The sequence below is a fragment of the Artibeus jamaicensis genome, unplaced genomic scaffold, assembly GCF_021234435.1.
Source record: "Artibeus jamaicensis isolate MK-2021 breed Jamaican fruit bat unplaced genomic scaffold, CSHL_Jam_final contig_477, whole genome shotgun sequence".
NCBI lineage: Eukaryota > Metazoa > Chordata > Mammalia > Chiroptera > Phyllostomidae > Artibeus > Artibeus jamaicensis.
In genome coordinates, this window is record NW_026521854.1 from 1,368,454 (window position 1) to 1,656,811 (window position 288,358).

A 288,358-nucleotide genomic window follows, 5' to 3' on the forward strand; every position below is an offset into this window, starting at 1 on the left:
AAACTTCCATCAGCTTAGTGATGAAACATGGCTAATCAGAGAGGAAAAAATGCAGCTGTTGGGTGGCCGGGCTAGAAAAAGTTTTCAAACCTAAATCAGCTAGATTATCTACGTAGATGAAATTTAGAACCCTGCTATATAATTGTTTAGAGCAATATTTTATGTTATGCTGGGACATAGTCTAATACTTTCAACTACAGTTTCAAAGAAATTTTAGTAGGAATAAGATGAATAAAAATTCATTTTCTTATAAAGGTTATCATGATAAATCAAGACTTGAATATTTTCTCCAGTCCATTTTATGAAGTGGTTGTTTATACCGTAAATCTACCCCCAAGTCAACTTTCAATCATCTTTAATATATGAAAAGCCCTTAGAATGATATTAATCTCCAAAGCAATATTATTTTTAAAATTAAAGGCACAGCTCTACAAAGAAAAGCAGTTACTTTGTTTTCTGTGCCAAGCACCTTATTCTGGGTTAATTTCTGAGGCCTGGCCACACCCACAGGATGGTTCAGAAGAGCTTCCTGCAGAGGTTTCCGATTAGGGCAAAAAAAAAAGGTTTGCATCTGTCATTTGGCAAGATTACTAAATCATTGCATTGTAATAATTTCAGGGTATTTCTTTTAATGCAAAAGATGAAGCCATTTTCCCTCAAGTCGTAACTCTAACATTTAAGAAATTCCTAAATTTAGAAAAAGTTAGATAACTATAAAATCCCATTATTTAAACACAGTTGACGAAACGCAGCTCCTTGGCAAACTGGTCTGCCCTGGGAACCATGAGAAGTTTCGGAGTTTGTCACTAAACACCAAGACTCTGTTAACTGCATTATCGATACCCTGTTTGCTGCTGTAGAAAATTAAGTTTGGTCCTTGCCCTTCAAAGGTCTGTGACCTACAACAATATTAATACAGACTTCGAAGGCATAAAGCATTCCGAATGAATTCATGGATCACGTGGCTGTATTCATCTAAAAATTTCAAAGCATTATTCAAACATTGAATACTAACAGATAGGAACATGTGTGAAATCCAGAGAGAAGTGATTAACCTGGTAATAAGGGTCAGAAGTCCAAAGCCAAGACCACGCCTGCTTATGTGACACTGTTATACGCACGTCTCAGCAAACGCAATCAGTTGGACAAGATGAACGAAGTGTTCAAACATGATGAACTTCTGTTGACGAACAGCCTCGCATTTCCTTTCTATTGTAGTGAGATGAGATTGCACTCCTTCCTATCAAAATGGCCCTTAAAAATTATTCAAGGTGTATAAATGAAATCATTAAAATAACTTAGTCAATCACTCATGTCTTATTTTTTAAAATGCCCTCCTATTTGCAATTATACTTTAAAGCACACCCCCTTCCCTACCTTGTCCTGACAGCCCACGGAGGGAAGGACGAGCAAAGCAGGACGTGTGTCTGGCCAGGGCAGCTCTGGCGAATGCAGTTGTTCCAGAGAACGCAGTGCAGTGACTGACCAGCTTAGCGACCTACCCAAGGAGGAACTGCCAGTCCTGGCTCTCAAATGACCGAATATCCAGTTATTTTTAACCATTTTACTATTTATCTAATATATCAGTCCTTATAGCCAACTCTACATGAAATTTTAATTCTATGTCAGATTAAGCAGACATACTACTGCAGAAATACAGGAAGCTTTAGACTTAATCCGGTTAAAAGACCCTTACTTTCACTTATTCATAGCTATACTTATTGAACACCAACTAAATGCTATGAATTTATTAACAGATGTTCTACTCACCAGGAGTTACAGCCCAGTGGTAAGTTCGGGAAAGACAATTACGTATTCAAATAAATGTCATAGAGATGAATGGTTCTCTTTTAAGTAATTGTACCGTGGCCCTAACTGGTGTGGCTCAGTGGGTTGGGCATCGCCCTGAAAAGTGAAGGGTCACCCATTGGCTTCCGAGCCAGGGCACATGCCTGGGTGGTGGGTTTGGTCCCCGGTCAGGAGCATGTAAGAGGCAGCTGACCAACGTTTCTCTCGTACATTTTTCCCTCTTTTTCTCCCTCCCTTCCCCTCTCTCTAAAAACATTTCCTTCAATAATAATTCTATAGTGTAAGTGACATGTCAAGGGGCTCACGGCTGGGTTGAAACATTTACCTATAAAATTTGGACAAGGACATCCACCTTGCAAGAGTGGCAATGGTGAGTGAGGTCAGTCTTGCTGGCATATCAGGAAACTTTCTCATCTTCGTGTCCCCACTGCATTCGGCACAGTGGAGTGCACTGGATAAGTAAGCATTCACTGAAGTGACTTGGACTGTGGACCTAAGTGTGTCTGTCCCGGGAGGTCTTGTGCTTAGTGTATTCTAACTACAATGTTTCTGCTTACCTTTTCGATGCTACAGAAGGCTTTGGAGATAAGTCAAGGGGGACTCTGGTGACTAGGAGACTGGGGGATTTTCAAAGTCATGCAATATACTTTAGGGTTCTATATGGGCTTGGTGTAGTGCCAAAAATCACTTATTATTTATAAACCAGTTCCTTTTACAAGCGAGGAATCTAAGAGCTGAGACCAGCTCCCGGCATCTTCACATCTTTCTGTAATTGCTACATGGCCTCCTTTATGAAAGTTTTTATGGGTGCAGTTAACATCACTTAATGTAAGACAGCTACTCTCCTTGAACTCTTGGAAGACCTGTCAATTTCTTCAAGGGAGGCCAACCTTGTTTGGTTTTAATCTCTTTGAATTGTGGCCTCAGCTATAAAAGTCTTAGCTGAGGTTTTAATGGCCGATTTAAGTAAATGTAACAGCTATAACAGCGGGTGTTCCAATTACAAACACCATTAAAGGGCTTTATGTGAGGATTAAAAAAAATACTATTAAAAAAAATGGTCCATGTGTAGTACAATTTACCAGCAGGAAAGATTTCAGTGTCCTGGGAAAATTTCATATAAAAAGGGAGCTAGGAAGACAAAAAGGTACAATATTCAACGCACTGCAAGGGAAGCGTGTGGCATTCTCTGGGCACTTTGCTCTCAAACAGGTAAAATGCTTTGTATTTCTAGGGTGGTTGTTTTTTTAGACTGCATGCTGCTGTCTGTCTATAAGGGCTTTTACATCGTCTAGACTAACACCAGGTGTGGTGGTGCCTATAGAAACATTGACCTTCATGGTCATTGTCAGCCCTGGCCACAGAGAGCTAGCCTTCGGGGAATGGTGACAGCTCATGGACCAATATTTGATTTTGTCTTTAGCTTCTTCCCATCAAAGGAAAATTAATCTGGAGACTCCTTGTGAAAGCTCCGCATGTCATCAGGTAATCTGAGGCTGCCCTGGCCAGGGAGGCATCTGGCCTGGGACTCAGTGCCTTGAAAAGTGTTGAGTCCTCTCTCACTGTCCCAGATGGTACAGACCACACGAATGCATGGAAGACCAGAGGGCAGACACTCAGCAAAATGCCATCAGTACCCCCTGTAGCTATATAATGTCCAAAACCCCCCTCTTTTTCTGCCACAAATTTTTGCTAGCAGCTACTTGTCAGAGCAGATAGCACAATTCCCTTCATCTCAGGACGATACAGTTGACAACCAAGGACAGAGGAGAAAAGACAAAAAGATGAACTTCATAAAGGAGGAATCACAGGGTCTAGGTAACAAAATAAATAATGAAAATAGAAATAGACTAGTTTAGTTTAAAAAAATGATTTTGTCCCCATTGGCTAGCAACTCAAGGCAAGCAAGTGGGCACGTGTATTTTCGCGTCCATTTGGAACCTGTAGATGACTCCTACCTCCATCTTCCGTCAAGTTTATGACACAGTTGTTAGGCTTTTCACCAAAGAGGGTCTCTACCTTTTGCTCAACCCCGTCTGTGCCTGTTTCGATTGTTGTAATGATGTTCTTTAGAATGGAGCCGAGTCCCAAACTCTTGGCCGGACTTATCCTGTTGACACTGTGTGTGGTGGGCAGCTCCAGCCAGCACTGGTCCTACGGGTTGCGCCCTGGAGGAAAAAGAAATGCAGAAAATCTGATGGACTCTTTCCGAGAGGTAAGTCTCTCTCCCTTTCACCACACCTTCAGGAAGGTGTGGCTTATTTGGTTCAATGACAAACATAGTTAGTAACGATGCTAACCTTCTCTGTGCTCCCTGAGATTGCCACTCGAAACTCCATCCTAGGTATCCGAGGGGAGGTCAGACACTCACACGGTCAAGTCCCACGCCTGCTTTCCACTCAGATGAGGACTAGTGGGGCAAAGCAAAGGAGCAGTCCCCAGAGGACACAGCCACAGTGGGTAGTGTGTCACCCTCGGAGCTCACGGAACTGCCAAAGGAATGACAACCCGCAAAAGGAGCAAGGCCTCCAGGGCGGGATGACTGAGATTTGGAAGGAAGATCTTAGGCCTTCTGACCATGTTTTTTCTTTCTTATTTCATCTTTTAAAACTACCTACAATTTAGGTCAGCAGCACATTTTTATAACATATAAATATGTTATCAAGGATGTATGCTCTGTAATTGCCTTTTAACTAATATGGGTATTTAAGCAAAGAAGCCACAGGTCGCTAGAGCAGAGGAGTTAGCAAGCTCAGGGAGACAAAATGTACACTGGACAACAGGCTGGATTCAGTTCCATGTACGTTAGATCAGCACCAGTGCCAGCACTAGCGTAGGCTGCGTGGGTTTTGTTTGTTTTAGTTTTTAATCCATAAAATGTGACTTCTTGGAGTCATATCAGGATTCTATGAGAGAGACCATATATGTCAGCAGGTTAATCCAAAAAATGCCAGTGTATTAATAAAAAACAGTTCTTGTTACTGTTTTTTTAAATTAATGGGACACAAATTAGTCCCTAAACAATTAGTGATTTGGGACTGGGACACTTAATATTGGCCTAGAAATATTAAACTTAGGGTAGGAAGCTTAAAACCATTTAGTTTTCATTGGGAAAAAATCTTTTTGTGGGAAAAATAATAAAAGTAATTTAGTGGGAAATAAGCCTCAGAATTTAATGTCTCCTTTACACAGATTGTATGGGAAGATCTCTGTCTCTCTCCTTTAAAAAGAAGTATTTATTGACTTTTTGTTTTGAGAGACAGCGATTTGCTGCTCCACTTATTTACGCATTCATTGGTTGATTCTTGTCTGCGCCCCGACTGGGGATGGAACCCACAGTCTTGTCATATGGGCGGCTTCCAACCAACTGAGCTCCTTCTGGCCAGGGCTGGGAAGCAGCTCTCATTTAACTATGAAACACTTAGTAAACACTAGAAAATGAAAATCAGCCCTATTCACAACTATAAGCTATTGTAGTTTTTGTATACAGTCTACTCATGGAGTTTGAACTTCATCCTCATCCTCTTCACAGAGAAAATGCTCTCTGCCTCAGCACAGCCACCACCCCCAGGACTCGACCACAGCCAGTGACAATGGCCCCTGGGGCTGGGTCATTCTTAAAGGCCCCACCCCGATCCCGCAACAGTCTCAGTCCTCAACCACCTTGACCACATTCTCCACAGACAATTTTTAGTGGAAGTGGAAAACAATTTCATTTACCTCCATCTCCGAGAATAACACCTTTTTCCTTCAGATAGCCAAAGAGGTCGATCAGCAAGCAGAACCTCAGCGGTTGGCGTGCACCGTCCACCAGCCCCGCTCTGCCCTCCGGGAGCTGAAAGGGGCGCTGGTGAGTCACAGTGGTAACGGGAGCGTGGCGCTTAGGACCGGGGCCCTCGGGCACCACCTTGGCCTGTGAGGGCAGCCACCTTTCCTGATCGCCCGCCCGAGATGCTCCTGGGTCGGGCCCTCATTGTCTCATAGCGCCCCCCCTTTGAGTGGTTGTACAGCACAGAACAATGGCCGGAACCTCTTTTCTTCCTTTCATAAATGGAATTGAAATCACCCAGTGACCTTTATCTGCTGATGTTGGCCCTAGCTTTGGGGATGATGGGCAACATGGGTTTCTCCTCCCCTCCACGTCAGTTCTTCAAGTATGGCATACATTCTTCACATTTACACCCAGCCTGCGCGCCTCTAGGGAACCATCCGTGCCTGGCCAGTGGGTCTCCCCTTGTTCTTGGTATGACTGTTTTCCCCAACAAATGCAGGAATCAAAAATGGCGCTCTAGTGCCCTTGGAATAAAAAGTTCCAAACTAGGGATTTAGCATTCCGAGCCACATATGTGATTTCCAGTTTTCTAACTGGACTATCTCGATCTCCAAATTCTCACCAAGAATAGACACAGAGTAACTCGCTGTAGGCTTTCGATTTTCAAATGAATATAAAGAGAACTGAATATAGAAAGTGAGTCTTGAAGTCAGCGCTGGTGTTCTCTGAGCACCCTGGTCCACGCACTGGTGGCAGTCAGAAGGCATGACAGTTAGTTATGTAATGCCCAGGGGACACCTGACTGCACTCCAGGTGAAGCTGAGCTGCAGTCTCCATTCACTCCGTTGACTGGGACTTCCACACCCACGGGAAAGAGAGACAAGCAGATGGCCATCTTCAGTTGCTTTCTTCTCATCCTGCTCACCGCATGATAAAAGAGAGCAAGCGCTGAAGTTTCCCAAACATGACGTTAGACAGAAGGAACTGAAGCAAAGCCCAGGTTAACGGCACACTGATAGATCGGACCTCTCTTTCGCCGTTTTTCCACATCTGCCCTTAAACTACTGATGCAGATTTTATTATAAGCAACTTTAAAAGACATAATTGTGTATCTTTTTAGCACTTTCTAGAACACAAATGAATCTTTTCTTTCTATATGGATATTTTAGAAGTGATGTATTACAAACATAATGAAATTCAGCCAGTAAAATCGACCTTGATATATTTGTTACTCACATATTTTTCAGGAAAGTCTGATTGAAGAGGAAACCGAGCCAAAGAAGATTTAAATTCATGGGTCCAGAAGAATCAACAGTGCTGAAGTATAATTCTGACTTTGAAATTTGTGACCTATGAATTGTGTGCATTTCAGACATTCTTATGCCAAGCTGCACATATCTCATAATAAAGTAGTGTGAACAGAGTGGCCTCAGTGTTAGCTAAGTCTCTACCTCAGACCTCTCTGGTCGGGGAGGGACACTCCCAGCCCCCAGGGGGCATCCTTTCACTGTGTCTACAGGGGCAGCTGTGTGGGGAGAGAACAGAGTCAACACAGCTGTGGACCGAGAATGCCACGGCTCCCCTCCACCACCCCTCTCCCCCACCCCCGCACCACAAGGACAACTGTCCCATATTGATCAGTCTGGGCCAAAAAAAGCTGGTTCTGCTACAGGGAGCTATGGGATTGTGGCTTCATTTTTTAGTGTACCCTACAAGAAGGTAGGTGGGGCCATGGCCAAGGCTTCCTCCCCAGACTGCCTCTAATCCCTTTGAAAGTCAACTGGAACCTGAGAGAAGCCCAGGCGAAAGGCTTCCTGGGGCTCCTAGTCCATTGCTTCTGGCTCACATGGTCTCTCCAAGTTCACCAGAGCAAGTGGTGCACTCTGAGTTGGGGGACCGAGACCTAAAACTAATGGTATTCACCTGCCCAATCTGCTATTTCTCTTGACAACACAATGGAGTATAGAGTCAGTTGAAGATGGACGTTCCCATGTCCCTTGGTCAAATAGCATTGCCACTGTTCACTCTCCACAAAGAAGGGTGACAGACTTGGTGCTAGATACACACCCATTTCCATTACCCCTCATAATGACTGAGGAAGTCGGTGCCAGTGTCTTCCCTTTGCATTGCAGAACCCGGGGCTCTGACCGCTCCTTTCCAAGACCCACGGAACCGCGTCAGGTTCCGTGGTCAGGGACTCTGCATTGCAGCTTGGTGAGCAGACAGTGCGCTGGCCCTGGAAGCTGTTAGCTTGCTAACTGGTGCTGAGACAGGACACTGAGGCTCCTGTGTCCACCTAGGGCCACTGGTGACTGTTTCTCTCAGTGGTCCCAGACACTGTAACATTAACGTTTTTGTGTACCCCTTTAACTTCCAAGTGACTCTGGGACCATTGGAACAACTCAAATTTCGGATAACTTGCTTGGTGTCCCGGCCGCAAACTGTGCCTGTATTCACGTGAAAAAGACCTAGGCCCCTTTCTGCCTTTCAGTCAAAGAGATGAAACCTTCCTCCTCCCCTCCGTGGCCCTATAACTCTAGAAGGGCAAGACAGGTACATTCTGTGTACGTGTGTGGGGGAGGACCCTCCTTTTTTAATACAAATGTTTATTACTGTTCGATGCTAGGTTTCCCAAATATCACCATTTGTGGAATGTCAAACTCAATCACAGAACATCACTCACACTTTAGTAAAATTCAGCAGTTGTGAGGTCTACCATCTATGGAACAAAAGGCAAAACTGCATCATTGTATTAATCAATACATATCAGGCAGGATGGGAGGCTCCTTGCTGTTAATCAGTCAGTAACTTTTTTTTTACACAATGATGTCATTTATAACCTTTTTATTAGTTTACATATTGTAAAGAGAAGGAAACCACTTATTTCGTACACTGTTTGGGGTCTCAGGTTTCCTTTGCCAAAGCTTGTCTTTGGGGCGTTTTCTTTGCAGCCAGAGGTAGGCCTCCCTGAAGGGGCCACAAAGATGCTCTTTGGGGAGGTCCCATGCTGACGTCAGAGGCCTGGGGTGGCGCCCGTGGGTTTGCAGCTGACAAGCACATATGGGATCCTTGATCTCCAGTGCCCAAGTGACTTAAAGGTAAGGACAGGAAACACGACTTCTTTATTAAAGCTGGAAGCATTTTCCTGAATGTGAACTCTAACTCATCACTGTATCTTTAGAAAAAGGCTGTACCCTTTCAAAAATAAAAGGAATGGAAACGTAAAAATGGTAGATTTAATTAGATGAGTTCTCAAGTATATATGGCTTTAAATGATAAAGAAATGAAAAGGGATTAAACATAGATTATTTTAACCGAAGTTTCAGAAGTCGCAGTATTCCAGGGATAACTGGGAAGAAGCCAAGGACCACGGCACGGTGGGAGCGCTTACAGATCCTGAGGGCCAAGGCGCTCTGATGGGGGCGCTCCTCGGTGCAGACCCAGATCCCAAGCCATTCCCCACGCTTACTGATGCAAAACCTGCATTTTTAACAGGTGTCTGGTGAATCGTATGCACATACAGGGCAGCACTGTTTGCTCTAAGAAACAACAGACTGCAATGTTTGGAAGCTGAACACTTATAAACCTCTGATGCGTGAGGCGAGCGAGCACTGCCGGCAGGGGAGTTTTCCCAAAGGAAGCTGGCTGTGCGCCCTCTCCCGCCGGACCGCCACCAGCGGGGAGCCTAAGAAACAGGCCTTGAACGCCAATTTTCTAAAGCTGTTATTTCCTTCCAGGCAGTGGTTCTTAACCTTTCCTAACATTGGGCTAACACGGGGAGATGCTCGGGTCCCACCCCTGCCCTCAGAAATTCGGACGTCACTGGTCTGGGGTGTGGCACCTTTTCCCAGGGGACACTGCTGCTCACCCGAGTGGGAGATTGGTTCCCATCCTTTCTATGTAAGTTACTAGATATTCCCTTTAACCTCTTTATTTCCTTTCACCTCTGCTCAGTTATCTGTGGTGAATGAGTAAAGAAATAGAACCTATTGCATTAAATGAACGGTTATCAAAAAACTGCACAGCTTGGATGCCAAATGAACAGACGGGGAGGTAGGAGCCAAGAAAGAACCAGATAATTTGAAGTTTTTACTGCTTCTAGGTAAAGACGACTGTCTGACCCCACGGTATGAGTTTAAATTCACAGGACCCATAATGAAAGAAGGCTAGAAGGGACTCTGCCCTGGGTGTGGCGTGTCAAAAGGAGGCGTTGATTAAAAAGAAAAAGTTCAGGGATGATTTCATTTCACTAATATATGGATAATAATAAATTAAACACACAATGAACTGTAAAATACATTTCCACTTTTAATTTAAAAAATAAATAATAGCAAATCGGAACAAAACGTTTCTACTTCAATGCTCATCTTCCTCACTGTCCACGTTTGAAACCCAAGTAGTTTACAAAACCACGGCAAGAGAGCTTTGGACAAAGTATGAATGGACAACTCCAAACAGGACTGATAGATGAGTTTGGACAGATATAGGGGAGGGCAGCTCTGGCTGGGTTACTAAGAATCAGCCTGAAATGAAAGAATTTTCCTTCTGGAGATAACTGATGGTTCCACTCGGAACCGACCCGAAGAGCAACTTACCCCCCCCAACCCAATCCTGAAGTCCCCTCTTTGCTGGCGCACAGACAGGAAAAGCCACAGAAACTTCATTTCCTCCTGGCTTCTCTTTCACTCATTGAGAAGAAAGCTGGGGCTGCAAGGGTTCTATAAAAATCATGTAACATACATAGATATGTACTTTTTTACATGAGGAAACTGAGCCCCAAGGACTAATACATGGTGACTCACCAGAAAGTACACTATTGTTTTCTGTAAATGGCGGGGTTTTCTCCCGTTCATTGCACCCGCAGAGTGACAAGGAAAGAAGGGACACATATGAGGTCGATTGTGTCTGGATCTGAGAGGCGGTGGCAGGGGCGCGTGCTGCTGTGATATTTCACCCATCCTTGTGCTACGATGTGTCTGAGAGATAGGTCTCGATTTTAAAATAAGACCCTGTGACCTGGGGTAGCTGCAAGGGAAGCGCTCTGGCAGCTTGGAAAGAGTTAACGGAGGTGAACTGTGGTCTGAAATCCTGCTTTAGCTCGTTTTGTCCCAGGGGTTTACAGTGTGACGGCAGCAGTTCTTAAGGGTCTCCCTGATGGGAGAAAATGACAATTCGGGAGTCGAGGGTGGAGGGGAGGCCACCCGTGGCCCAGTAGCCTGTTTAGCACTTCGCTTTGCTTCAACACCACGCACTTCCCATCCACGACACACCGCAGGCTTTGTATACGGGCCCCGAAGACATTGAACCGCCACAACCTCAGGGTCTAGTACAGTGTCCGGCACCTACTAAGCCTAATTGTATGTTGAATGAAATAATTCTTGGGAAAAAAATCTCAAAGCAAGAAAGTCACCAGGACAGAGAAAGATGAGATTACAAAGATATCCCATACATAAACCAGCATTCACAAAGGCTGACGATCGGGGCTAATTTCGATGTCTTTCAATACTCCAGAGTTCTTCCCAGAGAACAGAAATTTCATATTTCTCTTTTTATCCCTGCTCATTTCTCCTAATTTAATAGAATCGAGGCATTTCTTTGCTGTCTTCCTCTGTGACTTCAGGACACACATTATTCATGACCTTTGTCAACTATGACTCTTTTCTACCCTATGTCTTCCCGAGGAGACGAGCCTTCCAATGTCCCGTCATCTGTTGTTCACAAAACCACCTGGAACCCTTTCCGTTCAGGCAGCAGAGACTTCGTATTTCCAGAAACATGGAGAGGGAGTCTTATGGAGAATTGTTACGTTTAAAAAAGAGCCCTGGCCGATGTGGCTCAGTTGGTTGGAATGTTGTCCCATACACTGAAAGGTTGAGGGTTCAATTCCTGGTCAGGCACGTACCTAGGTTGCAGGTTCAATCCCTGGCTGGGGTGTCTACAGGAGGCAACCAATCAATGTTGCCTCCCCCCCCCACATCCTCTGTCTCTAAAAACAACAAAAACATCCTCAGGCAATGATTTAAAAAAAGTGGGGGTGGGAAGGCATCTGGCGTGTTTATCGGGTTCCCAAGCCCCTAATCAAGGACCAGACTGCAGGACTTGCACCCACCACCCCGAGGGACCATGCTCAGGGCTTCTGGTGACCCGGTTCACATCTGTTTAATGGCAGCCTGGAGAGGGGGTGACACATACGGACCCCCTCCAGCCAGTCTGCAGGGCAATTTCTCACAAGTGGCTCTGGCTCTGCTAGAGCCCAACCTGGCCTTTCTGGTCCTTCTCTTCACTGTCTTCCTTCATTCTCTTGAGTTCTTTCCACTCAAAATCCTCTTCTGCTCTTATTGATGCTCTGTCTCCAGTCATAAACAATTAGGTAAAAACTCCAAAAGAACTCATCAGCGCTCACATCCCAAATTATCTTCCAAAAGAAAAAATATATATCAATAGAATATCAGTAATGCTCCCAGAGGTCCAGAACTTTGGCTGAGCAAAGAGGGGGAAGGACGGCTTGGTGAGCACCTACAAATTCACATACTTGATCTCATCAGAACCACACAATCCATGTGGCGAGCATCACCTGTTTTGAGAAAGGAGGAAGTGAAAGCTCGGAATATTTCACTTGATTTGAGGGAGTCTGAGGATTTGAAACCAAGAGGTTTTACTTCCCGGGGTCCTCCGGTCAACGCACACTGCAGGCTCCCCCGGGGAGGGGAGGCCAGCCCCTCCTGCACACGTTTCCTGAGAAATGCAGGGCCTGGCGGCAGGTTCCCTTCCCTGATCTTGTGATGAGCTGAGCTGTCTCTCCTAAAACAGGGGCGGTCAGTGAAGCACACCACACAGACGCAGGCACACAAACTGCAGTGCGCAGAGGGGAAATCTCCCTCTCTGCTCTGTCTCCACGGAAACGGGACTGGGCCACCCGGGGAAGAGACCCTGCAGAGCCCTCCACGTGTCCACTGGGGGGATCCATAGTCCACAGGCTGTCTACTTGGTTACAAACACCTAAGTAGTATAGAAATACCTGGACCATTCCCATGGTTGATCAAACTAAGGGTAGGAGTCAGTTTGTCAGCATTGTCTTCTAGGTCTGAGTGTTATCTGGAGGTGGACTCAGGTAGCAAGCTGGGGTATTATGAGAATCTGTAGTAGGATTATTTGTTTTCAACCTCCAGGTCCTTATCTACAAAATAAGGGGGTTGTTTAGATGACTTTTAAGGCCCTTCTAACTCAAACCGTCTAACCTGGTGTGGCTGTTGATGTGTGTGCAGGTAATATCTGATCATCTAAATCACATCAGTGATCACCATAACATTTACACCATAAACATGTAATCAAATTAAATGCACAATTAAATGCACAAGGGGAATAAATCATCAAAAGGCAGTATTGCACTGTATTCTCCAGGGGACATCAGGCACAGCTAGGGGCTGCTGAGCCCTCCTTGTGGGGGCTGAAGGGAAACCGGGAACTGCTGAACGTGAGCTGCTAAGTCCTTTCTATCCTGTGATTCGAATTCAGAAGAGGCAACAGGACAAGACGCTGTATGCACAAAAGAAAGAATTCCCAAGGAGTCCACAGTAGGAAGAAATGAGAGCTGTGCAGGGAGAGTCACTGGTTAGGAGTGTGAGGGACCCCAGGAGGGGCACAGCCAGCATCCCCCTCACACAAGCGGGTGCTGGTGGCGGGAAAACAGGAGCTGGGAGCTCTCGGGAGTCCATGTTGTTTGTCAATCATGAACGCCATTCATACTGGAAAGCAGCCAGTCTTCATTAAAAAGATGTTCTTTTTCTCCAAAAAGGACATAGTAGACATTAGAAAGTAATGATTATTTCAGTTACCAAAGGACTTGATATTGGTCTTTCCCAATGTTAGATGAGATCACATAGGTCCATGTGAGAAAAGTAAACCTCAAGTACAACTTTTCAGAAGGAAAGCAAGAAATCCCTGTGAGGAGTGGGCCACTGTGGCTGCCCGGTGACCGCCACCGCAGACGAACCCCAGGCCTTCTCAGGCCACCATGTGGCTCTGTGTCGCCGAATACTGGCAAGGGAGCTGTTTGAGAAATGCACAGGACTCATAGGCCAGTTCTGTTCTGGAATCTCCTGTGGATTAGAGATGCTGAGTGGCCTCAGGCTTCGATCCCATAGCAGGTAGGAAATATCAACCAGTCTGGAGCCGGTGAACCTCCTTCCAGGGCAGGCAAGGCGGTCCACAGGGGCCCGAGGTGGGGAGGAACCTGCCCCTTGGGATCAGGTCCCAGGCGCCAGCAGTCCAGGGCGTGCTGAGGTTCAGACACAGGGTGAGACCCTTACTGGGATCCAGGCTCTGAAGGAAGGAGGCCAGACTTCCGAGCTTTGGGAGGGGGTGGGGGTGGGACTTTGGCTTCTCTCCGCACAGGCAGTGGCGGGGCGACCTGAGGGAGCAAACGAGAGCTGAAATGAGTCTGCTTTCCTTCCCAATTCTGCTTCCTCCTCCACATTCCCAACACTCTGCTTTAGCTCCTAACAAATCTGAGCTGACCCACACAGCCTTTGCCAGGTAGAAAGGGAAATAAGATGGATTTATCCTCCCTTGTTTGCTCGAGTTGATCGGACATTTGCCAGCACTGACATATCTCCAGCACTTGGCTACTTGGCACACAGAAAGCAGGCACTCAATAAATATTTGCCATATGAACACAGGAAACCGGTCAGAGGCCATTCCAGAATGACGGCCACTCACTCAGAGGGAAACTCTTCAGATGTGAACCGAAACCCACTCACTCCCTTGCCCGCACCCGGGGTGGGGTACAGGGACAAGCTCTACTGCCTTCCGTCCGATGAAAAGGCCTTACCTGCATATGGTTCCTTTCTGCTGAAAGCTGCCCTGTCTTCTAGGGTTTCGGGAATGAACCCAAACTGACCGCAATGACAGATGCTCTGGGAAAACCTGCCAACTAAATGCTGGGAGAACCCCAGGCTGCCCTCCCCACATGGCCTCTGGCCCAGCGCCCACGTCCTTCCCCTACCTCCTCGGAGTTCCTCTCCCTGCTCTCGTAGGGCTTGTTTTTGGGAGGAGGGGGAGGTGGTACAGTGGCCATCATCAGCCCATCCGTCTGCAAAGATGGGGAACCTAGAAATGATACAAAGGAGATGAAGACGGAAAGAAATCATCAAAGAATGTCACGGAACTTCTGGTGGCCAGGGGAACACTGGAACCAACTTGGCCAATCAAATTTGCTAGGCTCCTGGTCCACGGTTTCTGTGGACAGAATGAACACGACCTCTGACCCCTCCTGACACGTGGAGCACCCTTCATTCACCAGAAGGCCTCATGGGAAGTTCTTGAGTAAAACTTCCTTTTTTTCCCCCCACTGTTTTTTACTATGAAGCTGAAGATGAAAACCTTTTCTAACTTTAGTATCACTTTGTTCTCTGACCCTTCCCAAGTACTTAAAAAATGTCACATAACAGGTAGTCTACAGGTACGGGTTCAATTTAACTGAGCTCTCTGTTCTACCATGTAAAGGGTGCGACACCTACTTCCTCCAGGAAGCCTTGCCGGATTATCTCCTAACTCTGGGTTGACTATTGCCTCCCCCTTGGCACACGACTGCCCCTCCAGGAGTCCTCTGTTCCAAGGGAATTCTTCCTGTTCTTTGGAATTCTTCTCAGGCAGCGTGCCCTGCCGATTCCCCAAGCCTGGCCAGAGGTAGCAGTTCATGGGACAGGTCTATTTCTTACCCTCATTTGGGACCCCTCCCCAGAGAATGCACAGGGCTGTCTGCTCAGCAGTTCCCAAGGTGCTGGCTTCCTCTTGGTTCTTGCCTGGATCTCCCTTGTTATACTTCCATAAATTGAAAAGGGACAACGAGACCCTTTGGAGCAGTATAAAGAAAAGTTTAATGAGCCCCAGCAACCTGAGGGCTTCTTCTTTGGCAAGGACTTAGTCTGACTGTATTATACCCACTGAGCTGAGACAACTCTACACTCATCTCATATACCTTGTGGCTGTTTGGACAAAAAATTGCCCAGGTTCATGAATATACTCCATTCCCCAGTAAAACGAATATAAGGAATTTCTACACAGGAAAACTCACTCAGGGTCCTGGTAGCTTTAGGAGTCAGTGGGGGTGGGCTCAAAGGTGTTGACGGAGGCGTGGAAGAACCAGGAAACGGTGTCAGCCGACTGTCCACCAGCTGGAGACTCTTTGGCCTTTGTGCTTTTCTGGCTGGACTCTGGTATGGGGATGGGGGAGACAAGGAAATATGTTCAAGGTGAGGACGGCTGGACTCCACGCTTGAACAACCTTGTCTGCTGAGAAGCTTGAGGGCATAATTCCAGGAGCCATTTTGAAGCTTTACCACATCATCATGTGGTGGGCACCCACACAAAGATACTAACAGGCCCATGCTCGAACCACAGATTGTTTTCTGGCCGGCTGTTGACTTGATTTTGACCGCAGATGGACTATGCCATTTAGATTGGAAATGAGTCAACCTGATTCCCAGGGAAAGCTGGTCTTGCCACACTTAAAACTTGATGTGGCTAATGGAAGAACAAGTACCATTATTTTTTTTAAGTTAACAGAAGAGGAAGGACAATGTTTGGATTGACTCATAGAAGGAACATGGCAGTGGCAGCCACAACTCCAAGCGTCCACCATGTGTTTACGCTGTGGGCATGCGCTCTAGCGCCATGACTGATTCAGAGACTTGGGTTCGATGGGCATGCGTTTCTCGGTGCAGTCAGACCTGACACCCGCCCCAGCGGCTGGTGCTGCGAGAACCCTGTGGTGAGGCTCTGATCTGGTGACTCAGAGCCTTGAAGGGAGTGGTAGTGGGCCTGGCTACAGGGAGTGCCCTGCAAAAACTCTGGTGCACTTTTTTTCTTTTCTTTACCATCAACTCAGGTTCTGGCGCTTTCTCTGCAATGACCTGGGACTTGCTCAGGCTCCGTTCTTTTCTCTTGAACTTGCTGATCCGGTTCTCACTGTCCTCTTTGAGGGGCAGATCTTCAACTCTGGCACCTGCCGAGGCCCTGCGTTCCAGAAGGGGCTCCAGAATCGACCTGTCAGCCAAGGACATGGACCAATCACAAGACGCTGAACACCTGACTATCAACATGAACTCCAAAGAGGTCAGGACTCCTTGACCCAATGTTGACCCGTGACTTTCCTCTCAGTGCCTGTGTTATTTTTTTCTTATAATGACAACTTCGATGATTTTCTCGAAATAACAGAGATTAAATTTTTTAAAAGTTAAGGCTTAGAGCCCCTACTTTGCTGATGCTCTAAGCAGGCATTCAGTTGGCCTGTTGTGTAATCCCTCCTGGCTTCCTTAAGAAGATGTACTGTGTTTCACAAAACACCGGTAATTTCCATTCTGGGCTGTAGGCTTCCATTTGCCAAACAGGATGGATGCACTCTACTTCCTGCCAACAAAGAACTGACCCTTTGCAGATGGAGCACCTGTACCACCGTGAAATTTTAATGAATACTATACACGCCTAACACTGGTGACAGAAGAATCAGGGTCATCAGTGTGAATCAGCATAAGCTGCTTTAAAGAAACATCCTAAATAGATGGAGGAAATATCATCAATGACTTCTTACTCACTGGAGAAATCTGGGTAAGAGCAATAAGTCACTTGCGTAGGGTCCTGGCACGGAGAGGAAGCATCTCACCCACTGCCCTCTGTTTTCTGCCCTGCTGTACCAGCCTCTTGGGTGTCCCTGACTTTCAACAGCTGCTTCAAAGCTTGGCTGTTTTTGAATGGTGCAGAGTTTATTTAAGAAAGGAGTTAATGAACAGAACAGAACTTCTATCCTTTCTGCCAAGGAGGTAGTATCTCTTTATGGCATGGGGAAAAACCACAGAAAAAAAATGAACAAATACATCGGGTATTATTTAATATTTAGAAATTCAAAAGATTAAAAAGAGGACAAATAATATTGGTGTATATGATGAAAATTATATAGTCACTCATATATTATACATGGCATTACATATTGCTATTTGTTTGCTATACTGAGAACTGCAAAAAATATCTCATCCTTTGACTAGGTAATGAACATATGCTTTTGGAAATGCATCCTACATTTGACCTTCACTGAAAGGCCAAGAAGCAATCTAAGAGTGCACCCTAAATAATCAAAAAGCTGTCTGCACAGGTATACATGTTTGCTACAATACTTAGTAACAAAAATGCATTTTATATTTATATAAGCTAAATGTTTTGCATTAAATTTACAATGAACTTTTATGATTATCTGTTTAGAAATAATGACAGTATAAATATTCTAGAGTATGAGAAGGATTAACTACAGCATATTTGTACCATGCAACGTTGTATAACCATGAAAAATGATATTGAAAGTTGATGATGAAATTACATAGCATCATGGAATATACTGATAATAAAAAGACAAAGAGGAAAAGCAAGTTGCCAAATTATATCTTTGCTATAACTATATAGAGATATCTATGTCAATGAAAAAAGTGGATAAATAATTTTGGAATACTAATCATTTGATTTCCAGGTAGGGAGTCCTTTGGACAGGTTAGGTTCCTGCCATAATTATTATAATATAGAATTATAAAAATGAGTAAATGGTGAGTCAACTGGCTTGATTTGTAGTCAACACTAAAATATGTGATGAAGTTAAATATTCATCATGCATATTTAATTAAGCAGGCCACACAATGGTACCAGCAATGCTTCTCCACTTATATAAAATATATATGTGTGCTTTTCTTGTATTGCATATTTGAAGTTAAGTGTTCTTTTTTTTTTAATACTTTATTTTTATTTATTTTTAGAGAGAGGGGAGGGGAGGGAGAAAGAAAGCGAGAGACATGTGAGAGAAACATCCATCAACTGCCTCTCAAATGCCCCCAGCACAGACGGGGTCCACACCCCAGGCCTGCACCTTGACAGAAACCAAAGCAGCAAACTTTCAAGCTGCCGGCTGGCAATTAGTCACTGGGCCACACCAGCCAGGACCAGTGGTTATTTCTGAGTGATGAAGTTGTAAGCCTTAATTCTCTCAAAAGTTTCTAATACTTTGAAAAATGTCTACATGTATAAATATTAACTTTATAATTAGTAAAATGTCATTTTGAAGTAATAGCTCTAAACAGAAAGAACACTCCTTCAAATGCACTCCTTTACAATATTTTAAACGTGAACATGTGGAAAAGTGCTTCATGTTTTGCCAAGGAAGGCTCCACATCAAAGGGCGCCGACCCTCCTGAAGCCAGTCCCTAAAGTTACTGTGATCCTAGTAACAAGAGCCACAGGATCCTCCACACGCTAATCCAAAAGCAACAACGAGGAAACCCAGCCAGGTAAGTCCTGAAAAGGATTACTAGTCATCAACAATCTTTTAAAGCTATAGTAATTACCACTGTATAACACCAGTGCATGAACACACAGGTAGACCAAAGAAATGCGGGAAAAGTCCACAGGCAGATGAAACAATGTACAGAAATTTGCTGTTTTCCTGAGGTTGACTGTTCGAGTCCAGTGAAAAAAGACGGTCGCTCACTGAATGTTGTAAGGGGAGCAGGGAGCCACACAGAGAAAATGCTGGCTCCACACCGCACAGTTTGTACTGAATTCGGAAGAATCGAGATCTAATTGTTTAATTGTGAAACCCTAAAATTAGGGGTTTTTTTGTAGCCTTAGAGTGGAGAAGGCCTTCAATTATGATATAATATCCAGAAGTTATATATTAGAAGCAGAGCCAAAAGACAATGAGCTCTAGCCGCTATGCTGTACACCTGAAACTAATAGAAAATAATATCGAATGTCAACTGTAATTGAAAAGTAAAATTTAAAAAAGGACAAAGGAGAAATTAGGGGAAATAGTCATCTCATATCACAAACATGACCAATATTCAACAAAAAATGTACACAGTATATTTGACCAGATTTCACAGAAACAGAGGAAAAAATGCTCAACTTCATGCAAGGAAAAAAAAACCCTATCCCCCCAAAATTTTGCACTTATCAGATTGGCAAAACTTAAAAAGCCCAATGACACAATTTGGTGGCAAGGTGCAGGTGACCAGGCACGTTCTGTATGTGTTGGTGTGCGGGTAAATTTGTCGAATCTCTAGGGAAGTCAGTTTAGGTGTAACTTTGAAAATTCCAACTATCTTGGCTGAACAGAGCAATTTCACTTTGGGAGTTTTCTCATTGGTATATTTACAAGCTAACCTACTTTTAAGGTTCCTCATTGCCACAGCAACCAGATGTCCTGCAGGTCCTGGTGGCTGGTTTTGTGGGTTCCACTTACCATGAGATGCCTTCAGCTCAAAGAAGAGAGGAGGCTCTCTATGTTTTGAAAGGGAATGATTTTAAAAATCTAGTAATCAAAAAAAGCAGGATAAACAGACTATGAGGTGCCGCTGTTCCTATGATAAGACAGCGTGGGGGGAAATGGTGTTCCGGTGCTGCTCCTGCACCAGGTGCGCCGCGCTCCCAGAGGGGCTCGGAGACCCTGCGTGCCCCCCCACCTGGCTCTGGAGGGCGGTGCCGGCCAGCGGGGGCTCAGGGACTGATGGGAGATGTTTCATGATATATAGCCTTTTGTGCCTTTGGAATTTCACATCAGGGATTACATGAACTACTCATAAAATAAGTGTAAATTTAAAAATCATTTTTAAAAATTGAAATGATGGACAAATCAGGCAGTGACAAGTTTTTGTGAAAAAAAAAATGGAATGTGACTAGGAAGGTAATAGGATGAGGGTGATTTTCCCCCCATAACTGTGGCTATCATTATGTAAACAGTGATGTTCCTCCAGAGGGAGACTGAGTACGGGAATGGCCCAAAGGCGAACCGCCCGTGAACTCTGAGTCACTTTCCTGACGAGGGCAGTGTGTCTGCATCGGCCAACGCTTGCTTGGTACCACAGGCAGGTATCGGAAAGGGGTCACCCCCCCTCCTGCCAATCAAAGATCCAATGCCTACCCATCCGAGCCGGGCCTGGAAGAAGCAGTGTCCGATGAGTTAGAGGAGGAGGAGACCACGGAGGACGTCACCGAGGTGATGGACAGTCTCCGCAGGGTGGACGACATGATGTAGGGCAGCACGACGGACCCTGTGCGGCTCTGCTTCCTCTCGGTCAGCGTGGACGGCTGGGGACACATGAGCCCTTGTGGTTAGCCGGCCTGGGGTTCAGCCCACAGGAGCGAACGCATACCCATCCATCTGCCCTGGTGCCCAGGTGGGTGGCTGGCACCCCATTCTGATTTGTCAGTGCCTGGCCTGCCTCGGCCTTTAAACAGTGAAATGCTTATATTCTCACTTTTACACACACAACTCGGGTTAAAATGCCTTGTTCCTGAGACCAGAGAAAAATTTATCAGCCTTCCCGAGAGAGAAATAACCACTACTTTCACCCACCAATAAAACAGCAAGGTTTTCTGCCTGCTGTTCCAGCTTTGCTTTCTCCAGGCATTTAAAAATGGAGCGCTGGCCTAGCAGAAAAGTTTTAAATTGAAACTGTGGACCTGACACTCAACCTGGTGGGTCTCACCTAGGGGCACATGGATCTATTGTCACGAGAAACATCTCCTGTAGGGTCACTGAACCCATCTGCCACCGCTGTACATTTACCTGCTTGCGTTGGCCCGGGTCTAACAAAAACCCCACTCGTGAGGTGCAAGTCACAGTCTCGGAACTTGGTGTCAAAGACAAATTTTCCCAGAAGAAAGCTCTTAACTGGTGGCAGGTTAGGAGGTAATTTTTTATGAATTTATGACTCAACACTCAGATGACATAAAGAGATGATCAAAAAGATCTCTGGAGAGAAAAGCAGTACAGATGGAGGTTTGGGAATAGGAGAGAAGAGTGTGTGTGAGAAATTCAGAGCTTTGGTTTAGGAGAGATGTGAAAACTGGGGGTTCAAGAACAAGGCAGTTAAAAGCGTGGGGGGAAGTCACGCTGAGGGCAGCGGATGGATAATGCTGTGGCCAAGCACACAGGCAACTGCTGAAAAGGTCCGCACGTGTATCCCTCCACCCAGCTCCTTGTGGGGGGGCAGGCAGAAAATTTTAGCTGTGAGAAATGTGTTTAGAATAGTCATAAAGTATGAAGTCAGCTATGTGCATTGTAAAATGTACTCCATAATTCTTTCTCCCCTTCAAAGATGTAAAGAGTATAAACTTAGCATCAAAATAAAAATATTAGAAAAAAAACGTAAGAATGGGCTAGATAGGATAGCAACAACCAGCGTCTGGGTTCAGGGGCACCCCAACTTCTCACAGAGTCATTCCCACAGTGAGGGCCCTGGCGTCAGCCGCGCCTGCAAGTGGGCTAAGGAATGGAAATCCTTGGGCAGCCCCCAGGCCTGCAAGATCAGAAACCCAGGGGCGGGGCCCAGCCACCGTGTGCTTCCAAGGGTGATGAGGGCCGCTCAAGTGGAAAGGCCCCTCTGCACACGAGGAGGGTTGCAGGCTGTCACAGCCGGCCACGCTTTTGCCTACCCACCCCTGGATTTTCACGCCAGGCCTATGCTGTTTCGATGCATTTGGCATCTGCAAAACTGGCCAATATCACACAAGGTAACACAAGATGAAAAGCTCCAAGGCTACTTAGGCAAAGCCTACCAGCGTGATAACCCCGTACAGTCTCTCCACTTTCTCCTTGAGCTCCCGGAAGCAAGAGGACAAGCGGTCGTGCAGCGGCTTGAGCTGCTCCGTCAGTTTCTCCCCGTGGATGCGGATCCCCTCCGTCAGCAGAGGCATCTGGAAAGAAGGGTGCGGGGACAGTACAGTAGGGTTTCGGTAGAGGGTGAGTCCAGGCTTGGAGGTTGGGGAAAGATGGGGGTGCGGCGGGACAGGACCCATCCGAGGAGAGAGCTACTTGTCCGAGCAGCGCTTGGGAGCTGAAGGTGTGGATCAGGGGAGCAGAGAACTGTACCTGAGGATGCAAGCGAGCCACAAACTGGGGAAGCACTGCCTGACGAGGCAAAGCCCCCTGAGCCACTTCTGTGGACCAGCAACTGACAGGTTTAAGCCTTAGATGGATTTAAGTTCACTGAAGTAGTGGGAAGGAGAAAACGGAGGCCAACATCTCTCAGCTGAAACACGGGCCAGGAAAACACCTGGGGGACTTAATCTCACCTCTAAAAGGGCCCTCTCAATACCATGCAGTCTAGTGCCTGCTTTTGCTAGCGTGTGATTCCATGCTTTTAAAAGGAAAGTAACCCTAAAAGTGGGCTTGTAGATGTGAGCCCGAGAGAATCTCAGACTCGTGCCCCTTGCGGCCCTCAGTGGGAAGCTGGCGGTTCCCGGGAGGCCTACCTGTAATGCGATCAGTCTCTTCAGCAGCTCGATCTTCTCCTGGTCTTCAGGATGCTCCTGCAGGTACTTCTCTGTAAAAAAAGCCTAAGAGCAGAGCACAGCACAGGGAATGTTAATGAGAACACACACCTGTCTGTGTATTTGGCTCTAGCGGAAGGGAGGGGCTGGGGTGGGGTGGTGAAACGTCTTCTGTTCTGCCTGATAAACCAGGAGCGACGGCAGGGTAGCACAGCCCCCAGTGACAATGCGAAAAGGTGGGTGCTACTTTGTGGTCGTTCCAGAATCATGCGGTTCCTATCAAGAGTATGTTCTCAACAACCACACACATATACACACGAATCAAACAATAATCAGCAGGGGAGCAGAACTTCATTCCTTAAAATAACTTTCCCAGCCCTGGCTGGTGTGGCTCAGTGGACTGAGTGCCAGCCTGTGAACCAAAGGGTTGCTGGTGTGATTCCCAGTCAGGACACATGCCTGGGTTGCAGGCCAGGTCCTTAGTAGTGAGGGTGTGAGAGGCAACCACATACTGATGTTTTTCTCCCTCTCTTTTGCCTTCCCTTCCCCGACTCTAAAAACAAACAAACATCTTTAAAACAAAATAACTTTCTCAAAGAACTAAGACCAAATGGCAACATTGAAAAGTTACTCATTAGATTAAGTATATAGGTGCTATAAAGAAAAGAGCAAAAATTAACAGGTTGGAGATGTAGCTGATGATTTTGCTGGTCTACCACATGATATAGGCTGTATCGCAATTTCTTCCTACGTTAAATGAAGATTAATGTCTGTCTTTTCTTACTAACCACCTATCTAAAAGACTATCTTGAGGATACAAGACATGAACGTAAAAATGTTTTGGAAATATTAAATGGCAGGTTGCATATATGTCAAGAACACATTGCCCATCAGTAAACATTTATAACCCCCATGGCAAAGGCCGGACAACAGGGAAATAAAACTCAAACTATAATTATAGGTGTTACATAGGAGATCATTTAAAAAGCAGAACTCATTAGGAAAGAAAACAGAATTCTGTAGTATTTCCAGTAAGAGTTCAAGATGGGAGTTTCTCCCTGTCCCTTAACCCTCATTTGTGAGAGTGCTTTCAAAGACCAACTTCAGAGTAACCCCCTTATTCTTCTGCTCCACAAGAAAGCTACCCCATTATATAAAAGCCAAGAGTTCCTGAGACTATGGCAGTTATAAACGTGATCAGCCCATTCTGTGTGGAGAACAGAATATGCGTGGACTCCACCTTATGTTACAGGTGGACCTATGTTGTCCAGCCCCAACCCCACCCCAAAATCACACGTGGAAATCCTGAGCCCCCAACACCTCACAATGGGACTTTCTAGAAAGGGGTACTATGGAGGTAGACATGCAGACACAGGGAAAACACCCTGTGAAGGGACCCGGGGACAAGACAGTCACCTACAAGCCAGACAAGGGTTGCTGGGGGTCTCTAGGAGCTGTGAGGTAGGGGACAAGCTTTTCGTTCATTTCACTGACCCACTCAGAAAGCAGGGGGGAGGGAACATCTCCCAGAGAAATGGTGAGAAGCTAATTTACCAGCTGCACATGCCACAGACAGCGGCGCTGGGACACCCAGACCTGTGTGTGCTGTAGGGTCTGGGGACCTGACCCACCTTTTCGTAGTTGGAGTAACCCCCCATGACAGCAGGGTCCACAATGCCGTTGAGCAGCATGGAGAGAGGGTGCACGGAGAGGGTCCGGTCCCAGGCGTGCTGCTGCACACAGTTGCTGATCCTCTCATTGGTGAGTTCCATGGTTTCAATGGCGTTCTCCAGGGGGCTGATCTCCTCCTGTGACCGAGGGTGCAGGGTGAGCTCTGCCACAAAGACTGGAAGGAGCCCAGAATTCCCCTCGCAGGATAAAATGCCTACTGAGCTACGGAGGAGTTAGCTTTTTGCTGGTCAAGATAATGTTTCTTAGGATACTACACGTATGTGAAATGGTGCCGATAAGTTGCAAAATAAGCTTCTAAGGATTTCCTTAAAAAAGTGTAAGGGTGGTTTAAACATTGGCACTATAGTCACCATTGTTTATGGGAGCAGAGCACCTGCAGAAATTTTGAGAAAAAAATTTAGATCTGTAATAATGATTATTTTTAGGCAAAGCTTCCTCACAAACATTTAAGAACAATGACAGCAGAGTTACAGGATATCTGATCCAAGACACTTCTGTGCCACCAAGAGTGGTCCCTGGGACTTCTGCCAGGATGGAGGCCTAGGTGGAAGCACTGCACCTTCTCACACAACCAAGTTTAAAAACAGCAAAGTTTTAGCACCAAAACGCAGCCAAACCATGGAAAATTGAACTATACGGAAGTCTGACAACAATGAACCCTTCAGCCCAACCGTGAGAGGGACGGAGCCAGGTAGGGCAGGAAAGATCCGCCAGACCCACTCGGGCGCACAACCCAGGTGCGCCAGCAGCCATGGGCGGATCCCAGGTGTGGAGAAGCGGGCGGACCTACTGAGGACGCAAGGCGGTGGACTCACTGAGGGCTGACCACGGTCACACATTCGAGTGCAGATGGACCGTGAAGGAGCGAGCTGTGAGACAGACCGTGCAAGCCCCCAGTGGCGGAAAGTGGAAGAGGGGACCGCCATTGTCCCTCTCTGACCCCGCCCCCACATACAGCATCACAAACCAGCGACCTGGGTGGTCTCTCTCTGACCCACCCCCACATATAGCATCACAAACCCGCCCTGGTGAACACCTCCACCTACGTAACAGGCATGAACAGATCAAAACATGGCTCAAGAACAACTCAGAGCCCCAGAGCCCATAAATCTAAGCAATGAAGAAATAGCAAAACTTTCAGATGCACAGTTCAAAACACTGGTGATCAGGATGCTCACAGAACTGGTTGATTTCAGTCACAAATTAGAGGAACATATGAAGGCTAAACTAATTGAAATGAAGGGAAATGCACTGGAAACCAATAGTAATGGAAAGGAAACTGGGACTCAAATCAAAGGAGTGGACCAGAAGGAGGAAAAAAATGACCAAACAGAAAAGAATGAAGAAACAAAAATTCAAAAAAATGAGGAGAGGCTTAGGAATCTCCAGGACATCTTTAAACGCTCCAACATCCGAATTACAGGGGTACCAGAAGGGGAAGAGGAACAACCATGAGTGGAAAACTTATTTGAACAAATAATAAAGGAGAATTTCCCCAATCTGGCAAAGGAAATAGACTTCCAGGAAATCCAGGAAGCTCAGAGAGTCCCAAAAAAGTTGGACCCAAGAAAAAACATACCAAGGCACATCATAATTACATTAGCCAAGATTCAAATGAAAGAGAGAATCCTAGAAGCAGCAAGAGATAAGGGGACAGTCATCGACAAAGGAGTTCCCATCAGACTGTCAGTGGATTTGTCAAAAGAGACCTTACAGGCAAGAAGGGGCTGGAAAGAAGTATTCCAAGTCATGAAATCCGAAGACCTACATTCAAGATTGATCTATCCAGCAAAGCTTTCATTTAGAATGGAAGGGCAGATAAAAGTGCTTCTCAGATAAGATCAAATTCAAGGAATTCATCATCACCAAGCGCTTATTATATGAAACGTTAAAGGGACTTACCTAAGAAAAAGAAGATAAAAAAGATGAACAGTGAAAGGACAGCAAACTCTCAGTTATTAAGAACCACACCTAAAACAAAAGCAAACTAAGAGGACAGCTAGATCAGGAGCAGAACCATAGAAATGAAGATCTCATGGAGGGTTAGCAACAGGGGAGTGGGAGGAGGAGAAGGGGGGAGAAGGTACAGAAAATAAGTAGCATAGACAGTAGGTAGGAAATAGATGGGGGGAGGGCAAGAATAGTAGGGGAAATACAGAATCTAAAGAACTTGAGACACATGTCCATGAACTAAAGGGGGGGGATGGTGGGGGAGGGGTGTGCAGGGTGGAGGGGAATGAAGTGGGGAAATAGAACTATAATGGCATAATCAATAAAATACATTAAAAACAAACAAACAAACAAACAAACAAACAAAAAGAGTGGTCCCTGGCGAGAGGTTTGGTCCTTCTGCCATGGGGAAGTGTGGATGGCTGTGGAAGTGATACAGAGGTCGCCTTCCCATGGATCCTGTGGTTGACAGGAGTCAGAAATAATAGGATGCATGAGATTTTCAGGCTGCATCCTGGGTGACAATAAAATAAGATGCAATACAGACTCAGACAGAGCTCCTCGTGGGAAATATCTTTAAAACCAGGTTTCAAGAAAAACTGTCTCCTTCATTTTACCCATCATTGTGGGTAATCACTTCCTCCTCCTGACCTGATTCTGAAAGACTGTCCAGAAACCATATTCATCCTCAAAGAAAAGGGCCTTACACTACTGGTGCAGGACATGTCCAGCTTCAACCCAGATTGTTCCAGATGCCAGTACTGTGTATGCACCTTGGTTACAGAAGTAGTAAAGACACAATTCCTGGCTGGGAGGGACTGATGGTTTTGGTGGGATCTCATGACAGTTGGAAATGGTGGGTAACTCATTAGGAAGAAGTGCAGGAGGGGAGGGGTGCAGAGACAGAGCACCTACGCCACCTCGGGGGTTTCAGAGATGACTTCCTGGAGAACGTGGCACCTAAACTAACTCCGCATGGGAGTGAGTGAGGGGGCGCAGTGGCAAGAGGGCAGTTTGGGCAGAGAAAAGGAGCCCATTTCTCGGATGGCTGACACAGCATGGACGGAGCACCTTAGTTCCAGGAGAGTCCACGGGAGAAGTGGTGGGAGAGCTGGGCCGGGAAGACCCTGTGTGAAGGTGCTAAGGAGTCTGGACCTGGCTCTCCAGGCACCGATGGAGGTCACACTCTCAGGCCCCCGAGGAGAATGGACCTCAGAAGGCTGAGGCAGGGAGGCCAGTTACGGGGTTTTCAATGGCATTGAAGGAGGCATGAATGAGGGGCTGGAAATAGGGTGCAAGGGTACGGGGGCTGCAAATAAAGCGGACTGAGTAAACATGAAAACCAGGCAGCTCTGGGGAGGGCTGACGATGGAAGGGTCCAGGATGCCTGCTGTGACAAGCTGGGGCTAAAAGAGGAGGACAAGTTCTGAGAGAGGAGAATGGATGGACAGGAAACACAAGGGAGGCACTGCAAAAGCGCCCGGGCACTGCAGGGCCCCGAGGAGCCAGCGTGCCTCTGGCCATAAAAGCAGCATTCACTGCGAGCAGCCCTCAGGGGGCGGTAAATCAGTTTTACAGAGGCGTCCCGTCGGACAAGCACGCCTTTTATTCCTCTTTTGGAAAACGAAGCTGGCCAGAGGAGGCTGGCTGAGCGCGTGAGAACCAGAGGCAGGATTGAACAAAGGCTCTTATTATATTTGGGGACAGAAAGATTTTTCTGAGTTCTAGTTTCAATTGACTCACTGTTGAAATCTGCTTGACTTCAAACCACTTGAGGATCCCAGGGAAGGTGTACGCAGTCGTGTATGTGGTCCTTTCAATCCACATGGTCTGGCGGGAGGAGAAGAGGAAACGCTGGTCAGTGACCAGGCTTTTTAAAGAACAAAACTCCCTGGTTCACATAAGTGCCATTCCGTTCTCCAATGCCTCCTTAGAGAACGGGGCCTGATTTTCTCTCAGAGCGTTAAGAGTCCTGGATGTTGACAGCTGAAAGGATCCTCGCCTTGGGCCCTCTCACCCTCCAGATGGGAAACCCGAGGTCCAGGGAGGTGTGACCTGCTCACAGTCATAGTGGTGGCAGGCCCAGGAGTGGAGCCCAGGTTCTGGACGCCTGGTCCACGGTTTCCCGCCCAGGTGACAGCCTGCTGTCTTGGTAAAGAGGGCGTGGAGCCTCTATCCCCAGCCCCATTTCTACTGGATAAGCTGGTTCAGTGGGAGGCTACCACTGGATGCCAAGTTCACCTTGTTCTAGGGGCCCAAAGGGGTGGACTTACAGCAAACTCATTGTCTGGGTCCTTTTCTCCTTTCCGGAATGGCCGAGAATACTGGAACTGCTGCACTTCGTTGGCTCTGTAGTAGCTGGGAGAGGCACCGCCACAGTGTTATCTTGTCTCTCTCACCAAAGGCTCTCCTCGATCTGACCGCCCTGAACCTGGGACACGCCTCCCAGGAACCCAGTCAGCCTCTACGCTCTCAAACTGACGGCCTCCACGAGGAGGGCTGAAGTTGGCACACAGTGATTTTATTGTACATCTTTTTAAAAAGTTTTTATTTACTGACTTGAGAGAGACAGGGGAAAGTGGGAGAGAAGAGCGAGAAACATGGATTTGTTTCTACACTTGGTTATGTGCCCACTGGCTGACTCCTGTATGCGCCCTGAGCAGGGATCAAACCTGCAACCCAGGCACTTTGTGATGACAGCGTCCCAACCCACTGAACCGCACCAGTCAGGGCTCCCCCTACACCTTCATTTTCATTATTTACAAATCTGTTTCACAGCCCACAATTTAAAGGGGTCTCTGTCCACGTCTGTGACCTCATCTGTAGTTTTATCATGGTTCTATCAATCCTAGCAGCATTTTAGCTTCTCAGAGGGAATTAGACCTGCCGTCACAGGAAAACTCATTAGGCGAGGGGAAGTGGGCCACTCCTGACCAGTGAACCTCAGAACAGAAGGCACAGCTAGGGATTCCAAAACCTGAGAGTGAACCCCTGAGCTCCCTCTACCTGCTCAAACAAACAAACAAACTCCCCAGTGCCTTTGAGTTACCAAGCTCCTACACTAAGAATGGAGTGGACAGTTACTAAGGTCTGTATGTCTGTGTCCCTGCCAAATTCCTAAGTTGAAAGCTCATCTCCAGCAGGATGGTGTCAGGAGGGGGCCCTTTGGGAGCTGAGAGGACACGAGGCTGGAGCCCCCATGAGTGGGATTAGTGCCCTTATGAAACAGACCCCGGGGGGCTCCCTCGCCCCTCCTACTGTGAGGGCACATGAAGAGGGTGGTCCTCTACAACCAGGAAGAAGGCCCTCCCCAGACTCCACCTGTGCTGGCGGCACCTTGACCTCCGACTTTCCCACTCCCAGCACAGAGAGAACTTGGTTGCTGCTGTTTACCGAGCACCCAGCCTACGGCATGTTACCACAGCTTGAACGGACTCAGACAACAGGAGGGCTTCCAAACAACAATGAACTGAGGCTTTGGTTCTGATGGGCTTCTGAGACAGGGGTTTTAAAAAATAAACGAGAGAGTACACTTACTTCAAGATCTGCTCCGGAACTGGTTTATCCTTGTAGCTGCGTGGCAGGTTCATCACAGGCTTCACGGTGAAACACTGCATATCTGAGGGGCCCGTTAAGGAAGGAGAGGGAACTGGCTCTCGGCTGTCACAGGCTGAAAGCCCACCTGTGCCTCCTGCTTCACGGACGGAAGAGGCGCCCGCCCCATCGTTCCCCTCTGCCAAGCGCCAGGAGCGCACTGAAAAGGGGGCCCCTTCTTGCATTCCCCAGATGCCTTTGTAAGTCATTGAACTAGGATATTCTTTGGTCAGTCACGCGCCAAAGGACCTTCTCAGAGAAAAACAGATGTCCATCAAATATACGAAAAAATGTGATTAGAAACTGCCTTAAATCATTTCTTTTGGACAAGCATTCCTTGGAAGTAGCCAGGCTCTGGAGTCGAGGCAGTTGCAAGTTCTTACATCTCTGCACACCATTTGTTTACAGAGGGCCCCAGCTGGGCACCATGTGAGGTGTTCTGAAACGTGGTCTTCAGGAAACACAATGACCACCATGTCACCCACCTTTTACCAGGAAGAATGGGAGGACCCGAGGAAACCCACATCGTACAGCTGGGAGGTCGGGCTCCACACAGGCTCAGCGCAGGCCTCCTCTAAGGGACCCCATCTCAGCGATGACTACTGTCGCCTTCCACAGAGCTGACACACCGTGTCCATGCCTACAGTAGTTAAACTACACTCTCAAGCACCTGGGTCTAGGACTACCAGTACTTCTCCAAGAGAAGGGTGCAGCCTACCCACGCCAGAGCCACCTGGAGACTAACTCGCAAAGCAGAGTTAGGATTCACAGCTGCTGAATTAGAATCTCTCTGTGTTGCTCCTTCTTTAAAGTCTGAGAACACTGGGCTATCCTGTGCTATTAGTTTATAAAACATTTTCAACTAAGTTACCTTCTTTTCATTTGGATCCTTGCACAGGTTCCATACAGCACTTTGGGGAAATAGCCTTGCCCCATCACCCTGCAGAGGAGAAAACCAAGGTCTGGCTGAAACAGTGTGGGCAAGGTCAAAGGGCTCTGCGAGGTCACTGAAGGCCACGCCCCGGGACTCCTGTTTCCAAAGCCGCTTCTTTTTTTTTAATTTTAAGGTTTTATTTATGTATTTTTAGAGGAGGGAGGGAGGAAGAAAGAGAGGGAGAGAAACATCAATGTGTGGTTGCTTGTTGTGCGTCCCCTACTGGGAACCTGGCCCGAAACCCAGGCATGTGCCCTGGCTGGGAATCGAACCAGGGACCCTTCTGTTCACAGGCCCGCGCTCAGTCTACTGAGGCACACCAGCCAGGGCTAAAGCCACTTCTTGAAGACTTCTTTCACTGTCACACCAAGGAGGCACCTCTATTGTCTTCTAACCCTCCGTTACCCAAGGATTTATCCTGGGAGACCTTTCTTTTCCAAGCATCTGCTAGATGTTAACAGGTCACACTACCCCTCCCTTAAAGGTATGTCTGTCTAGGGACCTATTCTTCTTGTCCATCCCTCTATAAATATTTACCAACCTATGTCTCTAATAATAGCTAATGCATGCTGAAACTTTATTACACATCAAACACTGTTCTTAGTATTGACATATATTTATGCATTCGGCCTTTGTAAGAAGTCCAAGAGGAAGGATGACCCTCAGCCCCACTTTCCAGGTGAGGAACCTGAGGCACAGAGAAGTTAAGCAGCTTGCCCGAAGTGACACGGTGACAGGGCCGGGCTCGAACCCGGTGTCTTGCCTGAGAGCCTGTTTTCTTATGCACGGTGCCACGCTGGCTCTACCATCTCTGCTGCTCTCAGATACTGCGCAGTTTTATAGCATCTTATTTTGGCATAAAGCCCATGAGCAAGTTTTCAAAGTAACTTTGTGATGGAACCCTTACTGTTTTTTTTTTGATAATGCATATAATTGATATTCTAATAAGTCATGGTATGTTACAAAAAAAGAGCTACACATCTCCATTCAGAATTCAGAACAGGAGTCTGCATTCTCGGCAAGCTTCCCATGTGGCTCTAAAGTACAGCCTTTCACATCACGATTCGCTTGTCCTCTCTCTCCTTTCATTACTTCACTGCCACGAGAGGAGGATAGGAGGGTCCCAGAGCTTTTACACAGACTGGAACAGCGAGTCTGAATGGTGAAACGGGGGCCTGAGTGTAAGACGTCTGCGCTCAGAGACGGGATCGGCCCTCGGGCTGCGCCGCACCGCGGCAGGGAATGGAGCCTCCGGGCCAGGCGTCCCCACGGCAAGGATACGCTGCTTTGGGGAGCACTTGATGTCCTCCCCTGGGGGCGTGGTGCTGGTCATCTTCTCGGCATTGGGGAACTGGGTCAGCAGTCTCAGGCTGAAGTCTTCTCGCCTCTCATACTCCTTCCCCCGGTAGATGAAGATTTTGTTCTGAAGGTCAGAGACAGCAAGAGGAACAATTAAATATGGAGAACAAGGGGACAATATGGAAAGCCTGGGACTGAGGAAGCCACTGGACACCCAGCCGAAGTACAACAACCATGATGTTGCACAGATATGACAGCCACTATCATATCTGACGAGGCTCTGGGCTTTCCTGGGGAGTTAAGGTGTAGACTGGGCTTCTCATAGTGTGGCCCCACAACCATGGCCGGTGCTGTCCACACAGAGTCACCAAAAACAAGGAGCTTGGGCCCTACAGCAGGTCCAAGGCATGCAGGATGCTGTGCAGTTCAGCGGGTATTGTTCACACACATTCTCAGTGAAGGAGGGGCCCTGGTTTATGCTCAACAAGCGTCTTATCTCGTCCTGTCCAGCAGTCTGTGGACCAGCCACCTGAGTGGCACCAATGTCAGGAGCATGGAAGTACAGAGACCACAGGGGCAACGTGCCTTTTGACACAGTGGTGCACGAACAGCAAACAGAACAGGTGACAGCTGTCGCTAGGCAATCCTGAAAGCCACTGTGGATGGCAACACCTCAGTCCCACAGAAAAACAACTGCAGAAAAAACAGTAGTCTCTCCATGGCCAATGGCAGTTTTTCCTCTTTAATAACATTCATAAATCTGAATTTTTAAGACAAGAAGTTCCCAGGCCCCAGACACAGGAGCAATCTGCCTCCTCACTCTTGCTGCCCACGCAAGTTCAAATGCAGCCACGCGCTGAAGGTCTCTGCTCATCCGACCTTCACGCAGACGAGGACTCGGTCCTGCCTGGCAGCCCCTCGGGATGATGCATCGTGTAACTGAAACTTGGGTGCGCACCGCTCTGTAAAATGTTTTTTTAAAATCTCTCACCCATTCACCTAACAAATGTGCGCTGAGCGAACAGTAAATGTGCTGGGCACGGGGGAGAAAACGGTGACCCTGTTCTCACAAGGCTCATCTTCCAGGGGAGAGAAATACAAAATCAACAACAAATAAGGACACGTGGTCATTTTAGATAGTATGAGCCACGCAAAGGCGATACACTTTCTAGGCCAAACACCGAAGGCAGTAAACATTGCCAGAACTTTTGGAATAGATGAAAGATTTACGTGACTGATTCATGCATCGTCAAATCCCCTCATCCAGGCAACACCGTGTGGGCAAGGGGTCAGGACACAATACAGCACTGACTGCATGATGTGGACAGCAGCTGAGAGAGAAATCAGACCAGCACACGGTCAGCAGAAACCAGCTCGGCATGAAGGGCAGGGCTTCAAGGAAAACACGGGGCGGGTCCGGGCCTAGACGGTCAGGCAGGGTGAGGGGAGGGAACGCAGAGGAGGACACGCAGGCAAGGGACGAGAGGAATAAAGCCCAAGGGCAAGATGTACGGAGTTCAGGGAGAACAGGAGCCAGAACGAGCCAGAACGTGGATGGCCCTGAAGGGCAGGCAGCAGTCCCGAAGCCCAGGGAGATCCCCGGAGGCTCTGGAAGGAGAGACCAATGCAATGAAGGAAGTGGTGGAGACCACCGAAAGAGACGGTGGGGAGCGCGTCCAAAGTGCGGGAACCCGGGACAGGCTGAGTGGGAGCAGAAGAGGCTGCAGGACCTGGGGTGGGACTCTGGACCCCGGGAGGGGCTGCAGAGCAGGGGCGGGTGGACGAGGACTGGGATGACCGGCCCTAGGGCAGGAGGAGGAGAGGGGCCATTTCCAGGAGAAGAGGAGGCCTGGCTGCGTGGGGGAGAAGACACTGTCACTTACACAGTCTAAGTTGGGGAAGTTGTACTAACCCGAAAGGGCACTTAGGTTACATCATTCAAAAGGGTTTTCCATGCTCAATATCATTAGCTATCAGAGAGATGCAAATTAAAACCACAATGAGATACCACTTTACACCAGTCAGGAAGGCTATCATAAACAAAGCAACAAACAACAAATGTTGGAGGGGTGTGGGGAAAAGGGGTCCTTAGTTCACTGTTGGTGGGATTGCAGACTGGTACAACCATTATGGAAAACAGTAAGGAATTTTCTCAGAAAAATAAAAATCGACCTGCCTTTTGACCCAGCAATTCTACTGCTGGGATTATATCCTAAGAATCCTAAAACATCAATATCAAAGAACCTATGCACCACAATGTTCATAGCAGCACAATTTACAATAGCCAAGAGTTGGAAGCAACCTAGGTGCCCATCAGTAAATGAATGGATCAAAAAATTGTGGTACATATACACAATGGAATTCTATGCTGCAGAGAGAAAGAAGGAGCTACTACCCTTTGCAACAACATGGATGGAACTGGAAAGCATTATGCTGAGTGAAATAAGCCAGGGGTTGAAAGACAAATACCATATGATCTCACCTTTAACAGGAAGCTAAACAACAAAACAAACAAACAAGCAGAAAAAAAAACAAAAAAACAAAGACACTGAAATAGAGAACAAGGGATAGTGACCAGAGGGGGAGAAGGAAGGGAAGTTAAGGGGAAAATGGGGGAGGGATTTGGAGGAACAAATAGGAAGGACACAGGGACGAGAACTAAGGGGGGTGGAAATGGGAGGGAGGTGGGGAGCAAGGGGCAGGGGAGGCTGGGATGGGAAAAATAGACAAAAAACTGTACTTGAAAAATAACTAAATAAAATTAAAAAAAATAGAAAAAAAATAAATTAAAAAAAAAAAAGGGTTTTCCATTTTTCCGTGTACTCTGACAACATAGAACACCTACCAACTAAAGTTAATGAAGCACCCCAGTTATTTAACTCTCCAAATAGCCCTGTGATGTGGTTTCTCTGCCTTACAGTTCAGAAAACCAGGACTCAGTGGGTATGTGATTTGGCCAAAACCGCACAGCCACTCAGCATAGGAAGCAGACCTCCGTTTTTCAGCCGGCACCGCTAGACCTCCTCTCTCCACCCAGCCACAGCTGTCTCCTGGGTCACAGCCTCATTTCATGAGACACAACTGCCACCTTAAGGCATGGTCGGCCTGAACTTACCATGACTTGAGCACTTGATAGCAGACTGAAGACCAGCAAGGCTCCACCCCAACCCTCTACACTGCTCCTCTGCTCTCTCCTTGCCACCGTCTCATTCACAGCTGGTTTTAGCTACGTGAAAATGACCCACCAATTCTGTCTCCAGACTAGAACTCTCCTTGAAGTTCCACATCCACCTATCAAATTGTGATTCCTATCTTTTGGGTGTTCTATATCTATCTTATACTATATGTCATGTCTAAAACCAAACCTTTACAAAAAAAAACCTTATGAAGATCTCAAAGGCCTTCTGTTACCCTGGCACCCACAGCTCCCTGGCCCCATCCTCTCCTTGTTCTCTGGTTCACACTTTTCCAGCCTCCTGGCTTTTGGACTCGCTCTTCTTGCACCCTTGCTTGTCTCTTGATAGCTCCCTGGCTTATTCACTCACTTGCTTCAGGATTTTGCTCAGACGTCGTTTTCCTACTGAAATCTTGCCCACTCACTCACTCAAACTGCAACTGCAACCCCACTGCCTGCCTCTCTGGTCACCTCCCTGATGAGTACCTGTCGAGTGTCACTCTAGCTCCACCGCATGGTAATTTGCTTTGCACACAGTAGGTGCTTACTAAATTTTTACTGAAAGAATGAGTGGATCATATAAAGAAAAAGGTGTAAAGAACCTGGGCATAGTTTTCTTCAAACAAATTTCAATGTGAAAAATTAAACTGTGAGAAGACTAAATTAGTCATTGATTCCCCTTGCTTTTAAATGGTGGAGTGCCTATGCTGTATGAGACGTTGTTCTAGACCACCTGACAGTAAACAGTTTATTTACCTTGTTTTTTGTCTCCCCAAGTGAGACTATAAGCCCCAAAATTTCAAGGATTTTGGATTTTGTGTGTGTGTGGATTCTGCCGCCATGCCTACATTATAGCAAGGCGCACTGTACAAGTTGAGTAAATATTCATTTGATGAATGGATTAATTTTCCTCTGGACTCCGTCCTTCCCCGTGTTCCTGTATCAGTGGGTGACTCCACCCACTCCCATTATGCAGGCCAGCACCTAGGAACCCTTCTGGGCATCTCTCTCTTCCTCACCTACCCATCCCATCAATTACCAAACACTGTCACTTCACCTCCAGTGTCCTCATCTTTCCAGTTCCCTCTAAAGCCACCTCCCTAGGCTGACTTATCATTTCTTCTTTGACATCTGCAATAGTCTCTAACGAACCATTTACACACCCCTCCTACCCATTCTCCATGCCAAAACCAGATAAACTCACGGACATAAGACATCTGTAGGGGCTCCCCATGGCTCTCAGGAGGCTGACAAAACACCCTACGCAGCCTGAGGCTGCGTGTCCACCCCGCACTCCCTACCTCACCTGCCCCGCTCTCACGGCTCCCTCTGTCCTGGAAGCACCGACTGCTTTCTCCTACCCTCCTTTCCTCCCGCAGGCCCAGCTCACCCTTCAAAATGCCCATGAACCTGACAGTTCTGGGAGGTTTTCCTAACTCTTAAAGAAATTCAGGTATAGTTTACATGTGGTAAAATCTACCCTTTTCAGTATAAAACTCTGTGAGTTTTGACAAACTATGACCACCATTAAGATACAGAACAGTTTTATCACCACCAGAAATATCCCCATGCCTCTCTGTGGCTCACCGACCCCCCTCCCTCCCAATGGTCAGATGGCCAGTGATCTGTTTTCCATCCCCACGGCGAGTGTTGGCTTGGCCAGAATGTCACGTAAATAAAATCACAGTGTATGTCGACTTGGAGTCTAACTCCTCCTTAGCTTAATGCATCTGAGATGCATCCCCGGGCTTGTGCGTGTCAGCAGTTCACGCTCTGTGCTACTGAGTATTGCTCCACTGTGTGGCCGTACCAGGTTAGTGTTTGTTTTCGCCCTCCCCGGTCGGCGGGTATCGGGGTTCCACCCAGTCTTCAGAGATGATGGCTCCTGGCACCGTAAACCATCACGTACAATTCTTATGTGGGCACAGGTTTTTACTGCACGTGGGTGACGACTCGCTGGAACGCTTGTCCAGGTCAGTTTCAATATGACATTCGTTTGTGTGATAGTTTAATTAATATCTCACCCATTAGGCAGTAAAGTCCTAAGAGAGCGAGGACCACACTGAACTATAATCGGCACTACATCTCTAATGCTTAGTGTGTGCCTGGCACACAGTAGGCACTCAGTAAATAATCACTGAATCAATGAATGAACAAACTACCTCCTTGTCAGGCACCGTAAGGAATGTAAAGTACTTTCCCACGTACTTGTTTTTTTAATTAGGGGAAGGAAGATGGATGATGTATGCTTAAACATTGCTAAGCGCTGAAAGCAGCTTCTTTTTTGTGGGATAAAAAGAGAGTTTTGTTTGTTTTTTAGATTGTAACGTCAGCATCGCACTATAGAAAATTTTGAGAAGGAAGCAAAACATGGTCCTTCTCACCACGACAACAAAGCTGCTACTCTTTGCCAGACTTCTGCAGTCTTATCCTTGGGATATTTGCTTTCAAACGCACTCGGGCTGGAAATAAAATAAACAACCAAATACATCAACCCACACTTTTCCCTAGCCTGACCTGCAGCAGCAGATGGGTCTGTTTTTCCTCTTTTCATTCCACCTGGGAAAAGTCATTTTACCAAAGAGCTGCCAGAATCCCAGAGGCGGCCGGGTGTGGGGTGAAGAGGCGGCTGCTCAGGAAGTGGCTCCGCTGCCCGACCTCCCACAGCGAGAACATGGGCTCCAGCTGCGAGCATGCCAGGCCCATCTGGAAAAGCGATGAAGAGCCCCCCTCAGACCCCTGGCTGAATGGCCCGGGAGACCACCCGCAGGTCTCTCACCCGCAGGAAAGAAGGAAAGCCCAGTCCGTAGTATCCAACAGCGAAGTATTCAGGCTGAGGCCGCATGGCCTTTATGATGTTCTCATAAAACGAGGCTCTTTTTTTCTGGAAAACAAAACAAGACATTCCACAGGGAGGTTACAAGGGCACGGTTGGGGGAAAAAGAGAGATCTGACTATTTGCTATTGTTTCCCATGTAACACAGGGCAATGAAAGGCCTTGGGGAAATGCCCTGTGTCGGACAGGAGGGCCAGGGCCTGCAGGGTCCGGGACCCTGGAGTTGTCTGTGGAAGACGCACGTGCATTCTGCTGTAGCCCGAGGCAGTGCTTAGATTTCAGGTTTCCCGAAGGGGCTCAGCGGCCCTGACGGGTGAAGAAGCTCTTTCGGAGGTTAATGAAGGGTGCCTGCATTTCAGTGGAGATATAGGAGAAAAGACGGTAGGGAACTTTCCAGTGCAAGCAGGTGGTTTGCATTCAAGACCCTGATTCAGCTCCAAGTGTCCAGGAGGGAAGGTAATGTGCTGTGGTCCAGTACCGCCTTTACTCTTCCCGTGCAGGGAGGCCTCCCTACCGGGGCTCCAGAGCCAGCCTTTAAGACAGCACAGTAGGTAGCCAGACCCAGGGGCTCTGGGGGATGTCTCTCAGCCCCTCCCACCACGTCCATATTTTTACAGCAGGGCACCCCCATCGGTCCACAGTGGGCACGTTCCAAGACCCCCAGTGGATGTCTAAAACTGCAGACAGTACTGAACCGTGCATATGTGACATTTTATCCTACACACACAATCCTGTGGTGAAGTTTAACTTATAAATTAGACACAGTAAGAGATTAACAACAATTACTAATGGAACAATTATAACCATCCACTGTAATAAAAGTTATGTGAATGTGGGATCCATGTCTCCCTCTCTAACAGTATCTTATACTGTCTGTACCACCTTTACACAGAAAGGATGCACTTTACAGCTTCTCTGTGGCGTATCAGAATTGCCTGGGTCACCACCTTTGCACTTGGGCACTGTTCTTAAGAAAATAATGGTTACTGGAACACAAGCACCACGACACCTTGAGAACTGGTCTCATAACTCAGACGGATGGCTACTAAGGGACTAAGGGGCAGGCAGCGTCCACGGCAGGGGGACACTGAGCAAAGGGACGTCCAAGGCGGGATGCGGCAGGATGCAGTGGGATGACATGACATTTCATCAGGGTATCCAGAATGGCATGCAATTTAAAATGTGTAAGTTGTTTTTTCTGAAATTTTCCACTTAACATTTCAGACTTCATTTGACTGCAGGTTACTGATGTTTACTTCTCAGAGAGCAAAGTTGCAGGTAAGTGAGGACGCCAGTGCTCTTACCTCAGTCAAGGTTTCTACCAGAGTTGTCTTAGATGGGTAACACGTTACACTGCTAACTCAGCTCGGTTTAGTTTACGAAATTAAGGAGCGATGTTTTGAGTAACGGCAGGGGCTGGGGCAACATACTGGCAAACACCTTTCAAAGTGCTGTTGCCTATCACCTCCTCACATAAATTATTGCATGACAGTGAGTGACCCGACCTGTTGTCACCCCTCTACCAAAAAGCAGCAAATTAGTATTTTGCTGGCCAGCATTGGGCATCTGGAAGACTGCTTTTGCTTTCCTGTGCTGTGTTAAAACAGCTGGCCTCTGCCAACAGCCACGTGCAGTGTGGAGGCTCAGTGGACTGCAAAAGCATCGGGTCGGCCAAACTGTCTGCTCAGCTTTCCCTTAAAATTAAAGACACATTTTTCATTTTCACCAATAACTTCATTGATTTGGATATTTCGAGTATGTCAGCTATCTCCCAGGTGGTATAACATTGATTGTTCTCAATTCATGTCTCAATTTGATCACTATCAACTTCAACTGGTCTACCCAACTGTGGAGCATTGTCCAGCGAGATATCTCCAGCATGAAACCTCGCAAGCCACTTTCGTCCCATTCCATCAGTCAGCACCTTCATACACTGCACAAATCTTTTTTTGTATTTCAGTTGTTTCTACCTTTCTTGAAATAATAAAGTATAACATGCTGAGAATGTTGCATATTTCCTCCATCTTCAATATTAAAATGGCTGCACAAAAATTCACCAATTTTGATAAATTTTTAAAAAATGCACACTGATATGATAGCTGTCACAATATAATCTAACACGACTGTTTTGAACGATGTTAAAGAAAACTAAGCGCTACTAGAGCCATCTTACGGAAACAAACAAACAAACTTTTTGGCTAATCCGGCAGAGTACTCCAGTGACATCAGGGAGATGGGGCAAGGCAAAATTTGGGAACAGGTTCCGGCAGAAGCATTTTACAACTTAACCAAAATGTGCACAATGGCACCTTGAAGAAATAAAACAAGGCTCCAAGATGAGCAGTCCAGCCATTCAACAGCAGGGACCCTGGGGCACCACAGCACAAGCAATCCTAAGGAACAGAAGTTGTCAGAAAATGTCTGAAACACGGGGGGAGCTCCCTGAGGGCAGAGTGACTGTGAGAGAGGCAGGGACACAAGGGACAGGCAGGGACACAGAACAGCAGGCACAGGGAGGGGAGTGAGGGCTGTGGCCCAGGCCCCAAGCCTCCCTCAGGACAATCTGGGGAAATGACGGTAACGGCTTTTGGACCTCATCTCTTTTCGTTTTTATTTCAATCCAGGTTTACTTTTCCACTGTAAAGAACATCATCAATCCTGACTTTCTGAAGTGTAGAGAAGAAACATTCTTGTGAACACTCGCTTTAGCACCCCAGGGTCAGGGGTGGGGGGTTTGGCACGTGCTGAGAGCCCAACTCACCAGGAGATGGCCAAGGCCCTCGTAGTCAAACACTTTGCTCTCGTATGTCTCAGCCAACTCTTTGCTCAGCTTGATGGCCTTCTCCCACATCTTCAGAAAGAGAAAAGTGGAGAACAAAGCTGTCATTCATCTAGCTGCAAAAGCCACTTGAAAGTCACTGGCAGTGACTAATGAGTCAGGAGGGTCGAATTTCTGCAGATATTCCCAACATGCCTCATTTCCTGGATTAACTAAATCTTTCTGTTGACATCATAAAGCTACTCTATCTTGTCTGCTTTGCTGGGGGGGTCTCTTGTGTAATTCTGTTTGCAAACCATGAAGAACAAACACCATGTGTCCCCAAACAAAGCAGTACTGAGCTTATAGGGCAAAGCACTAAAGACCAATGGAATTGGAGGGAGGCCTGTTCTGGAGCCTTGGCCTTTCGAGTGTGAAAGCCCTGTTGGAGGGGAAGGTTGGTGTGGCTTCTACTTGTGTGTGTTTCTAGTTAGGCTGCCTGGGAGGAGGGGAAAATGGAAGAAAGGCTAACGATTCTGTTGTGTGGAATCTGGGAAACTGGGCACCCAGTGTTAGCCAAAGACCTCCAGAGCACTGACTTCCATTTCTAACTAAGCTGTCTACTTAGTCAAAGAGTCTTAGGGAAGATCTGGGGCACGGCCACGTGAGGTGCAGCCTAGGGCACACCTGGCGTCTGAGGCCAGCATCCCAGGTTGATCCTGTGTTCGGTTTGGCATTTCACCACATGCCTCTGAAGTGGACGCTACTAGTAACGTCCAACTTCATTCTTGTCAGTCAGGCGCCACGTTCCATTGTTTCTGGCTGCTAAAGAAATGTGTGTGCGATTCACACACATTTTAAAACTCAGGATATTTAAAAACAAAAATCTTTTAAAAATCATCGTTTGTCAAATGTGCCCTCTGCAATGTCAAGGTCTTGGTCAGTGACAAAGCTCTGAAACATGCGGCATGGAAATTATTCCACATCAGCTGGCACAGAATTCTCTCCACATCTCACCAAATGTCAAGTCACCTAAGGAACACTGACACCCGTGGTACCTCTGACTGGCCAGCGTCAGAGTGCACTGTAGGACGGTTGTCATTGTCATTGTCCTCTGTCCCCTCATACACAGCAGTCCCCTCATACATACAACCCAACACTCACTTTGCCTTTGTCAAAGTAGGATATGATTTCCTGATACAGCTTCTCTTTTAGCTCTTGCTGGGTGTAAACATAGTAACTGTCCCTCTGGAGCAGATGGGGTGCACAGGGTTTGTCAGACCACTGAAAAGCAAGTGAGAGAGATTAATGTACCCATCGGTTAACTCGATTACTTAATTAAAGGGGATCAACACACATTTACGTTTAAAAAGGCCATATATATATATATATATATATATATATATATATATATATATATATAACTTATCCATATTGCATTTTAGATTATTTATTAAACACAAAACATGCACACACAGACACTACATGCCAGCTTCACAACCAGTGGCATGTTGAGTGGACCACACACAAGGTGGCCCCAGGGAAGCCGGGAGCGAGGCGGGGCCGTAGCCAGCGTAACAGCTGTTGCACTGAAGGTACCAGCCACACAGGTCAGAGAGAGAGATGAGAGGTAAGAACAGGGAGAGGAGGGCGCAACTCTCACTACGTACAAACAGTGATTGTGTTCTTCACAGTCGATGCTTTTACAACGGGTGCCAACTAGGAAACTACCACAAACACGGAGAATTAAGTCCACTAGTGGGATAAAACAATGACATGCTTAGAAATCACTTAGAGAGAGGTTTCCCATAAACAGACAACCATGCTAAAATAACAGAAGAAATGAGTTCAAAAAGAATAAATCCAAAATGATAAGATAGGCTGCACAGCAATGTGAATGCACTCAATGCCACCGAACTGCACACTTGAAAACGGGTAGCACGGCTAATTTTGTGTTTTGCATGTTTTACTAAAATTCCATTAGGAAGAAAAGATGTCTAGGAATCAACACAACAAGGAACACACGAGACCTCTGTTCAGAAAACCCGAACACACCACTGCAGGGCACCAAAGCAGAGTCGAACAAAGAGAAGGCCACACCGTGCTTTGGGATAAGAAAATGCTATTTCACAAATATGAAAATTCTCCCTAAATTAAAACATTTATGATTCCAAAGTCCATATGGAAAATAAAAAGAAACAGGTAGAAAACTCTGAGAAAGAAGAGCAATGAAGATGAAGATAGTTTTATTAACTACCAGGTAACAGAACACACCCTAGAGAATTAATAATTAAGAGTGTGATACTGGTTATGAATAGACAGAGACCCATGCAAAAGTACAGAAATTAAAAAAAAAAAAGAGACTCTCCCTGCCCCATGTGGGGGTTTCATACGTGACAAAGAAGGGGTCTCATACCTACGAGGGAAACATAGACCATATTCTACACCCCTACCGGGGAGCTGTCTGGGGAGAAAGGCTGTATCTGCACATCATACCTTTCTCTCCAGGACAGAAGAATTTAATTTTCTGAGCAGCACAAATAAAAGGATCTATGGCTACCAATACCGGGGTTTCTTTCTGGTCATCCCGCAGTCAACCAGCTGCCCTCCCGAACCCCACACAGGAAGGCTTCTCCAGCCTCACTTTGAACTTGAATTGGGAATGGCTGCCTTGGGGCAGTGAGGCGGAGACTCCTTTGTTTAACTACAAAGCTTAGCACAATGTGCATGTATTGTTCTAGTACAAAATAAAAAGGAAATTATACAGGAAACAAACTGCTGGGGGCATGAATGGAGGCGAGAAGTGTAAAACGAGGACCACGCTGGCAGCAGTGGAGGTATGAAAAAACATGGGCGGAAAAGACAGAAAAACAGGATGTGGAAGGGAGATGTGCACTCCTGTGCTCACGCAGCACTACTGTCAGCGGGCAAGACAGGGAAGCCACCTGAGTGTGTGCCGAGGGACGATGCTGTACATGTGTAACGGGATTACTCAGCCAAGAGTCGGGGGGAAACCCTACCATCTGCAACTGCACGGGCGGACCTGGAGGGCATCACGCTAAGTGGAAAGAGTCAGACAGGGAAAGACAAGTACTGGACAGTGACAAATCTGAAAACGCCAAGTTCCTGAAAACAGAGAGTAGAATGGTAGTTACCAGGGGCTGGGGCATGGCAGGGGGGGCGGAGAACTGAGCAGATTAAGTTAAAGGTTATAGACTTGTAGCCAGGAGATAAGTCAGTCCCGATGATCTAGCACACAATATAGTGATTACAGGCAACAATATTGTTTTATAAACTTCAAAGTTCCTAAGACACTAGTCTTAATCCCGTGACAAAAAAGAAATGATAATTAAGTGACAGCACAGAGGTGTTAGCTATGGTGCTAATTATATTGTGACATATACATGTACCAAAACATGTGCATACCATGAATGTACAGTGTTAGAAATCAATTACATCACCACTTTTAAAAAGTGCAGAGCTTAAGGGCGTGTTTTAGACAGAGGGGTGTGATTCTTGCTGGTGGAAAATGTGGGGGTATTTCCTCCACTACAGTGTCAATTACCAGGGGCCTGTATGTGGTAGTCCGCTTCCTAAGGATTTTAAAATCTATGGAATCACTTCTTTATGCATCATCCAGTGAAAGCTGACATTTTCCCAACCTTGATCTGAAAATTAGCTGTGTTCACTTAGAAAGTGTAAAACATTCTTGGATTCAAGACTCTCCCCAGAATAAAGATCATTCCCATCACAGTCCCAAAGCGTAGAGGACTTGGCCCCGTAGCACTGGACAGCTGACCAGCTGCCCCGACTCACCTGCAGAAGCTCTGCGTGCAGGAGCAGTGTGCAGGCGGCTTCTGTGTAGTTCTCGGAGTCTCGGTGCAAATCTCGCAGCTTGTACAGGTACCTGGTAAGAGAGGGAGGAGGGGGGCTTTGCTAAGTGCACCCACCCAGCACCCAGCCCATTCCACAAGCAAGCTGCAACCTGCTTTCCCATCTCTTCTCCCCTCTACTCCTCCCTTCCTTCTTTATTCCTTTAACCCTCGGTGCTGCCTCCCGCCACTGCGTTTTTCCTACTCTGTCTACTCCGTATTCTTTTTTGAAGGCAGTGGTGCCTTTTTATGTTTATGCCATGGACCTCTTTGGGGAGCTGGTAAGAGCTATGGAATCTCTCTCCAAGAAAATGCACAGAATTTATGTCCATGGGTGTCCCATATTCAGGGCTCCCTGGATTCCAGGCTAACATTCCTTGACAGAAGGCAGATTTTGTGCTTTCTTGTGGGCAGACTTTGCTGATGGCCCTGGCTAGCAGCCTTGATTCTTCCTTGGAATTCAACACCACCATCTCTGGGTGCTGCTGCCTTGTGCTATACTGACTGTGTCTCTGCCTAAACAGGTCACCCTTTTGTGGGGACAGGGAGGTCCCACACTTGCTGGTGTCTCTCAAAGCAGCACACACAGGGCTGGGGCTTAGTATTTGTGGGTGGGAAAAAGAAATAATAAAGCCACAATGTAAACAGCAAATGCAGATGTTCCCTTCAGCTTACCTTATGTATATGTCCTCTCTCTTCTTTTCTTTATAGAAATTCTATAAAAAGTCCAAAATACCAACATCAATTAAGAGCTACTGACTAGTTTGCCATGAAAATGGTCAAATAGCTACTTTTGCTTTTCCACAGCATCCCCTCTCCACAGAGTTGACTGTTTTCCTTTAACAGATATCCCCCGATATCAGACGAGGGACTGCACGCAAGTGAGGCTGAGAAACAGGTCCAGGACAGCCTTCAGAAAGACAGGTACAAGCTTGTGTTGCATTTTCCATCCCTGTTTCCAAATTTATATTCAGGGACTGTGGTGCTAGCATCTTAAGACTCAGCAGGACAGACTCCGTGCAGGGGCCCCAGGGGGCCTTCGTATCTGTGAGGTCGGCCGGACTGCCTGCCCTCTGCCTGAGCCAGGGATGCGCACCTACCAGCACATTCACAGTGCAGCTCATGCGATTCTCCTTGCTCTCATCGTGCATGATGATGGTTCTGTAGTCCAGGAGATTCTCCAAGAGGCTGCTGACCAGGAATGCGAAGACTTCCCCAGAGCCAGAGAGGTACTTATGTTTCCGGCAGTGTTCCAGGAGCCTGAGGGGAGGAGGTGGACACAAAGGCCGGGTCTGACACTGTCCTTCCAGCACCCTTTGCAAGCACTGCCCAGGCCCCAGCAGCAGGTGGCGCCAGAACAGGAGACACACCATTCATCGCAGGCACTGAAGTTCCACCTTTCCTTCACAGCGTTAGTTACAGTTAGCTCAAGCCACCGAGAAACCTGGTCCGTAGTGCCCCTCTTTGAATGTCTCTCTGTATTCCTTTTTTTGGTTGGCTTTCATTTTCTTGTCAACAACACAAAAGTGGGAACCACTGCCCAAAAGGTTTGAGTATGTTTTCTGTTCACTCAAGTTGAAAGAGACCACCCTTCCCGGCCCCTGTGAGCATTCCGAACAGCCCTGAGGGAGAACCCTGCGCACAGTCAGACCTGCGGCTCTTCGCACACAGGTGTCATTTTCAGAGCAAAAAACGAAGAGTTGTGAGACCGAGGCTAAACTTTTGCTCTAAATCTTCTTTTTGGGCCCCAAAGAGCAAAGCCTCTATAGGAACAGCTTATGTTAGAGGATTAGAAGAAAACTTGGGGAACAAGAGAAAAGGAAGAGGAAGAAATGTGTCTGAAGAATGAGTCCACACTCCAGGGTTATTCTTGGGTCCTGGAGGTTTGCATGGCCATATTTTTCTGAGCTAGGGACCCAGGAAGGAAGAACAAAGAAAACAAAGTAAGACAGTTATGTGAAGACAGCTATCGGACTGAAAAATGAGTAGTTTATTATTTCTACGTTCTTTGGATGTGCTTGTATGTGTCTGTAATTTCTCCATCGAATTCCTATATGAGATCAGAATTGCAGAAGTGACAAGCTGGGAGGTTTGAAGCCTGTCTGAACAGGCAGATGTAGTAGATACAGGATACAAAGATCCACAAGTGGTCACATCACCCAGTAAAAACAACACAAGGAGGACTTCCGGTTCTTTAAAACACAGGCGAGTCATCAACTCATTTCTGAGTACCCAGTGTGCTGGTTCCTCGAAAAAAATCTTAAAAACAAAACGAAGTTGGGAGCCTGGTCCTCAAGCACCGTCTCTGCAGGGAACCGGTGGGTAATGAATGAGCAGGCACACCCCCCAAAAATTGGTCCACACCAGGGAAGTTCAGCGAACACAAGACAGAGTCTAGGACAGTTCCGCCCCGCTGACGGAGGACATGGAGGTAACAATAATAACTGTGCCAAGCACAAACGCCAGGGCAGCCAGTGCTTGATCAGCATTGAATCTGTACCAGACACTAGGAAAACCCATGATCTCAATTCAGCCTCACCACGATACCAAAATATAGATCCTAGTATTGTAGACAGGGGAAAAACAAAGGTGTCAGATGGGTTATGTCACTAGTCCAAAGTCAAATGCTGAGAATGTAGAGAAAACAGAATTTGAAGCTCAATCTTTCTGTTACTTCAGTGTGCAAGTGTTTTTAACCCTCTTTTGATACTGTAATTCCCTGTGTGCAAAGGAGAGTTAAGAGTGCTACAGGGTGATGAGTGGGGGTGTGGGTGGGGAGCAGGGGTGCTAATATGAGCACTTCTAAGGGAGAAGTGAATGCTGGACTGGAGGAGGGTCGGGCAGCATATATCCCCAGTGTTCTTAGAGGCCCTTTAAGGGAACAGGGTATATTCAAATGTAAAGTGGTCCTTGAAGTGTGTACTTCCCTTATTCTTCAAATTGTTGCTTTGAAGCCATAATCAGAGGTGTTACCGCTTTTCCTGAAATTCATCAATTCAAACACTGGGCACAATGCTTTGTACCTCTGTCTCTCTCCGTCCACCTGCTCTGTGCTCAATGGCCAGGCTGGCCAGGAAAACAGGACATTTGACTCACATCAGCTAACCCAGTATGAGCAGTGGACGGTAAACCCCACCGACCCACCGAGAACTGGCTGGGGTGGCGTCCCCAGTGATTCTGTGGCTCCTCTGTGGCTGTGTAAGTGCAGGCAAATCTGCTTTTCTCCATCCCTAACTGATGTCATCAACTTGAGGGTCTGTGTCTGAATACTCACAGTTTTTCCAGAAGGACCTTGTACTGTTCGTCTCCTCTGCCGCCTTCCACCTCCTGGTCCAGCTTCGTGATCAGCTCATTCTCAAACTGAAAGTAGAGACAGAAGCCCACAGGGCAATGCTGTATCTGAGAAGAGGACACGAGGGACACCCAGCTGGCCTCTGTGGATCTGCCTGGCCCCCTCTGGAAATCGTGGATGATCTTCAGTGCAGTTAGAGGAAGATGGCCCATCGCAGCACCCATAGCAGCACATGGAGAAACTTTCTGAGGTAGCCTCGTGTTACTCCATCCCTTGTCACATTTGCAGAGAAAAATTACCCCAAACGTGACTTTCCTATTATAACTATGCATATAAAAATAGATGAAAGATTCTAATTTTCGAATTTATTTTTGGCTTTTGTCTCAGTCTCGTCACTAGGAATACTTTTTTTCTGATTTTGCAGAGCTGCGTACCTTTGAGGTGTATAATGTGCACTTTTTTGCCCAAATTTCTGAAGGAAAAATAAGGATGCGTGTTATAGATGAGTAGTACTAATTCGGTATCAATATGTTTTTAATTCTTTTATTTATGCTTACGTGTTAAAGGTATAACTCTAGAAAGCAATGACAATATCTGCATGCAAAATAACTTGGGATATAACAATTGTTTTTATTTCTAAATATAAATTAAAAGTTGAATTAGAAATTCAAAACAAATTGTTTTCCTGAAAGTTTGGCCAAAAACATGGGTGCACACTATACCCAGGAGTGCTAAAATTATATACAGCAAAAGACAGTAGCTACAAGATCTTCCTTTCAATATTAATATGCTGTATAGATAAGAAAAATAGAACAGAGAAAAAACATAAGCAAACTGAGGTCATAAACCAGAGTCCTCTGCATCATTCCCTTGATCTTCAGCCTTAATCTCTCAGCTGCACCGCAGCAAAGAGGATTAAAAATGCATGAAGTCATATTTTAAGTATTCAGACATAGAGGGAGGCTTTAGGAAACTCAGGTAGGGAAGAGACTGCTCTGAGGCCGCCCTCAATTGGACTATCTGCTTCTATCAATACTGCTTGACAAAAAAAAAAAAAGCCCTGGCTGCTGTAGCTCAGTGGATTGAGCATGGGCCTGCGAACCAGAGGATTGAGGTTTGATTCCCAGTCAGGGCACATGCCTGGGCTGCAGGCCAGTTCCCAGCAGGGGACGTATGAGAGGCAACCATACATTAATATTTCTCTCCCTCTCTCCTTCCCTTGTCCTCTAAAGATAAGTAAATAAAATATTTAAAAAATACTGCTTGATAAAATGAAATGTAAAAGAAAATTTTCAGACTGACTTTGATGTGTATTAATCAGACTAGAGCTTCTCTATATAGAAAAAATAAACAAAGAGTTGACTATACGTGCACTACTAAGATTATAGGTCTGACCACCTCTTACCATATGGAAATTGCCATTTCCACTGAAATTGAACTCACACTGCATCATATCAAAGAAAATGGGGATGGTGGCTTTCCGGAGCTCCACTTCGGGGGTCAGCGTGACCTCCAGAATGGGACCCACCATGGAGGGGATGAATTTGATTTTGTGGGGACCTGAAACGAGAGTAAGGAAGAGATTAAAAGATAAGTTCACTGGAAGTGCAGTGTTACTGTCTTCCTCCACAGAACCCCTAAGAAAAGAGTAAGTTTATGCAGGTAAATCAACTCAATTCAGAACTGAGGGAGTAAATACTGTAATCTGATTACAAGGGGATGTCCCACCAAGGTAAACGCTCACTTCCAGGCAGACAGACAGACAGACAGACCTTAGGGTTACTGGAATTAAAATGAAGAAAGAGTTCACTGCGGCCCTGGAGCCGAGAGTGGGCTCAAAGTTCCACACTCACCCAAGTTGTACCACATGTCCCGGATCCGAAAGCCCAGTTCCTTCCTCATGTCCCCATATCTAGGAGAAGGTCATAAACCAAGAGAGTGACTTTGCAGTGGAAATGAGTACTTACAATAAAATGAAGGGAATAAAAAGCCCATGTCCCTCTAGGTCACATTTCAGGCAGGTTTTGAGGCAAGGCCCCTGTAAGAGATGAAGCTGATACCTAAACAAGCCCCTCAGGGGAGAGGAGCTTCAACAGCAGGAGGAGGGACGTGTGCAAACATGAGAATAACTGAGAAGCTGAGACAACAAACTGATGGGAAAATGAGCAACATGCTGGTTGCTGCTAAGCAAAGAAATAAAACGGAAACACTATTGAAAACGATGATACACAGGGTATGATTTGCGTAGTAATGTAACTGGTGTGTTAAGAAACATGCTGAATTTATATACTTATGTTAAAGTAGCCCATATTTTTATACATTGGGAAGCTCTGGACATACGTTCTCAATGAGGGGATACTTTCCCCTTGGGGACAAAAACAGACTACTGTTTTAATGAACAAGTGGCAGACACACCAACAGTATTTAAACAGATATGGACCTGTCTATTGGATTACTATGGCACTGCAGGCATGTGATTAGGAAAACAATCTCTAAAAAGGTTACCTATGAGAGTCAATAATGGGAAAGAAACTGAGAAACATGGGTCAAGACAATGGCTTTTGAGGGGAGGTGAATAAGAATGACCTGGATATCTGTTAAAGAACACATATTTTGCCTTGGCTGGTGTGGCTCAGTGGATTGAGCACTTGGTCTGCAAACCAAAGGGTCAGTGGTTTGATTCCCAGTCAGGGCACGTGCCTGGGTTGTGGGCCAGGTCCCCAGTAGAGGGCACATGAGAGGCAACCACACACTGATGTTTCTCTCTTTCTTCCCCTGTCTAAAAATAAACAAATAAAATCTTTAAAAAAAAGGATGCATATTTCTGGGGCCGCCCTCACCACATACCAGCTCTGAGGCTGGGGACTTGGAAACACAGAAACAAGGCGGGTCCGAGCAGATCTGCGATGTTCCCAGGGAACGCTGTGACCTGGGACCTGCCCGACACTCGGCCACCGTGACCTGGGACCCGCCCGACACACGGCTCTGTGTTTTTTCCTCAAGCTACTGTTGCACCCAGCAGTTTTTCAGACCCCTCCTTTGGAAATGCCTTCAGAAGCCAGTACAAAAATCATATTCAAAATTTTCTTGTACTATCTCATTTTAACACAACCACTGAATCTAGTTTTATTATTAAAATAAGTGTACGTGGTCACTATGTGGCTCATGATCAACAATAACTATTCCTATTGTTCATTAATACTGTTGATGCTACTTCACTAAAAATAAGAGAAATCTGAAAAAATTTCTATAACCTGAATATGTACAAATGTTATTCTCCAAAGCTGTGTCTCTGCCCTTGTACAAGTTTCGCATGGATTATACTCAGTCACACTCTGACCAAAACCGGGATCATTAATCCTAACAAGCCACTTCACCAGACTTGCTGTCAACTAACTTCACGTATAGTTATTCAACCAAAAGCAGACCTATCCTTGAAAGAAACTGTGTCATTTAAGATATTCTAAAGAGTGAGACTAAGGCATCCATCTTAAAACTCAATGATCTTTCGGTACCCTCCCCCACACAGAAGTGTACAAAACAAGTTTTACTTTTATCATTGAAAACACAATCCCTAAACCTCCATCTCTTAGCTACTGATCTCAGCAATGTGAGGAGGAACCAGAGGTAAAGGGATGCTAAAGAGTTTGTCAAGAATCCCAGACATCCCAGAAGGGGGGAACAGAACCAAAATGTTACAGGTTTTAAATGATCAATTTCGCAAGTTCTTTCCAGCCACAGGACCTTGAAGTTTCCAGACTCTCCATGAACTCTGAAACTGACCTGAGACAAAAGCCATGCAAAGCTCCCCTGTAGATCTCATCCCTCTTACGCATATAGTCCACTTTGAAATCTGAGCAGGACGCTGCGGGGCATGTTTGGGAGATGCGTTAGTCTCAGTTTCTGTGCTGCAGTGACTAAGAGGTACCAAAGCAGCCTGCTCTGGGAAGCAGAGAGGCACTGCGCCTGCAGTCTGGACAAGCTGCTACCAGAGGGCAGCTGTTCTTGGGGATGAGAGTACTGGCCAACATTCCTGTCCCTCCATGCACAGATTCTCTAAAAAAAAATGTGATGGGTGATGATAAAATCAGTGGGGCCTTGCAAAAAGAGTTGTGAGTCTGGGGAAATGAGGTCTACAAAATAATGATAAGACCAATCTCACTAACAACATGGTAGCCAGTGGACAGTAATGTTTGTGATACCCCAAATCTTGCTCTGAAATGGAAAATCCACCTACCTGATGTTGAGCAAGTTTAAGAAGACACTTACTTTTTTACAATTTTGGTGCGCTTGGCTTCAGAGAAGGTTTCAAGCTGAAGGGACTCATGGGTGAGAAATGCTACGGCCAAATGGAAGTAATTGTTCCAGAGCTGTTCAAAATTAATTGTGTGGGTGAAAAGAAATGGAAAGTAACATTAATTAATAAGGGGTCAGCATAAAATAGTACCATATGGTACAAGTCACTTGCAGAGAATTAATGAAAAAAAAAAACAATAAAATCCACAAGACTTCTTTTCCTTTCTTGTGTTTCAATTATTCAAACCTGAAAGTTTTAACACTTAATTTGCTTTTTTTAAAAAATCCAAACAACTGTATTTGTCTATACTCCTGGGATAAAAGCAAACTGCTTCCAAGAACTGTAACTATTCTGAGTAAATAGTTCGGCAATGTGTATAAAAAGCCCTAAGATTCTGCCAGACTTCTGAACTAATACATAGGTTAGGACTTTATACTGGCAAAATAAATCATGGGTATTTAAAACTATTTAAAATAAGGAAGACCCTCCCAGGGTTAGTGAACCTACAGAAAATGGAAATGATCCAACTGTTCATGAGAATATGGCTAAATAAACCATGGCCCAGCCAGACAACAGACCGCATTCAGCCATTAAAAAAAGCTGAAAATATTTAATATCATTGAGAAGATCGCAGACAAAGTAAATAAAATAAAGTAGATTAACAGGTTATCAAAGAACTTCACAGCCCAATTTCATTTTGGCACAGAGGTACAAAGACAAATGTAAGCAAAGACATTTGGCACATATACACACATGTGGGCACACACACATGTATGTATATAGCTATTTATCTCCTCTACTTAAGACTCTCCTCTTTTAACATCCCGCAGACACAAACAAAGGCACACATGTGCACACACGCCCCATGACAGCAGGGCCCAGTCTGCTTTCCTCAGGGGCTGGGATAGCACTCTGTACATATGAACACTGATATTTGTTGGATGAATGAGTGAACGAAGCTGCAGCTAGTGGTCACCTGTTTTGTTATCACGTGGGACTCTGAAGCAAGCGTGTACTAGAACCATTCTGGAAACTCACCAGGGTCGGTAGAGGAGTGTCTGCGAGCCTGTGTGTGTGTGTGTGTGTGTGTGTGTGTGTGTATCTGAGTTATGTTAATGGCAGAAGGCAACCTTATACTATGCGTCTTATGCTTTTCTTCTTTTTGCTTAGTTGTATTTTCTGCCATTACTTTTTTCACGAGTATTAGATTTACAGGAAGAAGAAAAAAATCCCACTTTACTATGTGTGGAGGACAGGGCGATATGCTTTAGGAAAGAAGGACAAAAATACTTTTTGCATGTGAAAATGATAAAATCTACAATGTTTTACAAAATAAACTGGTTCTCTTACTTTGGCTGAGAACTCACGGAACGCCCAGGTGAGTGGCATGCTTACCTGAAGTTCGAAGCTTGTCTGGTCCATGAAGCACCGTGTGAGCACCTCTGCAAACTGGTTGATGGCACGGAGGAAAACCCTGGGGGGGGGGGGAGGAACACTGGTTGAAAAAGGGCACTCCACGCCCACCGAAACACTTCTCATCTGTGTTGGAAACCAAACCCGGACTTGGCAACAGATGAGGCCGATGACAGGGCCCAGCCTGCAGAGGACACTGAAGGTCGGTTTCCAGAACTGACTACCAGCACCACTTAAGGCCATTCCCCAGCGTAGCCAGGAGGTGAGAGCCGAGATGACGGACCCATCTCCTGAGGCTCAGGCCAGGCCTCCTTGCACTCTTCGTGATGCTTCCACTTCAAAGTCTGTGCAATCTGCCCCTCATCTGTGCACGGTCAGGAAGGGTTCTTCGAATCAGGTACCAGGACCAGGTAGCATTAACAGTAAGAGCGAAGATCATGATTTACTTAATTTAGCCATTTAAAAAATTTTGAAGCTCTTTTAGTAGAACATATGTGTTTAGTTCATTTCACTCCCATTCAACAAATATTTGCCATGGGCCAGAAACTGCAGAGGGCTGCCTTAGGCTATGCCTTGAAAGAGGCTGCTCCTGGTTTTAAGACATTTGCAGCTGGGTTGGGGTCATTTGCCACCATGACAAAAAACATGGGAAATTCAACAAAGGGGTATAAAGAGGGGAATCACAGGAAGAGAAGACGACATCCAGGACAGAAAGACTTCCTTCGGAGCTGGTATCCCAGAGGCACTGAAGAAAGGGATGGGCGGCAGGATGACAGGCAGGGACTGGGGGAAGGCAGGCAGGTGGCAGTGGCATGAGGAACGCACGGAACTCGTTCAGGGCCTGGGAGGTCACCAGGGTGGGTGGAGCACAGGCTGTACTAGAGGGCGAGGGTGGAAGATAAGGCTGGAGATGCAGGGTGCACCACGGTGCCAGGTCTTTGGCTGTCGGAGTGACGAGGACCAAATGGAGCCAGTGGCAGATGCCTGGAGGAGCTGATGCTGACGTTCAATGAGAGGACTGCAGCAGAGAGGAGTCAGAGCGGCTGCCAGGGCCCAGCCCAAGTCGAGAACAGGAGCCCACACACTGGGTTCCTGGGAGCAGGAGGGAACTTGCTTGACAAACGATCCATTTGAGAATAACAATTGAACAGCACCTCACCAAAGTCAGGAGCGCTGGTTACCAGACCCAAGCACAGTGACCCCTGAACAACACAGGGGTTGGGGGCACTGACTGCCCCCACCGGTACAGTTAAAAATCCACATTTAACTTACTCCCCCAAACTTCACACCCTCCATTTCACATTGGCAGATTCAACTAACTCTGGATCAAAAATAGTGTTTTCAGTCTGAAGCTAGGAACTGTGGGTGCAGAGGGCTGATTGTTCTAATAGCCCACTGTTAACCGGAAGCCTTATCAATAACATAAACAGTCAACTAACACATATTTTGTGTGTCCTATGTATTGTATGCTGTATTCTTATGACAAGGTATGAGAGGACAAGAAAATGTTACTAAGAAAACCATGAGGAAGAGAAGACACATTTACTGTGTTTATTCAAAAAAGTCACGCACACGTGGGCCCAGGCCGTTCAAACCCACAGCTTTCAGGGTCAGTGGTGGTGAGCCAACTGCCTCTGGGTGGGCATGGGCGGCCTTACCTGCTCTGAGTCATGTTCATGACCATCCAGTCTTTGGCATAGACATTCTTTCCAATCAGATCCTTAAACATGATAAAAGTTTCCATGAGGAAGTCCTATGGAGAACAGAGAAATGACTGGAGAAAAATGGGGTTACATTTGCTAAGTCTTCCCACAGCACACAGATGAGAAGAAAGTCTATATCACAACAGGGCATTCCTAGTCCCATGGTAGCAGCTGAGCCTTTAAATAAAGTTTTGGGGATCAAAAAGCATTTTTAGCCCTGGCTGGCGTAGCTCAGTGGATTGAGCGCGGGCCTGCGAACCAGAGTATCGCGGTTCGATTCCCAGTCAGGGCACATGCCTGGGTTGCAGGCCAGTTCCCAGCAGGGGACGCATGAGAGGCAACCATACATTGATATTTCTCTCCCACTCTTTCTCCATCCCTTCCCCTCTCTTGAAAAATAAATATTTTTTTTTAAAAAAGGCATTTTTATAGCTATCATATGATTTGATTTTTACGTCATGTACTCTGATGAGGAAAGCAGAATGAGAAAACTGTCCACATTTTACAAATGAGAAAGCTGAAGCAGTGAAAAATTAAACAACTTGCTTAAGGTTGTAGAACTGGGAAAAGAACTTGGGGTTCTGACCCCTCCATTTAAAGCCAAGTGTTGTCTGAAAAGATCCACTGCACTTAAAAGGAACTCTCCAACAATCGTGAGAAAACTGATACTTTAAGTGACTCTGAGTCCGGCTGTCCTTCATTATTGTTAGAACAGAACCCAAATGCTATAAATAAGAACTAGAGTCATGACTCTTGCCAACCCAGGAAGGCAACTGTGTGTAGTCTGGGAGAAGGGTCCTCAGTGGTGCTTAAGAGCGATCACAGCAGTGGGTCATGTGGACTGCAGTAACGAAGAACGAAAGTCCAGTGTCGGCTAAACAGCCATGTCACCCCCAAGGGGGCTGTGAGCAAGAAGGAACTCAGAGCGACTGCACTAAAAATCAAACCGAAAAGCTTTAAAAAGCTTTTTTATTTATTAGCTAGTTAAATTTAGACATTTTCCACTTAGATTCCTGAAATGGCAACCCCACGCAATTTCTCTCGCATGGAACCACGCGGTTCTATTGCACGAGTGACATCACGTAGCAGAAATGGCAGGAGGCCTGGGTTCTGTCTCACCGCATGCCTCTGAGCCGCGGGTCAAGTGGTGAACTTCCTGGGCGTCAGACGCCAGACAGCAGGGAGTGGGCCGACCCCGGGACCTGTCCCACCCTCGAATCTCCCTTTTGGTTCAATGGAGAGTCAAATGTTACAATCCTCAATTCCGAAATCAGAGATGTATTCCATGCCTTTTAAATTTTTCATCATATTTTAAGTCCCACCAATTGACTAACTATTCTATTAACCTTTTCCCTCAAATCAGTGAGAAAGTCATGGTTTGTGAAGCAAGGACTAAATCTAAATGGCAGTTATTCACTTCGGACACCCACTTTGGACTCTTGGTAATCTAGGTTCATTGTAAACGGTGACTGAATAATAAGAGCAATTCACAGATAATCCCTTTTTTATCTACAGCTTCCCAAAGTCTGTCAAGTGGCTTATTGAGAAGCCGCAGGCAAGAGTGAAAGGCCGATCACTGAGAGGCTTGGGGCCCAGCTGTCCAGGGAAGCCCTGTTGCTGAGGACTGGAATTCCCCCGTGGGGGTGAGAATCCTCTCCTTAAGTAAGTAACAGAGTGGGGAGAGCTCACCATTGCTCTGGAAAACATCAGTTAAAACCTGCTTTTTACTTAATTATTGGAGCCAAATTTGAAGAGTTTGGTTTTAGTATAACTTTCACTATTCTACCTTACTTTTTCTGATTTCTGAAGGAAATTTGAAGGAAACCTATTTTTATATTAATTTTATCTTACATTTTAATAGTAATAAGATTATTATTATAAATAGCTAGTCTTCATAGGCATCAACTATATGCCAAGCACAAGCTAGTCATTTTCTGTGCATCGTTTCAATCAATGGTGACTGAGTACCACCATGAACTCTTCAAATCAATGGTGAGGATGAGTGAGTACTCACATTAACCCTTAAGGTAGGGACTATCTCACAGGTAAGAAACCTGAGCTTTTAGTGAAGTTAAACAGGTTGCTCAAAACTTCACAGAAGAAAGTGGAAGAGGCAGAATCCAGTGCAGGTCTGGGTATTCTAAAGCCTGTGTTCTTACACCCACCACGGCATCTGCCTGTGGAGGAGAGAGTGCTACCCTGAGCCTCTATCTCTCCCCTCCTTTCCTCTTCCTGATTCTCTTACCCCTGGTCTCTGCAGGCACACCTGTATGCACTGTGCAGGCACACCTGTGCACACGCTGCAGGCACAGAAGCATGTGCTCAGCAGCACACCTACAAGTGCAGGCCCAACTAGGCCCCCAGATCAGGCCACGTGGTCCAGTACAGCATCTGGAGAGTTCACTGCTGGACAGCTGCTACTGCTAATACTAAACAGTAGTTTCTCTGCAATCCTTGTGTGTTTTTCTACCTTGGGACCTCACCAAAAGGAAGGTGACTGGCAGAAAAGGAGCTGGATGTCCTTAATGCACAGGCCATAGACTTATCAGTGTGATAAAGGCAGAAAGTCGAAAATCTAGAGCACAGAAGACTGAAATATGCACAGATCATGGGACGTTATGGAGAGCCAAGACCAGGGCCACGGGACATCAAATTGCTCATCCCAATCCGTGTCCTGCCCACTGTTTAGCAAGATAAGATGACACTGTCGGGGACATTCTAACAGCCACTAAAAACTCCCTGAGGGAAGGATTCTGAGGAGCAGCCAGAGGCCTGGCTTCGTCTCTCAGGCAGCCTCTGCTCGTGGGCTGAACAGTAACCAGGGACAACCTTCTTGTTTAAAATAAGAATGAAATACCTCAACTGAAGGTACAGAGTTATAAGGGGCAGGCATTACCTCTCCTTGTTTCCCTTTCCAGGCAATACTAACAATGATGACTTCAACCACATCTTACACTTTGCACACCTCTGCCTCTTCGAGTCCTTGCCATGGCATGAGTAACTACTGTCCCTGAAAACGAGGCACTATCCTCTTCTGAGAGCAAAAAAAGATCTCTCAAATATTTCTAAATAAGGGCTCTAAATCCAAGACATTCAGAAGTTCAGTGAGGACCCCTTGGCATACAAATTGTACTCTTCTAATCTGATCCTAGACAGAAAGAACTGATACATTCCTGTTCTTCCTCACTGTGGATGGCCACGTGGCATTGCAGGTGGATGGAGAGACCCTGGGGCTGAGGATGCTCAGTTTGGGTTACTCTTTTTGCTGACCCTAAGCATTCTGAGGGCTACCAGGACTCAGTGAAGACAACTTACAGTGATGTCTTGTCTGGTTTTGAAAGTGCTGATGTAGTGGGTGTAGTGGCTGTCGTCCATCTGCCGCAGAATGGCGATCATGCACGACACAAAACTGCCCTGGAGGAGAAAGAAAACACAAAGCCCCAGTCCTGAGACCGACTCACAGAAAAGACCTGGGCACAGGTTATATGCGTGCGCTTCGGTTTGCCCACCCAGTCACCCATGAAGGGACCACGACAGTCTGGAAGCATGCTGCATGCCAAGGTCCTGGGGGCGTGTTCCATGCTCCCTGCTCTTTCTGCCCGAAAGGACCTCCTTCCGACTGAGTTAAGGCACATGGTGGGGGGGGGGTCCTCACCCCCTCCCCCACACCCCCAGCAGCTGAGATCCGTGTGGTCCTACAGGTCAAGGGACTCCAGGCTTTTGCCTGTTCTGGGTATTGAAGTTTTATTTAATCCCACTTTCAGCTCCTTTGCATTTCCTGCTTTGAAGTTCACATTCTGTCCATGTACTTGTTAGCCAGACACTTATCTTTCTCACTTTGCTGTCTGCTCAAATTCTTTACCCATTTTTAATAATAATATTTTTCTAGTGGTTTGCAACAGCTCTTTGAATATTAAAGCTATTAGCCACTTTACAGATATTTTATAAATAATTTTTACAGTTTGGTGCTTGCAGTTTATTTTATTTACATATATTTTTCACATATAAGGGTTTCAATTTCTTAGCTGGTAAAATCTATTCTTTCTTTCATAGAACCCTTTCAATTTTTAAAAAATCATAAATTTCTTCTCTCTTAAAAATAGGCACACATTAATTTATATCTTCCTTTAGTTGCACTAGAATTAGTTTAAACATTAAACCCCTCATTCTATTTGAAAGTTATTGTGGGCACAGCAGGAAATAAGAATCACACAAAATTTTCCACATTATTCATACATTTCCTAAACATGTTCATTAAAAATATTCATTTTCCCTATTGAAAACTAATATTTTTCATGAAATCTAAAGTCTCCTTTTAAATTCTCTTAAGCTCTGCTCTGTGGATATATGTGCTCTATTTGTGGAGTCCTAGATCTGGTAGGCAAGCTCTGCATTGTTACTCCTATAGGGCTACTCATGTTTTTAAAGATTTCATTTAATTATTTCAGCTATTTGTGTGTGTGTGTATTCTTAGTTAGGTACAGAACTGAATCAGAATGTAACTATGAAACATTTACTTCATGGATTCCTGTTAAAAATGTATTTTCATTTCAATGAAACAATTTGTTATTCTTTTCTTTAGTCATTATTTATTATTAGCAGAATTCCTTGAAAATATTTTGCTGGATGGAAAAATATATTTAACATCTTTAAAAATATTTAACATATCTAGTGAAAATAATTATGTTTCTTACATATTGTGTACTGAATCACAGATTAAAGTAAATTGAAAGGTCCTAATCGGATAGTATTAAGTGGGAAAGTGGTTTATCTGTGTTCTAACCATAAGTACCTATGGTGGATCTAGATTTCCATAATTCATTATCCTTGAATGAACTTTTTGCTAAGAACCTTGAGATTCTATTTCTTGGAAATAATGCCACAAACTGGGATGTCTATTTATCAGGATGACAAATGAATCAACTTTAAGACACTAATTAAATTTACACATATGCCTGTAAAAAAAAAAAACAAACAAACAAAAAAAGATTTCATTTAATTACTTTTAGAGAGAGTGGAAAGGAGGGAGAAAGAGAGAGAGAAACATCAATGTGTGAGAGACACATCGATTGATTGCCTTGCCCCGCACTGGGGGACCTGGCCTGCCACCCAGGCATGTGCCCTGACCAGGAACCAGATCAGTGACCTTTCCCTTCAAAGGTGAGGCCTCAGTCCACTGAGTCACAGCAGCCGGGGCTGGGCTATTCATTTATGTGTAGCTTCTATTTACTTTTACTCTCATACTTTTGTTACGACATTAAATGGAGTTTTTTTCCAAACTCTAAATAGCTATTTTTGTAATATAGAAATGCCACTGAATAATATTTATTTTGAAACAGTTTAATAAATTATTCATCAGTCATTAAAATTTCAGTTAACTCTCTTGGGTTCCATAGATATGGTAGTCATTTCAACTAAAAATAATAACAATTATTTTTCCCTCTTTCAGATTATGCTTAGTGTATTTTTTTGGTTTTATTACATTGGGCCTAATTTATAGGAAAATCTCAATACTGCTGAGATTTAACATCTTGATTCTCCTTTTTATGAGCACCAAGTAATATGTTGCCTGGTGACTGCATGTTGAAACCTTCTCCTCTTCTTAGTTTGGAATAGATCTTATATCACATATATTTGGCATCTGTGGAGTCCTGAAGCTTCTTTCCTTTTATTGAATTGATATATTTTATTAATGGATCCTTTAATATTTAACTATTTTTGAATATTCTGAGTGAACTATATTAAGCCATATATAGCTATGAAAATATATAATGTGTGTATGTGCCTGTGTATATAACGTATACAGTATGTGTATGTGCCTTCGTATGTTATGTATAGTGTATGTATACGTATAGTGTATTATACGTATATAATATATAGTGTGTGTATATACAACATATAGTCTGTATTCGTGCATATGTACATAGTGTACAGAATGTGTATGTGTATGTGTATATTTCTCTTTGTAACCGTCTCTCCCCCATATGTCCTTCCCTCGCTTTTTTCTTCACATGTTCATCTCTCTCGCGCATTCTCACTGGGCCTCCTGTATCTTCATCACTCCACGTATCTCAGCCATGTCCAATTCCATCCCCTCGTTTTAGCAGAGATGTGGCAGCAGTCCTGCCACTTCCACACTCACATCCCCACGCTGCTCTCCAATCACACTGAGCCAACGCTCTTGAGTTAAACACGATGGATAACAGATGACTTCTCTACTAAAAGAATAGTAGGTAGCTTTAAATTCAGACATACTAAGTATTACCTGTATCTTTATCTGTATCAATATATCACTTCCTAAATAATGTAGTTACCAATCTGCCTCTATTTATATATTCTTTGCACACGTGGCAGAAATGGTTTGGCAGCAGCAATTAACCGTGTGTCCAGCCAGCATCTATCCCTTTATCAAAGATCTGAATCCTCGTATATTAACTTTTGGGTCACCCTGAGTTTTTTTTTTTTTTAAAGATTTTATTTATTTATCTTTAGAGGGGAAAGGAAGGAGAGAGGGAGAGAACTGGCCTGCAACCCAGGCATGTGCCCTGACCGGGAATCGAACCGTGGTTGCTTGGTTCCCAGGCCCGCGCTCAATCCACTGAGCCACACCAGCCAGGGCTCACCCTGAGTTTTGACCTAGCAGAAAGACAACGCTTTGCTTGCAGTCACTTCCCTGTACTCTTCCTTGATCACCTCTATCACCCGCAGGTGCATCTTATGAGGGACTCTCAGCATGTCTGCTTCACTGCTGCCTCGGGCTGGGAGCCCCTTCCCCACTCACCCACTCGGCCACTCCATCACCTTCTTCAAACCTTTGTCCAAATTCTACCTTCTCGGGAAAGCCATTCCTAACCACCTTGTTTAAATTTGTAATTCTCCCACCCTGACCTCCCTTATCCTGTTCATTTTTTCTCTCCATAGTGCTTACCTCCTAATACTACACACTTTATTTTTTGTCACTGTTATTACTAAAATGCAAGCGTTGCTCAGGTCATGATTTCTGCCTGGTCTGTTCCCTGATATATCTCCAGCATCCTGAATAGCACCTGGCTTACAGCCATTCCTAATAAATACTTGTTGAGTAAATAAATTATTCATATTTACTACAGCAATTTGGGATAGCTTTCTTACTGTCCTCTAATTAAAATTGGATCATAGCTTTTAATACTGCAAGTAAAAGACGCTTTATTTTATTTAATGGGGATACAACGTGGCTTTAAAGAGTTAACTTTGGTCTCACAGACATAGTGGATGGAGAGTAAGAGGCCAGAGCAACACCGGTACTTCTAAAAGCACGCTCATCACAAGTTGCATAAAACATTTGTTTTTCTCTGAGTCAGAAGTGCTGGATGATATCACAGGGTGCCAAATGCATTCATCAGACTTCCTCCCGTGGCATCTACAGGACACAGCTGGAAACATAACCTGGTAAGAGCTGCCCGGGGAGGAGGCTAGCTGACAACACGCACACGCCCTGCAGCTACGCTGGCTGCCTGCGTCCAAACCCTAACTCGACCCTCTGGTAGATGTGTAACCTCAGGATGTCTCTTAGCCACTCTGGGCTTGTTTCCTCATTAGGAAAATGGAGCTAATGAGAGAATTTCCCAATGGGGTCAGGGGAAGCTTTCAATGAAACCCAAGGTGCCTAAAAGTTTCTGCACACAGAAAGAATCGGCTACTGACCACTACTATTACCATCACTACAGCTGGGAGTACTATCACCACCATTACGACTACCAGTCCAATGAGCGTGGATCCAGACAGAGCGTGCATAAACAGATTCAGAACTAAGTTACTTGACATAACAGAGCAAGTGCTGAATGCAGCCACCAGAACCCCTCATGCTCTGGTCACCAAGACACACATTTTCCTTGAATAAAATATTAAATACTTAAGAGAGTATTCGATGGAATGGAAACTGAGGTAACAGTCTACCTAGGGTGTCCGCGTGGGACTCTGCTTTAATGTATTAGAGGAGGCTTTTGTTTGACCTTCCACATGAGCAAGACTCCTCAAGAAGGGGTCCACATGCCTCATACTTACGGAATCTGGCGTAACACTGCCCCGTGGGCCTCCCCACCCTTTTGGATCATCTTCCCTCAAGAGAAAGTCAGCATCAGAATTCAGATCTGCTCACAGTGATAACCAAGGGTCACCCACTGGGGGAGGTCAGAAAGTTCTAGGTCCCATTCCTGTCCTAGGGAGGAGGCGTGCAGGCAGGCCTGTGAGAATCTGGTCTCAAGACACTGGTCCCAACAGCCCCCCACAGGGGCAGATGGGACCCTGAGAAGCAGCAGTGGCAGCGGGTCCCCAGAAACATTACTCACAATGTGGGGAGCCTGGCGGCTCATCCCGATGACGGTCCGATTGATCCTCCTCAGCAGCCGCTGCATTATCAGCTGTATGTGGGGTGCAGTGGGGCCCTGTGGAGGAACAGAGGATGGAGATCTCTCCTGACTCAGCTTCATTTTTCTTCTGGAAACCTCGGATGGATGAGGTTCCTCTGTAAATCACATTCTGGCTCTTCCCTACCAAGCAGTCTTACTCAGAAGGGATTAATGCTATTATTCACAATAATACATAATGTTGTTACTAAGGGCTCAGTTGAACATAATCAGGTCTAACATTTAAAAGATGAGCATGGGGGTGCCTCCCCGCGGCCACTGACGTGACCTGGTTCCGGATGGATGCCCAGACTCTGAGCAGGCCAGCGCGCCCCGGGCAATAGGCGCATGCACAGGAAGTGAAAGGCGGTAATACAAAGTTCTCACCACCTGCTGCATAGCCAAACTAACGAACAAATGAAAAACAAAACTAAGAGATTCAAGTCAAGGAGATGGTTATGAACAGAGTGAGTGTGTTCAAGGTTGACCCTCTACCCCTTCTGTGATGGCGCTGGTCTGATGGGCTAGTGTCCTTGTACGAAGAAGCACTGGAGAGCTCGCCTTTTCCCTCACACTACTGATGCGCACTGAGGAAAGGCCACGTGCAAACAGAGCCCCCTGGGAGCTAGGAGGGGCCCTCACTGTGAAGCCGACCATCCGGGCCCCTTGGCCCTGGGCCTCCGGACTCCAGGAGTTTCATTACGAGATTGATGAGCTGTCATGAAACTTATCTCTTGTTCTTTTCAACTAGCCTATCAATGATACTGAGCGAGGACTGTTTTTACAAGGTTTTGAATTTATTGGGGTGACATTAGTTAATATAATTCCATGGATTTCAAGTGTATAATTCTATAGTATATCATCTGTACATTGCATTGTGTGCTCACCATCCAAAGTCAGGTCTCCTTCCATCACCATTTATCCCCCCTTTACCTTCTACCTTCTCCCCTTCCCTCTGGTAATCACCATACTATTATCTGTGCCTGTGAGGTTTTTGTTTTTGCTTAATCCCTTCACCTTTTCTACCCAGTGCCTCCATCCTCTCTAATAGCTGTCAATCTGTTTTTCTGTACCTATGAGTCTTTTTCTATTTTTTTAATTTATTGGATTCCACACAAAAGTGAGGTTATATGGTATTTGTCTTTTGCCGGCTAGCTTATTTCACTTAATGTTCTCCATGTCTATCCATGCTGTTGCACAAGGTGAGAGTTCCTTTTTTATGGCAGCATAGTATTCCACTGTGTAAATGTACCACCACTTTTTTAACCGCTTAAATATTGATGGGCACTGGGGCTGTTTCCAGATCTTGGTGACTGTAAATTAGGCTGCAGTGAACACAAGGGTGTTTATGTTCTTTCAAATTAGTTCTGGGTTTCTTCTGATATATACCCAGAAATGGAATCACTGAGTCATAAGGCAGATCCATTTTTATTTTTTTTGAGGTAACTCTGTACAGCTTTCCACAGAGGCTACACCAGTCTGCATTCCCACCAACAGTGCACAGGGGTCCCTTTTCTCCACATCCTTGCCAGCACTTGTTGTTTATTGATTTATTGATGACAGCCATTCTGACAGGTGTTAGATGGTATCTTGTTGTGGTTTTAATTTACAGTTCTCTAATGATTAGTGACATTGAGCATCCTTTCATATGTCTGTGGGCCATCTATATATGTCCTCTTTGGAGAAGTGTCTGTTCAGGTCCTTTGCCCATTTTTTAATTGGAGTATTTGTACTGGCAGCCTGACAGACTAACATAGGGATTTAATGGTTTGACTCTGTCAGGTGTGACTTTGAGCACTTATTTAACTTTGTTGAGCTTTAGTGCCTCATAATGTTTATTTTTTATTTTTCTTCTTTCCAGTTTTTTTTTGATTTGTTGTTATATTTATTCAGCTTCAACTTATTAATATTCAACTTGAATTTTCAAAGTCTTTATCCATTCTTGCTTCACAATAGATGTTTTGAAACTCCTCATCAATGCTTCAAATAACTAAACCATTCCTTCTTTGCTTTCTATTACTTGTTTACGTGCTTGCCATGTCCTTGAACGGAAGTGACTCACAAGACCAGCCTATGGTGGGGATGCTCTCACCTCCAAAGACACATTTCCGGACTGCAGACCTGACTAGTGTGTAAGTCACGGCAGGGCCTCGGGTGCAGGAATGAAAATTCATCGGGGGTCCTCTGAGCCCTTAAGAGATTTGTCCTCCAGCAGGAGAGCGGGGACATGTGTGTAAATAAGCAAACACAAAGCTCCCTCAAGAAGGTCACGTCCACAAGTGCAGGGCACCTGCCTCTCTTGTTCACTGCTGTATTCCTGAACCCATCATGCTGCCTGGAGCCCACGGGCTGGTCAGTAAGTGTCTGTGAACTGAGTTCATCACTCAAGGTACAAAAGGATAATATCCTTAAAAGGGACATAGGGAGAGGCGTGAAGGGAACCAGTCGGGGAGTTTGGGAGGATTGTACCAGCAGCAACTGCTTGGAGGTATTACTGTGGCTGGACTTTGAAGAATAACAACAATTAGGAGACAAAGTTTTTGGAGCAGATGAGGGAGTCCTGGAACATAAAAAAAGACACAGGAATGAGCATCACTAATTCGAGCCTAGAATTAACTGAGGAGATGAGAGACGCATGAAGTTAACTCGTACATTTTTAAATGCCTATGGTGGGGAAAAAAGCAACATACCATCACTGCCAACAAAAAGTTACTGAATTTACCACTTGCACAGAGTTTCAAGAGCAATAATTTTGAATGACTCTGCTTATTACAGGGAACATTATTGGAAAGACAAAAATAAATTTTTAATCCAATTAAATCTCCCAACACAGGAATAAACAAACTCAAGTCACTGCTGAAGAGGCATTCTGTGGAGTAGGAAGGTAGACAGAGATTCTACATGTTTGTTGAAAAAGAGGTGCAGAAGTGGGGGAAGCCCGCCAAGCCAGCTGCGAGTCCCACGTGCTGCTGAAAGGGAAGGCGCAGCCCGGCGAGGTCCGTCAAGGCCAAGGGGCCACGTAGCGGTGGGGCTGGGGCTGCCGGATTCCTACGCTTCAGATGAATTCAGCATCGTATACACACGTGCTTCGCCGGACACTGTGGCCCTGGCGGGATCGGAGTGCCCTGTGTGTCACTGTCAACGCAGAGCGCTCTGGGCTCCACCTCAGTACGTCAATTCTGGATCATACGAGTTACTCTCAAAAAATGTTATTGTCATTATGACGCGATGGATCACATGTACTTACTTTGTTGAAAAACCTTTGGTTTGGGCATCAAATTCCCAATCAGAAAATTCCTTGGGGAAAATTTACTCCATTTTATAATATGGTTTCTTAAAATACATGTAAATAAAAAAAGGCTAAACTATAATTAATAAATATGAAATGAATAGTACACTCGGCAAGGTGGACTCCAGGGCCTCGGGGAACTGGAGAGGCAGGCAGGGGGAGAGCGGCGGGGCCCCCTGCACTTCCAGGGCGGAGGCGTGAACGATCCAAAATGAGAATCTGCCCATGTGATAATGAGCAGGTGAGATGGACTGTGGCCAAGCTGGGGTGGACCTTGAAAGGTGAAGTTAGGAGTTACTGACGGGAAGAGGGACAGGGTTCTTCCTATCCTCCAGCAGAACTGAATCTGAAGATTTATTGGCGAGAGAACGGGCCTGGGCAAAACCAGCAATACTTTCCAGTCAGCTCACGGGACTGACGGTGCAGATGCCGCCATGGGAGGTGGCGAATCTTGTTTGTACCCCACGGAGCACATTCTGTGCAGCTCTCCTGCCTGCTAAGTGGAGGTGACACCTGGGCCTGTGGGGAGTGCTAGCCCTGCCCCAGGAAGTGGGGGTGCCAGGCACACTCAGTCCCCAGGTGTCAGGGGCACAGGTGCCTGGTTTACAGTAATGAGGCCAGATAAGAAAACGTATTTTTCACTGGGCTCCGCAGGGTCGGTGTCAGTATCTAAGGAGCTCGGGAATTCTACAGTGGTGTTGTCAGGCAGCAGAGGTAAAAGGGGGTCCAGGTTCCTGTGTATACAGGAAACATCTGAACAGGACTTTGGTTCTGAAAAGGGCTCCCAGGAGCGGCAAACATGAAGTGCCAGGCAAGAGAGGCTGGCCCAGCCCCAGCAGTGCGCAGACGGTCTGGACCGAGACTGGCAGAGCAGCTCGAGCGAGCAGGAGCCTCTCCAGTCGTCTCCAAAATGGGCGCAGCCTGCACCGGTGCCCCGATTCTCAACTGCCGGGGACGAGCCCCGACTCCAGGAAGGCCAGGCGTGACCCCCATCCTCGGCCCTGGGACTGTGTGCGTGTGGTCTGCGTCAGCAATGCGAGACTCACCACATCTCTCCTGTCCAGCACTTCCAGGATGTTGCTCAGAAGCTGTGCACTCGCCTCATGGTCCGGCTTGCTGGAGTTGTCATCCAACTGACCGCTGAGCTGGTCTATCAGCAGCGTCAGGAGCACGTCCCTGCACTCTGAGACAGGAAAGGGGGGCAGCTCACTGGCGGCGGCCACCTCCTGCAGTCCCAGGCCCCCTCCGCAGCCCCAGCTCTTAGGCATGAACTTTCAGCCTTGTCACCTGATTTTTAAGACTAAGCAAACTATACCGGTCCTAGGTAACTGTAGCAAAATGTTTCAAGTATTTAAACATTTTAAACAATGCCAACTTGATAAGTGAAAGTGAAGTCATATGAAACTAATAAACTAAGCAAGTTATACAGGTTAAAAAGTGGGTTTTGATAGGCACAGCCTCAGAGAGAGCAGAAAGCTGGCTGCTGGGGGAGGGGCACTGGGGAACCGGTGAAAAAGGAGTGGGACCGAGAAGTCCAGAAGGGCGGCTGCAGGACAGGGGTGGGATGCAGAGCACGGCACAGGCACCGCGGGCCGTGGTGCCGTGACTGTGTGCCATGCCAGGTGGACGCTGGAAACGCCAGGGGCACTTTGTCAAGAACGTGACTGCGTGACCCCTGTGCTGTCCACCTGAAACCAGCACAAAGTAATACTGGATGCCAACTGCAATCGAAAAAAATTTTAAAATGGAAAAAAATGTAAAATAGTTTACTTTGAAATAGTTTACCTAGTGGAGAAAATTTACTCTAAAATTCTTATAAACACCTGGCTTCACTAGTCGATTTTAACGCATTTCCCAGACACGCTGTCCCTGTTTTCGCAGGCACGGCACCTCACAGAGAAAAGCCTGTATCTTCCTTTCGGGATCTTCACGATTATAAAACATGATTATGATGAGTCCAGATATTCTGGACACTCACAGAAATGACTGCTAACAGTGAGAATACTTCCAATAAATGAAACAAATTAGTGGATGCTTGCTCTGGTGTGTGAACACCCTGCCTTTCTTGGCCCATTTATCCACTCTGCATCTTTAGAGGCAGAAATTATCATAGCATATGAAGATGTTTAATAGTACATTTTCTACTTCAGAGCACTCACTAGCTTTTTATACTACTTCCAACTGGGTCCTTGGAAGAGTTAAAATCTGAACACACACATTCATAGGGTCAGAAAATATCAGAGTCAAAGAGGCTTCTCATTTGATCTGGTTCAAGTCCCTCCTTCCATAGAAACAGAAGCCGGGACATAGAGAAGGTCACTCTTTTGTCCAGAGTCACACGCTAGCCAGGGGCAAGGCCAGAGGGTTCTCCCAGCACCACACACTCCCACACACTCCACACTCCACTGAGGGGTCCTGCTGGTCCTCACACCCTCAGGGCATCCTGACCTGGTGGAAGATGCAAGAGAAGTTCCCACAGCAGCCAGTCTTGCATTTATTAGGGGAAAGACCAGGTGTCGGGCCTTTTGCCCATGTTAACTTTGGGAAGGGAGCAAAGGGATTTAGACTCAGTGGCAGTGGGCTTGACTCTAACTATAAAATAAACAGGTTTATCAGTGACAGTGTCCTCTCTCCTTCACACTCTCCCCCTCCCCACCAGTATACCAGTAATACCACCCCACCCCCAAGTCCTCTGATTTATAGTGGTTGCCAATTTCCGTGGTGTAAATATTTCCACTGTGGTCAATTTGCACTACTCATGTGACGTGACTGAGCCTGGAGCTGAGGACAGCTGCACGTAATCAGCTGTCTGGGCTGGAGGCGCCCATCACACATGACACTGCAGACCCCTGCCTGGTTTTGGGGGATATACTAATTATGGACCAAAGAAGCAATTACTTAGAAGGACCACCTTTCTTGCTTGCTCGTTACTTCTGGGGCTTCCTATTTTGTGGACAATGCTCTCTAATTAATGAAACACTTGATAGTTCTCATTAATGAACATGTCATCTCGCTCTTTTAGGAACTATTGGAACCAGTGAACTGCCACCACCTTCTCCTTGAAGCTGGTTTCCCAGGAGGGGCCTTAAGTGCCAACAAACAGCTGGTGAGGGCATGAATGAATATTTATAAAATCGCCGGTGCTGGCTGAAGAAGCCAGACAAGACTAAAATTTCAGCAGGCATTGTTTTTGGTGGAGACTCACCTGACTGCCGAAACAGATTACTCTCTACTATCTTGGTCATGCAGTTCAGCTTCTGGCGAACTAACTGGTTGTCAGGAATGCTCTGAATGAACTTGCAGAAGAGCACACTGGAAGAGAAGCCCCGGTGGTCAGTGTCTTCACAGTGCCAAGTTCAAGGTATCATTACACTTTTCTCCTCTGCCCCGATATCAGGATGTGGTGACGTTTACCTGGAAATCTCTCCCCAGCAACCTGAGAAGTCCTCTCTAGGAAGCGAGGGAGAGGCTGTGTTCGTGGCTCACGACAGGGCTCAGCCTCAGAGCTGACAAGGCGTGCACTGCCGAAGCACGCCGGCCGGTGCCTGCTTGCAGACCTGCCCCGACACCCCTCTGCTGCAGGCTCGTTTTTGCTCACCCCCGCCCAGTGTGCATCGCCCTCTGACTCTGCATTCCTGGGGTACTTAGGTATAGGGCAGGAAGCATGTTATTATGTAGTTAATTTCAGATCTGCGTGTCTTATTTCCCCGGAGAAAGTGCAAACCTCTTCAGAGGGAGGCGCTGTGTCTTCTTTTGGGTTCTCCCCAGAACTGAGCACAAAAAGGTGTGCAGTTAATATGCGTTAAAGAGGAACTGCCCACGCTGCAGCCCAAGCCCCAGCCGAACAGCGGGTCAGCTTTTCTGTTAAGAAACGAATGTTTTTTTGCTATTTACCTGAGCTCAACAGGATCAAACACAAGTTTAACATCATTAATTATGCTGGGAAGGTACTTCAAAGCTGCCCCCTGTAAGAAAAGCACCAATGGGAGATTCAGTTGCTGAGCAGGACAAATATAGAATTTACTGCTTGACCCCAGGAAGAAAAGGCTTGACCCCAGAAAACAGGGCACAGATGTTCCCGCACTGAAGAGGAAAGTGACCCACAGTCTCCTAACAGGGCTGTCCAACCCGCAGCCCGTGGGCCACACACGGCTCAGGATGGCTGTGAATTCGGCCCTACACAAAAGCATGAATTACTTAAAACATTATGAGACTTTTTTCTGATTATGTACCATAATGTATTTGATGTGTGGCCCAGAGATGCCAAGAGACTGGACACCCTAAAATCTTTTTTTCACAAAAGTCAGGATGCACAGCTTTCTGGCTTCACTACCAATAAGCATTGCCCATTGGATTCTTCCTTCTATCTAAGGAGGCAGTTAACATCTTGGCCTCTCCCTCGCAACACTGCCGTAACAAAGAATAATAAAGTTTAAATCTGAGTCCTTAGCTGGTGTGGCACAGCTGGACTGTGAAGCAGGGGGACACCTGTTCGATTCCCAGTCAGGGCACAAGCCTGGGTTACGGGCCAGGTCCCCAGTGGGGCATGCACAAGAGGCAACCAACCACACACTGATGTTTCTCTCCCTCTCTTTCTCTCTCCCTAAAAATAAATTGTTAAAAAAATAAATTTAAGTCTTTAAAGATTACATATTTTGCATTTAAAAAATTGATAATGATGAAAACAATAGTTACTTTGGGCTTCCAGAAAGAACAGGAAAACTAAGAACAGAAACCTGCTGCCTGTACCATTAGAATCACTGGGCTGAACTCACAGGGGCCACAGAAGCCATTCAAGGGATGTCTGAAAGGGCAGCTTGCATTTGGCAAGATGACACCCGAGAATATCAAAGTATAGTAAACTTGAAACACAGGTTTCCCCTGTATTTTCTGTCACTCATACCAAAATTCACGAGCTCTCCATGAATTATGATTTACTTTGTTTGTCTCCCACCAAGACTAGTTCTATTTTTTCCCAAGACGTCCTCCCTGACAGACGCAAAAGTTACCCATGAAGCCATTCTGACCTTGATCTTGACGGCTTCCTCCAGGGGCCTGTCCATTAGTGTGTTGAAAGAGAGAAATAATTGGCGGATTGAGCTATTAAATTCATCTCCATCTTCGCTTTGGCCATAAAATCTTAATAGGAAAAAGGGAAAAGCAGTGAGACTTTCCATTTTTAGAAGACATTTTCAGGCGTATCTGTTGCCTACACGCAGCTAGAGGCCCAGCCCCTTGGCCACCACTTCCAACTGCACAAGGAGCAGTCCTGGGGTGCGCCGAGCTGGTCCTGGGCAGAGCCCAGTGGGCCGAGAAGACACTGCCATAGGACACTGCCCCCAAGAGCGGTCTGTGTGTGCCACCCTACCAGAGCGGTCTGTCTGGCCCACCGCCATCAGCTGGTCAGAAGGGGTTCCCTGAACTCCCCCAGCCTCCCTCTCTGGGCCACTCTGATCGTTTTGTCTCCTCTGGTCAAGCCCTCATCACTCGAGCTGACATTTCAGACAATGCCCGGAAAAGCGTCTCAAGCCAGAAACATTCCGAACCAGCCCAGGCTGGACTGGGTGTCCAGTCCAGGCTGCACTCCGTCCGTGGAAGTGGCCACGTCCATGGTGATGGCCTCCTGTACAGGGGGCCTCCCTGGACACAGGATACCTCGGTCTTCAGTGACACCTGCTCATTTTGATTAAAGTCTGTTTGTCAAGATTTGTCCATCAACTGCAAAGTTGGTTCTTCTGCATCAGTAAGTATTACTGGACAAATGTGATACTTTCTTTTCCTTTCTCTCTTTTTCTTTCACTTTTGCTTTTTATCCATAGTGACAAATTCCGTCCTTTAAAATTTATAAATATAAATTCCAATTTAAACTTTATCACATGTATAGGTGAAGATAGGGTGTGTATACTGCATTTTGATGAGTATAATGTTAAAATTAATCAACTACTAGAATTTTTCTTTTGTAAATTATGTTTTTGTTTTTTATTGTTTAGAAATGTTTGTCGTTCATCATTCCTTGATTTATAAGAGCCTTTAATCAGTAAAGCTATTCATCTTTGATCTGTACTATATGTTACGAGTTTATTTTCCAGGCAACTTGTTTGCCTTTGCTTACAATTTTTAAATATATGAATTTAAAAACTACACATGCTTGAATCTACAGAGCTTTCCCCTCTGCCTTATAAATACATGTTCACAGCTGGGAAGCCCCACTGTCACTAAAGGCTGGGGTGGCGCGCAGTCGGCAGTGCTCCAGAAGAGGCACCTTGGCTCCTTGGTCTCCTCTGTGTGGTGCGGCTGGTGTTCCAGGGCTCCAGCCTGGGAACCACCCTCTCTCTGCGGCTTAGGATCGCCAGGTAGCTGAGCGTGGTGTCAGTAAGGAAACTCACACATCAGGAAGCACTGCCCCAAACAACCACCGCCACCTCCCCTCCACCACCACCAACAGCTCACGGTCCTAGATCTGCACACCCCGCAGCGGCTGGAAGCCCCCTGCAGGATGGAATCCTGCCGCAGAAATGTGCCTCCCTGGGGCTGCCGTCACCACCAAGGCTTCCAGCAAACTGCATGCCTAAGTCCTCGGTCACTGCAGCCCCAGAAGTTCTGCTGACCTGGAAGGACTTCACACAGACCTTCCCTAACGCTTTCCCAGCCTACCTCCGCCTTCAGACCTGATGTTCCAAAAGCTGGCCCCTGGGTGACCCGGGAGCCTACAGGGCTGAGCATGAGCCCAGGATTAGGGAACACGCCACGAAGAGAAGGGATGTCATCATATCTTATTGCAGTGACCATTACCTCAGGTAGAGCACTCTGGATTGGATGATGAATCTGAACAAGTACTTTAAGGCTTTCAAAGCAAGGAACAGCAATTCCGTCTTGCTGGAGTCCTCTGCATTAGCCACATAAAAGTTCAGTACCTTGGAGAGTTTCCTTAAGAGGGTGAGAAAGGAAACAATGTCAGTGGCGCAGAGTGGTCCCCAGAGGTGTGGGGGGTGCCACAGAGCGGGGGTTTGGCATAGTGGGGAAACAGAGTCACTTCGAACCTGGTCCCTTCTCCATCACGTCCCAAACAGGGAAATCGACTCCTTTGCAATCAGTTTCCTCACCACGGTCTAGACTTGGACCTTCCCTTCTGCCTAGAAATGGAGGATGCTTTCCTTCCCTTTGTAGGATTTTACCACGGGATGAAGGAATGAAAGAGTTGGAGATTCAAATTTTGAAGATATTTTAGCCTCTGGTCTATTATACAGGTATTTTTAGAGGCTCCTTGTAAGGGAGAGTTTGCCCATCTGAGGCAGTCACCTTAAAAGATGTCTAATTGCCTCTGATCTGCTCAAACCCAGCGGAACACTTAAATTGGAGGCAGACGGAGCACCATCGAGTGTGGGGGGAGGAGGAGGAGGAGGAGAGCACCCCTGGCTGTGCGCTCCCAACAGAGAGCCCGGCTCTGGGGCTGCGGAAGGCTCTTTTTGTCTTTCTAGCATCTTCAGATGAGACACTGTCTTAATCTTCTGCTAGTTCACTTTTGAGGGCACTGATAGGAACTCCCCTGGGCTCTCTGAGTTTTCTAAGAAGAAACCCATAGGAAGCACGTGAAATGGACTCCTGCGCCATGGAGTGCCACATCTGGCTCTGTGTGACGGAGGTCCAGTGCCAGGGTCACCTCGCTGCGACCTCTGCTGCGTGGGAGGTTGAGCTGCTGGCTGCAGTCAGCCTGCCACAGCACAGCGCTGAGTACCCCAACCCAGCGGGCACTACATCCTGTGTTAGTCAGTGCCTGTGCTGCAGGGGACCACTGTCGTGTCACTTCTGTTTTATCCCATTTAGGGACTTTCACGCAAATAAGATGAAGCACTTTCTTGTACAACTCAGAGAAGGACACAAAAGGTGAATGATTTGGCCTGAAGATCAGCCAGTAGCAACTGCCATGACCTGGCAAAAGCCACTGTCAGAAAGATCTTTGCCAATCTCTGCTCCATTGCCATCACCGCTGACCACGCTGCTCTGTACAGCGACTGGGACTCGAGGGTGTGGGGTGGCGGGTGGCACAGCACACGTGATGGACCGAGCGCTCCCAGGCAGAGAGTGAGTGCGCTGAGCTGTTCTCCGCGGTCACGACTCAAACACAGAAAGAAGTCTGTACTATGGAAGAGGGAGAGACCACTTCCTCAAAAGAAGGAAAAATGAAACCCTCTCTTATCTTATGCATGATAATTCTCCTAGATGTACCTTTGCTTAATCCACTGTTTGCTCCCTCTGGGGCCTCATGCTAGTCTCAAATACGCATAATACCAAAGATTCTGGATATGGTCACCTGCCCCGCCTTGTGTTCTATGGCAGGGGTGTCCAACTAATTTTCACTGGGGCCACATCAGCCTCGAGGTTGCCTTCAAGGGGCTGAAAGAACTTTAGGACTGTACATATGTAACTACTCCTTAACTGTTAAGGAGTTCAATTACAACCCCTGGTGAAAAGGAGTTTGACACCCCTGCTCTATGGCTTCAGCGCCTCACCTGGACGGTCTGTCTTCTTAAAGACACACGGCCTTTTCTGTTCATCATTTCCCTGGGGGAGAGGCTGAGCAGCACGCCTGTCCCAGGGTTAGAGCGCTCGCACAGTGCCTCTCCCACTGGGAAGCTCGGAACCAGGTTCTGAGCCCACGACCCTCTCATCTCTCAACAACCATTCCAGCTAAGGGCACAGATCTCGCAAGCTGACAACGGTCCACCCCCCTGACCCCTACTTACACGTACGCCAAAGTGGCGCTGAAGTGCTTGTAAATGTAGGTTTCCAGGACGGGGTTGAAATGCTGGAACTTGATGTCTCCTATCAGTGAAATAATAAAGACCTGCCCAAGGTGAGACACAAATAAACAGTGTCACTGCACAAGCCCTAGGCATTCTGTCAGCAAACCGTATTTTTCTTTCTTGTTTTTAAGCCTCATCCAGAGACACTTTTTTTCACTGCTTTTAGAGAGAAAGGAAGGGAGAAAGAAACATGGATGCAGGAAGAGAGAAGCACTGACTGGCTGCCTCTTATACACACGCAGACCTTCTGGTACAGGACGAGACTGCAGGCAAGTGAACCACACTGGCCAGGGCAGCAAACTGCATTTAACGTTGGTTTGCTGTCTGCTGTTCCTTCCTCAGGTTTGCAGCATTCTTTCTCACTTTCCTATTCCAAAGCTGAAGTCAAGCCTCAGGTTCCGTTTCACTGAACATGAACAAGAACGACTATGAAGTGCTGGGCGCTGTGCTAGATGCTGCGCAGACACCAACAAAAGCCGCCCCGGCCCTGGGGAGCTGTCTGTCTCAGAGAGAGTCCAGCAGACCAGGAACACAAGTCGGGGCAGGCTGTGGGACAGGAGGGCGTGGACACGGGCAGGGGCTTCCTGCAAGAAGACTACACTCTGACCCAAGGATGCAGCCTGCGAAATATTCCTTGAGTTTCTCCTTCTGAAGGCAGTTTGAGTGACCCAGAAACCGAACTTCATCGGATTTCTGCCTCCCAGTGTCACGCTTGTCTCGCTACCAAAAGCATAATCTACAAATGACCTCTTGGCACCTACTCATGCCGGAAGCACACAGAAAGAGCCCCCGAACCACCCAGTTATGCTCCCTACCCTCTGCTCTGCAGGGAGGTGTCTCCAGACCTTCGGTGCAGAGCTCAGATCCACAGTCTCCCCCTCCTGGAAACCTGGCCAGGTGCGACCTCAGCTGGAGGTACTTCCTGTCTCTACCTGACACCCTAACCTCCCACGCCCTGGACACTGTATCAAGGTTCTCCAAGCTGGTGAATGACCTAAAGGTGTAATTCACCTTCCTCCTTTGCTGACAAATTCAGGTAAAGCTCTGCACTGAGTTTAAACACCAACAATAAGAAAAGTACTGCTTGGCTTGGATGTATCAGTGTCTCCCCCTCTCCTACCTTCTCGGGTCACCTCCCTCTGTCTAGATTTCAGTTCTTAGGACAGACGGCGTGTTAATTACTTTGTGTGACAAATTCAGTTGTCTGCAGATCTGCATGTCGTGCATATATGAGATGAAGACTCATCTCTGACTTATAAAATCAGTCTCCCACACACGAACACACACACACACAGGCATCTTTGTTAATGGTTTCTCCTGGTTCTTGAGCTTTCACTCGAGTTAAAGTGATTCCTGATTTCTATTGTCATATAACCTTGCTTTTCCCTCATGAGAAAGAGAAACCACATCACAACTGAGATCTAACAGGAAACAGAAAAAGAAAGGCTCTGAATATAAGTGAAATGTTTCTAATTTTCCTGCCAGAAATATAGCCTCAAGAAATAGTTAAGACAGACGTACACAAATATTTATGTAGGATGCTATTCGTTACAATTGTTTATTATGAATGAGTAACTCACAGTTGAAAGAACAAGCAGTAGTTAAGAGGTTTAACTGCTTACCAGTGCATCAAACACAAGAAAGTCGTATGTTTCGTCATCTGACATTTCCATCATTATGTTAAAAAGTGCATCTAGTGTATCTTGCAAAAACTGAGGAAAGAAAAACAGAGGTTATTTATGCTTTTGGTTCAGCTACATACTGCAGAAATTCGGGGATAATTAAGTTTCAATAGCATAGGTTTACATATAGCATTTTCTTAAAAATGACGCACTTGCTTCCCACTGTAGCCAAAAAGTTTCGTATTTACAATGACAGGTTTAATTTAAAGTGTTGAAGTAATGACACGGTGTGTATATTTCTAAGTATGACCATGTAAACATACCTTAACAATCTCTCCTCCTTCCACCTCCTTTAACTTCTTTAAGTTGTGTTTAATGTTCTGGGAGTTCGAACGCCAATTTAACAAGCCTAATAGGTCAACTAGGAGAAACGACCAGAAACCATAAACATTAGACATGGATAAGAAAGAGCAACCCACAACATTTCAGGGTAGAGCTACAGAACTCTCTGGAAAAGACAACGGTTCTTAATGGTGGGCAATACTGTATGTACTCTTTAATTTACTGTGTCCTATCTAAATCAGAGGAAAACCTTACAGTCTCTCATTTTTTCAGACAAACCAATTAACTACTAAAGTACATAAAATGACACCTGAATACAATTCACATTTGGCAAATAATGACGCCCCAGCCACACCTCGCACGCTCCTGCCTCTGCTTAGTCCTGCTGCACCTGCTTAGTTTCTCCCTTGTCACTAACGTGCTCGGTGGGTTCAAAGGGAAAAGGGAACTTATATACATGCATTAATTCATTTAAACATCACATCCACGCTGTGGAGCAGATGTGATTTTTTCCGTTTTGAGATGAGGAAACTGGCGAGGCTTTGTGAAGTGGAATCCCTTGCCTTCGGTCACACAACTGTCAGGGACCGGTAGGGATGGAATTTCACTGTAAGTTTATCTGATCCCAACCAATCGTGTTGTTGCTACTCTGACATCCTGCCTGCCTGGAGTCTGCAGAGAGACAGACAAACAAATCACGTAAATTGCTAAGAGGCAGAACAGATTCACAGCCCTTCCGGTAAGTCTAGGACAAAAATCTTGATTTTTGCATTTAAAATGCAGAATTTTGAATTTTTAAGCCACTTACAGCTTTAATGAATGCTGAGCTACTACAGTGTCCCAGGGAAATATGACAGGTGTCTGGACCTTTACTACTTTAATGTTCTCTTTAGTACATCAAGTTACTGTTACTAGTAACAGAGCTTTATCTAGTTAAAGCAATACACAGTTTTTAATTAGTGAATACACACACACACACACACACACACGTAGTTGAAAACATACACCTTTCATTAGAATAGTCCGTTTGTGCCACAGGTATGCTTGTTTTATTGGCTTGCATGTTGTCTGTTTTCTCAGAAGTCTCCAAAACCCGGTGCCTACAGACCCCCACTGTCAACAGAATCAAGTCCCAAAACCACTCACGAAGCAGTGAGGCCCCAGTGTGGCCCTCCTGCCAGCCCCACTGCCCACCATCTCTTCTCACCCACAGCGGTCAGACCCCACGCGGTGGCAGGCTCTGAAACAGCCTCCTGGCTTGGCATGTACTCTTCCCTGTCTGAAACGTACCCCACTACTACATGTGGGGTATTTGTAAGCTCCCACTTAAATTTCAAGACCCATCTCTACCTTTATTTCCTCTGGGAAAAACTTCCCAATCATTCTCTGCTGTGGGTATTCCTTCCTATGTGTACATATATACACACACAAAATAAAAAATACACTTGGTGTCTCTTTCACTCTTCCCATAGATCTGAGCCACTTAAGGCATACTGCTTTTACATTCTCATAGCCCCACCATGCTGCTAGGTACCTAGTAGGTGTTCAATACATGTTTGATGAAAGAATGAATGAATGAATGGTGGATGAAGAGAACCAGCAGTCCTAAGGAATCTGATCAGGTGCTCAATACAATTCTTCAATTCATTCCTTACTCCCCCCTTCCCTCCCTTCTTTCATTACTTAATAATGGGCCCTGTGTTAGGCCTGTCCACAGGTACTGCCCTCTTCCGGCTTCCCATCTCTCTCTCTCTGCTGCAGGCCAGCCAATGGTACCACTCTGCTCACGACTTCACTCGCTGCTGCCTCTGGAAAAGGGCTGAGATACTACAGTCCCCAGCAGCCTTAGGCATTTGCAAAGACGCCATCAGTCTGCCCAGAGGTTCACTCCCTAAGACACTGGCATGTTGCTCCTCTAGGGAATGCACCTGGCACCTGCTGGATCCTAGCTCTTGGGGCCAGAGCATCAGGGAGACAGGCTGGGCTGCTGTGTTTCTGTGACTCATGCCGGCTGATGCACGCAGCTTTAGCTCATCTTCCTACTGCGTAACATCTATCCCCTTGTATAAATGTACTGTAACTGCTCATCCATTACTGTCATGCCATGGAGCTACTAAGCCACATAACAGTGTGGCTACCTGCAACAGAAATTCCTTTTGATCAGCATTAGGAGTTAGTTTTTAACCTTTCACTGCTTGTTTTCTTCGAACTCTAGTCTGTGGGAAAGATGATTGACCAGATGTTTCATAAACGCTCTCCCTCTCAAATATCCCTCGAGAGTCCCCAAAGCACATGAATGCTTTCTTCTGACCGTCTGCGGCTCTAAGGCTTCTGTCCAGCTAGTGCTCAGCTTGTTACTCAGGACGCTTTGTCTACAGTGTAGTTGTAATTCCAGACTGGTCCTGGGAGCAGGTCAGCGTGGCTTCCGCTGACTCCTCCGCCATTTGGATCCTTCACATGAATGCCTTATGTAGTCTACCACCACACTCAGCGTGCAACATTTTGAAAATTGGGAAAATACCAAGAAGAATAAAGAAAATAAGAACGCTCTACACTTTTGCAGTGATTCCTTTTTGTCTTTTTCTGTGTACATGAGATAATGAGGATGATGGTAGTAAGAATGGTTAATATTCATATAACCATCCGTAACTACGAGGGGCTACTTTCACTTTGCTTTTACTTATTTTAATTTACTTCATCCTTTTGAACATATACTATTGTTACTCCCATTTTAAAGATGAAGAAACCAAGTCACAGAGAGGTCGAGTGACTTGCCTAAGATGAGACGGCTACTAAGTGGAAGAGCTGGGATTTGAACACAGGCAACTGGCTCCAAATACCCTTCATGTATTTAAATGATGCTGAGATTTTACTCTGCAGAACATAAGATTTTTTTCATGTCTCTGTGTTTTAAAGTATATGTGTCAGCTGTGTATATTTTGTCATTAAGTCCACTATAGAATTCAAAGTGATCCAAGAATTAGACATTCAGTTATTTCCACTCTTCCCCTATTATGGATCACAGGGGATGCCTTCATACATTAATCTTCACAACACCTCTCATTGTTTACTTGGGTTCAATTTCTAGGAGTCAAATCACTGGGTCAAAGGGCCTAAACACATTTTATATCTTTGAGACACCTTCTATGTCAATTTCATAAATGCTGTAGCATTTTACCTGATATCAGCAGTTTATCATATTTACTTTATACCTAGTGAGGATGATGTTGCTGATATGAGTTTGTCATGTCACCTGTGAAACACCAGAAAGTCTTCTGGTCTAAATTTTTGTTTTTGTTTTATCTTAATCAACAGATTTTTTTGAGCAGTAGCAAGTTTATGGAAAAATGAAGCAGAAAGTATAGGGAGTTCCCACAAATCCCTTCACTGCCCTCCAGTTTCCCGGGAACACTGTACATCCTGTGGTAAACTTGTCCCAATTAACAGAGTTTACTAACTAAAGCCCACAGTGTATGTCAGGGTTCACTCGTGCAGTACATTCTGTGTGTTTTAACAAGTATATAATGACCTGGATCTGTTACAATGTCACGTAGTACAGTTATACTGCTTTAAAATCCCCGGTTACTCTGCCAATTCATCCCTACCTCTCTCCCCGAGTCCTCTGCAACCGCAGATCTTTATATTATCTCCAAAGTTTGGCCATTTTTTCTGGATTAATTTTTGATGAGTGTATTTTTACTTTCTGAGAGATATCTGCTTTGAACTTCACTCTTTTAAGCCTGGTCACTTGTCATGTTCTCTAGCCAACGATAATTCATCAAAAACAATATTGACCTTTCTAAAGATAACCAACCCCTGATCCTTGACCGCACCTTATATCTAACCTGTCTTGTCTCAGTACTTCTCTAGAAAGAGCCCTTACCAGGTACCCAACCAGCTCTTCTAAGAGGACAGAGGCCATAAACCCACTGCACAGCACAGGGTGACAGAATTTCTAAGGCAAATCCCTTGAGCAGCTGATCCTGTCTCACTCTGTTTGGTAGGACTCGTAACACATTACGTATGTTCAATGAGTGAGGAGTAACTATGGGCTCTCGAATGCTATGATATATACCAGAGAGATTAAGAGATATTGGAGATTTCCAGGAGGAACAAAATGAAGGCCATTTTAACTATTCAGCTGATTATACAGAAAAAAATCTCTCACTGCTCAGAAAAACCTGGGAAAGAGGAGACCCTCTGGGGGATGGAGGGAACCTCCAGCCCCATCCGGACCCGTCTGTACAGGCTACAGGCTACAACCACCTGCCAGGGTCCTCCCCCAACACTCACATCTCTTGTCACACAGATTATACAGGACACATTATTGGAGGTCTTTGCTGCATCGAAGGAGAGAAATGTTAGACTTTCTAATTTTTCTAAAGAATCTAAATGTAAGTTAGATTCTTGATTTCCTTTGTCCAAAAGAGACCCATTTTAAGCCATTATTTGAATACATTTCATAATTTAAAATGATTTTTTCCCACAGGATGTGCTCATTTCAGTAAAAAAGCTGCAAAATGGCAAATAATTAAATCAGTTGTAAAAAATATGTAGTGCAATAAATGCCAATTTGCAGTAACTGTCAACAGACTTGTATATTGAAGCCTATAGGTTGCTACAGGAGAGGTAAGAATTAATGTGACTCGTTCAAATGCTCAGACTCCGTTTACTACATACGTGCAAAATCCAGAAAGGATACCTTAGTAGGTCCTATTAAATATATTTATAGGTCTGACAACATTGTAAAATATACCAAAAATACTTTTTATCCTGTTTGAAAGACGGACAACAAGACCTCAGAAGGAGCTGAGCTGTTTAGTCGAGTCCAGCAAAGGCTCCCAGGGGGACCAAGCGGAGAAGGCACTGTGGTGCCGGGCCACCCCGGACCTACCGTTCTGGGTGAGCTTTGTGGAGCAAATGACAGTGGCAATCTGAAAGCTATCTTTTGTGCTGTCCTTGGCTGGGGCAAAGTTGGCCAGAGTTTTGGATGCCTGGAGCTCCTTCTCTTCCATCTCCACCTTGGTTCCAGGCAGGGTCAGGTAGTACTTGGCATCTTCCATCTTCCTGTTCTCTCCCTGAAAAGGCAGTGTGTCAGCAACACCAAAGGACGGGCGAATCCTGACATGCCAACCAAAAGGGTATCTCTCCTGGACATAATGCATTTCCAGAAGAAGAATGAGGCTTGATCAAATTACACCTAGATTACCTTCCCGGTGGAGACCCTGCGATACGTCCCCAGGGCTGGAGCCCAGAAATAATTGCAACACTGAATGGAAATGGAGTAAGCGATGAGCTAGGCCAAGAATAACTTGGATCTCTGGTATAAGTAAGTATGTATTAAAGAGTAAGGTTGGATTTCATTTTCTTAAACCTCTAAATGGTCACAATTGTGCATCATTGGGCTGCCTGGGTTCACTGGGAAGAAATGGCTTGCCATACCTTTCAAAGCTATTTATGAACTAATAATAGCTCTTAAGGGAAAGGCAGATCAGGTAGATACACCTCAAAAACGCTGCCAAGTCTGCGATACCGCCGGGTAAATGAGACCTTCCGGCATCTACTCGCTACTCTAAAATCTCAGTAGATGCGATCGCTCTGGAGCAGCTGGAGGACAAAACTGTCAAGGAAGGAAACAGGCAAAGAAGTGGTGCCTGGTTCGTGCTGATAATGAAAACCACGTCCTACCACGCGCACCACACTCGGACCCAGCCCTCGACGGTCCCTGCCCAGGAGCGCCATCTGCAGGGGGAGGAGCCGAGCTGAGAATTCGATGCCGTCCCTGCCTTGTAGCTGGTGGGGTGCAGACCCCAGGGTTTCCTCAAAGAGGCAAATGCCTAGCTCTAGAGAAGTTTTTGACATTTAAATGCATAAACTTAAAAGGAACCTCAAGAACCCCTTTCGGAAAGAGCAAATATTTCCCCAGTCCTTTCCCAGGCCTCATTCTGTTCGTACCACCTTATAAACCACCAGGTCATGCCTCCCGTCCTGCAGGGTGGTGCCATCCGGGTTCATCAGCCTCACGAAGGCCACCCCAAAGGCTCGTTCCGATTTATCTCTGGCTGAAAAGACAGAAATAACGTGTCTGAGCCGTGCTGAAAGATTACCAGAAGTGCTGGCGATGACATCTGACTCCACATTCTGCTCTGAGGCATGACAATCAGCCAGGCTATCCCCAGTACAGGTCAGCAAGTTACCATAATCCATCCGTGCTGTGTGTGCCTGCAGGCGTCCCTAAAGGAAGTATTTCCCAAACCAAAATCTTTCGGGAGCTCCAGGTATGCTCCTCTCTCTGGATTTACAAATGAGTAAGACCAGCAACCACTCAGTTATCGGAATCAAAGACACAAGTGTCCACGCCGACTCTGCCCCATGTCATGTCCTGAATACCCCTGGCACTCCTCTCTTCCTCCCTTCTGTTCCTCCCCAGTTCAGGCTGCCCCCACCTCTTCCCTCGGTTTCTACAGGACCTCCCTCTCCAGTCTTTCTGTCTCCAGTGCTATCCACCATCACTTCCTCTACACTGCAGCTAGAGTGAGATTCCCAAATCAAACCTGATCGGGCCAACCACCCTACTCCGAGACACTTCCAGCAGGAGCCTGCTCTGCTCCCCCTTCCCAGACATTAGCCCAAGTGCTGGGAGAGGTACGGGGGTGTGCTCTGCGCCATCTGGGGAGGACAGTCCCCTCCCAATTCCTGCTCTTCAGGTGTGAGCTCACTGCATCCCAGACACTGACAGCTGGGCGAATTCATGGCCTATTCTCACCTCAGACACAACTCTACAGTCTGCTGTGTATCCCATGTCCCCATATTGGCTAAGCAGTGACCCACCTTCTTTGTCCACTCCCACTCTGACAACCACCTGGGTGGCGTCAAGTATGAGGACATTATGAACAAAGCTGTTACAATCACATACCAAACCACCCCCACCACTCCCGTAAACACCCTTGAATGTCTCCTCCAGAACAGGGCTCAAAAGAACCCTCATGTGCCACAACCTGGCTCCAGCCTGCCTGGACCCAGGCTCTGTCACTAGCACTGTGAACGTGGCCAAGCACTTAACCCCTGTGCTCAGGCTCTTTACATATAAACGTGGATAAAAGCAGTACATCCTTTATGGATACATATGTCCTTTGTGGATATAAACCAGGTATGTTGAAAGAGAGCTTCATTGAGTGTCTGGTACACACTCAAGCTTGCTAAATGGTAGCTTAGCATTACATGGAGCCATATGAAACTGCCGATATTTGACTCTTTTGATACTGACAAAGGCCATTTCGTGGTTTTCTGCCTAAAATTATGATTGCTCCCCCTACTCCCCCTGCAGCCCTGCTGAGCTCACTCTGGTTTTCAAACACTTTCTCCACCTGTCACCCTTCGGTGGGCTGTCACCTCACCTTCAGGTCTCAGCTATAATGGAGGGAATCTCGAGCATGACCAGGGTGAGTCGCACTGCTCTGTGCGCCCCGACAGCTCTGCCTACTGCTGGAGCCCATGCCGCTGTTCTGAACTTAACCACACGTGTTCTTGCTCATCTTCCTCATGGCCACAGAGCACTTCAGAGCAGTGGCCAAGTCCTATTGGCTGTGACAGACCCAGGACCTGGGCTGTGGTCTGTCTGGTACATGGGTGTACCCAACACATTCAGTTTGAAATAAAGAATTGCATTTTTACACAGTGCCAAATTACAAGACACTTGCAGAAATTTTGTGATCAATTTTTTTCCTCTGGCCACACTTTAGGGCAGCCACTTCATTATCTGTAGTCTGAGAAAACAGATTAAACAGTTTCGTATCCAACGGTTTTCTCTCTGCGGGACTTCTCAGCAACAGGGCCACACCAGCATGGATGTGTAAGAGGGAGGTAAGAGGCAGAGCGCTTCCCAGCCCTGTCGGACTGGGAAACCCCTTTCGTGGTACGGCACCTGTTAACATCGTACAAAAATTCAGGATTCACAGAACACATTTTGGGGAAATTCTGATCAGAGTAAGAGCAGAGATCTTGAAAGCCCAGGGGAATTCTTTTTCGTTCTGATTTCCTTAGCACCAACGAGTCAGTTCCAGTTTCCGAGCTCTGCAGACCCGAGAAAGCACCGCCCAGCAAGAGGAAGCGTTTTTATGGAGGTGGCGTTGGCCTCCTGGTACTCACATTCCTGAGACGATCGGTGGCGGAAGGTGAACCTTATATGGCAGTGACCAACCTCCTCTATAGCAATGGACACCTGCAGAATAACAGGAAGTTCATCATCTACATGTACACGTTCCTTTGTGCTCACAGTTCATTTGACAGAATCAGGCTCAGTTCTAGGGTCTGGTCACAGCACCAATTCCTATAAAGTGCAATTTGGTGAAGCTTTTGTTCAAAGGAAATGGAGCCACTTTCAAGCTCAAAGAGTCTCAGGAGAAGATCTTTGCTATTTATAAAGAGTCTGAGCATGGAGATATTAGAAATTTCTAGTGCTTTCTCAAGTACAAAGCAGGAGATATTTCAGAGGGAAAAGACCATTCCTCTGAGGTTGCTACATGTCAGACTGCAAGGTGCATATTTATATGGTATTAACTTGGCTCATAATAGAAGGAGAAGATATACACTGGGGACAAGGAGGACTCTGCTGCTTATATAATGAAGGGGGACAGCAAAAACAGAAATACAGGGCAATGAAAAGACCAGAATTTGTGACAGTTAAGTCCTGGCATCACGATGTGATGGAATATTACACAAAGTGTATCTAAAAATACACTTCTGAATACATTTAAAGCTTTGAGATAAGTGGTTTTCAAAAGCACAATATACATTTGTATAAACAGCATAATTCAAAACAACTGAAGTATATAATACCATGGACAATAGTTACTTCGGTATTGAGATATTAACACAAATGTGTCTTTTCTGAGTTTTCCGTGGAGAACTCGGAAGGCTGTGATGATGAGAGACAGCGGGCAGAGCCAGGGATTCAGAAGCGGGCTCCAACTCAGGCTCTGACACTGAACAGCTGCAGGATCTTGGAGTTCACTAAGTTCTTGGACTCTCAGGCACCTGATCAGAAAGGGCATTACAGCCCTGAACGGTTTAGTCACAGGGCTACTGAGAGGTTCACAGGAGAGGACTCATCTGAAAAGCACTTTGCAGTTTGTAATACACTTATCTAAACGGAAAAGAGGCCCAGAAAACTTGCTTAGAGGCCAAGAAGAAAAGACTGCGAGGCCACTCCTTGCAGAGCGGGAACTGCCATTTGGTGGCGGGCCCTCTGGCAGCCTCTTACATCACTGCATTCAGTCTCTCTATTCAAATGCTACACATTCATGAATGAGGATGCCATTTCAGTCTGAGTTTCTTAAATACTCTTCAGCAGAATTGTAATGATCAGTTTTTTCACTGCATACCACATGCAACCTATCTGAAACTTCGGGATAAAGTAGGAATGACCTGCAGGTAAAAAGAAGGAATATAAGTGAGGTTGTGAATGTATGATAGGAGCTACATTCTCACCTTGACAGTTTCATACCAACAGGGCTGTTTGACTTGGTAATAGACTACTGACTTGTACTCTGAAATGCCTTCGTATCCCGCGCCAGGATGAATTGCTTTCTTTAGATGGAGAGAAAAAAATGCAGAGAGGAAAATATTATCTAGGACAATAGAGGTACCCCCCACACCACGCATGCACCCTCTGCCCTCCACACAGCTGGCCCAGGGCGGCTGCACACTGAGTACATTTGGGGCATGAAGAACTGAGTAAGAATGAGCTGCTATCACTTCCTCTGAGGGTCTCAGTGTGGTGATCGCTAAGGGTCCCTGCACCATCCTAACACTCCTCTTTGCAGCAGTGTTTATTTCTTCTTCCCTCCCTAGACATGCACTGTCCTCTTCCTTTCCTCTCATCTCCTCTCTCAGGGAACAGAGGCTTGGTGAGGGCAGCAGGAGCGTGGCACAGATGCAGGCCCATGGCTGCGTGGGATCCTGTCCACACTCTGCTTTAAGGACCTGCAGTACAGGTGCTGTATGGCACCCACCCCAAAACTCATTCTGTCCTTTTTCCTAGCAATGAACCACTTAAGAAGTAAAACCAGGCTTCCATGGGAGTACCTCCAAGCTAGTTAGCAAAGCCGTGAAATGGCCAACTTGGAGAAGACATGTACTTGAACTCATGGGCTAAAGGGCTCTACCAATAGCACATACGGATCGCCCCCACGCCCTGGCCCACAGCACTCTGCTTGTCTCATGATGCAGAATACTACTTTCCTTGGTCAACACTTTTCCTTCGAAGATTACATACTCAAGGGGAAGTGACACCCTGCTGTGTACGCTGCTGTGCCCTCAAGGGCCCCTGCAGCGCAGCACACAGTGAGCTGAGTGCACAGGCAGCAGGATTCTGGGATTCCAAAGCAGGTGACCACGGCTCATCCGTGAGCCAGATGTCACTGAGACAGGGCAAGCCTCCTGCCTGTATCCTTTCCTCTGATGTCAGAGCCCAGACTCACTTCTGCTCCACGTGAATGGCTGGAGGAACTCTGGACAGAAAGTCAAGACGCCTTGGATCTACTTCCAGCTCCACCATTAACCTGTGTTTCCTGAGAAAACCTCTTACTCTCTCTGGGCCGCAGTGTCCTGAGCCCTGATTCCTGAAACTGACAGACTGTGGCAGCTGACCTCTAACCAAGAGGCTGCCAGTCCGACAGCCTCTGCTGGGAGCAACCACTGTGGCTCTGCCAGCCTGGTGCAGGAGAGCCCAGCGCTTCTGGGCACACACGCCACCTCGCTCAAGCCCCCGAGGAACGGGACAGGCATGGAAGTGGCTGAACAGAATGACAAAGGACCACTGCATCAAGAAGTACAAATGAAATCATGAGTGGCTTGAGATACTTCTCAGCACAAGCAAAATATGAAAATAAGAGTCTAAATGGGTTCCTTACTAAAACCGGTCATGGCTAATCACAAATTTAACAGGTTTCACAATTTTTCCTTACGGAAAACCAAATGTACCCTAAGGAGGAAAACAATCAACCGCAGGCCGGAGCTCCCAGTTCTGGGAAAGCACACGATGGCAGCGGCACTCAGGGCCACAGTGCGTACCTCCAAGGTGTTGCCCTCCTCGTCACACACAGACATGGTCACCTCCACGTTCTTGGGCGTCTTCTTTTTCCCCTTGTCAAACTCCCCGTGGATCAGGGTGACATAAATGTCATTGCGAACGTCTCCTATAACATGACAAGTCAGCCTGTGAATGGTGCTGGGAGACAGCAGTTTTAACTTTCAGGAGGTAGTAAGATAAACTAAAAGTAAACCAGGAATGGCCAGATCCGACTTCGTAGTGAGCTATTCACACAGTACTTTCTGCATGTGCTGTTCTCTTCACATGACCTCATTCTGTCTTTCCATACAACGTTTAGTTTTGAAAAAACAAACTCTTTTCAATAATAGGCCTCTATTCCATTGAATAACTGCTATCTAATTATAAGTGAACTATATATTTTATTAGGTTATAGTGGCAGATTTTTTTCCAGGAATGCCTTGGGCAGTGTGATATTTTAATGCATCTGAAAATAATAAAGACTAATATTTACTGAGCGCTTACCATGCACTAGGTACAGTTCAAAGGGTCCTATATGCAATAATTTATTTAATCCCTATAACAATCTGATGAGACAGATACTCTCTGAATGTTTATCAAACACTTTGTTTATTTAAATCAGATTATCCAAATAATTTTTGCTTGTCCTATTTTTGGTTAGCCAGCACAAAATTATAAAAATAAAAATTAATTAATAAGTATGTAACCCCCCGTAGTCAAGAAAAAAATTTAAATGTTTTTGAGACACATAAGTGAAGTCTGGAATGCATGAAAGGCGAACCGCGTTCTCGGACAGAGAGACTCAGTTTTGTGAAAATGACTCCAAAACCTCTCTATTAAACTGCCTCCTGGAGTAAAAAAGACAGTCTCTGAGCACTACAGGGAAATCGGGCTGCATACGCAGAACACATCATTTTCATCACTTACCCGACAGAAAAAAATTAAGACGTTGGTATGGGTGAAGAAAAAGGAGCTCGTTTAAATACTACAGTCAGGAACCTTAGCTGACATACACTTTGTCAATGGAGAAGCTGACAGTTTGTGTCAAAAACCTTAACTGACACAGCCACTTCACTGGTAATATTTGTTCAAAGTATTAAAAATGTGGGCCACAATTATCCATAAGGATATTCATGGAGATACTGTTTATGGAAGTGAAACCTTAAATTAAACTCCCTCAACTTCCAACCACAGACAGCTGGTAGAACAAATGGTGGTAGAATCAGATAAGATAGTATTCATTTAAAACACTGACTGAGCACCTACTGTGTGCAAGCACTGCACTGAGTGTCTGGAAGAGGACGGTGAGCCACACCTACTGCGCCTGCTCGCTGCCATGGCCCACAGTCAGGTAGGGGAGAGGGGCAGTATTATCAGACAATCACAATGAAATGCATCCTCACCAATGAGGGTTCAGGCCAGGCTCTGTGAAGCATGACCCTAGGTTCCAACCTTGTCTGGGGTGTATGGGCATCTTTCCCTTGAGCTGATACTGGAGGGATGACAGTAAGCGAGGGCAGCATGTGCAAAGGCCCAGGGGTAGTAGACACGATGGAAGTATTCGCAGTGGTGGGGAGTGGTGGTGTGAGATGAGGTTACAGAGACAGACAAGAGACAGGCTCTCTAAGCTTGCAGGCCAAGCTAAGAATGTGTACCTTCATCTGAAATACAACACTGAAATGTTTTCTGCATGGGAGGAGAGTGACGAAATCAGGTGGGTTTTCCCACACCTCACTCATGCTGCTGCAGTGCGGAGAAAAGGAAGTGAGGTCCAAGCAAGCAGAAACAGAGAAACCAATTGGGCGGTGATGGCGGTTGTCCAGGGAGGAGTCGACAGCAGGTGCCACTCAGGTTGTGGCGAGGGCTATGGCAATAAAGAAGGGTGTGACTTTGAGAGACCTTTTAAAGGTAAGACTGGCAGGTCTCGCCCACAAATTCTGAGTGAGGTGTGAAAGAAAGGGAGGGGTCAAGGGTGACTTTCTTATCTGCACAATTGGACAGACAGGGTTCCACTGCCTTAGATAAAACAGAGTTCCAGCTGCAGATGCACAGAGTCACAAGTTCACTGGGAACCCTCAGTAAGAACTGAGTAACTAGAGAGGAGAAGAGGGATCCAGTAGGGGAACGGCACCTACTCAGGTCCTGAGGCTGGAAGCAGCTGGATCTATGGTGACAGAGTTCAGGGAAGTGGTCCTGGGGCGAGAGAGATGCTTTTGGGGCAACTAACACACAGAGGACAAGTGTGCAGATGCGACCACCTGGGAACAGAGTATAGATGAGACACAAAGGGCTCCTTTCATGGGCTGAATTGTGCATCCCTAAATTATCATGTTGAAGTCCCAACCCTCCATACTTCAAAATGTGACTGCATTTGCAGAGGCCCTTTAAAAAGGTGATTGAGGTAAAATGAGGTACGTTTGGGCCCTCATCCCATAGCACTGGTGTCCTTACAAAAAGAGATTAGGACACAGATAACACACAGGCTCGGGGCCACCACAGGAGGACACAGGGAGATGGTGACCATATGCACACCACGGAGAGAGGCCTCAGAAGCAACCAAACCTGCTGACACTTTCACTTGGACTTCCCGTCTCAAGAACTGTGAGTAAACACGCTTCTGCTGTTAATGTCCCCCAGTCCCCTCTCCTTCATCATGGTGGCCCCAGCAAACTGACACAGGGCACGAGGACCAGACACTGAGGAGCACTCACACTTACAGATGAGGCAGAAGATGATAAGGGGGCGGAGGAGTCCTAAGAGGGTCTCAAGGGATAAAGAGAGAAGAGTGTGGGTCCCCAACCAGAAAGGGGGACTATTTCAGGAAGGGAGTGACCAACAGGGTAACATGCTGCAGAAAGACCAGAAAGGATCATGGGAAAAACTAGCCCTTGGACTTAGTGACTCTGCAATCTTTGGTGACTCCAGTGACAGCCATTCTGGAGTGGCTGGCAGGTGACTGGCAGGTATGAGAACAAAGATAGAGTGTAACCGCGTCCAAGAATCAAGGTGTGAAGACGAGAGCTGAGAGTAAGAGGGGAAGTGGGGCAGAGGGAAGAGCTTGGACACATCTGAAGCTGTTTCACTGGTGATGAGAAGCAGCTGTGGGGTGAGGGATGCAGGCCAAGATCTAGTACATTGCTCAAACTTGGCCGATCACTAGAATCACCTGGGGAGCCCTGGCCTCACAAATTGAATCAGAGTTTCTGGAAAAGTCTGGAATCTGTATTTTAAGGTTTCCCAGGTGATGCTGATTAGCTGATCCAAAGGCTAGCATTGGGGAACCGTCAGCCTAGGTGGTTTTCAAGTCGGCCAACGTCCCCGAGTCTGGAACCCAGTCCCATGGATACGAAGAACCTCTCCGGCCAGGATTCAAAGATAAGTTCCCGTTGTCCAAAAAATAAAATTCTTTATGTTTTCCAGGTTTCTGTATTGCTGTAGCAATAAAACTGCCTTCAGTCATAAGAATATTACCAGTACTTATTTTTTTAAATGGCAGGTGAAAAATTACCTTATTTCATAAGAAAAGATAATTTCCATTTTAAAGCTCTTTTTTTCATTCACTCCACAAATATTCTTTGAATACCTACTATGTGCAGAAAATGTGTACAGCAGCAAATTATTACTGCTCATTAAAGTCCCAAAGGAGAAAAGAACCTTATGTTATTTTAAAAGAACCAGAAGTTTTATATAATAAATGAGAGCTTGGTTTTCTAAAATTTTCCAATATGCCAAAGATTACTTTCTTATACATTTTATCTACCTATAAAATACATGTGATATTTCATGTTTTAATATTCATTTGTAACATACACTTTATATGTAACACTTATATAATAAAATGGTGATTTTCTATATTATATAAAGTTCCTTGAGGGAGTAATTTCCTTTTACTAATATGAAGATTAAGAAGCTAAATGGGTTAAATTAGTAAGTACAACAGTACACATATGCAGATCACCAGCATGTGATGGAAAATAAGATGACAATGAACTGAGAAACGGCTGAATGTTTACATTCTTGTTACCAAGGGTTTGGGGACAGCCAATCACACAGCTGGAGCTGCAGCAAAGGAAGCACAAGGTCCCACTGAGACTGAGCAGGAACCTCTCTGGAGTGTCCCAACAGGGAGCCCACCTGGCTGGCGATGTCATCTCGAGAAAAGGTACCAGCAAATGACACAGAGAAACCTGTGCCATGTAGTTCAACTTAATGATGGCCTAGGGAAGCATTTCAGATGGGCTTGTGACAAAGAGACAGCAAGAGAGCGAGCAGGAAATTCTGAGTTCCGTTCAGCAGTGCTCTCTTGACCTTCCGTATGGGGTAGCTCCACGCAGCCCTAATGGGAGCACCTGCCCACGGTCTCGGCCTCGCTGGGTACAGATAACTACATTGGTGGGTCTGTGCTGTTGCACCTCTGGTGTTAGCAATACCTACTTCACAGAAGGAAGTCCTAGAGGAAGCAGCAGGTGATTGAAGCAAAGGTTTTTACCTGGAAGTATTATTTCAGGAAAGCCCATTTTTCTGGCAATTGCTGTTGATCTATCCACCAGGTGTGAAAAATTCTTCTGAACCTGCGTGAGATCGCCTGGCAATAGCTTTAAGGATACCCAAAGTCCTATAAAGACATAAGGGATAAAGTTTCAGTTCCCTGTGTAATCTATATAACACACACCAACACAGAGAAAAATATGTTGTATTTCACATACACATACAGTATTAATAGGATGAAAATTCTCTGCTGGTTAATTTACCATTTTCATGACACTCCATCAGGAACTGGTGACAGAGATGTGAACACATGTTTACTCTGAGAGAAAAAAAAATGGTCAAGATTGTCTCTAAAAGACACCAAAATGCTACAGAACTACAGTAATGTATGGTATTAATGGTAGAAAAGAAAGTTAAGTGAATCAATGGGAACAATGAGATTAAATACTATAATATACAGCAATTTAATATACAGCAAAAGAGTCACAGCAAATCATGAAAAAAACACAACAACCTCATAAATGTGCTGGGATAATTTCCTGCTACTTAGAGCAGAATCTGTATAATTTCTCACCTCACATTTTCATTAAAATAGATTCCTAATATAAAAATAGACAGGAAATTAAAAGAATAAATAAAGGTATATTTATTAAATCTCTGTAAATGATCCATTTTCTAAACAGAGAAACAAAGCATCAAAGCAGAAAGAATTATCTGTACATAAACTGAAAGTTTTGATATTTATAAAAATTAGCATATTATAAAGTGGTGAAATACTTATTATGAATTTATACTACTCATTAGAAGAAAAATACTCAGGTCCTCACAAATAAATAAGACATGAATACACAATTCATAAAAAAGTACCAGACGTTTATAACTATTTGGTAAACCAAAAATGAGACTTCCGGCCAAGATGGAGGCGTAGGTGGAAACACTGCACCTCCTCTCACAACCAAGTTTATGAACAACAAAGATTTAGAAACCAGAATGCAACCAGAACAGAGAGAAAACTGAACTGTACTGAAGTCTGACAACTATGAACCATTTATCCAGACCAGTAAGAGGGACAGAGTCGGCAGGTGGTGGAGAGGGATCACAGCAGGAAAAAGCGGCCAGACCAACCCAGGTGTGCAGGCAGAGGTTGGCAGATCCCAGGCGTGGGGTGGCAATAGGCGGACCCAGTGAGGGCACAAAGTGGCTTGCTGACCACGGTCACACATTCGCACATAGATAAACCAGGCAAAGGAGCGAGCAGTGAGACAGACTGTGCAACCCAGGGCTCCAGCACCAGTAAATAAAGCCTAAAAGCACCAACTGGAAAAACTTTTGGGGGTCGAGGTGCCGAGAGAGGCTCCCAGGATCACAGAGAGTTCGTTGGAGAGACCCACAGGGTCCTGGAGGGTGCACAAACCCACACACCTGGGAACCAGCACCAGAAGGGCCCAATTTACTTGTGGGAAGTGGCAGAGGGGACCGAAATCCAAGAGAGAGCAGAACTAATGCCATTGCCCCTCTTTGACCCCATCCCCACATATAGCATCACAACCCAATGACTGGGTTACCCCTCCCTAGTGAACACCTAAGGCTCTGCACCTCATATGTAACAGGTGCAAACAGACCAAAACATTATGGCTCAAGAAGAAGAACAGCTCAAAGCCCAGAGACAATACTTCTCAGTAAGTGATCAAGAGATAGCCAACCTATCTGATGTACAATTCAAAACACTGGTGATCAGGATGCTCACAGAACTGGTTGATTTTAGTCACAAATTAGATGAAAAAATGAAGGCTACACTAAGTGAAATGAAGCAAAATGCACAGGGCACCAATAATGATAGAAAGGAAACTGGGACTCAAATCAATCGAGTGGCCCAGAGGAAGGAAGAAACAACCAAACAGAAAAGAAGGAAGAAACAAGAATTCAAAAAAATGAGGAGAGGCTTAGGAACCTCCAAGACATCTTTAAATGTTCCAACATCCGAATTATAGGGATACCAGAAGGGGGAAAGGAACAGTCACCAGTGGAAAACTTATTTGAACAAATAATAAAGGAGAACGTCCCCAATCTGGCAATAGACTTCCAGGAAATCCAGGAAGCTCAGAGAGTCCCAAAGAACTTGGACCAAAGGAGGAACACACGAAGGCACATCATAATTACATTAGCCAAGATTAAAATGAAGGAGAAAATCCTAGAAGGAGCAAGAGATAAGGGGACAGTCACCTACAAAGGAGTTCCCATCAGACTATCAGCGGATTTCTCAAAAGAGACCTTACAGGCAAGAAGGGGCTGGAAAGAAGTATTCCAAGTCATGAAAGGCAAGGACCTACATCCAAGATTGCTCTATCCAGCAAAGCTTTTATTTAGAATGGAAGAACAGATAAAGTGCTTCTCGGATAAGGTCAAGTTCAAGGAGTTCATCATCACCAAGCCCTTATTATATGAAATGTTAAAGGGACTTACCTAAGAAAAAGAAGATAAAAAAGATGAACAGTGAAAGGACAGCAAACTCACAGTTATTAAGAACCACACCTAAAACAAAAGCAAACTAAGAGGACAGCTAGATCAGGTGCAGAACCATAGAAATGAAGATCACATGGAGGGTTAGCAACAGGGGAGTGGGAGGAGGAGAAGCGGGGAGAAGGTACAGAGAATAACTAGCATAGACAGTAGGTAGAAAATAGGGGGGAGGGCAAGAATAGTATGGGAAATATAGAATCTAAAGAACATTGACACATGGACATGACTTAAGGGGGGCTTGGGGGGAGAGGGTGTGCAGGGTGGAGGGAAATGAAGGGGGGAAATGGGACAACTGTAATGGCATAATGAATAAAACATATTAAAAAAACCAAAAATGAAAAAATATGTGTCCTAAATAAGACAATCTTTATTATATAAAGCTCTCGTAAAAACTCAGAAGGAAAACTTTAGGAAACTCACAAATACACATGAAGACTACATGATTCATGAAGAAAAGTTTTGGGTTTTTTTTAATTCAAGAGAATTATATGGAAGTCTACTTTTTACCTTTCAAACAAGGAAAGATTTTTAAGTATCAGGTCTGCAAAGCGGGTGAGGTGGTAGCTGGTGCCCAGTGGCAGAAATCTAAAGCTTTATGTGTCTAGACTTATGCTTGTTGCCATCATTTGACTCAAAAATCCTACTTCTGGGAATTTTTTTGAGAGGCAGTTCTAAATACGGAAAAAGTGGCAATTACCAAGATAGTCACAGTAGTTATTTAAATTTAAAATGGTGACAAATTAGAAAACACTTAAGTGTTTACTTAGGGGATTTCATTTTCCAAAACCCAAGTGATGAACTATTATGCAGCCATAAAAATATTTGTAAAGAGCATAAAAACACTTGATAAATGCTTGTTTTGTTAAGCAGAAAAAGAATAAATGATCCTTTTTCATTTTTGTTAAAATTCCAAAACAAAACTGAAAAAAAAAACTCTAAATAGAAACTATTTAGTTACTTGTTTTAATTCTTCGATGATCCCTTAATTTCCTTCCCACTCGGGATACTTGTTAGTATACAGAAAACTAAATATCCTGAAAATAATGTGTTTTCTGGTTGCATCCACTTAGGAAGACAGTTATAGGGTGGTTAAAAAAATGTAACTCAATTGTTGAAATTGTCCAAAATGCTATAGACATCACCATCTTGGCATTTAAATTTAAAAATTTGAACTATTTCCCTTGAGTATTTGGAATTTCAAATGTAGTTTCAATAAGCAGAACTTCTCTGGGCTCAAATGATGTCAACAGAATCCCACATGGAGTACTAAAAACCACCAAACCCTTCTTGTTAGAGAGCCCATTATGTCAATACGTGGTCCTGTGTATTGCTTTGGTCTCCTCCTCTCAACTTCAGGAAATGTGACGGCATAAACGTACTCAGAGCTTAACATGATCACCCTAAAAATTCTCTGTCTTTGTGCATTAACTCAGAGTCAGGGATTGTGGGGTACACAAAGTGAGGGAAGAGTCATGGGATAAAAATCTGTTCCACAGAATTTACAAAGTGTGGCTGTGATCCAATTCAGTGACGTGTGCATGCTGGGTGCCCTTCAGTATTAACTGCCTTTGGCAGGGAGCTGAGATGGGCAGTGCCCAGCAGGGTGTGTGAAATGGCACAGGAAGACAAGAAAGGGGCAAGAGTCCATGGACCCAGCTCTGAAGGCCCCCACCCCCTCCCGGCTGAGTGCAGGGGTATGTACCTTGTCCTTTGTGGTTCACTTCCTTTGCTGCTATCACTTTGTTCAAGACTGAAGTGAGTGGCTCATTTTCTGCAATCACGTGGGATGTTATCAGGGGTGACATGATTAGCTGCCTCTGCCGGATATAGGTTTCCATGGCAATCCTGGGAAAGTCAGAAATGAGAGGTAAGAAAAACAGAGGACATCCCTGTAGCACTGGCTCAGACAGTGGTGGGTCCTATGGGAATAGCTTAGGAATAGAATCGCCAAACCCACCTAACTAGAGGGCTCTTTCTATCTTTTCTTGTTTTTTTCCACTGGGTGCCTATCTTAGACACCAAATTCATCTTGCAAATGACTGGGGTAAAGAAGGAAAAGAAACAAGAACAAACAAAACTGATGGCCAAATATTAACAAAACCGGAGGCAACGCTTGATGCTGTTGGCTGGTGGGAGAGGCTGCTGTCCTGGAACTGCAGGACTGGGAAGGGGCAGGAGACCTGCTTCCCGTTCTGCTTCTACTTAGCAGTGAGCTCCACCAGCTCCTTCTGGGCCTCAGCGTCTCATCAGTAAGGAGACAGGCACGGTCATTGCCTTTAAGGTCCTCATCTAGTGCTAACACTCTGTGCATGCAGGGATTAAGAGGCTGTTCTTAGTTTCCCATGTGATGACAAGCTACTGTACATTCAGGGCTGCAATGGCGCAGACACCAGCGAACGAGCTTCCCTTCAATGATCGCCTCAGGCCACAGAACCAGAAACAGCCCCAGTCTACCCACAGTGCAGCAGCAGCAGGGACTGCACATCGTCTGGTGCAGCACTGTGGTCCCTGGTCTTCCCAGCTGTGGGGTGTTCTCGTGCTCACTAGGCAGGCCAGCTTTCTCCGTGGGGCTCCGAGTTGTATCCTGACGACCCGGGAAACACACTCCACTGTTACTGAAAATGGGCTCGCTACCATCCATCTGAGCTCTTCTCAAAGGACTCTTTCCGGTGGACTAACTGAATACACATGCAAAACTCTCTTATAATACACTCCACGGCTTTTGAGGTGAGTTAGAAGGCATCTGCCATCAACGTAGGAGTAAATGACAGAGGCTGGATCTGCACCATGATGGCTTTACAGCGGGTGGCAGTCACGTCAGGGCTGGTGTCCTCCACGTGTCAGGACATGGTGGGGACCATCTCAGGTGTGCGATCTCACCATGTCTGCCAGGTGGGAGCTGCGCAGAGGGCCAGCAGGGAGGCACACAACCGAAGAAAGAAACCCTTCCCAGGGCACACAAAGGCAGTGCACAGAAACAGGTTTAAGACGACTTTCAGATCTGTAAGGCCGCCCCTATTTTAGATGTATTTATAATGTTATATAAGTGGAGCAGAATAGCCTTCATTTCCATGAATGCTGTCCCTATTACTCATATATACATAATATACTGTGTCATGTTACTACATGTTTCATATAACGCCCATAGCATGAATGCTGCACCTGTTATGTACATACATAATACATATATATTGTTGTATGGTAATATTATATAAGAACATTCATGGGTAGTTATATTTATTATAAGTATATATCTGTACATATTCAATATATTAATAGTTGTATTTTTATATTTGAGCATATTCATTTATTGTATATATTTTAATACTGACTATATAAGCTATATTAATATAGTTGATTTGCTATCTTAATACACTTAATTTAAGGCATTCATAAAAATTGTAATATATTTTAATATATTGCATTTATTAATTTTAACATATCTATTTAACATATTTAAATGTATATAGATATTTATACTGGGAGTAACATCCACAAATTTGAAAGTTCTCATAACTCAAATCTGCACTAAGCCAAATATAACCCCGCCCCCATGGCTCTGGTGGGCCCGTGCGACGGTGAAGCAGATCCCAGACCGACGCGTGGAGGGCAGGCAAGGGCAGGCTCACTGCATTCGCATGGAAAAATAATACCACAATTACTAACACACAAATAAGCTCTGTGTTTGCATACTCACAACTGTAGACCTACTTTTGCTCCACCCTGTATTTTAAAAAAGTATTTTAATAGCAGCATCTGGATAAAGGAGGGAAATGTTACTTAGCATGAGCTATTTGTACCATTATATTTAGAAACCGGCCCAAAGGTACTGGGTTTTAAGTTAAAAGATAAGGATACAATAAATGAATATATTTTAATGAAGTAACATTAAAAAATATTTAGAAGACAGGATTTAACAAAAAGAGGGACAAAACCACCTAGTTACAGCAGTAGAAATCATCACTGTTAATTAGGGAGCACATCCTTGGAAAAATCTGTATTTTAAGGCTTTTAATACATTGTTAATAACTTACATGGGGGGGCAAAGGTAGCTTTGCAGGAGTGAGTGTGCCGGTCAACGAACAGCAGCCGCGGTGACCAGCTGCATGTGCCCCACAGGAGCAGCTGTGGGCCTGCCTTGCCCACCTGTGTTCACATAAGGACCACACAGTCCTTACACTCCCCAAACACTGGGTGTCTCATATAGTTATAACTGGGTCAAGCCAAAACTAACCCTCACTATTTAATCTGAATTTCGTTGATTCTCAATGAATTTATAGGCCACTTCTTTGTGTGTGTGCATATTTCTTTCATAGACGTTACAAAGATTGTATTACATTTTTTGTATGTATAAGTTGTTTAAAGTTTTTGTGTGGCTAAACCTATCAGTTACTTTTTTAGTCAAGTCTTTGGTGTCTGACCAGAAAGCCCTCCCATACATGGCTGTTACGTAAAACTTCTCCTTTCCTGAAGTGTGTTACTACGTTTCATCACCAGGCCTTTACAATGGCGCAGGTTGTGAGACAAGGGTCTGATTTATATTTCTTAAATGGTTAGTTAGCTAACTTTCTGACTCTTTTGCATCATTTGTCTTCCTCCACTGATTTATTATTATTCCAAAATAATTTAAAATCATATAATATTATTTATTATTAATAAAGTGTTTATGAATTCAAACAGCCTTGGGCTGGCATCTGTAACTCCCAGTGTGTCAGATGGATGTGCTGTGACAGTGACAAGCTGGCTTAGACAACCACCCTCTGTCACTGACATGACTACGCTATTAGGAGTCAGCCCTAGCAATGCTCCAGCCTCACCGGAGCCTCGCTGCCAGAGCCGGTCCTGAGTTCACTCAGAGGCTGCGTCTGAGGTACGGGGATGGCCACTTGCTGCCCAGCAGCTCCCAGCAGCTGCCAGCAGCTCCCAGCTCAGTGTGGAGGTGCGGCCTCCTTTAGCAAAGCAATTCAGGGGCTCCCTGCACGTCCTCCCAGGGCTGGCTCTCCCTCCCTCTGCAGGAACCCACGGACCTGTCCGCTTCACTCTCACACCTCCCGAGTCATCGCCACTCCAAGCGTGGTCCTCAGACCAGCGGCATGAGCATCCCTGGAGCTCGGTGATGGACACTCCAGACACACTGGGTCACAGTCTGCATTTCAACAAGGTCCTAGATGGCCTGCCTGCATGTGCCCATTTGAGAAACCTGTGCTATCCTATGTAAGTCCTTGTCTTCCATGACACCTGTTCTAGGTGACATAGCACAGACATCCTTTGGCATTTCTGACCCTTCCATGGCACCGTTCTTAGCTTTCTAGTACAGATACAGATGTGCCCTTTGTATTCCTTCCGTCATTTCGGTAGATTCAGAAAAGTTCAATTTACTCTATGCCACTGGAGTCCAATATAAAGGACCTGGCATAAAGTCCTCTGTCAGGTCCTCTCAGACCACCTTCCAGCTGGACAGCCTGTCCTTCTCTAACTACGCATACATGCTTCCAGCACCGGCTTCTGCATGAACACACCATTCCGAGTGCTAATCCAGGTCTCAAGTCACCCGGGACAAATGCCAAAGTACTTACTGCTGAAAGGGAATAAAATGCTGCTTTTCTTCATCGTCCACCTTCCCATGTACGATATCAGTAATATCCATCACTAGGAAGAAGATAAACTTAATTAAAGAAACTAATTACTTCAGGCCTCAGTGGGTTACTACGGAAGATTAAGAGTATCAGCAACACAGAAGAGCGGGAAAAGGAGACACCACGTAGGAGACGTCTCATCCCTGGCAGACCCGGACTCCTCTGTATCTGCCCAGCTGAACAGCAACTCACCAGGGGTTCCCTGCTGCAGGGGCTCAGACGCTCTGCGGTAACCCTGCAGACGGCTACCTTTTCCAAGTCCTACAAGATCAGGCAGCTACATTCTTGAGAAATTTGATGCCCTGACCACTTTTCACTGAGTCTATGTGCAAAGACCCAGAGAACACACACTTTTGGTCTAAGTGTCAACAGAATAAAGACGTGAGAGAGAGAGAAGCACAGGATTTGAAGTGGTCTTCTGTCTCCCATTTGACATTTTCTCTTGATTTACCGATAAACCAAGGGAGGCCAGAGCACCAGCTACCCACACGAGAAGACCCCGCAGTGGTCTGCTGTCTCACAAGCCAGGAGGGCAATTAATAAAGTCCTGTTGCATGTACATATCTTACTTATACAGAAGTTATTAGCTCGACTCTAAGAGATGAGGAAAGTGAGAACTGCAAAGGTAAGGAACTTGCCCCAGGTCACAAGTCCCGAGTGTTAAAGCCAGGGTATGAACTTAAACGTGACCTTAGGATCCAAGCGCTGAACCTGACTCTCTCCTGCTGTCTACAGAAGCAGAAAGTGGCTGACATTAGGCAGGGCCCCAGGAAAGAGGCAATCCCTTAGTTAATAAATGACAACGTGGCTATAAACACTCCCCAAGGGCCCACTCTTCACGTAACCTGTTTGGAGATTAAAAGAAATGCTGAGCTATGCGACCATTCTCAGTAGGAGAAACTAAAGATAAGGAAGAAAATAGCTTCTCAGGATAATCCAAACCACAGTGTCAGGCCTGGAAAATAACAACGTTGGTGGAAGGAGGGTATAGAAAGCCGGGCACGGCATCAACTGGCTGGCAGCCTTTCAGGGAACCCTGCAGACCTCGTACAACAGAACCCCTAAACAAACCTGCAAAACTTGTGTTTAACAACCCTCCCCGCAAAAACAGGCAGCCCTGGTTGGTGTGGCTCAGTGGATTGGGCGCCAGCCCGCAAACCCAAAGACTTGATTCCTGGGCAGGGCACAGGCCTGGGTTGTGGGCCAGGTCCCCAGTAGGGGGCGAGCGGGGAGGCAAGTGATTGATGTTTCTCTCTCTCTCCCCCTTCCTCCCTTCTCCTCCCTCTGAAAATAAGTAAATGAAATCTTAAAAAAAACCCAAACAACCCTAACCCTCTCCGTTCTCATCCTACTCACTGCCCTGAACACACACACACACACACACACACACACACACACACACACACACACACACACACACACACACCCGGTCCCCTTAAGAAAAGCAAGCAAAGTTCCAGTTTGATGTTCTTCCAGTTTCTGATGTTCATTCTGAATAACAACGGCCTCTAACACACTTTAACTCCTTAGTTCAACAGACTGACTGTTCTGCAGGCAGCTGAGCAGTCCTGGGTCAAAGCTCTGGCCTCTTCGGAGAGTTCACTTAAATTCTCCGTCAGGAAGTGATGCTGAGCCTGCAGGGCTGTCAGCCCCTGTGACGCAGATGGGGGGCAGGACTGCTCCAGGGGGGCAGGACATCCATGCTCATGGGACACAGAGGCGGCCTCACTATCTGTGTTACCCTGGCACATGGGGTTTCTGTGCCTGTGTTCCAGGAGCAAAATCATGGTATTTCACTGATGGTTTTCAAAACTATGTAGTGACCAAAATTTCAACCTAAGGCTGAAAATGTATTTCCTCAATTTAACACACTACGCAGGAAAAGGGAGGGCCCCCTGGAAGGCTGTAGGGTTTGATTTAAGCTGAGGATCCGCTTTGAAAGCAGTTACAAACACAATGTTGCTTTGAAGAGTGAATTTCCTAGACAGGCAAACCACTGTCCAAGAAGAATTTTAGTTGGCTATAATCATCAATCAATATGTGGCCTCAGGCAGGGGGATATTCCAGAAGCCACACCTGAGGCACCGCCATGGGGGAAACTTAGGAGGAGGGTCCCGGTGCGGACAGAGCACACAGAGGGGTCCCTGGTGGTCCCAGGCAGGGGACACTGGGTGTCTGACACTAACGCCGACAGCTGAATCGTCTCCCAGTTTCTGGCTTTGTCTCTCTCCCCCATCTCCTCTATTTTTTATTATTATTTTTTTTACTGTGGTAAAAATACACATAACATCAATCTACCACTGTAACCACTTTCTAAGTGGGCAGCTAGGTGGCATTAAGCGTGTCCACGCTGTTGTGCAGCCATTCCCACCGTCCACCCCACCGTGTTTTTGTCCTCCCAAACGGGAACTCTGTCCCCGTCCGACTCTAACCCCCCTGCCTGTCTCCCCCCGCCCCTGGGAACCACCATCTCCTTTCTATGAATCTAACCGTCCGATACATACCTCATGGAGGTGGAATCCCACAGTATTTATCTTTTGTGACTGGCTTACTTCACAAAGCATCCTCAGGGACCATCCCTGTGGTCGCAGGTGTCAGACCTCCCTCCCTCTCAAGGCTGAGTGACACACCAGTGTATGGACGGACTGCCTTTGTTCATCCCACTGATCCATCCTGGACCCCCACCTGGGTTGCTTCTACCTTCTGGCTATTGTGAATAATGCTGCTAAGAACATGGGATGTACAATGATTTCCTTGCAACCCAGATTCTAATCCTCTGGGGCACACAACCACAAGCAGGACTGCCGGATCCTTCTAAGTATAAGGTATAAGGTTCTATAGTTCGAAGCATAAGGTTTTTCAGAACCTGCCACCCTTGGCTGCACCACTGTACCTTTGTCTCTGGGCCTTTCCATACCTGCTACTCCGAAGGGTCTGCGGAGCCCACAGGTGTGCTTTTTGCCCTCCTTCAGCTCCATGTGGCCCACCCGGACAATCTGGCACACGAGGCTGATGCGGGGCCGGATGAGGTCAGTGCTGCTGAGGTCCTAAAGGAGCAGAGAGCGCACGAAGGGGTCACCCCGTCACCTCTGCCTGTTTCCTGATGCTGAAAGACCAGAATGGCTCCTCTCTTCTCCCCACACACCCAAGAACTATCATGGCATCAGGGAAAAAATGACTGGACTCAACACAGGAGAAAATTCTATTCCCCAGCTCCCACTTCAAATGTACAAATCAGACCATATTTAATGTAAAGTCTTTAGTTCGTCCACTCCAGCAGGGTATTTAAAAATCAGGACACTTGCCGCTGCTACTTTATATATTGCCAAGACACATGTCAGGATGCATTTCAGTGTCAAATAAAATGAAAACTTGAACGCTATTGACATTTGTTGGGCATCCACACATGCTGGTTTCATTTCATCTGCCAACAGTCCTGGGAGGCAATTAAAACAGAAATTTACATGCCCTGATTTCTGTAATCATTCATGTGTTTTAGGAGAAGAATCCATTGGGAGCTTCCGGGTATATGTTGATTAGGAAGCGATGCGTGGATGAAATATCTGCTTTTTGTGGCTCGTGTTCTACATTTGTTTGTTTGCATCCGTAAAGATGGGTGAGTAACCCCATGAATGAACTCATGGATCTCATTCACTTTAACATCAAACAGAATTTAATTGCATCTCAAATTCTTTTTGTGAAACAGCTGTCCAAGGCCTCTTTACTGAATCAAGAATTACCTTTTAAACAATCACTCAAAATCCATCCTCTGTAATTTACTTCATGTAAATCTCCAAAACTGGATGACAGACCAATGATAACATCAGCCCTGAATTTCTACTCTAGGTTTTGTAAGGCTTCTGCTGAGAGAGAGAGATAAAGGCTACGGGTGACTAGTTAGGTAAACTCCTGCACACTGTTATTACTTACTCATTTGCATTCATTGATAAATGAAGTTTTTGAAACAGGTTTTATGACCTAGGAAATGATCACTACATTTTATTTAAGTGAAAAAGCCGGGCATGAAAGGTACATACCAGAAGGTCCTAACTGGTGGGAGGAGTGAGTTCAGCTGCACAGCATTGAGTAGAGGATGGGGCCAATATTCAATAATGCCTTCTTTAAATGGGTTTTCTTTTTAATGGACACGCTGACTGATGAATGTCTTTTGAGTTTAGGGGAGAACAACTCACGTATCTCAGAAGTGAGGAAATACTCTCTGTGTTCAGGGCAACTTTCGGGGAGAGTTAGTTCTAAGTGCCTTTTTGTCTACATTGACCAGGTGGTGAAGCGATAGATGGGTCAGTGCAGGGACAGTCATCAAACCAGGACTGTCCTGGAAAGGGATGTTGAAAGAAGGGATGACCAGTAACAGGGAAAACAAATAAACGAGTGGGTGGATGGGTGGGTGGATGGATGGATGGATGGATGGGTAGATAGGTGGATGGGTGGATGGACGGATGGACGAACAAGCCTATAGTGGGACCACTGTTCCTCGCTATTCCTTCATTTGACCTTTACCTGACACTCAGCTCACCTTGCCTTAAGACTGGTGAGAGGGAACGGAGGTAAAGTATGGGTGCGGCTTAGGGAACAAAGAGAGAGAAGGAAGGGAGTTCCTCCTTCAGGCCTCACAGGAGCTGGGAAACCTGTCTTCTCAGGCTTCTCAGAGCAGGTGGCAGCAGCTCTAGGGCCTTTTGAGCACTGGTGTCATAAAAAGTGAGAGAACCCCAGAAAGTTCTCAGCCCAGTGAGGTACAGCCACCATGCTCCAGGCTGGAGCCGAGTAAATGTCCTCACCCTTGAACATGTACAGCATCATGTCTCTTACTCTGAAAGGAGGAGAAGGGAAAGGCCATATGTGCAAACAAACAGTCTGGATCCCACTACTGCCTGAGCTATAACCTCGTTCTTAAATGCTGGTCCTCTTAATTGGCATAGCTCTCGCCCTCAAGTTCAAGTTCTTGCTCAAAGGCTCCATTCCTGAGTTCTGCCTTGACCCACCTATTTAAACGGCAACCTGCTCCCAGACCAGAAACACCCAATCCCCCAAAACATGTGCGATTTCTAACATTCTACACCAATGACTCACTTATTTTGATTATTGTTTATTACTGTCCTTCCCATTAGGACAAAAGCATCTTGAGCAAATGGATGTTTTTCTGGTGTGTTCCCTGATGCACCTCAAGTGCCTGGCTCAGTGCCTGGCATCTAACAGGTGCTCAAAAAATATCTGTGGATAAATGAGTGGCTTATTCCTTCGAGGAGGATTATGATGACTTCTCCTGGATGACTTGTATATTCATCATTTCATTTTTTATTCTTTTCACATACTTATCATATGCATCTGCTAATATCCTAGACGCAGAAAATGACTGAACCGAAGGGGGGGACTCACAGTGAAGACCGCCTGGAGGTTGTTAAGCTTCTCAATTTCCTTGGGCATCCCATTGCTACCCCAACGAATTAGGTAGTTCTCACTGCAAAAGGAGAAAAATGCTTCTTACTGAGGGGTCCTCTGGGGATGGAGCTGCCCACAGGGCAGACTGGAGGAAAAGCCCGGCAAAGCTCAGTTACATTCGTCCGGCCGGCGTGCACGGAGCACACAGTGACCACGCTCTGTCTCCTGGTTCTGGAGACGGGCGCCCGCTGCAGCCCTGCTCCGTAAGGCCCACCTGGCGTGGGCCCTCGACACACACTGCTCACGATGGCAGAGACACAGCAGATGCCACCAGATTCCATCTGGGGCTTTCTTCGTCTCAAATTCCTGTCTAAAAGTTTCAGCTTTGCTGAATCAAGAACATAATTTCATGATAATCATTCTAAATCCATCCCCTGGAATCTACATCATCATGCACAAACACAATTTCTGTTTCAGAAATAAACAATCTGTCAGTAATCACTTTTAACCAGCTTCTCCTAAACACATCTGCTTCCTTAGCTGCTCAGCAATGCTGCCACTGTGGGGTTGAACAAAGCCAATTAGCGTTCCCTGCAGTCATTAAAATTTGTTATAGACTTCATATTTTACTGCAGTTTTAGGCCCAGAGCAAAGCTGAGCAGAAAGTACAGAGAATTCCCATAGGCTCCCCCGCAAACACAATACAAAGGCTCCGCCATTAACAACACCCCCACCAGAGTGGTACATTCGTTAATACAATCAATGAACTACACTGACTCATCACTACCACCCGAAGTTCACAGTTTCCCATCCAAGTACTAACCAGACCCGACCCTGCTTAGCTTCCGAGATCAGACGAGATCGGGCGAGTTCAGGGTGGTATGGACGTAGACTGAAGTTCACAGTTTACTTCAGGGTTCACTCTTGCTGATGTTACTCCATGGGTTTGGACTAATGTATGATGACGTGCATCCACTGTATAGTACCACACAGATTGGTTTCAGCACCCTAAACCCTCTGTGCTCTGCAGATTAACCCCCTGACCCTTCCCCGATTATCTTTTGAACACTCTGCTCTTGTCTGTGTTCTGATGAGATGTAGGTGACTTCTAAGACCCATGGGGTCCACAAATGGTTACTGAACTGTTTCAGCAGCTAAACAAAAGGCTTAGTAGCCCAAAGGATTATTTTCTCCTGCCTAGAAATTCTCCCTCTCTTCTCTGTACTCTGCTCTCAAACTGAGCCAAGAACTCAGGCAGGGGGTAGGTGAGGCCTGGTATTTTTCCAGGGTCAACAGCAGGTGACTGGGTGTGCACTACCTGATGAAACTGGACCGGTCTGGATCATAGAGGGCCATGAACAACTCTGCGTCTTCCCCGATGTTGCAGACAAAGTTCTTGAAGTTGACATAGAGGCCATAGGTATGGTTGGCACTGAAGATGGACTGTCCCCGTAAGTCCAGGTTCTGCAGGACTGACTGAACACAGAGGACAGGAGAGAAAGGCATCCTGGTTTCAGCAAACGGGAAACGTGGCAAGTTGGGGACAAATAGAACTACCGACAAGAGGAGGAGCACTTAGGAGAAAGTATACATAGTGGACAAATCATCAAGTGAGCCAAATGTAACATAATCATTATTTACATACATCATCAGACTGCCCTGTTCAGGGCCCCCAACCCGAGTAATTCAATAGCTGTCAAAAGGGGATAATTCCTGATTTTAGTAGCTTCAAGAAATCTTCATCTCACAATTACTTCTGGATGAGCCTCAAAAGCATAAAAATCATGATTTGTTATCCTCCCTTTGGGGAATAACCCTCAAAGCAAACAACAGATCCCAGTGGGAAGGGTTCACCCTCAGGCATGTTAGCAGTTGAAGCCAGAAACACAATGAAGTAGTATCCCAACTGTGCTAAAGAAGTAAAACCTATGAGCTCGGAAACAGCAAAACAAACAGAAACTTTGCGTCATCAGAACAGAAACACTAAAGACCAAATACCCAAATACCAAGATGTTAGGCAGTCACAACACAGCTGAATTTTTCCTCTTCTTCTGAACCCTTTAAATTTTATTTACTGTCCGGTTCCTACTTTCAAAATCTTTCAAATGCTTTTTGTTATTTATTTTAGAAACCCTAATACATGCACCAAACACGGGAGGTTATATGGAAAAAGGGTCCCTGCCACCAGCTTTCCTCAGGGGCAGCCAATAATGATCAATTCATTGTCTATCTCTCCAGAGCTGGCCAACACATAAGGAAGCGCAGATGTATGTATGTTCTTTTTTTAAACATAAATAATATTATTTTATACAGCTTTGCATCTTGCTCCTTTACTTAATATTTATCTTTGCATCTTTCCATATACAGCTGCCTCATTCTTTTTGTAATGTTTTGCTAGTAACAGCAAAACATATGTTACGTTATGTTTTTGACTTTCTAAACCACGTTTCTACCTCTGCGGTCATTGCTTTCTTTTCTCTCATGAAAAACAAACCCGACGATGGAACCTCGGGGACCAAAGTCTTCGTGTCTGAGGAAGGCACCTTTTCTTCTTGGATCCTTTCCTCGATCCTTTTCGAGGCCACTTCATGGGCCTTGAAGAGGGCCACTGTGCTGGTTTCATCTGGGTCCAAGATGTTGCCGTTGTCATCTCGCACGACCAGGTCCAAGCCAAGCATTCTAGAAAGAAAGGAGTGGTCAGCTGGTCCTCAAAGAAGCAAACTCATACTGGAGGACCCAGAGGATCCGGAGTGAGGGGCCGCGGGTGCCGCACAAGTCGAGAACCGCCCACTTGCTTTTCTCCTTCCAATCCCGGTTTCCTTTCCACACCACAGTGATCCGAGAGCAGGCAGGGTCAGAATAACCATGCTCACGTAACGATACGCAAAGTGACAGGGTCCTCAGAACCTCGCCAGGAAAGGCAAAGTCAGCACTGACTCTGACCGATGGCCCTTTCCCTGAGTCTTCTGTTGCTGGGACAGGATTTCTGAAAGACCAACCTAACCAATTTCAGAGCATGGGCTCTGGTGTCAGCCAGACCAGAAACGAAGTCTTAGCTTTCACACTTGCTAGCAAGGTGACTCTGGGTACTTTAGCTGATTTTGCAAAGCCCCGATTTCATCATATGTAGCTATTCCCAACCCTTCAAGGTGCTTGGGAGAATTTAACGTGGTAATGCATGTAAAGCATAAAACACAGCATCTAGCATACAGCGTGCACTCAATAAACTTGAGCTTTTATTGCAGCAACTGGCACAAGAAAACACCTGTGTTAAGATGGAATTCTGAGGGCTTCTGGCCAAGATGGAGGTGTAGGTGGAAACACTGTACCTCCTCGCACAACCAAGTTTAAAGACAACAAAGTTTTAGTAACAAAAACACAGCCAAAACAGGGAAAATTGAACTGTACAGAAGTCCGACAACAAAGAACCTTTCAGCCAGACCGGTAAGAGGGGCGGAGTCAGCGGGCAGAGCAGGGTCAGGCAGGACAGATCGGCTGGACTGACCCAGGTGCACAGGCGGCGGTGGGCGGATCCCAGGTGTGGGGAGGCAACAGGTGGACCCAGTAAGGGCGCACAGTGGCTTGCTGACCGCAGTCACACATTCGCACGCGCAGATAAACCAGGCAAAGGAGCGAACAGTGAGACAGACCTCTCAGGCTAGCGCCCCAGTGACAGGAATTAGAGTCTGAAAGCACCAATTGGAAAGACTTTCGGGTCAAGGTGCTGGGAGAGGCTCCCAGGCTCACCAAGAGTTTGGTGGAGAGACCCACAGGGTCCTGGAGGGTGCACAGGCCCAAACACCTGGGAGCTGGCAACAGGGGGCCCAGTGTGCTTGCGGGAAGCAGCAGAGAAGACTGAAATCTGAGAGAGAGCAGAACAAACGTCATTGTCCTTCTCTGATCGCACCCCCAATTACAGCATCACAACCCAGTGACTGGGTCACCTCACCCTCATGAACACCTAAGGCTCCGCCCCTCATACGTAGCAGGTGCTAACAGCCCAAAACATTATGGTTCGGGAACATCTCAGAGCCCCAAAGACAACAATTCTAAGCGACCAAGAGACAGCCAAGCTTTCAGATGCACAGTTCAAAACACTGGTGATCAGGATGCTCACAGAACTGATTGATGTTAGTCACAAATTAGAGGAACAAATGAAGGCTAAACTAATTGAAACGAAGGGAAATGCACAGGAAACCAATAGTGATGGAAAGGAAACTGGGACTCAAATCAATGGAGTGGACCAGAAGGAGGAAAAAAATGACCAACCAGAAAAGAATGAAGAAACAAGAATTCAAAAAAATGAGGAGAGGCTTAGGAACCTCCAGAACATCATTAAGCATTCCAACATCTGAATTATAGGGGTACCAGAGGGGAAGAGGAACAGCCATGAGTGGAAAACTCATTTGAACAAATAATAAAGGAGAATTTCCCCAATCTGGCAAAGGAAATAGACTTCCAGAAAGTCCAGGAAGCTCAGAGAGTCCCAAAGAAGTTGGACCCAAGAAGGAACACACCAAGGCACATCATAATTACATTAGCCAAGATTCAAATGAAGGAGAGAATCCTAGAAGCAGCAAGAGATAAGGGGACAGTCACCTACAAAGGAGTTCCCATCAGACTGTCAGCTGATTTCTCAAAAGAGACCTTACAGGCAAGAAGGGGCTGGAAAGAAGTATTCCAAGTCATGAAATCCAAAGGGCTACAACCAAGATTGCTCTATCCAGCAAAGCTTTCATTTAGAATGGAAGGGCAGATAAAAGTGCTTCTCAGATAAGATCAAATTCAAGGAGTTCATCATCACCAAGCCCTTATTATATGAAATGTTAAAGGGACTTACCTAAGAAAAAGAAGATAAAAAAGATGAACAGTGAAAGGACAGCAAACTCACAGTTATTAAGAACCACACCTAAAACAAAAGCAAACTAAAAGGACAGCCAGATCAGGAGCAGAACCATAGAAATAGAGATCACATGGAGGGTTAGCAACAGGGAAGTGGGAAGAGGGAAAGGGGGGAGAAGGTACAGAGAATAAGTAGCATAGATGGTAGGTAGAAAATAGATGGGGGGAGGGCAAGAATAGTAGGGGAAATGTAGAATCTAAAGAATTTGTGACACATGGACATGAACTAAAGGGGGGGAATTGTGGGGGAGGGGTGTGCAGGGTGGAGGGGAATGAAGGGGGGGAATAGAACAAGTGTAATGGCATAATCAATAAAATATATTTTAAAAAAAGATGTAATTCTGAATAATGCACAGGAAAATTTGGGGCCACGTGGCTTATGCATGACAGGATCCCCAGGAAGGCTTTCATGCCCACTGTGCACACAGAAGTAGAAAAAATGTTACTCAGTTCCAAGAAGTGGAGGCTGTGGTGGAAACAGGATACTGCTATCTGAATGCCCAACACACATTCCGTGCACTGGCTGCTCAGGAACAGGAGTGTCCAAACAGCTAGCAAGCTCGGGGGTAACAGTGCAAGGTGCCAAGTCTTTGGGAATAAAGCAAAAATGCCTAGTTTTCCTCCTCCAGCATCTCCATCAACTGACTTAATCTGGCAGCCTCTTCTCCATGGTAGCCAGACCCACAGGCCACCCAGACTCAGAAGCAAGGGGCCCTGGTGGCTGCTGGGAGACCTATCAGTGGTGCGTCGCTGCAGCGGCTTAGCTTCTTGAGCTGCTTCCCAGGGCTGGTGTGGGAAGGCAGGAGTGCTCTGCAGCCTGTGGGATGCGCACAGCCTGTGCCAGAGATCGGGGGCCCCAGGCCAACACCCAAAAGGGGAGAGGCGGCATATGTGGAAGGGGCAGCTGCCTCCTCCCACCGCTGCTGGTTTGGAAGAGCCCCAGCACACCTCCACTGGTAGTGCAAACCCTGTGCTCACAGCCCTATGAATGGACGTGGGATGGGGGAGGGCGCTGTTCATTCTTCAACCCAAGATGTGAATTTTCTTCCTATTTTCTTTGTCACTTGGAAGCAAATCACTTACACTCACTTGGTCTGTTTCTTTACCATAAATGGGAATAGCAGCTACCTCTTAGGGCCACACTTAGGTAATCTACGTGAAGGGTACATAGGACAGAGTTTGTAAATAATGGCTGAATGCGAATCTCGTGTGCTGGGTTTACCTAGCGATTTCTGAATCCAGCTGTCAGTCTACGATGCCTACATGGGGGGTGATGACTCTGTGTTCCCCGGTCAGTGCAGCATTTCTAAGAGCCGTGAGGTTGGAAAAGTAGGGCAAGGGGGAGGAAAAGTCACGTGTTGACAAGCGATAGAAATTTAGAAAGTGAAACTAAGTATCACATCAATCATCAACAAAAGCATCATGAGGGACCAAACTGGTATTTTAAAAAGTAAGGAGGGGCGGGTCCTGGGTCACCACGAATATTGACGGACTGACCGAATTTCCCATTTTCTGAAAGGCAGTGAATTCTAGAACCTACACACCCGCCTGAGCTAATCAGACAACTGATGAAGTGATTAACTTTGCAAACACAATCAACAGGATGAAGACATGCTTTATTACTCTGGCAAGTCTGTTTTTTATATGCTGTATTAGGGGAAGAGGGAGAGAGAGAGACTGAGTCTGATACTGACTTAAAACCCCTAGTTAAAATATAAACAGAGCCAGTCTCCCTCTCCACAAACACTTGCCCCGGTCTGTTCAGTGTGTTCAGTAGACGAGCCACTAGCTCCAAGCCCCGTTGTCCCTGCTCCTCCCTCACCTCCTTTAGATCAGAGACCCAGGACAGGGGCTGGCCCATGAAGAGCACTGCCAATTTTTTTCAACAAAATGAGATGTTTTCCGAGGCAAAAGAGAGCGGTAAGCAGTACTCCTCGGCAACTCCAAGGTCAAAAGCTCCGGCTGAGCTGGGTCCTTAGAATGAGTATGCCCATCTTTTTCCAAGTTCTCAGTGAAAAGTCATCCCTGGTTTACCTGTTCCCATGATCGATTTTGGCTGTGACCTTCTTCTTGAGCTCTGCCAGTTCATCCTTGGGGAGTGTCCCAGACAGGATTTGGGACCGCCACTCGATCAGGCTGTACGTCATCTGCTGCAGCCGGCGGAAGAGTGTGACCTTGTTGTGCTGGGATGGGAAAATGAGGTGGAGAAAGGGACAAAAAAAAAGTGTGATGGAGGATGAGAATGTCTTTTGACCTTTTGACTTGATTCTTTATGTGATGGCATCTACCCAATTAATTGTGCCACAGAGTAAGCTGTGCGCTTCGAGGGGATGGCTTTGCCCTGAGCCATTCCTCCTCCCCCCCCATCACAACGTTAGAAACAGGTGAGCAATGGTGGGATCAATGGTTGGTCCTAAACCATAAGTATAACAAATCAGCCATGCCCCCCAAGACACCGAACACACCACTCCTGTCTGAACCCCTCCAGGGATGTCCACTGCCCGGGAGCCACAGTGGGTCACATGGTAAACCCCTTCCTATCCTGGCTCCTGCACCGCTTCCCAGCTGCATTTTACACCAGTCCCCACCTCAAACACCTACGTTCCTCCCGTGCAAAGCCATGTCCAGCTCTCCCGAGTGCTGCAGACCCTTTAACATGTTGCTTCCTCTCCTTGGACCCACTTTTCTCCTCTCTCCTTGAACTGAATCTCACACTCACCCCCACTCTCCTACCACATCCTAGTTGGAAGTCTCTACGTGAAACCCTAACCCCGGCTTCACTGTCCTGCTCCCGGCACCTGGAATCAACTCCTGTCACAGCACAGGAGCCTTGGCCGTGGCTGGGGTGTCTTGGCCTCCGTTTGAACAGTAAATCCCCATTGTGCAAGGGGCTTGCTCATGTTGCCATCCCTGGGAGCCGATTATGAAAGGAGAAAGAACTGTAACGTCAAAGATACGTGATAATGGAAAATAAAATGTAAAATGCAGACTCCCCATAAAACTGTAGGCTGTCCAGAAAATTGTTAGTTCTAGAATAATCCAACCATTATCCTGAGCTTCAGTAAGAACTTCCTGTAACCAAACTAAATTAGCTGACAACCCATTGCTTGTGCTTCAATCATTTGAGGAGTCGAACATTCGGTGTCCAAGCCATTATGCCCTTGGCTCTACTTAAGTGACAAATTCATCGCCTTAGAACAAAGTCAGGAGCATCTACTAGGTGCTGCAAATAAAGTTCCTGCCACATTCTAGAGGGGAAGGCAGCAATAAATAAGTAAACTATATATTTTATATGTAATGTTTACATATATAATGTACATATAATATTTACATATATACATATACACGTACAAGATAATTTCAGGCTTTGAAAAGTGCAAGAAGCGTCCTGCTAAAATGTCAGACAGAAAAAAAAGACATGAATATTTCACTCATATGTAGGGTATAAAACAGGAAGCAACAACCAGAGAGGAAGTGGGCAGGAGGGGAAGGGGGTCAAATATACAGCTATGAAAGGAGACCAGACTTTGGGGAACAAACACACAATGCAATACACAGCTGGTGTGTTACTGAATGGTACACCTGAAACTTACCTAATGTTATTAACGACTGTCACCCCAATAAACTAAATTTGAAAATGTGCGAGAAGGAAAATAAATAAGTAAGTACAGCTATAAGGAGTGTGCACATGGGGAAAGAGGCCGCTTTAGACGGAGGGTCAGGAAAGGCTGTTCTGTAGATCGCTTTTGAAATCTGTTTTCAAAGTGAAAACCTGTACAAGTCCACACACCCGCGTCTACTGTAAGACCACTTCTTTTCTATTTACAGGTGAAAAGTCATGATATATTTGTATCATATTACCTTCTATAAACACACACACACACACACACACACACACCCACACACACACACACTGTTGGTGGCTGTACAGCATGTTCTGTAGTAATGCTCTTCTGCCACAACCCAGGGGCCGACTGCTCTGCAAGGTGTCACCCAGAATCAGGGCTGAAAACATCCAAGAGCCTCCTGAACCAGGAGTAACTGCTGAGGGAGGAGACCTCAGCCTAGAAGCAGGGCAGTGGGAGGCAGCAGCAAGAGCAGCCAAGTGTGATCAAGGCCCGAACAGAAATTCAGATTCCGCGAGAACACCCGGGAAAGAGATGAGAACCTTTCCTGGTGACTGCAGTACGCCCGCGTAACCCCATCAACCTGAGAAACACAGACCACTGTGCCGGCTTCAAATTTTGAGACTCCCTGCGTTTTAGGCCTTAGGTGTTTTCTGAATGGACTCCTTTTCATCAGGTAGTCTTTCAAAAAGCATAAAAATGAGATTTTTAAAATCCATTTTTAATAAGCAAAGGTAAAAAAAAAACCTTGCTTTTTTTCATTTAATTCTATAGAAAGTGTTTCCATCTCACTGTCTTTCAAACTGGAAAACAAGGGAAAAATGAAGCCCATAAAATTTGCTTTTCAAAGCTGTTGGGCAGAAAGGGGATCTTTTTCTTTTTTCTGCAATCTGTGTATTCCTAGTGAGATTTTTTTTTTTAATGTTTTCTCATTTTAATTAAGCTATTAGGTCTCATAATAGGGTCAAGAAGGGACTGCAAGGCCCCGGAGCCTGTGTGAGAGACAGCTCTTTGCCACACATGCCCCCAAGTTCTTGGCCTCAATTATATTTGACATTATCCAAGGCAACTTAATTATTGCCTGTCCATATCAGCCTTGTCTGCCAAGTTCTTCCCCCAAAGAAGGATGAAGACAGCTATTCTTCTCTGATTCACTCTGCCAAGTTAATTCTGAATAGACAAGCTGGAACACACCAAAGGAAGCAATTTCCCCATTTACCTCAAGGAAATAAGATTTTTGTTGCCACATTCCTAAGATGGTTCGAGGTAGGCTGTTTGGAGCCACAGCTGTCCCTGACACTATGGATTCCTGGGGCAGCACAGGAGGACACGTGAGGAGGAGCTCAGATGCCACGCACAATACCCAGAGGCCTAGAGCCAGACCAGAGGCTCACCTCCCTCCCGCCCCCTTTCCTAATCCCCACCCAGCGCAAGCCCTGTGATAGAGCGCCTTCGCTCGTACCCCTAACCCTCGCTCATCTCTGCCTTTTCAGTACTAGCTGCCATTGTCACAAAATTTAGGGGGGCAAGGCATTTATTGAATAACTTCTTTGATCCTCTGCAAAGGTCAGCATAATCCTGGGACACAGGAGGGACTCGAAACAAACTTGGACAGCTCAGACATAAAATCCCACTCTGGTTTCAGTTTGAGGGTCATCTTTACCAAACAGAGATATGGCTCTATATTTTTTGCTACTGGAGAGTAAGGTATTCCTGCATGTTTTGAGTTTCACCCTCTTTTCCACATGGAGATCTCCAAGGTCTTACTTTTGCGTTTCAATTCTGGATGTCTATCTCAATTTTTTAAAAAAGAATTTATATCCTTGGCTGGTGTGGCTCAGTGAATTGAACACTGGTCTGAGAACCAAAAGCTTGTGGGTAAGATTCAGGGAACATGCCAGGTTGCAAGCCAGGTCCCCAGCGGGGGATGCATGAAAGGCAACTGATCGATGTTTCTCTAGCACATCAACGTTTTTCTCCCTCTCTTTCTCCCTCCCTTCCCCTTTCTCCAAAAGTAAATAAAATCTTTAACAAAAAGAATACTAAAAAGAATTTATAGTGATAAAATAAAGTCACAAGAAAAACAGCTTAGCCTTCAATGACAGCAGGAGTACAGAAGCCGTCGGTTAAGTATCTTAGAAATCCTGGGGGTCCCTGAGACAACAGCACCCCTCAACGGGGTGTCCGAAACCTGGATTCAATGGTTCACTTTCCCGAACAATGCAGGCCACAATCAAAATGCTGTCCTGAGTTCCTGCGCCTCTTCCTCTGCCTCAGCACTTCCTCTGTTCACCACCGGTCCTCTTCCCTGCGGATTTTATGATTAGAGGCAAAAGTACTTAAGTGAATGTATTGGGGCCTGATTTCTATCTCTAATTCTGTCATTAACTGACAAGTGACTTTGGGGACATTATTCTCCCTGGGAAACACCCGCCTGTGAAATACAGGGGCTGGCACTAAGATCCACTCCCCAAGAGAAGCATCTTCTGAGACTCAGACCTTAAACTCATTTACTCCTGTAAGTCGCATCCAACTTAACTATACGTGACTTGGACCACCTTCCTGCTGGTATCCTCAAATACTAGGTTGGTTCTCAATCCAGTTTCACCCATACAGAGCTCTGTGCAATCAATCTCATGTCTTTTCTGAGGACCTGTAACTCCTGAGGTCTGGACTCGTGCTCTGGTTCCTCTGTGTCCTTGGGAAGAAGGGAGCCCACCTGGCCCCTGTTCTGCTCTTGCTGTCCATACTCGTGCCTTTTCTCTGACAACGGAAGGCTTTGCCTGACTAGAAAAGGCTTGGTTTTCAAAGAGAAGATTCCAGTAAAGGAGAATTTCTGCCACTGAAGCAATACTAGAAATCCTGAAAGCCAGGCACCAAAGTCGGAGAAAAGCACCCAAAGCGCCATCCCTGCCCTGTCCCATCCTACCTCTTCCGAGAGCCACGCTGGGCAGGGCTTGCTGCTCAGACAAAACGCTGGGACCACAGGACCAAGTCATCTATGGGAATGTCCTGTCCTTGGTAATAAGTGATCAGATGCTGGTTTCAAACCACAAAACCAGCCCAATGATACTTCAGAGCCTACGTCCCAATAACCAGCAGCAACCACCCATTCAGAGAGATGAGACTTGCGGAGCTTTACTCCTCTGGATATGCGATGATGAGAAGAAAGGGCAATTCCCCGTGGTGGGCAGGCTGCACAGCCCCGCCTCAGCCCCGGGCACTGCTGCTGCAGATGTTTGCAGAGCTATAGACTAACAAGGCTGTCCTCTGCTGGCACATGTTAAATGAAAGGAAACCAGTCCTGTGTATGAGCTCCATTTTGGCAATGAAATTCACTTAATTCAACAGTATGTATTAACCACCTTCTAACACACAAGAGATAGGGCTCTTGTCCTATCTCTTTGCCTGAAGGAGCCAGGGTTACATTCAGTCTCCCAATATGACAGGGACAAAATGGTTGGCTGACCAAAACTCACCAAACCATGTCTCCAGCTGAAGGACAGGGACCAGAGTGTGTTTCTGACATGCAGAACATCTCAGTTTCCAGGAGAGTTCCTCTTTCAAAAGTTCTTGTCCCAATGTCCCCCCCCAAATAAACTCTACCTTGTCAGTTTTCAAGACCAGATTTTTAGCTGAAAAAATGTGATGATAAAGAGGTGGGATGTAGATTTGTACACATTCAGAAGGTACAATAGAGTTGTTATCAAAAAGGTAAACTTAGGTATTATCACATCAGTCCAGCTGTGCCAACATCAGTGCATAGAAACCTGCCCTTCTGCCCTGGCTGGTGTAGCTCAGTGGATTGAGTGCGGGCCTGTGAACCAAAGGATCGCAGTTCAATTCCCAGTCAGGGCACATGCCTAGATCGCAGGCCAGTTCCCAGCAGGGGATGCACGAGAGGCAACCATACATTGATATTTCTCTCCCTCTCTCCCTCCCTTTCCTTCTAAAGATAAATAAATAAAATCTTTAAAAAAGAAAAGAAAGAAACCTGCTCCTTAGCTGGGGAACTCACAGAAAGGAAGATGTGCTGCGAGAAAGAAAAGAAGTCAAGTTCAGCTGATTGGATCTACTTTCCAAGGCTGAGAAGAGCTACAAATCCCAAGAGGCAGCAGAGGAAAATGGACTGCATACTGACAACCATCTACCCAGAGCAGTTAAGTCCCTACAGGGCCAGAAGGGAGCCTACCTCCTCAGTCCCAAACTGGAGGGCCCACCCGTGACCCGCTTCAGGGCAAAATTCCACAGAGCCATGAAATTCCGCCAACACTGGTTATCATTCATCAGCTCTCGTGAGGCGGTGCTGTAAGGGGGTAACCAGAGGCTGTCCTGTCCAAAAGGCAGTGTGCCAGCCACTGTCCCGGGAGCTTTACGCAAACTATCCTGTTGAGTTCTTGCAGCAAATCTCTAAGACATGTACAATATATAATTATCACTGGAAGTGAGGAAATTAACTAAGGAGGTCAAAGGGCTCTCTCAGGCCGTGGAGTCGTCCAGGGGCAAACCCTGAACCCAGAACCCTGCCTGCAGAATCTGCATTCTTTCTGTGTGCTTTGTTTGTTTGCAGTCACTGTTACTGGATTTGTTCCTTTTTGTGAATATTAACAGCACACACCAAGCAAGGGAGCAAGCCAGAACTGAGAACTGGCCCCCTGTCTGACCCCAATGTCCACAGAGTGGCCATTTCACCAGGTGGCTGGCCACCGCCTCATTCACAATATTCCTCCTTTCCCGATCAAGTGCCAAAACCACACACAGTTCACAGGCTCCAACTGAGGGTGAGCAGTGCTGGCAAACTTACCAGAGGCTGCTGTGAATTTGACCCCAAATTCCTTTCTGAAATGGTTCATGCCTCCGGGACTTGAACCTAAACTAAGGAGGACTGCTATCTATGGTTACTGACTTCTCAAGGTCACTCTGCCAAAGACAGTAACACAGGGAAAGGAAGTGACCTTGGATAAGGGGAGGCGCACACAAGGGAGCTTTGGAGTCTCCAAGGCTGCCCGAGGGAGGATGCCCAGCTAAGACAGCACCAAGGGTCACGTGCTCACATCTGCGGAATCCTTGATCTGTCCACACAGTGACTTCTCAGCCACCATCTCTTTTCATATCCCCGAAGTCCGCAGAGTAAACAGAGTAGGTCTGACGTCACCTTTACAGAGGGGCAAATCCCAGCAGACCCCTGACGACCTCAGGGGGCCTGTGCAAAACCACAGAGCCAGTCACGGCTGGGCCTGGACAAGAAACCAAGCTTCCAAATTTCTAGGCCAGTGTCTGCCTGCTACACCTTGGCCAACATCGATCAGGAAAGGTAACTAAATGAAAAAAATACTAATATAACAAAGAGGAACAGAAGAACATGAGGTTCCTCGGTTAGTGGTACATGGAACTTTCTTCTCTCTACTCTGGATGAGTGGGTTCCCCTCTCTTCAGCAGAAAGAACTCCCTCTCTTTTAGGACGTATTTACAGATATTTCACAACATTAAAGTACAACTGCTAAAAATAGTTATAGCATAACTACTAAAAATATATTATAGCTATACAAATATTTCTCTTGCCTATCCTAATTGCGTCTACACAGCTAGGCTGAGTCTGTTTAGCGGACTGTGTTTTCCTCTCACTTAAGTCCAGCCCTGGCCGGTATGGCTCAGTGGGTTGGCTGCTGCCCCACAAAGCAAAGGGTCACAGGTTCAATTCCTGGTCAGGGCACATGCCTAGGTTGCAGGCTCAGTCTCCAGAGGCAACCAATCGATGTTTCTCTCCTTCTATTTCTCCCTCCCTTTCCCCTTCTTCTAAAAGTAAATAAATAAATTAATTTAAAAAATTTTAAAAGGCTCTCTGGGTCCCGTGAACTTAGACTTGGAACAGAACTTGGACTGTGGGGCCCTGAACCACACAGGTGTCATTAAAGCCACCAAATGGAGCGCCCGAGCGCATCACCTGTGGCGGGAACGCACGGGACAATGAGCTCAGTGCTGACGTAGCTGAGCAAAGCCTGTGTTCACTTTACACAGACCAAAGAAACACACAGAACCAGAAAACAATCACTGGGAAAGTGTGTGGCGAGGGCGCTGCTTGTGGTAAAAACTAGACTCTGGTTCCTTTTACTTTTTTTCCCCCAGCTAAACATAATGTTTGAGGTTTGCTCCTTTGACACACAGCTTTTTGAGAAAGAAGTTCAGAAATTCTGTCTGAAGTAAACCTTCGCTGGTTTAGGAAGGGATGGGGGTTGAGGACAAAGAGGAGAATTCTAGCCACGATTTATAACAAACCATTGGGCGTATTATTTCTTAATGGGAGATCATGTATCAAAAGCAGGAGCAGGCTGCTCACCCTGTCCAATGGTTAGGGTTCCCACAGGGCATGTGTTTTAGTCAAACAACAATAGCTCTAAGACATGTTTAAATATTCACAAACACAAAATTATTTTACTAGGTGTCAAAATGAAGATTTTACTAGATGTCAAAATTAAGATGAAAAATGTGCTGCCCTCTTAGAGGGGAGGGATTATTTTTTTACACTTACCTCCCAATTCCGTTACTAAGTTGTGGAGCACCCACAGGAGAAATGGCAATCCTAAGCTCATCACCACTTAACTGCTAAGGGATCTGGAAGCCCAAATAATGAGTTCTACTTCTTCCTTTCTGGTTCACTTACTTCTCATTTCTATTCAACAGTAGACTTGGTACAATTACCAAGGACGTGTAGAGGACAGATAATAAACTCAGCCCAAGAGTTGTGTTTTAGCAAGAGGAAAAGTCAGCCTCATGCGTACTCTCCACTTTTGTACATTACACCTTAAAAAAAAAAAAAAAACACCTCTCTCCATTACTTATTATTGAATAGATTTCACCACTCACCGATCTCCAGAAAGACTATGTTAAGGAGCTAACTCATGTGTATGTCATTCCTCATCCATCAAACTGGTTCCATCCACCACTAACCAATCAATTAAGAACCAGAAAGTGCTTTCAATATAAATACAAGACAATGGACGTAGGCCAGATGGCTTAAAACAGCATCTCTATTCTCTGGAGCTTGTGATTTAAGAACATACAGGTTAGCTCTCTCCTCAAACATAAAGAGATCAAAAGATCCCTTGCATTATAGGGTGGAATGCCCCTAGGGCCAGATGATGGGGTCAGCTATGAGTGCTCCTACAGTCCAGAAGGAAACATTACGAATTAATGTCTTTAGAAGATACATTATGAAGAAGAAATGGCTTAAACTTGGCCTTGAAGTATGGGCAGAGGAAAAAAAAACAGGCACTTTTCCACCAAAGGGGTTGGTCATTTCTACTGCTGTGATCCATCCTGGGAAACAGCCTTGATAGAAATGAAATACCTTACATGAATCCTTAGATGTACGCCAGAATGAGCTTTTGATGACTGTTTTTCATATTTGGGTCCAGAGCACAGATGGCAAACACAAGGCCTGAGGGCCGAATCTGGCTCAGCACCTTGTTTCTACCCAGCAGCAGGGCTGAGCTCTCACTTAACTGTGAAGGGGTAGTTACATTTATACAGCCCTAACATTACACTTGGCCCTTTGGAGGCAACCTCGAGGCTGATGTGGCCCCTGGTGAACATGAGTTTGACACCCCTGGTCTAGAGGGAAGACTAAAAAATCACCTAGATAAACACAGCCAGGTACAGGAAGGAGACGGGCTCCCAGAGCAGCCAGCCACGTCTGTTCCCTCACTGAATTCTTCGTGCAGAGAACAAGAGACGGCACACGCACAGGCATTCCCTGCTGCCATGGGGCCTGGTAGATGCTTCCAGAGGCAAGACCAAGCGATGCTTACACACAAGGCCTCCAGGAAAGGGGGGCTTTAGAAAAGTGTGTATAAGTCCCGATGTCATGAAAAGAGCTCCCTAAAGTGGACACAGGTACAAGCTTGCAGCCAACGGACTGAACAGTCTTGGCCTCCTGCAAGATAGCTGCCCCTGATGTTCTATATGTGGAGATGTTAACAGAATGCCTCAGAGTTTTTTCACTGGTGAATTGGTAGTAATTGTACCTACTTTATAGGAGTATTGTAGGATTAATAACAGTTCTGGGAACTTAGTAAGGACTATACAAGTGTTTGCTGTTATTATCCTTATTACCTTACAATCAGCACACTGTCAGTGGGAGGAGACTGAACTGATGATTACACCCACTTCCTCCACTGCCCACCTCAGCCATGACCCTACTCTGGGGAATGCACGCCGGCTGCTTCTCAGCCATCGTGAGGTCCAGGTAAGTCGTCCTCTAGTGGTCGACCCCTGCAGAGGACGGCTCTGTAGCAGGACAGACTGAAAGCCCAGGAAAGATGCCACTAGCTCTGAGCCCCAGGGGAAAACTCACCACGTAGAGCTTGCGCCAGATGACAGCCCATTCTCGCAGCGTGGACGTGAGCTCCTGCACCAGCGGGAGCTCGCCAGGGATGACTGTTTCGTTCTGCCTGGGGAGAGCCAGACAGAGGCCTGTGTTACTCCAGCTCAACCACTGCTGTTTTTCTCAACAGAGGTCAGACTCCCTGAAGCTCAGAGATGGCAAAGGGGCTTGCTGGGCTGGAAACAAAGCAAAACCTGCCCATCAAGAGGGAAGGAGGGAGCTATGTAGGAGATTTTTGTTGTAACTAATCATCTAAGGAAAGGAAAGGAAAGGAGCTGAGGCCACCACAGTTCTCAAAATGATTTCGTTTTCTGCAAAGCGATGGACTCACAGCACAGCCTCAACCTCCCCATTTCGCGTCTCTGTGGGAGCCTCCGTTACTGAGCCAGGCTGGCTTCAGCGACTCCCAGGGATAGAAGCCAAAATCCAGTACTGCAGCTGGGTCTGCCAAGCATCTGTTTCTTGGGTATGGGGGGTATGTGTGCACAGGCCCTGGGGTTCATCATTTCACACCAAGCACTGCGGGGTTGGACGCCCCGCCATCTTCCAGACGGCACTAGGTTTCTTTTCCTCACCTGTGGCCTTCAGCATGGAGACTGTACAGACCAAACTCCTCAGCCGCTCATAGGAGACTCAGAACAAGGAAGGCCAGACATTTAGTCTCATAAATCCTCTCTGGTTGAGAGTAGGAATCGGTGGCAGGATTGCCAGACTGACATAAAAATACAGGACGGCCAGTTAGGTCTGGAATTCAGGTAGATGCAATAATTTTATAGTATGTCTCCTGCAATATCAGGGACATACTGTAAAAACCTACGTGGGGTTATCCAAATCTCAGACTTAGTAGGGCATTCTGCATTTTATGTGGTTGCTCCAAGTAGTAGGAACGTGCTTCACATCCTCACTATCCACCCAAGCACTGCGGCTAGCGAGGCCGCAGGGTGCCCAGAACGGCCCACCAGAAGGGAGGTTCTCCAGGAGGCAGGTTCTCCAGCCTGATTTTGTTTCCAAGGAGTTTTGTGAATTGGGGCATGTCTCCACCTCTCATCTCCCAAACACGGGGGCAGAACTTATGGCTGAGAATGTTTTTGGACTATCAGCCCTGGGACTCTAGTCCTGCTCCGGGAACTCCTTATTCCCTCCTTAACTCCCCTGCCCATGGGCTCCCTGACCAAGAGGCCTCGCTCTCCCACTTCAGGCTGAGTGTCCCACTACTGTTAGCTGCCACAGAGGCAGGACTTCCCAGGACACATGGTTAGGGTGAACAAGAAAATACCCACAGCACAATGAAGTTTATCTGTAGAGCATGTTCACATACATCATCTCATTAGTTCTCATCTAGCTCGTGACAAACACGGGGCCAGATTTGTTTTCCAAGCCCCAGGCGGCCTAAGACTAGCAGGCCTGGCCAGGATTCAGGGCTGATTTGTGCAGGACCAGCTTGCTCCTTTACCTCCCAGAGTCCCCACGTGGGGGCCTCAGGTCTCACCAGAGAAAGAACGTCAAACATTCATGAACATGCACACACGAGCACGCCATCGGTGAACACGTGGTGCAAGGAGAAGGTAAAGACTCGCTCTTCTTTTGTTATCTGTCTTTACTGTCCTGGGTCAGGGTGACGGGGAGAGACATTATGAAAAAAAGAAGGTAGAAGAAGGAATTCTGCCAGGAAAATGTCTCATTTAAGGAGTGGAATTAATGAGTCGAGAGAAATAAGATGCAAGGCATTCCTCAATAACTTTACGTCTTCATCACTGTTTAGGAGTCTTCCCCGAAATGGAACTTACCCTCGGTCTTCCACGGTTGCCTCTTTCAAATGGATATATGTTTCAGGGAAAATACCCTACAGAGAGAAGAACTTGGTTACACGGCCATGAAGATCTCAGCCCAAAGGGAAGTGTGTGGACAGCGGCAAGGATGAATGGAGGGGAGAGAGGACACCGGACAACAGCTGCTGCCTGCATTCAGGCTTGTCGGGCACCAGGGACATCAGGGGGCCACTTCTGTGAAATCATGGCTGACACATCGAAAGGTATAAATTAAGATTCGGGTTCAGAGCTTAAGACAAAGGCTCCACATATGAACAGGCACACATGCCCACGTCAGCCTGCAGCTGCAGTGAGGGGAGGAGTTTAACCCCTTCAGATCCTGTTTGCCAGGAGATGATTCCTTTTCAAGGGGCCACATGATCAGTACAGTGGGGGCTCACACTTTGTGGCCCATAAAATTGTAGTGATTTTCTAAAGTGATTCCTCTCAGCACTTTCCAAATGTGCCTCAAATCAAGTACTACTGGTTAGCAGGTTATTTTTAGCATTTCCCAGTCTCAAATTGCTCTCCATTCTATAAACTTAAGAGGTAATTCTACATCAGTACTGGGACAGTGCCCTGGAAAAAACTAAAGGACACAAAGACCTAAAAGAAAGGCTGGAACCTGGTCAGCAGAAACCAAAGAAGTGAAGACCAGATCTAACCAACAGGAAGCGAGTCAGGGATGTCGGTTTTCTTAAATGCCAAAGCTTCTGTTGCTCAACTGTGAGATATGGTCATCGATAACCAGAGACTCTGCCGTCTGGAAACAGCATTGTGGTTCTTTGTTTCATGGGACTTTGCATGCTGGGCCAGTAGAGGTAAGAGAAGAACCTGTTTAACAGGCGCCATGGGCTCAGCTGGAGAAGTCAGCATGACCCTGTGCACACTCCGCGTCAGGGTGGCTTGCCGCGGGATGGGGCGACAGACTCCGGTGCACCCAGAGATCCTTGAGCCATCAGAGAGAGAAGCCAGTGAATTTCAACCCCGGTCTGTGTGTGTCTAGTTTTGAGTGCTATATTTATCCACACGACCCTTCTGTCTCCTTTAACCCTTTGACTAGAAAACAGGAAACAGCAAGCAAGTCTGTGACTGAGCAGCTCCCAGCACTGATGACAGGGGGACCTGAGTCAGAAGGGAGATGGCCGTTCTTTCCCACCAGGCAAAGAGAACCCCAGAAGTGCACACTGTCCCCTCTCTGCTCTGAGAAGGGGCAGGAGCGGGGTGCACAAGCGAGAAATCACCAACCCCAAGACCTAGGACACACAGCTAAGCAAGGTAACATGACTTCTTTCATTAGAGGGACAGAATTCAATGATTTGGGGAAAAATGACCAGTTAAAAACAAAAATACAATGTGTCCGTAATTCCTTTCAGGCCTGATTTCTGGGGTTCTGAAGCTTCCTCTCTGTCAGTCCTCAGAATGCCTAAGGAACTGTGAGTGTTTCTTCTGAGACGCTAATGTGAATATTGTACTGACTACCATCTTTCTGGAGAACAGGGCTAGACTGTCCAAAGCTCAGCCTGAGGACATGATGCTAATTGAAATAAGCCGGACACAGAAGAAGAGACAAATACTGTATGATCCTACTTCTGTGAGACACCTAGAGTAGTCAAATTTATACAGAAGGAATGGAGAATGGGGGCTGCCAGGGGCTGAAGGGAGGGACGAATGGGGAGTCCGTGATTAATGGGGACAGAGTTTGAGTTTTGGAAGATGGAAAAGTTCTGGAGATGGGTAGTGGAGATGGTTGTATAACAATGTGAATGTGATGAATACCCCGAACCATACATCTTAAAATGATTAAAATAGAAATTTTATGGTAGGTATATCTTATAATAAACAAATGTCCAGCACTAAAAAAAAAAAAAAAAGGAGATGGTTGGACAAAGATGGACCACTCGAAGTAGCGTTACAAAGAGCCACACTTGAAGGTTAAATAAGGTGTAACAAGGACTATACTTGCAGCAGATTTTCCCCATCAAGAAGGTGAAGAACCTGTTAAAACTGTCATACATTCATAGTCTGGGAACTGGGCTACTCTTCACAACTGGGAGAAACCCAAGATAGAAGCATTTGACTGATACATTGTGACATGTAAGCAGGTAAGTTATATTGAGTATCCAGCCATGATAATTTCCATAGTAAGAGAGTATTTATTCTGTTGTATCACCACTGTGTTCTTTATAGATATCACCCTTCTACGCTGGCACAGATCCAGTTACCGATATCTTATTGCCCTGGGAAATCAGAGGCTTGTAGAACTTCTCCGATGCCACGAGGACACACGGAGGGCCAGATTAAACCTGCCGTCGTATATTTCTGATTTACAGCCTATCTCTGAATTTTGCTTTTCCTTTCTCAGCGTAACCAATTTACTCACTTGATTAAAAAAATTAATGAACTAATGCTTTTCTAGATACTGCACTTATCTACAACCCTTCGAGGATCAATATCGGTTTCTGCAAAGCTCTTGGCTTCCTCAATTTGTAAAACCACCAGCTCATTTTATTGCCACTCTAAATGGCCATGTCTGCTTATAAATGACACCAAAAATTTCCATCCAAATAATAAGCCTTTCAAATAGCTCTTCCCCTAAAGACTGGCAAATGAAGAAAACAACATTGGCAGAGCAACTCAAATAGGCCCGATCTCTTAATTAATGAAGGGGTGTCAAAAGCCGAGCAGGATTCATGACAACTGACTTTCAATTCCCTGTATGTTTCCCAGCTCTCCCACAAAAAAAGATATTTCAACTTAAAAACAAAGGCGTCGATACATGGCCCTCCTTTGCACTATCATTTCACTGAATTACCAAGTTTAACCATCAAGAACTAAGAGAAGCTCTTACTGAAATAATTCTTCTAAAGGGTGAGATTTAAGGTTGAAATGCGGATTTTAAGAAAATGCAAAAAAAAATTAAAACCATACTCAGCACGTGTCCTCTAGTCCTAGCGTGGCGCCCCATCTACCCATTTTTCAAACCACACCACAAAGGCAGTAGCTGGGTGCTCCACTGTGTTAGAAGACCGTGGGGCACCCCAGGAACCAAGGCCATCTGTGCCGGCAAAGGGTCCTTCCAGGTCAGACTCTGAGAAGGAAAGCTGTGTCAGCACGATTCAGTCACCAGTTAGACATCAAGAGTGTTTTTAAAAAATGTTTGTTTTTAAAATTAACCTTTTAAATGGTAGGGAATTAACATGAGTATTCTGTGCATTAATAAATTTAGAAATTCAAAGTAATTCACTCTAATATTATGCTTTGAAATAACTATACTTCTGTAAGTATGAAGAAAATAAACACTGATGGGGTTAGACCCAAACTGAGAGGCAGAGGTGCTGCGAACACGGGGCCCTCTGGGTCCTCTGGTCTAACCGGAGTCCTGACAGAAAGGTCTCCGCCGCAGCCTTTCCTAGGCTCAGGCCGTCCTAGGTCCCCACCTGAAGGCCGGAGCAATGAAAGTCGGCAAGGCATGAAGTGAAAACAACGAAGCTGGAAATGAAGACATGTGGTACAAGCAATATCTGTGGGTGGAAACATTCAGCAGCAGGAGTTGGGGAGGAATCACAGGAGCAAAACAGTAGGAGTTGATGTTCGTATCACCAGCAAACACTCCTCTATTCTAGTAGGTGATTAAATCACCAAGTTAACAGTGTGCGTGTGTGAGCAGGCAAGTGCAAATACTGAGTGTGACTGAAGCTTCTAACAAGGCGGGAAGCTTGCCCGGGGCAGGCTGGTGTTTCACGGCCGCTCTTGTGGAAAGGTGTTTTTCTGGGCCCCGGGCCCTTTGGGGAGCTGCGGGCAAGGGTTGCTTCTATCTCCACACAAGAGCTCTGCATTTTTTCTTTTTTTAAATTCAACTCTTGACAAATTCTGAAATGCTGCCCTCCGCTCTTTGCTAATTCTCTATTTTGCATGTGAACTAACTGTGAAATAATGCAGCCCCATCAAGGGGCTCTTTCAATAGAGAGTGCTGACAGGCTGTGCCGGGCTGGCTCCCAGGGTGGAAGGGAAAGGGCTGACCTGGCCCAAACAAACGGGGAGGGAGGGTTAACATCCCTAATTCGCTTGATGGTCAGTGGTCATGGCACTGGGAAGAAGAACTCACTGGGGTCATTATTTTATAATGACTCTGCCCACGATGAGATACATTTTTATGGCCACCCAGTACTTATCATACATACAACTTAAAATGCAGTAGATAACCTATATAAAAATTTGAAACCACAGTTTCCTGAAATAATACTTACCATGGCACTCCGTTTTCTTTTCTATTTTTAGGTGTTGTTTTTTTTTTAATAGTGGTTGGTTATAACCCACTGCACTGACTTCACGGTGTGTGATGGGGCTGTCACGTGCACAGCTGGAAGACTGCCGCTCCGGTGGGTCCACAGTACAACGAAGGAAAGAATCCGGGGAAACGGGGACCCTTTAGTGCTGGGAGTTTAGCGCTGGAACTAAAGGAGCGAAGAAGCATGCCTTCCCTCTTCCAAAGACAGAGCCAAGGATAAAAGGCCACGGTATCACCGCACTGCTCAGCTAGAGGGACAGGGCTCAAGAAGCCTGCAGAGGCCCGGCCTGGTCTGAGAACTCCCCTCAGGGCCTCTGTCCCCAGTCAGATGGTTGCCGGGCCTGCATTGTGTTGCTGGAGCAGCGAGCTCACACTTTGCTTTCACCTCTAAAGAACAGCCGGCAGAGAGAAAGCAAACTAGGTCTAGAGACAGCAGAGAGCAGACGCAGGATCAGACAGCACAGCACAAAACTAGCAGACAGACTTCAAATCAAAAACTGAATGATAAGCCGTACCTTTTTAGATTTATTTTGGAGGGTATACCCTCGGAACCAACCTGTCAAGGAATAAGAGAACACAAGATGTTTTATGTTACCTGGGATAATATAAAGATATAAGCAATATACAACCTCATATTGTTAGAACGCCAAGATGGAATTCAAGAGACAATCGGCAGACAATATATTAGAATGTGCACATTTTGGTTTATTACACAATAAAAATCTAGATCGATTGTTTTTATTCTCTTTGTCGCTAAAGGATTTAAAATTCATGTACAGCCATGCTTCATCTCTGCCCCTTTGGAGAAAGGACAGACCAAAACACAGGACAGAAGGCAGCCGAGCCTCTTAACACCTTGATTAACCCCTTAAGGTCACTCAGTGCTTTTGCCTGGATGAATCTGGACTTTCATGCATATGGTACCCGCTCTACAAGTAACCTGACACCATTAAAACAGACATTTAAAATCACTTAGATCATCTGTCTCTCTTCCTCTCTCTCTTACTCCATCTCCTCCCTCCCTCCCCTTCCTCTTCTCTCTCTCTCCGAAGTTCCAAGCATAAAAACTACTATTCTGGAATGACTTTCACATGGAGTAGCAAACCTTATATATACAAATATTTGCACCTAAAAAACTGAAACAAATAAGAAAATAACATTTCAAATAATTCTTGGCAATTCTGTAAGCACCCCCCCCACACACACATACACAGCAAAAAGATTTTATGTGTTTGCTTGATGAGGCTTTAAGAAAAAGCTTTAGGAGTTAAAAAGGCTGGCCTTTACAACGAGTTGTTTTGTAGGTAAATACAAACATGATAATTTGAGTGTTTAAAAATACTTTTAAGTAACTATGCTCTTTAATTACATGATTCTTAAATTTGGTTATCCTAAGATTTTTTTAAAATCCCATTATTTGATAATTTAAAAAATATAACTAGTTTGTAGAGTCTGAATGTCTCATTTGCACATGGTAAAAAATGCAAACATCACAAAAGGAATATGGTGAAAGATAACTTTTTTCTCATCCCACACACATGCAAGAGCTTTAACTTCCTTTTCAAAATTCGAATAAATACAATGTACATATGGATGTTTTCCGACCCTCTACCTTGTAGAGTATACGATTTAATCTGTCCATAAACACATGTTTTATATTAAACATTTACCGAACACCTACTATGCATAACTCACTGTAATAATTCCCCTCACTTCCCATGTCCATCAGGCACCTTATTGTGAGAGGCACATGCGTAAAGCAGCCACAAACATACACTAAATAGATAACAGCCATAATTAAAATGTTAGGCAATTGCTCATAGGGTTCTAGATCTTTCTTATCATTTGTTCTACATAAAATCGCCCAGAAAACAGACACACAATCTACATTGGACATGTTAGAAGTAGAAAGTTGAATTTACCTTCTTTGTACATAGATTTAAACATTTCAAAAATTCTAAGGTATCAGTACTCAAAAATCTAACAAGTTTTGCTATTGTTTTTTTACAGGGAGAAATGGGGCATCGTCCTGTGGAATCGTTAGAGGTTCTCATCAAGGCTCACGGTGGAGAGAGAGACACTGAGCAGGAAATACTGCTCCTAATTTAGAATGCCGAGGGGTGCCAGAGGCCCAGGCAAACACCAAGCTGAACACTTCTCCCAAGTCTCAAGTCTCCGCCACCGGCTCACACTTCACGACCCATGAAAATGCTGTTGCCTGAAGGAATGACTTAGTCTTCCTCCTGGGATGGAGCGAGGCGAGCTGAGAAACAATACTGCAGTGTCTTCCAACCGGTTCTCACCTCCCAGTGCCCTGTAAAACCAAGCTCTTATCACACAGGCTTTGCTTCACTTTCAGAGAGGAACTCACCGCTACTTTTGTAAACAGTGTTTTTGCACAGCCGTTCATCCCAGAATTACGCCTGTCATTTTTGAAAACCTATTTTACCTCCTCAGTCTCCTCTGGACTCATGGTATGTGTAAGCCCCCTATCTAAAGGCACAAAATTCCCATGCTGAATTTGTAAACGTGAACATTTTGCTTGGCATTAGGCAGTCACAGAACACTGTCTATGCCTGGAGTTTCATTCATATACCATCAAGGCTCCATAAATTCAACTGCTGGTTAACGGCAAGGGAAAGGATAACAATTCACGAGCGGTTACACGCTGCTGAGTGCAGCTGGCTCTGACTCCTGAGACCCCAATGCTGAAGCGACGCACAGAGTCCTGTCCTCAGCTGCCCTGCTTGGCTCCTGTGGACTCGTGCCCACAGATTCGTGTACGGAGTCAACCCATTTCATACAGGTCTTCCTCCTTTGCTGCAGCCTTCTTCTCTTTTCCTCCTCCTTCTTTTTTTTTTGGGGGGGGGGCATTACTGTCTTTTCCAACAATGTGCACAAAATAGAGCTGACGTTTTGTCAAGAGAATGTTTGTTCATGTCCCCATCACTAATCCGGGTTGTGAGGTAATAAGCAAGAACACAATTTTTCAATTAACCCCAATATTCAGAACAAAATAATCATAGTTAAAGACGTTAATGCAATTGGGCCTCTGAATGCATCATGATGCAAAGAGATAGCAAAGGCTGACCAAATGAGTGAGTATAGGAACTGACAGGAATTCCAGACGGTCCCTTGAGTTAGTAGGCAACCGAAATGAAGGGGGCAGTGGGGGGCTGGCTGAGTCCAGATGGCTGCTCTTACCAACACGCAGGTGAAATGACAATCTCCAAAAGTTTAGGGCAGGCCTGGTGAACATCAACAGTGACTCTATGGTACAGGCTGCACTTCCGTCAGGAAACCAGTCACTTCTGTTTTCCTGGGACTATACTAATTCAGAAAAAAATCTGTCCCCTCTGACTTGCAGTATCAGAGAGCTCCTAATTCCATTGTCCAAGTTGTTTAGTTCTCCTGGTTTCTCCAACCATCTGATGATCTCCATCAGTCTGGTCCACTTTACCTCCCCTGTCCACAGTCTCCCTCTCCCCGCCCCCCAGCTCCCATGTGACATGACAGGCCCCTCACTTGGCTCTCCTCCCCTCTACACACAAATAGCTATCAAGCACCGATTTAGGCACCAAAATGCAGTGGCGAGCCAGTGTTATCACGAAGACTACACTCTAATGCTAAAGAAAGGGTACAGAAGTAAGGTGACCTCAGGTGACAGTGCTAGGAAGTGCTCAAAAAAGAGCAACACAGCAGAGGATGAATGGTGAGGCAGGATGCAACTTCAGGTAAGGTGGTCAAGGAACGGTCCCTCTGAGAAGTCAAACGGAACCAGTCAGGAAAGGGAAGAAGAGAGTATGGGGGTGGGCAGAGGGAGGTGGGATTCCCAAGCCTAACTGACCATTAGATTCATCAGGGAACTTCAAAAATACTGATGCTGGGCCACCTCCCCAAAACAGATTTAACTGGACGTGGGTGGGGCCCGGCTTAGGGCTTCTTAATTCCCCTCCTGATGCCAATGTGCAGCCAGGATCGATTGCTATATATATATATATACACACACGTAGCACATGCTGGGTTGGAACACGGATTTTATTGTAAGCACCATGGAAGCCAGTAGAGGGTTCGAAAGGACATCATGCCTTATGCTTTGAAAAGATTGTACCAGCTGCTCTGTAAGAATAACTTGTGGGAGGTGAGACAGAGTAGAAAGAGAACATCAGTGAGGAGACGAACAGGTGCAGGAAAAATGAACAGAGATAAAAAGAAACGGGACAGATTTTGAATCCACTACAGTTGCTCACAATTTAGCTGGGAAGAGCCGTGAGTAGGGGGAAGAAGGGCAAATATTCAAGGGTATTTAAATCTTGAGCTTAGGTAGATGGGTGGACAGAAGCACTCTTTGGTATAGGAAGGTTGAGAAAGGGAAAATGTTAGGGAAAGGGAGAGAGAATCAGCACAGCCTGGAGCCACGAGCCACTAGGTGGCACACGGCCACCCAGGCGTTTTCACAGGTGGTGAGAGGACGATGCATGGGCTGCATGCGCAGGACTCATCGAAGCCCAAGCAGAGCGAGGTGGGCACTCATCCCTATGGGGTGAGGGGCCCATACTGGGCATCAGAGCCTCCGCGGGAAGACGAGGTCGGTTCCACACAGGGGACCTGGAGTGGGGACAGTGGGCTGTCCGAGTGAGAACTGCTGTGTGGAGGATGAACACGTGGGGGAAAGTACGCTGAGGAAGGTGAGCCTGGTTACGCACCGGGGAATAGACTGAATAGGAAAACACGTTAGGAATCTCGAAAGCCAGGTTTCTTACTATTGCAGAAGGAAAGTACAAGCACAAATTGGGGAAAACACCAGAATGCGCCCTGTGATCCTGGACTGTAAGTGAAGGTATTCGTGGATACTAACCACTTTAAAATACCTAGACAGGTCAAAATTCAGAGAAGTATTATTCTGTATTTATGCACACACATATACTACCCCTCACTCTGCTGAAATCTCTACCAGTTCTTCCTTTCCTGACCGTGATACAAAAGATAAATGCCTCAGAAAAGAAGCTGTGTCCTGGCCTAGAGAATAACCTGTCCAAAGGAAGCAGGACAGAGGGTTCCATGGGGAACGCATCCAAGAGACACTGTCTCATTGGTCTGAGGGTCAGAAGGACATAAACACGTCGGTCAGATATGAAATAGAGGTTGATCCACAGACAAGCAAGGCAAACAAATCCACGGTGATCTACATGAGAACAGTAGTGGTGTTTAGGGGGTCAGAACTGTGTGGAAAAAAGCAACAGGAGCTTTCTGGAGCTAGAGAAATGTTCTATATCTTGAATGGAGTATGAGATACACAGGGCACATTCATTTGTTAAAACTCATGCAATTGTGTACTTAAAATGAGTGCATTTCATTGTATATAAATTTTATTGCAGTTTTTAAAAACTATACAAAATTGCCCTGGCTGGTGTGGCTCAGTGGATTGAGTGCCAGCCTGTGAACCAAAGGGTCACAGGTTTGATTCCCAGTCAGGGCACATGCCTGGGTTGCAGGCCAGGTTAGCGGTAAGGGGCACACGAGAGGCAACCACATACTGATGTTTCTCTCCCTCTCTTTCTCCCTCCCTTCCCCTCTCTCTAAAAATAAATAAATCTGAGGAGCTATCAGACTTCTGGCCAAGATGGAGGCGTAGGTAGACACACTGCGCCTCCTCATACAACCAAAATAAGGACAACAGCAATTCAGAAACAAAATAACAACCAGAACTGAGAAAATTGAACTGTATGGAAGTCGGACAGCCAAGGAGCTGAAATAAACACATTCATCCAGACCAGTAGACAGGGCGGAGTGGGGAGGCAGAGAGGAGAGGGGTCTCAGCACAGGAAGTGGTGACACCTGGCGCACTAGGCACCTCGGGTGTGCAAGACGGCAGCGGGCACACCCTGGGCACCCAGGCAGCAGTTGGAAGACCCTGGGCGCGAGGTGGCAACTGGGAAGACCCAGCAGGGGGGCAAGTGTGAAGCGAGGCACTGTGTGCAAGGTGGTTGGCTGACCGGGCAGTGGTCCCACATGTGCACACGTACAACTGAGGGGCGAGACAGACCGTGCAACCCAGTGCCGGGAGATAAAGCCTCAAAACACCGATTCAAAACATCTGTGCGAGTTAATGAACAGGGAGAGACTCCCAGCCTCACAGGAGAGTTTGTTGGAGAGACGACCCACAGGATCCTAGAACACACACAAGCCCACCCACCTGGGAAGCAGCACCAGAAGGCCCCAATTTGCTTGTGGGAAGCAGTAGCGGGGACTGAGGTCCGACAGAAAGCAGAATAAGCACCGCTGTTCCCTCTGGGACGCCTCCCCCGCATACAGCATCACAATCCAGTGACTGGGTTGCCCTGCCCTGGTGAACACCTAGGCTCCACCCTTCAGTACTTAACAGGTGCGACAAGACAAAAAAAAAAAATGGCCGAAACAGAAGAACAGATCAAAGCTCCAGAAATAATATGACTAAGCGACAAAAAATAGCCAACCTATCAAATGCACAGTTCAAAGCACTGGTGATCAGGATGCTCAAAGAACTGCTTGAATTTGGTTGCAAATTAGATGAAAAAATGAAGGCTATACTAAGTGAAATGAAGGGAAATGCACATGGAACCAAGAAATGGAAAGGAAACTGGGACTCAAATCAATGAAGTGGATCAGAAGGAAGAAAGAAACAACCAAACAGAAAAGAATAAAGAAACAAGAATTCTAAAAATGAGGAGAGGCTTAGGAACCTCCGGGACATCATTAAGCATTCCAACATCTGAATTATAGGGGTACCAGAAGGGGAAGAGGAAGAGCAAGTGGAAAACTTATCTCAACAAATAGTAAAGGAGAACTTCCCCAATCTGGCAAAGGAAATAGACTTCCAGGAAATCCAGGAAGCTCAGAGAGTCCCAAAGAAGTTGGACCCAAGAAGAAACACACCAAGGCACATCATAATTACATTAGCCAAAATTAAAATGAAGGAGAGAATCCTAGAAGCAGCAAGAGATAAGGAGACAGTCACCTACAAAGGAGTTCCCATCAGACTGTCAGCGGATTTCTTAAGAGACTATACAGGCAAGAAGGGGCTGGAAAGAGGTATTCCAAGTCATGAAATCCAAAGGCCTACAACCAAGATTGCTCTATCCAGCAAAGCTTTCATTTAGAATGGAAGGACAAATAAAGTGTTTCTCAGATAAGGCCAAATTCAAGGAGTTCATCATCACCAAGCCCTTATTATATGAAATGTTAAAGGGACTTATCTAAGAAAAAGAAGATAAAAAAGATGAACAGTGAAAGAACAGCAAACTCACAGTTATTAACAACCGCACCTAAAACAAAAGCAATCTAAGAGGTCAGCTAGATCAGGAGCGGAACCATAGAAATGAAGATCACATGGAGGGTTAGCAACAGGGGAGTGGGAGAAGGAGAGAGTGGAAAAAGGTACAGAAAATAAGTAGCATAGAAGGTAGGTAGAAAATAGGGGAAGGGCAAGAATAGTACGGGAAATGTAAATGCTAAAGAACTTTAAGACACATGGACATGAACTAAAGGGGGGGATGTGGGTGGGAGCAGGTGTGCAGGGTGGAGGGGAGTACAGGGATGAAATGAGACAACTGTAATAGCATAATCAATAAAATATAAATAAATAAATCTTCAAAAAATACAAAAATACACACTGTCAATTGAACACACAAAGTAATCGCCTCAATGGAACACAGAAGTCAGTGATAACAGATTGCTTAAGAATTCCTGAATATTCTTGTTTGAAACTGCCTCACGCCAGGTGGAGTCTGGTGTGCAAAGCACAGAGCCATTTCTTCCTTACTATGCTTCCCATAAGATGCTATTCATCTTAATCACTGTGTGCTCCCAAGTTGAGTCTGAGGAGTGTTGCTCTTTTTCAAAAGTTCAGACACAACCTGGAGACCCACTCACTCATTCAACAGAAGAGATGCCAGGAGAACGAGACATACAAGGATCTCCATCCTTCTATGTCCTATTTTACAATGAAAGGAAATCAGAGACCCACGTTAGCACATGAGCAAAGGCATAGAGCAGTTTCACACAGGGCTCAACACTGTGAAGACAGGAAAGGGCAATGTGGGACAGGGTGACAAGTGGGATGGGGGACTTCAGAAAGCCCGCTAGAAAACTGTCCCTGCGCAGGAACCTGGACCTGAGGATTTACACCACGAACGTGGTCATTCATTCGTCACCCATAAAAACACTCACTGAACACCAGTGTGCCAGACACTGTGGTCCAGGCAAGGGGGAAATGGATCCGTAAACAACTGAATACAAAAGGGCTTTTAATGGTGATGCTTGGAAATAGCCTCACACAAAGAGGGAATTATGAACACACTAAAGACTGATAAGGCAATTACTGAGGGGGCCTCTGACGATGTTCTGAACCACAAAAGCATCATTTAGATGTGGAAGTCATGGAGTATTTGGTAAAAATCCCTCCTTACTTTGCAGTTCCAATGTAAATTGGTTTCCTCTTCTCCCCAATCGATAGTTTTTTATTGTAGTGAAAATACATGACAAATGTCAACTGTTCTAACTATGCAGTTCAGTGGCATGATGCGCATTCACATTACTGCACAACCACAAGTTATTTTGGGGCTCCCAGGCATCAAAGACAAGGACTGGGTAGGAAGCACTGTTTACAGGCACCCAAAACGGAGGGCGGAAGGTGTGGGGAAGGGGCCGGGAGGAGCAGGTGCTAAATAAATCCTGCAGTTTAGATAGTTGGCTGGGGAAAGCAGTTAATTAGGCCAAGGTCAAAGGTTTCATCCCCTGGGGCCAGGTAAGTCTGCCAGGTTTCCATGGCTGCAGCCTGCAGTCCAGTCCCCAGTGACTGTCCCTCCAACCTCCGAGCACAGCCTGTGGTCCCTCTGGGGAAAGCGGGGAACAGGACTGGCCACAGGACAAAGGCAGGACTCAGCCGCTGGCTTAGTGCAGAGGGCGGGCACTCTGCCTTCCAGGGCGGGCTCTGCCTTCCAGAGCCTCTGCCTTCAGGAGGCCCAACTCCCAAAGGCACTGGGCAGCTCACAGGGCTTTGAAAAGAAACTCAGGGCAAAGAGAGTAAAAGACGGTTCTCTTATTTTGTGCCTTTTTGCGGGACAAGCCAGTCCTCCTGGTTAGTGCTCTCAGCTGAGTCCCATGCCTTTGAGGTAGGCAGATGTTGGAAGTCTAAGCTCCAAAGGAACTCAGAGTTTGTTGAAACTTAACACCCTTACTTTAAAAAGAAGAAATATAGGCAAGGAACTGACTATGCAAGCTGGGGGTGCACATGCTGGTCTCCTGTAGCCCCTCTTCTCCTCCCCATGTTGCAGGGGGCGGGGACAGGGGTGGGACACATGTGATGCCCCTTGGGGGAGGAAAGTGTGGAAAACAGAAAACACACAGGCACCAGCACACCAAGAAAGTGGGAAAGAAAGATGTGGTTTCCATCTTCGATTTGATTTCTTCGACAAACAACAAAGAGCCGTGTCTTTGCGGTACCTGGCGCATAGCAAGCACTCAATAAATAAGCTTTTAATGAACGCATTAATGAGGAAGAGGTCACCCTGAGCTGGTGGCCATGGACAGAACAGGCGGAGGACAGGCGGATGCAAGAAACATGCCACAGAATCCCCACCCAGAAGGCACAATGTGACCGCAAGGGCAGGGCACCCCTCTCTCTCCCTGGGACCCCAGGCCCAGTGGGCCGAGCGGCACCGGGTCTGCATACCCACCTACAAGGCCAAACGTCCAGAACAGAGGCGACGCTGCTCCTTAGGAGGACGCACCTGAATCTAAGGGCCCGGGTCTCCACAGACCTGCTCTATAGGTCTCCTTTTCTCCGGCCATTAAAGAAGTGAAGGCTTTCATCTTTTAAACTGCCTTCCACAAAAACATTCCAGTTTTTCCCCATCTCGTTATCTCATAACATCGAACTCCACAGCCACAATGCCAAGGTCGCTCCTGGTGGCCTGCATTGATGGGGATGTTGGAGACCCCAGCCGAGCAGAGGACCCTGTCCAGGCGGGGAGGGGAGGGGGAGATCCAAGTGCCATGCACAGCATGGGAAGATGACACATCCAAATGTCCACCAAAACCAGGGCGTCTGTGACTTCACAGACACGTGGAAGCTCACAGACAAGGAAACGCATTTCCTCTTTCAATCAACATCATCACTCTCACCTGATTCCCTTTATATTTTCAGCTTGTGGCTTTTTTTTTTTCTTCCTTTTTTAAAGCAAAGTAATCCTGGTTTTAAAAAAGCTAATTCTGGGAGCCCAAGTCCTTCTGATCAAGCCCCCCCCCAAAAAAAAGTCATTCTTGCTACTGACTCTAATTTCTGTCTTCTGCAGTACCTTTTTCTACTTTACTCCACGAGTTCTGAAATGAAGAAAGCTGGAATGATGAAATACAGCACGTAGTCTTAATGGTTCTGCTGTAGCTCACTCTTCGGCAGGCTTTGTCATTGTCGGCACCAACTTGCACGGATGAGGAAGGCGTGCAGGTTCGTGAGTGAGGAACCAATGAGTCAAGTACACCAGATTTAAGGAGGCCACTTTCCTAGGGAACTATGCTAGACCCTATGAGACCTCGAGGAGTTTGAACGTGTAAGGCCCAAGCCCTGATCTCGAAGAACTTGTCATCTAATTGCCAGTGGAAAGGAGAGACTCGGATCGAGTGGTGATGCCTGCAATTTCAGCACAGGCTGCTCTTTTCATAACCCCCTATGCTTCCTGAGCGGGAGCTGGAAGTTAGTGGAGCAAGGTAAAAGCTGCCTTTATTTCTAAAGGGCCAATGGAGGTCCCTGTAAGGAAACTCGTCACATGGAAATACACTAGACAGAGGTGTACCTTAGCCCAGAGGACCAGGCAGGTGAAGTGACAGCCAGAACTTTCCCCAACGCGCCTTTGGCCTGGGTCACTTACAAACGTGCTCACGTCCCTCAGCGAAATGCACCTTCAACAGGAAAAGGTGAACCTCTATTTTAGGACTCTGAACAAGAACCACCAGGCCCCACTTTGAGGCTCCAGACAGGCAGGGGTGAGGACGCACTGACAGGGACGCGACAACGCTGTGGCAGGAGCAGAGGGGGAGCCCGTCGTGGTGTCACTGGCCGGAGGAGAAACAAGAGTGCAGAGACGAACCATGTGGGGCCTGCCTCTCGAGGGTCCAGGCTGAAGAGCTGGGCTTGGCTCATGTGCCCCCTTTCCTAACACAGGCAGGAGGTGGGATGGGGACACATGGTACAGCCATCCCACAGACACTCAGAGTGGGAAGGGACTGCTTCAGGTTGGGGAAGCCAGAGACCCGCCAGGGACCTCCCTGCTTACTTTGTCCTCCCCAACCTCCTGCTACGCCGAAAGGGACTGGACAGACTCTCGGTAACCACGGCCCACTGCTCAGTAGTTCCTGCTAGAGTGGGTGGGGTGGGGTGGGGAGGGGACAGGATCTCTGGATGGGAGCATGATTCTGCTATGCTCCCCTAGAGCAGACATGCCTGCCTGCTCAGACAAAGTCAGCTGCTGCACACAGGTGGGGAGGCAGGGGTGTGTGGAGGGCGGGTGAGGCACTTGCGGGTGAAGTGGGCCCTAGCATGCTGTGTTCCCAGAGGGCCGTGCGCTGAGGGCCCCGCTTGTGTGGAAGAGCTCACCCGCACAGAGACAAATCTGGGGTGGGGGCAGACTTCTCTGATGGCTGTTTAAAAGGCAAAAGGACCTCACCCCCTTTGGAAAACTGTGTGTCTAGAACTGAAATGTACTTCCTCCAAAGCCTCGCCATGGGGAAAGTATGCTCCACTTGGATTTCGCGGGAGCCCAGTGGGAGTCACACTCTCCATTTAATCACTACATGAACATCTTTGAGTTTCTTCACCTGGTTTTCACATTCGTAACAAGCACTAGTAACTCTGACCCCCCAGCACGGTGAGAGCTGAGTCTGAGTCCAGGAGACCCGCTGGCTCCCTGCCACACGCAGGAGTGGACACTGCCAGACGAAGCTGGAAACAAAGGTCCAGTGGCAACGACCAGGCACTGGGTCCTCCTCCAGGGCCGTCACCTGGATCTCTGCATCGACAGCAGGGGACTCTATTTAGAGTTCTCTTCTGCTGTGTCCTGAGGAATGTGCCTGTGCCCCCCGGAAGAAGGAGCAGCAACTCTCTAAATTATTCTGAAATGACTGATGATCAAGAAAGCTGAGGCCGCGTAAGCAGCCAGTATACCATGCTAGGGCAAGCTTCACTCCAACGCCACAGCACCTGATAAGATGTACTTTTATTTTCCAACAGAGTAAGTTCCATGACCCAAGAAAATGACACAAAGGGTGACTGTGGAAAAGAGAACCAAAAGGGGAAAAAAAGAAGAACAAACTTGGGTGACAGGAAATCCATGTGACAGTGGCTGGAATAACTGAGAATAACCCAGGCAGCAAGCAGGGATGGAAGGCAGCCAGGGAGATGCACACGTTACCACACAGATGGTTCTAAGGCCTGATCTGATACTCAGTGGGCGATGAATCGGACAGTGCGCCTAATCCAAAACAATCCCCCACCCCTACACATTCCCTCAATCCCAACAACATCGTCGGAGTCTTAAATCTGCACGGGTGAAAGCTAACACAAGGACTGAAGGCCAGGAACTTAAGGTTAATTGTTCCTGTCGTTGAGAAGGGGACGCCACAGCCAGGCACGGCTGTTTGAACCCTTCCGGTCCTACTGTCAAAGTTAGACGCACACACATTTAATGGTCCTGTTCACAGGGCAAGCATCGGGGGCAGTGCACAGAAAACAAGGGTTGGACTCATCCTCCTTCTCTGGCAGGACTCTCCTGTCCTGCCTTGTCCACACCTCTCTGTAGGCTGAGCCCACGTGGAGGGGTGGCAAGAAAAGGACTGAAGTTCTCCTGCACTCATGGGACAGACTCCCTGGTGGCCCAGCTTTTCTAGCGGCAATTTCCATTCCTCTGGTACTTTCTGTCCAAAGATCAGCCTCCATGGGTTGAAAAAAAATGGAGGCACTCTAGCAGAGTTAATATCTGTGATGCATAAGCATCCTTATACGCTTTTTAAAAGCTTAAGTGACATATTACCACGAGCAAAGAACGGGCATGCGCTTATTAGCCTTCTCTCTCCAGATGTAAGCCAGAGCTGAAGTATCTTATTCAGATTTGCACTCGGTCGATTTTGAAATTCCCTCTGGAACTTTCTCCTTACATTAATCCTTAACTCAGACTCACCCCATCCCACAGTGTTTGATGGGCTGCGTATTACAATAGGGATATGATAACAAATGATGTGGAGTACCCAGCACCCAGGGGTGAGCACAGCAGAGGGGGGTACAGATATTCACAGGGTGCAAGGGGTCTGCCTACCAACGTGCTCCCTTCCAACTCTTTGGTCCCACTAAGATCCCTTGGAGACTGAAACGTATGAACACTATAAGCTCAAGAGAACATCCCTCCAGAACATCTCAAACGCCTCCATAAACCACTGGGCTGAACTCGCCTCCAAGGGGTACAGGCAACTGAGGCCAAGTCCAAGGGACCACCAGTTCATGACAAAGTCACTGAATGAAGGCACTGCTCTGAAAAAGGTTCTCGGCTCTATCCTAGCAGATCCCATATATGCCTATAGGTGAATACTGTAAATTTTGAGGACAGAATTTTATACATTTACATTCAAATGTATCTCAAGCCCCAACTAGTGCAGCCCAGTAGATTGAGCGCGGGCCTGTGAACCAAAGGGTAGTCGGTTCAGTTCTCAGTTGGGGCACATGCCTGGGTTGTGGGCCAGAGCCCCAGGAGGAGGAGTTCGAGAGGCAACCACACATTGATGTTTTTCTCCCTTTCTTTCTCCATCCCTTCCCCTCTCTCTAAAAACAAATAAAATCTAAAAAAAAAAATGTATCTCAAAAGGAAAAACAGAATGCCTCCTCTTTTTGTAAAATTAAATGAAATGACTTCCCACAGACTCTACTTTTTAATGAGCTTTTCTTGTGAAAACACTCCCACGGTCATACACATCTTCTGAAAAAACATGTCTCAGGAACACATGTCCCCAGCAGTGGTCACTGACATGCTGCACTTAAGGTGAAGGTCGAACAGATGCGGGAAGAGACCAGCACACCCGACAAATGCCACCTGGCCTGACCTGCTCTCTGGGGCGGTGCCAAACGGTTTGCACGCAGTGCGTGCCCCCAAATCCCGGCTGCTGGGCTCACTGCCGTTTGTGTTTGTGGAAGGGGCTGTCTTTATAACTAGAACATGGGGAGACTGCAGATGCTGAATTACAACCAACTTTCAATGACCTTGACTCGTGGTGTAACGAAAGTGACAAACACACCAAATGCCTTCTTTCAGCCTGTAACGCAACATTTACAGGTGCCGTCAGAAACTGATTTTTAAAAACCAATCTTCAATATCATTGTCCCTCACTCACCTTACGACCAAAGGGCATGGTGACCAAGAGGAGAAGGAAATGAGTAGAAAATAGGAACAACAAAGGATGTGGAGGCTGTAAGGTTGACTAATTATTGCCCAGGGTGGTTGGATGTGCCAATCCAGCACCTTGAATAGACGTTCTCAAAGGGTTTGATAAGACCTTACTGCATCTCCGTACCTATAAGTTTGTGTCTGCTCTCTATCATGCAGCCCAGTGCAGGGGTCCATTATCACATCTCAGAAAGATGCTCATGAAGCCTCTGCTTGAAAAAAAATCTTTTTTGAAATGCACTCTCTTCTTTTTTATGTCTCTGTTATAAAGTTTTGTCACCCATGGAGACAAAATGCAATATAACTTGGACTGTCCGTCACAATACTGCCCTCTAAACTCATTCTACAAAGCCTGATGGACAAAGATTCGAGTCAAACATGTTCAGCTCAAGTCGTAGGCCATTTTTGCTCCTTTGCCTGTTATTATAAGGGAGTGGGTTTCCTGATTAAGGTGCATTTTAAAACTGACCTCACTCCACACAGGAAAAATAACTTGTGTATATTAGGGACATCCTATATACACGCAAACGCTTCTTTTATTTCTCCCAGCTGTTCAGATTGCCTGTTCCCTCTGGTTCCGATCCAATAATTTGTGCTATCCTTTGAAATAATACAAAACGTTATGTTGTGCCTGCCTGTGTAGAGCTTGGACTGCCTTTGAGACATTATCTCATTTTGTTATTTCCAGCAGGGGCCGGTTACGTTGACCGCCAGAGGCCACTGTTAACGTCAGCCCTCTCTCCTGCACGTGTGCACGGTTTACGGCGCTGAGACTGAGTTAACCAATGGGTGCGAATCAAATGGAGGAAACCAGTACCTGCTGCTGGAACAACCAGCCTTGGGCGTGAAATCGCTTGTGCCTAGAACTGGATTAACCCCAGGAGAGGAAAGCTTCACCAAGCTGGGATGCTGCGACCCGACTTTTCAAAGCACTTTCACTGAGTCGCTTTCAATTCAAAAACTGACTGTGACGCAGAGAGTTAACATGTCCTACATTGGGACAGTTTTCCTTCTCTTTCTCCATCACCCTCAGCTACTCCTGTGAGACCACCCTTTTCTCCCCACAGCACCTGCAAGTATCTGATTTTTTTTTGCACACCTACTTTGTTCATTTGTTGTTTGTTTTTTTTTTCTGTCCCATGAATGAAAACCCTAGGAGAGCAGAGGTCTGGCTGCTGTGTCACTCAGTGCCTAGATCATCTCTCGTGCTCAATAAACGCACTTGGCCCACCACAAGCACATAAGACTGGCTCAGCGATATTGCTGAATGATAAATGAGCACACTGAGGTCTCCAGGCAGTAGCCTTGTACAAGATGCTCAAGATGGAGAACAGCTGTCTGGCTGCCAATCTCCTCGTCTGGTGAAAGAAGCAAAGACTACAGGTAGACAGCGCCAATGACAAAGGGGAGGACCCTTGCTTCTGTTCCAGAGGAGTTTAGTTCCCTGGAAGAGTCTCTGAAGGCAAATAATTCTCCAGGGCCTGTAAAAGGGGAACAGTATATAGCTTCTCAATCAATTCCGCCCCCTTCTCTCATTTTTAGTAACAAATGAAGTTCAGGAGCAAAATCGCAGAAAGAAACGGGTGAAAAGGGATGAGTGATAGCTCTCTCATTTGGGCTGTGGTCTCCTGTTCTGGAGCTAAAGCTCAATCAATCACCCTGGCAGTTCCCCCAAAGGTCAAACATGGAGTTATCATATGACCCAGCAATTCCGCTCCTAGGCATATACCCAAGAGGAATGAAAACATATACCCACAGAAAAATGTGTACACAAGGGTCTACAGCAGCATAACTTATAACGGCTAAAAAGTGTAAACAACCCAAATGTCCATCAACTGATGGAGAGATAAACAAAATGACGCATGCATACACTGAATATTATTCGGCAATAAAAAGATACTTAGTACTAATGCATGGTATAATATGCATGAACTTCAAAAATATTATGCTAAATACCCGGGCTGGGGGTGCTCATTGGTTTGAGCACCAGCCTCTGAACCAAATAGCCCCAGTCCAATTCCTGGTCAGGGCACATGCCTGAGTTGCAGGCCGGATCCTGGTTTGGGGCATTTGAGAGGCAACCAATCTATGTTTCTATCACCCATCGATGTTTCACTCCTGCTCTTTCTCCCTTCCTTGCCCTCTAAGAATACATAAATAAAACCTAAAAAAAACATGATGCTAAGGAGAGGAAGTCAGTCCCAAGGGACCACAAATTATGTATGACTCCATTTACATGAAATGCCGTGAGTAGGCTGCTCTATGGGGAAAGAAATGAGGCCTGGGGTGGGGGTGCAGTGACCACTAATGGGCACAGGGTTTCTTTATGGGTGATGAACACGCTCTGAACGTAGACAGTGATCATGGCTGCCCCACTCTCTGAATGGTTTGCTTTATCAGTAACTATCTCAATTGAAAAAACAAAAAGCTCGTACAACAAGAAAAATCCTTCTGCAGTTTGCAGAAAACGGAAAGGCTGCAGCCGCTGTGTCTCCCTCTAGGAAGGAGAAGTGGAGCCCAGCCTGTGCAGGGATATCCAGGCTCGGTGGGCCGAGTCCCGCCCCTGACTCTCCTCACCAGCTCCCCTGGCTCCCGCTTGCCTCTGGCTCCTATTTTAGCTTCAGTCATTCAACAGACTCTGGCTGAGCACCTACTTGCAAGCAAGGAGCTAAGCTGGTGGGGACCTGCAGGTGAGGGCGGGGCAGGCTTTGCCTTCAAGGAGGTGCCACTTTCACATTTAAACATTCAACCACAGGGCAAGAAAGTGCAAAAGGAGAGTTCTGGGTGCTGTTCTGTTGTGGGTTGTGGGCAGAAAAGAATTTTTCATGTCTGGGTTCCAGAAGGGGAGACTCATATCCACATGGAAAAAGCACACACAAGTCTGGTATGCAAATACCTCAAAGGCAAGGTGGGGCAGAGTAAGTGGGGGAGGGGGGAGGGGAGCCGCAGGAGTCAGACCTGACAGGAAGCTGAAGACACAACCCCCCACCCCCCCCCCCCCAGGGGCTGTGAACCAGGCCAGCACTGCCCTCAGTTCCACCCTCAGTTCCATCCGGCAGCGGTCCTGTGGGTGCCTGCACTGTTTATTTTTGTACAGGGAAGAGGAGATGGGGGAGGAGAAAACACAAGTTATTACTCAGCATTTCCATCGTGTTTCATGTTTGCAAAGCACTCCTGTCCTCACTTAGTCCTAAACTGCCTGAAATAATAAAGGAATTTCAGAGCCCAGCCAAGAACTCAGAGTACTTAGCAGATATAAGAACCTACCACTGCATGGGGCAAGGTGGGCACTAGCAAAAAAAAGCTTACTCCAACAAAATAAATACTATTTTAAAAATTAATCCAAAATGATAATCTCTATAAAGCTGACATGCCTCTGCATGACTCATGAACACAGGAAGCTCACATTCTAAATCTGTCCGGTCACACCTTGACACATGTCCACTTTTACAGAACAGACGCTGGTGTCCTTTGAGACGACAGAGTCGTAAGGCTAGCACGGTGAATATTTTATGGCAGCAACTGACAAGAAAAAAATTACCCTGTGATCAGCAGACAGCGCCTGGATCATTGCATTACAGATGTAGCACTGAGCCCTGGCCAGGTGGCTCAGCTGGCTGGAGCGTCATCCCATAAACTGTTCGATCACTGGTCACAGCACATACCTACATTGCAGGTTCGGTCCCTTGTCTGGGCATGTAATGTCCGGGAGGCAACCGATCAACGTTTCTTTCTCACATTGAGGCTTCCCTTTCTCCCTCTCTCTCTCTCCTTTCCTCTTGCTCCAAAATGATGCAGCATTGATAATGTCACCAATTTTTAATGCTGCGCATCAATGGGCCAGTACTTAGAGCAGGCACACCACTGTGTGAGTTGCAATACACAAGGAGCACTGTGGCTTCTGAACTCTGGCTCTGGAACATATGCGAAATGGGTGTGTGTTGTGTGCCTTGTGTTCATATTTAGCGAGAGCACCTCGCTTGTCTGTAGGACTGCTGCTACCTTTAGACAGATGTTCATGGTCAATTAGGAAACTACTTGGTAAAGAAGAAATAGTATGCATACTTAAAATTACCATGAATATGAATCTTATGAGGACAAAGTGCTTCCTTTAGCTATTTCAAAAAGATGTTAAGGTCACAGAAAAATGAAAACAGAATTTAGAAAATGTATTCCAAAGACACCATCTGCTTTATTTCAAATTGTCTCTCCACTCTTTCCTCCCACTCAGCAGGACAATTAGAAAAACTAACTAACTCTCTCTCCCTCCCTCCCCGCCTTCCTCCCTCCCTCTGAAGAGCTAAGGTGGCAAAGTGAACAATTACCACGTCAAGACCTGAAAAGAACCAAAACTCAGAAACATAAGGCCAGGCCCTGGCTGGTGTGGCTCAGTGGGTTGGGCAGTATCCTGCAGAACAGAAGGTCACCAGTTCGATTCCAAGGCACATGCCTGGGCTGCAGGCCAGACCCCCAGTCAGAGCACATGCAAGAGGCAACTGATGGATGTTTCATTCCCTCTTTTCCCCTCTCTCTAAAGTAAAAGAAATAAACATAAATACTTTTAAAAAATTTAAAAAAAAAAAACAAGGCCAGAATTTAGGGCTGCATTTTTCTTGGCGTGTCTGTGGCGTGACCGAGTGGCATGGCTGGTGGCTTCGTGGGGCCCGGAGAACAAACAGCCCTGGGACTGCCGGTGAGCTGGTTGTGATTCGGGCAAAACTGACTCAGGAAGCAAGAACTGCTATGGACAATGGTGGTGAAAAAGGTTCAACCAACAGAGGAGAAAAGCTGGAGCTGTTTCATGTTTCATGGAATTGGTGTTTGGCTGCATCGGGGACGGTGAGGATAGAGAGAAGAGAGGATGGAGTGGGGAAAGACCACACAGGCCTCCCACCCCTCTCCCTGCCCCTGGGAGCTACGGACCCCCAGGAGTCATGGGAAAGGAAAAGGGCAACGCAGAGTCCTAGCCCCCTGCCTAGCTGAAGGCAGCAGCAGTGACAGCAGAGTCTGCTGTGACACCAAGCCGGTGACAGGTCCTTAGAGCCAAGTCCTGCTTCTTTGGGTCTCCTTCCTGTCCTGTCCCAGGGAGCTGCATGTGGATTCTGGATGACACGCACACGCACGGAGCCAGACCCTGCAAACCCAGAGCTCCTGCTCCAGCAAGGCTCACCCCATGAGAGCAATCTGCCCAACTGCCTGCCCTGATGTTCAGAGAATCAGTGGGTCTTAAACATGGCTCTTTGCTTTGATCCTCAACTTCAGTGGCCTCGATACATGTTTCCTGTTCTCTGGGGGGTTGGGTTAGACATGGGGATACAGGAGTCCTGCTAGGATCTGGAGAGCTTGAGTTGGAGCTAGAAGTCTAGGGTGGGTGGGTGCAGACGTCATCTGTGCTTTTGGACAAACTGGGAATCCTGAGCGCTGCCCTACAGCCCACTCACTGTTAACGAGAACCACCTCCCTCGCCTGACCTCACTGCGGCAAATAATTCCGGCAGGCTTTCTGGACCGGCTGCACTGCTCACCTAATTCTCTGCCAGAAGCTCAGCAACCCCAGGGGTCTCTCCCGCATTTCTCCCCCAGGCTGGCCACATTTAGTGCTGAGCAGAAAGAGCCAATTAATCAGCATTGCTTCCTGGAGCCCCCACCGGCCCAGCACCCCACTCGTCTGTCCTGAGGGAGCCTTGCGTCCGGTCCTCCTGCCAGCAGCACTTGAGCCCAACACAGTCACACACTTTGCTTCTGGTGACTGAGTGTGTTTGTACTCTTGCACTCAGCTGGCTGTTTAGAAATGGCCCTCCGTGTGAAATCACATCACCTAAGGACTTCCTGGATTTTCACACCCACCCCTCAGGAAGTGAAGCATGTTGATATTTGCTCTAAGTGCCTTCTTAATAAGTCACTGCCACCCATCGCCCCTGGCACCTCACCAGGTGGAAGGCCGTCCGGACTCACCCTCATACATCTCCAGGATGTGAACCGTGTCTCCGATCTGCAGGGAGAGCTCCACATCTTGAGAGGCATTGTAGTTATAGATCGCTGGGAAAGAGAAGCAAGAGGGAAATGGCATCAGTGGCAGTGAAAATACTAGTCACTCAGCAACATGTTCTGCGGTTAACGAGCTACTTAATCAACTAATTACCCTCTACTTCATGATTTCACGCGAGTCGCCCACTGAAAAGCAGAGAACGCCCCCGTTCCTGGTGTTCTACGGAGGTCGGCCACCTGCAAGTCCTGGCTGCTGGCCTGCTGTGTGTGCGTACCGTGCTAGCGGCCAGGGAGAGGGTAACGAGAACACACAGGCATGGTCCCTGAACCAAGGATTTTTATTGTCTTCTAGGGGAAAAAGATAGTAAACATATTATTACAGGAATAACTACTTAATTAAAATGACTATAAGAGTTATGAAAGAAAAAGCAGGCTACGATGAAGGTATACTGTGGGGCTTTGCTGGCAGTCCCCTTGCTCATCAGATGACAACCAGCCCATACCGCCACTGAGCTATGATCTTGCGGGCAGAAGGTACGCCATCTCCCGGCTTCCCTGACAGTGGCTAACGACAGAACTGACACAGTGCAGTGTGGGGATGGCCACCTTGTTCTGGGCACCCCGGGGAACAGGGGTGCCCCGGTACTTTCTGATCAAGGTGACTTAATCACCGTGGTCCTTAGGACCAGCCATGAGCAGGCCAGACTGTGAACACCGCAGACTAACTCTCAGAACCCGGAGAGAAAAGACAACCCGATTTTCCAATGAGTAAAGCTCAAAAGGGACATCTGACCAAGAATCACAGATGACGGCCGATGAACAACACATCAAGAGCTGCTCCACAGCACTAGTCATCAGGGACATGCGATCAAAACCACAACACGCTGCCACTTCACACTCACTGCTGCGGCTGAAATTTCTGAAGGCTGACGACTGGCAAGAATGTAGCGAAACTGAAACCCTCATGCACTGTGGGTAGAAAAGTAAAACGACAAGCTTCTTCAGAAAACAGTTTGCCAGGTTCTTAAAAAGTTAAAATATAAATGTACAATATAACCCAGCAATGCCACTCCTAGTCACCTACAAGAGAAAGGAAAACATGCTCACACAAAAACTCCACGTGAGTATTCACAGCCGCTGTGATGGGCAGAAAAACAGCCCCTCGGAGAGAGCCCACCACATTTCTGGACCTGTGCATGCTACCTGGGGTGACCGAACAACTGAGTGGGTTAAGGACCTTGACGGGAGGAGATTTTCCTAGATTATCAGCCTGGGCCCTGAGTACTACCACTCACCCGTAGCCCGGTAAGAGACAGGAGTTCCCAGAGAGAGGCACAGAGAGAAGGTGCTGGGAAGGCCGAGGCAGAGAGAGAAGCTACCTGACCTCAGCCAAGGCCCAGGACCACCAGCAGCTGGAGGAGCGATGCATGAACCTGGAGGAGCAATGCATGAACCTGCAGAAGCAGCACAGCCTGCCAGCTCCCTGATTTCAGACTTCTGGCCTCCAGAACTGAGACAACACATTTCTATTGTTTTAAAGCCACCCATACAGCCATCTAACCACCACGCTGGACACCTGAAACCAATACAAAATAACAGTCTTTAGGGTTTTCCGTGCACAGAATCATGTCATTTATAAAAAGTTGACACTTTCACTGCTTCTTTCCCAATTTGGATGCCTTTTATTTCTTTCTCTTGCCTGACCACTGTGGCTAGGACTTCCAGAACTGGGTTGAATGAGAGTGGTGAGTGGGCACCCCTGTCTTGTTCCTGGTTTCAGAGGGAAAGCTGTCAGTCGTCCCCCACTGGGTGTGGTGCTGGCTGAGGGTTTGCCAGACATGGCCTTCATTATGCTGACGTGCACACATCTCCTATACCCATTACATGGAGTGTTTTAATCATAAATGGATGTTGTATTTTATCAAATGCTTATTCTGCATCTACTGATAAGATCATGTGATATTATCCTTTGTTTTGTTAATGTGGTGTATCACACTGACCCTTTGCGTACGTTGAACCATCCTTGTGCCCCTGGAATGAACCCCACGTGACCGTGATGAATTATTTTGTCAACATGTTGTTGTATTCGATTTGCTAGATTTAATAACGCTACAAAGCATTATTAAAAAAAATGGAAAAAGACACAATGCAATGGAAAGATGCTCTGTGTTCATGGACTGGAAGAGTCACCATTTCACCCAAAGTAACATACAGATTTAATGCAGTCCCCATCCTAATGGCACTTTTCAAAAAGAAATAGAACAAAACGTCATCATATTTGTATGGAACCACAAAAAACCCTGAATGGCCAAGGCAACCCTGAGACAAAAGAACAAAGATGGAGATAGCACACAACCTGACTTCAAATTATACTACAGAGCTACAACATCAAAACAGCATTTATTACTGACAGAAAAACAGACACAGAGACCTATGGAACAGAACTGAGAGCCCAGAAATAAACCACAAGCATGTGGGCAAATAATTTTTAATAAACAAGCCCAAAACACACAATGGAGAAAAGAAAGCTTCTTCAATAAATGATGCTGGGAAAACTGGAAAGCCACATGCAAAAGAAGGAAACTATATTATACTTTGCCTCCAAGTATAAAAATTAACTCAAAATGGATCAAAGACCTAAATACAAGATCTGAAAATAAATTACAAAAAAGAAAACATAGGCACTAAACTTATGGGCCTTGGTTGTAGAGAACATTTTATGAATTTGACCCCAAAGGCAAGGGAAGTAAAGGCAAAACTAAATGAATGGGACTCTATCAAATGAAAAAGCTCCGCACAGCACAAGAAACTGACAACAAAACAAAAAGGCAGCCAACCGAAGAAAAAACGACATTTGCAAACAACAGCTCCGACAAAGGGTTAATATCCAAAATATATAAAGAGTTAATATAACTCAACACCAAACAAACAATCCAAATAACAAATGGGAAGAGGACCTGAGCAGATACCTCTCCCAAGAAGACATACACATGACTAACAGATATATGAAAAGATCCTCAAAATGGCTAACTCTTCAGGGAAATGCGAATTGAAACTACAATGAGATGCCACCTTGAACCTGTTAGAATGTCTCTTATCATCAAGACTAGTAATAATAACAAGTGTTGGATGAGTAAAGGAGCCCTCATTCACTGCTGGTGGGAAGGTAGACGGGTGCAGCCACTATGGAAAACAATATGGCGGTTCTTCAAAAAATTAAGAATAGAGTTACCCTATGACTCAGCAATCCTCTTTTGGGTATCTATCTGAACAATTCAAAAACTCAAAATTTATTCACAAAGATGCATGCACCCCTGTGTTCAGGGCAGCATTACTCATGGTGGCCAAGGCATGGAGACACCCCAAGTGTCCTTTGATAGAGGACTGGGATAAGAAGATGCACAGTGCATATATTCTGTAATCCTACTCAGCCTTAAGAATAGATGAAACATGCAACAACATGGATGGACCTTGAGAATATTATGTTAAGTGAAATAAGTCAGACAGAAAAAGCTAAGAACCATATGAATTTGCTCACATGTGGAATATAGAACTGAAACTCATAGACACAGACAACAGTATGATGGTTACCAGAAGAAAGGGGTGGGGGACAGTAGAAGGTAAAGGGGGCCAAATACATGGCAACAGATGGTTTGACTTTGGGTGGTGAGCACACAATACATTATACAGGCCATGTGTCATAGAAATGTGCACTTGAAACCTATATCATCCTATTAGCCAGTGCCACCCCAATAAACTTAATAAAACTGGGGATAATTTGTTAACTGATGAACGAGTGGAAAATGAATGTGGTCCACCCACAGTGGAATATTACTCAACAATAAAAAGGAATGAAATAGGAACACATGCTACAGTATGGGTGAGTTTCCAAACCACTGTGTTAAATGAAAGCCCAATAAAAAAACACAGTGTAGGCTTCCATCTGCGTGCAATGTCCAGAGCAGGCACATCTGTCAGAGACGGCAGGGCAGGGCACTGGCTGCCTGGCACTGGGGTGGGAGTGATGGCTGAGTTCCGCAGGGTGCTCAGCAGGTGATGGACACGTCCTAACACTGGGTGGTGGTGGTTACTCAGCCCTGTAAATGTACCAGAAATCTCTATGCTGCATTCTTCAAACAAGTAGGTTTTATGGGACATAAATAACACCTCAATATTTTTTAAGTAATTAGATTTATGTCTTGTCCTCGCTCTCATCATGAGTGATCTACATCCTTCTAGGGAAATACAACCAACTCAGAGATTCAGTTCTGACCTTTCACCCAACAACCAGGGAACCTACAATGTCCCCATCTTGCAGCTCCAATAAGCACAAGGGAGTCACTGATCTCAGGAGGGGGATTAAAGAAGTTGGTCACTGGGCAAGGTGCTTACCCTTCCTGAGCCTCAGTTCCCATATTAATAATGTGGTGCATGACCCCCGGCACTGCCCCCATCACTGCCGACGGCGGGTCCTCCTCCTCCTTCCTGAGCCTGCAGCACATCCTACATCTGCAGCAGCAGGGCCCCGGGGGCCTTCCCCTGCATCACAGTCGCTGTCGCAGGTGAGTGGCCGGGGCACACCCCTGGCCCAGCTGTTTCAAACGGCCTCTCCATCGTATGGGAACCACCTAAACAGTATTCTCCTGGAGTCCTGGCACAGAAGCCTGGACTCATTATGTTGGAATTTATTTACCGTTGAGCTTTTGAACTGGACTGTGAATCAGAACATGGATAAGCTGGTAAAGCACGTCAGAAGAAACTGCACCAAATTCCGTAGAGTCAGTTCCCCACCCCCTATACCTTTCCATGGGCTGCCACTGGCCCACAGCTGCCATCCCACTGAAGTTCATCTCCTTCATCCAACTGCAAGCTGACTGAAATGTTTTGCCCGCTGAATACAGGGCTGGTTTTGTATAGAAAATACAGCTCTCACATCCTTGGCTGCCCCTGGTCCCCATGCACTGCCTTCCATTGGTCCTCCCACTACCACGTGCAACGAGAAACAGGAAGTGCCTGAAGGGGAGGCTGCAATGCGGCCACATGCTGGGTAATGACCACGCTGCATCTCCTCTTGTCATTAGTCATCAGGAGAGTAAGCAGCTCTCAAAGGCAGCTCGCAGCACTGGTAGCTCCAGGCACAAACACCTCCCCAGGACTGTTGTGTGTGTGTGCACACATGCTTACACACATGCACACACCCACATACCAGCAATCCCCACCCTTTTTAGCACCAGGGACCTTTTTTTTTTTTTTTTAACATTTTATTTATTTATAGACAGAGGGGAAGGAGAAAGAAAGAGGAGAGAAACATCAATGTGTGGTAGCCTCTTCTGTGCCCCCTACTGGGGGCCCAGCTGCAACCCAGGCATGTGTCCTTACTGGGAACTGAACTGGTGACCCTTTGTTTCTCGGGCCAATGCTCAATCCACGGAGCCACCCCAGCCAGGGCCAGGGGCCAGTTTTGTGGAAAACAATTTTTCCACACACTGGGGTTGGAGGAACGGTTTCAGGATGATTTAAGTGCTTTACATTCAAGCTCACTTCCTGCTATGCCCAGTGTCTAACAGGCCCAGACCACAGACCAATACATTTCCTTAAATCCTAGATCCTCAGCCTGACAATCAAAATGTTCCAGAAACTATCCCAGCCTTAACTGTCCACCTTTACCACCATTAGTTGCCAAATACCACCGCTCTGCTCCAGTCAATTTTTACATTCTTCCCTAAATTCTGTGCTCAACCCATGGTTTATCCCTGCCTGAAATACCAGCTTATCTTTTTCTTCATAACAGTCCAAAGCCCACATTCACGTTTGATTCGACCAACGACTACTGACTCCCCGGGGGCCCGCACGCCTCTTTTTTTCTGACACCCCACAGCAGCTTTTCCTTCCAACACAGTTTGGCTTTCTAATCACAGATCATCTTGTGTTAGCACCTGCCACCAGCTGGAAGGGAAACCCCTCCCCAAGGGAGACCTGGTCCCACACGACTTTCATGTCTTTCACACTTCATGGCACTGGATTAGACACAGAGAAGGTGCTCATGGCACAACAGTGATTTTTATAAAACCCACCAATCAATTCAGAGAGTCACCACTTCTTTCCCCAAATCTCAGCAGCTATGGCTCCCCACCTCTAATAAATGGGTATCAAAATCGCCTCTCCTGCCACTTTGCTTATTACGCAAGAGAGAACCTGCCTTCCCAACTGAAGCTTTTGAAGAGGTTCCCGTGGGAAGCGCACATCCCTTCAACAAAGCCTTTCACTGCAGGGACAGTTCAGAGGACGCTTCATGTCTTTGGGCAAAAGTACCAACAAGCCTTCCGGACAGTTAGCACTGTCATATATTCATTCCAGCTGTGCACTGCAGACCCACCCCCTCCCTGGACCCCTCCTTAGGACACCGCATTTCCGTTGCATTTTATGGTTTCCCTTCCACATGCAATATAGTAACTGTTTGGAGGGGATGCCACACACCACGTTATTGAATGAGGAAACGGAGACTCAGACAGGGTGAGCACCTTGCCCCAAGTAACTCGGCTTTACAAACAGCCAAGCTGCCACTCAGACTGATGCTGTGAAGAGCCACCTGTCACAGGGTACCAGGTGGGTCTGTAAGGTAGAGGTTGCCCTGGAATAGTTGGAAACAGAAGAGCCAGACGGATTCTCAAGATGTCGTCAGCCTTTGGTTTCTCATTAAATGAGAACCCAACTTCTAGGAACAAGCTTTGCCACGGAAATCTGTGACTGGCAATCATGGCGTCTGTGAGTCTGGTGCTATTTTGGGAACGGACTCGCAACCAATCCACTCCACGGGGATTGTGTTTTTTCTTTGCAATGTGCGTAACTTGTTACAGAGAAAGGGAAAACAAAGGAAACCCTGAGAGTTCAACAAAACAGAACGGAAGATCAACTCTGTCCCTTAACTATGCATGGCCTTGGATGAGTCGCGCAGCCTGGGCCTCAGTTTCCCACCTGTAAACCAGGCTGGGGACCAGGCGGCTCCAAAGGTCCCTGCAGCTCCAACGTCCTCCGATTCACGAGGTGATGATAAGAGGCAAGAGAAACAACTTTTGCCGTTCTGCACTAGCAGGCACCACCACAATCTCTTCTTTTGTCTGAGGAAACTAAACAAGAGTGGGGAGTTGCCGGCTATCTCCCGAGGCTGTTACGTGCAAGGTTGGGAAAGACGAATTGCTGGAATTCTTCCCTAAGCGGCTTACTGACTGTTTATATCACCAAAGTGCATTTCTGCAGAGCCAAGAGGACAGGGCAGCCTGTCTACAAATGTGAAATAGTTTGCGTTTTACCAAATCTTTGATTTGGCCTTTTCTTTTAAGCCAGCCTTTTATGAAAGAGGAAAATAGAAATTTGAGGTTTTAGGATTATTATGCAACAACAACAAAAAAGGAGAATATATTTATTTATAGGCCCCTAAATGCAGATCAGATTCGATGAAAAGTCTGTGGGTTACTGGTATTTAATCCTTCTAATAAATTAGGTTCTTTCATGAATCCTTAAATTACAACTTCTTGAAGAATATCTAAAACACAACATTTCCTATTAGTCTTTTGGTCAAATCTACAAAAGAAAGATTCAGTGAACTGAACAAAGTCCCAATGTGAGTTGTATATTATTGAGAGTATTAAAAAGGTCATCAAACTTCATCTTTTTCATTATTCTTTCAGCCACTGGAACCACAAACGTTAGTAGGGCATCTCATCTGCGACCTCCTCCCTGGGTTTAATGCAATGCTGCCTTCTGTCAACAGCCGGGGATTGAAGCAGTCTGACCCCAAGAAGTGAAAACGGAGGTTTGTGCATTTCAAACAGGCTCCACCCAAACCAGTCGTTTTAGGATGAGAGGCCCCGCACGCTGAGTCTCTAGCCAGAACTCTCCAGGCCTGGGCTATCAGGTGGGCCCCTCAGCTTTCCATTCTCAGCACCACGACTCCACAGAAGCACATCTCGTAGCAACCTTCATTTCGTCATCTAGACTCTCCCAGAGGCGTGAAACCAATTTATTGGTTATTTTTTAGAGCAACAATTTTCAACCTTTTTCATATCATGGCACACATAAACTACTAGAATTCTGCAGCACACCAAAAAATATTATTTTCTTCCCCATCTGAAAAAAATTGGGTATAATTTTGATGGATTTGCAACAATTACTACCTACCTTTTTTGCTCCAAAGTGACTTTAAAAAATAATCAGGTACCTTTAAGTGTATATGAGGATTTCTGGTACCAAAAATTAACCAATCAGACACAACCTTATTATGTAATGTGACCAATAAGATGCAACTCTATTATATGACCTGAATATTTAATGTTCAAGACAGGGCCTTCACACTGGATGGCTACCGTGTTGGCTGATGCCAATTTTTCATTTCACAATCCAAGGGAAAAGAGGTCAGGGCCCCTGACCAAACAGTCAAGTATTGCATGTTTTAATAATTCTTGCAGCACACCAGTTGAAAGTTACTGCTTTAAAAATCTCTATTTTTCTGGCCAAGATGGATGCATAGGTAGACACACTTTGCCTCCTCGCACAACCAAAAGGACAACAACAAATTAAACAAACCAGAACTGACAGGAAATTGAACTGTATGGAAGTCTGACAACCAAGGAATTAAGAAGAAACATTCATTCGGACAGGGAGGAGGGGCAGGGAGCCGGGGTAGAGAAGACACATAGCAAGGCAGCAGCTGGCTGAGTGGGTGAGGCGGCAGCTGACAAAGAAGGTGAGGTCCCACATTTGCACGCAGATAAAACAGGAGGAACAACTGGGGAGTGAGACAGACCACGCAACCTGGGGTTCCAACGTGGGGAAATAAAGCCTCAAAACCTCTGACTGAAAACACCTCTGGGGTTTGAGGCAGCAGGATAAACTCCCAGTCCTACAGGAGAGTTTGTTGGAGAGACCCACAGGGTCCTAGATTATACCCAAACCCACCCACCTCGGAATCAGCACCAGAAGGGCCCAATTTGCTTGTGGGTAGTGGGGGAAGTAACCAAGAGCTGAATAAGTGGCACTATTCCCCTATCAGATCCCTCCTGCACATACAGTGCCACAACATAGTGACATGGGTTGGCCCGCCCTGACAAATACCTAAGGCTCTGTCCCTTTACCACATAACAGATGTGCCAAGACAAAGAAATAGGCCCAAATGAAAAAACAGCTCAAAGCTCCAAAAATAGAACTCAGCAATGAAGAGCTAGCCAACCTATCAGATGCAGAGTACAAAACACTGGTAATCAGGATGCTCAGAGAAATGGTTGAGTATGGTTGCAAAATAGATGAAAAATAGATGAAGGCTATGGAAAGTGAAATAAGGAAAAATATACAGGGAACCAATAGTGAAGCTTGAAGGAAATTGGGACTCAAATCAACAATTTGGAGCAGAAGAAAGAAATAAACATTCGACCAGTACAGAATGAAGAAACAAGAATTCAAAACAATGAGGAGAGATTTAGAAATCTCCAGGACAAGCTTAAATGTTCCAACATCCGAATCATAGGAGTACAAGGAGGAGGAGAGGAAGAAATAGCAGGATATGTGGAAAACTTATTTGAACAAATAATAAAGGAGAACTTCCCCAATCTGGCAAAGGAAATAACTTCCAGGAAGTCCAGGAAGCCCAGAGAGTCCCAAAGAAGTTGGACCCAAGGAAGCACATACCAAGACACATCATAATTACATTAGCCAAGATTAAAGATAAGGAAATCTTAAAAAGAGCAGGAGAAAAAAGACAGTTACCTACAAAGGAGTTCCCATTAAGACTATCAGCTGATTTTTCAAAAGACACCTTACAGGCAAGAAGGGGCTGGAAAGAAATGTTCAAAGTTATGAAAGGCAAGGACCTACATCCAAGATTGCTCTATCCAGCAAAGCTTTCATTTAGAATGGAAAAGTGGATAAAGTGCTTCCTAGATAAGGTCAAGTTGTTCATCATTGCCAATCCCTTATTATATGAAATATTAAAGGGACTTATCTAAGAAAAAGAACATAAAAAATATGAACAGTAAAATGACAACAAACTCACAACTATCAACAACTGACCCCAAAAACAAAAACAAAAATGAACTAAGCAAACAACTAGAACAGGAACAGAATCACAGAAATGGAGATCATATGGAGGGTTATCAGTGGGGAAGGGGAGGGGAAAACAAGGAAAGAGTACAGGGAATAAGAAGCATAAATGATAGGTAGAAAATAGGGGGAGGTTAGGAATAGTACAGGAAATGTAGAAGCCAAAGAATTTACACATATGACCCATGGACATGAACTAAGTGGGGGGAGGAAGCGGGTGGGAGGGTATGCGGAGGGTGGAGGAGAATAAAGGGGGGAAATTGGGACAACTGTAATAGCATAATCAATAAAATATATTTTTTAATTTCTATTTTAAGGGTTATGTCTATTTGTGGGTAAATCAATAAATATCTTTAACTGCAGAGATTATTTCACAGATATAAACTCAACTACAGTCTATTTCATCACTGGTACCAAGTGATTACTGTAAGCCATATCATTTAAAGTAATAATAAATTAAATTTACATGAATATTTAAAGGAGAGGGGCTGCAACAAAGCAATTAAAGATTATAGAACAAGAAGTTTATGTTCTACACACATGGGCAGCTTTTCCCACAGCCTCCCAATCTAAGCCAGGGCAGCAACAGTGAATTCTTCATATGGTTTTGTGAAGCCAAGAGGCTGGCAAACAGAGCCCTCAGGACAGTGACTAAACCTGGCAGACACCATGTCAATGCCGTCACCTTCCTGCTTACCCCTTCCCCTTTCTTGTCCTAACTTCTTGCTGAGGACAGTGACAATCCACAGAGACTGACACTGCCCCTCACCACTAAGCCAATGGAAGTTATTCAATGAAAACTGGGAACCAGGAAGGACTGTAGAGGTAACAGAACAAGCTAGTGTTTGTTTGCTTTTAGACGGGGCGGGGGGGGGGGCAGTGGCGGTGGCAGTGAGGGAGGGAGGGAGAGAGAAACATCGATATGAGAGAGAAACATTGATCGGCTGTCTCTCACACGCATTCCAAACCGGGATTGAATCTCCAACCCAGGCATGTGCCCTGACCAGGGATTGAACTGGTGACCCTTCGCTTTGCAGGACGATGCTCAACCCACTGAGCCACACTGGTTAGGGCAGAATAAGCTAGTCTTAATAGTTTTTCAAAGATAATGGACACTGGACAATGACATGAAGGTGTCCCTAAGGGCAGCAAAGCCAGCCACCTTACTGCAGAGACCTGGGTGCAGAGCTGCCCTCAGGAGCAGCAGCAGCAGCACAAGTCGGGAGGGGGGCCTGCTGGCGCCGTCTCCTCCCTGCCCCACCCAGGCTGCTGTCAGACCACGGGTGACACCTGCTCTCGAACTCGCCACAGCACTGCCAAAGTGGGGAGGACACGAGAGGCACACGTCTGACGTTACTCTCGCCTGCAGTTCCTTTCACTTCTACCTGCTCTCTTCCTTGTTAAAAAGTAAGAGGAAAAAATCTGACAGCAACGAAGGCAGGGTGTTAGATGAAGTAAAGAAACAAACTTACTAAGAAGCTCAGCACACCTCCTCAATCACACATCCTTATCATCAGGTTCTTCGTGACACACGCTCTAATGAACAGATCTCACATAAAAAAGGTCCCAGCTAAGACTGTTTCAGGTTTACTGATCTGACTTACAGACAGAAGTCACAAGTGAAGCACTGGGAATGTGATGATAAAAGCCAAACTCTTGTGGGATCGAGTACACTTTGAAATTACTGTGAAAATGTGAGTGCTTTCTTCCACACAGGTATGAATTTGAGGCAAAATACCATTCAGGGAATGATCCCCAACCAGGCTGTAGAAGCTGTTAATTTAAAACCATCAGCCTGCTAAATGCAAATATATTAGCAGCACCTTGGACCTGGGCTCACAGCTCAGCAGGGCCGGTCCCAGGGCAAGCTGGCCGTGCCCAGCCTGTGCCTGGGGTCACAGAACAGCACCACAGCTTCTTCAGTTAAATACACCAGAGTCACTCCTACTTACTGAAAGGGCAGTGAGCAAACATGGGCATGTTGCTGGCAGGGAAGGTGCATGAGAAGAGCCGGCCAGCAACTGAGGAGACCTGGGGACTCAGTCAGGTCTGCCTGACTCATAAAGGAGGGAACAGAAGCTCCGGTGGTGGTGGGAAGGGGCGGGGAGGAGAGAGTGGTGGGGTGGGATTGTGCTGCATGCACTGTAGGCCCAGGTAAAGCAAAGTCACCATGAGGCCACTGAAGATACTTTCTGCAGCTTGGCTGAAAAACTACCATTCTGGGGGCTCAGACTCCAGGTTTCTCGTCAATAAAGTAACATTTTGTAAACTGGTATTTTGTCTTCCTCTGAGGTTTGTTGTGAGAATAAGATGAGAAGAAAGATAAAAATGAGTAACCCTCGGTCATGTCTTTGGAACCAAGCTGCTTCAGAAGGAAAGACAAGTACAAAGAGACAGACGCACAGACGTAGACTGGCTGATGGATGTCGGGTGGGAGGGCACTGGGCGGGGTGGAGGGATGGAGCAAAGGAAAAGCAAGAACACTCCTGGACACAGACGACACTGCGGTGACTGCCCACTCGTGGGTGGGGATAAATGGTGATGGAAGGAGACCTGACTTGGGGTGGTGAACAAGCACTGCAATATACAGGTGATGCACTACCGAGCTGTGCACATGAAACCTGTATAATTTTTTTGACTGGTGTCACCTCAATAAATTCAATAAAAAGGAAAAAAGGTAACTCTGAGCTAATCTATTTGAACTGGAAATATCAGTATGAATTTGGAGTAGTTTTCCTTCTTAGAGTATAGGTATCTCATTTCCACATGTGGGCACCCATGAACCCACTGGAGACCAGATGAACTATCCTGTCTTCAGCAACTAAAACAGTGGGCCACCCATACGACACAGTGGGTTTTAGACACTGAACAGCATGGGATGTCAGGGAGAGATGCCTGGGAGGCAGTCCCCAGACAGAGGAGGGCCTTCTACTGGCGCCTTTGCTTGCATGAAAAGTCTCCAGGTCTAAGTGCAGGGAGGAGAGACCTCAACAGAGCACAGCATTGACCTCAGGGGAGAGGGGAGGAGAGTTGAGAGTTCAGGGAGGTCAGGCAACTGGACAAGCAGGGCAGGGCAATGGGGGGGGGGCGGTGCAGAAGACACTTCCCCGTGAGTCCGCCAATCATGGCTGAGGTCCAGGGAAAGGACCAATGGAAACACTACAAACAATTGGTTCCCAGCCCTTCCATGGGGCTGGAGCAGTTCACACTCACTCTCCACAGCCAGAGTCCAGAAACCCCACAACCTGTTACCACCAAGCACTGTGCTCCCAAGAATAGAGCCTTGCCCTGAGCAGGGGCAGCTGGGTGGGCTGACTTGCACTCCAAAGTGATATATCGAAGGTGCCCTCCCCAGTCGGAACCTGTGAGAGGCCACCGATCAATGTTTATGTCTCACATCAAAGTCTTTCTCCCTCTCTTCCCCTCTTCTCTGAAAATAAACAAAGTCTTAAGAAAAGAAAAGGATTATCAACTTGGTAAACAACCAAACTGGCCCTGGGCTACAGGCTGGGCTAGTCCCATCTAACAAAGAACAAATTTGAATCGGGAAGAACAAATATTTCCTTGCAACTTAACTCCCAAGGAGATAACACTTACAATGTCTGAATCCAGTTCCATGTTACCAGGCAGGAAGGAAGGGGAGTCTCATCCGCAGTTAGAAGAGAAGTCGATCCATAGAAAAAGACCCACATATGACAGATCAGGCCATAGAACGAGTCCCAGTGAACTGAAAAAAAACCTCAAATCATACAAGGCATGTTCTTGGACTATAAAAGAATTAAATTAAAAAACCAGTAACAGAAAGACATTTATAAAAATCCCCAAATATTTGGAAACTAAATAATACACCTCAAAATAACCCAGGGCTATTCAAAATCAATGTAATCTACCACAATAAAATGAAAGAAAAAGAAAAAAATGATAATCTCTATCAATGGAGAAAAGGCGTTTGATAAAATCTAATATCCATTCATGAGAAAAACTCAGCAAATTAGGAATATCTTCAATCTGATGAAAAGTATACCTGCTGCTAAACATTAGACCGACTCGTCAATTGCCCAACATACTCCCTCCGTACCGAGCGCAAGGCAGGAGGTGTGCCCGCATCACTGTGCCCCACACGGCAACGGTGGCTCTGGCTAGTGCAGTAAGAAGTGGGGAGAGGGAACACGTTGTGCCTGATTTAATTTTAGGACAAATGAAAAATCTAAATTTCACAGGCCGTAGTTCACTATTATCATTTCACAACTGTAAAAATTCACCGGAATTTCACTTTCTTTCCACACACACTTGAAAATAATCAAGAGTAGAAAAGTAAGCAAACACATTCAACGTGCCTCTCGAGTTATCCCCAAAACATTAAAATATTTTCAGTATGAATGTTCATAAAAAGAATATATTGCTCATAAAATATAATGACCTAACTTACAATACAATCTAAATGTTAATGGTAAAATAGCATTTATCCAACCAGAAATCTAGGCTTTCTTGTTTTCTGGCATTGAAAAATAGAAATCACTCTAAAGCTAGTGGAAAATATACTTCCTGGTCTTCCCCATTAGCATAGGACATTTTATGTCACTATAATGAATTAGTAAGTAGTGACCCAAGTAATTGTATTTGCTCAAAATGGAAAGCGTTACAGAGTTCCAACCTCTGCTTCTACTCTGCAAACCACAGCGAAGGTTAAGATCATTCACCACCAAAGGGCGATACACTTACAAACAGCTGCACACATCCCACACTCACATTTCACTGTGCACTCACACCCCTGACCCACTCCTCTGCCCCAGAGGAAATTTACAACATGGGGGGAACAAAAGGTAAGACAGGTCGATGTCAGTGAGATGAGTGGGGACTTGACTCCTTGAGTCATTCGGGTTTGATACCTATAGAATCATCTTAGAATTCCCTCCATTTCCACTCCCACCATTCCATCTTTTCTTCATCTAGAACTCAGACTACTATATGCTGGGTCTTAGCTGATTTCCCTGCCTCCAGTCTCTCCTCACGCATAAATTAAGACGATAATAACATTTAAATCACAGGGCTATTGTGGAGATTAAATAATATTTCTAAAGTATTTACCAAGGGAAGAGCTAGCAATTCTTGGTATTACAAAACCATTCTGCAAAATTGTGCCCCTCTAAGACTTTTTTACACTACATATAATGTCTTATTCCCAAGCTCAAAAACCTTCCAATAGTTCTATGTTTTCTACTAATGCGTGTGATTTAAGAATTTTCAAAGCTCATCCCTGCCTGAGTCTTTCTGCTCCCCTTGCTCTAATGGCCCTCCCTGCTTTCCTCCACTGGACTAAATTCTATCCACGAAGTGGACTTACAAGGCCAACTCAACACGGGCGGACCCAGTTACCCCGGCCTGCGGTGGCTGCACCACTTTGGAGATTACAGCACTCTGTCTACTGGACCTAAGTTACAGCTTCATCAATATAACCTACTGTGTGATGGCCTGCCCACGTCCCTCAGGGGCTCCACGCAAAGGGGAACCCCACAAGCAAAGGCTCCCTGTGTCAGAGCCTTCTTAAAGACGGCTACTCAACAGCAGATTAGTCTCTGCTTAGCTAAATTACAAGACTTTCCCCCTCACTGAATCTCTTCCAAAAGGAACTGTGAGTGTGTCTGATGGTACCCTTCAGATGGATGCCTCTCCTTACCTGACGCACCAATGTTGTCAAAATCTCTTCTGGGGCAGGGGGTGGAGTGGGGATGGATGGGCATGTGGACTGAGTGTGGGTATGTATGTGATGGGTGAATACGCCAGGCACAGGGGAACCGGGTGGCAGGGCTCCCAGAGTAGGGCCGACTGCAGGCTCTCTCTGCCCTGACGGTTCTCTCAGGAAGGGTAAAGTGGGCTGCCTACACTTAGAAACATTTTTCCTGTCAGTTCTCTGACGCTAATTGGCAGATTTAATGATACTGTTCTTATTACAAAAATTCGAATCTCATTTTTTGTCATCCTATTTTATGTTTTCAATTTTCTGTGTTTTGCCCTGGCTGGTGTAGCTCAGTGGATTGAGCATGGGCCTGCGAACCAGACAATCGCGGTTCAAATCCCAGTCAGGGCACATGCCTGGGGTTGCAGGCCAGTTCCCAGCAGGGGACACACAAAAGGCAACCATACATTGATGTTTCTCTCCCTCTCTCCTTCCCTTCCCCTCTACAGATATATAAATAAAATATTTTTAAAAAAATTTTTCTGTTTTGTTTTTGTTTTGTCTTTTTTCTCTTGTTCTGTGGTTTCCAGTCTCCTTTTCCCCTTCTAGTAACAGAATAAGGTAATTCTGTGTATAGAGAGGCTTTATAAGTATTTGATAAAAATTGGAAAGAACCCGAAGGTCCTCCAATAAGAGAATGAATAAACAAGCTGTGGTACACCCATCCAGACAGTGGGGTTTTTTACTCAACATAAAAAGGAACAGCAACTTAAAAACATGAATGAATCTCATATGCATTCCATTAAGTGAGAGAAGCCAGACTCAACAGGAGACACACATAGGGTATGATTCCATTTATACAACATCCTGGGGAAGGCACCAGGGGTGTCCGACCTGTAGCCTGCGGGGCCGCATGTAGCTCAGGATGGCTATGAATGCAGCCCAACACAAAATCATAGATTTGTTTAAAACATTACGAGATTTTTTTGTATGAATACATGTCACAATGTATTTATCGTGTGGCCCAAGACAACTGTTCTTCCAGCGTGGCCCAGAGTTGCCAGAAGCTCGGACACCCCCCTGACCGGGACCATAGCAAAGGAGCGGACCAGTGGTTCCCAGGCGCTGGGAGTAGAAGGGAAGTCGGCTAGAAAAGGGTGCGGGAAAATTCCGTGAGGCTATGCGGTAGCTGCAAACAGAATGCAGTTGTCAAAATTCACAGATCTCTGCATGCAAAAGGATAAATTTTACTGTAAGTAAATTATACCTTGATTTTTAGAAATTAAAAAAACACAAAATAAGTTCACTGTACTCGTGGTTGCTTTGCCACTTTAAAAAAAAAATCTCTAGAACCTCACATCTCTTAATTATCCACACCTTTAATTAAACATTAACTGACTGATGTGAGAGAAAATCAGTAAACCTTTAAATCCTGAGACCCTTCCTCAAACCTGGCAGGTTCACTGCTTAAGATAATACTCATTGGTTATTTTTCTATTATTTATCTGCTTTCCCCCAAATTACTGTTGCTTTCTATTTTGTAGCTATATTTAAAATAATGACTTCTGTATAATCCTATGCTAATTGGTTTACCACTAATCTTTTTATAACATTACTTCCTCATTTTTGCATTATTTAGGCTGATCTTTAGGTTGAGTAAATCTCTACTATGGTCTGAATGCCTGGGTACCCACCTTCAAATTCATATTGAAATCCTAACCCCCAAGGCAACAGTACTGGTAGGTGGGGCCCCTGGGAGGTGAGCAGGCCACGGGGGTGGGCTTATAAGTGGGACCCCACAGAGCTCCCTGCTCCCTCCCCTCTTCCACCCAGTGAGGATGCAGCCCCAGGGCTGAGACCTGGAAGGGGCCCCTCACTAGATGGTGCTGGCACCCCAATCTCAGCCTTCCAGCTTCCAGAACTGTACGCAAGAAATTTCTGCTGGTTATAAGCCACCCAGTCTGTGGTATTTTGTTATCGCAGCCAGAACGGGACTAAGACAGTCTCCAAGTAATCTGTTTAAGTTAAGCATGTGTTCAACATTCTTTCTTAGCTCTTATGTCTATGAATTTTTGTTGCATTCAAGTTCAGCAGCATTTAGAATTCTTAGGTCAAAAATTTTTTTTCTTCAAAAGTGTGGAGAAAACAAAGACCCAACTAAATAGAAACACATGATGTTTCTGTAAGAAAAGATATAACGTTAGGGAAACCCTTTTGCACTGCTGGTGGGAATACAGGCTGGTGCAGCCGCTGTGGAAAGCAGTATGAAGATACCTCAAAATATTAAAAATGCATCTTCCTTTGGACCCAGGTACCCTACTTTGTAGGAATATATCTGAAGGAACCCGAAGCACTAATTTGAAAGAATATAAGCACCCCTATGTTCATTCAGCATTATCTGCAAATAGCTGAGATATGGAAGAAGCTCCAGTGTCCACTAGTAGATGAGTGGACAAAACAACTATGGGACACTGGCATGACGGAATACTACTTGGTCATAAGAAAGAAGAAAATTTTTTTCTTTGTGATAGTACAGATGGACCCCGAGAATATTACGCTAAGTGAACTAAGCCAGCCAGAGGAAGATAACTACCATGTGATTTCGCTCATAGGTGGAATAGACAAGAAAAGTGGGGACAGACTTGGAGAGCGGGATGACAGCTGGGGGGCACAGTTACGGGGTGGAGGGACACAGCAAAAAAGATGAAGGACACAGGGACATGGCCAGCAGTGTGGTGACTGCTGAGGGGGAGGAGGGTGTAAGTGGACGAAATTATAATGGAAAAAATACATTACAGGTTAAATTTAAAAACAAAACATATAATGTGAGATCTCAATAATGATTTCAATGCTCTAAATCAGGGGTGTCAAACTCATTTTCACCGGGGGCCACATCAGCCTTGAGGTTGCCTTCAGAGGGCCGAATATAATTTCAACTCTTTACCAGTAAGGAGTAGTTAAATTTATACAGTCCTAAAATTATTTTGGGACTTTAAAGGCAACCATGAGGCTGATGCAGACTCCGGTGACAATGAGTTTCATACCCCTAGTCTAAATAAAACGTACTAAATTGGATTATAATTAAAATCCCATGGGACTTTAAATAGTTTGATACATAAATGATAATAAAGTCCATCTGGAAAAATAAGTATGTAAAAAAATCAATTATATTTTAAACATAAAGAATTAACAAAAGGAGGCTGGCTCCAACACATTTAAAAGTTGGCCCTCACCAGTGCAGCTCAGTGGATTGAGTATGGGCTGAGAACCAAAGGGTACCTGGTTGGACTCCCAGTCAGGGCACATGCCTGGGTTGCAGGCCAAGTCCCCAGTGGAGGCCATTTGAGAAGCAACCACACACTGATGTTTCTCTCCCTCTCTTTCTTTCTCTCTCCCTTGCCCCCTCTGTAAAAATAAGTAAATAAAATCTTTAAAAAATAAAATAAGGAGCTTATCTTAAAAAAAATAAAATAAAAGTTGCCCTAAATCTTCAGTAATAAAACCAAGGAGAGAGTTTGCAATAGACAGATCACTCAGTTTAATAGAATTTTAAAAACTCAGAAATAGAACTGAATGTAGGAAAATAGTACATGATAAAATGGTCAACCAAATAGGATACAGTAGAATTAATGTAGTCAATAAATGTTGGCAAAATAATTGCTGTACTGGATAGACAAAAATAAGTCTCATGTGCCTTAACACCATATATGAAAACAGTCTCTGGATGAATTAGGGATTTAAGGTAAAACATAAAATCATAAAAGAACAAAAAGGAAGATATAGGATAATATATTTATAACTTTGGAAAAAGAAAAGGTTTTCTTAGCTTATGACCAGACCAGACAACAAAAAAGACTACAGCTTTGACCAGACTAAAAAAAAATGTGAAACTCCCATAGAACAACAGACTATAAATGACATGGAAAATGAATCACAAACACGGGGAAAGTGACTATACATTGATATGAGCATATCAATAGATACAGAGAAAAGCATTTCACAAAATCCCATTCCCATTCGCGACAAAAAAAATCTTGAGTACTCTAGGAATAAAGGGCTGCTTCCTGTACTTGATAAATAACATCTTCAAAGAACCCTACAGGTGGTCCTGGTTGGTGTGGCTCAGTGGACTAAGCACCAGCCTGTGAACCAAAGGGTGGCTGGTTAGATGCCCAGTCAGGGCACGTGCCTGGGTTGTGGGCCAGATGCCCGGTGCCGGGCATATGAAAGGATACCACACATTGATGTTTCTCTCTCTCCCCCTCCCTTCCCTTCTATTGAAAAATAAATAAATAAAAATTTTTTTAAAAAGATTTTCTTTATTTATCTTTAGAGAGGAAGGGAAGGAGAGAAATATCAATGTATGGTTGCCTCTCATAAGTCCCCTGCTGGGGACCAGCCTGTAACCCAGGCATGTGCCCTGCCTGGGAATTGAACTGCAATTGTGTGATTTGCAGGCCCGCACTCAATCCAGTGAGCTACACCAGCCAGGGCAATAAAATCTTAAAAATAACAAAACAAAACAAAAAAACCCTCCAGGTGGATAACATCATATTTTTTTTAATTTTATTCATTATGCCATTACACTTATCCTATTTCCCCCCTTCATTCCCCTCTACCCTGCAAACCCCTCCCCCACCATTCCCCCCCCCTTTAGTTTATGACCACATGTCTCAAGTTCTTTAGGTTCTATATTTCCCATACTATTCTTGCCCTCCCCCTATTTTCTACCTACCGTCTATTCTACTTATTCTCTGTACCTTCTCCCCTCTTCTCCTCCTCCCACTCCCCTGTTGATAACCCTCCATGTGATCTTCATTTCCATATTTCCACTCCTGATCTAGCTGTCCTCTTAATTTGCTTTTGTTTTAGGTGTGGTTGTAAATAACTATGAGCTTGCTGTCCTTTCACTGTTCATCTTTTTTATCTTCTTTTTCTTAGGTTAGATGTTCCTTTAACATTTCATATAATAAGGGCTTGGTGATGACGAACTCCTTGAATTTGATCTTACCTGAGAAGCACTTTATCTGCCCTTCCATTCTAAATGAAAGCTTTGCTGGATAGAGCAATCTTGGTTGTAGGTCTTTGGATTTCATGACTTGGAATACTTCTTTCCAGCCCCTTCTTGCCTGTAAGGTCTCTTTTGGGAAATCTGCTGACAGTCTGATGGGAACTCCTTTGTAGGTGACTGTCCCCTTATCTCTTGCTGCTTCTAGGATTCTCTCCTTCATTTGAATCTTGGCTAATGTAACGATGATGTGCCTTGGTGTGTTCCTTCTTGGGTCCAACTTCTTTAGGACTCTCTGAGCTTCCTGGATTTCCTGGAAGTCTATTTCCTTTGCCAGATTGGGGAGATTCTCCTTTTATTATTTGTTCAAATAAGTTTTCCACTGGTGGCTGTTCCTCTTCCCCTTCTGGTACCCCTATAATTCGGATGTTACAGCATTTAAAGATGTCCTGGAGGTTCCTAAGCCTCTCCTCATTTTTTTGAATTCTTGTTTCCTCATATTTTTCTGTTTGGTCATTTTTTTCTTCCTTCTGGTCCACTCCCTTGATTTGAGTCCCAGTTTCCTTTTCATTACTATTGGTTTCCTGTGCATTTCCCTTCATTTCAATTAGTTTAGCCTTCATATGTTCCTCTAATTTGTGACTAAAATCAACCAGTTCTGTGAGCATCTTGATCACCAGTGTTTTGAACTGTGCATCTTAAAGTTTTGCTATTTCTTCATCGCTTAGAGTTATGGGTTCTGGGGCTTTGAGTTCTTCTTGAGCCATTTCTTGTCTGTTCGCGCCCATTAAGTATGAAAAGCGGAGCCTTAAGTGTTCACCAGGGCAGGGCCGCCCAGGTCACTGGGTTGTGGTGTTGTATGTGCAGGCGGGGTCAGAGAGGAGCAATAATGGTCCCCTCTGCTGCTTCCCGTCACTGGGGCCTGCGTGGTCTTTCTCACTGCTCATTCCTTTGCTGGTTTATCAGTCTGGCTGAAGAATTTGTTATTGTCAGACTTCCGAATAGTTCAATTTTCTGTGGTTTGGCTGCTCTTTTGTTGCTAAAACTTTGCTGTTTTAAAACTTGGTTGTGTGAGAAGGCACAGTGCTTCCACCTACACCTCCATCTTGGTGGAAGTCCTGGGCTATATGTTTCTTTAAACTAGCATTCTTACACATGTCTTTTAATATGTGTATGTACTCAGTTCTATAGGGCATTTACACAGGAACGAACTGGATCACATGGGATAAATATATTAAAATCCAGTCTTAGTGCTAAACATGTTTCAATAGCATCCAGTTACATTCCCAACCCAACAGTGGACCAGAGTTCCTGCTGCTTCACATCCTAACAACACTTGGTTTTAGAACAGGAAGGTTGAAAAAAACCAATGCTCAAATCGCCCATATTAGGAAGTTTATAAGACAAAACAGCAAATTAAAGCCAAAAAAAGAAGGAATAATAGACAGAAGAGCAAAAACTAATAAAACAGAAAATAAACATTCAACAGAACTGACAAAGCCAAAGTCAGTAAATATTATTCTTAAAAATTCAGTGTCAACAAATTTGAAAATTCAGGTGAAATGCAAAAATATTTTGAAAACTATAACTTAAAATGAGACAAGAAGAGATAAAAGTCTAAATATTACTATTACATAAACTGAATAACTACAAAAACTCTCTCCCCCAAAAACCTCAGCATACATGACTTCACTAGTGAATTCTACATAATTTTTAAGGGAGAAGTAATACCAATCTTAAACAAAATAAGAAAAGAAAAATGCTTTACAACCCTTTTTATGCACAAATTTTGGAAATGGACATAAATTCTGACCTAGCAATACCACATGCAGGAATTTATCTTATGACATATTTAAGTGCATGAAGATACAGGTGCAGGAATGATCACTGTGATGCTGTTCACTGCAATGGGTGGACTGGGCCCCCCCAAATTCTTAACCCCCAGAACCTCAGAATTTGACCTTCCTTAGAGGTAAGATCTTTATAAAAGTATTAGCTTAAAATGAGGTCACTGGAGTGGGTCCTAATCCCACTAAAATGACTGGCATTGTCACAAGAAGAAAAATTCAGACAGTGGCACATGCAGGGGGATGAGGATGGACAGAAGACAGTCATCTGGAAGCCAAGGAGGGAGGCCCAGGGCAGGTCCCACCTCCACAGGCCCCAGAAGGAACCAACCTGCTGACACCTGCATCTCCAGCTTCTACACCCCAGGCCTGGGAAGTGCATTTCTGCTGTTTAAGCCATGCAGTCTTTGGTACTTTATTACAGCAGCCCCAGCAGGCTAAACATTCATCACAGTGAAAGAGCAGGAAACAATGCATATTGTTTACCAGAAAAAAAAAGTTTAAACTACAAGATAGCCATACTATGAATACCACAAAGCCCATATAAACAGTGAAGTGTATATATGTGTGGGTATTGAGTAGGAGTTATTGATAAAAGTCCATAATTTACCCTAAGTGCAAAAAAGTATGCTGTGACATCTATGCATATTATGGCCCTTTTTTGTGTTAAATAAATAAGTGTGTGTTCAGAAGAAAAATTTCTGGAAATTTATACAATAAATTGTTGATGTGTTCAGGATTAGAGAAAGCTTTATTTTCTATTTCTTGTTTGGTTGAAATAGATGAGTATATATTATTTCCTTAATCATAAAAAATAATTTGAGGTATACGAACACGTGCACACACCATATTACATGTAACAGATGTAAAGATAATCAGAATCTCAACTGGACTTTTGAAAAGTAACTGAACAAAATGGTCTACAAGTTCATACGAATGGAAAGCCATCTGAGAATTGACAAGGAAATTCTAAAAGGGGGAAAATAGTAAGGTATTTTCTTTCAACATATTAGACTTTCTATAAAGTTTCTCTAAACCTAAAATAATGTGGCACTGATAACAAAACCAGAAAAATAAATCAGTGGCATCAAATAGTCTGAAAAAAACTTCCGCCAAGATGGAGGCATAGGTGGGAACACTTTGCATCCTTGCACAACCAAATCTAAAAACAACAAAGTTTTAACAAAAATAAACACAACCAAACCATACAGAAAATCGAATAGAGTCTGAAAACAACAAACCACTCAGCTAAACTGGTGAGAGGGGCGAAGCCACCAGCGGAGGGTGTTGGGCAAAAAAGATCCCCCCAACTGGGGCACAGGTGGCCGAGGTCACGGAGCCCAGGTGTGGAGTAGCTACGGGCGGACACAGGGAAGAGGCGCAGCTGGCTGTCTGCAGTTGGTTGCACATTTGTACGTAGATCAACCAGTGCAGAGGCAAGTGTTGAGACAGATCTCGGCCTGGCACAGGGCAGCAGGCTCGCACATTTGCGCTCAGTTAAGCAGGCGGGGGCGAGAAGTGAGGCAGACTGGGCAAGTGGAGAGGACCGCCATTGCTCCCTCTCTGACCCCGCCCCCACATACAGTGTCACAACCCAGCAACCTGGGTGGCCCTGCCCTGGTCAACACCTGAGGCGCCTCTCCTCATACATAACAGGCACAAACAGATAAAAACATGGCTCAAGAACAACTCAGAGCCCCAGAGCCCGTAACTCTAAGCGATGAAGAAACAGCAAAACTTTCAGATGCACAGTTCAAAACACCGGTGATCAGGATGCTCACAGAACTGGTTGATTTTAGTCACAAATTAGAGGAACATATGAAGGCTAAACTAATTGAAATGAAGGGAAATGCACAGGAAACCAATAGTAATAGAAAGGAAACTGGGACTCAAATCAAGGGAGTGGACCAGAAGGAAGAAAAAAATGACCAAACAGAAAAATATGAGGAAACAAGAATTCAAAAAAATGAGGAGAGGCTTAGGAACCTCCAGGACATCTTTAAATGCTGTAACATCCGAATTATAGGGGTACCAGAAGGGGAAGAGAAACAGCCACCAGTGGAAAAGTTATTTGAACAAATAATAAAGGAGAATCTCCCCAATCTGGCAAAGGAAATAGACTTCCAGGAAATCCAGGAAGCTCAGAGAGTCCTAAAGAAGTTGGACCCAAGAAGGAACACACCAAGGCACATCATCGTTACATTAGCCAAGATTCAAATGAAGGAGAGAATCCTAGAAGCAGCAAGAGATAAGGGGACAGTCACCTACAAAGGACTTCCCATCAGACTGTCAGCAGATTTCTCAAAAGAGACCTTACAGGCAAGAATGGGCTGGAAAGAAGTATTCCAAGTCATGAAATCCAAAGACCTACAACCAAGATTGCTCTATCCAGCAAACTTGTCATTTAGAATGGAAGGACAGATAAAGTGCTTCTCAGATAAGATCAAATTCAAGGAGTTCGTCATCACCAAGCCCTTATTATATGAAATGTTAAAGGAACATCTAACCTAAGAAAAAGAAGATAAAAAAGATGAACAGTGAAAGGACAGCAAGCTCACAGTTATTAACAACCACACCTAAAACAAAAGCAAATTAAGAGGACAGCTAGATCAGGAGTGGAAATATAGAAATGAAGATCACATGGAGGGTTATCAACAGGGGAGTGGGAGGAGGAGAAGGGGGGAGAAGGTACAGAGAATAAGTAGCATAGACGGTAGGTAGAAAATAGATGGGGGGAAGGCAAGAATAGTATGGGAAATATAGAATCTAAAGAACTTGAGACACGTGTTCATGAACTAAAGGGGGGGAATGGTGGGGGAGGGATGTGCAGGGTGGAGGGGAACGGAGGGGGGAATAGAACAAATGTAATAGCATAATCAATAAAATAAAAAATATTTAAGAAAATGTTACATAAGTAGCAAAAAATAGTCTGGAAAAATATTCAAATGCATGTGACCATGACATTTTAACTTAGTGAGGAAAATGACTGACTAAATAGCGCCAGCATACCTGGCTGGCCATTTGTGTATCTTCTTTGGAGAAATAAATGGCTAGTCAAGTCTCTGCCCACTTTCGATTGGGTTATGGGGGGTGGGGTTGCTAAGTTACAGGTCAAACTACCTCCTTAACATCAGTCCAGGAGAGGGGGCCAGTGCAGCCCCAGACAGGGAGGGGTTACTGAAGTGTTTTTTTTCTTTATACATCTCTTGTTATTTGACTTGTTATAAAACACACAGATGGACCTTCTGATTCTTTTGCAATCTAATGAATTAGAGGAGGAAAAAAGTGAAGCTGTGTCTTCCATGGCAGAGAGGAGCCTCGGGCCCACCGCTACAAATCCTCCCCACTCTCCCTCAGTGGTGACCTGTCCTCAGCACCCATTCTCACGCCACTTTTCACATGGCCTTGCTGTGTGTTTTAAGAGCCCTTCATTCACTCACTTTTTAAGTTATAACATATTTGAGCGTGCACACTTTGTTTGGAGGACTGAAGTCCAGAATGCGCAATCTGAATCTTGGCCCGTCAGCAAGCCACGGAGCCCTAGCAGGGACGGGTGAAGGGGGCTGCTCCGCTCTAGAGCTTTTCCTGCAAATACTCTGCTGGCCAGAGTACAGGCCCAGAGCAGGAATCTGAGTGAGGGGCATTCGGATGGGGTCGGAGGGACTCAGCGGACAGGGTTACACAGTGTGTCATTTGCAGGGCACACAGTTGTGTGTGGCATCAAGGGGATTTGGCAAATTTCCACAAACCTTGCTGCAGACGGGAAGTCTGCTTTGCAAGGGGAAACATCAATGGTGCTCAGCCTTCACAAGTCTCCGTCAGCCGCTGGGGACGTCCCAGGGCTCTGCAGGACTCTTGGCTGGAAGGTAGGAACAGGTGAACAAAAAGAGACTAGATAGAAAGGAATGATTTCTCACGAATTCTACTCAGTGTGGTAATGTGGCAATAATTACGATTCCTGGTCTCCATCCTATCTGATTAGAGGGGGAAAAAGAAAAAACGAGTTTACAGAGATCCTCTTACTTATTCTCATGGAACTTCTATGAAACAGCGAGAGACAGGGCATATCACTTTTATTTATATTTGAGAAAATAAAGGCCTGTTTGAGACAGGTGGAGACTCAGGCCACCTGTCTCCTCAGAGTTATCATACCCACTTGTACAGCAGTGGACATGAGAGATGACCAGTTAAATTATATTCCCCTTCATGGTAAAGATGGGGTTTGGGAACAATTCATAAGGGATCAAGTAGAAGCCCTCAGGGGCACGGTCTGCCTCTCACACGCCCTGTGAAATAATACTGCAGTTATTCTAAGAAAGAAAAGTCTGTATCCACCCCTAGAAGCCAAGCCAGAGCTCTACGGCCGTGCCAGGGCCAGGCAGCGAGGCTTCACACACTACACACAGCACGGGCTAGAGCGGCCCAAAGGGAGAAGGCCAACTCAAACACAGCGCCCCCAGCCAGGCAAAGACCCCTGGCACAAGCAACGCTCCTCACTCACTTGGAAGGGTGAGGGCAGGAGAAAGTGTAAGACTGAGCTCACATCTTCATTCTCCAGTGCCCTGAGGATGAACCCTGAGCCATCGGGGGCTCTGGATGGGAGTTCTAGCCCCACCAGCAACTGGCTCTGGGACCTGAGTTACTAATCTTCTGTACGCGTCCATTTCTCCCTGTGCCTAAGTGGCCCCAAACTGTGCCTTCTGAACAAGATGGCTCAGAAGGTTAAATGAAATGGGAACATACTTCTTAAAACAATCCCTGCAAGTGCTCATCTAGAAATGATGATGGCGGCGATGACGGTGACAGTGAAGAACATGATGGATGTGGTGGTGAGGAGTGGAGATGGTGACAGATGCCATGGAGACGGATACAGGGATGTGATGGTGATGAGAGCGTAATGATGACCAGTAGTGGAAATGGCAAAACACAGACAAGCTCTAGAAAGGCTTTGTGTATTTGATAATATTCTTACTCTTTCGTCCAGTCATGCTACTTATCAGAAAAGTTGTTTCGGAAATAGAAACAGACTAGAAAATGTCAATGTGAAGTTTAATTGTAATTAGAAAAACAGTAAACAAGCTAAATACCTAACAAGAATAGAGGTTTTGAAAAATAATCTGTAAAAAATAAAATGATACAGATAGATCGTCCCCAACTAAGGAGAGACAGAAGCATGCTGTCGAGATGGGGAAATTTGGGAGGCTGGGTAAATGAATGCTATCTCTACCATCCCACACAACCTCCAGAGAACAATCTCCTCCCCAGCCTGCAGGGGACAGAAAGTCATTCCTCTGCAAAAACTCAGGGACACCAGGCAGGGGCAGGTGCTGGAGTGGGACAGAACAATGACCAGAGCCCTATTCTGCCCCTAAGATCCAGGAGCTCCAGCATCCACTCTTGTTCTGCCTCCATGTGGCACAGAAAGTCCTTTCTGGAGAATGAACCACCCAGAGAAAGTTCTACTACTCAAGGCATGTGAAGGTCTTAAAAAATAAAAGAGCCAGCTTGGACTTTCTCCTTCTCCTATACAAATAGGCAGTCTAGGCAGCGAGGCGGCCAAGGATCAGCAAACATTTGACGGAAACTCTCCAACATGAATACTGTAGCACAGAAAAGAAAACAGGAGACTAGAGAAGAAAAAAGACAGAAAAATTATGTTGCAGAAAGGGAAGAAGTGCAAGTGTCCAGAGCACATGCAGTCTCAGGTGCTACAGGGAGGGACCACCAACGCTGAAACTGCAGGCTGGTGAGGGGTGGCCACCACCTGGCTAGGACGTCCCAGCCAGCGAGGCTGCCAGGACTGAAAGGGAACTATTTCCTTGCTGTGCGGCTCGATGCTGACCTAGTGCCATGTGTTACTGCCCCAGGTACCACAGTGTCACTGCACAACGCTGAGCCATCGCCCTCCTCCCACACACCGGCCCGAGGGCTCCAGCTTATGTTCTGTGGCTGTGTAAGTGGAACCAAAGGCACTGTAAGTATAGTACAGGGAATATAGTCAATAATACCGTAATACTGAATGTCAACTATAGTTGAAAAATAACAAAATCCAAAAATGGCTTAACGCAAAAAAAAAGAGGGGGGGCACGCACTAGAACTGTACTCCATGCTGGACACCCAGCACACCTGATGCTGATACCGGCTGGCACCGAACGAAGAACCCGAAGTTCCCAAACAAGCCTTCCTCTGTCACCTTCATGTTGACACAGCACAGCCTATGGAAGGAAAATGACCAGACCATGGCCTGTGAATGGGCGGGAGAGGGGTGAAGGGCTGCCACTCAAGGCGAGCCACACAGATAGGGAAGCGACCCAGCACAGAGCCCTGGGGCCAACCATGCAGGCAGGCCAGGCTTCCCTCAGACACCCCCGAGGGGAGAATCTCTGGGCAGACCCTGAGCTGCTGGTGGTGCCTATGGCCCTTCGCGGGGTGGAAGAGACAAAGGTGAGACTGAAATCAGGAACCTTTGGATCCTTGCGTGCACATAAGATGTCAAACAGCCACTTCCCCTTTGGTGGAGGTGTTCACCCACCAATGGTCTGCCCGCTCCACCCCAGATCGCTTAGCCCCCAAACCACTTCCCACGTCAGGACGGATGCCCGCCTGCACACCAAACGCCCTGGGAGCGCCTATCCAGTGCCCCAGTTAGAATCAAAAGAGGAACAGGCAAAAAATGAAGGCAGGAATTACTTCCCTAAAAGCAGGGTGGTGCAAACACAGCAGCGAGTTCCCACACCGTGCGCGTCCTGAAGGGCCTCTGTGGGGCCACAGTGAGAAGGGGGCCCTCTCCCAGCTCTGCTGCCTGCTGCTTGCAAGAAATGTGTTTGTGCTGTCCAGATTTGCTACGCCTTCTCCTTGGGGGGTGGGGAGGTATTCGCGACACAAGTCCATTCCTCCTGGAAGGCGACTTGAACCAGGGTTTCTCATCAAGCCCTGACCGAGCAGGGGGAAAACCCAGAGGAGAGGAAAACTGAGCTCTACCTCCCAGGTCTCCAGTTTCTCATGTCTACAAAGGCTCCAGAGAAGACACAAAGGAAAAGCCACGGCCAACTTCCCCAGCCAGAGGGGAGGAACCTAGAGATCCACAGCTCTGTTTCACCGCATTCATGCCTTTTTCAGGTGGCTGAGACTTCTGTGTGAAACAAACAACTCCATCCAGGTGAAGAGGGCTTTGAACAGGCAGAGATCCCCCAGGGAAGTTGCTGTAATACACCCAGACTTTTCATTTTGCTGGTTCATTTCAGGCAGGAAATAGAGAGCCCTCCCCCGCCAGCTAGGGTCTGGGCCTGATCCACAGGAAACTTTTCTCTTGATTAGACTCCCACTGAGCCCAAGGTTCAACTTTCCATCTTTTATTCCAACCCACACACCCAGCCACTCCAAGAGAGCAGGCAGGGGGCCTTTTCAAACAAACTCGCCCACCCACAACCACTGTGGGTAATCCACAGGGCTCACACTGAGAATCAACTGTGCCTTTTTCTTGGAATCAAGCAATTATCCTTTGAACCACCAGGGAACAGCCTCTAAACAGCAGATTAATCCTTCCTCAGTTCTGGCAGTCAAAGTTCAGGGGTCTGCAAAGCTAAACCATAACACCTTAATCCACTGGTGGGGCACTCACAGGCCCTGTGCAAAGAGGGGGCAGGACAGGCGCTGTCGGTCCAGCTGGAAGACACAACTGTAAGGCACACCAGCCTCAAAGACCCTCCCTTTTCCTGGGTTTTCATACAGTCCTGCGGGGGGTGGGGAGTATTCCCTCAACCCTCCCACTTCAAGCTTCAGCATAAGCAAAATGATTCAGAAGCTTTCTAAACTACATCCTTAGAATGAATCAGTCACAGTCACGTGACACATCCTTTTCAAACATTTCCAAATGAAATGGGATCCAGATGTTGTGGGCAGATGTGTATCCAGTCTGCATGCTAGGTGGTACCAAGGTAATGAAGGCTCAGCTGATTTGGGCTTTTGAGCACTCGCTTCCCCGACTAGAATGCAAACTCCTCCTCCAGGCCTCGGCCATGGAGGACCCGCCCACTGCACTGGGCGCAATGCTTGGTCCACAGTTACTCCTTGAAGCCAAGAAATAAGGACAATGAAGAAGGTTCGAAGGTGTCAGATTCACTACCAATTAATATGTCAGGAACAAAAATGTTTCCTGTACAAGGTTATACAGATGGATGTATCTGGAAAATCTGGATCACCTTGTTAACTAAGACATCAAGCAAACCACCAGATTTTTTTGTGTGTAATAGCTATTTCATTTCAAACGGTCTTTACATGCAAGCGTTACTTAAAAAAACTCAGATGACAAGCTATATAGATGACACTATCTAGTTCACATATTCTAACCATTCCTTAAGACTCGATTGAATTGACGGGTCGCATTTACTGAGCACCTACTATATGCCAGGCTCTCTTTGGAAATCTCTCAGGCACTTACTCACTTTACCTTCACAGCCCTCCATGGCAGGTCCTGAGATGCCGCTTCTGCGGTGAGGAAATGGGTTTGGCTGTTCCTTGGGCCCCCCTGACCTCTCCGGTGGAAAGTACTCACTTCCTTTTCTAAAACCCTCTTTAGCACGTTTTGTGCTTCTCACGAAACAGATTCTTTTCCCATGTCCACATAATGATTTAGGACACATCCTGTCCCCTCTGCTCCACAGTATGCTGCTTGAAGGCGGACTATCTCATTCAAACACTGCTCCCAAGCAGGTCCAGCAACCGCATATACCAAAACCATTGGGAGGGAAGGTTCTGAAACAAAACACAGCGGAGGCCTGGGCCCTGTATCCCGGGGATATCTTCTGACCTCGGTTGGCATTGTCCAGCCTTTATCTTCAGAGAGCTGTCCAGGTGCCACTGACTCAGGGATTTGAGACGACTGTCTTACTCAGCTAGTTCACTGCCTCCTGGCACATTGTGGGAAACCAACAAAATTTATCAAATGAAAGGGTGGCTTAATGAGATGTCATTCAAGGTGCATACAATTGTTTTCCACATGGGCACAGAACACTCCTGCCCGAACTCTGCCAACATCTGGACCTACTACCTCCTAGCACTGTCCCCTGACCGACCTCGCTCAGGTCCGGCCACACTGGCCCTCCTTATGCCAAACCCTCTGCCTGGAATGTTTGTATCCTAGATTTGCATGGCTTGTTTCCTCTTTTACTCAGACACTTCCCCAAGTGTCACCTCCTCACAGCAGTGACCTCTGACTACGCTGTCGAAACTACAGCAGCCAGCTCACCACTCTCTACAGCACCGTCGTCTCGGGTCGACATCCTCCCAGCCTCTAACATGAGCCGACGGTGCCTTGCACATACTTCAGGAGGGCTGTCCGCTTCCTCCCACTGAGGCTGCAAACTTCCGGAGGTTCTGGAGCCCGAGGGAAGGGACACCCTGTCCTGCGGTTCACCCCTCCTCAGAGTGGCCTGGTTTCTCACTTGGACAGAAAGGAGTCCTGGCTGAGTTTCTGGACTCTCCCAGAGCCCAAGGTCTTGGGAGAATGAAATCTGACAGACACAAAAGGCTAATGCTTAGATATCATCTAATGCCGGGGTTCTTCTTAATGTGGGCTTTGTCAGTGCCTGAAGACTCTACAGACCTCCTTCAAATCGCACGTGCCATGTTGTCCGCATGCACACGTACAACTTTCTGTGGAGTCCACAGCTCTCATGAGAGTCTCCAAGGAGCTTTATATCTCAGACAAAAAGTTCCAATTCTCTCGGCAAAATACCCTTCATTATGGATGAGGAAACAGACCCCTAGAAGCAACTCAGGTATAAGATCATGCAGCTGGTGAGGGACAGAGTCCAAGAAGAATTCCATTTGTCGATTCCCGAGCACCCTCCCCGACCCTCCAAGGTTCCCTTAGAAGAGGGACCCAGCTCCCCTGGCAATGCCCCATTGACACCCTGGGCCCTGCACCCCCCAAAACCCACTTCATTTGCGTATGACTAAGCCTTGGGCAAAACCAGTGAGGCGTGGCTTCCCCTGCTTAACAACTTAATCTTCTCCAATTTGCATGTGGTGAGACCATCAGACAGGGGTAAAGGCCCAGATCTGCCCTAGGCCTCTTTCAGATGACATTTCATACCATCAGAGAGCAGCCACACCCTCAGTTGCTTGCTTGCTCACCCAACACCCTCAGCAATAAAGAACTCCTCCTCCCCGCTGCCGAGGGCCCCAATTTTCTCGTGATTTCTCTGATGGTCAGTGCCGAGGAGATACCCCACCCTCCCACATGTCTTGCTGGCTATTCTCTCAACATTGTGGATTCCAAACCAGCCCTGCTGTAATGGGGGGAAATAATGTTCAAAAGCCATTTGGGAGGAGCGCACAGGGAGGGTGTGCCAGGAAAGAAGGGGAGGAGCACGTGCAACCCCAGTCAGAGCACAGATCTGTCCCTGGCCAGGCGGCCCAGTGGGATGGAGCATCCTTGGACACACCGAGGTTGCGGGTTCGATCTCTCATCAGGGCACATGCAAGGAGCAACCAGTGAATGGGGAAATAGTGGAGCAACATCAATGTTTCTCTCTCGTTTTCTCTCAAATCAATAAATAAAATGTTAAAGAACCACACAACCTGCCCTCTACTTGATGAGATGTGCTATATTCATGGAGCGCTCAGCAGGGGACTCCGAGGTGCCATGTGAGCTTTACTGGTCAGGCTGTTTGTTCGCTGCACGGCACAGAGGCCCACAGGGGCTGCCTCAAGAAAGGGGTGTCTGGCCCTTGGACTGGGGAGCTGCTGAGAACGGGGACAGTGCCAGGCCCTGGACACCCCCAACAGGTTGCAGGATCTCCACTCCCTTCTCTCTTACCTCTGTTGCCATGTGGTTTTCATTCATAACTTTGGCCACTATGTGCCTCCAGTTTGCCATGGATTCAGCTGCCATATGGCACCCTTTCAGTTTCTGCCTCTGGCAAAACAGATCTCGGGAATCCTCCATTCGAACTCCCAAGACAGGGAGCCTGGTCAACTCCGCTTATTTCTTTGTGCCAAGATCTATGTCACTGCTCAGACTACGGAATGGCCTCCGTGGGGTGGTGGCCCCACCATATGCCAGTCAGCAATGGTCACGGGAATGAACAGGGTGTCACACACAGCTGCTACTCGGGCCTTCCCTCAGTCCCCTGCACAGGCTGTGCCCAGACAGATACGACAGCAACTATTTGTCACACAGGCACTCCACCAGGCTGTTCATGGGATGCTGGGGCAGGGTCATCCTGACGTGCACTGCTGTTACATGTTCAAGAATTCTGGGAACCATCTGTTTATCTGCAGGCAGTTTGAAGCTGGCCACAGGGGGGTATGGACACCACAGACATGGGCAGATGCTACAAATTAGGGAGTGCTTTTTCCCGGACAGCCAGTTTGTTAGCACATCATGCAGCCTTAACAATGGTTAAAGAGAAAGAAAAAAACGAGTAAACAAGGCTACCCCCAAATCTGACGTAACCTACGTCATTTCCCCCCTCTCCCCTTCACCCAGCCTGTGCTCCAGCCAGAATGGACAGTGTCCTGTCCCTCCACTTGCTTGGAAAATCTTCATTTTAGTCAATGCTGATGCTGAGCCACATTCCCCGCTTTCCCAAACTTGAATGCCCATCTCTGTGAAACTCACTTCTTCCCTGAAGCCTCCCCACGTCCCTCAGTTACAACAACCTCTGTACCTCTAAAGACGAGAACCCAGACTGAGCTTCTCTGCACCCCTTTTTGTGATCAGACTTCCACCGGTCAGTGCAGCCTCCTACCTTGGGTCCTGGAGTTCCTTATAAACCTCCCAGGAATGGGATCTTGTCCATGTCTCTGGATCCCTCCAGGAGCTGAGCATCTACCTGCCCCTCCATGAGATGCCTGATGAGCACATGGTGAATAAACACAGAGCGTGCATTCCCACAAGTCTGCCAGTAACACAGCTCTCCCTTGGCTCAATGCACCTACAATCCCAGACCTGCTAACTCATGAGGGAGGGCCCTGTCAGGGACAGGTCTGAGTCCTGACGACCAAACCAGCAACAAGGGAAAGGAAGTCTAGAGGGCAGATAGAGGTACGTGTCTGGTGTGTGTGTGTGTGAATTACTTTCACTAGATCCAAACACCTACAAAAGGGGGGACATCAGGGATTCAACAGTGATCTAGCACCAGCAGAACCATACTTCAAATTATACTCAACCTCAGGTTAACACCGATCTCCCTTTAATACTCTGGGAAACATGATTTAGAGCATTAGGGGACATCTCAGAACTGGAAACCAGATTAACAAGATCACAAGTTCAATGTCAAGCATAGAAAACTAGCTCTTCATGTTATGAATTACTTCATGTATGGTTACAGCCTGAAGAACACATAAAAGCTGCCGAGAAGTTAGAATACTATAAGATTACAACTGGCATACGAAGAAAGGGCCACGAATAAACAGCCTTCTCTGCCTCAAAGCTCCTTCTGGACGAAACCTCCTGAGTGAGTCTCCAGGCAGAAAGTTCAATGGCACGTCCACTTGTAATCATGACGGTTTTCTGGTCCATGGCTATGGCCTGACACTGTTGGATTCATTTGCATAAATTTTCAAAAAGTGAAAATCCTTCCCACTCTGAGAACCTGGAAGGTTATAGAATATATTATCCCTAATTTACAGATGGAAAAACTTAGTGGAAGAGAGTCAGCCACGTGACCACATCTGCAACGAATATGGAACCGCGAGCCTCGTGCTAATCCTGGATCCAACACTCCCCTGCTGGTTTCCTGTCGCCCACTGTCCCGCCAAACCTTAAGTGTCCCAGAATACAAAAAGTGACTTTTATGAAATGAGTAATTCCTGAAGCTTAATCCAAGCACATGGTGTTACAAACCAGTAAAACAACAAGAAGGACAAGAACAAAAACCCTCCAGAACTAAGGCAGACAAAAGAACGTGGCAGGGTGACTATTTCAGCCAGAAAAGAAGCCCTGTAATGTTCCAAAAGTATAACCCCTGCCACTCAAGGCTGCTGACAGATGCCAGAAGATAGAGACACATCCTGGTGGGACACAGGCTTAGTTGTAGATGTCATTTATATCTCCTCCATCTAGCCTTTCCTGACAGAAGCCCTTTCAGAAAGGCAGTGATACAACCTTTCCCTAAGGTTTTAAACTTCCTTAACATGGAATTTGTCCCCTGGGATCTTAAAAATAAATCAAACCCAAAGTAAAGAAGGGAAATAAGGAAACAAGTGAAAGCAAAAATGCCCAAGGCCCTAAGTCCTCCCTAACACACCCTGACCCGGTCGTTAACAAGTCAGTCCTTTGGGCAACAAATGAGGGGCTCCCTGTGTTCCTGGTCTAAAGTCTGTCTTTTTGTCACTGAATTAAATCAGAATCAAAATGCCACCCAAGGGGAAAACTGATGGGATTACGGGCTGCTTCATGGAGTGAGCCTTTTGCTTCCGAAATAAGTCACGCTGTCAAAATCTGAACTGGGCAGACAGATTCATATCTAATTCAGGATAGAAATGATAAGAGATTCAACATTTCCAAGGCTCTTGGCTTAGATCGGAGCTTAAACATGGAAAGAATTCACCTACAGACTCAAACCATTTCTGGACGTGTGAGCCTACATGGGGCATCCCTGAAGCGATCAGACAATCAGAAGACGAGCTGGAGTGGCCACCCTCACGCTGTCGGAGATGCGCTGGGCCCTCCTTCTCCCTGGGCATACAGCATTCTTCGAAGAAATGATCCCAGGGTCTTCCATGGGCAGGGAACTCCGTGACTCAAGTAGGCATCGGTCTTCCTTAAGGTGGGCCTACAGGCCCATCAGATCCCCGTCTCGCACTCTGTTCTTGATAGATTCCTGTTTTCAGATTCTATGATAATCTGTGTAATAGGACCAGAAATGGTTACTGGTCACAGACGTCCAGCAGTTCATGAGGCAAAGGTGACTATTTTGGGATACTCTGTCAAGCCAAAGGGAAGGAAAGCAGCCTTGACAAACCCTGCCTACTCTGTTTTTCCTGTACGTTACTTACGCAGACCTCACAACGGCCCCGTGAGCCACTGGAGCACAGCAGGTGCTCAGCAAACATGTCCCTTCTCAGAGCAGGAACTCGAGTGACCCACTTGGAATGGGGATGCACATTCCAGTTGACCTGACCCAAAACATCCCTGTGAGTTAAGTAGGTGGGTGTGAATGTATTATTCATTTATACCTGTTAGGGCCCCCTGCGCCAGTGAGTGAGTGCCATTCCCAAACCACAGGAACAAGGAATGAAAAGTCCCGTCACCCAGGGACCAAGAAATTCAAATATCTTCCAGGAAGATTCTTGCAAGACCAGGCCATTTCTGGCCATAAAGCCTTTGAAAACGAAAATATGCTGGACTCTAGGCTGGACCCTTTGAGGGCAGGAACAGGGTTAACCAATCATTAACAACTTAAGAATCAGCCCTGCTCTGCAAACAAGGGCACCTGATTGCCAGGCTCAGTGTGCTGTCAGGCAGGCTCCCCCACCCCACGGGCTGGTAGATAACGACTGTGTACAGCCCAGGGTACCGGGAAGTGTACTGGTCTTACTCCTATTTTCTCACTTGGCTTGGAGCCTGATGTGACTTCCCAAAGGCAAAGAGCAGTAAAAGGTAGCAGACTTGGCCTTTAAAATTCCAGCCACAAGAAGCTGCTCTCCAGAACTTCCCACTGACTGCTGTACCTGCTTTTGCCTCTCCCCTGACAATGTGGTTTCTAGCCTGGCCTAGCCACAGGACCCCAGCTCCAGCCTGCAGGACCACAAGTAGTGACCCGGGTTCTGATGTTAGCTTGCCCTGTGCCACTGGGCAAGCTGTCATCGGCTCAGTCTTCTTCAGTAACTCAGAGGGTGACTCCCTGTTAAAAAATGTAGATCATATCAGAGATACTATGAGACTATAGAAATAATTTATATTAGATGCTCTGCTTTATTACTGAAATGCTTTATTTTACATACTGCAAGACCAAGTGCTGTGAATACCACCTGACTGTGTATTACTTTATCCAAATATGACAGTATTTGACTGTCTTCAAACAGATACAAGAGACAAGCCTGAGACGAATGGTTTATCCTCCACAAAATAGCCATTTAGATCAGAAAAACCACCAACAAATTAAAATTAATGAGACATAATTCTGCAAGTTTTAAATTTTAGGATCACAAAGAGATGAGACTTGTATTAACATGAAAATTCCGTTTTGCACTTAACTGAAGCAAAAGCTTGGATTTGGTTTTTGATTATAAACAAAGAGACAGTGCGTCATAAGTATTTAACCGAATGACAGAAAGTGGAGCGTATGCCATTAAAGACAATCATCAAGAACACAGGAACATATAAAGTTTGATTTTTGCTAGAAAGTCAGGAGTCAGCACAGTCTGAGAGTCAGGGCAGAAGCCCTACCTGCCAAACCCAGCCAAGAAGACACCCTGCGCAACTGGGGCCAAACCACAGCAGGCTGTTTCAGCTGCTGCATCTCCAAAGCTCAGTAAACAGCAGCTGTCGCCTTTAAGCCTCAAACTGCATTCGCAGTAGTAGGGTGGTTAAATTCCACTTATTTATTTGTTTACATGGGAAACCCATTCATACTGCACAAACTTTAAAAGGGACAAAACTATTCAATAAAAGCGCTCTGCTGCTGACATCAAGTCACCCATTCCCTTCCAAGACACAATGAATTGACAATTTCTTGTCTCACTTTCAGAAACGGTGTAGCAGTCACAAGTACCCACAACCACACACTTTTCTTTGTCTTCTGTAGTCCATGCCTAGAACAGCACCTAAAGAGGGCACAATGCACCAACATCTGTTTAGTGAATGAAATTAATATTATGCACTTTTTGCATCAGGCTTTTACTCAAATATACCTTCCAAATGAATCCTATCAATGTATTTAGAGCCACTTCATTCTTTTTCCTCTCTAGAAATCTTAAGTTTAATATACATATAGAGAAGTGTATATGTAACATACTATACATGTATGGTATACATGTATGCTATACATGAAATGTACCATACATGTACATTTCACTAAGTTTTCATAAATTCAATGCACCCCTTAACCATTACCCAGCTCAAGAAACAGAACACAAACAGTCACATACTAATAACCTTAATGCGAGTGCCCAGCACATCTCCCACCCCTTACCCTGCAGATACCTATTCACTATCCTCACTTGTAAGAAGAGTAGTTTTGCCCATATTGGTACTGACAGACGTTGAATAGCACAGTACGTACTCTTTGGTCTCTGCCCTCTTTCACGCAGCCATGCTTGTGAGACAGACCCACAGTTTTGCCCATGCATGTCACTCATTCATCCTCACTGCCCTAGAGTCCTTCACTGTGTGAGGACGCCACAGTGCACACATCCACTTGACTGTTGATGGGCATCTGTGTCCTTTCCAATCGGGGGCTGTGCTGAAGAGTGTCCTATAAACATACTGCACAAGTCTTTTTGTAGAAATATATTTTCATTTCTCTAAGAGTGGGACCGCTAGTTCACAGGGTAGCTGTGTGCCGAACTTTACTAGGAACTGCTAAACAGTTTTCCAAAGTGGTCATACCTATTTACACCCCCACCAGGGTATGAGCTGTCCTACTGGCACACAGCCTGGCCAACACTTGGTATTTCTTTTCTTTTTTTAAATCAATATAACCCTTCTGGTGGAGTTATAGTTGCCTGGCATTGTGTCTGCATCTTGCTAATGACGAATGTAGATGCGGACCCTTCCATCTGTATATTACAGACTTGGGTATCAGTTATTTGTGTGGTGTCTATTCAAATCATTCGCCCATTTTCTATTAGGTTATTGTTTTCTCTTATTGATTTGTATGTAATTCTTTACAGTCACAACATGATGTATCAGGAATGTCTTGTGCCAGTCTTTTTAATCTCTTTAAAGGATGTCTTTTGACGAAAAGAAGTTCTTCATTTTAATATGACTCAGTATGTTATTTTTCTCTTAAAGTTAGTGTTTCTGTGCCCTGTTAAGAAATCTCTGCCTACTGCCTAGTCAAGAGGATATTCTCTTGTGTTTTCTTTTTTAAGCCTTTTCTTTTCTTTTAAGCTTTCACTGTTTCAACTTTCATACATTTGGACTCAGTATTTTTATATGACATCAGGTAGACAGGGGTCCAACACACTGTTCAAACAGAAAACCAACTGGCCACATACCCTTTTTTGAAGAGCTCGCCTTTTAACCGCTGCATGTTGGCCACTCTGCCCATCCTGAACCTGACTCTCCCTAATGGCTGCAGAGGGCTCCACTGTGTACCTGTGCCGTAAACCACTAACCCCATTTCCAGCTGTGTGGTCTGTGAATTGTTGTCACAGCTCTGCTATAATGCTGTAATAAATAATTTGGCCCCTACATCCTTCCCCACATGTATTAGCACATCTGTGGGATAAACTTTTAAAAATGGAATTGCTAAATCAAAGGGCATGAACATTTTCAATTTTAACAAATATTTGATGTGGGTTGCACCAATTTTAACTGGATTTTTCAAACCATAACAAATGGGCCCTGAACCATGTGGTTCAGTGACTCGGGTGTTGCTCCCCAAAGCAAAGGGTTGCTGGTTCGATTCTCGATCAGGGCACATGTCTGGGTTGTGGGTTTGGTCCCTGGTCAGGGTGCGTACAAGAGGCAACTAACTGATGTTTCTCTCCCTCTCTTTCTCCCTCCCTTCTCCTCTCTCTAAAAATAAAAATAGGGGACTTCAGGTCAAGATGGCAGCGTAGGAAGACATGACTCGCCTCCCCACACAACCACATCAAACCTGCAACTAAAATATAGGACAGCCATCACTCAAAACCATCAGAAATCAAGTTGCATGAAAATCTGACAACTACGGAATTAAAGAAACCACATCCACCCAGACTGGTAGGAGGGAAGCAGACGCCGAATTGGCTGCTCCCACATACGCGTGTGGTGGAAAAAACTCAGGAGGGATGTCTCAGGAGCAAGTAGTCCCAGCCTCACACCAGGTCCCTCAGTCCAAGGTTCCAATGCCAGGAATGTTAAGTCCCACAACTTCTGGTTGCAAACACCAGTGGGGATTGAGTTGGTGGAAGAAAATGCTGGAGCCCCAAGCAGTTCCTCTCAAAGAACCCACCTACTCAGCACACGGACTCACCTACTCAGACTTATTCCCCCTAAGCTCTGGTACCGGGGTAGCAGCTTGAAAGGCACCAGTGGTATACAGGGAGAAACTAAAGTGTCTGGCATCAAGGTGAGCAGAGGCCATTGTCCCTTTTCTAAACCCTCCGCACACAGAGATGGCGAGATAGTGCCATATCTGAGGCTCCTTCAACCTGGCCAAAGCTGTTTAACCTGCCTAGGAGATCCACCGAGGCTCTGCCCCACCCAAGCTGCTTTTCCACATGAATAACTAGTCTTTTCTCATGCTTCACAACTTCCGAAATCCTATCAAACACGCAACAGCTGGCCTCAGTGACCTCCAAGCCTGGCACTAGCAGCTGCCAGTCTAAATTCACAGCTTGGCTTTGCCTGGGAATCTCCAAGCCCAGTACAAGTAGCAGTCATCTCCGATTGCTTTGTAGCTCAGGCAGGGTGGCCCCAGGCAAAACACAGGTAAGGGTTGACCTGGATTGCACCACCCAGGAAACCCCAGGGCCAGATAACCAGTGAAGAGCTACAGACCACGTCGAGAGCGGCACCACCACCTGCCCCTGCACAGCTGATCCTCCATGGAGGGCAGAGGTTGGTGGTCAGTAATCACAGCCAATCCTTGCAGACAACTGGCCTGGGTACATCCCTCCTAGTGACCTGCCAACAGCAACCAAGGCTCAACTACAAGAGGAGGGTATACTCAGCCCACACGAAGGGCACACCTCTAATACCCACCTTGGGTGATAGGGAGGCTGTGCCACTGGACCCTATAGGACACCTACTACATTAGGCCATATTACCAAGACACAAAGTCACAACAGCTCTTCCTAATACATAGAAACAAACACAGGGAGGCTGCTGAAATGAGGAGACAAAGAAACATGGCCTAAATGAAAGAACTGATCAAAAGTCCAGAAAAAGAGATAATTGAAATGGAAATAAGCAATCTATCACATGCAGAGTTCGAAGCACGCACGGGTTATAAGGATGCTCGAGGAACTTAGTAAGGACCTCAATAGCATAAAAAGATCCAGTTAGAAATGAAGGATACACTAACTGAAATAAAGAACAATTTACCGGGGGAAAAATGGAGTAGATGAAGCTGAGAATCAAATCAATGACATGGTACATAAGGAAACAAAAAACAACCAATCAGAACAACAAGAGGAAAAAAGAATCCAAAAAATCTAGGATAATATAAACAGCCTCTGGGACAACTTCAAGAGGTCCAACATTGGCATCGTAGGGGTGCCAGAAAGAAAAGGGAAAGAGCAAGAAATTGGAAATCTATTTGAAAAACTAATGGAAGAAAACTTTCCTAATTTGGTAAAGGAAATAGACATATAAGTCCAGGAAGCACAGAAAGTTCCAAACAAGATGCATGCAAAGAGGCCAATACCAAGGCAAATCATAATCAAAATGCCAAAAGTTAAGAATAAAGAGAAACTCTTAATAGCCACAAGAGAAAAGAAGTTAGTTACCTACAGGGGAGTTCCCATAAGACTGCCAGCTGACTTCTCAGAAGGGACTGCACAAGAAGGGACTCGCAAGAAATATTCAAAGTCGTGAAAAGCAGGGACCTAGAACCAAGACTGCTCTACCCAGCAAACCTATCATTTAGACTCGAAGGGTAGATAAAGTACTTCCCAGACAAGAAAAAACTAAAGGAGTTCATCAACACCAAACCATTATTATATGCAATGTTAAAGGAACTTACTTAAGAAAAAGATAAAAATGATGAACAACAAAAGGGCTAAAAATACAAATCTATCAACAATTAAATCTAAAAAACAAACTAAGCAAATAAGAACAGAGACAGAATCATGGATACATAGAACATTTTGATGGTTGCCAGATGGAAGCGGGATGTTGAAGAATGGGTGAAGAGGTGAGGGGATAAAGATGTACAAATAGGTAGTTACAGAATAGCCATGGGGATGTAAAGTACAGTATAGGAAATGGAGTAGCCAAGAACTTTATACGCATGACTCATGAACAGGAACAATGGTGTGGGGATTGCCTGAGGGAGTGGGGGGTACTAGGTGGAGGGGGCAAAGGGAGAAAAATTAGGACAACTGTACTAGCATAATTAATAAAATATAATTTTAGCTCTGGCTGGTGCGGCTCAGTGGATTGAGTGCCGGCCTGCGAATGGAAAGGTTGCTGGTTCAATTCCCAGTCAGGGCACATGCGTGAGTGGCTGGCCAGGTGTCCAGTTGGGAGCATTTGAGAGGCAACCAATTGATGTTTCTCTCACACATTGATGTTTCTCTCCCTCTCCTTCTCATTTGCTTCCCCTCTCTCTAAGAGTAAATAAATTAAAATCTTTTAAAACTGAAAATTAATTAATTTTAAAAAGAGGAAAATGTTTCTCCAAAAAACATAACTGCACACACAGTATTATTATAAGACACCATATAGTAGAATTTCAACTACACACCAAAGTTCCTACCACTTTTTAGCCTTACAGCCCCCTTTTCAAAAACAATTAATGTATAAACTATGCTTCTGGTGTGCACTGATAGGCAAAGCCTATAAAACTCTGTAAGTTCACGGAAACTGTGCGTCCTCAGAGCCCTGCGAAGTGGGAAGTAAAATGAGTCACACGGTCCCCATTCAAGGGGCAGGCCTTGTCTGTTTAACAAAGAAGAGTGAGCACAGGCGCTTGCAGTTTGCTCAGCTCTATCTGGAAGCCAGGTGGAGAGACAGTGGCCCTGCTGGGGGCAGGGGTCCGCCTCAGCAGGAGGCGGGACGGCTCTTCTCCCTGGGATCAAGCCCCTGTTCCACTGGGGAGAACAGAACAGGAGTTGAATCTGCCTTGGGAACAAGAAGTTCTGACTCAAAGTTCTCCCAGGTCGAGTCTTGAGAATATGGCCATTTTGTTCAAAATACAGGTCTACAAGTAAACCAAAGTTCTCCCACTTCTAGGCCATCCTTCAGGATCAATGCATGGCCCTTCCTTCACCCCTCAGCGCTCTGTAAACCACAGTGACACTGCTCCCCAAACATGCCTGTGATAGCAAGAGACTGTCAGGCCACTGATTAATTTTGCAACTGACACCATATCAATACCCAGTGACCAGCGGTGCCGTAGCAGGCCTGAGACCATGTAACCACCATGGAATCCACTTTGCAGGCTCAGACCTCCAAAACAAACTTCCTTCCCAGAACGCTTGAAAAAGGGGAAGATGAACCTCAAAGGAAACCATCAACAAAATGAAAAGGCAACCTACCAAAAGGAAGAAGGTATTTATAAATCATATATCTGTAAAGGTTAATGAATATCCAACATACATAAAGAACTCATACACCAACCGCAAAGTGGGTGGATAAGCTAAGGACATTTTTCTGAAGAAGACACACAGATGACCAATAGACTCGAAAAGATGCTCAACACCACTAAGCACGGTGGAAGCACAAATCAAAACAGGAAGAAGCTAAGAAAATCCCTTGGCAAGTGGAATGGGGAAACTGAGACAGACAGCTGAACAAACTGGCCGAGCAGTTTACACTCAGGGCAGAAGGTCACCAGGGTGGAAAGTCCCAGGTGCCTAGTTACAGGCAAAACTAGGAAAACAAGGCTGCCGTACCCAGGGTGGCCTTTCCTCCCCTGACCTACCACTGCTCATGCGGTTTCAACCCCATGACCTTTGCGCCCTGGAGGTAAGTATATCTGGGCCTCACTCAGCTGTATTTCAGCCAGGTAGGTAACACCAAGACCACATGTAGTGACTAATGACCCATCAGCAGAGACCAGGACCCTGAAAGGACACACCTGGAAAGGTTGATGAACAGTCTATTGAGAGCTTCCCCTAGGACCCCTCACACATACCCTCACCCACCCCCACCCCCAAAACCCTCTCCCTCCTGAAGTACCCCTGCGCCCTTCCTTTTTTCCTCTTCTTCCCCCACAGGCCTGCATCTCTTAGACTCTAATGGTCCCCAGGAGACTTGCAATCGTAGGAGCAATGGGAAGGGACAGCTCATCCCGGGCTACCCCTGTACCTGGAACACTGTCTCCAAGGTCCCCTCTCCTCTGACTTCCCAGTGAGCTGACAGCAGCCTGGCCTGGGCTCTCTCCTGTTGCTGCTTCTGCCCTAAGCCCTTCCTTGTCTCACTGTCCCCAGCCTCAATAAACTTCCTCTCAGAATCACCTGGACTGGTATTGAAATCTTTCCTACACAAAGTCAAGAACCCAAATGCTACAGGCCAGCCGAGGCCTAGTCCCTTTCCGGTAACAAAACCACAATGAGATATTACCTGACACCTACTAGAATGGCTGTCACCAAAAAGATAAAAGATAGTAAGTGTGGTGAGGAAGTGCAGAAAAGGGAACCCTTGTACACTGTTGGTGGGAATAAAATTGGTGTAGCCACTGTGTAAAACAGTATGGAGGTTCCTCAAAAATTAAAAACTGAGCTACCATATGACCCAGCAATTCCACTTCTGGGTATTTATCCAAACTCATAGATACAGAGAACAACTTGTTAAAGCCCAAGGGGAACGCCATAGGCAAAATGGGTGAAGAGGGTCTAAAGCAGGGGGGCGGTGTATCAAACTCATTTTCACCCAGGGGCCACTATCAGCCTTGCAGTTGTCTTCAAAATAATTTTAGGGCCAAAATAATTTTAGGACTGTATAATGTAACTACTCCTTAACTGTTAAGGAGTTGAAATTATATTCAGCCCTCTGAAGGCAGCCTCAAAGATGATGTGGTCCCTGGTGAAAATGAGGTTGACACCCCTGGTCGAAAGGCACAACTTTCCAGTTACAAAATAAGTCAGTCCTGGGGTTACAAAGTGTTGTACAACATGGTATATACAGTTAGTAATAATGTAGCGTATCTTTGAAATTGCTAAGACAGTAAATCTCATTTAAGTTCTCATTAAAAGGAAAAAATTGTAACTGTGACTGACGTTAACAAGACTTATTGCTGTGATCATTTGACCACATATGTAAAGATCCTTATGTTGTAAACCTGAAACGAATATATGTCAATTAAGTCCGAATTAAAGAGGGAGGGAAGATGATTTAGTAGCCGATCTTATTTATATCAAAACCTCCACATGGAGAAAACCCAGGGAAGGCAGAGGCAGGCCCCGCCCCCAGGCTGTGTGGAAGGGCTCTCTCCAGACTTGCAGGAAATCCTGATGCAGGAGTGTGCTCACCCCAGTTATATATAAAGAGCAATGAAGTAGCTAGAAGACAGCAAGTTGAAACATCAGTCTGCTCCTGGCTGTGTGATTTCGGTAAGTCCCTTTATATCTCCAGGGCATATTTCTGCAATAAAATGAGGATGTGAGCCAAGAGGTGATGCTTACAGAATCCGCTGTTAATATTTCATGATTCGGTACACTAAAGGGCAAAGCTGTCAGATTTCTGTAACTGAGCCTTAGGACATTCTTATAAGTGGTTCCTGGGAGAAAAGGCTGGAAAGTGAAAGTTCTATCTAGTTCCAGGCTCCTACAGCACATCCTGCTGCAGGTACGCAGGTAACAAACTAGTCAGCAGGAAGCCTTCTTACTCACCTTGGGTGAGTCAGCAAAGAGCTATTTTCAAAGCGTTCGTCTCTGCTGCAATTTCCTTCCCTGGAGTTGTTTGAAAAGACAAAGAATGAACTCCCGGGAGTCAGAGAGGGAAGCTGAGGGGTTAACCACAGTTTAATGAGGTGTGAAAATGTAAGAGAAAATGACACAAACGGGAAAGGTGGGTCCAGGAACATCCAGTCATTTGAACAGCAGCAGCTTGGCAGTGACACAGACCTTTGTGTCAGGGACAAAGACCACTTTTGTCTCTTGCTCTGGAACGAACTGGCTGCCAGCGATTCAGACCATCCCTGGCGGGAGCCTGACCACCGGCCCGGAGAGGAGACAGCCTGAACATCATCACCGGAGAAACAAAATGAGCGCAGCCACCCTCTGCTTTTCCTTGCTCACCCAAATCTGGGCCTCAAAGTCTTTTGTTAGCCCGATCTCAAAAGCACTTTTTTAAGCTTAAAAATGAAACGGTAAGGTATGCTGGAGGCTACTAACAATGTCAAAGGCACCCTACCCCTAAAAGATTGAATACCTCCTTGAATGCCCACAAACAGCAGGCATATCGTGGGTGATTTTTACCTATCAGATCAGGGAGAAAACTCTATTTCCCTCCACTGATTTATCTAGTAAAGGACAAGCCATGCGACCTCAGTCAAGCTCCTAGACCACAGACACGGGTCCAATTCTATTACAACTCATTCCAAAGAATTGAAAGGAGTTGTAATACACTGTGACCAACATGCCTTTTGAAATTCCTTTGACAGTACTAAAATACTGTTTATGTATAGTTATAGTTATAATGCAATTATATTGAACAACATTGCTGGAAATAAACTAGATGCTGAAAAAATTGTGCGTGATGTAAAAATTCACTGCAGTGAGATTGGAGTCCTTACTCTTAGATCCTGCTTTGTCTCTTAAAAGTTAGATAAGGACAAACCAGAAACTAATTCAATTTTCAGCTAACATGACGGCAGACTGACCACCACAGAAAGCCTTCTGAAAATCTGGACAAACTAAAACTTGAGTAACTACTACCTTTTCCAAGGCCCTTCCTTGCCACTCCTCTAAATTACTTTTTCTTCTCCGCGTTCCTTGTGACCATTGACCTTTTTTCTGTCATTATCCTGAGCAAGGTGTATATGTGTTTATTTTAAGGCAGCACAACCCCTTGCCGGTCATGGGGAGCGACGAGTGGACTGAAACGCCTGGCTGCTTCCGTGAGGCGGCATCTCCTCTCCTTCCCAGCTCCTGTGCAGAACGCAGGCACTAATCCAGTGACTCAGAACCTCCTAAACCCCACTCGCCACTGTGGTCAAGCTTTGCTCTTCCCGCTGAGCCAAGGCTTCCGTGTACCTTCCTCCATGAAGCCTCCACAGATGCCAAAAAAAAAAAGAAAGAAAAAGAAAGCACAAAGCCCCCTTGCTCCTTTCCTGTGTTAAATGCAACATGTAACATTTCAATGTTCATAGGATCCTTTGCATAAACAACTCATTAAATCTATTCTATGTGTCTTTGCCTTGCTGCTTGGAAACTCTGCCGCAGACATGATCGAGTTAGGTAGATGACAGGCTCCACACTCGTTTATCCCTTCATCGCTGACTCAGGAGCGCTGCCGGTGAGCCACGCAGTTCCCAGGGCTGGACACACCGATGAAAAGAAGACATTCCTGTCCTGTCCAACTCCTGTCCGTCCTCGTATGGGAGACAGACAGCTGACACGAACAAAGAAAGACACAGGACCGTTAGAGATCACATGAAGAGAACAGAGGAAACAGAACAGACATGGAGAGGTGCGGGCAGGCAGGACGAAGACAGTGGTGCTCCCGCCGAGGGTTCTCAAAAGGATCTAAGGAGGGATTACTCAGAGAGCTGAACAATACAAGAAAATGACTCCATTTTCAATTCTCTTTCTATCCAAGACAGTTGACCCTCACGGATTCTGTGTGTGTGTGAATGCTCCCCCCGGCTACAGTGCACTTGCAACCCCCAAATCAACACTCCTGGTGTCTCGCGCTCGTTCGCAGGTGTGCAAACAGGCAAAGATGACATGCAAGTTCCCACTTGAGGATGAACCAGGTGACACTCTTCTTCCTTTTTTTAATTCTCACCCAAGGACATTAGAGAGAAAGAATGAGAGTGAGAAATGAGAAAGAGGGTAGGGGGAGAGATGTGAGAAACAGCAATCAGATGCCTTCCACACTGACCCCACCAGGGACTGAACCTGCAACCCAGGTATGTCCCCTGACCGGGAATCGAACCTGCGATCTTTCAGTCCACTGGATGATGCTGCAACTAACTGAGCCACCCTGGTCAGAGCTCTGTCTTCTTCTTGTTTCAGTTCTCATTCTGTACTCAAGTGTCCTTTTTGCCATCTATTTAGTATCCCATTTTTCTCATTTTTGTGCTTTTAGTTGATGATTTTGCTGTTTAAAATGGCCCCTAAGCACAGCGCTTAAGCACTGTCTAGTGTTTCTAGGTATAAAAAGCCTGCAATGTGACTTACGGAGAGTACATGTGTGATAGAGAAGCTTTGTTCAAGCAAGAGTTATTACAGTGCTGTTGTCCATGAGTTCAATGCTAGTGAATCAACCAACGATGCGTACTAAATAAGGTCTGCAAACCTTAAACAACAGCACACATAAATTAAGGGGATGTATCGATCAGTTGATGAAAATGTGACCAGAGGCTCAAAGGAACCTGAGCTTACATTTCCCCTAAGAGCGCTAATTCAGTACTCACTAATTCAGAGTTTGTAGTGACTTTGCAGAACACAAACTGCCTACCACAAAGAAGGAAACTCTACAGCACACTGAAGAGGAAGTTTCGGTTGCACACAAGCCTCCAGACCTTGACAGGCAACCGCAGCCAGCCAGCACCGGTGCACTCCTGCTGTTTCTGCTGCCTCTGCTTCCACCATCGACCATCGCTTCCTTCCACAGCAAGTGGAAAGAAGTGGTCCTCCTTCAGTGGGAAGAATGTAAGGGTTTTTTTTTTCAATAATTGTCTTAAGTAAAAAAGAAAATATGCAGGCAACATAAAGAAAATAGCGAGTAGAAAAGAATACAGAAGACGAATGTGCATGACAGTGGGCATGAAGCTGCCACAGAAGGGCACCTTGACATGGCAGAGGTCAAGGTGACAGATAAACAGCTGAAGTGTGGGGAACACGTGGTGAAGAGTTTGGCTTAGGAGTGAGATTTGATACGATCATAGATGAGAAATGTATCCTCTATGAACCTGTTTCGTTTTAATCTGGAAAATGGGACAAAATGTGAGAATTACAGCATTATCTCAGTGACTTAATAAAGTAACATGTAAAACAGCAACATAAACTTTTGGGTCTCAGAACTCCTTCCCACTCCTAAAGTTACTGAGCCCTAGCCAGCGTGGCTCAGTTGGTTGGAGTGTCGTTCCATAGACCGAATGGCCATGGGTTCAATGCCCAGTCCGGGCACGTGCGCAGGGTTGCATCCTAATCGATGTTTCTCCCTCCCTTCCTCTGTCTCTCTCTTCCCCCACTCCTCAAAACAATGAAAAAAAAATGTCCTCAGGTGAGAATTAAGAAAAATGGTTACTGAGAACCCCAAGGAGCTTCTGTTTATGTGGGTTACCTCTACAATTATTTACCATATTAAAAATTTAAGCTGAAACATTTGAAGAGTACTTACTTGTTAATTAAAGTTAACTATAAAAAACCCAATCCATGTTAGCAAAAAGCATGTATTATTTTTTTTATCAAAACTACTTTGCCAATAACGATGTCTGGTGTCAGATGGGTACGAGACTTATCTGGGTGATCACTTTGTAAAGGTATATAAATGTCTCATCACTATAATTTTGTATGTCAACTATGGTTAAAAGATAATGTCTTAAAAATTACTTTTCTAAACAAAACACAGAGAGGAGGGCACTGTTTTGCATATTTGTAAATTTCTTTAATGTCTCATTTCACCAAGGCTGTTTGTTTGCTTCTCAGGTCTGCTTCTGCGCTCTGTCTGAAGCCCTGTCACGCTGCACGTGGCCTCTGGGAAACCACTCTGCACATGCACGAGGGGACACTATGAAAACGGGTCCATGACATCTTAGAATTATTGCCAAAAGAGCGTTAATCTCATGGAGCCCCGAGAGTGTCTCTGAGAACCCCACATGTCCCTGGAACATAATGAAATAAAGGGTTCCGAACAGCGCCTGTCACACAGTAAATCCTTAATAAATACTCTTATTCCTTCATTCTTAGCCTCAATGTTGTCAGAACATGAATACACCGGGACGAGGATTTCTTCAGTTCATTACAACTGAGTAATAAATATTTAGCCCCGTGTCTCCCTGTGGACAGACGATCCACAAGTGTTGCTGTTGTTGCTTATCCTGGTTCTGTAACTAACTAGCTGTGTGATCTTCAGCCATGGCCTCGTAACCTGCATTCGGATTCAGGGGACCATGGACTTGAAAGGGGAAAAGTACACCTCTACTTTCTGATACCCAGCATGTACTTCGATGACGACTACAGGCTATGAAACCACCGTTATACCAGCAGTACTAGTGCCACCATCACCAACAGATCACAGGTATTTTCCCATCACACATGGTTACTGCAGACACCTTAAAAAATCGTATGTGCTCATCACTAACTCAAAAGTATCGCAGTTGTTAGACCTGCCACTAGACTTTATTCTTTGATGTACTAATAAAGCAGTACATATATTACAACATCACAAATTTTGAAAACATCTCAAAATTATATTTCAATACAACTTGATTTATTTTTAATCCTTCATATTTCTGTGCACTTAAAAACATTATTCTGAGAAAGAGGTCTATTAGCTTAACCAGATGGCCAAAAGGTGTCAGGCAACCAAAAAAGTAAAAGCTCATTTATCTCTTCAGGCACCAAGTCCCCCGGAGCTTTCTGAGACCCCTCCCAGCTGTTACCCCTCCAGCAGGAATATTTGGAACGTGCTGACCTGGTGGGGAGGAAATGGGCAGACACACACCCACCCACATCCAAGTGAGTTAGCAAAGCATTTGCTTTCAGCTTTTACACCAGCACTGGAGAAATTTACTCCACAAACTTCAATGCTTTTAGACTCATGGGACCTAGCACAGCTAAAGGGCTGAAAAGCTAACAGTGAAAGCCAATGTTCCCCCAAACGACCTGTTATTACATTATAAAAATACATATCACAAATCCCAACAATAATGAATTATTTTGCAACGAGTCCATCATTAACACAGTCTGGGTCTGCTCTTGATAGAAATAGCGGGCTTACGGTAAATGGGCTCATAATCGAAAGACTAATCTGAATATTCATCACTGATTTCTGCTTAAAATGTAAATAAAAGTGTTTATAGCCTCAAACAGAACAAAGGAAACAAAGAAAGAGAGAAAGAATCAAGGAAAAGAAAGCAAGAAATAGGAAGGAAGAAAGAAGACTTTTCCAGGGCTATGGGGAAAAGCACTTTTTCCTAAGCACTCAGCACTTCACACCTGGGTACTTGCGAGCCACAGGTTTAAAGGAACAGGCCTACTAGTGCCCTTGCCTGATAACACAACACACAGGCCATTCAGGCCCACCTGACGCTGAGGATCCAGCCGACAATGCTATGTTTAAGAACTAAGGAAGCACAAACAGATTGCATTTCAGTCCCTGTAGAAAAATCTAGGCTATATCAGAGACAGCCAACAGTGGCCCCAAGATAACATGAGAGGAGCAGAGACTGCTGGCCTCACTGCCCACAGTTCACAGTGAGATGGAAGGGCGACCCTCACACTGAGTAGTTCTGTCATTAAAAGACTTCCAAATGCTCATCACATGGTTTCCTTCACCCAGGAACGAAATCTGTTTAGCAGACACTCAGAAGTGACAACAATTGCCTCCCAAAAGTCCAACAAGCCAATTTTTTCCAATTAGACTTAAATGAATCCGTCTATTTTATGCTTCCTTGTTTCTCAGCAGCATAGCTCACGTTTTTACTTGCAAAGGAACGACAGGCTGAAGACTCTCATTTAGTCCTCCATCTAACAAAACAAAATACAACTCTTATTGGAGGGAATGAGATGCTAAAGCCTAGAGGGGGGAAACTGTTTTTAAATCATCGAGAAGTGAGGCTGGTGCTTTAGGACGTCATCACAACGCCAAGGATGAGCAGCCACTGAATGCACACGCTACACCTGGTCTACCTCTCACGTGATAGGAACAGAAAGCCATCACCACCCACTGGTTCACTGAAGCCAAGGACGAGAGGCCAGGTGAGGAAATTCAGACTGGCCTACGATAGGAATGGCGAGGAAGAGGTGCGGAGGTCTGAGGTCTGTGAGTACCACATCTGAGGGTGGGAGGGAGCCCTGTGCAAAGGTCTGGATTTGGGGATGCAGAGGCAGGAGGGCACTCAGCACAGGAGACAAGCACAAGGGAGCAAAGTCACAAAGGAGGGACTCTGGGCAGATTGCACAAGAGTGAGAAGGGCAGCGTCTGCACTGCGGGGTTAATCAAAGGAGCCGGGAGAGATAAGGGTGCTGAAGACATACTGAACTGGATTATGGGAACCTTGCAAGTTGGGCTCAGTTTAGACTTTACCCGTAGGCCAAGGAAGGTCTCCAAGAAGAAAGAAGATATGAACAACAATGTGCTTTAGGAATAAACAACAGAGATTTATTCTCGGACAGTCTGTCCTAACAGCGGGTTCTTTTGTGAAACGGATTAATCAGAATCTATTGTGGTCAGCAAAAAATTCTATCCTGGAGCAGCTTTGCTACCTGTGCCCTGGAAATGCAATCTGAATACCTGACTTCAGAACGTATCATGAGAGAGGGGAAATACCATAGTTGTTCCTATGACTAATGCAATAGAAACCACATTTTGGGGCTACATTTCTATTAACCATACCAAAGCCCTAATAGTTTTAGAAATAGCATTTATGCTGCTGAACAAAGTTAAAATTGGTAACTCTTTTGTAAGCAGTAACTAACAATTAGGCACTGCTCAATATGCTTTAAATGAATCCCATCTATTATATAGCATTTCACTTCCATAACAGCTGGCTACTGACTGTCACTTGACTATGAGTCCCTGTCTGAAGCTTCATGACCAAATCTTGACCAGGCGGTCTGGGGAAGGAGAAAGGACAGCTACCCATTTCTGAATTGTAGCCATGGGATAGTGCAAGGATCCTAAAACAAATTTAAAGGAAAAAAGGCTTTGGAATAGGGGAACACAATGAATTATATTTATTTTTATTATTATTATACATATATATATATAAAGGATCACAATCTAAGAATAACATAGTAAATATGAGTCTCTGTTTTTATTAACTGACTCATGGCCACAGAGTTAAAAAAGGACCTAAAGATGTTGAGTTATCTCTGAAAGGGACTTTGCCATCAGAAAGCACAGGCTAGGTTTAGAGACCTCTCCCCAGCAAGGAAGGAGCAGAGGAAAAATGGGGTCGGGGAAGGGAGTAAAATAAAAGATGAGACTGGATTACAGAGGCCAAATGAATGAACCTGAGAGGAAGTGATAAAATTCAAAGCACACATCTGTGTATACTAGGAAATCGCTCCGAAATCTAATTGCCACCGTCATCGATCCACTAACAGCAGTCTTCCCACAAGACCTGAGCAACCTCACTCCTTGATAAAAAGTAGAATCAAGATTTTCACCTGAGTCAAAACCTGCCGCGCAGCCATCAATTGTGTGGGATCCAAACCAACATGGCAGCAATCCCTCCGTTGGTCTGGGGGGCCTTCCAGCACCGCCTCTATGAATGCCAGGTGCCTAGCAGGGGACCTGTCACGGTTCCCTTAATACAAAGTCCTGGGCTGATTCCACGACGAAATTCGGGATTCAGAAGAGAGCCGTAGACCCTCTCCTTACACTCCGACAGGGGGTGAGTCCCAGGGGCCGCCACCCCCGTTCCCATGTCACACGCTTCCTGTCTCTCCCATCACATCCACACAACTTGACTTGCCCATTCACTTTACAACTGTTATGAGCATCCCAGCCCCTAGGAGGAAGCGAGGGAGCGGCTTTCTACTCCCAACTCCTCACTTTGGAGCTTCAGAGAGAACCTAAGAGGGCGGAGGCAGAAAGCATTGGAGCAGCGAGCAGCACCCTGCGGACCTCAGCCGGTTACAAACTCCCGAATGAAACCTCACTATGGGGAGCAGGGAGGCGAGCTCTAGAGCTGGGTCCCACAGAGCAACCGGCGAGCGCCCTCGCCTTTGACGTTTCCACTGTGCCAAGCGCTGAAGTTCTGGGTTCGAGAGCAACTTGGCCCGTCCCGGAACCCAAAAGCTAAAGGCACTTTTAGCCACTCGGCCCTCCCCAAACCCGGAGTAACTTCCCCCGCGGGGCCTCGTGAGAGGGCTTTGATCCCCACCCGCTCCACACTGCGGCCAGAAGTAGAGCCCTGGGGGGCCTGATCCCCTGCCGTGCGGCGCGCGCACCCAGAGCCCAGCATCCGCCGCCCAACTTCGCGCCAGGGAGGGCCGCTCCCGCGCACCGAGGGAGCACTCACCAACCCCGTACTTCTGCCGCTTGGTCGGGATCCAGCGGGCCATGGCGGCGACCTCGCCCAGCGTCGGCGGCGGCTACAACTTCTGGGGCGCCAGGCGCCGTTCCGCCGCGCTCCTGCGCGCCCCGGGTTCCTCCGCCATGTTCGGCAAACTTCGCCCGCTCGGCGGACGGGCTTTCCGCTGCGCTGCTCTGCGCCGTCCGCGCCCGCCCACCCGGGATTCGCTCGGGCTCCCGCCCGGCCCGCGGTCACCTGCTGAGCCGGACGGCCGCGCCGCCCTGCGCTCCCCTCCCTCCGGGCGCCGCCCAGACCCCTCCCGCCGGCCGCGCCCTCGGCCCGCCTCCGCGCTCGGACTTTTCTCTCCGGCCAGCTTGCCCTGGTCCGGGCCGGCTCGGACTCCGGTTCCTCCTGGCGCCCTTCCCTAAGCAGCTTCCCAAGGCAGCCCGGGGTCTGGTTTGCCCTTGTGATGTTTTGCTTTCTTTTTCTTCCTCCCCACCTTCCCCACTAGGATTCACCCTTCCAGGCTGGATCTGTATGTAGGGCGGGTTTCCTGGCGCGGTTGTTTGGAGGGCTGCGCTGGAAGCGCTGGGCACCCCAAGCCGGGCAGACGAGCGAGGGTTGCGGGGTCCGCTCCCCTTGCGCCCGCCGGAGCCTGGGGGGCACTAGAATGAATTGAGAGCTGCTTCTCGCCCCCAGGACACACACCCCCCTCCGCCAGTGCTCGGCGGCGCTCAATAAATATTTGTTGAATGAATGAGCAGTTAACTACTGCTTCCACCCCCTGGAACTTCAACTGGAACCACGAGAGCCGGAATCCCGACTCCGAGGCAGACAGATCTCCTGCACCGTTTATAACCTTCAAAAGCGGGAACGTGTGCTCTGTGGAAAATGGAGAATGATGCAAAGGACGCGGCCTTCTCAGAAGTATAAAATAGTTTCCTAGGGAAGCCTTGGTGGGAAAATTATTTAGAAAGCTCTAACTTGAAAATCCAGTATCCCCAAAACATCGTACTCCTCCCCAGTTGAAGAAACTCGGACACTCGTGCTCAAGGGGTCCTCCCGAAGACCTCCCTTTTACAACAGACCAGCTGCCCAAGGACCATCCCTACGGAGAAGGGGACCGACTGGGCACATCCAGGTCTTCTCGTTCACTGACTATGGTTTTGTGACAAAAAGCCCAAACTCGGGGACTGCCGTTCTGATCTGCCATTGACTCTCGCTGGCGCCCTCTGAAACCGCCCTCCTGGAGTTCACTTCCTCCTGGAGAGATCTCCGGAATGAAGATTGGGTGGGGGGTGGAGGTGAGGAGGTGGGTACCTCACGCATGGAAGTAAAAATCTGAGTAAATGACCAACTGACTCATGCTCCCATTTGAGAAAATGTGCCCGTGAGAGAAAGTTTGTCCTGCAGTCTGCGATGCCTTTCTTGTCTGTTTGGAACGTGAAAAGACAGGAAGATGAAGTACAGTGAAACTTGATTGAAGAATCCGTGGGTTTTAACTTTGGTAACTTTTTGCAAAGCCGGATCTGAAATTAAAAAATAGTAAGTCCTGATCATGGTGGGTAACTCCTAGGCTTACTTATTCATCCATAAATAGGTTTTTATTCACAAAGATTTCATAAGTTAAGAAATCTGTCACTTTAGACTTAACATCGTAAAGGAATCCTACCATTTCCTCCCAAATGAGCTCTCTGCCATCATAATTAACCTCATTTACCACGTTAGGTAATTTTTCTTTCCACAAATATTTATGAAGTGCCTATTAAATGGCAAGCATTGTTTTAAGAACAGTGCACAGCAGTGAATAAGGTAAAATTCCTATCCTCATTGAGCTACAGTCTAGAAGAGGTAAGACAATAAGCAAATAGAAGTACCCCCAAAGAGGCTGCACCTACAAAGAAAACGCCAAAGCCAGAAGGGTAGGGTGGAAGAGGGGCACTGCAATTCTGTAGTGAGCGCTCTGGGAAGGCATGTCTGGAAAGGTGGGGGAGGTGCAGACCATAAGGAAGTGAGGTTTCAGGGAAAGTACTCTGAACTCAGGAACCAAAAATGCAAAGGCCCAGAGGCATGTTTGGCAGGTTCCAAAAACAAGGAATCCTTGGTGAAAGGTAAGGAGCCTGGCGTGGGAGGAAACTTGGTCCCAAAAGCCAGATAAAACAGGCCTCTAAAAAGCATAGGAAAGACATTCTCTGTCACTAGACGTGTGAAGGGTTTTGAGCCAACCAAGGACATGATCTAATTTGCCTTCTTTGGTACAAAAGATTGTAAAAACAAGGAAAGATGCAGGAAGATCAGAAGGATGCAAGACTGTTTCAGTAGTTCAGGCAAGAAATGAAGGTAGTTGGCCCTGGCAAGGTAGCTCAGCAGGGGAGAGCACTGTCCCGTGCTCCAAGGTTGCAGGTGCATCTTCGGTCAGAGCACATACAAGGAGCCACCAATGAATGCATAAATAAGCGGAATAGCTAATCTGTGTGGCTCCCCCTACCTCAAAGAAATAAAATTTTTTTAATAAAATAAAGAAGAAATGAAGGTAGTCAGGCCCAGGAAGGGGAGCTGGGGAGGGTAAAAACAGGTTGGATTCTTGACCTATCCTGAAGGGGAATCAACAGGAAGGCTATGTGGGCAGCGGGGAATTCACCGAGGCTTCTGGAAGTCTTAGGGTACTTTTATCAGCATATGTTTTTGGAAAGTTTGTCCAAAAATAATCCTTTTTTAAAAAAGTTATATTTATTTACTTTTGCAGGACCTGGTCTGCAACCCAGGCATGTACCCTGAATGGGAATCAAACCAGTGACCCCCTGGTTCACAGGCCAGTGCTCAATCCACTGGCCACACCAGCCAGGGCATATTATTCCTATTTTTAAATGATTTAAAATTATTCCTATTTTAAATCATTACCCAAGGATATGTTTAAACAAAAAGTTCATTTTGTTTTCTCTGTACAAGGGCTCTAGTAGCACTTAGTTGTTTTTAACTTCATTTGAAACAATTTTGTTAGATAGTATTGTGACAGCTGTCATATCAGCGAGCATTAAAACAGTATCAAAATTGGTGAATTTTTGTGCAGCCATTTTAATATTGAAGGTAGAAAAATAAGCAACATCGTCAATGTGTTATAACTTCCTATTTCAAGAAAGGTAAAAACACAACTGAAATGCAAAAAAAAAAAAAAAGATTTGTGCAGTGTTTGGGGAAGGTGCTGTGATTGATCAAACATGTCCAGGTGGTTTGCAAAGTTTCTTGGCACTATAGACATGTTAGCCAAAGAACTCTTTGCTGTGGGGCTGTCTTATGCATTGGAAGATGTTTAGCAGCACCCATGGCCTCTACCCACTAGAAGCCAATAGTGGGAGATAGCTGACATATTCAAAATATCCAAATCAATAAAGTTGTTGGTGATAATGAAAAATGTGTCTTTTAGTTTACAAAAAAAAACAAAAAAAACTTAAGACTTTTTAAATACTGGGTTGGATTAAAAACTTAAGACTTTAATACTGGGTTGGCCAAGACTTTTTGGCCAACCCAGTATTTCAGGGCCCACAACCTTGAATCTTATCCCTGGGTCAAGACACAAGAGGGGTCAAGGATGAGCCTAAAACCAGGCTTATGCTACTGGTGAATAGAGTTGCCATTTTCTCGGTCATTTGTGATGTCTGCCTTGTCTTTACACTTTACAGCTAAATTGTTCTGTACTGAAGTTTTCCTTCAATATTTCTGTAGGACTTACTTCTTACTTTCCCAGTAAATCCTCTGTGTGAACCTGTAAGAGCTGAAGCATTTTGCATAGTGGAATAGGGGCTTCACAAGCTTACTTCAACGAAAGTAAGTGTTCAAGGAAATTGGATGTCCAATGGTCTCCAGCTGCTGGTATATTTGAAATTTAATACACATCACAGAGTTAAAGCTCCTCCAATGGAACTGAATTTCTACCAGAGTGATTCCAGCTGCCTCACCCCACCCTTGCATTATAGGTTTTTTGCAAAACTTGAGGTTTGTATTTGGGCACTGACTATTTCAAGTTTGACAATAATTGTGTTAACAGGGCTGCCAGAAAATGGAACATTTAAATTACAGCTTTCGGTATGTTTATTCTTTCTCCTCTGAAGACTGAAGTCCACCCACTTTGTTATATCAGATAGTTAAATCTCAATTGGGAAGTCCATTAAAATCATAAAAAGAGGAGCTGTTCAAAGTCTTTTATTAGAATGAAGCTTAAAATTAGAGAGTCAATTAGATGGGTAGGTGGAATAACAGCTTGTTTCCCAGAAACATCCTTTTCCTGTTCCTCTGATTTCTTTTCAGAAGAAATGTTACAGTTTACAACGACAGATAGTCAGACTGCAAAACCCTCCCAAATACAAATACACTTACGCACGCTCATGTGCTCTGCCTAAAGGCACCTTGGGGAAAGAAGCAAGGTGGGATAAATGAATCTGGGGGCTAGTTTGACAGTTCTACCTCTAGAACTAGTCTAGAGGAGGCGGGGGCTTCCAGGAGATGCAGCAAAATGAAAAGGGAGGCACCGATGTGGGACTTTCCCAGCAAGTCTGTCGAGTAACAGTTTTGGAGAAGCTCCTGGCAGAAAATCATCAAAAGAAAAGGACCCCACGTACTACAGGTTGCCTAGACACTAGCGGATGAGGTACTCCTGAGAACAGTGTCTGTTGTGGGAAATTGTGTACTGCTGTAGCCCCTCTGAACTCTGTTCTAAATGATAGAAACTGTACACGGAAGCCCTAACTAAACCTGTGTGAGCAGCAGCAGCAGCAGCAGCAGCAGCACAGCATTTGCTTTGGTGCCCACTGGGCAGGCAGACTCTGAAGAGGCAGGTGGCGTGCTGCTTGGAGCATTAGTTCCAGGAGGCAAAGCATGGGAAGGACCTAAGTGCTGACCCACGGATGAACGGCTACAGACTAGGCGACATATACACATATCACTCAGCCAGGAAAAAGCAGGAAATCCTGCCATTTGCAACAACATGGATGGGCCTTGAGGACATTATGTAGTGCCCTGAAGGTCTTATCAATATGCTTTATAAGTGAAATAAAGACAGAAAGACAAATACCATGTGAGTTCACTTATATGTAGAATCTTAAAAGTGCCAAATTCATAGAAACAGAGGAGAATGGTGGTTGCCGGGGGCTGGGGGTGGGGGTGTTAGTCAAAGGGTATAAAATTAAAGTAATTTTTTGGTATGGTCTTCAATCTCAAAGTATGGATTCATCCCAGGGTCATTTGGGGTCATATTCAGGCAGTATTCCTGAACTCACGTCTTTTAAGGTGACAAGGTACGTGTAAATGCTTTGCAGCGATTACCTGGCTCAGCTGGATTAGAAGGATGGAGGGTCGGTTCCTTACATGCTGTCTGAGTCATGTTCCTCTGGCGTAATGCTCTTATTTAAACAAGCCCTTCCCTGCCATAAAATTATGCCTCAGGGTAATACAGAGCAACTCCTACCACGGAGTGAAAACAATTCTAGGAGGAGACATAAACTCACTTATGTTCCTTCTAGAAGGAAACTCCATTTGAACATCATCTGACTGTGTGGTCTGTCCAGGGGGACTTTGGACTTGGCCCAGACTTCCAGTACCACGTGAGTGCTGGCCCTCAGCGTTGATTTCTTCTTCATGATTTGCCAAAAAGGCCTCTCTTCACTCGTCTTCCTGTTTGTAAAATTGTTGTTCTAATTCATTGTCTGGGTACAAGTGTTAAAGTTCTTCAAAATGAAGTAGTATTTGAAAACCGGAAACTCCTGGTTCTAGAATGTGAACAACAGGGAAATTCAAAAAGCATATATTACTTAATATTCTGTAAGACATTTGAAGTAAAAGCATACAGGTAAGTGCATCCAGTTAAGAATAAAAGAAAAATAGAAAACACGCACAGTTAGGAATGCAAAAGGATATAAGACCATCGATGTAGAGATGCAAATTGACCAAGACTATGCTGTGTGGTCCTTACTTAACACACTGCAGGAGTCGCTGTGGAGGCGGAGTCTATTAGGAAAATGCAAATGGAAGTAGTCAAGCCAAAATAAAAAACCTACGCCAACCAAACAGCATAGAAAAAATGGAAAATGTGGTCAAAATATTATGTTAAAAAACCTGCCAGACTAGACATGAAGGAAAATACATTTTAGATCCACAGAATAGGTATATTGAATGGAATATAAACTATTCCATAGACGACTGAATGCTTTGTAATTTATTTTATAAAATAATGTAACCTTAGCAGAAATACCCATTAAAATAAACAAAAATAGAAGTACATATTTGTACTTGTACAAATAGTTTTATATAGAGATGCAAAATAAAATACTACTGAATTTTATCAAGAATGATCCAGAATGCATGACTAGTCGAGATGGCTGAGTGAGTGAAGTTGCGGTCGCCAGGTCCCCTCACTGTCCCGCAGCCCCAGCTGCAGCCGCAGCCGCATGCACTACAGCAGGGTGGCGCAGCCCCGCAGGGCGGTTACAGCACAGCGGTCCCTGAGAGCCGCCTGAAGACCAGCGGGACAAACTCCCGCAGCCAAGGACGTGAAGAAGAGGACACATCGAGACTGAATGTCAACTACAATTGAAAAACTAAAAATAAAGAAATAAAATTTTAAAAAAGAACAATATGGAGTGACTAAATAAGTCTTATTCTAAGCCTCCACAAGGGCTTTTAGAATAATAGTAAATTTATCAACAGAAATGATCTGATTCAAAGTTCTAGGACAACAACTGAACAGTCATCCGAAGAGATCCACAGAAGGGGTTGGGTACAATCAATATTCATTCTTCTTTTTTAAGGATTTTATTTTTTTATCTTTAGAGAGAGGGGGAGGGGAGAAGAGAGAGAGAGAGAGAGAGACACTGCACACCCCCACTGGGGATCCGGCCCATAACTCAGCCATGTTCCCTGACTGGGAATCAAACCAGTGACCCTTTGATTCACAGGCCAACATGCAACCCACTGAGCCACACCAGCTAGATAGAGCTCAATATTCGTTCTTGATCCAGTCTCTTAGTACACTAAGCGTGGGACGTGAATCCTCAGCTTGGTGAAGAGGGTATTTTGGAAACTAGCCACTAGCATCACAGGTCAAGTGAGAATTGTCCTGTATTCCCGTTCACCAGAAAGAAACACTGAAACCCTTTAACACACGGGGAAGGCAGTGTGTGGAGATGACTCTTCCCGCTGTGATGATGTGCAGGACAGGAACTGGAGACCCTGCTGATGATTTACCAGGCTAGCAGAATTGACAAGGAATGTTCTCAAGTAAATCAGGTATCTCTATCACATATTTAAGATTCAAAGTCTCTTGTTTTCATGTCTCTATGAGAGGATTCCATAAGCCACATCGGGGCCCTCTCATCAAATTTACTACTATACTGTAATACGTGATATTTCCATTTCTGCAAAGCTCAGTTTTCCCTCTAAACTTACCCATCTTTAAACACAGAAGAGACCTTTAAACCTTTGCTATGGAAAAGGTTTTTAAAAGATTGTATTTATTTTTATGTTTAGAGCGAGGGAGAGAAAAAAATCAATGTGAGAGAGAAGGTTCAATCAGTTGCTTCTCCCACACACCCCAACCAGGGAACCGAATCCACAACCCAAGCACATGCCCTGATGAACCAGCAACCTTTCCTTTTGTGGGATGATGCCCAAGCCCCTGAGCCACGTGGGTCAGAGCTAGAGAAAAGTTTTACCAGGTCAACGAGATTGCTCTTTGTCAGTGGGGCGCTGTGCTCTGCTGGGTGAGGTGGGCCTGTAGTGAGTGCACGCATCATTCTGAATTCTTCCTCAAAGGCTGCACCAAGGGCTGGTGCTGCTGCTTTCCCTAAAAGGCAAGGATCCTCGGAGTTCATCTCCCAGCTCAGAGCGAGCTGACAGCCCCGCCCCTGTGGTCCATCTCTGTCAACAACACTCTTGTGTGCTGACCACAGAATCATGGTTGAGAGGGAGACTTTGGGGTGTGGTTGCACCTACACATTTTTCACAGAGCCCCCGTTTAACTGGCTCCCAGTGGGCGTCCTTCCTTTTAAGACTGCGTTAACTTGTAAACATCTTGCAAGCCCTGTGAGGCAAGGGCGCCCCGAGCCACTTTCCAGGTCAAGCCCCTGCACTTGGTTGAGACTGAAGCTTCCCAGCTGGGCTAGAGAATGACTGGCCGTTAATTTTGACGCAGCAGCATAGGAAACACACACTGGTGAGAGCAACACCAATTAGCAATTATAATTGCTGCTAGATTAACCTCGGACATAAGCGACTTAGGAATGATTTCAGACCCACGTAGATTTCCTTTTGTGGCGCGCCACATCTTCTCTTCAAACAATCCTTCTAATAAATGCGTATCTCATGGTGCCTTAGAAAAGGGGCTTTGAATCTTTCTTGGGATTAAAGAACACAGATGTCGAATGTTCTTATTTCAGCTCCCATAGCAGAAAAATACAATCAAATTTGGAGAATAAATTAGAAAGAAGGCAAAACTTCAAAATGTAGCTGACCCCTGAATGCCACAGGGATTAGGAGTTCCATTCCCTGGTACAGTTGAAAGTCCGTGTATGACTTCTGACTGCCCAGAAATGAAGTCGTCCCTCCGTGTGGGCACAAGATTGGTTCTAGGACCCTCTGTGGATACCAAAATGCAGATGCTCAAGTCCCCTCCGTCAGATGCTGTAAAACAGTGTACACAGTCAAGTCACTGCATCCACGTGAACTCTGGTTGGAGAACAGTCACAAGTATTTATTTTAAAAATGTGTGTACCAGTAGGCAGTGCTGGAGGGTAAAGCATAACTTTTAAAATTTAATAAAATCAGCCCATATCAATTAGTGTCTGCTTCATTTATTTATTTATTTACCTCACCCAAGGACATGCTTTTCGATTTTAGAGAGAGGGGGAGGGAGGAAGGGAAAGAGGGAGAGAAGCATCGATGTGAGAGAGGTATCAATCAATTGCCTCTCATACATGCCCCAACTGGGGATTGAACCCATGACCTACGTGTGTGCCCTGATGGGGAATTCAGCTTATGGCCTTTCGGTTTAAGGGGCAGTGCTCCAACTAACTGAGCCACAAGAGCCCACACTGTGTCCACATATTTTAATAGAAATAATTTACTATGCATGCTATGCTACAGCAAATACCCTAGAAAACGATAAAGAAATAGAAGAAAATTAAAAGATCAAGGGAGAAATGCTGGTATTCCTTAAAAAAGCAAGCTGAAAAGGAATGCTTGAAATGAATGAAACAAAACAAAACTCAGGGTCAACATAGCAGTAGATAAATGTGGTACTAGTGCCACCTGCTGTTGTAAATATAAATTGCAGCTATTCAATTGCTGATTTGTTTGGAATACTATTCTGATTCTTCTAAAACTTGCTCTCCCATGGCAAGAACATATATTTTATACTGCTTTCCTATTTCCACTTACCCAAATCTTACTACAGCAAGTCCTCAAATAATGTCTTTTTGTTCAGTGTTGTTTCTTTACAAAGTTAATTAGAAAGAAAATCATTCTGGGCAGGGGCCACCGACTGTGAGATTAGCAGGTTCTCCCCCTGTTTGCATGGGGTTTTCTCCTGGGCTCCTGTTTCCTCCTACGTCCCAAAAGTGTCATGTGAGGTGAATCCACAGGTCTGAATGACCCCAGTCAGAGTGAGTGTGGGTGTGGGCGTGGCACCCCGTGATGGAAGGAAGTGCTGTTCAGGGTGGGCTCTCGCCTTGTCCTGAGCTGCCAGGAGAGACTCTGCCTACTCTTGACCCGGAAGTGGAATCAACAGGTTGAAAAACCATTATCCTATTTGTTTTGATCTTTATTAGATGTACGTATAACTCACATTTACTATTGGAAGTGTTTTGGGGTCTTTATTTAGAAGTTTGGTGATGTTTTGGTGGCCAGAGAAATAATGTAGGAACTTAACTCTAGCTTCTGTCATTTAGTCTCTGGTAAAATTGGTTTAATTATGTGTCATTTTTGCTTAAAGTTGAGGTTTCCAACACCTTATCAACAATGCTAAGTGAGGATTCACTGCATGTGCTGAGAAACACTGTCAGGAGCTTTAGGTTGGTCCTCTCACTTACACATCATAACAACTCTACCAGGAAGGTAGGGTTTTCATCCCCATGACCCAGATGAAGGTCACTGAAGAACTTACCCCAGGTCTGAAGACGGTGGGAACAGAGCCAGCTGGGCACACTGGCTGTTGGACCAGAAGCCGACCTCAAGGCCACCATTCTGCCCGACTGTGCTGTGTTGCTTGGTGTTTTGGGATCGTCTTGGGGGATCATTCAGAATAACTGTTTCCAACACTCCAGCTTCACTTTGCCATTAAAAACAGAATCAGAACAGAGAAGAGGGCCTGCAGGTTTTCCTGGGTGGCCTTTCTGATTTTACTAATGCTTATCAGGTTTCAGACATTTAGGTGCCTTTGTGCTAATTTGCATGCCTGACAGTAATAACTTGCACTGGAATATTTTCAGAGTACCTCAGCTTAGAAATAGGAAAATGGGTCAGATTTTTCTTGAAAGGCATCTTCTGAGGATTCAAAAATGTTGTGTTTCTATCAAGGGGACAAGAAAGGCTTATTAATCCTTGTTTTGTATAGCGGGTTTATCCAAACTTTATTGGTTATCGTACACCGATGCTAAGAACTTTCAGCACCGTGTCCTGATGAATCCCAGGGCTTGTTGCTAAATGTAAAGGTATTTTGTGTCCAGGGTCTGAAAACACAAAATGGAGAGAGAATGAAGCAAATAGAAAGCAAAGTGATAGATGGAGTGGGTGTGGGTGGGGAGAAAGTGGTTGGAGAGGTGGGCAGGCCAGCAAGTCCCAGCAGAGGCGAGAAGCAAAATCCAGAATGTGCACCCAGTGGCCCATTCCTGGGAAATCTGACTGCAGCCGGAGGTCCATCCCAGCAGCACCCAGGAGCAGACCTGCAGCAGGGTGATGACGACTCCCTGACAGTGTGCCTGGTTCTCAGGATAACATCCTTGAAATCAAGAGTCAACTCCGGATATGAGGAGGATCTGATGCATTCAATTGAATCAAGACCTGTCCAGCATCGCTGCTGAGAAGAGCACCACACTTCAGCTCCTCTCCTCCCCCTCGCTTCTCCTCTGCAGGTTTGGCAGTGGCAGCACTTAGTTCTATCCAGCCATAAACAGTTGAAAACCTCAATAGTGAGTTCTAAACGGATTAAGCATGTGCACCCAAGAGCTATGGCTTAGTTAATAAGTTACAGCTTAGACTGGCATCTCAAAGGTGGGCAACCGGTTCCTGGGCCTGTGTCCTACTTCCCTTCTGGAGAACTCTCCGTGTGTGTGTGTGTGTGTGTGTGTGTGTGCGCGTGATTGTGTGGCAGTGGTGATTAAGAGCTCTGGAACTAGGTACTTGAAAGGGCAGCCTCCTTCAATTATTTTGATAGGGCGAATTGCCAGTGTGCGTGCGCGCGCTGCCATCCATCTTCCAGCTTAAAGTAGAAGCCCAGCGGCCATCCCAAGTCTCCAACGATGATGGGGCTGTTGAGTCAGACCAGACCCTTGGGTCCCCTTCCTAGGCGTGGTTTATGTGCAAGGGAAACAGAGCCCTTTCTTGTTTGGGCCACTGTTGCTCTGGATTTTCTGTCCCTCAGGATGGAAGCCCATCCCACTTGATCCAGAATGATCGTGAACGTGACTAGCCTCCCAATGGCATTTTTACACACACTCCTTAGTAAATCCACATTGCACATTATTACTCCAGACTGCCATGTCCTAAAACATAGAAAGCGACCAAAGGTGGCAGAGACCACTGGCCTAACTAGGAGGCGGAAACCCCACTGGCTATTTAAACAGAGATGTCAGTGTGTTACAGAAGGGACCCTGGGGGTGGGGGAGGGTCGGAGAAGATAGTGTTACCCAACGGACCCTGCCTCTCCTGGGGTCCCCCTGTACTAGGTTCACCTTGCCTGCTGCCAGGGAATTATGGCTCTCAGTGCCAGAGTTTGGTGAAAAGGAAAGGAACTATTTATTCAAAAGTCACACCGATTTAGAGTAATGATTAATGTCTTCATTAAAATCCAAAAGTCCCTTAAAACACCTATGAACACACATAGTCCTTCCTTCCCCCCTTTGCCCAGTCAGGGGTCCTGCATCTCAGGAAAAGAAATAGAAGCCCGTGGCTCAGGTAGCCCCCAGTTCTTCCCGGTAAGGCTGGCAGGCCTCCCTAGGTTCCTAGCACCATCAGCTGTGTAGCCCAGGTCTCCAGTTCTTAATCCAAACCCACGTGGCACCTTCTCATGGCCCACCAGCAGCAACAGTCCTTTCACCTCTTCCCTTCCCTGCAATGTCTCTCATTGTCCCTGTCCCTGGCGCTGCATTGTCTCTCCTGCTTCCTAAGCCATGTGGTAAAGGGAGTCCCAAAACAGTGGCTCAATCCTGCATGGTTGCTGCACCAGGGTTTCGATCCCTGCGTGAATTTTCCTCTGCAACCCCATTTCTGACTCCTCCACACACAATTGGCTACACCTGCCAGCATTCTGTATTTTTCTAGCTTTCCTGGGCTGCCATAATAAGCCCAGGCAGGCTTGTCCCTGTGGCAGGAGCCAATCATCTCCAAGCTCTCATGCAGGCTCAGGCTCACTGTAACGAGGGGGAAGCTGACTCCCAGTTACCTCATGGGTCTATGTCACTCCCATCTCCCTGGCTCAAAGCTTGGCCGCAGCTACTTAACATGTCTACAAAACTAGTCAAAAGTGACAGATATGTTAAATGGCTCTTCTTGTGGTTATTTGCAAAACTGTTGCTATGCAAAATAACTCTCAATGGCCCTGCTCCATGTGTCCCAACCCCCAGCTCAGACTTGTCAGGGTGAGGACATCTATATATATTTTTGATATTTTCCTGGACACCCTGCGTTTTGGACCCCCTTACAAATCCCTTTTGGAGGCTGCCCTGACAACCCCGAGGGACAGAGCTGCTGGTGGAGCAGGTTGTGTTAATGTTCCCATTTATTTGCTGCCCTCCCAGGAAGGGTGCTACATCCTGCCTCACTGATGTAAGCAGGGGTGACATACACACTGCCAAGTTGAAACATGCGATACGTGAGTGAGACAACTGGTGCACGAGGTAGGCAGTGCGGTGAGGAGAAAGCACTGGGCTTGGAGACAGGACACCTGCGTTCGACTCCTGGCTCTGCCACTTCCTACCTAATAGATTTGGGGCCGGTTGCCAAGCTTTGCTTGACATCAGCTTCTTTACTGGAAGGATGGGCTCATTGATGGACCAACACCAATCTCTCAGCTTCCTTTCATCCTGCTACAGTATGCCTTGGATCAGCCATACACCGACACTTCTTTAAAGGAGGACGTCTTGTCCCTAAGAGTGGACAAAATGGGGCTGCATATGAAGCCTGACCAGCTCCGGGGAAGCCTGTCGTGGTGACCTTACAAACTCAGGGACCTAAAGTAACCACAGAGGATGGTCTGAAATTTAAATTTTCTAACTAAAAGCAGGTCATGGTGGGCGGTCATGGTCTAGGCTGGAATCTTCCCAGACAAAAGTCAGTCTTTACCTTAACTGAGCCTGTCTGTTGTCTTTTCCCCAAATTTCCTTCTTCTGGACCCCTCAAAGCACAGGCACTGCACCGGGGAGACCACAGCTCCTCTCATTGTCATTGTCATCCTGTTAATTGTTGACTGTTTGCTCTCCTGCCCCCACCTATGTAAGAGAAGCATGTGTCCATCATTTTACTCTTTATCTAGTCCCAGAGGTCCCCCCTGCCACTCCCGCCCCCGCAGCTCTGCTTTTTCCCCCCGACTCCCTAATCTATCACCCAAGGATTTCATGTAACCCACTTATGCCTCCTCTTTTCATTGTAATGTATAAAATAAGGTGCAAAACCGCCAATTTCCCAATCTGTTGAGGTCCCATATTGAAGCACCACCTCCAGCCTCTCTCGGTCCTGTTGAGCGTGTTGAAGCTGCTGGGCCGTCAACACCACGAGCCTCGGGACTTGCAGGAGGGGCACTGCTGTGGGCGCCGCCGTGGTTCGGGGACACCAGCATGTGTCCCTGGGCCTGGGTGGACACACCCGGACTGCAGACCCCACCACCGTCTGGTATCTCGCTGCTCTCAGGGTCTCACAGTGATTTTTCTGAATCATTATTTTATTTTTTCATAGGTAAAATGTGCACTAGTTAAAAATAACAGTGTAAGAAAGCATGCTGTTTTACTTCTATTTTTGCCCCTAGTCCCCACTTCTGAGAATAAAAAACATATTATTTTCTTGTGTATTTTCTACAGTTTCTGTATAAAAAATAGCAATGATTTTATCCCACTTCTTACACAAAAGGCAGCAGACTATACTATTCTGCACTATTAAAGGTACAAGTGTGTCCCCCCCAAAAAATGTGTTGAAGCCCTAAACTTCAGTACCTTTGAATGGGACTTTATTTGGAAATAAGGTATTTGAAGATGTGATCAAGTTAAGATGAGGTCATTGGGGTCCACCCTAATCCAACATGACCGGTGTCCTAATAAGAAGAGGGAAATTTGGACAAAGACGTATGGAGAGAATGCCACACAATGACAGAGTAATCCAGCTGCAAGCCAAGGAGTGCAGGCCACCAACAGGGGCTGAAAGAAACAAGCACGGCCCTGCTGACACCTTGATTTTGGACTTCTAGCCTCCAGAGCTGCAAGACGATGCACTTCTAATGTTCTAAGCCATGTAGCTTGTGGTGCTTTGGTATGATAGCCCTAGTAAACTTAGTGTATCAGAGGTTTTTCTGAAGCAGTACATGGAAAATTTCCTCTTGTTAAAAATGCCAAGCAATATTTTATTGGATTACCATAACTTAATCATCTTACTCTACTGATGGACACTTAATTTTAGTCTTTTCTATTATAAACAATCTTGCAATGAATAATCTTGTGTGGCAGACTCCGGCCAGCAGAGTCTACTTGTTGTGGCTGATGATGAGAATAAATGCACAGGTAATAACAATCCCGTGGAGAAAAAGGGAACAGCACAGCTACTCTCTCAAGAGGGGAGCTCTCCGACCCTTGCTTAGACAGGCTTTTATTGTTTTCCTGGGGCCTTACATCAGAGAAAGATTTATTACCTATTACATAGAATATTGTCTACATTTTAGGTGCAAGCAAGGAAATGAAAATAACATGCAGAAAGGAATGGCAATAAGCTGATTAGCTCTGTCCTTGAGAAAATTCATACAGGCTTTGGAAATTACCTGGAAGATAGGTGATTTCTATCTTCAAGGTAATCTCCAGGGTGGAGTTTTAGCAAGAGCAAGCCACAACAATCTGTATGCATTTTCTAGGCCTGATTCCCATGGGAAAACTCAGTTTGAAGGTCTGGTCCCTGTCCACCACTTCGCTTCTATAGGTTTTCCATACAGAGCTGAGTCACATTTGTCAGACCAAAACAGACCAGTCCCCACAATCTTGTGCATGTCATTTCATAAGATGAAATTTGAGGAAAGAAACTGTATCCATAACATTAAAGTGCAGGTGAAGCAACAAATGCTGATGTAAAACCTGCAGCCAGTTTTCTGGGTCTATCTAAGATCATTCATGAAGGTGGTTACATTAAACAACAGATTTTCAATGCAGATGAAACAGCCTTCTATTGGAAGAAGATGCCATCTAGGATTTTCATAGCTAGAAAAGTTAATGCCTGGCTTCAAAGCTTCAAAGGACAGGCTGACTTTCTTATTAGGGCCTAATGCAGCTCGTGAATTTAGGTTGAAACCAATGCTCATTTACTATTCCAAAAAATTCTAGGGCCCTTTAAAATTATGCTAAATCTACTCCGCCTGTGCTCTATGAACAAAACAGCAAAGCCTGGATGACAGTGCATCTGTTAGAATGCAATTTACTATTTAAAACCCACTCTTGAGACCTACTGCTTAGGAAAAGAGAAGATTCCTTTCAGAATATTACAGCTCACTAACAATGCACCTGGTCACCCAAGAGCTCTGATGGGGATATACAATGAGATTAATGTTGTTTTCATGCCTGCTAATGCAACATCCATTAAAAAAATAAATTTGGTATGGCTATAGCTGCCATAGATAGTGATCCCTGTGATGGATCTGGACAGAGTAAATTGAAACCTTCTGGAAAGAATTCACTATTCTAGATGCCATTAAGAACATTTGTGATTTATGGAAGGGTCAAAATATCAACATTAACAGGAGTTTGGAAGAAGCTGCTTTGTGGATGACTGTGAGGGGTCAAGACTTCAGTGGAGAAAGTAACTGCAGATGTGTTGGAAATAGCAAGAGAACCATACTTAGAATTGACCCTGAATATATGACTGAATTAGTGTTACCGAACAGAAGTCCCAGGGAGGGGTGCAATATTTGGCCCACCTAGGGATGCCAAGAACTGCTACAGCACAACAGGGCCCCCCTAGGAATACTAATATCTACTGGGCTCTTCTGTCTGCCGCCGATTGGAAAGACATCTCTCAATGCCGGAGATTTGTGAAAAGGAAATGTTTATTTAATGCTATTCAGGCCTAACGCCTCCACTAAAATATCAAAGTACCCCAGGATAACCACAGATGCCCACAATGCCTTTTCACCCTGCCCTAATTTGGGGTACCACATCTCAGGAAAAGAAGCACATGTCTACGTTTCAGATTGCTGGTACTGTCAGCGGGGTCACTGTCCAGGCAGGAGCTCCAATTACTCCAAAGTCATGTGGCACCTTCTCACGGTCCACTGGCAAGAGTTCTTTGTACCAAGTTCTAGTCGAAGTCTCTCCAGCTTTCCAGGCCACGCAGGCAAAGGGGGCACCCCAAAGCCACGTGGGCCTCTTCTACCGAAGGTGCAGGGGTCCACACTCCACCAAAAGCATGTGGCTTTCTTCTTCACCTGGCTGCAGGAGTCCCCATTCTGGCAAAGCTGAGTGGTACTCTTTCACTCTGCTGAAACCGTGTGGCTCTCCCTTTCACCTGGCTGCAGGGGTCTGCACTCTGGCCAAAACTGCATGGTTCTCTCTCTCTCACCTCACCAAGAGGGGATCCTTACTCTGCTGAAACCGCGTAGCTCTCTCCCCAATGGCTGCGGAGTCTGGGTTTAAATCTCTGCACCCATCCTCCTTTGAGACCCCATTTCCGACTCCTCCTACAATCAGTTACACCTGCCAGGACTCTCACACCCTCCCAGCTTTACTGGGCTGCCATCATTATTCTGGACAGGTATGGCCCCATGGCATGGAGCCAATCAACACCAAGCTCTCACACAGGCGCTATAAACTCAGGGGGACCTGCCCCCAGTTACATCCTGGGTAGAAGCCACTCCCTTCTTCCTGGCTCAAAGCATGGCCACAGCTATTTAACATATCTATGAAACCAGTTAAAGGTTATAGATACATTAAATGACCATTCCAGAGATTAGCTGCAAAACTGCTGCTATGCAAAACAGCTCTCAATGGCCCTGCTCCATTTGTTCCTTCCCCCTGGGGGGGGTGTATGAGGACATCTTAATATTTCCTGGACACCCTGAGCTCTGGATTCCAACCCAAATCCTTTTCTGGGGCCCCCCTTCTGGCAACGCCCTGTCACATTAGTAAGATCTCATGTGCTGGGAACCGCTCTGCCTGGTCTCAGGAGTTGTAACTGCCTTCCATGGATAAGGCTGAGTTAACGACCTCCAGACTGTGAGTCACTGAGGAGACAAAGCTTATCTCTGGCAGTAGCGCTGCCTCTGCTTCATCCCCTGCCCCCAACGCTTGGTCGGTTAGTCAGAGACGGGTAAGACCCCTCAGAGGGGGGGCAACCTAAGCCAGACACAATCACTTGGAAGGCCTTCAAGGAAGGGCTTGGGGGGGCTGCAGCAAAGAGGGTGTGATGGACCCTGGCCCCCTGGCTATTCTGACATAGCCTCAGTCTCCATTTCTGTCTGGGAGAAGCACTTCCTGGCTCTAATCCACTTAAGCCTGAAAACCTATGATGGGGAAGGTGGTGCAGCCCTTTGCCAGCTAGAGTGGGATCGCGGTGATCAGGCATAAGAAAGAATATGTAAAATCCTGTAAAACCTGCTTTGTTTAGAATGCTCTCATTTAAATGATAAGGGTTCAAGCAAGAAGTTTGTTCCTCAAAGTTTTATGGCTCTTTAGCTCTCTGACCCTGACTGAGGATAAGCCCTCATAGTTCTTTGAATGATATCTATTGTTTGATCCTTACCTGTATTCTTCTACAAAACGAACCCAATAAAAGCCCGTTGAGGAAAAGACTCTTGGTCCTTCTCCTGTGAGAGACTGACCACCTTTCCTCCCCAAGCAGATCATGTCTTGGCAGTAATTTTTTCATCCGTGATGAACAGGGGGACCTGCAGGCAAAGTTGCCCCCACACTCATGATCAAACTTTAACTGTTGAGGTGTTGCTTCTTATAAATAAATAAAGTGTTTCTTTTTTATAAAAATTTTAGTCATTTATATTTAGAGAGAGGAGAAGGGAGGGAGAATGAGAGGGAGAGAAACATCAATGGAAGAGGGAAACAATGATTGGTTGCCTCTTGTCCTCACCCCAGTGGGGGATTGACCTGTAACCCAGGCTTGTGCCCTGATGGGGAATCAGACTGGCCACCTTTCACTTTGCAGAATGATGCTCAGTCAGCTGAACCACATTAGTCAGGGCAAACACTGGTGGCTTCTTGAGATGGAACCTACTCCTGGTGAAGATGATGTGAAGAGTTGAAATGACAACAAGTATTTCGAATATTACATGAACTTAGTTGATAAGGCAGTGGCAGGGTGTGAGAGGACTGATTCCAATATTCAAAGAAGTTCTATAGTAGGTAAACTGCTATCAAAGAGCATAGTGAGCTACAAAGAAATTGTCAATCAATGCAATGAATTTCACCGTAGTCTCATTTTGAGAAATTGTTGCAGCCAGCCATCCTTCAGCAGCCACCACCCTGGTCAGTCAGCAGGCATCAGCATTGAGGCCAGATTCTCCACCAGCAATGAGACTACAACTCACTGAAGGCTCAGATAATGGCTGGCATTTCTCAGCAATAAGTTGTTTTCAAATTAAAGTAAGTACATTGTTTTTTTTTTAGACATAATGCTGTTGCATACTCAATGGACTCTAGTATAGTGTGAACATAACTTTTATATAGACTGGGAAACCAAAAAATTCATGTGACTTGCTTTATTGCACTATTTGCCTTATTGTGGTGGTCTGGAATCAAATGCATGACATCTCTGAAGTGTGCCTGTAGTCACTGGGACTGAAACAAGGAAAGATATTCCCACATAAGGTAATAATCTCGTCACAGGCTGCAAGGGCTCTTCAACTCTTTGTAGGAAGTGTTACAGGTCCAATGCCAGTTCTTATGTGGCTGTGTGGGGGTTGAAAAGCTGTGAACATGAGACAGTGTTTCCTAATACCTAACACAAAAAATCTCATCATCTGTGTTCCCATCTATCTATGCAGCATGAGATGGCAGACGAGGACCAGGACAGTTGCCATAAAAACTATGCTTGGAAAAGAAAGGACTAGGAGACATACAGCAAGACTATGGCCCATATCACAGATCAAACTATTCAGGATGAACTGAGAAGGCTCCTTGCCCTTGCTATGGAGTGACCTTTAGGCTGGACTCTGGTTTAACTCTCTGGGAAGAAGTTTTTCCATTGTTCTCACTAGTTTTCTAGTGAAGTGGACACTAGAGAGTTTGGCCCTGAAGTCTGTGTTTTTCCACAACCTGCTTCTTACTGGAGCTGGACACACTTGAACCCCCTGCCCCAGGAAGGGAGACATCTGAAAGACTAACCAGGCCACAGTATCTGAGTCAAAGCTTAGGACCTCTGGAGGATGCACAGTCTTTTCCATATTGTGTTATTTAGAGGCTTTATCATCTAGGCTGAGAAGTAGCACCATCATTCTTTTCCCATCTTTTTGGCCAGAACATTTCATGTGACCACAGCTGGCTTCAAGTAGCTATGTTCTCAGCTAAAACTCCAGCATCCTATCATTGAAGAGGTAGGTGACTGATACTCAGCCTGATCCACACTCAGCCCTGGTGCCTTTTATATTATGCTGGTCCAAACGTGGGACTCAGCACAAAACACATGTACACCTGCACAGAGCTTTGCTGGTGATAATAGACCACTGGGTTTGGGAAGGTGGGTGGCATTTATGTAACATAAGATTAACATTGTAACATCAGACCTTCCCATTCTTTAAAGACCCCAGACCATTGCACTGCATTTCTCAACCTCCTGTCTGTTTTTTCTCTTTATCGTACTCACTCTATGATATGAAGTTACCACTCAGTCCTCTTTCTTTCTGTGGGTGGTTTAGCTTTCTTTCTGTGTCCTTAACTACTGCTAATGCCCTCACAATGTCACCTTCTACCCTAGTGATAATATTATGGGATCCTGCTAAAGGAAGATAGTTCTTTTTTAAAAGGAATTCAAGGGCCAAGTGTTAAAATTATGATTTTTACTCTTCATGAAGGTGGTGCCCAAAGTGAAGAAGGAAGTCCCTGACCATCCCAAAGCTGAGCCAAAGCACAGGCTTTGAAGACAAAGTAAGCAGTGCTGAAAGGCGTCCACAGCCACACACTCAAACAAAGGTCCACATGTCATCCACCTTCTCGAGGCCTAGAACTCTACAGCTCTGGAGGCAGCCATGTGTCCTGGGAAGAGTGCCCCCAGGACAAACAAGCTTGACCACTATGCCATCATCACGTTCCCGAGGACCGAGTCCGTCACAAAGAAGATAGAAGACAGCTGTGCACTTGTGTTCATTGTGGAGGTCAAGGCCAACAAGTCCCAGATCAAACAGGCTGGGAAGAAGCTCTATGGCACTGATGTGGCCAAGTCCAAACCCCGACCAGGCCTGATACAGAGAAGGCCTATGTCCGACTGGTCCCAGACGATGGTGCTTTGGATGTTGCCAACAAAATTGGGATCATCTAAACTGACTCCAGATGGCTAATTCTAAATATAAAAATTTTATACTAAAAAGAAAATTATGATGTTCTGTTACCCTGCTTGGAGTTTGTGTACAGTAGAGAAGGGACTGGAAAGAAAAGTATAAAATGTATGAAATATATGTAATTGCATAGTGTGATTATAAAAATTATTCTCTATTTTATGAATGTGTTATTACAGAAATATATGTCCTTCATAATTGGAAAAACAGATTATATTAAAGAATCAACACTTTTTCCTGAAAATTGGTAAACACATTGCATAAATTGTATGCAGCCCAGCTTCTTATCTGCATTTCTATAGTAAGACCAAATAATAATAGCATGTTTTGTGAATGCTTACTATGTTGTAGGCAATTCACTACATACAGTGCATGAATTTGTTAATTAAATGCTTATATAACAACCCTATAAAGTAGGTGCTTTTATTATTTCAATTTTATAGATTAGGGAACTAAAGCACAGAGAGGTTAGTTACTGGTCCAAGCTCACACAGCTAATAATAATAACCTGAACAAACATAGAGTGCTTACTGTATGCATCATTCTATGTGCTTTATATGTAATAATACTATTTAATTCTTAGCTCAATGTTATGTCATAGATAAGGTCATGGTTCCTATTCACAGATAAGTAAACTGAGGCTCTGAAAAGTTTAGTAACTTGCCAAGATTACAAAGCTAGTAAGTGGTGAGGCTGGGATTTAATCTGGATGGTAGAGATCCAGGTCCGTGTTCTTGAACATTAATATTTACTACCTGAGCTTGTGTTGTGAAGCTAATGAGTTTATTCGCAAAAGCACAGGGGCCATGCAGAGACTGCCTTTGAGAATACCAGCCTCCGTAATGCACGGTCTGGGGAAGATGTTGTGACTGCTGGGTCCTTGTGTGTGCCAGGGCAGTTTGACTGATTTCCACTATGGAACCTACTTGGGTGCATCCATTCACAGCAGGATGGGAAGGCTCTAGGAGGTAAGGGTTTGAATTACAGAAACCTGAAAATGCAGTGAGGCCCTTGCCTGGAAAATAAACATCAGAATGCTTACTCAAAAAGCAAAGCCTGGATTTGCTAGGCTCTCCCGGGACGCCATCATTAGTAAGGGCCTCACACCAGCTGGCTTCCTGTGCAGAGCAAAGCCTAATAATGCTGACAGGCCACATCAGCTTGCACTAATGGGCTCGTGTTTTATTTATTCAGGTGCTGAGTTGACATTTCCCAGCCTCGATTAATCCATGGATTTGGAAATAACTAGGTCCCCTCTCCTTATACTGTGATGTTATCTCCCCAAATGAAGGAAACAGGACTAGAAAAAGCATTAGGAAAAATTTAAAACACAAATCCTTGGTGTTTAACATGATATATTGCAAAGAAATTTCTGGCACTGAAAGCCCCTCTTTAAGCAACACTTCCACATAGGGCCAACTAAATAATGTAACAGCATTATTTATTATCTGGACCCTTCTTACCACCTTCCCCCTTCCTTCCTTCCTGCTTCCAACTTTATATTATTTAAAATAATGATGCAATGAATAACTGTATATACATCACTTCACACGTGAGTGTATATTTTAGAATAAATTCCTAGAAGGGAGTCAAATGGTATGAGCAGTGTGATTATGGTAAATATTGCCAAATTTCTCTTCCTTGAATATATTATTTTACACTTCCACTTACAGGGTATGGAGGTGCCTATGACCCTGAACCCTCAATGACTTAGTTGATCAAACTTTTCAGACTTTGTCAACTTGATAGGTGAAAAATGATCAGTCAGTATATTTTTAATTGGTTTCTTTTATTATGAATGAGACTGTTCATCTTTCACACATTTCAGAGCTATTTGTATAGTCTTTTATGTTAAATATAAATTAATATCCTTTATTCTTTATTCCACTGAGTTAGTCAGCTTTTTCATTTTTTAAAAAATTTATTGGGGTGACATTGGTTAATACAATTATATGGGTTTCAGGTGTACAATTCTATAATATATTCTCTGTATTGTGTGTTCACCACCCCAAGTCAAATCTCCTCCCATCACCATTTATCCCCCCTTTACCCACTTCCATCTCCCGCACATCCCTTCCCTGTCAGTCACCCTGCTGTTGTCTGTGTTCATGAATCTTTCCTTTCTTTTGTTTTCTCAATCCCATTATCCTTTTCACTCAGCCCTCAACCCCCTCCCCTCTGGCAGTTTTCAGTCTGTTTTCTGTATCCGTGAGTCTGTTTCTGTTTTCTTTGTTAATTTTTGTTGTGTTCATTAGGTTTCACATATGAGTGAGATCACATGGTATTTGTCCTTCACTAACTGATTTATTTCACTTAGCATAATGTTCTCCAGGTCCATCCATGATGTCTCAAAAAAAAAAAAAGAGGTTTCCTCTTTTACAACTGAGTAGAATTCCATTGCATAGATGTACCACAGTTGTTTTATCCACTCATCTACTGATGGGCACTTGCACTGCTTCCATATCTTGGCTATTAAAAATAATGCTGCAATGAACATAATAGTGCACATATTCTTTTGGATTAGTGTTTTGGGACTCTTTCAATATATTTACACAGGTAGAATTGCTGGGTCATAAGGCAGTTCCATTTGTAGTTTCTGAGGAAATTCCATATTGTTTTCATAGTGACTGCACCAGTCTGCATTTCCACCAACAGTGCATGAGGACTCCCTTTTCTCTACATCCTCACTGACCCTGTTGTTTGTTGATGATATTGATGATAGGCATCTGACAGGTGTGAAGCGATATCTCATTATGATTTTAATTTGCATTTCTCTGATAATTAGTGACATTGAGCATCCTTTCACTTGTCTATTGCCATCTGTATGTCCTTTCTGGAGAAGAGTGTTCAGGCTTTGCCCATTTTTTAATGGGATTGTGTTGAGTTTCATAAGTTTTTTAAAATAGATTTTGGATATTAAGCCCATATCATGTATCGATGAATATGTTCTCCCATTCCTTGCTTGGGTTGTCTTTTCATTGTGTTGATAGTTTCCTTTGCTGTGCAAAAACTTTCTACTTTGATATAGTCTCATTTGTTCATTTTTCCTTGTTTCCTTTGCCTGAGGTGATATGTCACAAAAAATACTGCTACAAGAAATATCTGAGAGTTTTCACACATTCCATGCAGCAACATCTTCACTGATATGTCCCCTAAAGCAAGGGACACAAAGGAAAGAATAAACAAATAGGACCTCATCAAATTAAAAAGCTTCTGCATGGCTAAAGAAAACAGCATTAAAATGAAAAGAGAACAAACTATATGGGAAGACATATTTGCCAATGAGACCTCAGATAAGAGTTTGATCTCCAAAATATATAAAGAACCCACATGGCTCAACTCCAGGAAGACAAACAACCCAAGTACAAAATGGTCAAAAGACTTGAACAGACGCTTCTCCAAGGAGAACATACAGAGGGCCCAGAAACATATGAAAAGATGCTCAGCATCACTAGTTATCAGAGAGATGCAAATTAAAATCACAGTGAGATACCACCTCACACTGGTCAGAATGGTCATCATAAACAAAGCAACAAACAAGTGTTACAGAGGATGTGGAGAAAAGGGAACCCTACTGCACAGTTGGTGGGAATGCAGACTGGCACAGCCACTGTGGAAACATGTATGGAATTTCTTCAGGAAACTGAAAGTGGGACTGCCTTTTGACCCAGCAATGCTACTGCTAGGATTATACCCTAAGAACCCTGAAACACCAATCCAAAAGAACCTATGCACTCCAATGTTCACAGCAGCACAATTTGCAATAGCCAAGTACTGGAAGTGACCTACGTGCCCATCAGCAAATGAGTGGATCAAAAAACTAAAGTACATTTACACAATGGAATAGTTTGCAGCAGAGAGAAAGAAGGAGCTGCTACCCTTTGTGACACCATGGATGGAACTGGAGAGCATTATGCTAAGTGAAATAAGCCAGGCAGAGAGGGACAAATACCATATGATCTCACCTTTAACAGGAACCTAATCAACAAAAGAAAAAGGCAAACAAAATATAACCAGAGACATTGAAATTAAGAACAATCTCAGATATTCCACGCAGCAACATTCTTACTGATATGTCCCCTAGAGCAAGGAATATAAAGGAAAGAATAAACAAATGGGATCTCATCAAAATAAAAAGCTTCTGCATGGCTAAAGAAAACAGTATTAAAATAAAAAAACTATCAACTATATGGGAAAACATATTTGCCAATGATACCATAGACAAAGGTTTAATCTCCAAAATATACAAAGAAGTTACATGACTCCACTCTAAGAAGACAACCAACTCAATTAAAACATGGGAAAAGGACTTGAACAGGCACTTCTCCAAGGAGGACATACAGGAGATCCAGAGACACATGAAAAGATGCTCAATATCGTTGCTATCAGAGAGATGCAAATTAAAACCACAATGAGATACCACTTTACACCAGTCAGAATGGCTATCATAAACAAAGCAACAAACAACAAATGTTGGAGAGGTTGTGGGGAAAAGGGGTCCCTAGTTCACTGTTGGTGGGGTTGCAGACTGGTACAACCACTATGGAAAACAGTATGGAAAATTCTAAGAAAACTAATAATGGACCTACCTTTTGACCCAGCAATTCCACTGCTGGGATTATATCCTAAAAACCCTAAAACACCAATCCAAAAGAACCTATGCACCCCAATGTTCATAGCAGCACAATTTACAATAGCCAAGAGCTGGAAGAAACCTAGGTGTCCATCAGTAAATGAGTGGATCAAAAAATTATGGTACATATACACAATGGAATTCTATGCAGCAGAAAGAAAAGAGCTCCTACCCTTTGCAACAGCTTGGATGGAACTGGAAAGCATTAGGCTGAGTGAAATAAGCCAGGCGGTGAAAGACAAATACCATATGATCTCACCTTTAACAGGAACCTAAACAACAAAACAAACAAGCAAGCAGAATAGAAACAAAGACACTAAAATAGAGAACAAGGGGACAGTGACCAGAGGGGAGAGGGGAGGGAATTTAAAGGGAAAAAAGGGGGAGGGATTTGGAGGAACAAGTATAAAGGACACAGGGACAAAAACTAAGGGGGGGAAATAGGAGGGAGGTAGGGAGCACAGGGCAGGGTGGGCTGGAATGGGAGTAAAAGACAGATAACTGTACTTGAAAAATAATTAAATAAAAAAAATTAAAAACACAATCTAACAATAGCCAGAGGATGGGGGGAGGGGGACAGTGGGGGGAAGGATTTTCAGGAACTACTATAAAGAACACATGGACAAAAACCAACGCAGGGCAGTGGGAGCAGGGAGCAAGGCGGGTTTGGCTGGGGTTGGGGGGAATTATGGGGTTAAATGTAGACAACTGTAATTGAACAACAATAAGATAATTTAAAAAAGAAATATCTGAGATTTTACTGCTTAAGCTGTCTTCAGGGATTTTTATGGTTTCAAGTCAAATATTGAAGTCTTTAATTCATTTTGAGTTTATTATTGTGCAGGATGTAAAAAGGTATTCTAGTTTCACGTTTTTGCACATATCTGTTCAATTTTCCCAACACCATTTATTGAATAGGCTATCTTTACCCCATTGTATATTCTTGCTTCCTTTATCAAATATTAATTGACTATAGAGCTGTGGGTTTATTTTTGGTCCCCCATTATGTTACATTGACCTATATGTCTGTTTTTACTTTTTTAAAAAATATTTTTTATTGATTATGCCATTGCAGTTTTTCTATTCCGCCCTTCATTCCCCTCCACCCTGCACACCCCTCCCCCACTTCCCCCCCCCTTTGGTTTATGACCACGTGTCTCAAGTTCTTTAGATTCTATATTTCCCCAACTATTCTTGCCCTCCCCCTATCTATTTTCTATCTACCATCTATGCTACTTATTCTCTGTACCTTCTCCCCCCTTCTTCTCCTCCCACTCCCCTGTGCTAACCCTCCATGTGATCTTCATTTCTATGGTTCCACTCCTGATCTAGCTGTCCTCTTAGTTTGCTTTTGTTTTAGGTGTGGTTGATAATAACTGTGAGTTTGCTGTCCTTTCACCGTTCATATTTTTTATCTTCTTTTTCTTAGATAAGTCCCTTTAATATTTCATATAATAAGGGCTTGGTGATGATGAACTCCTTGAATTTGATCTTATCTGAGAAGCACTTTATCTGCCCTTCCATTCTAAATGAAAGCTTTGCTGGATACAGCAATCTTGGTTGTAGGTCTCTGGATTTCATGACTTGGAATACCTCTTTCCAGCCCCTTCTTGCCTGTAAGGTCTCTTTTGAGAAATCAGCTGACAGTCTGATGGAAGCTCCTTTGTAGGTGATTGTCCCCTTATCTCTTGCTGCTTCTAGGATTCTCTCCTTCATTTTAATCTTGGCTAATGTAATGATGATGTGCCTTGGTATGTTTCTTCTTGGGTCCAACTTCTTTGGGACTCTCTGAGCTTCCTGGATTTCCTGGAACTCTATTTCCTTTGCCAGATTGGGGAAATTCTCCTTTATTATTTGTTCAAATAACTTTCCCACTTGTCACTCTTTCTCTTCCCCTTCTGGTACCCCTATAATTCAGATGGTAGCAATGGGCAGACCCAGTGAGGGTACAAGGCAGTTGACTGACCGCGGCCACACATTCACATGCAGATAAACCAGCAAAGGAGAAAGCAGTGAGTCAGACTACACAGGCCCCAGCAGCAGGAAGCAGCAGAGGGGACCACTATTGCCCCTTTTTGACCCTGCGCCCACATACAGCGTCACAACCCAGGGACCTGGGTGGCCCGCCAGGACATTTAAAGATGTCCTGGAGGTTCCTAAGCCTCTCCTCATTTTTTTGAGTTCTTGTTTCCTCATATTTTTCTGTTTGGTCATTTTTTTCTTCGTTCTGGTCCACTCCCTTGATTTGAGTCCCAGTTTCCTTTCCATCACTATTGGTTTCCTGTGCATTTCCCTTCATTTCAATTAGTTTAGCCTTCATTTGTTCCTCTAATTTGTGACTAAAATCAACCAATTCTGTGAACATCCTGATCACCAGTGTTTTGAACTGTGCATCTGAAAGTTTGGCTATTTCTTGGTCGCTTAGATTTATCGGCTCTGGGGCTTTGAGTTCTTCTTGAGCCATAATGTTTTGCTCTGTTTGCGCCTGTTACATATGAGGAGCAGAGCCTTAGGTGTTCACCAGGGTGGGCCACCCAGGTAGCTGGGTTGTGACGTTGTATGTGGGCGCAGGGTCAAAAAGGGGCAATAGTGGTCCCCTCTGCTGCTTCCTGCTGCTGGGGCCTGTGCGGTCTGACTCACTGCTTTCTCCTTTGCTGGTTTATCTGCATGTGAATGTGTGGCCGCGGTCAGCCAACTGCCTTGTACCCTCACTGGGTCTGCCCGTTGCTACCCAACACCTGGGATCCGCCCACAGCTGCCTGCGTGCCTGGGTTGGGAGATATTTCCTGCCCGACCCTGTTCTGCTGCTGGCTCTGCCCCTCTTACCGGTCTGGCTGAATGTTTCGTTGTTGTCAGACTTTCATATAGTTCAATTTTCTGTCTTTTGGCTGCATTTTTTGTTACTAAAACTTTGTTGTCTTTAAACTTGGTTGTGCAAGAAGGCACAATGTTTCCACCTACACCTCCATCTTGTCAGAAGTCCTCCTATATGTCTGTTTTTATACCAGTACCATGCTGTTTTGATTACTATGGTCTTGTAGGACATAGTTTGATATCAAGTAGTATAGTTTGAGATCAGGTAGCTTGATTCCTCCAACTTTGTTCTTCTTTCTCAAAGTTGTTGTAGCTATTCAGGGTCTTTTGTGGTTTTATATAAATATTCAAAATATTTCTTTTAGTTCTGTGAAATACACTATTGGTATCTTATAGAAATTGCATTGAATCTAGCGGTTGCATTGGATTGTATGGACATTTTAATAATGTTCATTCTTCCTATCCACGAACATGGCATAGGCTTCCACTTGTTTGTATCTTCTTCAATTTCTTTTTTAGTGTCTTATAATTACCTATAATTACCCTAATCAGACTAAGGCAGCTGACTCCTCAGCAGGGCCTAAGCTCTGCAGGGTGATGTGAAAGGGAATCTAGAGGGTGGGACTATTGCTTTTGCCCAGCCTGATGCTGTGAAGAAGAGAGTGCTCCACCCAATAAAATGGTGTATGCGGTGTGGTGGAATGACTCAGCACAGGGAACCTGGCAGCTGTCTGCTCAGCTCCCTCCCCGGAGCCACCTAACCCTAGACTCTCCTTAGGCAACTCCAGTCTGCTTAACATAACCTCCACTAGAACCCAGGGTGAGTATCTATGATTGAAACTGTTCATTGGACCTTAAAAGAGTGCCTGTGTCTCCAGCAGACTCCATCTCTTCCTGGTGAACAGAAACCTTGCTGCTTTTCTTTAAAAAATTATTTTATTGTTCAATTACAGTTGTCTGCATTTAACCCCCACAAGTCCCCCCAACCCCAGCCAAACCCACCTTGCTCCCTTGCTTCCACCCTCCCCTTGTTTTTTTCCATGTGTTCTTTGTAATAGTTTCTGAAAACCCTTCCCCCCACTGTCCCCCTTCTCCCTTTCCTCTGGCTATTGTTAGATTGTTCTTAATTTCAATGTCTCTGGTTATATTTTGTTTGCCTTTTTCTTTTGTTGATTAGGTTCCTGTTAAAGGTGAGATCATATGTATTTGTCCCTCTCTGCCTGGCTTATTTTAATAGCATACCATTCAGTCTCCATGATTTTGGGTGCTTTGGGTTTTTTTTCTTTGGGGTTGGTTTCCAATTTCAGTCCCTTGTGGTCAGAGAAGATGCTTGGTATGAGTTCAATTTTCTTGAATTTTTTGAGGCTTGTTTTGTGTCCTATCATGTGGTTTATGTTTGAAAATGTTCCACGTGTATTTGAAAAGAATGTGTATTTAGCTTCTTTGGGATGAAGAACTCTATATATATCAGTTAAGTCCATTTCATCTAGGGCATTGTCCAATGCCACAATATCTGTGTTGATATTTTGTTTGGAAGATCTGTCCATTTCTGACAGTGTGGTGTTAAAATCCCCTACTATAATTGTGTTGCTGTCAATATCTTTCTTGAAGTCCTCTAAGATTTTCTTTATATATTTGGGTGCTCCTACGCTAGGTACATGTATATTTATGACATTTATGTCTTCTTGGTGGATTATTCCCTTGAATATTATGAAGTGACCTTCTGGGTGTCTCTTTATGGTCCTTTTTCTCAAGTCTCTTTTATCTGATATGAGTATTGCTACCCCAGATTTTTCTTTTTCCCGTCTGTTTGCTTGGAAAATTTGTTTCCAGCCCTTCACTTTTAGTCTGTGTACGTCTTTTGTCCTGAGGTAGGTCTCTTGTAGGCAACATATGTGTGGGTCATGCTTTCTTATCCATTCAGCTATTCTATGTCTTTTGATTGGAGCATTTAATCCATTTACATTTAACGTTATTATTGATAGGTACTTATTTATTGCCATTTTCATACCTGTGTTCCTCTCTCTCTCTTTCTCTTTTTCTTCCTTTCCTTAAAGCAGGCCCTTTAGCATCTGTTGCAGAGCTGGTTTGGTGGTGGTGTATTCTTTTAGACTTCTTTTGTCTGGAAAGCTCCTTATTTGGCCTCCTATCTTGATTGAGAGTCTTGCTGGGTAAAATAGCCTTTGTTGCAGGCATCTGGTTCTAATTACTTGGAATATTTCTTGCCATTGTCTTCTGGCTTGGAGCATTTCCATTGAGAAGTCAGCTGTTAACCTTATCGAGGTTTTCTTGTATGTTACTTTTCATTTTTCCCTTTCTGCCTTTCAGATTCTGTCTTTGTCTTGAAGTTTTGCAGTTTTAATCATGATGTGTCTTGAGATGGGCCTCTTTGGGTTCCTCTTGATTGGTACTCTCTGTGTTTCCTGGATTTCTGTGACTTTTTCTCTCATCAAATTAGGGACGTTTTTCATCATTACTTTTTCAAATAGTTTTCCTATCCCTTTCTCTTTTTCTTCTCCTTCTGGTAACCCTATTATACACATATTATTATGTTTCATATTATCTTGCATTTCTCTTAATCCTTTCTTCATTCTTTCTGAGCCTTTTTTCCTTTTCATGCTCTTTCTGGGTGTTTTTTTTCCCCCTACTTTGTCCTCCAGCTTGCTAATCCAGTCTTCTACTTCATCAATCCTGCTTTTGATTCCTTCCACTTTGTTCTTCAGCTCAGATATTATGTTCTTCATTTCCTCTTGCCCCTTATTGATATTTTCTATTTCCTTTTTCATGTTGATGTAGTTTGCAGTGAGTTCATTGTAGTTTCCCTGTAGTTTCTGGTAATTTGCTCTGAGCTCATAGAGCTCACTGATAACCACTGCTTTGAACTCAATATCTGATAGTTGAGTTGCCTCTATTTCACTTAGCATTTTTTTCTGAGGCTTCTTCCTTTCTCTTCATTTAAGGATTGTTTCTTTGTCTTCTCATTGTTTGTTATATTTTTCTTATTAGCTTCAGCTTCTTAAATTGATCTGTTCTAGCTCCCTGGGTTTATGGCATGACTTCTGTGGCAGAATACTTGTGAGATTCAGGGGTGCAGTCTCCTTGCAGTATCCTGATGTTCACAGCTTCTACCTATTCTTTTTTGTGATCAAGTGGAGGAGTAAGGCAAAGTGGTTTAAGACAACAAGACAGTATTCTATGATATTTACAGTAGTAGCCAGTAGAGAAGAGGTAGGAGATCCTTTCAGTATGTATAGTGTTAACCATGATATTCCACCCAACTAGCCACAAAGGATGGAAAGGAGATAAGACTTGTTGGGGAGGGAAGAATTGTGAGTTGGATCTAGAAAGCAGTGAGCTTGTGGGAGGTCAGACTCTGAGGTAAGGTGAGAGTAGAGGATAGTAAATAGGTGTAGTGTGTGAGCAAACAGAGTTAACTACTACAGTAATAAAATTCAGGAGACTGTGAAGTGGGCTAAGATCCAAGAGGTATGTTGTGAAGTATTTACAGTTGTATAGAACAGCTATTATTTATAATGATATTAGAGCAACAATTATATGACAGACTCTATGTGATCTGGATAACATGAATAGGGGGTATAGAACTTTGGGTAGTGTGCTAAATGAAAACAAGTGGCATGAAGTACAGAAAATTAACAATACACTGTGAAAGAGAGAACAGGGGAAACCTGTCAAATGATACAGTATAACCAGCCAAGGCAAAGAAACCTGTACATAAAGAGGAGGAATACAAAGATACTATTAAAATATAAAAGATGTGAGAATAATGAAAAAATAATAATACACAAGCATGCAGCAGCAACTTGTGGCTTCTCTGTGTAGCAAAGTGAAAATTGTCTGTCTGTCTCTGCTGCTGGGATGCCTCCTCTTTGGGTACAACTCTGGTCTTTTCACAGTTCCAAGTTGTTTGTGTCACTTGTGGGAAAAGTGAAAAAAAAAAAGGCAGGAGAAGGGAGGAAGAAGTGATAAGTTTGGAAAGAAAGGAAGAAGGAATAAAACAAGAAAGAAGAAAAGAGAGGAAAAAGCTATTGAAATATAAAACAATAATAAAGTTAAAAAGATAAAAGATTACTTAAGAAAACCACAAAAAAAAAAAAACGAGGAAAAAAGATCTCTTGTTGGTTTCAAACTGGCCAAACCAGTTTTTCTTGTCTCGATGGCTACAGCAGGCTGAGGGGTGATTGGTGTCAACTTTCTAAGAGCCGTCTCCCAAGAGCTAACTTGGCGCCTCTCCCAAGTGTCTCACTCGTGCACATGCACATACCAGCCAGGTCGCCTGGGTCCCATGAGTTAGGGCGCAGACCCTTCCCAGTTCTGTGAGGGAACTCTAGGTTTTCTGCCCAACCTCAGGATTGTTGCCAGGCTGGGTGGGGAGCAGGCCCAGCGGCTGTCCAGGAGAATACTTCAGTTTACTTTCCAAAAGATTTCTCCTTAAGAAAGCCTGACACTAAGCACAGCCCAATCCCCCAGCCAGACCAATGAGTATCCGAGTCAGAGCCTGACACTTTGCCTCTCAATTCTCCCAAGCTGGTGACCACAGAGTCCACGGTTGATCAACAGCCCTTTGTTCTTATCATCCTCTCTGCAATCTCAAGCAAACAGGTCTCTCCTGGTGGTGTTGCCTAACCTTGCTTGGCCAGGGAGGGAGGGAGCTGATGACCTAGCTCTCTCCCAAGGACCCTTTGGTAGGCCTGGGGCTCCCAAAGAGTCAGTGGTAGACCTGCCGGGTGCTGGGCATGCCGCTCGTGGGCTGAGACTGCTGCTGCTCCTATCTCCACTCCGGTCCCTGAGACTCTACTGTCCTGCAGCCATCCCCTTACTGTCTGTTTTTTTAGTGTCTGCTACAATTTTTGGTCTCTTATTTCCATATATGCTGGGGAACTGTTGGCTATTTGTGCTGTTCCTCTGTAGATCAGCCAGGATTTTCTCCCATGTACACAAGGGAAATGAAATCTGCTCCCTCCTACTCTGTCACCATCTTCCTTCTCCTATATTTAAGGTTATTATTGATAGGTACTTATTCATTGCCATTTTTTTGGTGCATGTGTCCCTCTCTCTTTCACTGTTTTTCTTTCTGTTCTTAAAGCAGACCCTTTAGCATCTCTTGCAGAGCTGGTTTGGAGGAGGGATATTCTTTGAGTCTTCTTCTGTCTCAGAAACTCCTTATTTGGCCTACCATTTTAATTGAGAGCCTTGTTAGATAAAGTAGGCTTCTGGTTTTCATGACTTGCAATATTTCTTGCTGTTCCTTTCTGGCTTGGAGTGCTTCCATTGAGAATTCAGCTACTAGACTTATCAGGGACCCCTTGTATGTTACTTCCTGTATTTTCCTTGTTGCCTTTAAGATTCTCTTTTTGGTTGAAATTTTACCATTTTAATTATGATATGTCTTGATGTGAGCCTCTTTGGGTTCTTCTTGATTGGGACTCTCTGTGTTTCCTGGGTTTGTGTGACTTTTTCTCTCATCAAATTAAGAAAGTTTTCCATCATTACTTTTTAAAATAGGTTTTCTATCCCTTGCTCTTCTTCTTCTCCTTCTGGTATCCTTACTATAGGGATATTATTATGTTTCATGTTGGCCTGCATTTCTCTTAACCCCTTTTTATTCTTTCTGAGCCTCTTTCGCTTTTCTTGCTCTTTTTGGGTGTTTTCTTATACCTTGTTCTCCGGTTCACTGATCCTATCCTCCATTTCATTGAGCCTGCTTTTGATTCCTTCTACTGTGTTCTTCAGTTCGGGAATTGTATTTTTCATTTTCTCTTGGCTTTTGTTGATAGTTTCTATTTCCTTTTTGATGTTGATATAGTTTTCAGTGAGTTTATTGTAGTTTTCCTCTAGTTTTTGGTGATTCTCTGTGAGTTCATGGAGATTCCTGATAACCATTGCTTTGAACTCAATATCTGATAGTTGAGTTGCTTCTATTTCATTTATCATTCTTTCTGAGGCTTTCTCCTTTCCTTTCATTTGGGGATTGTTTCTTTGTGTTCCCACTGTTTGTGAGACTCTTCTTGTTAGCCTCTCCTTCTTAAATTTATCTATTTTGACTCCCTGCATTTGTGGTGTGAACTTCTATAGTAGAATTCCTGTGCAGTTCAGTGGTGCAGTCTTCTTGATCTTCTGAACTTGCTGGTCATGGGCTATCATTTTTGTTGGCTCTCTGTATGTCTTTGGGTTTTGATTGTTGTTGCATCTTTCTTTGGTGGGTATTTCTTTCCAGCTGGTTAACTGAGGGTCACTCCATCCACAATGTCTTGTATTCTGTTGTGCAGGTGTGGACAGGTTGTGTTGAAGCTGGTTATTCTGTGTGTACAAGCTGTTGAGGCTTCTCTCTCTCTCTCGTTCAGTTGTTTGTTATGGGTACTTTCTCCACCATTTAGCTGTATTTCCAGATCAGTCCTGGGTTGATGTTAGTGTGGCTTCCACTTCCTCCTTCACCTTCTTCTGTTGTTATCTGTTGGTGGTTCCTTTGTTGGTGGGTTTCTTCTTCCAGCAGGTATCCTGGTATTCTCTGCTTCCACCTACTCCTTCTTTTTTCTTTTGTGATCAGTTGGAGGGGGAAGTCAAAATGGTTTAAGACAGTGGGAGTGTATTCTATGGTATTTAAAGTACCAACCCATAGAGAAGAGATAGGAGATCCTATGGATATGCACAGTATTAACCATGATATTTCACCCAACTAGCCCCTTTTTAGAAGGGTGGAAAAAAAGATAAACTCTTGTTAGAGCAGAGAAGGATTGTGAGATGGATCTAGAAAGCAGTGAGCTTATTGGAGGTCAGATTATGAGGTAAAGTGAGAGTAAAGGATAGAAAGTAGGTGCAGTGTTCAAGAGAATAGAGTTAATCACAACAGTAAGAAAGTTTCAGAAACAGTGAAGTGAGCTAAGATCTTGGAGGGGTGCTGTATAGTATTTAAAATTGTGTGGAACAGCAATCATTTGCAATAGTACTGGAGCAACACTCATATAACAGAATCTATGTGATCTGAATAACAGGAATAGGAAGTATAGGACCTAGAGTAGTGTGCTATTCCAACACAAGTGAAGTGAAACAAAAAATTAAAAATACACTGTGAAAGAGAGAACAAGGGAAACCAGTCAAACAATGCAAATTAACAAACCAAGCAAAGAAGACTAAAGAAAGAAGGGAAATACAAAAATACTAATAAAATAAAAAAATGTAAGAATAATAAAAAATAATACAAATATACAATAACTTGCAAGTTCTCTGGAGTAGCAAAGTGAAATTTGTCTCACTGTCTCAGTTATTGGATTGACCCCTCTTTGGGTCTAGCTCTGGTCCTTTCACAGCTCCAGGTTTCATTGTTTCACTTGTGGAAATTTAAAAAAAAAAGGAAGGAAGAAGGAATAAAAAAGGAAAGAAAGGAAGAAGATATAAAAAAGAAAGAAAGAAGGAAGGAAATGAAAAAAGAATTTTTAAAAAGTTAAAAAAAAAAGCCTTCTGCTGGCTTTAAACTGCCTAAGCCAGTTCTGCTGGTCTTCCTGGCTGCAGCAGGCTGAGGGAAGATTGGGTTCACTTTTCTTCAGCAGGTTCCCAGCCTCCAGCCCAGTTCTCCCCAGTGCCTTTCTGCGCCCAGCCTACACCTTCAGTCCAACAGTTGTGCTGTCCTTGAGGTGTATCAATGAGGGGTAACTCACACATCACCTTCTCGCTCTTTGCTATCCTAGATGCTAGGGACTCTCAGTGTCCCTTCAGGGTAGTTCAGCATCCCCACTGAGTTAAGTCTTTCTGGGGATTGCTGATTCTGAAACCAGCAGTTCTCCTCTGCCTTCATCTTAGAGAAGCCAGTCAGCCCATCAGGGCCCAGGGCACAGGGGCCAGGTGGGAGGTGGCTCTGGGCATCGGGGTCAGACGTGCTCCAGTAGGGGCTGCAGGCATGAGTGCTCAGCCTCTGTTGCTGGGGCGGGATGGGTGGATGTGGGGCTGTGGGATCCCATATGCACCATCCCAGGGACTTTGGTCCTGAGCATGTGGCGAAGGTGCAGGAGGTGGGGGTGGCTGCTGCAGGAGAATACCTCAAACAGCCACTGAGTGCCTCTTTTTTCTCTTTTTCTTTTTGAAAAATTCCTCCTATTCAAGCTTGCTGCTCCAAACAAGTGCCTGGCCTCTCCCACAGCCCACCTCTTCAACTAGACCAGGGACTGACTGCTCAATCTGACCAGGTCCATCACTGCTCAACTTTTTGCTGCTGGTGTACACAGTCTCAGTGGGTGCACACCGCCCCTGTGTGTTTGCCCTTTAATCCTTATTTTCTGCCTGCAACTTCAAGCATCCAGGTTCCTCCTGGTGCTGCTCAAACTTTGCTTGGCAGGGGAGGGAGCTGTTGACCTGGCTCTCTCCCAAGAATCCTGCAGCAGAAACCAGTGGGTGCCAGGCCTGGGGCTGCAGCTGCCCTGGTCCCCACGCTGGTCCCAGGGACCTCACTGTCCTGAAGCATTCTCCTTACCGTCTGATTTTACAATGTCCTCTATAATTTTTGGTCTCCAATCTTCATATATGCTGGGATACCATTAGCTGTTCACTCTGTTCCTCAGAAGATCAGCTCGGTGCCTCACGTGCATGCAGGGGGAAGTGGACTCTGCTCCCACCTATCTTGCTGCCATCTGGAAAATCTACCTTGCTTTTCACAGCTGCATGTTCTGTGGGTACCTCTTCCCGACTCTGGTGCTCTGGGTTGGGGAGCCTGTCTTGGGGTTTTGGCACCATGCTTCTCTGAGATCATCTCTGGGAGTGGAGCCATCCCTTTTTGCCTCTCCACCATGCATACCAGCTTTGATGTGACTAGGTCTGTAAAGTTTTGGTTATAAGATTCCTCTTCAACTAATCTTCAGTTGGTTATTCAAGCTGATTGTTCTTTAATTTAGTTGTAATCCAGGTTTGTTCCTTGGAGGAGGTGAGTGTAGCTTCCACCAACTCTGCCACCATCTTCAAATCCCCTGGACTCTTTCTAAATTGAGTATGAAAATGTGTTTTTCCTACTATGTAGATGAGAGCAAAAGGCAGTACTCCCTAAAATAAAAAGTGATGGTTAAATTAGGCAGTGGCTAACAAAGACTCTCTTACACTTTTCTTCCTTTCATTTAAAAAATAACTTTTATTACTGAAGTAAGAAATACATATACAAGAATGAACAAATTATGGGTGTTTATTTTGGCATGTATTTTTTTAAGGTTTTATTTATTTATCTTTAGAGGGGAAAGAGAGAGGGAGAGAAACATCGATGTATGGTTGCCTTTCATGCGCCCCCTGCTGGGAACTGGCCTGCAGGGAACCGACCTGCAACCCAGACATATGCCCTGACCTAGGAATTGAACCGAGATCCTCTGGTTCGCAGGCCTGTGCTCAATCCCCTGAGCTACACCAGCCAGGGGTTATTTTGGCATATTTTTATACACACCTATAAAGCCAACATTTGGACCAAAAAGGAAAATGTCACTATTTCTTTAGAACATTTGTGCTTCCTTGAACTCCTTGCTTCAAAATTAGTTACCATTCTGGCTTCTTGTTCTTTTTAATTTTTATTTAAAAATATAACATGGACATATGAAGCACATAAAACAATGGCATAAAATGCAGAAATGTTATAAGGCAAACCCTTGGGACTACCACTCAGAACAGTCCTTGGGGCTAAGGGTGCCCATGTGCTGGTGAGGCCACTGTTTCTATGCCTGGTCAATGGACAGAACTAGGAAAAAGACACTCAAAAACCTCATGAGGCCAAATCAATTGAATTTGGGTCTATAAAGCTTTTACTTAGCCTCTCCTGTCTTAAATCTTTTCTTACACACTGAGAGTAATTCTTAAGGTTATAGGGAACAATAGTATTAGACTACCTGTGAGTATTTACTTGCTTTATCCTATATTATACATGTAAATATCCAAGGGTAAGCAGCAATAGACTAATACCAACAAAATTAAAATTATTTTTGTGTGTTTTCTCTCTCCAGTTTCCTCTTATGTAAGAAATAATTGTAGCATTACAGCCATTCCTACTACATTTTCTCCCTTATAATCCTTACTTGGTCTCTGTTCTCTAATCAACTATGTGTCTCATGCTCAGGTCATTTGATTCATGGAAACTCATTCCCTGGTGAATTCCTCAAGAAGCATTCATTAGTACAACTATTTACCAAGTTCTTGACTATTGATGCAAGTTTTTTTATACTTTATATTAAAGTTAGTGTGGCTAGAGATAAAATTCTTCACATTGTCTCATTCTTTACATTGTCTTTCCTTGAATGTCTTCATATATTATTGCATCTTCTTCTAGCACAAAGTATCACTGTTGAAAAGACTGATGAAGAACAAAATATAATAAAGATTAAAAAAAGAAAAGTCTGATGACAATCAGATATTTTTCCCCTTTAAGCAACTTGGTCTTTTGATTGGATGTCCAAAGAGTTTTTTCCTATAAAGTAAATATTGGTATTGGTCATTCTGAATTTATTTTCTTACCTACAGTGTATGCCCTTTTTGTATGATGATTTTTGATTCACATCCGTGCATTTCTCTGGTTCTACACTCAGAAGGGAGAATTGCAGAGTTATGAGGATACATGTGCTCAGATTTATTGGATACTGCCAAAAACTTTCCAAAAGTGGTGGATCAATTTAATTCTCAGCAACGGTGTGTGAGAATTACAATTGTTCCGTATCCTCTTCAACTATTGGCATTTTTGGTACTTTTAGTTTCAGTTATTCTGGTTTGTGTGCAGGAATAACTTATTGAGGTATTAATTTTCATTTCTTTGACTATAAGTTAAATGTCCTTTTTTGTATGTTTATCAGTCAGTTGATTATCGTTGTTTAAAATTTTAAGTATATTTTGATTATGCTATTACAGTTGTCCCCATATTTTCTCCTCTTTACTCCCATCTTCCCTCCACTACTCTCCCCCAACCCACCAGCATTACCCTGCCATAGTTCATGTCCATGGGTTGTACATATAAGTTCTTTGGCTTCTCCATTTCTTATACCATTCTTAACTTCCCCCTGTCTATTTTGTGGGTACCAATTATGCTTCTAATTCCCTGTAACTTTTCCCTGTACTTTTCCTCCCATTTTCCCTTCCCCACTAATAATCCTCCATGTGATCTCTATTTCTGTCATTCTGTTCCTATTCTAGTTGTTTGCTTAGCTTTTTTTTTAGGTTCAGTTGTTGATAGTTGTGAATTTGTTGCCATTTTACTGTTCATAGTTTTTGATCTTCTTCTATTTCTTAGATAAGTCCCTTTAAATTTCATATAATAGGGCTTGGTGATGATGAACTCCTTTAACTTTACCTTATTTGGGAAGCTCTTCATCTGCCCATCCATTCTAAACAATAGCTTTGCTGGATAGAGTAATTTTGGATGTAGGTCCTTGCCTTTCATGACTTTAAATACTTCTTTCCAGTCCTTTCTTGTCTGCAAGGTTTCTTTTGAGAAGTCAGCTGACAGTCTGATGGGAACTCTTTTGTAAATAACTTTCTCTTGTCCTCTCGCTGCTTTTAAGATTCTCTCCCTTTTGTTAATCTTGGGTAATTTAATCATGATGTGTCCTGGTGTTCTCCTCCTTGGGTCCAATTTCTTTGGGACTCCAGCTTCCTGGACTTTCTGGAAGTCTATTTCTTTGCCAGATTGTAAAAGTTCTCCTTCATTATTTTTTAAAATAAGTTTTCAATATCTTGTTCTTGTTCTTCTTCTTCTGGCACCCCCATGATTTGGATGTTGGAATGCTTAAAGTTATCCCAGAGGTGTCTAAGCCCCTCCTCATTTTTTTGCGTTTTTCTTTATTCTGTTCCACTTAGATGCTTATGTCTTCCTTTTGTTCCGAATAGTTGATTTGAGTCTTGGTTTCTTTCCCTTCACTGTTGGTTCCCTGTATATCTTCTTTTATTTCACTTTGTGTTATCTTCATTTCTTCCTTCATTTTGTGACTGAGCTCAATCAAATCTGTGAGCATCCTGATTACCAGTGTTTTAAACTCTGCATCAGATAGATTGTCTATCTCCTTGTTGCTTTGTTCTTTATCTGGAGTTTTGATCTAGTTTTCATTTGGGCCAGATTTTTTTTTCTTGGCGCACCTGTTATGTTGGAAGGGGTTGAGCCTTAGGTATTCCCCAGAGCAGGACAACCTGCTCTTTATTGTGTTGTGGTGCTGTTTGTCTGAGGGGAAGGGTCTGGGAGGGAACAATGCTTGCTTGGCTCTCACCCCAATTCCATCACTTACCTTGCTACCCACAAGCTGATTGTGTCCTTTTGGGTGCAGATTTGCAGATGGGTGGGTTTGTGTACATTTTAGGACCCTGTGGATCTCTTCAACAGACTCTCCTGTGAGGCTGGGAGTTTCTCCTGCTGCTGCAACCTGCACAGATTTTTTTTATAGTCAGAGGTTTTGAATCTTTAGTTTCCTGTGCTGAAACCCTGGGTTTCCTGGCCTACCTCGCTCTCCCATTGTTCCTCTCAACTTATCTGCATGCGAATGTGAGAGTGCCTGTGGGGTCCATCATCTTGCCAGGCTGGTCCTCCACCTGCTGCCTTGTGGCTGTGTCTTCTCCGCCCTGGCTGCCCATCTCCACCCCTCCTACCAGTCTTGGTGAATGTTTCTTTAACTCCTTGGTTGGACTTCCATGCAAATGATTTCTGGCAGTTCTGGTTGTTCTTTGTTTTTAAATTGGTTGTTACCTTTCTTTGCTTGCATGAGGAAGTGAAGCATTTCTGCCTATGCCTCCATTTAAGTCAGTTGAATATTTTTAAAATGGCATTCTTGTTCAAACTTTTTGTCCCCTTTTTATTTTATTGTTTGTAGGAATTATTTATATATTCTGGATAAGAAGCTGTCATATGCATTGCAAATATCTTTTTTCAGTCTGTGACTTGCTTTTCTACATACTCTTGGTGTCTTTGGTGAAGAGAATATTTTAATTTTTATGTAGTTGAATTTATTAAACTTTTCCTCTATGATGTGTGTTTGTGTATGCATGTATGCATGTATTGTTAAAGAAATGTTCGACTACCCAAGACAGTAAAAAACATATGTTTTCTTTTAAAAACTTTATTGCTGCCGTGACAGTAACAATCAACAGAAGTCACTTCTGGAATGGTAAACAGGTCCTCTGAAAATCTACTTCAAAACTGTGCTCCAAAAAAGAAGAAGAAATTAAGATAATCCCAGATAAACAAAAACTGAAGAATTAATCACTTGCAGATGTGCCTTAAAAGAAATATAAAAATGTCCATTTCAGTTAGGCTGAAATGGAAAGAATCTAGGCAGTAGCTCAAATATGCCCAAAGAAATGGAAACTACCAGCAAAGGTACTACACAGATAATTTAAAAGACAGTATAAAAGTATGATTTGTGGTAATGAATACAGTAACGTGCCACTTAAAAATAGGGATAGACCTGAGAAATGTGTCCTTAGGTGACCTCTTCAGTGTGGGAACATTGAGTGCAGTTACACAGACCAAGTCTAGCTTACTACCGACCTAGGATGTGTGGCAGCACCTGTAGCAGAGGAAAAGCAATTTCCCCCACATCCTTCTGAGTTCTTGGGTGAGACATCTCTGTAATAAAGAAAAAGATTAACAGAAGAAAAACAAACAAGAGTTTATTCACATGCATACTTCCTTTATACATGGGAGACACTCAGAGATACTGAACAGCTTGTCAAAACAGCTAAAGCCACTGCCTTAAGTACCATCTTCAACTGAAGACAGAAAATGTTGTGGCTGAAGGGAGTCAGTTATGAGACATTCCCAGGACAAACAGTGTACATCGGGGTAAGGTTGTCAAGGCTGTTATGCAAATGTATCATTGCCTGTGCACTGATGAAACTTTCTAGAGATAAGCTCATCCTCCCTCTCCCTGCCCCTTTTCAGTACAGTGAGGGAGATATCCTCACAAAGGCACATTTCCCTTACAAATGTGAATGTCTTTTTATAGAGGGGAACTTCTACTTGGTTTTTGGGAGCTTTTCCTATGTGTGCTGTTTCTTAAAATTAACCAGCCTAGCCCTGGCTGGTGTGTCTCAGTGGGTTGAGCATTGGTCTGTGAACCTGAAACTGTGCCAGTTCAACCCTGGATCAGCTGGGGTTGTGCAAGAGGCAATTAGTCAATGTTTCTCTCACACAAAGCTGTTTCTCTCCCTCTCTTTCCCCTCCCCTTTCTCTAACAAATAAATAAAATAAAAAAAATTAACCAGCCTAAAATACTCCTTTTGCCAAAGAGACATGTAGCTCTGTCGCTTAGTACTGTAGCTTTGTCTCTTAGTACTATAGCTCTGTATAGTACTGTATAGTACTGTATAGTTACTGTACTCTATAGTACAGTAACATGCTGTACAGATTTGCAGCATAAGAGCTACAAACTCTACAAAGAGCTACAGATACTTTACAATGGTATTTGTCTAATGCATTGTGTTAGTACATTAGGATGGCTGTAACAACAACAAAAAGGATGTCTGCACGACTAGGTGACAGAATTTTTCAGCTCTGTTACAGCCTTATAGTACCATTGTTACATATGTGGTCCATTGTTGACCAGAAAGTCATAATGCAGTGTATGAGCGCATCTCCTTCCATTTTGTACACAATTTCAAACTTATTCACATACGGTTATCCATAATATTGGCTTACTGTACTTTTAATAAATGTGAACTCTATAATGATGTCATCTTGCTCACATCTCATATTAGAAATGTACATCTCTCTCTATTTTTCTCTGATCGGTCTCAACCTCAGTAGTATTGTCATTTTGAACTGGGTGATGTTTTGCTATAGGGACTTTCCTGTAGGGTGTTTAGCACCATTTCCGGCCTCCACCTGTTACATACCAGCAACACTCCAAGTTGTGACAGTCCGTAGTGTTTCCTGACATTGCCAAATGTCCCCTGGAGGGCAAAATTACTTTCAGATGAGAATCGCTTTTATTGAACTTTGCAAAATACCAGATTCTGACTTCATTAATTCAAATTATTTCTTGGTCTTCTGCATCTCTACTTAATACTTAATATGTTCATTTTTTCTAACTTTTTGAACCTATGGAATATAGTTATAATCTCATGTCCTTGTCTAGTAATTCTAATGTCTGTATCAATTCTGTGCTGGTTTTATTTGGTTGATTTTGTTACAAGACTGAACTGGGTCTGAATGCTCAGTTGTTCCAAGCCAAAAGGCAACTCCCGGATAATTTCATGAGAAGGAACTTGATTATAGGCCAGCAAGCAAGGTCACAGGGGCATTATTCCCAGAGCAGCATGTATCTCACCAAAGCATCAAATCCATCTTTATTAGGGAAAATCGTGCATGAACAGCAAGGTAGACTCGGTCATTGCCTGTAGAGGTGGGGACACCCTAGAGTATGCACAACTGGGAAACATGGCAATACATGCAGAGCATGTTGAAAATAGCAGAAATCTCCGCTCCAGGTGGAGAATTTAGTGCTATAATGAAGGTATAATGAGGAAAGTTTGTGAGCTGACACTGGAGGGTCCTTCAGGCTGCTCCAGCCAGTCTCAGGTGGTTTCAGCTTGTTCACTCCTTGGTTTTGCAAAATTGTTCCTGAAAAACAATTCTTGCAATCATGAAGGTCAGGGATTGCATAGGTATGGATAAAAACCTGCCTGAGTCTTGGTCTTTCTGTGAAACTTTCAGCAAATTATAAGAGAGCATTACTCAAACCTTATAAATTTTAGAGTAATCTAAGTCGGGTTATAGAATAATCAAGGCAAGGTTATAAAATTTAAACGAAGCTTAATCTATGTTTGGCTACCTTCCAGTCTACATGTGTAGGTGAAGGTACAATTCTCCTCCTCATTACAGGCCATATTTTCCTCATTCTTTGCCTGCTTAGTACATTTTTTAAGAAAACATTTTATTTATTGCCTTTTTGGGGGGGCGTGAGGGGAGAGGAGAGGGAGAAAACCACCCTGATCAGGAATTGAACCAGTTACCTTTCAGTTCATAGGCCAGCACTCAACCCACTGAGCCACACCAGCCAGGGCTTTGCCTACTTGGTAAATTTTGACAGGATATCAAACAAGTGAACTCTACCCCATTTCATGTTGAATATACTTTCATTCTCATTTTAAAATTTATTAATTTTTAGAGAGATAAAGGGAGAGAGACAGAGAGAGGGAGAGGGAGAGATTGATTTATTTTTCCACTTGTTTATGCAGTCATTGGATTGATTCTTGTATGTGCCTTGATAAGGGATTGAATCCGCAACCTTGGCATATCAGGATGACACTCTAACCAACTGAGCTACCTGGTCAGACAGTAATGAACCATTCTTTTTCATTTTGTCATAAAAAATTTCAAACATATACAAAGTGAAGAAATTAATAAACCGCATACATCCATTTTACATATCAATAATTATTGTAGTTTTCCCCATTGGCTTAATCTATTTTTCTCTTTTTCTGAAGTATTTTAAATATTAAATGTATCATGTCAGTTTTCTCTCTATGGTTCAATATGGATATTTTCTTACCTAACCACCATTACACTATTTGTATCTGCAAAATTAATAATGATTCTTTGGTTACTTCTGATAACCAGGCAAGAATCAGATGTCTTTAACTGTCTCAAACAAGATTTTTATATTTTGTCCACCCGAATCAAGATCCAAGAAGAAGGACTTCCGGCCAAAATGGAGGCTTGGTAGACACACTGTGCTACCTTGCACAACCAAAATAAGAACCACGAAACTTTAGAAACAAAAAAACAACCAGTACTGATAGAAAATTGACTGTATGGAAGTCTGACAATCAAGGAGTTAAAATAGACACATTCATCCAGACTGGTAGGAGGGGCAGAGTTGGGCGGCTGGGTGGTGACTGGTGGACCCCAGGCATGCAAGGTGGCAGTGGGCAAACCAAGTGAGGCAGCAGATTGTGGAGAGGCACGGCGCAAAAAGCGACTGGCAGACCTGGTGGTCCCACATTCGTGCGTAGATAAAGCAGGCAGAACTGGGGAGTGAGATAGATCGCACAACCTAGGGTCCCAGTGCAGGGAAATAAAGCCTTAAACCATTGATTGAAAACACCTGTGGGGATTGAGGTGCCTGGAGAGACTCCCAGCCTCACAGGAGAGTATGTTGGAGAGACCCACGGGTCTTAGAACATACACAAACCCACCCACATGGAAATTAGCACCAGAAGGGCCCAGCTGGCTTGCAGGTAGTGGTGGAAGGAACTGAAATCCAGCAGAGAGCAGAGCAAGCACCATTGTTCCCTCTCAAACCCCTGCCCCACATACAGCATCACAACCCAGTGATTGGGTTGACCACCCTGGTGAACAGCTAAGGCTCTGCCCCTCACTACGTAACAGATGTGACAAGACAAAAAAAATAGTCCAAACCAAAGAACAGATCAAAGCTTGTAGGAGACCATTCTGCGTGGCATGGGCCCAGACCCCAGTGGCAAACATTTACTGCAAAGTAACTTCCTAAAATCCATGCTAAACCTTCTAAGGATGACTGTAACTGGTTCAACCACTTTTGCCTTTTCATTTGCAAATATCCCTCTTTCTGTGATGTGATTAGCGACATTGGCTCCATCGTTTGCTGTAAAAGGTAACCACCTAAAGCAACCTGTTCACAGTAAATAAAGACTATCATATAATGTGCCAAGAAACCCAATAAAGGCCAGTCATGGCAAGGGCCATGGCTTTTGCTCCCCTTGAGAAAAAAGCCATGCTGTCCCTTTTCCTGCACCGGATTCGGTAGTCCGTGTGATGTCTCATTTCATCCATAATGACTCAGACACTGCGGGCCGGTGTCTGCATCAAAAGTTCCATAGCAAATATAACTAAGTGATGAGGAGATAGCCAGCCTATCAGATGCACAGTTCAAAACACTGCTGATCAGGATGCTCACAGAATTGGTTAAATTTGGTCGCAAATTAGATGAAAAACTGAAGGCTATGCTAAGTGAAATGAAGGAAATGTACAGAAAACCAATAGTGATGGGAAGGAAACTGGGACTCAAAACAAGGGAGTGGACCAGAAGGAAAAAAGAAACATCCAAATAAGAAAGAATGAAGAAACAAGAATTCAAAAAAAATGAGGAGAGGTGTAGGAACCTCTAGGACATCTTTAGACATTCCAACATCCTAATTATAGGGGTACCGGAAGAGGAACAGCAACAAGTGGAAAACTTACTTGAACAAATAATACAGGAGAACTTCCCCAATCTGGCAAAGGAAATAGACTTCCAGAAATCCAGGAAACTCAGAGAGTCCCAAAGAAGTTGGACCCAAGGAGGAACACACCAAGGCACATCATAATTATATTAGCCAAGATTCAAATGAAGGAGATAATTCTAGAAGCAGCAAGAGATAAGGGGATAGTCACCTACAAAGGAGCTTCCAACAAACTGTCAGCTGATTTCTCAAAAGAGACCTTTCAGTCAAGAAGGGGAGGGAAAGAAGTATTCCAATTCATGAAAGGCAAGGACCTACATCCAACATTGCTCTGTCTAGCAAAGCTTTCATTTAGAATGGAAGGGCAAATAAAGTGCTTCTTGGATAAGGTCAAGTTAAAGAAGTTCATCATCACCAAGCCCTTATTATATGAAATGTTAAAGAGATTATCTAAGAAAAAGAAGATAAAAAATGTGAACAGTAAAATGACAGCAAACTCACAATTATTAGCAACCATACCTAAAACAAAAACAAAAGCAAACTAAGCAAACAACTGGAACAGGAACAGAACCACAGAAATGGAGATCACATGGAGGGTTATCAACAGAGGAGTGGAAGGAGCAGAGAGGGGGAAAAGGTATAGAGAATAAGTAGCATAGATGGTAGGTAGAAAATAGAGAGGGGAGGGTAAGAATAGTATGGGAAATGTAGAAGCTAAAGAACTTATAAGTATGACACATGGACATTAACTAAAGGGGGGGAATGTGGGTGGGAGGGGTTGATGCAGGGTGGAGGGGAGTGAAGGGGGAAAAATGGGACAACTGTAATAGCATGATCAATAAAATATTTTTAAAAACTGGAAAAAATGATCCAAGAAGAAGCCTATGTATTATATTTTGTTTAGTGTTAAAAAGTTTAAAAAATATCCAGAACAATGTCCCATAATGTTTTTTCAGTTATTCACTTGTTTTAGAAGATGGGTCAGTTACCTTGTAGAATGTCCTGTGTTCTGGAATCGTCTGCTTCTCCTGGTGGAGCCATCCCACGTGTTTCTCAGTCTCCCACATTTCCTGTAAATGGGAGTTAGCTCTAGAGCTTGATTAGGTTTAGGCTCTGCTTTCCTGGCCAGAGCACATCAGAGGCAGTGTTGTGTGTTTCGTGTTGTATCACAACTGGAGGCACACAAGTGTCCCTTGTTTGACCTTTGCTGATACCAAGACTGAGTACCTGTTTCAATGGGGGATAGCTCTATACCTACTTGTTAAGCTGGCCTCAATTTCTTCTCTGATTGTTTCACCCACTGATGATGATTGACTGAATCAAATATTTCACTAGGGGTTGCAAAATGATGATTTAGAAAAATTATTACTTTTCCTATTCATAAGCTGGATAGTTTATGAAAAGAAAGATTTTTTAATCAACTAAAATAATTTGGTTATCCTAAAATTAAGGTAAGTGATGAATCCTTGTATTTTAAGATTTTTAATTTATTTATCTTCAGAGAGGAAGGGAAGGAGAGAAGGAGAGAAATATCAATGTATGGTTGCCTCTCATGCATCCCTTGCTGGGAACTGGCCTGCAGCCCAGGCATGTGCCCTGACTGGGAATCAAACCACAATCCTCTGGTTCGCAGGCCTACACTCAATCCACTGAGCTACACCAGCCAGGGCAATCCTTGTATTTTAATTCCTACTGGTCAGGTTTTTGTTTTTGATGTTGCCTTGTCTGACTTTTCCTTTTCTTCATTCTACAAAATCATTAAGAATTAGGGTATTTAAAAATAAATTCAATACTTTTAAATCAATTGTTTTCAGTAATTTTTGATGCAAAAATGGTCTCATTTTTTTTTTACCAAAAGTAGTCACTTATGGCTACTTTTGGTGCCTCTGATGATGACCCTTTGTCTTACCATTTTCATCTTCGAAAGCTTCCTCGGATTTTGTCATGAAAAACTATTTTTTAAAGTATTTTATTAATTATGTCGTTACAGTTTTCCTAGTTTCCCCCTCATTATTGCCCCTCTGCCTTGCCTCCCCAATACTCCTGTATTCCCCACCCCTCTCATTCATGTCCATGGGTTGTGTTGGGAACCACTCTGTCTGGTCTCAGGAATTGTAACTACCCCCAATGGCTAAGGCTGAGTGAGCAACTTCCTGAATGCGAGTCACTAAGGAGACAAAGCTTGTCTCTGGCAGCAGAGCTCTTTCTGCTTCATCCCCTGCCCCCAATGCTTGGTTGGTTAGTCAGAAACAGGTAAGACCCCTCAGAGGGGGGGCAACCTAAGCCAGACACAATCACTTGAGAGGCCTTCAAGGAAGGACTTGGGGGACTGCAACAATGAGGAAGTGATGGACTCTTGCTCCCCAGCTATTCTGACATAGCCTCAGTCTCCATTTCTGTCTGGGAGAAGTGCTTCCTGGCTGTAATCCACTTAAGCCTAAAAATCTATGATGGGGAAGGTGGTGCAGCCCCTTGTCTTATGGGCATTCCTATGTAGGTAACTCTCTTCTTTCTTCTTGCTGCTTTTGAGATTTTCTCTATCTTTAATCTTGGGTAACTTAATGATGATGTGCTTTGGTGTGTTCCTCTTTGGGGCCAGTTTCTTTGGGACTCTCTGGGATCCCTGGACTTCCTGGAAATCTATTTCTTTTGCCAGATTGGGGAAGTTTTCTTTCATTATTTGTTCAAATGAGTTTTCAACTTCTTGCTCTTGTTCTTCTCCTTCTGGCACCCTTACGATTTGGATATTGGAATGTTTAAGTTGTCTCATAGGTTCCTAAGCCTCTCCTCACTTTTTTTTTTTGAATTCTTGTTTCTTCCTTCTGTCCTGGTTGGATGTTATTTCTCCCTTCTGCTCCAAATTGTTGATTTGAGTACCAGTTTTCTTCCTATCATAATTGGTTCCCTCAATATTTTGCTTTATTTCACTTAAGTTAGCCTTCATTTGTTCCTTTATTTTTTGACCAAGCTCAATCAGTTTTGTGAGCATCCTGATTACCAGGGTTTTGAACTCCCCATCACCTAGGTTGGCTATCTCCTCATTGCTTAGCTCTTTCCTTGGAGCTTTGCTCTGTTCTTTCATTTGGGCCATATTTCTTTGTCTTAGTGCACTTGTTAAGTTGTAAGAAGGTGGAGCCTTAGATATTCGCCAGGGCAGGGCCACCTTCTTTGCTGCATTGGGCCACTGCCTGTAGGGGAGGGGCCAGAGAGGGAACAATGCAGCTTCCCTGCTCAACTCTAGCCCCACTTTCCAACAAACTCTCATGTGAGACTGGGAGTTTCTCCCACTGTGGCAACTCCTGCCATAGTTTATGGCTCGCTTTGGGTCTTAGTTTCCTGTTCAGCCAGCCCTGCCTCACTCATGTAGTCTGGTGCCTCACTGCGTGTCCTTTCAGCCAGCCCTGCTCTTGCGGTCTGTCCCCTTGCCGAGGGTTCCCTCCACCTGCCTGGCTGCCCATCTTCTTCCTGCTGGTCTGGTTGAATGTTTCCTTAATTTCTTCATTGTAGGAGTTCCATGCAGTTTGATTTCCTGGAACTTCTGGTTGTTTATTATTTCTAGATTGGTGTTATCCTCCTTTTGGTTGTGTGAGGAAATGAATGGCTTCTACCTGCACCTTCATCTTGGCTGAAACTCGAAAAACCATTCTAAATTGGAGAAATGCTTGGATTACAGATTTTTCGCAAACTTCCTTTCTTCCAAATAAACATGGAAATTTGGACTAACTGTGAATAAAATGTTGCCAAAAAGATGTCCCTCTAGACTACTGGTAGTGACTCATTTGCATGTCAGCAATGAATTTATTATTTCTCCATCTTTCTTTTTTGTGTGTTTAGTGTTTTATCTAGTAATTATTTATTGAATGCTTAATATAGTCAATGCACCATTCTATTTGCTGAATAAATAACAATAACCAAGCAAATCAATGCTTCTAGTGACTTAAAATTTTAAATACTAGGTGTTCTATCACTGTAGACCTTGTAGGAGAAATAGGAAATGAACAAGGTAAATGAATGTAGTAAGTTTTACAGTGACAAGTGCTAAGAAAAAATAAAACAGAGAAATAGAAAGTATGTGTATGTGTATGACAGTTGGTGGAGTTGGAGGGGTGTTGAAAGTTTCAATAGAGTGACCAGGGCAGGCTTCATTGAGAAGGTGATATTTAAATAAAGAGTTGAGGGAAGTGAAGGAGCAAACCCCTTGGATATCTGGGAGAAGAGCATGTAGGCATAGAAACACATGTAAGACTGCAATGGGAGCACGCTTAGTGTTTTCAAGGATCCGCAAGGCTGGTGTGGCTGGAACACAGGGTGCAAGAGGAAGGAGGCAAGGGGGTCAAGGACAGTGGTGGGCATAGATCATGTAAGTCTTGGGTGGCAATAAGAGCATATCTTTCTACCCTCCAACTGTAGAGAGTGTAACTGATCAAGGGCCCCTGTGGCTGCATTCTGAAACCTACCAACATTTCCTGGGGCAGTTTCCTTAGACAACCAATACCAAGTATGGCAATAGCACTAAAGCAGGCCCATTTCTGGGAGAAAATGGAACTTCTCTGATGGGTGACAGTGGCTGATGGACTTGCTAAACCTTCCTTCAACCGAAGGGACATACAGGATACTTCCAGTCAATTTTCCTTACCTTTGTCCTTTCCTTAGGGTCAGACTTGCTTTGTGGTCTGATGATCCTCTCAAATTACCCCAGTTCCCTTCCCATTCTTCCTCAGAGATGTTTCCCTTATTGAAATTTTTTACTTTTTAACATTTTTTATTGTGTCAAAAATGTACAAATTACAAAATTTACCATTTTAGCCATTGTTAGCCAATGTCCAGTAGCATTAAGTGCATTCACATTGCTGAGCAACCATCATTTGCTATTCATCCCCAGAGCTTTTTTCATTTTCTCAGACTGAAATTCCATATGCAGTAAATATTGTTAAGTAAGTCTGACGCTTGTGTTTCTTCAGGGACAGTTTGTGGAGAATTATTTTGTTTGTTTGAATGGCTGATATTTTCTTTCTTTTTTTTTGATGACTTGTGTTCTTCTGCTGAAAATTGGGCTTTTGAAAAAATAGCAACCTTTCCCAGGCTTTGCAGACTGGCTCTGTGTAGTGGGAGACCTTCCCTACCCAGCCCAATGTGGAGGTTCATGGTTTTCAGAGCTTTTTTGACCATACATTTTTCTAGGGCCTGTGCTCCCTGGCCCCTTTCCCACTTCCCTTTTATATATTGCTATTTTTAAATATCTTAATTTCCCTCAGAATCTCACTCCTGCTTCTTGGGGCTGTAGCTGTTGCAGAGCATTCCTCAATGAGCAGCCTTTGCCCTGGGTGTCTGCAGGTCTGTCAGCTCTTGGGATTTTCATGAGTCATGTTTGCTACTTCCTGCAGCTTCCTAGCCTGAGTTCCAAGGTGCTTTGGGCTGTCAGAGCCCTGAGTCAGGCGTTACTGAGGCCAATCCCACAAGTAGTCAGTGTCTACTTGTTAAAAAGTGGCAAATTTGTGTCATAGACAGGGGCTTAGGACCCTGTCTATGTGGCTGAGGACTAGGCCACTGCTTCCCGCAAACGGGGAAGGAATGGGTAGACACATCATAAAATTTCATACCATTTTCAACATGGCTTTTTCTTGATTTGACATTTGCTTGCTTGCTGTAGATTTTTAACTGGTTTCTAGAATTCCTGTAAACTTATTTTATTTTGTTTCTGATTATTTATTTAATGTTCTCATGAGGGAAGGATGCGCTGGGGCTTCCCCATTTGCACTCTTGTCAAGGTCATTTTGCACATTTAACGTCACTGTGGCCTCTGCTTCTCAGAGACCCCAGACTAACACAGATCTGTAAATACTGGAAACAATTTACTTTTTCCTTAAATGCGATTAAAGGCCCTGGAGGTCTTGAGCAGAGGAATAACATGATCTGATTTACATTTAGACAGATTTTTCTGGCTGCTTTCTTGAGAGCGGCCTGAATGGTGGCAAGGGAAAAACTAAGTGTGCGCTTAGGAGGCTCTTGGAACAATCTGGGCACAAGATCATGGTGGCTTGGACAAGGGTCACAGCAGCAGATACAGCAGGATTCTGAGTACATTTTAGAGGTAGAGTTGGTAGAGTTTTACTTACAGACAGGATTTCAAGGAAAAGGGAACTGGAAGATTGGATTTGCCAGTGATGGAGAAGAGGGAGAGGCAGTGTACAAGTGTCAGGAGCTCAGGTTTGGACCTTATAATTTTGAGGTGTCCATGAGACATACATTGGAGGGGACGTTGTGCTCAAAGTCCTCATCTGGGCTGGGGAAACAGATTCTGGAGAGTAAAACAACGGTAATTAAACCTATGAGACTAGAGGCAACCATCCAGGGAATAAGTGTGGATGGAAAAAGCATTGGCTCAAGGATAGCATGGAGTGCTCCAACATTTAGAGCCTGGGGAGATGAGGGGGACCCAGCGAAGAATGTTGATGGAGATGTTTGCATTGCATTATCTTTGATAATCACATTGAGTCACAAACATTTATGTAATATATTTCTTTGAGGAAACTAATCTAGAATAGGTGCAATAATTATAGACAAATTCTATGAGGTTTCGTTGTACATTCACATAGCCAACTAACAGTCATTTTGCCATTTATAGAATTAAAACCCATAAAACGAATACATTTTTAAAAAGCCACCACTTATACTTGACAGATCCAGATACCTAGTGTTTTAAATCATCACAATGACTTGAAATTTTATATTCCTATTATAAATTCAATACATAATATTGTTTATTATATACTATATAGTATCAATAATTGACTATATTGATATTATACATAATATCAATAATTGGCATGTGGTTAATTATTGATATTATATATAATATATAATAAAAGGTCTTCTGATAGGCAAAACTTTCTTAAACAGGGCACTAAAAGCCTTAATCTCAAGAGAAAAAGAATTGATAAATAGAACTTTATTAAAATTAAAAACTTCTGTTCACAATAATGGCAATTCACAAAAGAGGATATCCATAGAGCCAATAAGCATATGAAAGATGCTCATCACTCATCAGGTGTATATATTTATTATAAAGAATTGGCTCATATGATTATGAAATCTGACAAGTCCCAAAATTTGTAGTTAGCACGCAGGAGACTCAGGAGAGCTGAAAGTGTAGTTCTGGTCTAAAGTCCACAGGCCTCAGACCCAGGAAGAGCTGATGTTTCAGTTTGAGTTTGAAGGCAGAAAAAAATTCATGTCTTTGCTCTAAGGCAGTCTGACAGAAGGGTCCCCTTTTACTCAGCCTTTGTGTTCTATTCAGACCTGCAATTGATTAGGTGAGTCCCACCCACACTGAGGAGGGCAATCTGCTTAACTCAGTCTACCGACTCCAATGTTCACCTCATCCAGAAACACCCTCATAAACATGCCCAGAATAACGTCTGACCAGTTATCTGGGCATCCTGTGACCTGGTCAAGCTGACATAAAATTAACCATATATCTATATCTATCCATACATGTTTGTATATTTCACACATAAAATTAACAATGTGTGTATCTATAAACTTAATAATTAATATAAGTGCTCTCTAGAATCCTCTCAAAATTCTTAATTTATAACATCTTTGCCGTATAGAGTTATTGACATAAGAAATGTCCAAACCTGTAGAGAATTTTCAGAATGGCTACCATCAGTAAGTCAACAAACAACAGTGCTGGTGAGGATGTGGAGAAAGGAAACCCTTTTGCACTGTTGGTGGGAATGCAGACTGGTTCAGGCACTGTGGAAAACAATATGAAATTTCCTAAAAAAATTTAAAACTAGAACTGCCTTTTGATCCAGCAATTTCACTTCTGGGAATATGTCCTAAGAATCCTGAAACACCAATTTGAAAGACTATATGCACCCCTATATTCAAAGCAGCACTATTTACAATAGCCAAGTTCTGGAAACAGCCCAAGTGTCCATCAGTAGATGAGTGGGTAAAAATGCTGTGGTACATTTACACAATGGAATATTACTTGACTCTGAAAAAGAAGGAACTCTTACCTCTTGTGACAGCATGGATTGGCTTGCAGATTATTATGCTAAGTGAAATAAGCAAGTCAGAGAAAGATAAATACCGTGATACCTTGGTATTCATTGTTAATTTGTTCTGGAACACTTGATGAGTGAGGAAGCTGATGAGTACTGAGTGATGAAGCATTTTCTCTTGTGGACCAGTACCATGACTCGTACAAGTTCTAGTAAGTGGGACAAGTCCCAAGCCAAACACTGGATGATGAAACATTTTCTTCTCGTCAAAATGTGATGAGTACCAGGTTTAATGGAGTTGGAAGCTGACGAATACTAAAGTGTGACTGTACCATATGATCTTGCTAATAATATGTGGAATCTAATGAACAAAATAAACTAACAAACAAAATAGAAAGAGAGGCATAGATACATGGAACAGACTGACAGTTCTCAGAGGAGAGGGGAAGGGAACCGAATGAAAGAAGGTGAACTAATTAGCCAAAAAACATACATGCATAATTCGTAACACAGACAACAGTGTGGTGATGGCCAGAGGAAAGAGGGAGATGGACCTGGGGGAAGTGGCAAAGGAGAGGAAAAGGAAGATGTCTGTAATAATGTCAACAACAACAACGAAAAGAATAGCAACCCCCACCCCCAATAAAACAAGTTTATTTGAGCCAAACTAATGACAATAGACAGGAAGCAAGATCTCAAATGCTCCAGAGGAAAATAATTTTGCTGCTTCTTTTATGCCTTTGAATTAAGGACAGAATGTAAGAAAGGTTACATGAAGGTGGGAGAAAGCAAGGTGAGGTTGTAGTACGGGATGGTTAGCAAGATTATGTAGTTTCTCAAGGGTGGTTAAGCAGCCAAGGTGTCTGAAAAAGAGGCATCTCAGAGGTGTGTTAACCTAGATGTGCGGAAACAATGGACAGGGCTCACTTAAAGCAAAAAGAAAACTTCTTCTAAAGAAGTTGTGTGCTTGGGGCGTGACTACCACAATGACCTGCTCAGTTAGGAACTGATGACCAGATCACACTGGACTTGTCAGACAAACTATAAAGTCTTCTTTTTATTCACAAAGTAATATTTCCTTTTTTTTTTCCCATACCGGTAACATTCTCAAACTCTGGAGACTAGGATGTAGACATATTATTACAGGAACCACCATTCAGTTCACTAAACTACCTTCATGTCCTTAGTTTGGTTTGAGTTACTGTAAATCAAAATAACTAAAATCAATGTTAAAAAAGTTCAAATTAAAGATCAAAATATCAGTTACATACTCTCTTCAGATTATTCATATTTTTTCAGAGATAATTTGGTGGGATATCGGTAATTTCTACCCACCCTCCCCAAATACTTCTGCCCTCTCCCAACCTTTGCTCATGGCACTAAATTATTATCTTTAATGTTGGCCTTAATCCTAAATAAAAGGACCACAGGCATACAACGAGTGCCTCTTAGTAATTCTCAGTGCCACTAATGTACTACATGTTATTAAAAAGTCTAATTTTTAAAAATGCATTGATTTGAGAGAGAAACATCAATTTGTTGTTCCACCGATTTAGGCAGTCATTGGTTGATTCCTGTATGTACCCTGACAGGGGACTGAACCTGCTACCTTGGCACATTGGGATGACTCCCCAACCAAATGAGCTACCCAGCCAGGTACCCATTTTGTCTGTACCCAGACAAAAATGTGTGACTCATTTTTGACTTGAAAAATAATTTTACATACTTTTACAGGGGATGCTTGGGGTGTTTTGCTTGTTCGCTTCTGCTTTCCCAGTTCCCATGACCTGTCAGCCGTAGCCATCCCAGGGAAGGGAGCAACTGCCTGTGGTGTTGGGCAGACTGAATGTTAGTGGTTGAAGGGGTCTTGGCTTCCACCATTTCCAGGCACCTTAAAGTGGAAATCAAGTCCAGAGGAGGTGAGTGACCCGGCCCTGGTCGTGGGAACTGGCGGTGGACGTGGAGCAGGAGCCTCTTGTCATCCATTGGACATCACTCTCTCCTCCGTCTGCTTTATTCTCCTGCCCCACCCTGAGGGTAACAGCACAATGTGGTTTCCAGGGGTTTAAGAGAACAAAAAGTCAAAGTTTGCACCTTTAAACTTTTGCCTCAAAATGGTGATTTTGATGAGCCTGTCTCTGTGATGTAGTGATTTATAACAAGAAATGTATTTGTGGCCTTGGTCCAGTTTCTGGCACAGAGTTTCTGAAACTCTTGGAATTTCCTAAGAGAAGAGAGAGATCAAGGTGTCTTTTGTTATAATAATGAGGTGGCTTTTGGAAAGCAACCTGAGATGGGGTGGTTGCCAGGAGAACCAGTCATGTAATTAGGGGGTTGGAACTGTTATGCCTCCCCACCCCCAACCCACAACCTGTGGGGAGGGAACAGGGTCTGGAAATTGAGTTCAATCGCTGATAGCCAATGACTTAATCAATCATGCCTTTGTAAGGAAGCCTCCATAAAATCCCCAAACAGCCCTGGCTGGTGTAGCTCAGTGGATTGGGCATGGGCTGTGAACCAAAGGGTCATGGTTCAATTCTCAGTCAGGGAACATACCTGGGTTGCGGTCCAGGTCCCCAGTGGGGGCCATGTGAGAGGCAACCACACATTGATGTTTCTCTCCCACTCCCTCTCCCTCCCTGCCCTATTTTTTTCATATTTCCTGGACACCCTAAGTTCAGGACCCCATTACAAATTCTTATTTGGAGGCCCCCTGGCTGCACCCTGTATCAACCCTACTTCTCTGGGTTGATAATAACACATGTGGATACACCTTTGAAGAGTAAGAAGCATGGGGCTCAGAGGTGGAAGTGGTTTGTTTGCAAAGACAGAGGGGGACTGCAACTCACATCTCTGCCTTACTCTTCTGTTTGTTATTGGATACTCTCTGCTCTTGCCTTGAAATTGGCTTCATCTTGTTACAAAAAAAAAACAAAAAAAAAAACAACCTAGAGTTGGCCTAGAGAAGATCTAATCTAATGTGCTTCTAGCTTTTTCTTTTTGGGGGGGTAGGGGTCAGGATTTTTGCATATGAGAGATCATGATGGCTTCACTCAGATGCCGTGTTCTCAGGTTTGTTCTGAAGGTGACATCAGCCTTGGTCTGCCAATAAAGAAACATGACTTCCTTTGTGCCAGGACTTTCCCTCAAATGTTTTTTACTTGCCAGCTGACAGCTGAGAGTGAGCCTGCTGATGTGCTGGATGTGCGACTCTAATATAAATACGTGTTGTAGAGTAAATGATGGATGTTGCCTCCTCTGCTGGAAGCAAGCTGTGACAGGGGGCAGGTAGGAAGAGGTGTGGATCTTAGCAAGGGGCCACCTTTGGAGAAAACAAAGGTAGCCCTTCACTACCTTTGTTTTGTAGCCCTTCACTACCTTTGTTTTGAAGCCCTTGCTACCTTCATTTTGTTGGATTCTCATTTTTGCTTAAGACTAGCACTTGCAGGAAGGGGAAGATTTCCGAGGGAAAACAAAGAGAAACTGAACCTGTGCCAACCCTGTGGGCCGAATAAAATTTGGAGAACATGCTGAGTTTTTGAAACTGCTTGGCAAGGTAGTAATCTAAGATCCCCTGGGTTGCCAGCCCATCTACGCTTGGAGACCTGTTCAGATCTGTCTGGCCGAGACAAAGGAGCCGTTTAGTGAGTGCACTTCCGCAGGTGACAGTCTGAAGGGCGTTACCACCCCGAGGGGTGGCGAGGCCTTTCCTGCAGGTGCCCTGGGACACAAGTTAGCTTTGCTGCTGCCACCAGGCCAGGTCTGTGCTCACAGATGAGTCCTAAAGAGGACCTTCCTGCCTTCAAGAAAATGTTTCCCAGAAACTAAAGTTGGTCTGTTTGCTATTCCAGGACTTAAAATTCAAGGCTTTTTCCTTCCCCAGGGCACTTGCCCAATGACATTCATGGAGGTGATCAGTTAGGTTAGTGTGGTCCAGAACAGCACCAGGGACTTTGGGGGGTCTCGGGGGCAGAAACAAGCTGACTCTCCCTTCTGGGTGAGTAGCAGAACGTCTGCCATCCCTCTGTTCCCATAGGTTAGTCACCCATTCAGGATGCACCATGTGGTGGGGGTCTCTGGCCCGGCTGTGGAGACTCAGAGCACACCTATTGATGACAGTGACATCAGGATCCTTAAGAACAGAGGACGGGTAGTTCCCCAGAGAAAAGAAGTGGTGAGAGTAAATAAAAACAGCTCATGTCTCCCTGAAAAATGAGGGAGGACACTTTCTTCTCTGGACCCCTTAGGGAGAGAAGATGCTTATCTCAAGCTGAGGGAGGCATGGGGGAATGGTAGTGGGGTTTGAATTGAGGGGTCCACATCTGCCATTGCTGACTCCGTGACATCCTGGGGGAGGGGGGCATGCCTCTGCTTGCAACCCCCGGGACTTTAATTTCTTCCGCTTACCTACCGAGCTGCCCTGAGACTCAGAGGGAAAAAAATGGACATGGGAGTGTTTCGTAAACTGCAGAGCACACTGAATGCAGTGGACCACACCAAGCAGAGGTCCTCAGTCCCAGCGTGGCTGTGGTCCAATAGCATCAGAGTCAACAACACAGAAAGCTTAGCATGCAAGGAGACAGACTCACAAGTCCAAGTGCGCAGTGAACAGTTCTGTTGCAGTCAGGGTGGGTGAAGAAGACTGCCATGTAAAATTCCCCCAGAGGTGCTTTATCAAGCAGTTCTGAGCAGAGGCCGAATCTTTCATTCTGTGGCTTTGTTTCCCAGGAATGTAATGACTTGCTCAGCTCTGGGGCTCTTTGGGATGGAAGGCTGCTGCATTATGTATCAGATACTGTGCTTGATCTGGGATGGAAAACACGTGACTTGTCCCAATGCAGTTATTGCTCTTTGTCTATTTGCCTTCTGACTGGCATTATGCTTTCCAGTTTAGCACTCAGCATTTCATTTAGCGAAGATGCTTTCCAGACATTCTTGAGGGATCTCTATTAACAGTGCATCATTAGGATTTTTTGAGCGCCTCAGAGTTGAAGAAAGGTAGCCACAGGGCAGCTAAGACCATGTATACAGACATGACAAAGATGGAGCCAAAGCAGGAAAACCGGGACTGTGTGCTGGGTCCTTGGGGCAGTCACTTTCTCTTCCACAAACTTCTTGTCAGATTGACAGCAGTTTTTGTAAAAGAGGGCTCAAGAGACAAATGTTGTAAACTAATATTTTAACTTAGTGATTGAAAATTCAGGTTTGCTCTAGGAGGATGAGTGACTGGGGTGCTTATTGTAAGTCAGCAAAAGTATCTCTTAAGTGAGGTTGTGCAGCTAGCCTAACACCATCCACTGAGATGTGAGGTTTGGCATGGATCACATATATCACAGCCCTATCCAAGGGGATTCAGGTACCTACAGGGCCTGATTACACTGTGATTTTACTGAGTGATTACTCTAAGAGACAGATGCCTTTACCACTGGGGACTGTGTCGTCATCACCCAGAAGTGGTGTCAGAATCACTGGTGCCAGCTGTAACATTAGGCAGCACAAGAGGCCAGAATGTGAGGCTGAGAAGTGTTTTCAGCAACTCGGAAGAAAGGTGCCAGAGCCCGATGCCAGATGTTGGGGGGGGGGAATAGGTCGGGAACCGGGGAGTGTGCAGGTGAGAACAAGGAGGATGTGCATCTGTGGGGCCTTCGTAGGCTCAGACAGGGGAGACCGTGAAACTGAAGGAGTGAGGCAAAGCGGGTCAGGGTAATAGGCCCACCATTGTTGTCCCTTAATGGGGCCCCTCCATTCTAACGTGTCTTAGTCCTTTCTGGCTGCCAGAACAAAATACCATAGACCGGTGGCTTCAACGATAGATATTTAGTTCTTACCATTCTGGAGGCTGAGAAGTCCAAGATCAAGGTGCCAGCAGGTGGGGCAACTGGTGAGGACTGTCCTCCAGGCTTATAAACAAATGCCTTCAGGCTATGTCCTCACACAGCAAACAGAGAGGTCATCTCAGGTCTCTTCCTATACTGGGCTCATCGTTCAGTCTCCACCCACATGACCTAATTCTTCCTAAAGGTGCCACCTCCAAACACCATGACCTTGAGCGGTGGGGCTTCAACACAGGGATCTGGGAGGACACGAATGTTCAAGGAGAACATTGCTCTTGTCCTGGCCAGAAACCCCTATGTGCTTCCTATGAAGCACTTCCATAAGCATTTGTGACAAATGCCTATGCTGGAGACAGAAGATAGGACAAGGTCAAAACCAAGAGCAGCAGCTGACAGCTGTGGTTTTCTTCAGGTTCCCAGAACCAGCACAAATGGGAAATTTCATTTCAGGAATTAGGACAAAAAGGGATGAAGAAAGGAAAGCCTTCATGGCAGAGAGAGAGAGAGAAGATACATTAAACCAAATCTGATGTGTCGGATACTAAATGTCAAATACCGATTATCAAATACCCAATCTGCCCCTGGCACCCAGAAATCTTCAGAAGGACCTTGGTGATTTTTCGTTGCTGTTATACAAAACAAATGAGAAGGGGAACGTGATGACCAGGAAGGTGGTGAAAACCTGAGCCATTGGAAACAGATCTCCAACTTTGGTAATTTGTTTTTACAATCAACGTAGTCAGTGCCCGTTTGTCTGCAGTGGCAGTGGCCGTGGCCACTCACTGCCTGCAGTGCAGTTCTTTTCAGACCGACCTTTTGGTGTAAGCCTTTCGTGTAAACCAGTGACTGTGTTAGGCCGGAGACGCTCGAGTTCGCTAGGTGATGAGAAGCCCGTCGGCTACGCTGACAGTTACACCGGCCTCCTGGCCGAATTCGTTCAGTCGTGTGATTACAGGAGTCTGCGTACGTTTAGCTCAGATGAAATCAGTCTAATGAGGCTCAAGTAGTTTTAATTAGTTCGTGTGTAAATGTAGGCATTTCATACTGATTCTTGTGAGCTTGTCCCTGAGAGAAAGAGCAATGCATCTTTTTCTCCCTGATTCCTGATGACCCAGCTGTCAGAAAAACATTACCTTTTCCCCACTCATAGCTCGGTCAGAGAAGGTTGGATGGCCGCACCAGCAGGTGTTGTAAGAGTCTAAAATTAGGATTGCTGAAATTTGATACAGTAGCATTCAGGCCCTGTGGTGTTAGAAAGTTCAAAATGTTCCTCTAAAATTGTTTCCAAAATGTCTGTGTTTTCTGGAATCTGTTGAAGCCTACATGTTCCTAACACACATGGTCGAAAGGGACCCCTGGGCATCCACCTGATGGAACACGTCAGGTTGTAGAGAAATAGCTTCTCCAGACTTGGCCGAGTGTTGCACTCTGGGCTTTTTTGAAAGTTGCCTGGCCTCTGTGAGACACGGTCGAGAGCTAGCTCGAAGAACTAGCCAAGCAAATCCAGAGGGATGCCTTTCTTAACCGAAGAGATTCAGATTCAGGGAGTGTTTTAAGTTGGCTGTAGTCAGCGCCAACTTTAAACATTGTGGACAAGTCTGCCTGACCTTCACAAAGCCTCAAGGATTGTTTTGCATTTACAGTTTAACTAGTGCCCAATCAAATTTGTGCCCAACTTCTTTACTTAAAATGTTCTATTATGCTTATTAATTTTTGATAATTCTTCTGGCTCGCAGTTCCACTTCCAGTCCAAAGGTCAGGCCCTGAGGGCTGTGCTCTTCAGAAGTTTTAGTTGCAAACAGACCTCCCCCTGGTTGATTTCAAGTAGAAATGGAATTTATTCCAAGGGCATCAGAGAGTTCAGAGAAAAGATGGATGGGGGGCAGGGTGCTGGAGAAAAGGAGAGCAGGGGGTCTGAGCCCTGAGCCAGCCCAGGTGGAGGCTGGTGGGGCCTCCCCTTCAGCCAGGCCACTGTCGACACCTCCATCAAGGGGTCCTCCTCCAGGCCCCTAATTCCCTGCCTTAGTCACCCCAGAGCCTAATTCTGGGGGATTGGCCAACTGGCTGAGGCTTACTCTCACATCCGAAGGAATAGCTGCCAGAGCCAGGGGAAAACAATCGTCCAGATTTGGGCCTCCCAGCGAGAGATGGCCTCTTGCCAACTACAAGAGTCACAGGGCAGGTTCCTCAGTCACAGGAGAGGGGTTTCTATGGGCCATGGGGGAGGTGGAACGGCAGCAGGGCTGAAACTAGGTCTTCAGTTCTGACAGGGCACCTGGAGGACCGAGGCAGCTCAGAATATTAACCTTGTAAATTATTTAGATTAGTGTCTGGCATATAAATTCATATGGTGAAGCCCTAACCTAACCTCCAGGGTGACTATATTTGGGGACAGGGTGTGTGAAGAGGGGACCAAGGCGAAATGAGGTTCTAGGGGTCCCAGTTGTAAGAAGAGGGAGCAGCCCCAAGGCTCACTCTCTCCACGGCACGTAGAGGAAAGGCCCTGTGGGGACACAGGGGTCCTCTGCAAATTAGAAAGAGACCCCTGCCCGGAACCTGAACTCAGCTGCAGCCTTCATCTTGGACTTGTCAGCCTCCAGGTAGTAAGAAAATGAGTTACTGCTGCACCCACAGTCAGTGGTATTGCGTCAGGACAGACCGGGCAGACTCAGGTGGAAGAACAGGAGAGAGGCTGTCTCCACCTGCTCTTTGCTTTTAGGAAGCACTTGCTGGCCTATGGTTGCCTTGGAGTCACCTGACTTGTTGTGAGATTATTCCCCTGCAGGTTTACATCCCATTCCAGTGTTCCTGTAAAAGTAACGAAAGGTATTCTAAGTCTGTCAGCCTTTAGTCATGAAGAACCTTCTGCAGTGTAACAGGATGTGTTCCCATCATGGGGAGACTCATCCTGCAGAAACGTCTCATTTAAATGAAAACTGTAGTCGAGCAACGAAAGCAAAGTGCTGTTGGTGAAGTTATGTCCCCTTTAAGGGTCCCACTAGAGTGTGTGATCTGGGAAACACTGTGACCAATTCTTTAACAAAACCCCAGAATCCAACCTTCCATGCCTTTTTTCTTTTAGAGAAGGAGCACTGGGATTATACCCATGATGCAAAATGCCTCGGAAGCTTTGTTTTGGAGTTGCTTTCATAAAAAAGCCCATTTTTGAAGCATTCTTAATAGTTATACCATTGACCCTTGAGCAACTTGGGGCTTAGATGCACCAACCTCCTGCACATTTGAAAATTGTGCATAACTTCTGACTCTACCAACACTGAACCGCAGTCATCCTTCTGTCTCGCGGCACCCCACAAATGCCAGAATTCACAGCTGCTCAAAGCTGTTATATAAAATGGCACAGAACCATGCAGGCGGTCAGTCTCACGTTGTGGATTCTCAACTATGGATCGAAAGTGCTATTTCCTACATACCCTCCCCAAGAAGACATACACATGTCCAACAGATATATGAAAGATGTTCAACTTCACTAGCTATCAGGGAGATGCAAATTAAAACTACAATGAGATATCACCTCACACCTGTTAGAATGGCTCTTATCAACAAGCCAGGTAATAACAAGTGTTGGAGAGGATGTGGAGAAAAGGAGCCCTCATTCACTGTTGCTGGGAAGGTAGACAGGTACAGCCACTGTGGAAAACAGTTTGGAATTTCCTAAAAAGAACTAAGAATAGAGGTACCATTTGACCCAGAAATTCCTCTCCTTGGTGTCTACCCCCCAAACTTGGAAACATTGATCTGCAAAGATATATGCACCCCTGTGTTCAGGGCAGCATTACTCATGGTGGCTAAGACATGGAGACAACCCAAGTGTCCTTCGATAGAGGACTGGGTAAAGAAGATGTGGGGCATATATTCTGTAATACTACTTAGTCTGAAGAATAGATGAAACACTACCTTTTGCGACAACATGGATGGACCTTGAGAATACCATGCTAAGTGAAATAAGTCAGAGACAGTTAAGAACCATATGATTTCACTCCCATGTGGGATGTAAAACTGACACTTGTGGACACAGACAGTAGTGAGGTGGTTATCAGAGGGAAGAGGGTGGGGGACAGTGAAGGGTGGAGGACAGCTTGACTCTGGGTGGTGGGTACACAGTGCAGTGTACAGATCTTGCATTGTAGGATTGTACACTTGGCACCTATGTGATCCTATTGACCAATGTCACCCCAGTGGTTTAATATAAAATTGGGAAAAGTGCTCTTTTTGATCAATGGTTGGTTGAATCTGTTGATGGGAAATGAGGGATACAGAGGGTCAACACTGTATTTAGAAAAAAATGCGTGTATAAGTGGACCCACTCAGTTTAAACCTGTGTTGTTTGAGTGTCAACTATACAATATTTGTCTTCTAAGATAGCTGTTAAAAATTGGAAACATCCTAAATCACTTGGAACCTAATCTGATAATGCACTGAACTATCTAAATGCTCTCTGGACAACAAACACAAGGATTGAGAAGAAAATGTGATTAAACTGATTAAAAAACTTTTTATTTATTTATTTTTAGAGAGGAATGGGGAGGGAGGTAGGAAGAGAGGGATGGGAGAGGAACACTGATGGGTTGCCTCCTGTATGTGCCCTGACAGGGGGATAGAACCCACTACCTAGGTATGTGCTCTGACCTGGAATTGAACCCACAGTTTTGGTATATTGGGATGATATGCCAAGTGAGCATATATGTGCCAACTGAGCAACCAACTGAGCTACCTGGCCAGGGCTAAAATGATTTTTATTTTTTATGGGTTTCAAAGTGGCTCAAGAAAACTTCAGGATAGTCATCCAAACACTCACAAACAGTAGCATCACTGAACTGAGCATTCACTGCCATGGTGACTCTTGTGAAGGACAACCAGCATTTGCCTTGTCATTGTACTGTCACTCCTTCTGAGCTGTTTCTGACCATTGCAGAGAGTTCTTCCTTTTATACACTCATTAGCCTGACTTAGTAACAGCCACATCTGGTGAGAAGGCTTTTACATGCACACCTGTCAGGATGGCTGTTCACACCTGCTTCCAGAAAGAAGTTGGCATGATTTATATAAAGCTTTTATGATGAGCAACATGTCCAACCTTCTCTCTTATCGCAAAGCCTCTCAGTGTCTGGGATGCAACCATGAACCCTTGAACTGGAGCATTTAGACACAGCACAGTGCTCTAGAAGGACAGAGAGCAGCTGGATGGCCGCACGCCCAGAGCAATTTCATTTCTTATTAGATCCAAAGAATCTTTTAAGGTTGAAGTCACCTCCTCTCTGTGGAATTGAGGCATTGAAATAACACTTTTGAGAGGTGCTATTTGGTGACTGAAAGCAAAAGGAACTGGACCGTGGGCTCCTGGACTGAGACTTCTTTTTTTTTCCTTCCAATTCACTCGAATAGTGACTACTTCTTTCTATTTTTCAGTCACAGAGATGAACTATTTTAAAAGAATCAACGTAGATTTATTATGGATTTTTTTACACGCCTGAATCTTTGCATCACAATAATCTTTGAAAAAACAGGGCTGCTGTAGAAAGGTCTGAACCTTTATAAAGCAAAGGGTTCACCCAGAGAGTTACATATTTCACATATTTTCCGTGAATGTATTCAGTGCCACAAAAACTGCATATTTAGTCTTATATCCTGAAGTAACTTTACATTATTATCACTAATAAAAGCATAAGAAAAATGAGTCCAAACGTAAGTTTAATATACAAATCAGCTTCCTCTTTAGGCCAAAGAAAATCATTGTTCTAAAACAGAAAACCAAGGCCAGGAGACCTAATTACAAATACAAAAAGGCCTGCTGGTCATCACCCTTCCCAGGTCTACCCTTCCGTGTTTACAATGACTTCTCAGATCCATCCGCAGAGTTGGGCCTTGACGTCTACGCCGACTCCATTCAGTACTCATGTGGCATGAAGTGCGAGTGCTGCTTGTTCACTATGGGGCTTGTTCCCAAGCTCACCCTACAGCGCTCCCGTCGGATATGAGGGCCCTAGAAGCCTGGGACTCTGCTGTGTCCTGGCATCCTGTTTCCCGAGGACATGTCGTCATGTGGCTCTCCCTTGGGAGACGGAAAGCAGGAGAAGGGAGAGTTCCTTCCTGATCTCAGCTGCCCTTGGCGTCTCCCTGGCAGCACAAGCTGGCGCCCTGACCCTCAGGTTCCCTGAGTACTTCTGGAGGCTTCCCATCACACTCCCCCTTCAGGGATCCTTGCAGCAGCTGGCCAGCCGCCCCTCTGACACCTGAGCACCAGCAAAGGAGCCAGAAATCTAACCAACCACCCCGTGAGCTCCCAAGCTTTCACTCTTCATTTTTCTTCCTTCAACGCTGCGGGTGGTACCTGCTTCCTGCAGGTCGAAGTGCCTCACCCTTCTAACACCTGGGTAACCAATTTCCATTCTCTCTATGGAAAATGTATTACATTTTCTCTATGTGAAAAGACCAAGTATGGTTCCCAATTTTCACTGGACTCTGACAACTATATCACTGTTTTATCCACACATAGATTTTTCTGATTATTAGTACAGTTATGGCTTCAGTACACATTTATGAACAATAAAGGAGAGAATTTTCCTGCACTAATTGATATTAGGAACCTAAAGGGTAAATACAACAAAGAATGAGACATTTCTACCAATAACAGGGAATTAGGCATTCTGGCCCTGCTGGCAGAGAAGTCCAGATTTTAAAACTATTTTAGAACCTTATTCAAATAAACACACCTACTTTCATGGGCCACTAGTTTAAGTGGTCACATGAGAATATTACTATGGTGTAAACATAGCATCGAAAGTTGGCAGCTCTTCTAAGAGCCTCCTTGTGTGCTTGTTATTGAAGATGGAGCTCTGGTGCTCACTTCTGTGTTCCCAGGAGTGGGCTGGGGAAAGGATGGAAGAAGGTCCACAGCAACTCCCTTTAAGGACACACCTGGAACTCACACACATTATTTCTCTTACATCTCATGTGCCAGAACTTAGCCAAGTGGTCAGCCTCAACCGAAAGGAAAGCTGTATGTAGTTTTGAATCCAGATATTCAGGTGTCTGGCTAAAAATCTGGGATTCTATATGTAGAATAGTAAGAGAAAGGGTAATGAAGGAACAATCAGCAGTCTGTGCTGGACATTATTGTAGAAGAGGAAGTGCTTTTCTTCAGCATTTGGGAAGTGCTAGATACCCATCAGGGTACTTGGATATAACAGTGAATAAAAACAAGTCTTTGCCCTCAAGAGCTTACACTTGAGAGGATGAGAGGCAGGTAATAGACAGGTAATGACAAACAAAGAGTACCATAGTGTCTGCTCAGTGACCTTGAGCAGAGACCTGGGGGAAGGGCACTCCAAGCAGGACACACAGAGGTCCTGGGGTGGGCCGAGGTGGAAATGCTGGAGGAGCAACTGGGAGGCCTCTAGAGTTTCAGCAGAGCAAGTGGGAGCAGGTGACGCAGAGACAGTCAGCACTGAGATCAAGGGTTCCCTAGGAGCAGAGAAGTCGATGAGACATTAGATTCTCTCAACTGTCAACTCTTCTTGTTTACTTTATCCTCAAGATATCCTGAAGATAGGCTTATTGATTTTTTTTTAGAGAGAGGGGATGGGAGGGAGAAAGGGGGGGAATCATTGATGTGAGAAAGAAGTATCAATTGGTTGCTTCTTCTACACACCCAGACTGGGAATGGAATTCCCAGTCTAGGCATGTGCCCTCTCACTGGGCATCAGACCCACGGCTTTTTGGGTTATGGGATGATGCTCCAACCAACTGAGCCATCATCTCAGGACATTGATAGTCCTGGGATGATGGACTATCCCAGGACATCCCAGTTAAATAATAGAACTGATGGCCAGGACAACTATCAGTTCCATCAATTAACTAATAGAGTGAAAATAATCACTCATGAATTCATTCAACAAGCTTTTATTTTAAAAAATATTTTCTTAATTCTCACCCAAGGATATACTTAATGATTTTAAGGCTGAGAGGAAGGGTAGGAAGAGAGAGATGTGAGAGAGAAACATTGATTGGTTGCTTCCACACATGCCCTAACTTGGAATCAAACCCACAACCCAAGTATGTGCCCCGACCAGGGATTGAACCCACAACCTTTTGTTGTATGAGATAACATTCCAACAAACTGAACCACCCGGCCAGGGCATTCAAGAGGCTTTTAAAATAGAGTTTTCTATGTGCTGGCTGCTGTGCTCATACTTTGGATAGAAACAGGGGCAGGAGGACCTCATAGTCTGGGGCCAAGGGGGAGACAGAAATGTAATTGTCTGTTATGGTGTAAACATAATATTGTGTGTTTATTGTACAAGTAATTGTAACATAATGTGGAATTAGAACCATGCAGAATGACCCACACTGGGCTGAAGAGAACAATGCAGGAGACTGCTTGAATGAGGAGAACATGTGCTGAATTCAAGGATGAATAGGAGGGTTTATCCAGGAGAAAAGGAGAGGCAGCATTCTAGCAAAGGGTGACCCTTGCAGGCAAGAAACAGCCCTATGATTGTGTGTATGAATGTGTGTGTGATGTAGTTTTGTGTTGCTGCAGAATGAGGCTGGAGGGGAGGCAGGGGACAGAAAATGCACATCTTTTCCTAGGACAGATCTGGATCATCCTGGAGATAAGAGGGAGCTGCAGAAGGCAATGAAGCGGGGGAGTGTCTTGACAAGGACTGTATTTCGTCACGTCACTTTGTGGCAATGATGAGGCTACTGGGAGATGAGAGTGATAGCAGGGAAATGAGTGACAGGGGGAGCGACAGCTGGCAGCTCTGAGGAGACCAGGTCAGAGAGCACGGCGCTGGGGTCTAAGGCTGGTGAACCATGTGCTGTTCTGACTTGGTAAGCAGTGGTCTCAGACCGACAGGGGCCCAGGTACCTCAGATCCATGCACTCTGAGGAGATGGAAACACATATGAGTTTAAGATGAAGGCCGGGATGCACCGTAGATGCTGGAGATAACACAAGAGAGAAATCCAGAAGAAGACAAGTGCCAGGTTTTCTGGAGGTCATGTTGTCTGAGGACACTCTTCAAGAATGAAGGGAGGTCCAGGATTAATCTAGGCAAAATCTGGGTTCTTTGGAATGTTGGCCTGTCAAAATGCCCTAAGACAAAAAGGAATTCTTGGCCAAATAACTGGGGTTAATGTTAGGTCTTTCTGTCTTTAGATTCTTTTTTTGTTATGATATTTCCTCTTTTCCTTTTCTTCTCTTCCTTTTTGTATTATTGTTTTTTATGGTTGCTCAAGTACAGTTGTTTCCATTTCCCCCACCACTCCCTCCCACCTCAGTCATCTCCACCACCCACCCTCAATCATACCCCGCTTTGGTTTTGTCCATGTGTCCTTTATACTTGTTCCTAAAAAACCTCTCCCCCTTTAACCCCTTCTCCCTCCCCTCTGGTGACTGTCAGATTATTCTTAATTTCACTGTCTCTGGTTATATTTTGCTTGCTTATTTGTTTTGTTGATTAGGTTTCACTTATAGGTGAGATCATATGCTATTTGTCTTTAGATTCTAGTTACAGAGTTGCTTCACCTATTAAAGGCTCTGAGAATAAAAAAAAAAAACCAGCCTCTTTTTTGTTTAACTTGTCTTCTAAATCTATATATCTACAAAAGCACCCCCATATTCCCAGCACACTTTTGCACCCCCTAGGGCCCATGATTCCCCTGTAGAACTGGGTTTCACGAGATGGAGTTTAGGAGACACTGACCAAGAGAAACACTGAGGAAGACACTCTCAGAGTGTGATGTGGGGAGAGCCGGGACAGGTCCCTGGAGTCCGTGTATCCCATCCAGTGTCCTTCCTGCACTTCCTTCTCTCCAATAAAACAGTCTTAGTGAGAATCCAGGTGTTGAGCACTGAGCAAGTCCTTACGGAGGATACAGTCCATAGGCAGCTCCTGTCAGCTTCAGACTGAAAGGATCCAGGACAAACCAACCTCGCTGTGTAGCACAGATCACACAAACATGCAGAGAATGAGGGATCTGTTTCAGTGCTAGCTGAAGGACATTAATAAGAGGTCAGTAGGGCCTTGGGGCAAGCACGCAGCCCCTAGAGGGGCTGATTCACTGAGATAAAGCCCAGGCAGAAGGAGAAAGATGTAGTTCACTTCCGAAGCTTGGGTGGGAGGGAGGGAGAATCTGGTCTAGGGTGGACCAGATGGGATACTTCAGGAGGGTGCAATGGGAAGGATTGTCAAATAGTCTGTAAGGTACAAAGAAAAGAGCAGAAAGCATGTACGCTCTCTGGGGTGGGGAGCTGGCAAAAATGGAGTCAGTAGGTTCTAGTTAATGTGTGAGGGCAAGTATAGGGTTCCCTCTTTGATACCAGTGTCCTGGTGTGTGGGTGCATGTGCTCACGTGCCTGTGAACATTTACTTAGGGTGTGGGTGTGGGTCTGTTGGGAAAATATGGGGATGGGTAAATTGCGTCAAACAATCGGCAGGACAGAGCAGGCTCTCACCCTTCCAGGGTTAACCGAGGCAGCGCATAGAAGCTGGCGATCCAACCACAACCCCCCACATCCTGGCCAGAGAGCCCTCAGATGTATATCAGACTGATTTTGCCACTCACACATAGTGATGGTAATTGCAGCTATAAACATCGATAATTAGAACAAAGTGTTAAGGTCTGGTCTGATCTAGTTTGCTGGCAATATTTCCCTAACATTGATAATGGTAATTAATTGGACATGGCCTCCCTGCCGTTTTAATAACGTGGTGTTGTTCGTTTACAAAGATCAGTTAATCCCTGCTTCTTGTTGCTCTCTCTTCATATCATCCCTAATTAGCTGCTGTCAGAGCCATCCTTTTAAACAGAGCTTGGATTGTGTTACTTGCCTACTCAAAAGAATCTGTGAACTCTTTCTTCCCACTTAATGAATAAAATCCAAACTTGATGGTGTGACATTTGAGGACACCCATGGACTGGCTCCTTCCCACCACGCTAAATCCTGCTGTTAGCCCATCTCAGAATCCCGTACTCAGAGGTGACGCTCAAAATGTGTAACAGCCAGGAAAGTGTGGTACCCATCAGTCAACACTAGTGGGACCACCCACGTGGGAGGGCCCTGCAGGAGCCCTGCCATGTCAGGAGAGGCCCAAGAGGCCCAGGCTCCAGTTGGGATGGTGGTGTGAATACCCGGGGGCTGGCACTGGGCCCTCTGCAGCTGGTTCGGAACAGCTAGTTCATTGTTTCTATACATGTCAGCTGAATACCCTCCAGCCTACCTGCACTCCACCCTTCTGTTTCTGTTTTATGTTCCTTGTGTGGAATGTTGTTTTCTGTCTTCTTACTTTTGCGTATGGTTGGTCACCAATCCCTTTTTTTGTTCTTTGTGGACAAAGAGCCAGACCACACTTCCAGTCTACACCAAGGGCTGACCACGTGACTGGGTTCTAGAATATGGGTAGAAATTGCATGCCAGTCCAAAGTCTGGCTCAAAAAAAGCCCACATAAAATCCTCCATTCTATTCCGCAGAATGCCAGCTGGTTGTGGAGGAAATGGCAGAACCACGAGAAGATGGAAGCTGAGTCCCTGAATCACCATGCAGAGAGCTGTCCCCTAAAATTGGCTTTGACCTGTTAACAGTGAGAAATACACCATTATTGGATATTACCATTCCTTCAAATTTATACTGTCTTATGTAGTTCTCTTATTTCATCTCCTGGATTGTATATTTCTTCAATTTATATTCTATATTAAACTCTTAAGGGAAATATTTAAAACATACACTTGACCCATGAACAATATATTGGGGTAAGGGTGACGATTCCTGTGCAGTCAAAAATTCACATATGACTTTTGACTCCCCTCAAACTTAGCTTGGTATCCATGGGGGATCGGTTCTAGGATATCGAAATCTTCGGATACTCTAACCCCTCATATAAAATGGTATAGAACAATTCATAGAGTCAGCCCTTCTTATCTGCGAACTTCCAACCTCGGATCAAAAATACTGGTTTTGATTTGTGGTTGGTTAAATCTGCTGATGTGAAACCCTGGGCTATAGAAGGCCAATTGCGTATGCATGGAAAACAATTTGTGTATAAGTGGACCCACGCAGTTTCAAACTCATGTAATTCAAGGGTTAACTGCATATGAAAAGTATAAAGAATAACATAGGAGACATATGTATTCACCAGCCGTATTGAACAAATGTTATAACTCACTGATACTCGCCTCAGATCCTTCTTAAGCTGTAAAACTTACACATGCATTTAAAGTTTTCACCCCTCCTTTTTCATTGAGCTCATCTCTTTGCAAGTAGTAGGAGTTCAAGAAGTGCTTTATGAATGAACATATGAAATTGGACACCAGTGTATTATTTTATCACTGGCAGTAACTGATTTAAATTTTATGTCCTTTGTGACCAAATCTCTGCATTTCCCAGATCATTGGCTAACGTCTATGTCATAGTTTGGCTCCATGAAATGCAACGAAGCTGAACAATTCAGGTCTGACTGGAAACCAGATCAACTGCCCCCACTGACATCAAGACCACATGCACTCCCTGGCCACAGCCTGATGCAACAGGTGAGAGCAATTGGTTTCTCCAAAATGCATTCTCTGCAAACAAAACTTAGTTTTCTTTGCAAACTAGTATAGTTCTGATAAAGTTTATTTGAATGTAAATCTTTATAAATCCTGGGATTATAGGTCTTTCTACATTTCTACTATTATATGCACATATCATAGTAGTAGATATATAATATAAAGCATAAGCTAATAGTATGTTAATAGCTGATGTTATCCATTTCTTTTAAATGTTCTATTTCAATTCTACTTCTATATTTTTATCTTTTCTTTAAACACATGTATATAATTACCTCTAACACAAAGCCCTCATTAATGTTGAATCAAAAGCATGTGATAAATAAACTTCACTTTCATTGTGCTCTTTGGGCAGAAGGCTGTGCCACCATCTACCAAAAGGTTTTCCAACTTGGCTACCCCTTAGAATTGCCTGGTGACCTTCAAGATGCCTGCTCCAGACTTCGCTGCATACCCCCCACCCTCCACCCCTATTACATCAGAGTCTCTGGGGCCACGGCTAGGGTTTCAGGATATTTTAAATTTTTCCGGATGACATCGATGTGCAGTCAAGTTTGAGGAATGGAGCTGTGGAATTTGTAGTTTACAGATGATCTTCATTTTTATTTTCCAGAAAGTTCCTGGACTATTAAAATTAAGTTGCTTCCTTTAAATCAGATTATCAAATGAGTCAGAACATTATCCTGTTTGACCGGTGCTTCACCATGGCAACACATTTTATCATTTGTACATGAAAGGGACTTGACAATCCTCAGCCCATCCTCTGCTGAACTACTTCTCACTGAATAATAAGATTGTAAATAAAATCTTTATTATTACTATTATCAGAAATCACACAGTATAACACTGGTTATTTTCTTTTTAGTTGGTGTGAAGAAATGAAAGTCATTAAAATTTAATAATAGGACTACTTGCTATTCATTTCATTTCCTTTGAGAAAAAAGAGTTCTCATTAATAATTTATTTTATGGAGCCCATCTTGCCAGTCTCATTAAATGGCACTTAGTGAGTGTAAAAATATCGTCCTTCTAGGTACAGAGACAGAAATACCTCAACGTTGGGAAAGGCATACCTTCTGTTTACCCCCCAAACAATTTTTAAAGCAAATGTTCATAAGAATCAAGATCAGCCAGAGGAGGCCTGAGTTGGGGGATGATTCCCAGGATGAAGCAGGATGAACAAAAGTCAGAATGGCACTCCTTACCCCAAATGATGCTGTGATGAAGTGTATGCTCTCTCTCTAGTTCTCAGAGCAGTCGGGACGTGAACTTGCTAGCGGGGATGTGCCCATCAGGCCATGTGTGTCACAGTTCCAGAGAATGCAGAGAATGCCGTCCATGATGAGGTCTTGTGACAAGTGCCTGTGGTGCAGTGCACACGTGATTTTGCACAGAGGCTTCTGGTCTGTCCCATCTGAATGGGGTCACTCAACTGTAATGCAAGTTCAGAAGTTCATTCAATGAGACTGACTCACCTGGCCTCTCCTTTCTCACTGTGGAGACTCACTGTGACTGGGTGAAGTCTGATGCTTGAAGAGAAATGTTATGGTTTTAGGATAAAGGAGGAGAGGTAGTGAGTTCATTGGCAATGAATTGGCTGACTTTCCTTTTGCACTCACCTGTTTTGCCTCAAACATTTAACCCAGACTCCTACATCATGGCCTGGAAGATTGAAAAAAGCAAGTCATGTTCTAGAGCTCCCCATGGTCACTCTATTCCATCTTTTCCTTATGACCCGGATGGCTCCCATCCCAGCCCTTGATGCCTGCATCCCTGTTGCTCTCTTCACTTTTCTGCATTTAGAAAATTGCACAAGGAAGGGGTGATTGTACCAGGTCAGTTTCTTCCACGCATCTAATGAAAAAGAAATCTCAGTGATCAATTAGCAATAGTGATGCTTTAAAAAAAAATAAATAGGAAGAGCATGGAAGATTTGGGGGGCAGTGAAAACACTCTGTGTAATATTATAATGGTGGCAACAAGTCACTATCCATCTGTCCAAACCCACAGAGTGCACAACACCAAGAGTGGCCTGTGATGCACTTTGCACTTGGGTGATAATGATGCATTGACGTAGGTTCATCAGTTTTAACAAATGGGATGTTAATAATGGGAGAGGCTACGCATGTGTGAGGGCAAAGGTTATAAGGGAAATCCCTTTTATCTTTTCATGTTTCCCGTGAGCCTAAAATAGTGTTTACAATAATAACAATTAAAAAGATAAAATTAGCAACAGTAATACTTAGAATTCTTTTCGAAATGTCCAGTGTGTCCTACCATAAATCTCTCAACCATTTTTTTTGTGGTAAAATATATACAACATAAAATTTGCCATTGGCACCGTTTTTAAGTGGACAGTTGAGTGGCATAGAGAGCAGTCACGTACTTGTGCAACCAGCCCCACCGTCCATCTGCGGAGCTTTGTCATCTTCCCAGACAGGGGAATCTGGCCTCATTACACAATAGCTCTCATTGCCTCCTGCCCCCCAGACCCTGGAGACCACCATGCTACTCTCTGTCTCTATGATCTTGACTCCTCTAAGGACCTCATGCAAGTGAAATCCTACACCATTTGTCTTTTTTTGTGATGCGCTTATTTCACTTAACATAATGTCTTCAAAGGTCATCCCTCTTGTAATATGTGTCAGAACTTCATCCCTTTTAAGGTTGAATAGATTTCAGTGTATGTGTATCCCAATGATTTACAAATAGAAAAACCAAGCCATAGTAACATTCTAGAAAGAGAAATAAAGCACACAATCCTGTTACTGCATCTCTTGACTAATTACTGCAATATGTCATCTCCTCCCCTAGTGTGAATTTTCTACAGCACCAGGACTTAATTTTCTTGATATTTGTGTGCATGGTACCCAGATTTAAATCTTGTTTGAACAACATTTATTAAATTTCATTTTTAAATGTTCATTTATTTTATTTTTTTAGATTTTTAAAAATACATTTTATTGATTATGCCATTACAGTTGTCCTATTCCCCCCTTCATTCCCCTCCACCCTGCACACCCCCTCCCCCACCATTCCCCCTTTAGTTTATGTCCATGTGTCACAATCTTTAGATTCTATATTTCCCATACTATTCTTGTCCTGCCCCCTGTCTATTTTCTACCTACTGTCTATGCTACTTATTTTCTGTATCTTCTCCCCCCTTCTCCTCCTCCCACTCCCCTGTTGCTAACCCTCCATGTGATCTCCATTTCTATGGTTCCACTTGTGATCTAGCTGTCCTGTTAGTTTGCTTTTGTTTTAGGTGTGGTTGCTAATAACTGTGAGTTTGTTGTCCTTTCATTGTTCATCTTTTTTATCTTCTTTTTCTTAGATAAGTCCCTTTAACATTTCATATAATAAGGGCTTGGTGATGATGAACTCCTTGAATTTGACTTTATCTGAAAAGTACCTTGTTGAAACCAGAAAAATAGGGAATAAAATAGGGACTGCCTTAAAGAGACTTGGCCTGGAGGAACAAGGAACTTAGAGCAGAAACCACAAGGAAGTTAAGAAAGAACACAGGGAGTGGAGAAGGCGGAACTACAAAACCAATGGGGCTGAACAAGTAGAGGACCACCTGTTCAAGTGTCTAGGTTAAAATTTTTCCATTACTTAAAACCCAGAAAGCTTAGGTCATGCTCGTGCCACCCAAGTAGCCAGTAGCTAACAGCCACATTTGCTTCTATACAATGCTTGCTTGCTTGTGTCTATAAAAAGACTTGGCTGTAAGCGCTTAGGGCGGCTCTCGTTTGCAGCTCTTATGAGCACCGTGTCTCTGGACACTCTGAGGGTCCGCCCCTGTGCAGGTTAAAACTTTGGCCAATAAAATAACATTTCTGAATCCTGAAAGTTTCTGACAATTATTTCTCGAGTTGGTGGATGCAACATACCTTATCTGCCCTTCCATTCTAAATGAAAACTTTGCTGGATAGAGCAATCTTGGATGTAGGTCCTTGCCTTTCATGACTTGGAATCCTTCTTTCCAGCCCCTTCTTGCCTGTAAGGTCTCTTTTGAGAAATCAGCTGATAGACTGAGGTAACTCCTTTGTAGGTGACTATCCCCTTATCTCTTGCTGCCTCTAGGATTCTCTCCTTCATTTGAATCTTGGCTAATGTAATTATGATGTGCCTTGGTGTGTTCCTTCTTGGGTCCAACTTCTCTGGGACTCTCTGAGCTTCCTGGATTTCCTGGAAGTTTATTGCCTTTGCCAGATTGGGGAAGTTCTTTATTATTTGTTCAAATAAGTGTTCCACTGGTGGCTGTTCCTCTTCCCCTTCTGGTACCCCTATAATTCGGATGTTGAAATGTTTAAAGATGTCCTGGATGTTCCTAAGCCTCTCCTCATTTTTTTGAATTCTTGTTTCTTCATCGTTTTCTGTTTGGTCATTTTTTTCCTTCTAGTCCACTCCCTTGATTTGAGTCCCAGTTTCCTTTCCATCACTATTGGTTTCCTGTGCATTTCCCTTCATTTCAATTAGTGTAGCCTTCATTTTTTCATCTAATTTGTGACCAAATGCAACCAATTCTGTGAGCATCCTAATTAACAGTGTTTTAAACTGTGCATCTGATAGGTTGGCTATCTCTTGGTCACTTAGAATTATTGGCTCTGGGGCTTTAAGATGTTCTTGAGCCATAATGTTTTGGTCTGTTTGCACCTGTTACATATGAGGGGCGGAGCCTTAGATGTTTACCAGGGCGGGGTGACCAGTCTCTGGGTTGTGATGCTGTATGTGGGGGTGGGGTCAGAAAGGGGTTGGTCTGGCCTCTTTTTCAGGCCTGACCTTGCTCCACCAGCTGCTGACTCTGCCCCTCCCGCCTATCTGACTGAACAGCTCGAGGATATTGGACTTTCGTACAGCTCAATTCTCTGTGCTTTGGCTGCACTTTTGTTACTAAAACTTTGCTGTCTTTAAACTTGGTTGTGTGAGGAGGCACAGTGTTTCCACCTACGCCTCCATCTTGGCTGGAAGTCTCTATTTATTTTTAAAATATTTTATTTATTTTTTAGAGAGAGGGGAAGGAAGGGAGAAAGAGAAGGAGAGAAATGGTGATATTCAAGAGAAACATCTATCCGTTGCCTCTTGTCTGGCCCCAAGTGGGGAACTAGCCCACCATCCAAGCATGTGCCCTGATAGGAAAATGAACCAATTTGCAGTACAATACCCAACCCACTGAGCCATATCAGTCAGAGCTGTTTATTGATTTTAGACAGAGAGGAAGGGAGAGATAGAGATGAAAGAGGGAGAGAAACCTTGATGTTAGAGAGAAATACTGATTGGTTGGTTCCCATTTGCATTCTGACCAGGACAGAACCTGCAGCCTAGGTATGTGCCCTACTGGGAATCAAACCCAAACCTTTTGGTGTACAAGATGATGCTCTAACCAACTGAGCCACACTGGCCAGAGTGACAACATTTTGTTTAAATTGACAAGGAGCAAGTCTGCCCCCTAAGGCTCATCTAAAACGATAGAAAAGGAATGAAAAGGTGGATGATTACTAAGGAAAAAGAACATGTGAAAGGAGAAAACAAGAGGTTGTAGCAGGATTTTGCAAGAAGGTAAGTAGTTTTATGAGTGGCAATTGATAGAGCTGAGCAAAGAGCTTAGAGAATTCACTTGTTGCAGAGAATCCCTGAGACTTCATCAGGAAGGCAGGGTGAGGGGTGAGGGGTGAGTGGAGAGGATCCAAATAAGAGACTTGGCTGAGAGTCTGAACAGGCGGGCAAGACTTTCAGACCCTCTCTTCTGTTCCATGCTCAGTCATCTGGTCACAACATCAGGCAAGAGGGAGTAAGGTTAGTCTCTGAAGAACTTGACCAATAGATATTTGGGAATCTGAGATAGGGATGGGAAGAAAGAGGAGCAAAAACAACTAGACTAAGTAAAAGTCTGGCACAAATGGTAAGATGACCTTCCCAGATTCCTTTCCTTGCCTCACTTTGATAATTCAGGAAGATAGCAATGTAGGGGTTCTTCTCCAGAGAAAAAAGAACAGCCCCAGAGAGAAGAGAGTAACCGTGGGGATCTCCCAGTGAAACAGCCAATTCCTTTCCTGATCACCTCACAATGAAACTCAGGAGTCGACAAGTCCTTCCCAGGCAGTGTCCAATCATTTTCAGTGCCTCGCTCTGAACGGATAACTGAGGGCCCCTCCAAGATGAGAAGTAGAGATTGAAATTAACAGGAAAAAAGCATGATAAGAGAGTATATATAATGCAGAGAATGAAAGCATAAAAAACTTCTAATTAATATTCTCAAAGGAAAAAACCCAATGTGCCATGAAAAACAGAGAAGAAAGAAATACCATAAGTAAAAATTAGTAGATAGTAAGAACAAAGACATTGAAATCGAAAAACAATAGAGAAACATAAACTTAGAAAATATATTGAAGAGATCTATTTTCTGACCAATAGTAATTTCAGAAAGAGAAACTGAAGAAAATGTGGGGAAGGAATTATCAAAGAAATAATGGCAGAAGAATAGAAGGATCCATCCATCTATCCATCCATTCATCCATCCATCCACCACTGAACAAATATTTGTTGAGTGTTGAACTTTCTCTTAAATAAAGGGGATACAATAGTGATCAAAACAGATAAAAATATACCTGCCCTTATGAAATTTACATTCTAGTAGGGAAAATAGATACTAAAACAAATAAATAAATCGGTAAAATCTAGAGTATATGGTGATAAGTGCGAAGGAAAATAACTAGCATGTAAGGAAGAAAGTGTCAGATAGTTTGCAGTTTGAGATGGGATGGCCAGTGACTGCCTCCCCGAGAAGATGACACTTGAATTGAGGGAAATAAAGGAGAAGGCATGTGGATCTCTGGGAGGGGATATCATGGGCAGAAGGTCGAAGGTGTGCCGTATTGACTCGATACTACAATGGGTATATGTCTATATGAATAGTGTTTAATGGCCATTTGTCTTTCTCTGTGAAATTTGTGTTCTCTTCTTTTTTTTCTTGTTTCTTCCCCCTTTTATTTTTTAAAAGAGCTCTTTATATACATATTAAATAGATTAAATTAAAATTTTTTTGTAGTGCACCATTTGTTTTATACTTTCTTATGGAATTTTCCCAGGTAGAAAAAAATGGGTTTAATATTATTTGGTCAAATGTATCATTCATATTTCCTGTACTTTAAAAAAAATATTTCTCTGGTTCAGTGTATGAAGTAAGACCCAATTTGATCTTTTTTCAAAGGGTGATCCTGTTGTCCCAACAGTATGCGCTAACAAGTCCATCTTCTCTCCAGTGATCTGAGGGGCCTTCATCATAATAAGCCAGACTTTCACATGTGCTTGTGGCTGTTTCTACATGATCGGTTATGTCCCATTGGGTTGTGTATATTCGTGCCAGTACCACCCCAAATAATAGAGGCTTAATAATAGTATCTCCCCTCATTTTCCTGTAGAAACCTAGAAGTCCTGATTTTGTTTAAAAAATGTGAAATTCAAAAATTCAGAAAACTGGGTAGAACAATATAATGAACAGCAATATACCTAACACAAAGTTTCGTCAAATCTTCATTTTTTTCTATATTTACCTCAGGTCATTTTTCTTTCCATAGGAAGAGAACACAGCAGAAAAGAGAACACAGCCTTATGTCACCCTTCCCAGCCGCCACCATGTCCCCTTTCAGTAGATACAACCCTGACATGGGTAGTTAGAAACATCACATGCATTTTTATGCTTTCTTTTTTTAATGTACATTCTGTTTTTTTAAACCTCACCCAAGGATATGTTCACTGATTTTAGAGAGAGAAGAAGGAGGGGAGATAGGAGAGAGGAACACTGATGTCAAAGGGAAACCTCAATCAGTTGTCTCCAGTGTGCATGCCAGGTGGGGACTGAACCTGCAACCTAGGTATGTGCCCTGACCAGGGATTGAACCTGCAACCTTTTGGTGTAAGGGACGATGTTCCAACCAACTGAGCTACTCAGCCAGGGCTAACTATTTAATTTTCTTTAAACAATGTATTATTGCCTTGGATGTTTATAAGTTCTTTGTAAGTATTTTACTGTATATATCCTCCTATAAATTGCTTCTTCTGTGGGTTTATTCATTTGTATTTCTGAATAATACTTTGTTGTTTATCTACAACTCATTTTGTTTATTCATTCTTCCATTAATAGACATTTGGTTCTTTTCAGGGTTTTTTTCTTTCCTATCAGAACCTGCTACAGTAAGCGTTCTCGCATGTCTCCTTGTTGCCAGAATGAGTGTTTCTAGAGGATGTGTGTCTTGGGGTAGAAACCCTGGGTCATGCTGTTGAATAACTTTCCAGTGTGACTGTGCCTGGTGCCACTGCCGAACCAGCATCCGGGAGTCACCACACAGGCACACGGCCACAAACACTAGGCTCATAGGATTTGTATGGTTTTCGTGGTCTAGTGGTTTTTAAAAAATGTCCTTTTTCCTGAGTCTTCAGGAGGCAAGTACAGAATTATTTTTAAATGCTGATCCATATTCTATATGAAAACTGTATCATTCACAAAGATATTTATAAGTAATAAACTCTAAAGATATAGCAATTACAAATCTCCCTTTACTAAACTGCTTGTAAATCTTAGCATGTAAATGATAGCAACAACGATTTATTAATATAATGCATTATATTAGTAAATAATATTAATAAATTGTATCGTACTAAAAATAACTGGATTGTGTATTTCATTAAAACCTTGCATAAAGAATCTAAGTCTTTGCAGGCGCCCCATGGAACAGAAATAAGTAAATTTATTTATTGGATGGGGAAATGGGCTCTGAGAGTTCTCAAGGACTCTCCCAAGTAGCAGAGGCTTTAGGTCACAGGTGGCAAACACAGGCCCATGGGCCGAATCCAGCCCAGCACCTTGTTTCTATCCAGTGGCAGCACACCGAGCTCCTTGACCCTGCCTAGTTAAGGAGTAGTTACATTTATACAGTCCTAAAATTACATTCTGCCCTTTGAATGACACCATGAGGCTGATGTGGCCCCCAGTGAAAATGAGTTTGACATCCCTGCTCTAGGTGGTGCAGGTGGATTTGAAATCCATCTTAGGGGTCACGCGGTCCGACACCCCTGTGGTGTCACACTGTCCTCGTCCTGCACTGTCTCCCATCTGTGATTCTCACTACCCTCTTTTGTGTATGCGCTATCACCTTGCGGTCTGCCAAGTCATTATCCATTGACTTTATTTCACAAGAGTCTATGTTCCCTGTGCTGCCCCCTGCAAACTGCTGGCTGCCTGCTCCAGTCAATACACAGGAGGGCTGTGCTGCAGCCATCTGACCCCCCCTGCCTCAAGCTTGGTAGCAGCGCTTTCTTTTCTGTTTGAAGTTATTCTCTTTGCAGATTCAGTGCTCTCCTCCAAAACCTTGCCAAGGCATAGCTAAGGGAATTACTAAGCTGTAAAGACTGAATCCAAACCAAACCAAAACCCTAAAATAACCCAACACTGACCTCACTGTGGGCAGAGTTTTCAGGCTCTGCCTCTCCTTGGGCTTCTCCTGGCCAGACTTTTCTTAGCACGTGGCCAGGCACCAGCCCCAGGGATTGCCAAAGGGATGGCCTTGACCAAGCCTGCCTCTTATGGTGTGTTTTCTTCTGGGGCCTAAAGAGAAGGAAACAAGCTCCCCGGGTGTCAAGGCCATCTCCCAGCCAGTCTGATGGTCACCTGCCAAAGTGCAGCTCTGCACATGTGAAGACAGAGCAACTGCGCTCCTTTCCTCAAACTCTTCAATCCTGAGCAGAAAAGGGGCTTTCCCTCGTGGCCCAAAGGCCCTGCAAGCTGAGCCCCAACCCTTCTCCAAACAAAAGGGCCAAAAACCTCTCCAGGCTGTAGATTTGCAGGTTTGGGGGAAAACTG

General features: G+C 45.0%; 2 protein-coding genes and 1 pseudogene across 4 annotated transcripts; 2 read left to right on the forward strand and 1 right to left on the reverse strand.

The window, feature by feature from the left end:
• The first annotated feature begins 3,871 nt into the window (after positions 1 to 3,871).
• GNRH1 (gonadotropin releasing hormone 1) lies at positions 3,872 to 6,870 on the forward strand. The gene is made up of 3 exons (XM_037163468.2): positions 3,872 to 4,024; positions 5,564 to 5,659; positions 6,829 to 6,870. Exons 1-3 carry the CDS (start codon positions 3,872 to 3,874, stop codon positions 6,868 to 6,870), a joined length of 291 nt encoding a protein of 96 aa, XP_037019363.2.
• A 2,996-nt stretch (positions 6,871 to 9,866) lies between these two features.
• Positions 9,867 to 205,862, reverse strand: DOCK5 (dedicator of cytokinesis 5). Of its 3 annotated transcripts, none has more exons than XM_037163470.2 (52): positions 205,538 to 205,822; positions 150,692 to 150,775; positions 130,788 to 130,828; positions 125,961 to 126,016; positions 124,144 to 124,240; positions 114,199 to 114,347; positions 109,806 to 109,941; positions 108,581 to 108,738; positions 107,260 to 107,341; positions 104,780 to 104,909; positions 101,803 to 101,875; positions 97,929 to 98,071; positions 93,708 to 93,833; positions 89,221 to 89,345; positions 87,637 to 87,735; positions 86,296 to 86,368; positions 84,106 to 84,209; positions 83,042 to 83,225; positions 78,129 to 78,226; positions 77,806 to 77,895; positions 76,124 to 76,224; positions 74,172 to 74,306; positions 72,407 to 72,518; positions 71,274 to 71,344; positions 70,585 to 70,691; positions 68,426 to 68,562; positions 64,034 to 64,129; positions 59,022 to 59,120; positions 55,662 to 55,756; positions 53,986 to 54,064; positions 52,563 to 52,663; positions 50,147 to 50,205; positions 49,699 to 49,853; positions 48,276 to 48,361; positions 46,102 to 46,261; positions 45,677 to 45,717; positions 44,946 to 45,036; positions 42,294 to 42,413; positions 41,133 to 41,222; positions 38,315 to 38,419; positions 32,343 to 32,484; positions 30,071 to 30,152; positions 28,807 to 28,891; positions 28,277 to 28,363; positions 24,523 to 24,699; positions 22,874 to 22,957; positions 22,178 to 22,315; positions 20,538 to 20,704; positions 16,459 to 16,627; positions 15,657 to 15,795; positions 14,586 to 14,689; positions 9,867 to 13,991 (listed from the first exon to the last, which is right to left on the reverse strand). In XM_037163470.2, the coding sequence occupies exons 1-52, from the start codon at positions 205,578 to 205,580 to the stop codon at positions 13,887 to 13,889; spliced, it is 5,610 nt and encodes a 1,869-aa protein (XP_037019365.2). In that variant the 5' UTR covers positions 205,581 to 205,822; the 3' UTR covers positions 9,867 to 13,886. The 3 variants fall into 3 exon arrangements, with proteins under 3 accessions (XP_037019365.2, XP_037019364.2, XP_053524144.1); XM_037163469.2 differs by having other exon boundaries at positions 84,103 to 84,209; XM_053668169.1 differs by lacking the exon at positions 130,788 to 130,828 and having other exon boundaries at positions 84,103 to 84,209; positions 205,538 to 205,862.
• Positions 205,863 to 225,992: 20,130 nt separating this feature from the next.
• LOC128627849 (60S ribosomal protein L23a-like) lies at positions 225,993 to 226,462 on the forward strand (annotated as a pseudogene).
• The last annotated feature ends 61,896 nt before the right edge of the window (positions 226,463 to 288,358 follow it).

Coding starts and splice junctions, on each gene's coding strand:
- GNRH1 (XM_037163468.2), top strand. CDS start 3,872: ATGTTCTTTAGAATGGAGCCGAGTCCCAAACTCTTGGCCGGACTTATC. Junction 4,025..5,563: donor TGATGGACTCTTTCCGAGAG/GTAAGTCTCTCT, acceptor TTTTTCCTTCAG/ATAGCCAAAGAGGTCGATCA. Junction 5,660..6,828: donor GGGAGCTGAAAGGGGCGCTG/GTGAGTCACAGT, acceptor CATATTTTTCAG/GAAAGTCTGATTGAAGAGGA.
- DOCK5 (XM_037163469.2), bottom strand. CDS start 205,580: ATGGCCCGCTGGATCCCGACCAAGCGGCAGAAGTACGGGGTTG. Junction 126,017..130,787: donor TCCAAAATAAATCTAAAAAG/GTACGGCTTATC, acceptor TTCTCTCTGTAG/GGTATTTTCCCTGAAACATA. Junction 45,037..45,676: donor AGAGAGGACATATACATAAG/GTAAGCTGAAGG, acceptor CTCTCTTACCAG/GTACCTGTACAAGCTGCGAG.